The sequence below is a fragment of the Lytechinus variegatus genome, chromosome 2, assembly GCF_018143015.1.
Source record: "Lytechinus variegatus isolate NC3 chromosome 2, Lvar_3.0, whole genome shotgun sequence".
Classification (NCBI taxonomy): Eukaryota; Metazoa; Echinodermata; class Echinoidea; order Temnopleuroida; family Toxopneustidae; genus Lytechinus; species Lytechinus variegatus.
Genome location: NC_054741.1, coordinates 44,654,115 through 44,921,774, shown reverse-complemented (window position 1 = coordinate 44,921,774; position 267,660 = coordinate 44,654,115). Strand labels below are relative to the sequence as shown.

Genomic DNA, 267,660 nt, shown 5'->3' with positions numbered 1-267,660 from the left:
ATACAGGATGTCCTTCAATGACGAAAATCTCCGTTGGTAGACTTCTAACCCCCTTTAGACACCCAGAAGTTCTCTTTTCGAGGCTTACCAAATCTAACCCCCCCCCACCCGGCAAGTTTATTGATTATCTAAGCATCTGTTTCTGGACCTCAGTCCGAACTCAGCCATGCACAGTCCTAGGGCCATGTGCGATGTCAATCAGTTTGTACAGCATACGAACTGGATGTCTGTATATAGTGCATGCATTATCTATGGGCCTGCCATGGCTTTTTGCATTGATGCCATCAATGGCAACAATGCATTGTTGTTGTTCCTATTCCACAATCTTCTTCGTCTTCTGCCAAAAACCTCTCTGCGTCTTTCTCCCGGGGGGGCCACTTCCATTCACGAGTGGATACCATGCGCGACCATGGGGTCTCGAAAAGCACCCTAAACACGTAATTTCCATATTCTGAAAATGCACCCCTTAACAAGTATTGGCGTGTGAAACCCTACCCTTAACAAGTATTGGAAACAAAACGATACTCTTGGCAAATATTCCCTGAAATGAACCCCTAAACAAGTACAGGAATGTTTTATTGTTACGGGTCCTTTGATTGTCGGCTTTACCGGGGCTTTACCTTTTTGGTTTAGTACGACCCCACCTTCTACACCTCGTGCAAATAGGACTCTAAACACGTAGTGTTGGGGCCAAAAGGACATCCTTTATAAAACATTTTAATTTTGTTTCATCATCCCCGCAAATTCGACCCTAAACACGTAATTTTCCTAGCGAAATAGATACCCTTTTTTCCTTATTTTTGTGGTTTTGACACCCTTTTCACGTTACGTACGTAACGTGCCCTATCGTGAAAAGGACATCCTTTTTACGTGTTTTTTTGGTCGCGCATGGTATCCACTCGTCAATGTAAGTGGCCCCCCCGGGGTCTTTCTCTCTCTCTCTCTTTGTTCAGCGGCCACATGGTCTAAAAATGGACGAAATCTGTTTGACTCGAGAATGTAACTTCCTATGGAAGGCAAAATCTGCCAAAATCCAATTTGATTAACATGTAATTTTTGTTAGTCCTCTCCTGCCTCCGTTTCTCATCCAAATTCATTCTGATTTGGCAGACATATTGTCCATAATTAGTGACCATAACCTTTAGAAATAGCACCCTCTCTTGCAAAGTCTTGAAATAGTTAAATTGCCATAACTTCCTTGTTTGAATTCATTTTGGTCTCATGTTTTCAGGGTTTGCCAATTGTATCATTTCACATACTCCAACTGTGTTTTATGCATCAGTGACCATTCCTTTAAGAAGTAGCGCCCACTAATATTTTGAGAATGTATATCATCTAGAGTTTTCTCTCTATCTCCTTCTGTTTCTTGCCCTCTATTAAATCAGAGGCGTCAATGCATGCACATCGTTCTGAAACGATTGCAGTTCTAGTTTATTATCTCTTGTAGTTTCCTTATTTCTGGGTCGATTTTCTTTGTTTGAAATTGAAAAAAAATTAGATTAAGTAATACAATATGCTTTTGAAAAGTTGATTAGATATCAAATACAATAATTTGATTTCAAAAGACCCAATACTCTGTCTACAGGCAGAGCTGCTCTTACGTAACATCACAGCTGTTGTTTATAGTTTAACCCTGGGATTGTGCCTGCTGAGGAGAAATGTTACATAAGAGGGATTATTGGGCAATTCAGTGTTGATAGCGCTTGGGAATGAAATATCTAGGTTCCTCTGAGGATTTTGTTATTGGGGTATACGGCTAGCTGTAGCAATACCATTACAGTCAGTAGGCAAGCCCTGAAAAAGTAGCTTCTTTTATCCAATTGATATTCATGACTAGAGGGTTTTGCATTTTTATTAGTTATATTCGGCCATTGCTGCTCTAAATATTGACCAAATTTCATGTTTTTGGTATCTTTGTAAAGAAGAATTATTCTTTCAGGTCATGTGTTTGTATTTTTAAAATGATGTTGTAATATATAGACAACTTTTGATCTAAAAAATGAAACAAAATAATTTTTTCATGCAACAAATGTTGTTGTTTTCACACTTAATTTCTGTTTGAGCACAAATGATTTTTAGATCATGATAAAGCTGAAGATCTAAGCTTTAATATCATATGATTTTTAGAAGAAGATGTATTTAAGATGGGTCAGCAGCCAGCTTTTCATAGGTCAAGTACATTTAGCAGCTCAAAAACAAGAATACTGCGCTCTGATTGGTCATGGAAACCACACACCCACGCAAATTCCAATGTTCCCCACACTAGGCCTCTGCAAGGTCACACACACCATGTGGTAATCTCTTCAAATTAGCCGCGCCTGTTGTTCTGAAAACATTATTCAGCCAATCAGAACTCTGGATTTTATGGAACTCAGAAATTTAAAAAATCTCGTCTTGCATCTTGATGGAAAAAAGCTGGCTGCTGACCCATCTAAAAGATGCCACATATCAAGAGTGACATTGTAAGAAAGTATAGAGTTTGAGCTTTCTGATGATATAAATAATGTTGGTGCCTAATGTAATATCTGGAGATATTTTCCTTTATGATTTGTACATTCAATGACACACTACTGGAACAAATGTACTGTAACTCGGTGTTGATGTTAGTGTTACCCAAATAAATGACATTAAAATGTAATCGCTGTCTTCAGATATGATCTGTTGGAACCCACAGTATATTTCATGGTGGCTAGCGGTCGGATGTAATCCCGCTAGTGGTGACATTAGACTGTGATGATGCCCTACGGAAATGTGAAATGATAGGGAAGGAACCTTGCGATGTCTGCCTGAGCCGTCGCTGTAGTCCCACATGTACGGATCGCGGTGAGTTTCACTGTACTTACAGCCTCATTCTCTGTGCTTGCAGCTTAGTGAATTTGTGCAGCTGTGTGTGACCGGTGAACTAAACCGTCAATATGAATGACTCCGTCGTGCCAAAATTGTCTTGGGAAGATGATGATCTCCCGGGAGCAATACAAATATTCAAACAGCAGTGTGAATTGTACTTCTCCGTAAAAAATGTCAGCGAGGAGAAACAGGTGGATCACATTCTGCTTTTCATGGGCACCCCTGGCCTCCGCATGTATAATTCATTGGACTTAGCAGAAAGAGACAGGAAGAACGTCGCAGTTGTGTGGAATCGGTTTGAAAAGCAGCTTAAACCAAAGTCCAATTTCAGAGTCGCCCGCCTCTACTTACAGAGATTTCGCCAACAAGAGAGTGAAACTGCTGATAGTTTTGTGTCCAGATTGAAACTACATGCACAGACTTGTCAATTTCGCGATGACAGAGAGTTCGCTGACAGAGTCGTTGAACAATTCATTGCTGGCACACGCCACACAGAGCTCCAAAAGCAGTTACTGGGGCAAGATGAATTGAATATTCAGCAGTGCCTAGACTACGCAAGAACTCATGAAGCTTCAATCTCGCACATGCAACAACTCGCAGGTGTGCGTCCACAGTTGTCCCCAGCAGTCGATGTAATCCAACACAAACGAGATTGCAGGAACTGTGGGAGGAGCCATTCCTTCTCGTCACGTGAATCTTGTCCAGCGTATAATACGATATGCAACAGCTGTGGTAAGAAGAACCACTGATCGAAGATGTGCCGATCAAAGCAAAGTTGGCAAGCATCTCATGGTCGACAACAGCGTGATTCAAGCGGTCGCGAACGTCGACAACAGACACGGTCCATCTCGCATAAGCGTGGGAAGCAGAGGAGTTCTTCTCACAGTACGCCGACAGCTACTCATGATGTGCACTGCACTGATGCGCACACACCGCCTGCCAAGGATGACACAGGTAGTGAGAGCTTTGACCAGCTGTCATTAAATGCTATCTTCACTTGGCTTGATGCGATTTCTGACCAAAGTGATGACGAAGCATTTACACGCATACAGATCCGCCAAGATGAACAAGAGCGTATTATAAACCTCCTTATTACGGTTGACACCTACTTGCAGGTGAACACAATACCTCTACGCGTATACCGCCGCATGTTTCCCTCAAATCTTGATGCCGATGGTGTTCCCCGAAAAGGCCATCTAAAGGATACTACCTGTGTCCTGACAGTATACAATGAAACGGCGATCAAGCATTATGGTAGTCACATTACCCTGTCGCCATGGTAACACTGGGTGGATTAATGCTGACTTCCACGTTTGTGACACCAGCAGACCAGCCATTCTCGGTTTACGCACATCGAAAGCGCTTTAACTGGTGGCCCTCACTTTCTCCATAGATTCGCGAAGTGTACAACACACAGAGTGACCCCATCCGCTCGGTAGCTGACCTGAAGTCGCAATACTCGCACCAGTTTGACGCGATCGGTGATTTCGCTGGAGAGTACCACATTGTACTAAATGATGGTGCCCATCCTGTGGTGCATGCCTCCCGTAAGTGCTCGATCCATATCCGCAATAAGCTGAAAGCTGCACTCGATGACATGGAAAAACAAGGTGTCATTCGCCGAGTCACTGAGCCCACCGACTGGGTCAGTAGTCTAGCCATTTCGCGCAAGGCGAACGGTCAGCTACGCATATGTCTGGACCCAAAGGACTTGAACAGTGCGATCAAACAGTGTCACCACACTACACCCACCGTACAGGAAATCACGCACAAGCTCACAGGAGCCAAGGTGTTCAGCAAACTTGACACAAAACATGGGTATTGGTCAGTGCATTTGGATGCAAAAAGCCAACTGCTGACCACGTTCAACAGTCCGTTCGGACGGTATTGCTACAAGCGTATGCCATTTGGTCTAGTGATGAGCCAAGATGTGTTCCAGCACTGAATGGACCAGATCTTAGAGCAGTGCCCTGGCGTCATTGGGATCGCAGATGACATTGTCGTGTTCGGAGACTCGCAGCAGTCCAATTATAGAAATCTGCACGCTTTGGAGGTTGCGGCTAAGTCAGGTTTGAAATTCAACAGCAGCAAGTGCTCCATCAATCAGGAACAAGTCTTCTTTGGCATGGTCTACGACAAACATGGTGTTCATCCGGATCCAGCAAAGGTCCAGGCAGTGAAATCTATGCCAACTCCACATGACAAGACTCAACTCCAGGAGTTTTTGGGGATGGCTACCTACCTGAGCCCATTCATCCCCAATCTCTCTAGCCGTACAGCAGATCTTCGTGAGCTTCTTCGGCAAGACAATGAGTTCGTTCGGTCTGAGAACCATCAGCGAGCTATGGATGACATACGCGATCAGATCTGTGAGAGTGCTACCCTACGTTACTTTGACCCCAACAAGGAGAGCATTGTTCAGGTAGACGCATCATCTCGCAGATTGGGAGCTACACTTCTCCAAGATGGAGAACCCATCGCGTTTGCATCAAAAGCGTTGAGTGATGCTGAGACCCGATATGCCAATATTGAATGTGAAATGCTCGCCGTCGTCTTCGGATGTGAGCGGTGTCATATGTATGTCTTCGGTAAGCACTTCACAGTCGAATCTGATCATAAACCGTTGCAAATGATCCATCAGAAGCCGCTTACCTCAGCCCCACCGCGTTTACAGCGCATGTTACTACGCCTCCAGCAGTACGATTTCAACATAATCTACCGCCCAGGGAAGGAAGTCCCAATTGCTGATAGTCTGTCGCGGGCTCAAGGAAATGACAACACGCATATCGCACTCGACATGCAAATCAACCACATCCAGTTCACAGAGCAACGAATCGCAGATGTTAAGCGAGAAACTGACGCGGATTCAACACTATCGCAGTTGAAATGTATCATAGGCCAAGGATGGCCAGAGCGTATGAAGGACCTTCCAGCTCAGCTCAGACCGTATTGGTCGATGGAGTCATCATGAAAGGTCCCCCTGTTGTAGTGCCAAAGTCAATGCATGAGAATGTGTTAGGAAAGTTGCATGAAGGCCATCAGGGTTCTACGAAAATGAAGCTACGTGCACGCAATTGTGTGTATTGGTTGAATATCAATCGCGATATCGAGAGTGTCGTAAGCCAGTGCGCGACATGCCAAAAGCACCAGAGATCACAGCCTAAGGAGGAGCTACTCCCTCACGAGCTTCCAACTCGACCTTGGCAGATTTTAGGCACAGATCTGTTCCATTTGGAAGGTCGCGAATACCTGATCATAGCAGATTACTACTCAAAGTTTCCATTAGTTCGCAGAATGCCCATCGAGTGTACTAGCAAAGCTGTCATTGAAGCTACGCAACAAATCTTCTCTGAGCATGGCATACCCGAGAAGGTTGTAAGCCACAATGGTCCGCATTTCGCCTCCTCAGCGTTCAAGGAATTCGCTAGCAACTGGAATTTCACGCACGTCACATCATCGCCACACTTTCCTCAGTCGAATGGATTCGTTGAGCGAGCGATACAGACCATTAAGCATACATTAGCGAAAGCGACATCGTGCAAGCAGAAAATCAACATGGCCCTTCTCTGTTTGCGCACAACGCCAATCGACAGCGAATTGTCTAGTCCAGCAGAGCTTCTTTGTGATAGGAAGTTCAAAAGCAACCTGCCCCTAGTTATACACAACACATCGTCGCGCAAGGAGCAAAATTACCAGCGTCTACAACAGCGACAAGATCAATAGAAAGCATATCACGATCGATCTGCACACAATCTGCAGCCGTTGAGACCCTCACAACACGTTATGGTCCAAGATGCACTCACGCATTTGTGGATTCCGGGACAAGTTAAAGAGTGTTGTGATGAGCCTCGTTCATACAAAGTCGTTACCCCGAATGGTCGCGAGCTACGTTGCAATCGACAACAAATTCGCGATCTTGAGCCAGCTAAGAAACGCATAACCTTTGATGAAACACCCCACTACGCTAGCACTCCTGAAACGCAGCAACGCGAACAGACACATGAACAGCAGTCACGTGATACTAGACCACGTGATCACAAAGTTGTACAGAACAAAAACCAGCACATGACAAGGTCTGGAAGATTAATCAGACCCCCAGACAGGTTCATCCTGTAAATTTGCATGTTCGATACACAGTGATGTTGATTTGTTTTTTTTATTCATGTTCAAATGTTCTTTGATATTACTATGTTCACGTACACTATATGTGATTCAAAATGCAGTGTTAAGTTGCAAAATGTGGAATACGTGTAATAACATTTAAAATGTTACACGTTATACATTCTTTTTTTGTAAATGTCTTTGTGTACACTGAAATGAAAGTGACCATCCTCAATTGTGAATATGTTGTTTTTTCTTTCATAAATAGAGAATAAGTACTTCTCAGTCAGAGTGTTATGTGTATGCATTCCTTTTAAATAGTTGCCAAAAATTAGACAGGTGTGAAGAATTGATGAAGTTGTGGTTTTTCAACTAAAAGACACATGTTGTACATGTATGTGTTCCAGTTTTTTGATACTTTGATGTTACTAGAATAACCATGTGGAAAGCATGACATGTTATGTTATTGTTCAGTTTTTGAATACTGAAGGTACAAAAAAAAAATCTTTAACCAGTGCACACTCAGAATATCCAATCTTTGCAGTAAAGTAATAAAGAAAACAGTGTTTGAACCATTTAACACAAGTTAGTATGGATTGAGTGAATTATGATAATCGAAGTGTATAAAACCAGTTGCTTATTATACAGGATGTTATTAATGTGAGGTCAGTTATGCAAATTACACAAAGATGTCTGTTCAGCTGTTTAGTTTTATTACAACTATAGTAATGATATGGTAAAAGTCAATTTATATGGATGTTTAATTGTCTAATGGTGCAAACAAGGGTATGTGAAAATAAGAAAGGTTATCTCACTTTTATTTAAAAAAAAAAAGGGGGATGTAATTGATTCAATACAACAGACTCTGGTGGAGACTTTGGTAGTGAACTTATATACAGGTTTATTATACAGGCCAGCTAGGCAGGTCCATCAACAGGCATGGTATCCATGTTGCGGGAGGTGTATGAAGTGCTTAGATATCCATACTGATATCGTAACATCCCCCTTCTTCTGATGAGATTGAGAATATCAAATTTCAATGATATTGTTTTCAAACAATAATTTTGGTAGTCTGCAAATTTTGGTAATTTGGCTTAGTTATGATTTATCAGATAACAATATAGAAATTGTTTGGTTTGTGAGAATAATATCAATTTGTGATAAACTGTATGCATCTTCAATTTTACATAACTTCAATCTTGTGAAAAAAACTGAAAATAATTTGGATAACCAGATTGATCCTGAAATCAATATTTCCAAACAATAATTTTTGGGTTATAGTGTCTTTTGATAATTTCGTAAACACTATCTTGACATACCAAATATAATGTACAATGATTATACATGCATATAATAAACTTTTAAACTACACTAATGTCTTCAGTGTTGTTCTTCTTTCTTCTCTTTCTCTTCTTTGTTTGAGAGTTTAGAGTGTTCATAATGTTCAATCTTCAAACATGAATCTCTCTGGTTTGCGAATAGTGCATCCAGATCTCGTAGTATGTGTGTCTCTTGAGATTGATTAGCGTTAGAGTTGGACATTGGTGTTTGTTGGACGTTGTCTTCCTCTGGTTGAGTTTCTGTGGAGTGGTCTTCGTCGAACCTCACATGCTTCGGAGTTGGGTTGGTGGATGGAACTTCCCTCAAGTGAGATCTATTTCTCCTCAAGATACCTCCGTTAGGCATTGAAACTTCATAGGATCGAGGTTCTTCACAGACCTTGGATACTTGGCTGGTATCCAAGTGTTGTCCCTTGGATGCAGAACTCTCACTGGCTGTCCTACATGCAGTGGTGGCAGATCAGAACTTGCATGTCGATCATGCACTTCCTTCATTTTGTCTTGCTTATTCAAGAGAAACTCGGTGGCAGCAGAATCTCTCGAAAGATAGTGACTTGGCAATGTGGTTCGGATGGGTCTTCCAAACAACATCTCTGCTGGTGATCTCAAGTTATTGTCAACTGGTGTTGCTCTCAGGTGCATCATGGCTAGTTGACTGTCTTGGCTAGTTTGAGAACACTTCGTCAACAGATTCTTGATTGTACGAACCATTCTATCAGCTAATCCGTTGGATCTTGGATAGTGTGGTGAAGAAGTGATGTGCTTGACATTCCACTTCTTGCCCATGTCTTGGAATGGTTTCCCGACAAATTGTGGACCGTTGTCGGACACAATCTCTTCTGGTGGACCGAACAAACTGAAGATTCCCGTCATCTCTCTTGCTATAGCTGCACTGGATGTATCGGTTAGCTTAGCAATGATTGGATACTTGGAATAGTAATCAGTAACGAGTAGATACTCTTGTCTATAAAGCATGAACAAATCGGTTCCCAGTCTGGTCCATGGTGCTGGTGGTACATCATGGGGATGCAGTGGCTCTTTCTGCTGTCTTGCTTGGTGTTTCTGGCATGTTTCACACTGCTTTATCAACTGATCAATGTCCTTGTTGATGTTTGGCCAGAACACTGTCTCACGAGCAAGTCGTCTCGTGCTTTCGATTCCCATGTATCCTAGATGAAGCTGTCTAAGGATGTCATTCCTTAGTGTCTTCGGTATGATGACTTGACTTCCCTTGAAGAGTACTCCGTGTGATACTCCGATTTCATCTCTGTAAGACCAAAATTGACGAAGGGATGTCGGCAATTCTTGGATGGTCTCAGGCCATCCCTGAGTGACTATTTGCCACAGTGATCTGAGAACAGGATCATTAGCCGTTTCTCTCTGAAGCTCTGTTCTCTTGTGTTGTCCGAAGTATATCAAGTCAATCTGTTGCGAATCTTCGGCTTCAGAGCAGATGGATTCCACTCTGAGATCTAGCGGAACATCACATGCTTCCTTGGGATTAGGAAGTCGGCTCAAGGTATCGGAAAGAATCATGTCTTTTCCTAGTCGATACTTGACTTGACATCGGTATCCTTGGACTTTGATAAGCAATCTCTGTAGACGTGGTGGTGCACTTCTAAGAGGTTTCTTCCATATCATTTCCAATGGTCTGTGATCTGTGATGACTGTGAATTCCTTCCCGAACAGATATGTATGGAAGCGGTTGATACCAAACACTAGGGCTAAGGTTTCCCTCTCTATGTTGGAATAGTTGGACTGTGCAGTGGAAAGACTTTTGGATGCAAATGCAACTGGTTTGCCTTGCTGGAGCAGGCATGCTCCTAGCCCTTTCATCGATGCATCTACTTCAAGAGTTGTCTCTTTCTTTGGGTCATAGAATTGTAGACATGCACCTGATGATACTGCACTTTTCAGGCTGTTCAAGGAATGTTCATGATCATCGTCCCAGATGAATGGTACTTCCTTGTATAGAAGTTCTCGAAGTGGCGCAGACTTCTCTGAGAAGTTACGAATGTATGCTGCTAGGTATGTGAATAATCCTAGGCATCTCTGAACATCTTCTTTGTCCTTGGGTGATGGCATTGATGTGATAGCTTCTACCTTGCTTGGATCTGGGTAGATACCTGATCTAGTGTACTTTGAACCAAAGAAGTTGATGGCTTCCTTCTTGATAGAATACTTGGAGCTGTTGAACACTAAGCCTTCTTGCTTTGCTGTCTCCATGAGTAAGTAGAGATTCCTATCGTGTTCCTCCTCTGTTCTTCCTACGATCTCTATGTCATCTGCGATGCATATGCAGCCTGGCACATTTTGGACAATCCTATCCATATGATGCTGAAAGATATCCTGACTAGTACATAACCCAAATGGTAGTCTTTGGAAGCAGTACCTTCCAAATGGTGTACGGAATGTGGAGAGATCCTTGCACTCCTCTGATAGGTGAACCGACCCGTAACCAGCCTTCACGTCTAACTTAGAGAAGTACTGGGCTCCTGCGAAGACAGGTTGGACCTCTTCCAAGGTTGGTACCTTGTGCGGGCATCTCTTCAAGGCATCATTTAACCTCCTGGGGTCAAGACAATCCTGATGGATCCATCTTTCATCACAACAGTGGTCATGGAGCTGCACCGATCGGTGTGGTACTCAATTTTTCTGATGACTCCTTGCTGCTCCATATTGTCCAGTTCCGCCTTGATTTTGTCTTTCAAGTGTACGCTGCACTCTATGGTAGGTTTCGCATCATCCTTGACATGAAGCATTGCCTTCCCCCGGAAACTACCAATAGCGTCAAACTGATTCGGATATGCTTGTGTGAGATCCCTTACACTTGTGATAGGTGTTTGTTTAGGATTAGGATTGGTTGTAGGTGTTTTGTTGTGCATTGAGTGAATTGTGATAATTCCAAGGTCAGTGCAACCTAACAACCCTAGGATAGCCCTACGATAGCCGGGGCGAGCGGCCTAGCGGGCGCCCGTTGGGTTAGTAAGTTATGAAGCATGCGAATTTCAGTAAAAAGACATGCAGGTTACTTCCCAACACTACAGTAGCTGGTTACTTGATCCTTGTCATTTCAAAGTCGATCACTGGTTTCAGCTGCCACCATGATCCAATACAAAGGACTCTGGTGGAGACTTTGGTAGTGAACTTATATACAGGTTTATTATACAGGCCAGCTAGGCAGGTCCATCAACAGGCATGGCATCCATGTTGCGGGAGGTGTATGAAGTGCTCAGATATCCATACTGATATCGTAACAGTAATATCTGGAGATATTTTCCTTTATGATTTGTATATTCAATGACACACTACTGGAACGAATGTACTGTAACTCGGTGTTGATGTTAGTGTTACCCAAATAAATGACATTAAAATGTAATCGCTGTCTTCAGATATGATCTGTTGGAACCCACAGTATATTTCACCTAAAACGCAAAATGTTGCACAGTTTGCAAGTGAAAACAGAGGAAGAAAATTCTGTTTGATGCATCTTTTCAGGTAAAAAATTCACTTATTTATCAAAATATTTCATTCAAAAGAAATGACCAATATAAAAGAGTAACATTTACTCTTGCCCATGGTACAAAAATAATCAATATTACTCAAGGAGAAAGTGGTAAAATTCTTTGAGAAAGAAAGTCTCACAATTCACGAGATTTTGCAGGGACATGAATTCAGCCACAAGAGGACTTGAATAAATCTTGCTCATTTGCTCATTAACACAGGGGCTTGCCGACTGACTGATTATCTGCGGCGGCGAATTCTGCAACGAGGGTTTGACGTAATGCAAAGGCATGTTCAAGTGCTTGGCTTGATATCAAAAAAGCTACAGGAAGTTCAAATCAAAATTTTAAATGACTGGAAATAACACAACCAGACACAGATCCCCGAGGGATGTCCTGGTAAGTGTATAATCTGGACATGGTGTTTAATCTGCATGTGGTTGAGTAAGATACACACAGCCATTTTCTAATGGGAATGAAAGTTTAAAAACAAAATGTAAACAAATAATCACAAGATAATGGAAACAAGGCGGTAAGGTGACCTAGTCTCGCCTTATTTTAGAATCAATTAGAAAAGCAGTACAACATATTGAACCCTAGATGACCTCTGACATTATCATCTTTATGAACACACGTGTGGTAATACCAAAAGATCACTTGTAATGTGTATAAACACAATTGATGGAGAAATAAAGAAATGGGAGCAAGTTGAAAGCTAGCACATCAATGATGTGGAGCTCATCAGGCATCTCGCAACGAAATTTAACATAATTTTAATTTCAGCCCAGTTGACACTGTAGTGAATTATATTGGGGACATGAATTGAGGATATAGAATTGAAATTGATGAAGAAATGACATAGAAGATCAACAAATGAACAAAAAACATTTTTTGTGATTTATGAATAAATTTTGCATAAATTAGCATAAATAATTTTGGGTACAAGTTTGGTGAACGTCATGCAGCTCTACCAGATGGAAGAAAAAAATCAAAATCTGTCAACAAATAAAGAAGAGGTATTTTCTGTGATTTATGAATAAATTTCTCATAAATTAGCATGAATAATTTTCTACTGAAAATTTCAAAATTCTGTGTAAAACTTTGGTGGACCTCATGTAGTTCTACCAGATGGAAGAACAAAAAAAATCTGTCAACAAATAAAGAAGAGGCATTTTCTGTGATTTATGAATAAATTTTGCATAAATTAGCATAGATAATTTTCTAACTGAAAATTTCAAAATTCTGTGTAGAACTTTCGTGAACCTCATGAAGGTCTACCAGATGGAAGAAAAAAAAATTGAAATCGGTCAACAAAGAATAAAAAGTATTTTATGTGAATTTTTAAAAATATGAATAAATTAATTTCGCATAAATTAGCATAAAATTTTTTTTTCTGGTCAAAATTTCAAAATTCTGGTTAGAATTTTAGTGAACCTCATGAAGCTCTACCAGATGGAAGCAAAAAATCAAAATTGGTCAACAGATACAGAAGGAGAAGCATTTTATGTGGATTTTTAAAAATATGCATAAATTTTTCATAAATTAGCATAAAACTTGTTCTGGTCAAAATTTCAAAATTCTGTGTAGAATTTTGATGAACCTCATGAAGCTCTACCAGATGGAATAAAAAAATTCAAAATCGGTCAACAAATAAAGAATAAGAAGCATTTTTTGTGAATTTTGAAAAATGCGCATAAATTAGCATATTTAATATATTTCAACATTCTGTGTAGAAGTTTTGAATCCCCCACCTAGGACTATCATATAAAGTAAACAGAATTGAAATCGGACTTGAAATGGCGAAGAAGTAGCATTTTGAAATTGTGGATGGACAACGGACGCCACGCAACGGCATAAGCTCATTTGGCCCTTCAGGCCGGATGAGTTAAATAACTTGACCTTCTGACCCCTAGATGACCTTTGACCCACTATCCTCAACAACACACATGTTGTATTAACAAAGAATCATTCGAACCAAGTGTGATCAAAACTGGTTAAAAAATAAAGAAATGAAAGCATGTTGAACAAAAAAATATGGACATGAACTCATATATGACCTTTTGAACCCTAGATGACCTTTGACCCAATAATCCTCATGGACACATATGTAGTACACATTACACAAGGATCATATGTAACAGGTCATGAGGTGTGTATATAATTGATAATAAAGAAATGAGTGCAAGTTGAACAACAAGTGGAATGCCTCTGGCCGTCTCACCTGCATCACGCGATTCAATATAGCAGCAGTGCCGTATTGGAAACTACTATAACTCGCACAAGATGTTCAGTGATACTTGGTTACTCTTATGTCCATGTTTTATGAACTAGACCAATACACTTACAGAGATATGATGGTAATTCAACAAAAAAAAAACACAATTTGGCCAAAGTTCATTGACCTTTGACCTTGGTCATGTGACCTGAAACTTGCACAGGATGTTCAGTGATACTTGATTACTATTATGTCCAAGTTTCATGAATCAGATCCATAAACTTTTAAAGTTATGATGGTAATTCAACAGATACTCCCAATTTGGTGAATTCGTTGACCTTAAATGACCTTTGACCTTGGTCATGTGACATGAAACTCGTGCAGGATGTTCAGTGATACTTGATTACTATTATGTCCAAGTTTCATGCATCAGATCCATAAACTTTCAAAGTTATGATGGTAATTCAACAGATACCCCCAATTCGGCCAAAGTTCATTGACCCTAAATGACCTTTGACCTTGGTCATGTGACGTGAAAATCATGCAGGATGTTCAGTGATACTTGATTAATCTTATGTTCAAGTTTAATGAACTAGGTCCATATATTTTCTAAGTTATGATGACATTTCAAAAACTTAACCTTAGGTTAAGATTTTGATGTTGATTCCCCCGACACGGTCGAAATTCATTGACCGTAAATTACCTTTGACCTTGATCATGTCAAATGAAACTCAGGCAGGATGTTCAGTAATTCTTGATTAACCTTATGGCCAAGTTTCATGAACTAGGTCCATATACTTTCAAAGTTATGCTGCCATTTCAAAAACTTAACCTTCGGTTAAGATTTGGTGTTGATGCCGCCGTCGTCGGAAAAGCGGCGCCTATAGTCTCACACTGCTATACAGGTGAGACAAAAACTTTTAACATTATTGTAACAGACCAACAGGAAAAGTGATCACTAGGGCTCTGCCACACTTCATTCAGGCGAGATAAAAAATGATATCTTTTACAAATAAAATTATGAAATGTTCCAGTGCATTTCTTAACCTAATTAATGTGTAGATAGAAAGCATAATGAAAGACAAGAAAATAACCAGCAAACTTGATTCTTTAAGAGAAAATAATAAAGAGACTATAAGGAATGTTGAATTATCAATATGGAAACAGAAACAGAACAAATATTCAATACATGAATATTCATATAATTTGATAGATAAACATATAGCTGTCTATGATATGAAATATACAAACTAGTATATCACACACATACAAAGTTAAACAGCTGACACACAATATCACAGAAATGAAACCAGAATAATAGTGGAGGAAACATATCCACATGTGAGACGATAAAACATAATGGCCCGAATTCACAAAAGAATTTTAATCTCCCTCTGGGTTTAAACCCCCTCCTAGGTTTTTTAGTCCACGGTTTAACCCCCGAGGGGCTTTAAACCCCCTTTCTGTTTCACCAATGATGGTTTCTTTAGCCCATGGTTTATTTAAACACGGTTCTGAGTATGCTCAGTAGAGCATATGTTGTCTGCTACGGTCCTTGTTGACTCTGGCAAACAGGGTTAGAAAATCCAAAGTTTGGGGGTTAAACTACCGAAATTCGCTATCTTAATCCATTATATGAAATGAAATTACATTAAAAACTTATTCATTTTTGGATGAGTCGAATTTTATTGTACATCCACTATTTTTAGTTACATCACAAAATGCAAAAAATTGAAAATTTGTCTCAACCACATATAGCTCCATTCTTCAAGAAGGGGGACAAGACGTTAACTGAAAATTACCATCCTACCTCTTTAACCAGTATAATTTCCAAGACACTTGTGTCATCAGTGATGAAGCACATTGACTCTCACTCCATCTAGTCCCCCTGCCAACATGGATTTAGAAGAAAACACTCTTGTGAGACGCAACTGTTGCTAACATCCCATGACCTTGCTGAATCGTACAGGGACAAAAAGCAAGTTGATATGATTATGCTGGACTTTAGCAAAGCCTTTGACAAGGTCCCACATAACCGCCTCATCCTGAAGTTGAGACATTATGGGATCCAAGATCGCAACCTCAAGTGGATACAGAGCTTCTTAATCGATCGTGAGCAGTTGGTAGTTCTTGAAGGCGTAACATCTAAAGCATGTATCGTTGCCTCGGGCATCCCCCAGGGGACTGTCCTCGACCCCACACTCTTTCTGTTGTATGTTAATGATCTTCCCCAACAAATCTCATCTGCAACCTGGCCCTTTGCCGACGATTGCATGTTGTACCAAGAAATCTTAAGTAGTTCTGATGCTCGGATGTTACAGAAAGATCTTGATGCACTCCAGAAGTGGGAAAACACCTGGCTAATGTCATTCAACCCTGGAAAATGCTTTGTTCTGAGGTTCTGCCCTTCTCTGTCTTACAATTACTACATCCACAATACTGCTCTTCAATTTTGCAAGAGTGGAAAATATCTCGGAATTACCCTATCCGACGACTTCAAATGGTCAACCCATATCTCAATGATCTGCAAGAAAGCTACCCAACAGCTAGGCTTTGTCAGGCGTAATACAAGGTTTCTGCCCCAATCATTCAGAGAGGCAGCATACAAGTCCCTTATACGCCCTCACTTAGAGTAGTGCTGCAGTGTTTGGGATCCTCACTCTATCATAGATACACAGAACTTGGAAAGAATCCAAAGGCAAGCAGCTCGCTATGTTTTAGCGGATTACCGTAGAACCAGCAGCGTAACCAGCATGCTCACCAAGCTGAAGTGGCCTAGTCTCTCTTCTCGACACACCGTAAGCAGACTCAGCATGCATAGTGTATAGGATTGTGAATGACCTTGCTGCAATACCCCAAGACAAATTCTTTTCCTTAAGCACTACTGTCACAAGGAAAAATCACAACAAGTGTTTACAGACATATCGTCCAAGAGACAATATTGACAAACTTGCCTTTGCCCAACGATCTGCACCTGAATGGAATAAACTCCCTCTTTAAATAGTTAATGCAGTCTCGCTTGACAGCTTCCAAAAGCTTCTGCAAAACCACCTTGAAAATATCCCTCACTCCTCCTCATAATGTGCGTCCAAGTTTGATCTCATCTTCGAGATAGGCTGCAGAGCCCTTTGAAGATTACAGCAGATGATGATCATGAACCACTGCGGTCATCTGCGCGTCGACGATAATCTCATATCGGTCCCATCCATAGACATCGATGTCAAGTTTTTAATCATGGAATAAATTTAATTCGGCTGAAAATAACAACCAGATGTAATATCAAGATTACCTGATGAAACTTGAAGTATGAATATAATTACTTCATCAGTTTCAAGAATAAGTAGTATCGTATCAGATAACTTTCTCATAATACTTACATTTTTGGTGGTAAGCGGCATTTAATATGAAAATCAGCTGTTGATTTTGCATGTCTATGATCACGATCACTGCTCAAGCTGAGCTGAGAGTTAAAGGGCAAGTCCACCTCAGAAAAATGTTGATTTGAATCAATAGAGAAAACATCAGACAAGCACAATGCTGAAAATTTTATCCAAATCGAATGTAAAATAAGAAAATCATGACATTTCAAAGTTTCACTTATTTTTAACAAAATAGTATTATGAACGAGACAGTTACATCCAAATGAGGGAGTCGATGTCACTCACTATTCTTTTGACGATTAGGACCTCCTTGCCTGAAGCACAAAATGTTAAAATAATGGAATTCCATGTGTTCAGGGAGGAATGAAACATAATATCACATGATAATGACGAGAAAATAAAATATTTCATATTTCATATAATAAAATACAAAAGAAATAGTGAGTGATGTCATCAGTTCCTCATTTGCATACCGACCGAGATGTGCATATAACTGTTTTGTGAAATGAAGCGAAACTTTAAAATGCAATAACTTTCTTATTTTACATCCGATTTTGATGAAATTTTCAGTGTTGTGCTAGTTGAAATTTTCTCTTTTTATTCAAATCAGGTTTTTGTTCGGGTGGACTTGCCCTTTAACCATGCGCATGCCCGTACAATCGTCCGGCAACCAATCTAAAGGTATGGATCTTCTAATGCTTTTTTCAGTATAAAAACAACAACCATAACAAAGATTGTCAATCAGCTGTTCTTACGTCATAATCAAAATTACAAAACAATCTTTGAATCCAGTTCCTTGTTAAAAATATCATATTTCAATTCAAATGTAAATTCTAGAAAGAACATGCCCCAAATTATGAAAATACTTACCATGATTTTCTTATTTACGAGATAACTGGATATACCCATTTGATTTGCTAGTTCATTACGATAAACTTGCGTGCCGAATATAGAGTACACAACTTTTCCTGCGCGCGCGCTGCATCTCCCTATTAACGCACTATCCCAAGATCATCGCGCAATTTGGCGTCCATATCCTCTCATGAGCCTGCAAGCAAGACATGTTGTCACACAAGGCGAGGGGTAGGAGGGAGGGTTCAAATGGTATATCCAGTTATTTCGTAAATAAGAAAATCATGGTAAGTATTTTCATAATTTACTATCAATAACTGGGATATACCCATTTGATTTGCTAGACCAACACGGATTCAACGTGAAGGGAGGCATGTCTAGACTAAGAAGTGCGTAAAAATAGGGAGATGAAGACACGAAGGCCGTTGCATTAAGGACAGGGGAGGCAAATAAAGCCTCATGTGAAGAAGTCCTTAAGAACAAGGAAGTGAAGGAAAGAGGAGCGTCAATAGGCGGTCCTCAAGAACGACGATTCTATAGAAAGAGCCCAAGAAGAATGATACTAAGTATCATGGGCCCTCGGCCTAGTGTCAGAAGAAAAACCTCACCAGCTGACTAAATCGTAAGATTCGGATTTTGTTGAAAATTTCAACAAGAATCGTGATCGGAAAACTGAAGCTTTTAAGGCTCAGTAAGTGATCAATCGATCAATCTGAGAAGGCGAGATATCTCAGAAGCCTCCGCGTGGGAGAAAGCACCCAGAATTCGATGCGTGAGGGCAGAACATCTGCAGAATTCTGATAGAGGGCTGTGGCAGAACGTTTCTAGCAGTCCGAAAGGGACCTGGAACGACGGAAAGTAAGGTTTAAGAAAACCACTCGTAAGGCAGTCAAGTGTTGAGAAAGCGACTGAGTGCCACCCTGTTAATAAGAAAAAGCCGCGGACCTGCTGCCTATGTAGAATAGAGCAGTCTGGTCAAAACAGCTCAACCGGGCGTGTCAGAGAAACAGAGCGGTACACATCACGACAAAACAAGTGTGATAGACAGAGGGATCGAGAGAGAACTCAGGATCCCCTTTCTCCCGTACTGATTAAAGCACCCGTCTGAGGGTGCAGCGCCCGCGGTGGAAGAGGTGGCTTGGCTCAAGCCACCATCGCCGAGAGAGCCCGTAAGGCTAGGCTGCGATGGATGTCCGCTGGGCGGAAGAATCCCTAGCAGCAGCAAGCGTACGCCAGAGGGAGCTGGCGAAAAAGTCTCTGTCATGATCTTACGTGTAAACGACAATCAAGAGATGCTCTAAACCAACAGACATCGCCAGATATGATACCTCAACAGTTACGTTCCCAACGGAATCGAATGAGGTAACAACGGCCCTGTCCTATCAAGTTAGGGGCGGAAACTGGCTAAGAGTGTCGATGTCCTCGCTTGAAGAAACAAGCGAAGGAGAAAGGAGAATTGGGGAAAGTAATCACAAAAATTTCCTTCAGTCTGCGGTGAGAACCAGTTGTTTAAGAAAACAGCCAAAAGGCCTGGTTTCTCTGGTGATCGTAAGAGCAAGCACCGCCGGCGCCGGTTGCGGCAGCGTGGAACAGTCCGATATCGGTAAGATAAGGAGTTCCGAAAAGCTGCGGGGGGGGGGCGGCAAAAATGACGCCCTAAGCAGCGGGGGATGAGAATCTAAGTTTCTAAAAGAAGAACTCCAGTGAAGTAAATCACTTACATGGAGAGGCTCATCCACAGTCGGCCCGAGAGAAAGCGGGTCGGAGTGATCGTGGTTAGGCAGGCATAAGCATACATCCATCCACGGTTACATCATCCTCGGTCGCGCGGTGACCATGGCCACATGCATTGCACGGAAGGAGGATGAAAGCAGCATGCGAGGCGACTCGAGTGTGCCGAGTGAAAAAGCTTCTAAATAAGAAGACGATTCGACAAACGGGCACGGTAAAAACATCGACCGAAGACCACTCCACACAAGGAGGAAACGGCAGAGACGCCCGCAAGCTTGACCCACAGAGGGCAGTCTATAAGATAGACTGTTAGAGCTCGACCGATGGTCTGGTGGCGTACAGTTTAGTGTACTCGCCGACCCGGCACGGTGGGTGTGCCCAGAAAGTAGGCATAGAAATGCCGACAGAGTATCCTGGGGCTTTAAACAAGCTTGAACGCACGTACATAGACAACAATCTCATGAGATGTACGGCGGTTTCTTTCCTCCGAGATGATGCTTACCCGACCGGGAAAGACTCGGGGAACAGCTGTGAAAGTCAACAAGAGGGATATCTAGCATATGAAAATCTGATTCCCTCCAGGTATTCGGTGCGGGTGCTCCCGGCGGTGTCCGGGGGGATGACCGGTGATGGCAGCTCGGGCAGGGCTCGTACGAGCCGCCCGAATACGAGACAAATAGCTTAAAATAACCATAATGCACTGGGTGGTGAGGGCATAGCGATTACTAAGCACAGGAGAACTTTTAATCGCCGTGACATTCAGATCCGATATACATACTCATAAGCTCGGAGAGCTACGAGATAGTGAGACATACCGCTGAGCGGTGATGGTGCTCATATCGGAGTCGCCCTCTCTACAGCGGCGATCGCTGGAGGACGGGTGTCTGTACTAGCCCTGACTCTAACCTTACAAGAGTAGGAGCTAAGTAAGACAGGGCACCCTTACTTTCGAATAGAAAGTGAGGTTCAGGCCAGAAACCGACGGTCCCGTCGCCTGGGCGGACGGTCCGCGGGCGTGATAGGTTGCCCTCTCAAAAGCAGCCAAACATTCTCACGAGAGAAGTGCGGCATGCGGTATGTAAGAGATTCTTACCTCCAATCTACAGGCCCGCTTAGGGGGTAGAATGGAGAGAGTTACCGCTGAAGGAGTCGTCGCCGTACGTGAGCTTGACGTAGAGGGCGAATTCGGGAGTACCTGCATAATAAGGGGGAATACCCATGCAGGTAAAACTCGCCGATGGCTCCCCGGAGTGCGGGTTGGCGAGAGAAATCTCAATCCGCTCAATACCCGACACCGGCAATAAGACCGCGGCGGTCTTATAATGACGAAGAACACGAGGGTAAGAACCCGTAATGCTCGGGGACGCATAGATGCAACCTGAACGGATGCAACGTCCAGCCGTCGGTCACCGAGAGCTTGCCGACATATTGATGCTTGAAAGCCGTATGTCGGAAGCACCTGCATAGAAACGGGGGTCACCGTGTAGGTGAACAGCGTTTCAATAAATGCTCGGTGTGAGAGGACAGGTGATTGCTTGAACCGCACAGTGCTTAGCAAGGCGGCTGAAGCTGATATGAAGCGTGGGTGAATTACCCGCACTGCTCATGGGAGTATGAAACAGCATGAGAGTTGCAACGCCTGACCCACAATTATCGGGAGTCTGGTGACATAATGGAGGGCGATGCACGTGTGTCGATAACACCTGTGTATTAGCGGGGATTTCCCTTGCAGGTGCGTGAGCCGGCGAATCATGAAATCGCCGGTGACTCTCCGAGGTGCAAGATGGCGAATGTCTGCTTAACCTGCCCGGTGCTAGACACGGCGGTTTTAGCTGACAGGGAGCATGAGGATAAAGATCCATGATGCTCGAGGGCGTTCTGTTGTAACATGAAGTTACGACGCCTGGCCATCGGCACAAGAATCAGAAAGAAAGGTCTGCCCGCAAAGCGGGATTAGCGACCTAGAATTTCTTCTTCTTCCTCTTCTGTGCGGCCCCCGCCGGGGGGCAGAAGAGGGTACAATCATCGGGAGTCTGGCGACATAATGGCGGGCGACGCCCGTATGTCGATAGCACCTGTGTATTAGCGGGAATTTCCCTTGCAGGTGCGTGAGCCGGCGAATCATGATATTGCCGGTGACTCTCCGAGGTGTGAAATGGCGACTGTCTGCTTGACCTGCCCGGTGCTGGACACGGCGGTTTTAGCTGACAGGGAGTATGAGGATAAAGATCCGTGATACTCGGGGGCGTTTTGTTGTAACATGAGGTTACGACGCCTGGCCATTTTGTTCGAGGGCTGGCGGTTCGTGAGAATCGCTAGAGGCACCTCGGTGTGTTGGATGGCCAGTGTCTGCTTGATCCGCTCGGTTGGTAGTACCGTCGGCTGAAGCAGGCAAGCCTGGGGGTAAAAACCCACAGTGCTGAAGGGCACTCTGGAGTAGCTTGAGAAGCTGATAGGCCTGGCCATCAAAAGAATCAGAGGACAGACCGCCCAACGGAGCGGGGCTTACGTCTGTGGTTCTCCTCTTCTTCTTTTCTTCTTCTTCGGTTGCTCCGGCGCCGGAGCGGAAGAAGGGACAAGAGGCTGCGCTGCGCCTGTTTTCCTCTCCTTAGCTCTCCCACGGGGAGAGCTAGCCGAGCGAGAGGAGGCGTCGGCCGAATCTGACGGTGTCAGATTGAATTGAGAGTCCGACACGGTCGGACTAAGGTGCCTCTTCCGACTAGGGGCTGGTAGCCCTTTGCCGCCGCTCCCTAGAGGGGTCTTACACGGCATCGAGCCTAGTCTTTGCCGGGTGGAGAGACCCGTGCTCTCCCCCCGGACTTTAGGTGACCCGATGGCAGGTGGGTCTGACAGCCCTAGAGGAGTCGCCGTTTTCTGTACTAGTGCGACGCTCCCCGATAAGGTTCAGGTTCCAGGACGGAAGCCTTGGCCATCACCGTGCGGGCACGTGGTTGCAAATCCACGGTTCCACCCTTATTAAGCGGGGCACGTGAACGCGCGTCCACGGTTCCACCCCTTTGAGAGCCCACGGGGCTCTGACTCTGTTCTCGCTATCTATACTACCTGTGGTGGGGGATAAGACCCCGGTGTCGGGCCCCGAAACAGCAGTCGCCTGAGGCTCTTCAGGAAGAGAGTCCGAAAGGCTCATTATTGCTGTAGGGTGATCTAGTAGTAAGATAAAAAAACAGAGAAGAAGCAAAGGGGTAGGGGGTGATAAACCCCAACCCAGAAGTCAAAGGACCTCAAAAAGCGGACTTTTGAGAGTCAAAAACAAAACTCACAAGGATGATACAAAGTAAAATCCCTGAACAAAGGAAACAGTAATAATTAAAGAATTATTATGAGACACTGTCCCTGAAGTCCGTTAGAAAAATTAATTAATTAATTAATTAATTATTTGATTATCACAACAAGAAGCTGCTTCCGCCAAAACAAGAACAAAGGATTGATTGAAACAAAAGAACAATCAACTAACTCGAAACAAGAGACAAAGAACTTGAAACGAGGCTGAAATACGACGTTCCTGTGGAGAAATAAATCAATTAAATTCACGACGAGAGTCGTATAAACGAAGAAGTCAGTGAATAAAAAGAATTAAAGGAATTAAAAAAGGAGCGAAGTCAACGCCCGCGACATGCAGGAAGGCGCGGAGAAGTGAAGACAACCCGCCTGTTGGGAAACCTATCTTAAAAAACAAACTCACGAAGAGGAACAAGAAACGTGAAATAAATATCACGGAAGCTCCGCGCGACGGGATAATCTTACAACAATCTTAGATGAGAGAAATAAGATTGAAATAAGGGAAGAATTGCACAATAAAAGTATCCAAACGGAAAACAGAATTGCAATTTTGAGAGTGTACTTAGCTTGCGACTGAACTCGACCGCAGGCGAAAGTAAAAGAGGATATGGACGCCAAATTGCGCGATGATCTTGGGATAGTGCGTTAATAGGGAGATGCAGCGCGCGCGCAGGAAAAGTTGTGACTCTATATTCGGCACGCAAGTTTATCGTAATGAACTAGCAAATCAAATGGGTATATCCCAGTTATTGATAGTAAATTTACCCATTAGTCTTTTCTGAAGTAAACTTTATCCTCCAATTTGTTTATATTCCTTTCCTAAAATTGAGGCCGCCCTGATTTATTCCCTAACTCTTGACTTTATTCTTTTTTAATGGTAATCAAAAGTGCATCCCATACGTCTAGCACGCATAGAAATAAATGTTTGTGGATCACTGAAACATGGGCGGAAATCCCTACTCAAAATAGTTTAGGTTTTTATGATGGTAAAATATACATCATTCAAAATCGAAATAAAACGTATTTGGGATGAGATGACACGCCTTTTGGGAAGATAACCTTTTTTGGGGTGGGGTAGTTGTAGAATTAGAAGTTTATTTCATTCCCGAAATATTCTAAAGGTTTAGCATATATATTTCCTAATAGTCTATAGTTTCTCATTAGTTAAACAATATTGAAGTGAAAATAAATTGAAGTGTTCTTTCACGTTCTCATCATCTTTCGTTCCTGCTCATTTTCTTTCTTTCTCTCACACACATATACCATCCTGCTACCTTTTTCTCTCTGTCGCCCCCCCCCCTTGCTCTTTCGGAAATACATAAGTGTTTTTAAATGGAAATATTAAATTGTCATTCTAAAATTTCTAATTTCTAATTTCATTGTCTTTTCACAGCGACAAACCAACACCAACATCAACTTCAAGGAATGCTCTTCATATTTTCCCAGGAAGTCTCCAGAATACCTGTAATAAGAGGCATCTTACATCAAAGCAGTTTAAATATTTTTTATTTCAATATTTCAAGGCGGTGTACATAAAGAAATCATGAAAATTACAATATTCAATCATATAATTATTTCCTGTTTTAATGAGTGTACAACAGAATACCTTGGCAAAAATTTATAATGGAAATATTTTCAAATGTCAAATTCATTAGAGTGTACATTCTATAGGCATATGATATTATCTGTACATGTAATGTATTTAGTCCAAAACAATAAAGCTTCTTCTCCCCCCCCCAAAAAAAATATATATATACATTGCAGGTCAAGTTCCAATAACACCTACATGTAGCAAAGCCAGTGCATCTACTCTAATTGACTTCACTCCCTTCACGCTTATTTTTTGTAAACGTATTGACATTAATAAGAAATAAGATTTTATTCTTTAAATTGATTTTTAAAAATTACTTTGTAATTCTTCAATGGATTCATTTTCATACCTGTACAAACCAAATTCTGTTAATAAGTTTGTTCAGATCAATTATGCATTTACTTTTTTGAAAATCTATATAAATATCAAGTATTCCACATAATTAAACAGTCATCTTTCTTATTTCCTCAACCATGAAATACGGCAACTTCAAATCCAGCACTGCCTCAAGTTACACCACCCAAACAACCAAGTGCATCTACTCTGATTTCATTTCCCCATTCTGAGTGAATATTTCTGACATCCTCCCCCCCCCCCATAGAAAAATATATATATATAAGGGGGTACTAATCATAAATCATAAAAGTGCAGAATACAATTTTCCTACTAGTGAAAATCCTTTTAAGCAAGCATTATAAAATTGCATTCTTAATCCTTATTGTAATACATAATTAGAGATAAAATTACTCTTGCACATAAGAAATGAAATAAAACCATCCAAACATCCTGCCCCCCCCCCCCATCTTTAAATCCATCATTGACTGAAGACATACCTAAATAAATCAACCCTAAAAAGAACATTTATCTTTTAAATATTTCATGAAACGAAAATACATTTTAATATCTATTAAAATTAAGATTTATTAAATTAATAACTGCATCCTCACAAAATGATAGGTCATTCGTTCTTCTTTGTTACGCTTGTTGCAATTAATACACAAATAATGATTGCAAATGTGCAAACTCCATGTCCAATTTAAGCTAATTTTGAATAAAGGTTATCCCACAAAGTGGACCTCTCAAAATACTTCCCAAATCATAATATAATTACATGATCAAGAGTATTCATCGCTCTCCTTGAAACAAAATAATAAAACCCTCCCAACTGAGATGAGAGTGACACATTGTAGAAATTTATGAACCTGCATAAGAACAGAAGTTCATCTATTTCTTTCACCATGAGGACAAATTCTACAAATTCATTTTTGTCTGAAGTATCAAGGAAACATTCCCAGACTGATGGACCTTCTTCAAAATAATCACATCCCTCTTCAAGGTTATTTAGTGTCATTAAAATTACAATGCCTTTTTTTCCATTAACACTTTCTGCCAGTATATCTCTTTGGCCAGACTCATAAATCAGCTGTAGTTGAAATAGATGTTAAAAACTGTAACAAATTAAACATGATCCCCAAATCAACTACATGTACATGTAATTACAAGATCATGTTAAATGGATGCACAATATACTGGTACACACAAAATAATCTGAATATACTACAGATATGTAGTAAGGTATTTAGAGGTGAAGAGGGAACTGGGAGGATGAATCAACATGTATGTCAACATGACCAGACAATATTCCTCTTCCAGTATGACATGACATTTCCATGTGAACAGTCATGCATGGGTGGTTAAATGCTTTAAACAATAGCGATGTCAGTAAAATAAAATTGCAAGAAATGGACCATTTAAATGCTAATGATCATGGCCATCCTGCAGGCATACATTCAACAATTACAACAGATTATCATTTGAATTAAATGCTTAGGGATGCATCATGAGATGCATGATAAGATGGATCATTTGGACACTCACTTTCAAGATGAAGCTTTCCAACCAAGAGTGTGCAACGGCAATAGGAATGCAGTCTGGGCAGTCATTTAGACGAGTGGCTCGATATTTCCCAAGTTTCACCAGCAACAATTTCAAATTTGAACCAGCGGTATTTGGCTACTGATGAAGTTAGAGACCGCCCTATGTGGACCTAGGTTCCACCACCCCCTGCAGAAGATAGGATAAGGATGCTTGCGTTGAGAAGGCGATTTTTCACTGCACCAACTATCTGAAATTCATTGACTAACTTTGACTTTAGATTCCAGTGGAATAGTGATGCATCCCAGGTGGATACTTTCCTCTCCTCCTTTAGAGTGGTATTTGACTTTAAGTTTGCTTTTATCGTTTAAAGGTCCTATGAAATTAAAACTAAAGATGTGTCAGTAGAGGTATTTTGCCATGAAAATTGCAAATCTGTGACCTATTTTTGCGTACGATTGATAGTTTCAGAGTTATTCCCTGACAAAGAACTTGACAGGGAACGCCCACCTTTTTTCCGGCGAAAACCTCGAATAGAGCTGTCAATCATAATGACGTCACTTCCAGAAGTCGGCTTTCGCTAGCAGCTCGCATTCGGCTTTATTTACTGTATGTTTGCGTGCACTTTGACAGAGCTGAGCTAACTTTACTGAACTTGAGATTGACCTTTACTAATAGTAATGGCGAATTCCTCCCCTTCGGATGAAGAGTCAGCATCGGAGTGGTCTATTTCTCTCTCCGAAAGATCTAGCTTCGAGTCTGATGATGGTAGAAATGGAAATGATGGAATAATTAATCCATATCAATTTGAGCCTGCAGCCAGTGACGGAGCTGACGAGGAGGAAGATGATGCCAATGGCAATGCCAATCTGGATCAACAAAGGCTTGTTGACAACTATTGGTAGGTTTATAATTCCAGATTTCTATTCAATAACAATCTATCTGAGTTTTTGAACAATAAATAGTCCCATTTTGTATGTTTGATCTCATTTAGTTCTCTTATTTTCTCGCCTCCACTCGTCTGTGGTGTAGAAAATGTGTCAATGCTCTTGCTTTGGGCGAGCTCCTCGATTCGTTCATGCACGGTGTACTAGCGCCAGTGATCTCTATGCCGGATACGCTGCTCGCGCTGCCGCGTACTCTGCACTGAATCGAGGCCCAGAGGCTCGAAATTTATTTGGAAATCACGATTGTGTGGTATGCCTTAGATTCTGTAAAGATCGAGATTTGCATGAAATTAAGATTCAGAAAACAGTTTTTGTAAGAATTGTAAAAAGGCTGGTTTAAATTCCAGAAGAAAGTTGAGCAAGCTCGAGGACCGAGTCAAATAAAAAATCACAAAATTACGTTCCGGTAAGTCTTGTGAGTGATGCTCTAATAAAAAATGAGAGCTTTCGGAGAACAATATCCAGATTTTGAGTATGCTACATAAAAATATGGTTATTTATCAGGCAGGTAAAAATTGTGTAATGTGAAAGATCTGCTTGTATTACATTCAATTCAAAAATACAATAACAAACATCACAAAGCGAATCCACACGTGAAACCTATGGACCGTGCAGCAAAACAAACCACCAGCGCTGGTGCTGCTTTCTTCGAGTGACGTCACTGGTCACGTGATACTCCGAAAAGACGTTCTGCAGAATTTTTGTGGGCGGGGCGTATTGGCACAGAAAATGGGCAATTTTCCACTTTCAATTGGCTGTGAAATTAAAATGATATTTTTCTAAAGAGAATGGTGCGGAGAATTGCGATGTGGGAACACTTATTCAACGAAAAATTGAAAGTTTTACAATTATTTCATAGGACCTTTAATGGATAATTTATGCCACATAAACTTTCACAACTGAAAGAATGACTGATCGTTTTCTAGCAATTTCCTTTTACTGACATCGCTATTGTTTAATGGGCACTGTAACCAGCCACGCACTGACTGATCCATTTCCTGCAATTTTCTTTTACTGACATTGCTATTGTTTAAAGCATTTAACCACCCATGCATGACTGTTCACATAAAGGAGGAGGAATATTGTCTGGCCATGTTGACATACAATAATTTACCTTTAAACAATAATCTATATGGAATGTTTTAACTTTTATAAGTGTCCAAGAACTTTTTTTGCTGAGTGTATGTATGTTACCAGATTCAAGCAATTCAATGAACTGTTCTTTAACTCTAAAAAGACGGGGGGGGGGGGGGGGGGGGCGGGATGATTCAGCCCCCCTCGACATTTTTCCTGATTAATCCGCCGCGCAAATTTTTTAGACTTTTCCATTCAAGTCTCACGCAAATTTTGAGACCAAATTTGCGACAAACAGGTTCGCGGTTCCAAAATTACGCAGCGTTTCGTAAGTGCATGCAGACCCAAAATTGCACAAAAATGTGAATTTGTGTACAAATCCAATACAAATAGTTTTTAGCCAAAATTCATAAACGTTTCATTATTTTCTCGTTTACTGATTGAAATCAACTAATTCCATCTTTTTTATGGTCCAAATTATGAAAATACTTACAATGATTTTCTTATTTACGAGATAACTGGATATACTCATTTGATTTGCTAGTTCATTACAATTAACTTGCACGCCGAATAAAAGTACACAGTTTTTCCTGCGCGCGCGCGCAGCATCTCCCTACGCACACACTATCCCAAAATCATCACGCAAATAGGCGTCCATTTCCTCTTATGAGCCTGAACGCAAGACATGTTGCCACGCAAGGCGAGGGGTCGGTGGGAGGGTTCAAATGAGTATATCCAGTTATCTCGTAAATAAGAAAATCATGGTATTTTCATAATTTACTATCAATAACTGGGATATACTCATTTGATTTGCTAGACCAACACGGATTCAACGTGAAGGGAGGCATGTCTAGACTAAGAAGTGCGTAAAAAATAGGGAGATGAAGACACGAAGACCGCTGCCTTAAGGACAGAGGAGGCAAATAAGGCCTCATGCGAAGTAAAGTCCTTAAGAACAAGGAAGTGAAGGAATAGAAGATCATCAAAAAGCGGTCCTCAAGATGTCGAATACGACAATTCCACAGAAAGAGCCCAAGAATGATACTATAGTATCATGGGCCCTCAGCCTAGTGTCAGAAGGAGAACATCAATACCAACTGACTTGATCGTTTCAACAATCCAGAGTGAAAAGATGTCTCGAGAAGCTGCCGCAAACGGCTCGCGCGACAAAACAACCAACTGCACAGAGTTGGGAATTGTCTGAAGAATGGCAAAACAAGACAAGGGTTAGAAGTCACACCTAATCTAAGCCGATCCCGCCAACAGTCCTGGAGCGATGCATAAGAATGCAAAGCTTTGTACTGTCAATGGTTACATATAAACAGATACAGGAGGGATCTCGAATGATAGACAGATAAAAGATACCCTGAATACCGACCCAAGAGGGAGTTAGTCAAGCGTCAAGAACGACCGACAGGTACCATGACGGACTAAGCCATACAAGCTCAACGTTTGAGAAGAACCCAAGAGTTTGTAAGATTCGGATTTTGTTGAAAATTTCAACAAGAATCGTGATTGGAAGACTGAAACTTGTACGGTTCAGTAAGTGACCAATCAATCAATCTGAGAATGCAACAGCGGGGCTAATAAAAGCCACGGTCGAGTCACCGGCTTAATAATTTAAGCCAAGCAGCAACCATGCAAACGTAAGGAATGCGAGATATCTCAGAAGTCCCTGCGTGGGAGAAAGCGCCCAGAATTCGATGTCTGTCTCAAATGTGCGAGGGCAGAACATCTGCAGAATTCTGATAGAGAGCTGTGGCAGGACGTTTCCAGCGGTCCGACAAGGACCTGGAACGACAGAGAGTAAGGTTGAAGAAAACCACTCGTAAGGCAGTCAATGTGTCGGGAAAAGCGACTGAGGGCCATCCTGCTAATAAGAAAATGCCACGGACCTGCTGTCTATGTAGAATAGAACAGTCTGGTCAAAACAGCTCAACCGGGCGTGTCGGAGAAAAAACGGGGCACGCACCACGACATAACAAGTGTGATAGACCGAGATCCCCCGTACTAAATAAAGCACCCGCCCGAGGGTGCAGCGCCCGCAGCGGGAGAGGTGGCTTGGCTTAAGCCACCATCGCCGAGAGGGCCCGCAAGGCTAGGCTGCGATGGATGTCCGCTGAGAGGAGCAATCCCTAGCCGCAGCAAGCATACGCCAGAGGTGAGCTGGCGAACAATGTCTCTGTCATGATCTTACGTGTAAACGACAATCAAGAGATGTTGGTCAAGAAAATGCTCTGAACCAACAGACATCGCCAGACATGATACCTCAACAGACATGTTCCCGACGGAATCGAGTGAGGTAACAACGGCCCTTTCCTATCAAGGTTAGGGACAGAAACTGGCTAAGAGTGTCTAAGTCCTTGCTTGAAGAAACAAGCGGAGGAGTAAGGCGACTTGAGGAAAATAATCACCAATATTTCCCTCAGTCTGCGATGAGAACCAGATGTTTACGAAAACAGCCACAAGGCCTGGTTTCTCTGGTGATCGCAAGGGCAGGCACCGCCAGCGCCGGATGAAAGCAGCATGCGAGGCGACTCGAGTGTGCCGAGTGAAAAAGCTTCTAAATAAGAAGACGACTCGACAAACGGGTACGGTAAAAACATCGACCGTAGCCCACTCCACACAAGGAGGAAACGGCGGAGACGCCCGCACGCTTGACCCACATAGAGGTCAGTCTATAAGATAGACTGTTAGAGCTTGACCGATGGCCTGGAGGCGTACAGTTTGGTGTAAACTCGCCGACCCGGCACGGTGGGTGCGCCCAGGAAGTAGGCATAGAAATGCCGACAGAAAAGCCTGGGGCTTTAAACAAGCCTGAACGCACGTACACAGCCAACAATCTAATGAGATATACGGCTGTTTCTTTCCTCCGAGATGATGCTTACCCAACCGGGAAAGACTCAGGGAACAAGCTGTGAATATCAATAGGAGGGGTATCTAGCATATAAATAGCCGATTCCCTCCAGGTGTTCGGTGTGGGTGCTGCCGGCGGTGTCCGGGGGGACGACCGATGGTGGCAGCTCTCATACGAGCCGCCCGAATACGAGACAAAATAGGTAAAAATAACCATAATGTACCGGGTGGTGAAGGCATAGCGATTACTAAGCACAGGAGAACTATTAATCGCTGTGACGTTCAGATCCGATATTCATACTCATAAGCTCGGAAAGCTACGAGATAGTGAGACATACCGCTGAGCGGTGATGGTGCTAATATCGGAGTCTCCCTCTCTACAGCGGCGATCGCTGGAGGATGGGTGCCTGTACTAGCCCTGACTCTAACCTTACAAGAGTAGGAGTTAAAAGTAGACAGGGCACCCTTACTTTCGAATAGAAAGTGAGGTTCAGGCCAAAAGCTGACGGTCCCGTCGCCTGGGCGGACGGTCCGCGGGCGTGATAGCTTGCCCTCTCAAAAGCAGCCAAACATTCTCACGAGAGAAGGACGGCATGCGGTATGTAAGAAATTCTTACCTCCAATCTACAGGCCCGCTTTGGGGGTAGAATGGAGAGAGTTACTGCTGAAAGAGCCGTCGCCGTACGTGAAACTTGACGTAGAGGGCGAATTCGGGAGTACCTGCATAATAATGGGGGATACCCATGCAGGTAAACTCGCCGATGGCTCCCCGGAGTGCGGGTTGGCGGGAGAAATCTCAATCCGCTCAATACCCGACACCGGCTGTAGCGGCGGTCTTATAATGACGGAAAACACGAGGGTAAGAACCCGTAATGCTCGGGGACGTATAGATGCAACCTGTACGGATGCACCATCCAGCCGTCGGTCACCGAGAGTTTGCCGACATGTTCATGCTTGAAAGCCGTATGTCGGAAGCACCTGCATAGAAACGGGGGTCACCGTGTAGGTGTACAGCGTTTCAATGAATGCCCTGCGTGAGAGGGCAGGTGACTGCTTGAACCGCACAGTGCTTAGCACGGCGGCTGAAGCTGATATGAAGCGTGGGGGAATTACCCGCACTACTCGTGGGTGTGTGAAGCAACATGAGAGTTGCGACGCCTGACCCACAATTATCGGGAGTCTGGTGACATAATGGAGGGCGACGCCCGTATGTCGGTAACACCTGTGTATTAGCGGGGATTTCCCTTCCAGGTGCGTGAGCCGGCGAATCATGTCATGATATTGCCAGTGACTCTCCGAGGTGTGAGATGGCGAATGTCTGCTTGACCTGCCCGGGGCTCGACACGGCGGTATTAGCTGACAGGGAGCATGAGGATAAAGATCCGTGATACTCGAGGGCGTTCTGTTGTAACATTAAGTTATGACGCCTGGCCATCGGCACAAGAATCAGAAAGAAAGGTCTGCCCGCAAAGCGGGATTAGCGACCTAGAATTTCTTCTTCCTCTTCTGTGTGGCCCCCGCCGGGGGGCAGAAGAGGTCACAATTATCGGGAGTCTGGTGACATAATGGAGGGCGACGCCCATATGTCGGTAACACCTGTGTATTAGCGGGGATTTCCCTTGCAGGTGCGTGAGCCGGCGAATCATGTCATGATATTGCCGGTGACTCTCCGAGTTGTGAGATGGCGAATGTCTGCTTGACCTGCCCGGTGCTCGACACGGCGGTTTTAGCTGACAGGAAGCATGAGGATAAAGATCCGTGATACTCGAGGGCATTCTGTTGTAATAATAATTTCTTCTTCTTCCTCGTCTGTGCGGCCCCCGCCGGGGGGCAGAAGAGGGCACAAGAGACAGGGAGGGGGATGTGATATCTCGCATGAGAAAAGTCACCCAATCTGATCAAGCCGTTTAGGCACATGAACGCAATTTCATGGTTCCACCTTTAAAGGGCACGTGGACGCGATTCCACGGTTCCACCCTGATCAGTTAATCATGAGATTGACGGGGTCGAGCTCACGTGTCTCTAGCGACTAGGGGCTGGTAGCCCTTTGCTAATGCTCCCTGACGAAGACTGACAAAGCATCGAGCCTAGTCTGTGCCGGGAAAAGAGTCCCACGCTCTTAACCCGGACTTGGCGGACCCTATAGCCAGTGAGTCATGCAGCCCTGGAGGAGTGAGGTTTTCTATACTAGTACAACACTCCCCAAATAGGTTCAGGTCCCGTCGAGGAAGCCTTGGCTATCACCTTTCAGGCATGTGGCCACCGCGCCATGGTTCCACCCTTCTTTTTCCAGGGCACGTGGATGCAAACCACGGTTCCACCCTATATAGAGCCCAATGCAAAGGGTCTCCCTCTCCCACCCTCATACTCACCGCCGCTGATCACAGGGACAATACCATGTCTGGTTCTCTCCCAGCGGCAGGTTAGAGTCATCAAGAGATGAGTCGAAGAGCTCATCTACCTGGTAAGTTCTTAACCTGAAAGAACAAAGTAGGGGCGAAAACAGAGAGGGGGTGGAGGGGTGGGTGGACAAGAAAGGTGACAAAACAAGATCCCTTCCAGAAATTATTAATAATGAAATTAATAAGTCAGGTAATTAACAGGACCACCTTCTTAAACATGAGTTATGAGAACAAAGTTAAGAAGCTCAAGTGCGAAAAAAAACCTTTTTTTTTTTTAAAATTAATTACACGAGAGGGCAAGGCTCGACATGACGTTAATTAATTAAAAACAGAAAACGTGTAAGTCCAAGACGAAGAGCAGGATCAGCAAAGAAAAAAGAATGTTTTTTTTTTTCTTTTTGACAAAGGTTGAAAAAAGAAACAATAGGCGGCAAAAATGACGCCCTAAGCTAATCTGAAAGGAAGTAATAAGGGCTCACTTCCTTTAAACTGGAAGCCGAAAACTAATTAGCGAAAACAAAGATGCTAATAAAGATCAGGAGGGCTTCCCAAAATTTTAAGAGAAAAAAATTGTTTAAGACAAAAAGTAAAAAAAAAAAAATCAATACAAAATAATTATTAAAATTAATTAATAAACAATTAACCAAAAGGTAAATTAACAATTGATCAATTAATCAATTAAGAATAAAAGATTGATTGAAACAAAAGAGAACAATCAACCGACTCAAAACAAGAACAACAACAAGTTGAAAACAAGTTTGAGAACGAAAAAAGGGCGACGCTCCTACCTGTCCAGCATAGCCTAAGCTGTGGAGAGGGAAATAAAATCAATTCAAGACGAGGCAAAGTAGCAAGTCAAGAATTAAAAGAATTATAAAGAAAGTGAAGCATCGCATTAATGCCCGCGGCACACAGGAGAGCGCGGAGCTATGGGAAAGGGAAGCGGAGCAACCCGTCTGTGTGAAAACGAAACTGACGGTTTGGACCTCACACAATTTAAACAAGAAAACGTGAATAAATAACACGAAAGCTCCACGCAGAGTAGATAAAAATGAAATCAATCAGAAGCCGAAGGGCAAAGGATTGAAATAGGTAGTTAAAAATATAGATAAATATGTCAACAACGGACACTTTAAAAAGGGCAAAGTGGGAGTGTACTTAGCTACGTCTGATCACGGCGGCAGGCGAAAGTAAATAAGGAAATGGACGCCTATTTGCGTGATGATCTTGGGATAGTGCGTGCGTAGGGAGATGCTGCGCGCAGGAAAAATTGTGTACTTTTATTCGGCGTGCAAGTTAATTGTAATGAACTAGCAAATCAAATGAGTATATCCCAGTTATTGATAGTAAATAAAGTCCCCAACAATTTCCATTGAAAAAACAATGAAATACAGAAAGTAAAAAAACAGAGATATACAAAAGAAATTTAGAAAACAATAAAATACATATGAAAATAAATGTGATTTTGAATTTTTTTAGTACATTTGATCAGATTCATATTAAGTGTCTGTGTACCAAAAATGAGCATTTTAGGGCATCATTTAGTTAGTTAAAGCAAAATTTTGATTTTACGCATCAATTAGCATAATTAATTAGCAATGAGATTTTTGCAGAATTTGATCTTGTAATTTTGCAGATTACGCCATGGGTAACGCGGTTTTGTCGTGATCGCGCGATCGACAGCTGAGATCATAAGGGGGGCTGAATCAGTCTTCTTAGGCATCGAAATGGCCCGGTCTATTTAGGGTTAAGTGCACTGAATATTGTATACCTCTGAAAAGAATGCATTGCATTGTTTTCTGTTTTTAAAAAAATTTTATAATTACAATGTAAGTCTTTCATATTTTTTTTCTAAAATTCAATTTATGGTTCCAAGAACAATCAGAGAACTTCCCAATAATAATAATAATAATAGCCAATTCTTATAAAGCGCTTTTCCCAGAATGGCCCAAAGCGCGTTACAGCATATTATTACCTCGGTCATTGGATTCATTTCAATCAAGCAGGAAAAGTGCACAATTTCCACTCCCTGGGGAGCATTCCTTGCATTCATCGCAGCCACATTATGGCGCTGGCAAAATCAAACATACAATATCTTTCGCATCCTACCGGGTACCCATTTAGCACCTGGGTTGAGAGTGGCAAAGTGTGGATTAACACCTTGCCAAAGGACGCTAGACCGCGATGGGATTCGAACACACGACCCTCTGTTTACAAGGCGAGAGTCAGAACCACTACACCACGGCTCTTCCACTTCCCAATGTGTCAGAAGCTGAACCAATCAAGTATAGAGTTACTAATACGTTTAACAACGTGATTTATAGTGTATTTCTTACAAACTCCACTGTTACTACATGTATATGTCATGTACTTAAATGCATTTCAATATTGAATTTTAACCCTGCGTTGTGGTGTGCGCCTGTAATCCAAGCTGTGGGGAAGTTACAAATTGATGCAGAGGTTCGAGCCCTGATCACGTCTTTCGGATGGTGACGTTAAAGATCGGTCCCAGACGTAAATAATCATACCTGATTGATACACGTCTGACAAAACTCAAATACACACACTTTAACCCTGCAGTAATACCACCAACCTTCCTACTGAAAAAAGGAATTAGAATTACCCATCTCAAGGAAAAAAGAATTATCTGTCAGAAGAAAGAATATCTGAGCTGGTCCCGGGGGGGGGGGGGCACTTACATTGACGAGTGGATACCATGCACGACCAAAAAAACACGTAAAAAGGATGTCTTTTTCACGATAGGGCACGTTACGTACGTAACGTGATAAGGGTGTCAAAAACACAAAAAATAATGAAAAAGGGTATCTATTTCGCTAGGAAAATTATGTGTTTAGGGTCGAATTTGCGGGGATGATAAAACAAAATTAAAATGTTTTATAAAGGATGTCCTTTTTGCCCCAACACTCCGATTTGCGTGAGGTGTAGAAGGTGGGGTCGTACTAAACCAAATAAGATAAAGCCAATGACCGAAGGACCAGTAACAATGAAACATTCCTGTACTTGTTTAGGGGTTCATTTCAGGGAACATTTGCCAAGAGTATTGTTTTGTTTCCAATACTTGTTCAGGGTAGGGTTTCACACGCCAATACTTGTTAAGGGGTGCATTTTCAGAATATGGAAATTACGTGTTTAGGGTGCTTTTCGAGACCCCATGGTCGCGCATGGTATCCACTCGTGAATGAAAGTGGCCCCCCCATGGAGCTGGTAGAGGCAAAGCAAGCCGTAAGAATTGAAGTTCAATGGACGAAACATGATTAAAGAGAACGAAATGAGAGTGAAAGAACACGATATGAGATTTAAAGAGCACGAAATGAGATTGAAAGAGCACGAGATTAAAGGAGCGTGAACTACAAATGGATGTTTAAAATAAAAAGAGAGGTTGCTGAAGCTAAGCTGCTGGAAACACAGGGTTATACCAATCAATTTATTAACAAATAAAGAAGTAAAGTATTCTTCATAAATTTGAATGAACTCTGCGTTTCTATGTTATCAATACTTTTGCCATTGTTATAGTCATTCCTCTCCACATAAAAAAGGAAGGGGATATATCGGAAGTATATGGCCTCACCCCCCCCCCCCCCCCGGGCTCTTGATGTAGACATGTGTCCATCAACTGCACTAGCTATCACTCCTGGAAATCTACAGTACTGCTAGAACTGTCGCTGAGTTGCTTCAACTTCTTCTCTTGTCAAAGGAAACTTCAGGTTTTGCCTCTTCCTTCTTGCTAGAGCTTCCGACACATCTTTGATGATTCGACACATTGATGACTGATATTGCTGCCTCATCACCATGCATCTTTTGAAATGATCCTGTAATATCAAAAAGACCATATATGGTTGATAGGTGAGGTGATTGTTTCGAGGTAATTTTAAAAAAAATTCATTAAAACACAAACATATGATACTTCTGATTAAAAAAAAAATTTAAGCACATATTTCATAATAGCAATGAATATTCTTCTTGTACAAATATCACACAATTTTCTGCAATTTATTTTAACAAGTGGAATGCCTCTGGCAGTCTTGCCATCATTATTTGATTCAATTAAGCAGCAGTGCTGACTTCAAAAACAACTATTGAATATTTTTTTTGCCCAATGCTTTTATGACTTTTTACCTTGAAGTTTTGCACATCTTTTGATTAAAAGTTCAAAAATAATTGGGTTGTACTGTACCCAAATAACGTACCGCTAAGTAACATGGCGCGCAACATCAATGGTTTATCGCCATACATATACACATAGTAGATGTCTACGCGTGTCAATAAATCAAAACGCCTCACTCCTGCTGTGGAAGTTTTGGAATTTTTAAAGTATGCAATTCATAGGTACTTGACTGTTTGCTGAAATGATACTCTTATTTATGTGCTCCTTCTCTGATTTCTAGATATTGTCATCAACATCAACTCATCTGGAGTCCTAAAATTATAGAAACAACCTCAGTCATATAGATTTAACAGTGCCAAGAAACATTCAATAATCGTTTACGAAAAATTAAATTACTCACCCACTGCATATAAACGGAGAGTTTTCAACAAATGCAAATAAACAGGAAGTTGATCATTCCTCTGTGTGTACCTCTTCATTTCGGTTTCCAGCATATTGATGACATACATGACAGTCGATACTGATCTCGAGATGGCCCATTCTCGTACGATTCCGATGGATTTTTAGCATCACGTAGCCCACGTTTTGGAAAAGGTAGCTGTATGCAAAAGAGTTGAATATTATTTTAAATTCTTTTATTTTGTGATCTTTATAATCATTCCAAACTGTACATGTGCATGTAGATTGATCTCCCAACATAATTACTGCAATCTTAATTTTCTTCCTGAGATTAACAAAAACTACATTCAAGTAATTTCATTTCTTCAGTCTAAATATTTCATTTACGTTATCTCATCATATCATTTCAATAATACTTTTAAACAAATTAAAACAATGTAAATCAAATTAATAATCATACCTCTTAGTAATTCAAGGTTGTGAAGATGATGGAGATAATTCATGGAGATCTACGGTACCTCTGATGTCGATGTAATTCTTTGAAACAATGGTCAAATTTTTAAACAAACATTAATTTTTCATATAAAAATAAAATATTCATTGGTAATCGCTTTTTACAGATCTCATAGTGAACATGGTGAATGATGAATAAAAAAAAATTGTAATAATTTGTGTGAAACTGCCAATATGCCTTACAAAATTAGGCCCCTAATGCAATGTTTTTTGTCTGTTTTTTTTTTTTGGGGGGGGCTCTATTTTCAAGTGAAAATATTTTAGACCAAACTAACTAATCAACTCTTTAATATTCCTACAGCCTCAAAAATTGGCCTGTGCCGAAAGCAAAAAGGTAGGTCTAGATCTACAAATGTATACTTTAAAATGCAATTTAGGCTTTAGTTTAGCCAGGCAAATTGAAAAAAAAGCATTTCTTTCTCCTCTTAATATGCACCAAAAAGTACAAAATTATATAGAACTAGATATTATATTTTCATCTTGACATTTACAAATGAAGATATAGATGGCATCATAATATCAATATCGTTGTGTGAAGCTCATAAAACAATTAAGAGCAGCGCGCGGCTGAGAACCTTCAGTTCAATTCGTTCAACAACCATTGCACAGCGTCAAAATATCCCAACACTTAAATGCACAGATGGGACTGTGACAATACATACGCGACGATACAGTGCTTTGTCTGGACTTGTCAATACCAAAACCTCAATCGCAATTATGAAAAACAACACTATCAATTTCATATAACTGCATAAAACGGATCAATATATTCCAGAGAAGTACAGCGGGAATTTATTTTACGAATTCAAAGAAGAATACTTACGAATTTCTGATCAAGAATATCATTTGTCACATCTAAGACCGAAAGGAAAATTCTGTTCGCTTCGCAGATTTTTCACATTCTTCTCAAGTGCGCATGCTCAAAAGGTTAAACCATAATTTAAACCACATCTCAGAGCTGAGTAAAATATATGACGTTTCATGACGCATTTAAACCCCCTTGGGGCTTAAAAATCCTTTGTGAAACGCAAATGAAAAACCCAGCTCTGGGTTTAAACCACCAAAAACTAGGAGCTAGGTATTTTGTGAATTCGGGCCAATCTGTCTGTAGTTGTAGGGTGACACAAAAGAATATATACATTGCAAGGTGAGACTTGACAATCAATATATATATATATATATATATATATATATATATATATATATATATATATATACATATATATATATATACATATATATATATATATATATATATATATACATATATATATATATACACACACACATGTATATATATATGTATATAGTTGCATGGTGAGAGGGGAATATATACTGTTAATGGACTCACATCACCACTGCTACCGAGTAAACCTGTCTTCCATAGTGATAAATCTTGTGTAGGATCACCCAAGTACTGTGTTCAATGGAAGGTAATAGCGTATGAAATGAGAGGTAAGGCAGATGAAAAGATTTAATAACACAGCCACGCAGCGTCACTTTTTATTATTTCTAGCAATCTAATAAATGGAATGATTGGGGTGTAAAATGCAAGCAATTTGTTGCCATGACATTTCCTATGTGTTTAACTTGGCAATTGTTAAAAGTGGTTCAATTATCAAAGTCATATAAGTCATTCAAACATTGCTGCTGAAAATGACGTAATATTAGCCTTAATCTCTTTAAAAAAATCAATCATTGTTCTTATACGAGAGCTAGTCTTCTTAAGCCAACTTACTAATGCACATCTTAGCCAGAGGAAATAATATTAAAAGGGGTACTGCAATATGTACAGAAGAAAAAGTACTGGAAGGGAACAAAACAGATGATGTCAAGTTGTTCGCAGATTTTTTTATTGTGTATAATTAAAAGTTGATATCATTTAGGAGAGGAATATTCTGAGTTAAATGCTCAAGCCCATTGTGGCAAAAATGCATTAAACAAAATACACATAGTTCCATCATTTACCTTCATTTTAAAGACAAAATGATCGACAAGTAGAAATATCACTGAAGGTGATATATACCTCCACCCAATGCCGTTTCCATAGCAACAAATTTTCCAACACACTTATGAAAGTGAATATTGAATGCCTGTACCCGAGATGAATGTTTGCACCAAATTTCAAGAGCAATGGCCAAAAAAGGAGGTAGTTTTTCCAGGGATTTTGGCAATAACATACTGTTACCATGGCAACAATTTCAAACACAGTATTTGAAAACGGGAATTGCATGTTTTCTACCCAAAGACCAATGTTAGTGCCACCTTTCATGAGCACTGGCCAAAAACTGCGAAGTCTTACTATCCACAATGTGTTTTCCTTGGTTTTTGCCATAATACATGGTTACCATGGCAACACAATTTCTAACGAATGTGAAAAATATGTCTTGCACTTCTTAACTTCTGACCCTTCGTGTGAGCCAAATTTCATGAGAATTGGTTGAAAACTAATTAAGTAGTTTGCACCGAAAGATTTTTACACAATTTTGCCATACAATTCCTTGTAAAATGGCAACACAATTTCTAACACATGCAAACAATATGTCTTGCACACATCTTTACCACAAGACCAATGTGTGTGCCAAATTTCAGGAGAATTGGTTAAAAATTAGGAAGTAGTTTGAAACACACATTTTTAACCTAGTTTTTACCATAATGTACCGTTACTATTGCAACACATTTGGACCGATGTGTGCAATGGACCATCCGACCGACTGCCCGACCAAACAACCGTACATTGATTCCTACATACCCATTTCAAACTTTGTTTGGCGGGGGTATAAGTATACTCACATCACTCTTCATTCTCTGTTTGACAAAATGCTGTGCCACATGACTAGGTAACATGTTCTCAAGTAAGACCTTATTGAGAGATTCCATTGTTTCTACTTCCTCCCTCTCGACCCGATATTTCATCTGCCACAGGAACCCTAGACGAGCTGTGTACTCTATCTATATACATGTACATGAGTGGCGGAAAAAGGAGGATAAAATATTAAATGCTAAAAAATGAGCTGCTCTTGCAATTCAATTGATTATCAATCCAAGAAAAACAAGAGTGTTGCTGAGGCCAGCACATAATATGCCCGCATGTAACACGGAAAATGGAGTTATTGGTCAAGACAAGTGGAAGGTGGTGACTTCTCACCTTTGACCTTCTGACCTCAAAACCAATAGAATTGCTGGGATCTATGCTAGTATCATACACACCAAGTTAAACTGAAGTTCTCGCGTTTACAAGGACTGCAGAAGGGTAAGATGGAAATATGTCACTGTGACCTTGACTTTTGGACCTGAAAATCACTAGGCTTCCTGGGGTCCATACTAGTATTATACACATCAAATTATATGAGCCTAAGTTAAGTTAAAGTGAAGTTATCACGTTTACAAGGATTGCAGAAGGGTACAATGAAAGGAGGTCACTGTGACCATGAACTATTGACCTCAAAATCAATAGGCTTCCTGAGATCCATGCTAGCATCATACATACCAAATTATATGAGCCTAGGTTAAGTCAAACTGAAGTTATCGCGTTTATAAGGAAGAGTTAACGGTTGGACAGACACCGGGCGTGATACCATAATACGTCCCGTCTAGGATGGGCATATAACAACTGAAAGAGACATTTAAATTCATTTTAAAAAAGAAAAAAATGAATATATCAAGTGAACACATTGTATGCATCTCATCATCTTGTTCTGAGTATTTTACGGTCCTTTGCATATAACCTTTTAGAATATTATAAGAAGGCAAAAACCAATTATTGTATTGTAGTCAAGTTATAATTTAATAACCAAACCTTCACTTACTCTTCTATGAATGAGAACAAGCATGATGACTAGTACAACCAGCTGGGCTGTCATTGTGATTCTTGTCGGAATATAATTATGAAAGCTATAAAAACAGATAAAGAAAACATAAGATACAATATTTATTCATCTTTCTTTCGGTACATACAGTATACATGTACATTTATTTTATTACTGACATTTTGAAAGGGTGACTCATCAACAATGGTGGTGGTCTTTCATGAGGCCCCGTTCGCGTAATCGTGCTGAAATTTGGCACACACATTCTTTACTACATAAACTACAAGCCAGTATAAAAAAAAATTCTGAAAATAACTATTTTCATTTATTATGAATAAAATATGCAATTTGTAAAAAAACATTATTTGCATATTTAACACCTAATTTGGGTGGGTGCATCGTGGTCTAGTGGTTTTGACTCTCGTCTTTGAAACAAAGGGTCGTAGGTTTGAATCCTAGCCATGGTGTGGTTTCCTTCAGCAAGAAATTTATCTACACTGTGCTGCACTCACCCCAGGTGAGGTGAATAGGTACCCAGTAGGAGTATTCCTTGCATGAACTGAACGCCGATGATGGTAGCTCGAGTTTAAGCCGGGGTAATAATAGCAGCGCTTTGTATCCTCAGGCAAAAAGCGTTTTATATATCAAGCGATAATTATTATTATTATTATTAATTTTTTTCCAGATGTTTTCCTTTGTGTTCCTTTGATTTTTACAATGGAAATTAGTACAGACCAATAACAACTAACTTAAACCCTAAATCTATTAAGCAGACCAATAAGAACAAATAATGATCACCCTTTTCGGCATGACATTGTCTTGTAAAAAGTCATGTGGCGTCGCAATGCTATACTCGTGTGTCGCAAAATTTGGTATAAAAAGCTGTGCGAGACTTTGAAGAAAATAGTCAAAAAGTTTGTGTCGCTATCTTTTTGCGTGCAAAGTGTTAAGGGGAGGGGGGGCGTCGAACGATTTAGGTCGAAAATTTAACTCGTTGGATCAACAGCTGTCGACCATCGACCGATGACCTTGCGGCAAATTCAAGATCGGACAAGCGATTACCTAAAAATAAGCCGATGGCCGACCGCCCGGGATTCCGAGGGTCGTCAACCGATCACTGCCAGGACGTCGAACAGATAAGTTCACCGATTGGACCCAGATTTGGCCTTGAGTAATGGGTAATCAACCGGGCATGATTAAAATCTTGCTTTGAAGAGCAGTATACCCCAGTTTCCCTTATCATCAATATTCTTCTCCCAGTACTACAAACCCTATTGCCCTCAAGCATGAAATTTAAGTATAGAAACACCTGTTTCTTGACCTTGGTCCGAAGATAACACACCCCAGCATCAACGGTCACAGCAGGGGGCCACACACGATGGATTGCAATGTGTGTAGTTCTGGTGAGTGCATGGAGTTCCATGTATACACGCATTGATAGAAACTTTTTTCTTCCTTTCTTTCTTTCTCTCTCTCTCTTCCTTCCTTCCTTCCATTCTTTCTTTCGTTAAGACTGTATCATTGCGCGAGTGAACAGCATGCATCCCATATTTTCTTGCTGGACGGACAGAAACTATATGGGATGCATCGCGGTCCTTGCATGCTAAGCATACCGTAATTTTTATTCGCTTACTTTCCTTATTTCGAGGTCGATTTTCTTCGTTCGAAATTGAAAATGGACTAGTATTGGATGTCTGAATGTAATATGCCTTTGAAAACGTGATTAAAATCGAATACAATAATTTCATTCCGAAGATCATTCTACAGGCAGACAAGTCTTACGTAATAGCACAGCTGTTGTTTATCATTTCGTCCTTGGCTCAACGCTCGTTTAGCTGGACCGTGGTGGTGAAATTGAGACAAGAGGATTACCTGGCCAAGATGGGTTTATCAGGGTTGGAAATGTTGTTGAGATTTTGCAAACGAAAAATGGGGTATACGACCGCAGTTTGCAGTCCGAAGTGCGGTCGAGAATCAAACGGGAGATTTTCGTAACGGGGACTGCTCGGCCACCACTAAGTATTTTTACAGCCCGTTCGACTTCTACGAAAATTGTTCGGTGATGTCTAAATTCCAGCGGCGCCCGAGCAGGCTACATATCAGTCAGTCGCCGCTCTGAGTTGTGACTGAAACCTTAAAGAGACGGGACTGGACAGAATCATTGGTCTAAGGTCTAAGGATATTCATCGTCAGGACACTCAAGCAGAGAAATCAAGAATCAGAGAAGAAGATATACCTAAGCATCATCATTAATCATTAAATTGTATAAATCTGTTTATATCTTCATATGTTTATATGTCCTTGTTGTATAATCCTTGTTAGAATAGTTACTGTGAAAAAGGTTTTCTAAAACCTAATTATTACTATTCTGTTTAAGTTTACAAAAGTCTGTGGGCATGTGGACCACACACTGCAGTCAAAAGATCCCCACCACAAGGTAGGCACAAATCTGACCTGTGACATTGACAAGGGAGCATTGTACGAAGTACATAATTCCAGGGGCGGTTCCAGGATATTTCGAAGGGGGGGGGCACATTTTCCTGAGGAATTTGACAAGCAAAAAAAAAAGGGTTTGACAAACAAGGCATAAGAGATTTTGTGTCTACCCCACTTATGAAAATAACCAGAAATATCGTGATTTGCGAGGGCACACATTAGAATTGTATCAAAAGTTCATCGTGAAATTACTGGGATGGAATAACACTTGTCATAGAAGATGTAAACTTTAATGTTGACCTTAAAATGAACTTTGATCATACCATGTGACCTTCCAACACAATAACATACATCTACCATCCAAGTTTGGTTCAAAAGTGATTTACGGTTGCAGAGTTATGTGTCAAAAGAGAGTCCTACACAAAAACTTTAACATTGACCTGAAAATGACCTTTGACCTTACAATGTGACCTGTGACTGCAGCATGACATGCAGATCTCCTAACTACATCGTAACTCTAAGTTTGGGTGGAAAATGATTTGCGGTTGCAGAGTTAGGCGTCATAAGAGAGTATTACATGTAAACTTTAACGTTGACCTGAAAATGACCTTTGACCTTACCATGTGACCTCCAACTGCAGCATAATATGCAGGTCCCCTAAGTCCATCTACCATCCAAGTTTGGTTGAAAAATAACTTACGTTTGCAGAGTTAGGTGTCATAAAAGAGTCTTGCAGGTAACCAAGTTTGGTTGAAAAGTGACTTATGGTTGCGGAGTTAAGTGTCAAAGGTTTGTGAAGGACGGACGACATTTGGATCCCTAAGTTTGACAAGTGAATACCATGCACTATCATGGGGTCTCGAAAAGCACCCTAAGCACGTATTTTCTTTATTCTGAAAATGCATCTCTTAACAAGAATTGGCATGTGAAATCCGACCCTTAACAAGTATTGGAAACAAAATGATTCTATATTGGCAAGTATTCCCTGAATTTAACCCCTAAACAATTACAGCGATATTTCAATTGATATGTCACAGACATCGGTCATCGGTTTTACCTTTACCTACATCATTGGGATTAGTACAGATTGCCTCCCACACCTTGCGCAAATTGCCTATTCTAAACACATAGTGTTCACTCTAACGCGCCCTATCTTTAAAAAAGACGTCCTTTTTACATGTTATTTTTTTTCGCGCATGGCATCCACTTGTCAGTGTAAGTGGCCCCTCCCTGGGATCCAGGGAGCGAACTTTTTCCATTGTTTTAATATTCCTAATACACTGTGTTCATGGCCATGTATCCCAGTAGCTTATCAAGCAGATCCCTAGTGCTAACTTGTTTTTAGGAACTGCACTTTCCCAAACATTTCCAAGTGAATACCCAGTTGAATCCGACGCCGGTATATAGTGGAAAAATTAAGCCTGAGTCATATCGATTATTTTGAAAACCGGTTTGCGACAGCTTTAATTCGATCGAACAATGAAGCATCAAATTTTGAAGGCGCGGCAGGGAAAATTGTGTCAATTTTTTTTTCGCTCCAGCCGTCACGTCGATGCGCTACGCACGCATTGCATGCACTGACGGTATGCGCTGGCCGGGTGATCGAGCGTTGCATAAGCAGATGACAGAGCAAAGTTTGTATTTTCGATGACCACAAAACACAAAAAATAGCCGGGGACCAATGCAGAATTCTTCCCAAAATATCATCAATGATATTTGCAGATGACAACACATAAGTTTAAAATGAAACAATATCAAAGACATCAATCACGCAGAGTCGATCCGAATGATTTTCGGTCAACTAGCATTCACGGTCCAGACTTGCACACACCAGCCCTTCCCACAGCCCTGTACACTCACCCGAAATGACAGGTGTGCTGGCCAGCGCCAGCAAACAAGTGCAACCAGCGGGAGCACTGTAACTTGCCTGAGATTGTGTAGTTGGATCCAAAATGAGCTCCAAATTTATGGGAATACATAATTTTCTCTGGATGGTCATTTGAATTAGTATTCAATGCTGATATAACGATTGTGAGGAAAGATTGTGGAATATGAGAAATGATGATGCTCGAGAATTTATCCTGATATGATAATCCATATTTTTTAAATTATAGACACAAGACAATAGCATGCGATCGAAATAAATGAATGTCTCGGATCGAGTTCTAAATTCATAAATTATTGGTTGTTAAATAATTACGATTTAATAAGATTTTATGGCCATATTAAAAATATTGACGATGTCAGCAAAGTATGTCATGTTCATATGGAAGTATTAATAGTATTATACTGGCAATATATCTCTGGCCTGGACGTCTCCAGAGCTAGCTAGGTCCAAGAAAAAGAAGCACAATGAGCATGCACGTTTGTTCAAGTTGACGTAGGACATATTTTCCATTCATGAAAATCAGAGCCCAAAGTTGGGCACAAACTAGTTTCAAATTGATGGAAAAAAATATCCAACGCAATTTTCTCTGTTTTGTCATGTAAAATGTTATTATATGGTGATATTACGATCTTGGAAAGAGTTTCTGCATGTTGACAATGTTCGAGAATCAATCCTGATCCCTGACGTGATAATTTTTTTTGACAAGTGCACTCACTCAAGTCGATCGTCATGTGATATCCGTCATTGAAACTTGAAACGAAATACAAACGTTTTAAATCAAGCTCTAAATAATATACAATTAATGCACATTTATGAGTGTGTTATGACGATGCAGCACACTCGAGGGTATTTACAATTATGCGAAAGCAAGAGGCGCTTGCGCCGAGTGCTTTTGCATAATATTGTGAATGCCCGAGAGTTGCTCGCATCGTCACTAACATCACAAATCTTAAAATGTGCATTGTTTTATAAAACGGGTCGGCAAAATGATTGTTTTTAATTGAAATCTTGTTCAAATCCCTCCAACTTGTGTACGATCGCACAGACAAAGAGATCACAAGACTGTCAATTATGACATCACAGGCGTATCTACTATGCGCGCCTAAGTAAGCGGGTCAAAATCCTAGCCAGCCTCTTTTACTGAACGCGTATCAGTTTTTACGTACTATTGGAACTAATGCTGCACAAAAAATGCACAGTGCTGCACGAAAAATGCACGACTGGGAGGTTGCGCACAATTAAAGCATGAACATGTGACTTGAATACGCACTCACCATTGGCTACATCCTTGAACCCGTTTTATAATAATGATTATCATTTGCAAATTATTGTTAAGTATTACGATTAAATATTGTTCTATGGTCATGATATTAATATTGTTCATGATAGCAAGGTTTATTTTACGTTGATCCCATCAATTTTCCTGCTATTTTCTGGTTTGATTAAAGCACAGTACAGCGCATGCACTACACGATCGATGACTTCCATTCATGAATTCATCGTGCATAAATTATCTCGGCACGAGCAGACGAGTAAGACTCGAATTATGATCGAAATAAACATCAAATTAATGGTGAATAGGCATCATAATTACACAATTGGTTTCATTTTGGGGGGAATACAAATCAAGTAAGTAGTTGTCAAGTTGGACATTTCTGTTTATTTTGATGTGCACACCAATTTTGCAAAATCTGCACCGGCGCTCGATGACATCGATCGAACACCATTTCTTAAACTCAACTCAGGCTTAGGAAAAATATTGATTTGGGACCCCGAATCACCATGGACTGAGATCTGTGATGCATCTTTGAATGTGTAAATGGGGCTTAAGAAAAGAGAAAGGAAGAGAAGAGAGGAAAAGAAGAGCATAGAGATGCGAGCAAGCAAGTAGAATAAGAATGGGCATGAAATTAATATGATGCAAATGTCCTAGAAGTAGATTTAACACATATTTTAGTAAAGCAGCTTTTATTTCAATTGTTCTCTTGCAACTTAATGAGGAGATATTTGCTCAAAATATTATTCTGGAATATTAAAGACTGTCTTCACAGGCACCTTTTTAAAGTTACGTCACCCATTTACATACTTGACTTATATTCAGAAATATCGTCTTCTGGAATCACAATTGGAGCAAAATTGCACTTTAATTCATTTAATTTAATTTGTATGTTTCCCTTGGAAAAAGGAAAGAGACACAACTTTACACATTACAGTCATGTGGAGAGTGGCTGGTGCATCAAAGCCTACCCCATACAGGGAGCTCAAATTGTGAAAAAGAGGCATTTCTATCAAAATTTCACACATTGTAATGCATTACTGTGTGGAGTACAGAAAGGTAGATGGAAATCCTTCTCTTTACTCTCCGGGTGGTTTCAAGAAAATAAAAGTGGCTTTAGTATATGTAGTAAAGATGCCATTTTGCCTCAATGGGGCTCCAAAATTTCTCACATGAATAGTCAAAATATGGAAAAGGGATGGGTGACATCGGCAGCCCCCTGTAGTGTCTAGATCCATAGACTAATCCCCAAGAATGCTGACCACCTAGTCTGGTCAAAACACAGTCATAAATGGTGTCTGTGAATCAGCTGTTATACATAAATCATGAAATGTAATGTCACATAGTCTATATGTATGTGGAGTGAGTCTCATGGCAGGCAGTCTGGAGTACCTCAATCTATACGCACTGCTTGCTCTCTGTAGAAAAAAATTATACCAACTCAAACATCCAATAACTGGGAAGATTTGATGAAAATAAACAGTCAGACCGCAGGTCCCTATGCTAATGAGCAAAAAGGCCAGATTCATCCAAATCATCTCGTGGCTGAATTCTCCTCCTTGCAAAATCTCGTGATTCGTGAGATTTTCTTTCTCTAAGAATTTACCAAGTTAAATGAAATGTTATTGCACCATCAGATAGAGTAAATATTACTCTTTCATATTGGTCATTTATTTTGTATACAATATTTTGTTAAATAAGTAAATTTCTGGCCTGAAAATGTGCCTCAAAACTGAATTTTCTTCCTCTGTTTCCTTTGCAAATTGTGCCAAACTTTTTATTTTGAGCCTCAATGATATCTATATCATCATAAAGCTGAACTTCTGTACTTTCTCACAATGCCACTCTTGATATGCGGCACCTTTTAATCGGGTCAAGATCACACTTTTCCCACCAAGGTACAAGACGAGATTTCTGAAATTTTGTACTTGCATGAAATCCAAAGTTCTGATTGGCTGGATAAGATTCACAGAACGACAGGCGCGGGGTATTTGAGGAGATTACAACATGGGAAGTGTGACCTTCCCACGAACCCAGGCACTGGATCCGTTGGAATTTGCCAGTGTGTGGTCTTTTTGACCAATCAGAGTGCAGTATTCTTGTTTTCAAACTGCTTTATGTACTTGGCAAATGAAAAGTGTGATCTTGACCCGATTCTTATTTTGAGACCTATATCATTTTAAATCATACATATTCAGCTTTATCATGATCTAAAAATCATTTGGGCTCAAACAAAGATGAAGTGTGAAAATAACAGCTTCTGTCAGGTGAAAATAATTATTTTGTGGCATATTTTAGATCAAAATTTTAACCTACATTACAAAATATTTGAATTAATTCAAACACATGACCTGAAAGAAGGATTCTTCTCCTTTACAATGATACCAAATTCATGGAATTCGATGCACAATTAGAGCAGCAATGACCAAATGAAAAGAGGTGTTTTGGTCCGCATCAAGCTCATTAAATATGCAAAACATCTCACGTCATGAATATTACTTGGATGAAAGAAGCCACTTTCTTGGGACCTGCCGTCTGACTGTAAATGAGAAGATGGTACAACCACTTAACACTTGAGTGCTTACCCTTCTCTGTGGTACATTGTCATATCAGCACAGTCAAACACGGAATAATGAGTGTAGTGTAAGACTACTGAGTTTGACACCAGTCCCAGTATCATGATGAAGGCTTTAACACTAACACCAACTTGAAGGAACAGTAGACAGGTCTGCAATGCTAGCATACTACACAAAGGGTATATCTACACAAAAGAATAAAAGAAGGTGTCATCAGACATTCTCCTGACTATACACATCATGTGACTACTTGGAGTAGAATTCAATTTGGATTGAGCATTCTTCATTGGAACATTTTAAGTCTTCTCGAGATGTAGAAAAATAATTTTCACAAAAATCTGGCCAGAACATGGACTTTCATTGGAAACAATTACCAAGTTAAAGCTAATATGTAAAAAAAAGCAAAAACAAAAACAATAAAAACAAGATGGTTCACAAGCAACGCGTCTTGCCTGATTTTGAGATCAATCAAATAAGCACTAGGATCTTTTGACCCCTAGATGACCTTTGATCTTATTATCCTGAAGAACACTCGTGGTATTACCCAAAGATCATTTGTAATGAATCTAAACATAATTGATGCAGAAGTGAGAACAAGTTGAACAAAAACTTGAAAAAAAATGATGGGCATGACCTCGATCATTTGACCTTTTGACCCCTAGATGACCTTAAAACCGTCATCCTCATGAACACATGTGGCATTACCCAAGGATAATTTATACCAAGTGTAAACACAATTGATGCAGAAATAAAGAAATGACAGCAATTAGAAAAACTTGAACTATTGACCCTTTAATGACCTTTGACCCCATCATCCTCAGCAACACACACATGGTATTACCCACTGATTATGTGATCAAAATTAATGCAAAAATAAAGGAATGAGAACAAGCTGCACAAAAAACTTCGAAACGGATGGACATGACCACATCATTATTACCTCTTGACCCCTGATGACCTTTGCCCCCATCATCCTCATGGACACACATGTGGCATTACCCAAGGATCATAGGTACCAAGTGTGAACATAACCAATGTAGAAATTAAAAAAATGAAAGTTGAACAAAAACTTGACCATTTGACCTCGAGATGACCTTTGTGAATTTGTGATTTGTCCCATCATCCTCAACAACACACATGTGGTATTACCCAAGGATCATAGGTACCACATGTGAACATAACCAATATAGAAACAAAAACTAGCACATCAATGATGTGGATCTCATCTGGCATCTCGTAACAAAATTCAACACAATTTTAATTTCAGCCCAGTTGACACTGTAGTGAATTATATCGGTGACATAAATTGAGGACATAGAATTGAAATTGATGAAGAAATGATATAGAAGCATTTTTTGTGATCTATGAATAAATTTCATATGAATTAAGTATTAATAATTATCTAGTCAGTTTCTTAACTCTGTGTAGAACCTTGGTGAACCTAATGTAGCTCTCAGATGGAACAAAAATAACCAAAATCAATCAACAAATAAATAAGTAATTTTTGTGAGTTTTTAAAATATATGAATAAATTAGCATATTTAATGAGTTTCAAAATTCTATGTTGAAATTTTGTATCACCACCTCGAGTTATCATATAAAGCAAACAAAATTGAAATTGATCAACAAATGAAGAAGACAAAACATTTTTTTTGTGATTTATGAATAAATTTTGCATAAATTAGAATAAATAATTTTCCAGACAAAATTTCAAAATTTGTGTACAAGTTTGGTGAACCTCATGCAGCTCTACCAGATGGAAGAAAAAAAAATCAAAATCTGTCAACAAATAAAGAAGAGGCATTTTATGTGATTTCTGAATAAATTTCGCATAAATAAGCATAAGTAATTTTCTACTGAAAATTTCAAAATTCTGTGTAGAAGTTTGGTGAACCTCATAAAGTTCTACCAGATGGAAGAAAAAAAAAAGGTCGACAAATAAAAAAGAAGCATTTTATGTGAATTTTCAAAAATATGCATAAATTAATTTCGCATAAATTAGCATAAAAATTATTCTGGTCAAAATTTTAAAATTCTGTGTAAAAGTTTGGTGTACCTCATAAAGCTCTACCAGATGGAAGCAAAAAATTAAAAATCGGTCAACAAATAAAGAAGCATTTTTTGCGAATTTTGAAAAGTTCGCATAAATTGGCATATTTAATGAATTTCAAAATTCTGTGTAGAAGTTTTGAATCCCCCATCTAGTGCTATCATATAAAGCAAACAGAATTGAAATCGGACTTAAAATGGCGAAGTAGTAGCATTTTGAAATTGTGGACGGACAACGGACGATGGACGACGAACGACAGACGCCACGCCACGGCATAAGCTCATCTTGCCCTTCTGGCGGGATAAGCTAAAAATGAAAGTTGAACAAAAACTTGACATTTGACCCCAAGATGACCTTTGTCTCATCATCCTCAACAACACACATGTGGTATTACCCAAGGATCCTTTGAATCAAGTGTGATAAAAATTGATGCAGAAAATAGAAATGATGGCAAGCTGAACAAAAACTTAAAAAAAAAACTATGAACATAACCTCATATCATTTGACACCTAGATGTCCTTTGGCCCAGTAATTCTTATGGGCATAGATGTGTAATTACCCAAGGGTCATATGTATCAAAGTATGAACATAATTCATGCAGAAAAGAATAAATGAAAGCAAGTTGAACAAAAGCTTTGAATTTTTTTAGCAGACCAACAGGAAAAGTTAATTGCCAGTTCTCTACTGAAAATCATTCAGGGGAGACAAAAAATGTGTTGATCCAAAACTAGGTCTTACCAAGTTAGAGGATAATTTTGGAAGATTCCAAAACGAGTAAGGGGGGGGGGGCTACACATCATCTTATTTTTAGAAAGTGTGGACACTGCCACATTGTATTATTTCGTTAAAAAAAATTGAAAGCGACTCATCCATTCAGCATGTGTTTGCCAGTGCACTGAATTAAAGGGACAGCCACTATTACTGCATGCATACTACACTGCACAATAATTATCTGGCACCAAAGGGGGCTCACTGGACTAAGGAATAAAATTAATAATCAAACATAACTAATGTGATTTTGCAGTTATGTTGAGAATTTAAAAGGTGAGTTTTACATTCTTTAAGCATCATAGTATAAACCTAACAACATTAATCAAATCAAATAAATGCCTGATTACTACTTATTGTCACTTGGGAAAAAAGAAATTGCAATAATTGCATATCATTAAGCCAAGATCTGGGAAAGGACTTACCTTTGTTGAGTATCACCTGCAGGTATCAATTGAAAATTCACCTACAACCATGCATAAAAGCTATTATGATATCAAATATTTTTTGTTATTATTTGTGTCTGAAAATTGAAATAATGTCTCAAATTATTTGAACTTACTACAGGTAGGCTGCATATAAATTTATCATTTGAAGTGGAGCTATTGATAAATGGTGAGGTTGATGGGTTTGCTGAGATCTGGTAGATACTATGAGGTTTGTTAGATGCTGTCTGATTGGCGGAGCATTCTGGGACAGTCCTACACTCTACCTGAAAACAAAAAATGATAAGGAGTAGGATACCGACGAATAATTTCAAATTAATCACATTATAATAACACTTTGCAGAAAAATATGATAATACTGCTACTGAAAATAAGTGGAGCGCCTCTGGCACTCTCGCCTACATTACGCGATACAATATAGCAGCAGTGCCGACTTTGAAAACGACTATAATATAATCATTAACAAAAAACACCATTTATAGGATGATAAAATACTATGTTCATTGACCCTAAATGACATTTGACCTTGACCGTGTGGCCGAAGAATAGTGCAAGACAACCAGTGATACTTGATTAAACATTTCATGAAATAGATCTATAAACTTGTGATGGCAAATACCCCCAACCTGGGCAAAGTTCATCAACTTGGGTCATGTGACCTGACACTCATAAAGAATGTTCAGTGATACTTGATTACTCTTATGTTCAAGTTTCATGAACCAGATCCATAGTTTAAAAGTTATGATGACACTTAAAAAACTTGACCTTTGGATAAGATTTTGATGTTGATTCCGCCAACATGGTCTAAGTTCATTGACCCTTAATGACCTTTGACATTGGTCATGTGACCTAAAACTCTGGCAGGATAATAAGTAATCAGTAAGATAAATCAGTAATACCTGATATCCATTATTTCAAGTTTCATTAACTAGGCCCATATATTTTTTTAAGTTATGACATTTCAAAAACTTAACCTTTCGGTCAAGATTTGATGCTGATGACCCAGCCGCTGGAAAAGCGGCGCCAATCAGTCCTGCTCTGCTATGTAGGCAAGAAAAAAATGAAAGTAATTATACCCGAGTACAATAAGATATCCATTAATTTGAAGTTGTTTGCATAATACCGATAGAAATACTAAGAATTGCATATCAAATGAAAGCATATCATTTCATCTCTCAGAGAAATATGACATAAATTAGGATTATTGAAGTATTGAGTGCTACATTTTGATGATCACAGTAAGGTCTGAAAATGTGCATATAATGATTCATGAATGACCAATTACAATTTTCCTCTATCATGTGATATATATAATTCATTGTATTCTATGAAAGCTAAGTTAGGGATTTTAGGTTTGAGTATAGTGTATTTTCTCTGTTTGCATTCAATTTGTTATATGAAGATTACAAATAATTCCCTGGGACACTGCAAATCTTATCTACATGAATCAGATAGTATATACTTGATATCACACTCATTTTATTGATTATATTCCAGGGTAGGCACAAGCTATAATTGTACATCTCCTGTAAGCCAATTTCTTTCATATATAATACTTCACTTGTTTTCATGATTATCTCTAAACATCTTTCTACAAAAAGATAATGGGAACACATGAAATTTTGTGATGTATCTTCTCTGTGATATATCACATAACTACGTGTAGCGGTTTCATATCAAGGACAGATGCGAGATGCATACCACATTGATGATTGAGATAAGGAGTAGTGTAACCATGGCGATACCGGCCATCAACCTTCGTAACCACCATCGAGCTTGGAGAAGTCTCTCTAGCCACATCAAAGAAAGCTTAGGATGACACTGTGTCAAAGCAAAATTTTTTTTCCAATTATCACTATTAGTATAGTTATATATAAAACTGAACGTAACAGCAAAGAGGTAATCATTGTTCATAATTGATGGCTATACAACTCTTGGGACTAATAATTTACTACAGTCTGATTATTTCTTGAAAATAAAGAAGAAGCATTTTATGTGAATTTAAAAAATATGCAGTTTCGCATAAATTAGTATAACAAGAGTGTCGCTAAGGCGAGCACATAATACGCCCGTCTGTAATGCGGAAAATGAATAGATTGGTCAAGCAAGAAAAGTGGAAAATGGTGACTTCACCTTTGACCTTCTGACCTCAAAATCAATAGAATTGCTAGGATCTATGCTAGTATCATATAATCATACACACCAAACTACATGAGCGTAGGTTAAGTTCAACTAAAGTTAACGCATTAACCAGTACTTCAGAAGGATAAGATGAAAACATTTCACTGTGATCTTGACCTTTGACTTTTTGACCTCTAAATCGATAGGCTTGATGGGATCCATGCCCGGGGGGGGGCCACTTACATTGGCGAGTGGATACCATGCGCGACCAAAAAAACACGTAAAAAGGATGTCTTTTTCACGATAGGGCACGTTACGTACGTAACGTGATAAGGGTGTCAAAAACACGAAAATAATGAAAAAAGGGTATCTATTTCGCTAGGAAAATTACGTGTTTAGGGTCGAATTTGCGGGGATGATAAAACAAAATTAAAATGTTTAAAAAAGGATGTCCTCTTTGCCCCAAAACTTCGTGTTTAGAGTCCGATTTGCGCGAGGTGTAGAAGGTGGGGTCGTATACTAAACCAAATAAGGTTAAGCCGACGACCGAAGGACCCGTAACAGTTAAACATTCCTGTACTTGTTTAGGGGTTCATTTCAGGGAATATTTGCCAAGAGTATCGTTTTGTTTCCAATACTTGTTAAGGGTAGGGTTTCACACGCCAATACTTGTTAAGGGGTGCATTTTCAGATTATGGAAATTACGTGTTTAGGGTGCTTTTCGAGACCCCATGGTCGCGCATGGTATCCACTCGTGAATGGAAGTGGCCCCCCCGGGGATCCATGCTAGTATTATACACACCAAATTATATGAGCCCAGGTCAAATTCAACCGAAGTTATCACGTTTACAAGGACTGAAGAAGGGTACAATGAAAATAGGTCACTGTGACCTTGACCTTTTGACCTCCTGGGATCCATGCTAGTATCATACACACCAAATTATAGGACCCTAGGTTAAGTTCAACTTAAGTTATCGTGTTTACAAGGACTGCAGAAGAGTATGATGAAAATAGGTCACTGTGACCTCAACCTTTGACCTTTTGACCTCAAAACAAATGGGCTTCCTGAGATCCATGCTAGTATCATACACACCAAATTATATGAGCCTAGGTCAAGTTCAGCCTAAGTTATCACCTTTACAAGGACTGCAGAAGGGTACAATGAAAATAGGTCACTGTGACCTTGACCTTTGAACTTTTGACCTCCTGGGATCCATGCTAGTATCATACACACCAAATTGTATGAGCCTAGGTTAAGTTCAACTTAAGTTATCGCGTTTACTAGGACTGCAGAAGGGTACAATGAAAAAAAAAGTCACTTTGACCTTGACCTTTTGACCTCAAAATCAAAAGGCTTCCTTGGATCCATGCTAGTATTATATATACCAAATTATATGAGCTTAGGTGAGTTCAACGCGTTTACAAGAAAAATGAACAAGGAAATGGACGGACAGACGGACGGACACCGAGCATGATACCATAAAACGTCCCTTCAATACGGGAGTATAACAAATTTTCTACTCATAATTTCAAAATTCTGTGTAAAAGTTTGGAAAGCCTCATAAAGTTCTACCAGATGGAAGCAAGCAAATCAAAATGGGTAAGCAAATCAAAATGGGTAAATAAATAAAGAAGCATTTTTTTTGTGAATTTTGAAAAATGCGCATAAATTAGCATATTTAATGAGTTTCAAAATTCTGTGTAGATGTTTTGAATCTCCCACCTAGTGCTATCATATGAAGTAAACAGAATTGAAATCGGACTTGAAATGACGAAGAAGAAGCACTTTAAAATTGTGGAAAATGACAGACGCCTGGCCCTTCGGGCCGGATGAGCTAAAAAAAGATACACATTACCTCATATCATTTGACCTTTTAACCCCTAGATGACATTGGTCCTCATTATCCTAATGGACACACATGTGGTATTACAAAGGGATTATATGTTCCAAGTGTGAACATAATTGATGCAGAAATAAAGAAATGAGATCAAGTTGAATAAAACTTGACCTTTTGACCCCTAGATGACCTTGACCCCACCTTTCTCAACAACATACAAGTGGTATTAACCAAGGATCATTTCAATCAAGTGTGATCAAAATTGATGCAAAAATAAAGAAATGAGAGCAAGTTGAAGAAAACATTAAAAAAAAAGGATGGACATGACCTCTACCATTTGACCCCTAGATGACTTTTGCCCCAATATTTTCATGGGGTCACATGTGGTATTGCCCAAGGATCACATGTAACAAGTATGAACATAATTAATGCAAAATTAAAGAAATGAGAGCAAGTGGAACAACAAGTGGAATGCCTCTGGCCGTTTCACCTGCATCACGCGGTTCAATATAGCAGCAGTGCTCACTTTGAATACTACTCTAACTCGCACAAGATGTTCAGTGATACATGGTTACTCTTATTTCCCTTTTTTATGAACTAGACCAATAAACTTACAGAGATGATTATTCAACAAAAAACCCCAACATGGCCAAAGTTCATTGACCTTACATGACCTTTATCATGTGACCTGAAACTCGAACAGGATGTTCAGTGATACTTGATTACTCTTATGTACAAGTTTCATGAATCAGATCCATAAACTTTCAAAGTTACGATGGTAATTCAACAGATACACCCAATTCGGCCAAAGTTCATTGACCTTTGACCTTGGTCATGTGACCTGAAACGCGCACAGGATGTTAAGTGATACTTGATTACTCTAATGTCCAAGTTTAATGAACTAGACCAATAAACTTTCAAAGTTATGATGGTAATTCAACAGATACCCCAGATTCGGCCAAAGTTCATTGACCCGAAATGACATTTGACCTTAATCATGAGACCTGAAACTTGCACAAAATTTTCAGTGATGCTTGATTACTATTATATCCAAGTTTCATGAATCAGATCCATAAACTTTCAAAGTTATGATGGGAATTCAACAGATATCCCCAATTCGGCCAAAGTTCATTGACCCTAAATGACCTTTGACCTTGGTCATGTGACTTGAAACTGATGCAGGATGTTCAGTGATACTTGATTAACCTTATGTCCAAGTTTCATGAACTAGGTCCATATATTTTCTAAGTTATGATGACATTTCAAAAACTTAACCTCAGGTTAAGATTTCGATGTTGATTCCTCCAACATGGTCTAAGTTCATTGACCCTAAATGACCTTTGACCTTGGTCATGTGACATGAAACTCTAATAGGATGTTCAGTAATACTTGATTAACCTTATGGCCAAGTTTTATTAACTAGGTCCATATACTTTCTAAGTTATGACATCATTTCAAAAACTTAACCTCAGGTTAAGATTTGATGTTGACGCCGCCGCCGCCGGAAAAGCGGCGCCTATAGTCTCACTTTGCTTCGCAGGTGAGACAAAAACTAACATTTTTTAAGAGACCAACGAACTAACAGACCAACAGGAAAAGAGATTACTGCATGTAGGTCTCTGCCAAACTTCTTTCAGGTGAGACAAAAAATGATGGAGAAAAGCACTTACATGTACATGACAGAACAATGCAGTGTTGCATATAATCAAGTTATATTCATGAAAAGACTCCGAGAAATTAGTAAATGTCGTCCAGCACACAATATACATGAGCATTGATATGAAAGCCATAAAAATAAACAAATTTCCACACGAAATTCAACAGTTCAACAGAGGAGAATTTAGGTAGTATAAAGTCATCATCATCATCTGCCATCACCATTATTATCGTCATCATCATCCTCACCATCAATGTAATCATCATGATGATCAAAACCGCCAACACAACCACCTCCACCACAACCACCATCATCATCATCATTCCCATCATTTGCCAACCTCCTCTGCACAAATAAAATCTGTGTGAAATTATATCAAAATTTGGATTTACAGTAGAAAATTAGAACTTTATCTCTAAATGTTTTGCTATCTGAAGCATAGATTATATATTAATATTATGTTTCAAAATGATCTTACCTTCATATACTGCGCCATTGCAATAAGTATAAGAAATAGAAGTATTAGACATGATGTACTGAATACAGCAAACAATAGAGGGTGCTTTGGTTGTGTAAGTAGTTGTGAGATGACCAGACAAATAAAAACTATGAAGACACAGAGCATGTAGTACTTGAATGAGGCATCATGGAGGAGCATGAACTAAGGAAACAAATATGAAAAGCAAGACAAAAAAATCTTCACAAATTATGAAAATACTTACGGTAGCTGATTTTCTTAGATTGTCTTATTTACAAGATAACTGGATGTGTCTATTTAATCTGCTTACTATTTCTAATGTCTCGCTCCTGAATAAGCAATTCACAAATTTGATGCGCAGTAGCACCACCACCGGGGAACCAAGCCATGCATATCGACCTCAGTTACCCCCATGAGAGCAAAGGTCACACTATATACTTCCTGCCAATGAGCCCTCAAAGTCGTGACATCACGCAAGGCAAAGGGACAGAGGGTGGGATCCAAATAAACACATCCAGTAATCGTGTAAATAAGAAAATCAGATGACTATTAGGGCTGTTATCAATGAACAAATTCTTTGTCAATATATCGCTAAAAATATCTTAAAAGATATCAGTAACTATCGACAAAAGAACATAATCAATACGCACTTTTTATGCATTATAGTGATGTCACATACTCGAGTTAGTCAAAATTAATGTATCTGCCATTGTACCAAGAATGCTTTAAAATCTGGGTTCATCGGATGTAAATAATTACATAACATCTTTTCACAAACATATTTAGCATAAATACATCCTCACCTTTCATGTTTCATTATTTTGAGGTTGGATGAAGTATTATCAATTATTTTGGGGGCATCGTTCTGAGCAGTCAATGTCTTTCACCTATCTGCTATTTTGATATCGTGCTGTACATCTTCGAATGCAGAGGGCAGCAACACACAGCCTTGTGCTGCCTTCTATGTTATACTAGTAGTTGGTACTTCACTAAAATTGAGCTTCGCTTGTGATGTTTTCAATTCAATTTAATGGAGTTGCGTGCAGTAATGATGTTTGGATTGTCATGATCATAGCAAAGTGGGGGTGAGATCATGTTTTGTGGCTAGTAACTGTAAGTATTCATATTTTGTGGAGATTTTGGAGTCATTTCTGTTGCTGTACTGTGCAGTTTGATTGACTGTCGCCTAGCCGAACATCTCAATGCTCGTGATCACCGGCAGTTTGAATGAGGTGAAAGCATTCAACAAACTATAGCAGCACTAGAAGCTGTAAGAGACACAGCTCAATCATCTGACCTTGGCTTCGTCATCCACCCCCAAAAGTCAATCCTGAAGCCTGCACAAGAAATGTATTTCTGGGTTTTGTACTGATATCTCTAAGCATGAATGTAAGGCTGACAGAGAGTCTTGCTCACGAAATTGCCAACATGTGTTCTCAATTACTATTTTTTGGCCCTGTTAAAATATTTTTGTATCAACAGTGATTGGGAAGCTTATTGCAGCTATTGACCGTCGCCTAGCCGAACATCTCACGGAGCTTCCCGGAGTTCAATTTAGTCAGTTACATTATCGAGAGCTTGAGAGAAACAGAGAACTCTTAAGCTAAATAAAGGTCACTATGATCGCATTATGACTGTGTCAAGTGCTGTTAAGGATGACTTGAGGTGGTGGATCTTGAACATTCAGTCCTCAAATTCAAGTGTCTCTAAGGAAGCCCCGACTATGCACATCACAAGTGATGCCTCTGGCTTAGGATGGGGTGCATCTGATGGTTCAGTCATTTGGGCAGACGATGGAATGCTCAAGAAGAGATTAGAGCGCAAAATAATGAGAAACTATCTAGAGTTTAAGGCAGCCTTTTTGGCTATCGATCTTACATGTGTCCCTACAGTCAGATATCACGGCAGTTGCCTATATAAACAATTATGGAGGAATAAAATCCTCATCATGTAATGAACTTGCTAAGGTTTTTATGAGCTGGTGCACTGAGAGGGATATTTTGGTCTCAGCTAGTCATTTGCCAGGTGTGAAGAATACTATTGCAGACAGCAAATCACATACTTTTACTGACCAACTAGAATGGACATTGTGTGATATCTATGGTCAGCTAGAGATTGACCTGTTTGCAACATGCCTTAAAGCTCAAGTTGAGACATTAACTGGACAGCAAAATAAAGTACCCACCCCTGTCAAAGGCCGCACACAAAAATTCACGGCATTAATATAAACAATTTTTGTATACAGGTGTGCTACAATACCCCTTGCTAATCACATGCACATAAGCAATTGAATATCTTCATAACAAAGAAATACTTGACATGCATAGCATCTTTGTCTCTGAATCAAAAGTCCCACACAAAAGCACTTTCCACCAAGCAAAAATGGCCACTGAATGGACATTTTTTAGCAACCAATATGTCAAAGTGAACACCTGTTTTGTCAAAAATGATGTTCATGAGTGTGCTCTCCTTCCGATTATGCAAATTCTCAGAATGAAATCAATTAGCTTGTTTAGACTTGACAGTACTTTACTCTGGTCTAAGCAAGCTTCCATCAGGAAAATCATGCCACGTCTGACACATGAACAACGATTAAAGGCCATTGGAATGCTTGAGGCAGGTGAAAGTCATCAAGCAATTGCAAGACGTGTTGGTTGTTCGCACAGAGCAATTTCTCAACTGGCCACACGGTATCAGGAAACTGGAACTGAAAGTGACAGACAAAGAAGGGGAAGGCCTTGGGTCACAACCCCTAATCAGGACAGGTGGATTCTCCTTCGACATCTTTGAGATCGTTTTCATCTAGCTAACCAAACAGCTGCCAAAATGTTTACCCTATCAGTGCTGATACTGTGAGACGTCGTTTGAGGGAGCAGGACTTGGTATCAAGACGGCCTTGCAGAGGTCAGGAGTTGACCGCTATCCATAGAAGGAATAGACTGAGGTGGTGCAGAGAGCATAGCAGCTGGACCAGAAGACAATGGAATGCAGTATTGTTTTCAGATGAATCCAGATTCTGCGTCAATACAAGTGATGGACGGGAGCGTGTGTGGCGCAGAGCAGGAGAGCGATATGCAGAATGTTGCATTTGTGAAGTTGATCGGTGGTGTGGACCTTCTGTGATGGTGTGGGCAGGCATATCAGCCAACCATATGACTCATCTGGTTATCCTGGCAGGTAATCTGACATCTCAGTGCTATATTGATGAAGTATTAAGACCCCATCTGCTCCCTTCCCTGCAGGCACATCCTGGCATCACATTGTTTCAACAGGACAATGCAAGACCCCATACAGCACGGTTCACCACCAACTTCCTTCAGGAGCAGGACATTGACGTCATCCCATGGTGTGCATGCTCTCCGGACCTCAATCCCATTAGGCATCTGAGGGATGAACTTGGCAGACTGGTGAGATCAAGGGAACAGCCTCCTACATGTACCAATTGGCAAACATTGATCCAAGCTCTGCAGGAGGAATGGACAGAACTTCCCCAGGACTACGCTAGACAACTTGTCCAAAGCATGAGTCAGAGATTCTGCCATTTTTACCTCTGCCATTTTTACACCGAGCCGGATATAGTCCGGCAGCCCAGGAGATTTATTCAACCGAAAGCCGGACAAGCAAATGACCCCATAGCTGGATGGCATGGACCCTGAAGTTTACAAAAATGCATTGCTGCCGGGTTCTATCCGTGGTCTTCCCTCCGAAATGACGTAATATATGACGTCACTACAAAATGGCCCTATTTCACCATTTTTTAGACATTCTACACATAGCATGTGGTCAAGGGAGACTATCTCAGCCAAACCATGCTTGTTTTGTATGAAACTTTCAAAATATATTGTTCAAGTAGTGCACAAGCGATATGCAAAATTTCACAAACAGAAATTATTGTTTACATGTGCAAATTACGTAATGAAATTTGCATATCATTAGTTTCGGAGATTTCTTGCTTCAAAAATTGTCGAAAATCGATTCAAAAATTTATTTTCTTTTTTAGTGTATTGTCTTTAATATATTTCCTCTCAAGCATAATATTATTCACTTAATCTATATCTTTACTTTTAGAAAATATATGCCAGTAATTGGAAATGACATTATAGACTGTGATTTCAGCCCCCTTTTCAATATGGTGCGCACATAGAAATCGTGCGTTTTGGGTTTATTTTCACCATATGGCTAAGGTGTGCAAACGATATGCCTACTTTATTGATGTTTCCTGCATTTTGCATGATATTAAATCTTCCAAACAACATATTTTCCCCTTCATTATATCTCTGCTGATAAATAAATGATTTCAGCAAAGATTAATTGCCCACTGGGCAGTCTATAGGCTACGTTTTCAGTCTACTTTTCAACAACAAACCTATGCTATGTGATGACTGCATCATTGTAGTCGAGTCGGATATGGGGGATCCTGTGTACCATCAAAATATTTTTCACTCACCGTTTTTGTTTTTGCCTGAAGTGTCTAGTTAATGAATCTTGATGTTCCCTTTGCAAAATCGTGTCCCACGGGGTTCAAAATTGATATCTTTGGCGGATTGGATTTTGTAAGTGAAAATCAATTATTTTCATATTTTATTGCACAGAGTCTGACAATGAGACAATCTTAATCAATACGCATTTCAATATATATGATTTGGATAGTAGAAATCGGTTGAAATTGTTTTCTGAATAGTCCAGTTAATATATTTTGAAAAAAAAACAAGAATTCATAAAAAAAAAATTGAACCAAAATGGTCATGTGCATTGACATATATCTGTTTAAAATTGCATCGCCTTTGTTGATGTGCCTAACAGGCAGAAATGCATGTAACGTGCTTGGCGATCGATAGAAAGGTATGTATTACTTATATCATGTGTATTAGGGTAAAAGTCTTTTTCTACGCAAAGCAACTTTTATAACAATGAAATCTATTGAAAAAGATAGAGGATCGAGGCATTGCTCTGCATTTTCATTTGCATGCACCTTAACGCATAGTCCCACAAGAGCCAGTAGAAGGTTACATAACACACCCTTATCCGTATAGCTTGACTATTATGATATCGTGCTTTTCGGAGCCCCCAATGTGGAAAAAATTGTTTTGGGTATGCAATTTTTTCCTTAAATCACTTAGAGACAAAATAGTAGGCTTTTTTCTATCAGCTACATTATAAAAACGTCAGGGCATAGCAAAGCCTACCTCCTCGGGGGCTCTCAAAGTCACCCAATCCTTTTTCCGTATTTTGCCAATTTCTCGGAAAATTCGTCATTTTGGAGAACCATTGAGGCAAAAGGTGTTTCTGCCTGGCAGTAAAGACCTTGTTTTTGTTTTGTAACCACATAAAGATGACAAAGTAGGATTTTCTTTATCAGTTACATATAAGATGTGGTAGCACGCTGAAGCCTTCCCCCTTTAGGGGCTGCCGAACTCTTCCAACTTTTATGTCTATTTTCCCTCTTTACTGAAAAATAAGTTGAGCCCCCATTCAGGCAAAAGGGCATTTCTGTTATATAGTAAAGCTTGTTTTGATTTTGAAAACCACTTGGAAATAAAATAGGTTTTTTCTATCAGCTACATGTAAAAAAGGTGTCAACATCTACCTTCTTCAGAGGCTGCAAGATTGGCAGATTTTCCCATATATTGGAAAAAATATGGATAAGGGGTGGGTGACTTTGGGAACCCCCTGAAGGGGGATAGGCTTTGCTGCGCAACCACTTATATGGACCAGATAGAAGAAAGTCTACTTCTTTAATTCCACGTAGTTTCAAAGAATAAAAATGGCCTTACTCATGACTACATACCAACAACACTTTTTGCCTCAATGGGGGCTCGAAAATAGCATATTTTCCCATAAATAGGTAAAATATGGAAAAGGGGTAGGTGATTTCTACGACCCCTAAGGTGGTATGCTTAAATATGCCAGCACTTCTTTATATGTAGCAGATAGAAGAGACTCGACTCTTTCGTATCCACAGTCTAAAAGAAATACAAGTGGTTTTACTACATAGCAGAAGCACTTTTTGCCTCAGTGGGGGCTCGAAAATAGCATATTTTCCCATAAATGGGCAAAATACGTAAAAGTAGCGGGTAACTTCAGCAGTCCCAAGAGGGGGTAGGCTTTGCTGACCAGCACTTCTCTATATGTAGCAGATAGAGGAAACTCTATGCTTTCGTCTCGATATAGTTTAAAAGCAATAAAAGTGGTTTTACTACATAGCAGAAGCACTTTTGCCTCAATGGGGGCTCGAAAATAGCATATTTTCCCATAAATTGGCAAAATACGTAAAAGTAGCGGGTAACTTTGGCAGTCCCAAGAGGGGGTAGGCTTTGCTGCACCAGCACTCATATGAAGCAGATAGAGGAAACTTTACGCTTTCGTCTCCATATAGTTTAAAAGCGATAAAAGTGGTTTTACTTCATAGCAGAAGCAGCTTTTACCTCAATGGGGGCTCGAAAATAGCATATTTTCCCATAAATTTGCAAAATACGTAAAAGTAGCGGGTAACTTCAGCAGTCCCCAGAGGGAGTAGGCTTTGCTGTACCAGCCCCCTCTTTATATGTAGCAGATAGAAGAAACTCTACGCTTTCGTCTCCATATAGTTTAAAGCAATAAAAGTGGTTTTACTACATAGCAGAAACACTTTTTGCCTCAATGGGGGCTCGAAAATAGCATATTTTCCCATACATTGGCAAAATACGTAAAAGGGGCGGGTAACTTTGGCAGTCCCAGAGGGGGTAGGCTTTGCTGCATCAGCACTTCTTTATATGTAGCAGATAGACATGATAGAGGAATCTCTACGCTTTCGTCTCCATATAGTTTAAAAACAATAAAAATGGCCATAGCAGCAACACTTTTTTCCTCAACGGGGGCTCGAAAATAGCATATTTTCCCATAAATAGGTAAAATATGAAAAAGGGGTGGGTGATTTCTACGCTCCCTTAAGGGGTATGCTTCAATATGCTAGCACTTTTTTATATGTAGCAGATAGAGGGAACTCTACTCTTTTATCTCCAAATAGTTTCAAAAGAATGAAAGTGGCTTCATTCCATATCAGAAACGTTTTTTTGCCTTAATTGGGGCTCCAAATTGGCATATTTTCCCATAAATTTGTAAAGTACGTAAAAGGGGTGAGTAACTTCGGCAGTCTCCAGAGGGTAGAGGATTCGCTGTACCAGCACTTCTTTATATGTAGCAGATAGAGGAAACTCTTTTATACCTAAGTGGTTAAAAAACAATTAAAATGACTTTACTGCAAAGCAGAAACGTCTTTCCCCTTCAATGGGGCTCCAAAAATGTAGAATTTTCCAAGAAATAGGCAAAATACGAAAAAAGGATGGCAGACTCTGGCGGTCCCATGCATACAGGGGGGGGGGGGGTGAAGGCTTTGTTGCACCCTTACTTCTTTATGATGTAGCTGATAGAGAGAAATCTACTGTTACAGAGGATGCTTTTTGGTGTCATTTTATCGCAATATCGAGTAATATATGGTATTTGCCCTTCATGAAGCGTTTCAGTATTATCGGTACATTATATCCTCTTTCATGTCGAATGCTGATATTTTGCAATAGTTGTTGATGTTAATGATTGAACAGATAAATATCAATGCACATGCACATTTTTGACCAAATCATGCCAATTTCGGGATAAATTTTATTTCAAAATATAGTAGCTGTCCAGAAAATGAAATCAATCGATTTCTACTATCCGAATCATAGTGAGATGCGTATTCATTTAAGATTGTCCCATTGTCACACTCTGTGCAAAAATATGAAAATAATTACTTTTCATTTTAAAAAAATCCAAAAGGGCCGCCAAAGATATCAATTTTGAACCCCCTGGGAAACGATTTTACAAAGGGAACATCAAGATTCATTAATTAGACACTTCAGGCAATACAAAAACGTTAAGTGAAAAATATATATATTACGATGGTGCAAAGGAACTCCCATTTTCGACTCGACTACAATAATGCAGTGTTACATGATATACATGGTATAGGTTCATTGTTGAAAACTAGACTGAAAACGTAGTCTATAGACTGCCCAGTGGGCAATTAATCTTTGCCGAAATCATTTATTTATCAGCAGAGATATAATGAAGGGGAAAATATGTTGTTTGGAAGCTTTGATATCATGCAAAATGCAGGAAACATCAATAAAGTAGGCATATCGTTCGCACACCTCAGCTATATGGTGAAAATAGGCCCAAAACGCACGATTTCTATGTTCGCACCATGTTGAAAAGGGGGCTGAAATCACAGTCTATAATGTCATTTCCAATTACTGACATATAATTTCTAAAAGTAGAGATATAGATAAAGCGAATGATATTATGCTTGAGAGGAAATATATCAAAGAAAATACACTAAAAAAGAAAATAAATTTCTGAATCGATTTTCGACAATTTTTGAAGCAAGAAATCTCCGATACTAATGATATGCAAATCCCATTACGTAATTTGCATATGTAAACAATAATTTCTGTTTGTGAAATTTTGCATATCGCTTGTGCACTACTTGAACAATATATTTTGAAAGTTTCATACAGAACAAGCATGGTTTGGCTGAGATATTCTCCCTTGACTACGTGCTATTTGTAGAATGTCTGGAAAATGGTGAAATAGGGCCGTTTTGTAGTGACGTCATATATTACGTCATTTCGGAGGGAAGACCACGGAGAGAACCCGGCAGCAATGCATTTTTGTAAACTTCAGGGTCCATGCCATCCAGCGATGGGGTCATTTGCTTGTCCGGCTTTCGGTTGAATAAATCTCCTGGGCTGCCGGACTAATAATCACCCACTGATTGTTTGAATCCTAAGTCTTGTCAGGAAAGACCTCCAAGAAAAGGGCCTTTCGAGATCGACTGCAGACATTATCCTTGCTGCATGGAGGCCCTCAACAACTAAGCAGTATGCTACCTATATTAACCAGAGGTTGGACTTTCGTCACGCACGGAAAATTACATCAGTGCAAACATCTGTAATGTGCTGGAATTCTTCAGTTCATTGTACAAGAGAGTAGGATACAGTGCAGTTAACACAGCTAGATCAGCATTGGCAGCTTCAGTGACTTTGTCAGATGGTATTAGTCTCAGTACACACCCTCTTGTTACCATCTTTATTTGAAGCCTCTCAGACCAAGGTATGAAAGAACCTGGGATGTGACAACTGTCTTTAGGTTATATGTGAGGATTATGGCCCTTGGCATCCTTATCCCTTCATGAATTAACTATGAAAACTTTCATGCTTGCAGCCTTAGTGTCTGCTCAGCGACAGCAGACTCTTCACCTTCTTAGCGTTACCAGTATGGATGTTACAGACTCAACAGTGGATGAATTGTTTAAAACTAGCAATGATGTGGAGCTCATCCAGCATCTCGCAACGAAATTTAACAAAATTTTTATTTCAGCCCAGTTGACACTGTAGTGAGTTATATTGGTGACATAAATTGAGGATATAGAATTGGAATTGATGAAGAAATGTCATGAAGCATTTTTTGTGATCTATGAATAAATTTCATATGAATTAAGTATTAATAATTATCTAGTCAGTTTCTTAACTCTGTGTAGAACCTTGGTGAACCTAATGTAGCTCTCAGATGGAACAAAAATAACCAAAATCAATCAACAAAAAATAAGTACTTTTTGTGAGTTTTGAAAATATATGAATAAATAAGCATATTTAATGAGTTTCAAAATTCTGTGTTGAAATTTTATATTACCACCTCGCGCCATCACATAAAGCAAACAAAATTTAAATTGATCAACAAATGAAGAAGAAAACCTTTTTTTGTGATTTATGAATAAATGTTGCATAAATTAGCATAAATAATTTTCTAAACAAAATTTCAAAAGTTTGTGTACAAGTAAGGTGAACCCCGGGGGGGGGGGGGGGGGGGGGGGGAGCCACTAACATTGACGAATGGATACCATGCGCAACCAAAAAACATGTAAAAAAGGATGTCTTAACGTTAATGTCTTAACATAATAAGGGTGTCAAAGGCACTAAAATAATGAACTAGCACATCAATGATGTGGAGCTCATCCGGCATCTCGCAACAAAATTTAACACAATTTCAATTTCAGCCCAGTTGACACTGTAGTGAATTTTATTGGTGACATAAATTGAGGATATAGAATTGAAATTTATGAAGAAATGACATAGAAGCATTTTTTGTGATCTATCTATGAATAAATTTCATATGAATTAAGTATTAATTATCTAGTCAAAGTTTCTTAACTCTGTGTAGAACCTTGGTGAACCCAATGTAGCTCTCAGATGGAACAAAAATATTCAAAATCAATCAACAAATAAATAAAGTAATTTTTGTGAGTTTTGAAAATATATGAATAAATTAGCATATTTAATGAGTTTCAAAATTCTATGTTGAAACTTGTATCACCTTCTCGAGCTATCATATAAAGCAAACACAATTGAAATTGATCAACAAATGAAGAGGAAAAAACATTTTTTTGTGATTTAGGAATAAATTTTGCGTAAATTAGAATAAATAATTTTCCAGACTAAATTTCAAAATTTTGTGTACAAGTTTGGTGAACCTCATGCACTTCTCCCAGATGGAAGAAAAAAAAATCAAAATCTGTCAACAAATAAAGAAGAGGCATTTTCTGTGATTTAGTATGAAAATACTTACCATGATTTTCTTATTTACGAGATAACTGGATATACTCATTTGATTTGCTAGTTCATTACAATTAGCTAGCACGCCGAATAAAAGTACACGGTCTCACGGGCCTAATTACTAGTGGTAGGCCATAGATATTCATTCGAGCCAACCCATTGCTATTTTTTTTATTTTGATATGGCTGATTGACAAAGTGTATGCATATGATTGTCCATCTAACACTGATTCTATTTTTGGTAATTACTGAACTTCCTTTTCCCTAATTGGGAAGAAATATCACCAATTTTGGACTATATTTTGACTGGCGGAAGGATTAGGGCTATTTTGCTGTTTGAGTTGATGAATCTGCTCCCCCCGACGGTGTCTTCAAACACGCCAATTTATTTTTAAAATGAGCCGGTCAAGGGACCCTTTTCTGGTCAGATATGGATTGCCAGATATAAATCCTATCCACTGGTAGTAAACATTTGACCCCCAAATTTCATCCTTATTTTTAATGAATTTTTTAAATTGCCAATTTAACACATGAGTCTATGGGGAATGAATTAGGCCTGTGAGACCACACAATTTTCCTGCGCGCGCAGCATCTCCCTACGCACGCACTATCCCAAGATCATCACGCAAATTGGCGTCCATTTCCTCTTATGAGCCTGAACGCAGGACATGTTGCCACGCAAGGCGAGGGGTCGGTGGGAGGGTTCAAATTAGTATATCCAGTTATCACGTAAATAAGAAAATCATGGTAAGTTTTTTCATAATTTACTATCAATAACTGGGATATACTCATTTGATTTGCTAGACCAACAGGGATTCAACGTGAAGGGAGGCATGTCTAGACTAAGAAGTGCGTAAAAATAGGGAGATGAAGACACGAAGGCCGCTGCCTTAAGGACAGAGGAGGCAAATAAAGCCTCATGTGAAGAAAAGTCCTTAAGAACAAGGAAGTGAAGGAAAGAAGAGCGTCAATAGGCGGTCCTCAAGAAGTCGTAAACGACGATTCCATAGAAAGAGCCCAAGAAGAATGATACTAAAGTATCATGGGCCCTCGGCCTAGTGTCAGGAGAACATCATCACCAACTGACTAGATCGTAAGATTCAGATTTTGTTGAAAATATCAACAAGAATCGTGATCGGAAAACTGAACCTTTTAAGGTTCAGTAAGTGATCAATCAATCAATCTGAGAAGGCGAGATATCTCATAAGCCTCCGCGTGGGAGAAAGCGCCCAGAATTCGATATCTGTCTCAAATGTGTGAGCGCAGAACATCTGCAGAATTCTGATAGAGAGCTGTGGCAGAACGTTTCTAGCGGTCCGAAAAGGACTTTGAACGACAGAGAGTAAGGTTTAAGAAAACCACTCGTAAGGCAGTCAATGTGTCGAGAAAAACGACTGAGTGCCATCTTGTTAATAAGAAAATGCCACGGACCTGCTGCCTATGTAGAATAGAACAGTCTGGTCAAAACAGCTCAACCGGGCATGTCAGAGAAACAACGCGGTACGCATCACGACAAAACAAGTGTGATAGACCGAGTGATCGAGAGAGAATCCCGGATCCCCTTTCTCCCGTACTAAATAAAGCACCCGCCAGAGGGTGCAGCGCCCGCGGTGGAAGAGGTGGCTTGGCTCAAGCCACCATCGCCGAGAGAGCCCGTAAGGCTAGGCTGCGATGGATGTCCGCTGTGCGGGGAAATCCCTAGCAGCAGCAAGCGTACGCCAGAGGTGAGCTGGCGAACAATGTCTCTGTCATGATCTTACGTGTAAACGACAATCAAGAGATGCTCTAAACCAACAGACATCGCCAGATATGATACCTCAACAGTTACGTTCCCAACGGAATCAAATGAGGTAACAACGGCCCTGTCCTATCAAAGTTAGGGACGGAAACTGGCTAAGAGTGTCGATGTCCTCGCTTGAAGAAACAAGCGAAAGAGTAAGGAGACTTGAGGAAAATAATCAAAAAAATTTCTCTCAGTCTGCGGTGAGAACCAGTTGTTTATGAAAACAGCCACAAGGCCTGGTTTCTCTGGTGATCGTAAGAGCAAGCACCGCCGGCGCCGGTTGCGGCAGCGTGGAACAGTCCGATATCGGTAAGATAAGGAGTTCCGAAAAGCTGCGGGGGGCGGCAAAAATGACGCCCTAAAAAGCGGGGGATGAGAATCTAAGTTTCTAAAAGAAGAACTCCAGTGAAGTAAATCACTTACATGGAGAGACTCATCCCCAGTCGGCCCGAGAGAAAGCGGGTCGTGGTGATCGTGGTTAGGCAGGCATAAGCATACATCCATCCACGGTTACATCATCCTCGGTCGCGTGGTGACCATGGCCACATGCATTGCATGGAAGGAGGATGAAAGCAGCATGCGAGGCAACTCGAGTGTGCCGAGTGAAAAAGCTTCTAAATAAGAAGACGACTCGACAAACGGGCACGGTAAAAACATCGACCGTAGCCCACTCCACACAAGGAGGAAACGGCGGAGACGCCCGCAAACTTGACCCACATAGAGGGCAGTCTATAAGATAGACCGTTAGAGCTCGACCGATGGCCTGGCGGCGTACAGTTTGGTGGGTGTGCCAAGAAAATAGGCATAGAAATGCCGACAGAGAATCCTGGGGCTTTAAACAAGCCTGAACGCACGTACACAGCCAACAATCTCATGAGATATACAGCGGTTTCTTTCCTCCGAGATGATGCTTACCCGACCAGGAAAGACTCGGGGAACAGCTGTGAATGTCAACAGGAGGGATATCTAGCATATGAATGGCTGATTCCCTCCAGGTATTCGGTGCGGGTGCTGCCGGCGGTGTCCGGGGGGACGACCGGTGATGGCAGCTCGGGCAGGGCTCGTACCAGCCGCCCGAATACGAGACAAATAGGTTAAAATAACCATAATGCACCGGGTGGTGAAGGCATAGCGATTACTAAGCACAGGAGAACTTTTAATCGCCGTGACATTCAGATCCGATATACATACTCATAAGCTCGGAGAGGTACGAGATAGTGAGACATACCGCTGAGCGGTGATTGTGCTCATATCGGAGTTGCCCTCTCTACAGCGGCGATCGCTGGAGGACGGGTGTCTGTACTAGCCCTGACTCTAACCTTACAAGAGTAGGAGTTAAAGTAAAGACAGGGCGCCCTTACTTTCGAATAGAAAGTGAGGTTCAGGCCAAAAACCGACGGTCCCGTCGCCCGGGCGGACGGTCCGCGGGCATGATAGGTTGCCCTCTCAAAAGCAGCCAAACATTCTCACGAGAGAAGGGTGGCATGCGGTATGTAAGAAATTCTTACCTCCAATCTACAGGCCCGCTTAGGGGGTAGACATAGAGGGCGAATTCGGGAGTACCTGCATAATAATGGGGATACCCATGCAGGTAAACTCGCCGATGGCTCCCCGGAGTGCGGGTTGGCGAGAGAAATCTCAATCTCAATACCCGACATCGGCAATAAGACCGCGGCGGTCTTATAATGACGGAGAACACGAGGGTAAAAACCCGTAATGCTCGGAGACGCATAGATGCAACCTGTACGGATGCAACGTCCAGCCGTCGGTCACCGAGAGCTTGCTGACATGTTGATGCTTGAAAGCCGTATGTCGGAAGCACCTGCATAGAAACGGGGGTCACTGTGTAGGTGAACAGCGTTTCAATAAATGCCCGGTGTGAGAGGACAGGTGATTGCTTGAACCGCACAGTGCTTAGCAAGGCGGCTAAAGCTGATATGAAGCGTGGGTGAATTAACCTCACTGCTTATGGGAGTATGAAGCAACATGAGAGTTGCGACGCCTGACCCACAATTATCGGGAGTCTGGTGACATAATGGCGGGCGACTCCCGTATGTCGATAACACCTGTGTATTAGCGGGGATTTCCCTTGCAGGTGCATGAGCCGGCGAATCATGATATTGCCGGTGACTATCCGAGGTGCGAGATGGCGACTGTCTGCTTGACCTGCCCGGTGCTCGACACAGCGGTTTTAGCTGACAGGGAGTATGAGGATAAAGATCCGTGATACTCGAGGGCGTTCTGTTGTAACATGAAGTTACGACGCCTGGCCATCGGCACAAGAATCAGAAAGATAGGTCTGCCCGCAAAGCGGGATAAGCGACCAAGAATTTCTTCTTCTTCCTCTTCTGAGCGGCCCCCCCGGGGGGGCAGAAGAGGGCACAAGAGACAGGAAGGGGGACGTGATATCTCGCATGAGAAAAGTCACCCAATCTGATCAAGCCGTTCAGGCACATGAACGCAATTTCATGGTTCCACCTTAAAGGGCACGTGGACGCAATTCCACGGTTCCACCCTGATCAGTTAATCGTGAGATTGACGGGGTCAAGCTCACGTGTCTCTAGCGACTAGGGGCTGGTAGCCCTTTGCTAATGCTCCCTGACGGAGACTGACAAAGCATCGAGCCTAGTCTGTGCCAGGAAAAGAGTCCCACGCTCTTAACCTGGACTTGTCGGACCCGATAGCCGGTGCGTCAAGCAGCCCTGGAGGAGTGAGGTTTTCTATACTAGTACAACACTCCCCAAATAGGTTCAGGTCCCGTTGAGGGAACCTTGGCTATCACCTTTCAGGCACGTGGCCACCGCGCCACGGTTCCACACTGAAACGCTCGGGCACGTGGACGCAGTTCCACGGTTCCACCCTGTTGGGCACGTGGACGCAACTCCACGGTTCCACCCTTTCTTTTCCAGGGCACATGGACGCAAACCATGGTTCCACCCTAAAAGAGCCCAACGCAAAGGATCTCGCTCTCTTGCCCTCATACTCACCGCCGCTGATCACAGGGACAATACCATGTCTGGTTCTCTCCCAGCGGCAGGTTGGAGTCATCAAGAGGTGAGTCGAAGAGCTCATCTACCTGGTAAGTTCTTAACCTGAAAAGAACAAGTAGGGGCGAAAACAGAGAGGGGGTGGAGGGGTGGGTGGGCAAGAAAGGTGACAAAACAAGATCCCTTCCAGAAATTATTAATAAAATTAATAAGTCAGGTAAATAACAGGATCACCTTCTTAAACATGAGTTAAGAGAACGGGCAAGGCTCGACATGACGTTAATTAATTAAAACCAGAAAACGTCTAAGTCCAAGACGAACAGTAGGATCAGCTAAGAAAAAAAAAACACAAGGATTTTTTTTTTTTTGTTCTTTTGACAAGGGTCGAAAAAAGAAACAAGTAATAGGCGGCAAAAAGACGCCCTAAGCTGATCTGAGAGGAAGTAGCAAGGACTCACTTCCTCTAAACTGGAAGCCGGAAACTAATTAGCGAAAACAAGATGCTAACAAGAATCAGGAGGGCTTCCCAAAAATTTAAGAGAAATTTTTTTTTTAATACAAAATAATTATTAAAATTAGTTAATAATTAAACAATTAACCAAAAGGTTAATAAACAATTGATCAATTAATCAATTAAGAATAAAAGATTGATTGGAACCTAAGAGAACAATCAACCAACTCAAAACAAGAAAAACAACAAGTTGAAAACAAGTTTGAGAACAAAAGAAGGGCGATTAATTAAACAATTAATCAAAAGCTTGAATAACAATTGATCAATTAAGAATAAAAGATTGATTGAAACATAAGAGAACAATCAATCAACTCAAAACAAGAACAACAACAAGTTGAAAACAAGTTTGAGAACGAATAAAGGGCGACGCTCCTACCTGTCCAGCATAGCCTAAGCTGTGGAGAGGAAAATAAAATTAATTCAATTCAAGACGAGGCAAAGGAGCAAGTCAAGAATTAAAAGAATTATAATGAATTAAAAAAGAAAGTGAAGCGTCGCATTAATGCCCGCGGCACGCAGGAGAGCGCGGAGCTATGGGATAAGGAAGCGGAGCAACCCGTCTGTGTGAAAACGAAACTGACTGTTCGTACCTCACACAATTTAATTAAAGAAAAAACGTGAATAAATAACACGAAAGCTCCACGCAGAGTACATAAAATGAAATCAATCAGAAGCCTAAGGACAAAGGATTGAAATAGGTAGTAAAAATATAGATAAATATGTCAACAACGGACACTTTAAAAAGAGCAAAGTGGGAGTGTACTTAGCTACGTCTGATCACGGCGGCAGGCGAAAGTAAAAGAGGAAATGGACGCCAATTTGCGTGATGATCTTGGGATAGTGCGTGCGTAGGGAGATGCTGCGCGCGCGCAGGAAAAATTGTGTACTTTTATTCGGCATGCTAGCTAATTGTAATGAACTAGCAAATCAAATGAGTATATCCCAGTTATTGATAGTAAATTAATACATTTTGCATAAATAATTTTCTACTAAAAATTTCTAAATTCTGTGTAGAAATTTGGTGGGCCTCATGAAGTTCTACCAGATGGAAGAAAAAATATCAAAATCTGTCAACAAAAAAAGAGGCATTTTCTGTGAATTCTGAATAAATTTCGCATAAATAATTTTCTACTGAAAATTTCAAAATTCTGTGTAGAAGTTTGGTGAACCTCATAAACTTCTACAAGATGGAATAAAAAAAGTAAAAATCGGTCAACAATTAAAGCAGATAAAGCATTTTATATGAATTTTTAAAATATGAATAAATTAATTTCGCATAAATTAGCATAAAAATTGTTCTAGTCAAAATTTCTAAATTCTGTGAAGGAGATTGGCAAACCTTATGAAGCTCTACCAGATGGAGGAAAAAAACAATCAAAATCGGTCAACAAATAAAGAAGAAGCATTTTATGTGAATTTTTAAAACTATGCATAAATTAATTTCGCATAAATTAGCATAAAAATTGTTGTGGTCAAAATTTCAAAATTCGGTGTAGAATTTTGGTGAACCTCATGAAGCTTTACCAGATGGAAGCAAAAAATTCAAAATCGGTCAACAAATAAAGAATTTTTTGTGAATTTTGAAAAATGCGCATAAATTAGCATGTTTAATGAATTTCAAAATTCTGTGTAGAAGTTTTGAATCCCCCACCTAGTGCTATCATATAAGGCAAACAGAATTGAAATCGGACTTGAAATGGCGAAGAAGTAGCATTTTGAAATTCAGTCAACAAATAAAAGAGGCGTTTTCCGTGATGTATGAATTTAGCATAAATAAGCATAATTTTCTACGGAAAATTTCCAAATTCTGTGTAGAAATTTGGTGAATCTCAGGAAGTTCTACCAGATGCAAGAAAAAACAAGTGAAATGCCTCTGGCGGTCTCACCTGCATCACGCGATTCAATATAGCAGCAGTGCTGACTGAAAACTACTACAACTCGCACAAGATGTTTAGTGATACTTATTTACTCTTACATGTATGTCCACGTTTTATGAACTAGACCAATACACTTACAGAGATATGATGGTAATTCAACAAATACCCCCCATTACGGCCAAAGTTCATTGACCTTTGAACTTGGTCATGTGACCTGAAATGCCCACAGGATGTGCAGTGATACTTGATTACTACTATGTCTAAGTTTCATGAATCAGATCCATAAACTTTCAAAGTTATGATGGTAATTCAACAAATACCCCCAATTTGGCCAAAGTTAATTGACCCTAAATGACCTTTGACCTAATTCATGTGACCTGAAACTTGCACAGGATGTTCAGTGTTACTTGATTACTATTATGTGCGAGTTTCATGAATCAGATCCATAAACTTTCAAAGTTATGATGGTAATTCAACAGATACCCCGAAATCGGCCAAAGTTCATTGACCCTTAATGACCTTTGACCTTGGTCATGTGACGTGAAACTCATGCAGGATGTTCAGTGATACTTGATTAACCTTATGTCCAAGTTTCATGAACTACATGTAGGTCCATATATTTTCTAATCTAAGTCATGCTGTCATTTCAAAAAGATTTGGTGATGACACCGCTGCCGCCGCCGTCGGAAAAGCAGCACCTATAGTCTCACTCTGCTATGCAGGTGAGACAAAAAAATCGTTTGACATTTAAAGAAGAAGCACTTTATGTGAATTTTTTTAAATATGCATAAATTAGCGTAGTTAATTTCTGTGTAGAAGTTTTGAATATCCCACCTAATGCTATCATATAAAGCGAACAGAATTGAAATCAGACTTGAAATGACGAAAAAGAAGCATTTCGAAATTCAGTCAACAAATACAGAAGAGGCATTTTCTGTGATGTATGAATTTTGCATAAAATAGCACAAATAGACTGTGGGATGGACAAGGAAAATGTCTCTAGTTTTTTATTTCCATAGGGCGGCAAATGCAACCACGGTTCTTGGACATGATAATATGTAAAATATTATGAGTGAATACATGCAACATGTTGCCATCGCTAAATTCTGCTCCTGACCTCAAAATTAAAATAATAATATGCGAAATCGTACCACTGATTCGACTGGAAATTCCGCCATTCACCCCGTGTGTTAAGGACTCCCGCGAACGCGCGCAAGCGTATACAATGCATGTAACCTCGTTTGCGTTTACTTTTTATTCGTTGGAGAATCTACGATGGCGGATAAGATGTCGTCGTCTTCGTCGTGTTTTGACAGCGAAAATGACGATTTACCAATAGCAAATATATGCTACATGCACGTCTTACCCAAGGAAAGAGGGCCAGTAAATTTCTTTCAAGTAAAGAGCTAGACCAAATTTAGCCTTTGCTGCATTCGTTGGTGTAGACTACCTGGGACTTCAAAATAAAAATAGCTATTCGTGCAGCAGAGAAGTTTGCGATTGACTTGCATGCAGCCCGGCCAGTATTTCAGCAAGATCCGAATGGATCAAAATAAATATAGATGTACAGCTGTACTTTCAAAAGAGGGGGCCCACTTCGAGTCTATTTTTTAAAAAATAAAATCACTTTTTTCATGACAATATATAACTGTTCTTCTTTCTTTCCTTTTCCAGTTTTCACTTTTTAAGTTTTTTCTTAGTTCCCTTTCCCCCTTTCCTCTTTTTTTCCCTTTCTTTCTCCCCCTTTTCTTCTTTTCCCTTTTTTTTAAATTTCCCGATGAACACCGCCAGGGGGGACAGCTTGCAAACTTGTCTGCTGCACGAAGAGCTATTTTTATTCTGAAGTCCCAGGTATACACCAACGAATGCAGCAAAGGCTTAAATTTGTTCTAGCTCTTCACTTGAAAGAAATTTACTGGCCATCTTTCCTTGGATAAGACGTGCATGTAGCATATATTTGCTATTGGTAAATCGTCATTTTCGCTGTCAAAACACGACGAAGACGACGACATCTTATCCGCCATCGTATATTCTACAACGAATAAAAAATAAACGCGAACGAGGTTACATGCATTGTACACGCTTAGCGCTTGCGCGCGTTCGCGGAAGTCCTTAACACACGGGGTGAATGGCGGAATTTCCAGTCGAATCAATGGTACGATTTCGCATATTATTATTTTAATTTTGAGGTCAGGAGCAGAATTTAGCGATGGCAACATGTTGCATGTATTCACTTATAATATTTTACATATTATCATGTCCAAGAACCGTGGTTGCATTTGCCGCCCCACGGAAAGTCACAATTTTAGCGACCATCCCAGTCTAAAATAATTTTCTACTCCAAATCTAAAAATTCTGTGTAGAAGTTTGGTGACCCTCATGAAGCTCTACCAGATGCAAGAAAAAAAATCGGTCAACAAAAAAAGAAGAAGCATTTTATGTGAATTTTAAAAATATGCGTAAATTAAGTTTGCATAAAAATTGTTCTAGTCAAAATTTCATAATTCTGTGTAGAAGTTTGGTGAACCTCATGAAGCTCTACCACATGGAAGCAAAAAATTCAAAATTCGGTCCACAAATAAAGAAGCATTTTTTTTGTGAATTTTGAAAAAAAGTGCATAAATTAGCATATTTAATGAATTTCAAAATTTTGTGTAAAAGTTTTGAATCCCCCACCTAGTGCTATCATATAAAGCAAATAGAATTAAAATCAAACTTGAAATGGCGAAGAAGCATTTTGAAATTGTGGACGGACGCTAGACGACAGACGCCACGGCAAAAGCTCATCTGGACCTTTGGGCTGGATGAGCTAACACAAGCAAGCCAGGAAAGACTGGACAGAAGTCAGTTTTTCGGAAGTACAAGCAGGACTCGCATATCTGCATCTATACTCATTTAGCACATTTATGTTGGTCGCACCAAGACTCTTAGCGAACAGGAACTCTACATTTTTGTCAGCACCCGGAAACCACATTGCTGTGTGTCTCAGGGTACTATTGTCAGATGGCTGAAATTAGTCATGTCTAGAGCAGGAATAGACATTAAGATGTTCAAGCCTCATTCTATATCCAAGTTGGATTGACATTGCCAGTGGAGAAAATTTTGTGCCATGTGGGATGGCATTCAGAACCGAAGTTTCAGAATTTTTATAACAAGCTTGAGGTGGAGGAGAATGTTTCTTTTGTATCAGCACTCCTTGATACTGCAGATTTGTAATGTATAACATGAGTTTCTCGTCACACTTTTTCGGTTATGGCTTTAGCCCCGAGTTTACTTTAAAGTCTCACATTAAGTCGAATGTACGCCGTTCGAAATAAAATGAAGAGATTAAATGAAATCGTTCCTGTTTGAAGTTCCTGCTATGCAGGCGAGAGAAAAATTAATTGAAATTAATTAACAATTGATAATTGAATTAATAGAACAATGGGAACAATAGGTTGATTGAAAAACAAAGGGAACTATCAACCAACTCGAAAAAAGAACGTCAAGTTGTAAACAAGTTTGAAAAGAACCAAAATGGCGACACTCCTACCCGTCCAAACGTAACCTAAGCTGTGGAGAGGAGGAACGGATTACAATAAAATTCAAGACGAAGCGTATATATCAGCAAGTCAAGAAACAAGTTGAACGCCTCTGGCAGTCTCGCCTGCATTACGCGATTTAATATAGCAGCAATGCTAACTTTGAAAACTACTATAAAATAATCATTCATATAATGACATAATACCACATTCATTGACCATAAATGACATTTGAACGGTGACTTAAGAATTGTCAACTACACCCATGTCCACATTTCATTCACTCTATTCATAAACTTTCAAAGTTATGATGGCAATTCAACAATTACCCCAACATGGCCTAAGTTTATTGCCTTAACTGACCTTAGACCTTGGTTTTGTGACCTGAAACTCACAGGGATGTTCAGTGATACTTGATTACTCTTATATCCTAAGTTTTATGAACTAGATCCATAAACTTTCAGAGTTAGGATGGTAATTCAACAAATACCCCCAACATGGCCAATGTTCATTGACCTTAAATGACCTTTGACCATCCTCATGTGACCTGAAACTCTTACAGGATGTTCAGTGATACTTGATTACTCTTATGTCCAAGTTTTATGAACTAGATCCATAAACCTATGGGCCCGAATTCACAAAGGTGGTTTTGAAAACCCACGGTTGAGTCAATGGTTTATGCAGATTTCCTGTATAAATTACACTTTATTCAGAGCGTATCTGGCGCGTGTATAAAAAATTCCAATGCTGATGCCCGCTTTTGTCACAGTGCGCCAAAATGACGCCTGTTACCATGGTTAGATACACAATTTCATTTATGAGTCCACTGTTTGAAGAGTGCACTCATACAATAAAAATACAAAGAGACAATCTAAACCCGAAAGGAATAGATTAAAAGAGGGAACGAAATGCATAATAAGAGTACTAAATCCATGTTAGATCGCAAATTACATGTATCTGACATCTTGGGATAGTGCGTACGTAGGGAGATGCAGCACACACGCGCAGGAAAAATTGGGTACTTATTATTCGGTGTGCAAGTTAATTGTAATGAACTAGCAAATCAAATGAATATATCCCAGTTACTGACAGTAAATTTTGAGCTTTGAGGATTTTAGCTCTGAGTCAAAAAATGGGCTTTGTCTCGCCCTTACCATCGGAGGATGATTCGGCCTTAAGCTGCAGACAATATTTGATAAGTAAATCTGCGGCTAATACACCATCTTTCTTCCCTATCTGCCGCTTGGGGTCAACGGAAACAGACTTTGGAAAGCTTCAAAAAACACTTCCATGCTTTTCTGATCCAACTGAATATGAATGGGAGGAAGAGCTCTCTTCATCAGCCCATAGATCGACGATAGATAGACGATAGAACCCAAATTGTTTATCAGATCTCTCAGTAAAATGAATAGAAGAAGCTACAGGGTAAGCTTGGGACCTGATATCGGAGGTTTCACGGCTTCAGTGAGCAGACGTGTTACGATCACGATTCCGAGAAGGTCTAGCAGGAAGAGGGCTCTGGTCTCTCCCCGCTATAAAAGATGGAGGAGACTCCCGCTCCGAAGAGTCGGGCGGACGCAAGACGGTGCAAGGAGCGGAGCTACACAGGTCTGCCCGGGCAAGCAGATTACTCCTTTATCCACATTTTATGCACTATATCGTTAAACTGTGAAAGTTATGACAGCAACCTAATGATTACCTCTAAAATGGCCAAAGTTCAATAAACTTAAAGGACAAGTCGACCCCAACAAAAACTTGATTTGAATAAAAAGAGAAAAATTCAACAAACATAACACTGAAAATTTCATCAAAATCGGATGTAAAATAAGTAATGGCATTTTAAAGTTTCGCTTCATTTCACCAAACAGTTATATGCACATCTCGGTCCGTATGCAAATGAGGAACTGATGACATCACTCACTATTTCTTTTGTATTTTATTATATGAAATATTTTCATTTTCTCATTGTCATGTGAATTGAAGTTTCATTCCTCCCTGGTCACGTGGAATTCCATTATTTTAACATTTTGTGCTTCAGGCACAGAGGTCCTTATCGTCAAATTCGTAAAAATTGAAATATTTTAGAATTCAAACAATAAAAACAAAAGAAATAGTGAGTGACATCATCGACTCTCTCATTTGGATGTAACTGGCTCGTTCATATAACTATTTTGTTAAAAATAAGCGAAAATTTGAAATGTCATAACTTTCTTGTTTTACATCCGATTCTGATGAAATATTCAGCATTGTGCTTGTCTGATTTTTCTCTATTGATTCAAATGAACATTTTTCTGAGGTGGACTTGACCTTTAGATGACCTTTGACCTTGATCATGTGACCTGAAACTTTGACGGGATCTTCAAAGATACTTGATACTCTTATGTCCAAGTTTCATGAATCAGATCCATAAACTTTTGAAGTTATCATTGTGATTCAACAGATACCCCATTACGGCCAAAGTTCATTGACCTTTGACCTTGGTCATGTGACCTGAAATACGCACAGGATGTTCAATAATACTTGATTAACCTTATGCCCAAGTTTCATGAACTAGGTCCATATATGCTGTCATTTCAAAACTTTAACCTTCGGTTAAGATTTGGTGTTGACGCCCCCGCCGTAGCGGCGCCTACAGTCTCACTCTGCTATGCAGGTGAGAAAAAAATGGTTCGAAAATGTCACAAAAGTATTAATAAATATTCTGAATTCTGATATAATACAAGTAACACTATAAGTGAAAAACCAAAAAATTTAAGTCGAGTCAATGTAAAAAGACTTAACTTAGCTTCGATCTGTGAACGATCGGCCAAAGACAGAGGACATATTCTGGCACACATGGCCTTTATATACAGGCCAGGAGTAGAGTCTGCGTTGTCTGTTGGCAACCCGGCGGTCAAAAACCTCTTTTTCTGCCGGGAACAACTTTAATTGGCATTAGATTGGCTACTGTTAAAATTCGAAGGTACATGTAGGTAAAGAAATACGACATAGATATAAAGGTTGGCAATAATTTTGGAAGCGAGAAAAATTAGTAAAAATGTGCAAAACTTAAAGTTAGATAAGCGTAGTTTTTCTACTTAGCTGCTTTCAGCAGACACATCTTATCAGCTCGAGAGCGAAAAGACTAAAAGTATAAAACGTGACCTTTGTTCTCATGGGGTTAACAGGTGGAAGTGCATGTCCGTAGCTTACCAGGAGATGACTCCATTGCTCAAAAAATTTGTGAACTAATTATTCGGGAGCGAGTCACCAGACAATAACTAGTTTATCAAACAGACGCATCGAGTTATTGAAGTTAATCATGCTCTTACATCATAAATGAATAATTAGCCTTTTTTAAATGTCGGAAAGTGGAATTTTCATTTAGTTACCCGAGAAGAATGTGCCTAATTTGCATAGTATTTTCCTACAGGTGTTTGGAATTTTCTTGATCGGCCGGATCACTAGATAGGGTTAGGATGATCGATGTATGTACGCTCGAAAAATATAATTCTAGTTATTTTCAAATCCTTGTTATGTAATTTACAGATTTTAAGGATTTGATTTCTCGTAATATTGAGTGAAACATTATATATATACTTCAATCCTTTTCATATTGGCCATTTCGAAGTTTAAGAAATCTTTAGCGGAATGATATTTTCTCGGTGGTTCCGCGACTCCACTGCTTGTTGGAATTTTACGTTAGGTAGATTATTGCACGTCCTGGTTCTGGTGCAGGTCGGACTGCAATCGAAGCAGGCCCGGGAAAAGGCTGATGTAAGTGTTGGTTATCTTATTCTTGCATAGAATTATAGCAAAGTGTAATTATTTATTAATTAATTGTTTCTGTACTATCATGGACAAAATTATGTGAAAAGAATGACTTGTTTTGAGATTGAATTTAGTCACTTTTACTTTCATGACTTTGGCAAAGCAAGTGTATCTCGGTCAAGTTCAAAGATAAGTTGTAACTTACGAAATATGAGGATATTTACTGGTTTACTTTTCATGCTAGACATTGTTGGGAAGAATGAATATAAGTAATACTTGATATTTGAAAGGTCAGAAATGTGGGATTACTTGTTGAATTGAAGCGAAAGTTTTAGTTGATTACTTAAAAGATAACATAGAGGGCGTTCTATAGTAAACATTGTATTCCAAAATGGCGGCGCCCATAGTAAGGTATGCTTTTAGCTTGTCTCGTTATATTATATGTGATGATTTCTGATTATGGTTCCGAACTAAGAAGTAAGATCTATGACTTTGCTTACTGAGCATACACCGATTGTTTGTCGACTTAAATTACTCTTTTAATTGCAGTATCAGATGAGTAAACTAATGTATTAGAGAATGGTTGTGTTGAGCTCAATAGACAGAAATATGCAGTTTGACTCCGTTCGATAACTTTGGAATTAATGAACATAGTTTCTACTATTTTGGTTATTCATGCTTGCAAAAGACAACACTAGATATTTGTGAGTTGATATCACTACCAATGATTATCCATACTGAAAATAGTAGAATTGTCTGAGAAATATGATATGTTTGAATATTAATTTAGGGAATCTAAGCAATTTTATCATGATAACCTTGGAGTTATGATTATCTTCTGGTTACGATTGTTACTTTCTTTTAATTATAGCGGGTCCGACTCATTTGATCCTCATCGAGTCTGAGTCTTGAGGGTTTGCATAATGTAGAAGCTGCTACTCCTTTGTGGTATCCTGGGTGATGTAGGTGGTGTGCAACCACCAGTAGCCTCTGACTTTGGGTAGGCATTAATTACATAGACTCTCTATTTTTGTGTACAAATGATTAATTTTAATAGAATATTGTGATTTATACAGAGTATGATGTATTCTTATGCCATCTGCCTAAATCTGAGTAAAATGCTGATTACAACTACTAAATAGTCTTGAGATAGCTACAATGATATTTACAAGCTGTTTTTGAGGAATGCATGTATTTTATCATTACAGTAAATGATAGAGATGAATACACCCCACTTTCAATATGGATATTTTGCCATGTATTCGATATCTGCAGTCTATTATGTACATTGTGTGATGCAAGTGCTAATAACATGTATTTGAAATGGTGTTATTGATAATTTTATTTCATTTCTGTCATTGCAGGGTTGTTGTTTTTGTTACTCCTTTCATCACGTTGGTTTTGCTAAACCTCAATAAAGTCGAAGAAGCTCAGATCTGGTGTCCCGCAGCATCTGTAAAGTTTGCTCTTGTTACAGTCTTAATTGGCTAACCCAACCCACCCCCCGACAAAATGGCGACGAGGATGGGATCATCAGACCATGGCTGTGTTCCGATGTCAGCGATCAACCCCAAAGTCAGCGATTGAGGTCTATCGTCCAGAGGTCAGCGACCAACTAGGATGACGGCAGCGAAGTTCTACACATCCAAGAGACTTTAACATTCTTACTTTGGAGAGTGAACGGTCAGCACATGAACATTTGGTAATGAGTTAAAGGTGGTATAGGTAATCTTAAGTAACTATGAGTAGAGTTAATTTTTGATTGTTCATTGATTTACACCACTTTATACATGTGCATAGACCTTCTATCCCCTTTGTAGAGTTATATAGCCCTTGTAACGATGTCACAGTCACAGGCTGTAGAGGAAATGATGTCAGCCCTTACCCGGGCACTGCAAGGCTTGAATATTCAACGTGCTCCCCCACCAGTGAAATTGTCTAAATTTAAGGGTCCACCTAAAGTCGCTGGAGACTTATCTTTGGAAGAGTGGCTTGAAGAGTTTTCGAGTTATTCTACCCACTATCAGTTGTCTGGAGAGGCAAAAGCACAGTCGCTTGTCGATCATTTGGCTGGAGTTGCCAAAGAAGAGGTTCTATGCCGAGATGAGGATGTGCGAAAGGATAGTGATCAAATTATCAACGTTTTACAGTCACTCTTTGCAGCGTCAGAGTCGGTACCTTCACTTAGTCAATCCTTCTACAATAGACGACAGCAAGAAGGTGAGAGTTTGGCCGACTACAGCCGGGCCTTGATGCGCTTGTATGATCGCATGGAGAAAGCTGCTTCTAGTAACGAAGATAAGAATGCTTTGAAAAGGCTCAAAGATAGCTCGCTGAAGGAACGTTTCGTCTGTGGAGCAAAAGAGAAGTGGGTACAACGAGAGTTAAGACGAATTGAAATGTCTTCAAAGAATAAGAACTTTCTTGAGATGAGATCTGAAGTACTTGAATTTTTCTCTGGTCAAGAACCAAGAAGTTCACCACGAGTTCATGAAGTGTATGCTGAGCGTGCTGACCTGTGTTCTACTATTCCCAAGCAAGAGAAAGAACAGGAACAGTCGGATGTCAAAGCTGAATTGGCAGATCTAAGAAGAGAAGTAGCTCAGATTGCCAAGAGTGTTCAGGCTCTTACTCAGTATACTCAAACTTCTAAGAAGATCAAGAAGAAGAAACTAGAGTGTCACAACTGTCTTAGAGAAGGACACACAAAGAAAGACTGTACAGAAGAAGTGGTCTGTTTTAACTGTCATCAGACTGGTCACATGAGTAGAGAGTGTCCGAAGAAGAGTACAGTTGGCCATCATCCTACGTCTGAAACTAGTGCCCGTCCTACATCGCATTATGTACCAACTGCCAATTTAGGGACTGTGGGACCAGCAGAGTCTAAAGAGAAAGCTAAATCAAACCTTGTTGAGAGATTTGTTGCTAAAAGTCCATGCTGTAACATTCTCATTGGTGGAGTAGAGATTGGCTGTGTAGTGGATACAGGAGCCGAAGCATCTATCATACCTTTGTCCTTATATGAGAGCAAGCTGAAGTGTCGTATTGGAGAGCTTCAGAAGAGCGAAGGAATCTTTCAGCATGTTATTGGTGTTGGAGGGGTTGAGTTACCCATTGTTGGTTATGTTGGGTTACCAATCAAGGTGAAAGGAGAAGAATTGATGGGTAATTTTCTGGTAGTGTCAGATCGAACACCTACTGTGGAACACATGAGGTACCCAATCCTTCTTGGCTCCAACATATTGCAACACATAGCAGAATACAAACCACTGTATGATAAGTTGAAGAGAGAATCCCCTAACCAAGAGCAAGAAACTGATGTTCACATTGGTTCTGTTCGAGTTTATACCGTAATAGAAGACACTCTACCTCCAGGCGTTGAGATAAAGGGCCTAGACCCAGTTGAAGAGGCAGCTGTAGCTAGTTTGCTGCATAAGCACAAGAATGTATTCTCTAAGGGAACATATGATGTAGGTGTATGTGACCTCATTCCACACGAGATCCGATTGACTGATGGTCCAGATATTAGGTTACCATACAGGAGGATTCACCCTTTGCAAGTAAAAGAAGTGAAAGAAATGCTACAAGAGATGGTAGACCAGAAGATTATACGTCCTTCAAAGAGTAGCTTTGCCAGCCCTATCGTATTGGTTAGAAAGAAGGTTGGTAGTTTGAGGCTATGCATAGATTATCGCAAGTTAAATGATCGTACAGTGAAAGATTCATTCCCGCTACCAAGAATTGAAGAGACTTTGGAAGCATTGTCTGGGTCGAAGTATTTCTCAACTTTGGATTTAGCACATGGTTACTTTCAAGTTGTGATGGATAAGGACTCAATTGATAAGACCGCCTTTCGAGTCCCATGGGGTCTGTATGAGTTTGTGAAGATGCCCCAAGGTCTTACAAATAGCCCATCTACATTCCAACGAGTGATGGAGTGCATATTAGGTGATTTGAATTTGTCTCAGATACTACTATACTTGGATGACATCTTGATATTCTCAGAGACATTTGAAGAGCACCTACGTCGTCTAGATACAGTTCTTTCAAGGTTGCATGAACATGGACTCAAGGTCAAGGGAAAGAAATGTGATCTGTTTCAGAGAGAAGTTCGATACCTGGGTCACATTGTATCTGATGAGGGTATAGCTGTAGACCAAGATAAAGTAGAGAGAGTGGCGACATGGCCTGTTCCCACGAATGCTAAGGAGTTGAGGTCATTCTTAGGATTGGCATCTTACTATAGACGCTTCATCCCTAACTTCTCAAAGATAGCAGCCCCCTTACATGCCCTCACAGGTTCAAGCCAGAAAGGGAGGAAGAGGGAACAAGCTAAGTTCAAGTGGGACGATGAGGAGGAAACGGCCTTCCAAGAATTGAAGAGAACACTAACCACAGCGCCAGTTCTAGCTCACCCTAGATTTGACAGGAATTTCATCATTGAGGTTGATGCCAGTACTAGAGGTCTTGGAGCTTGCCTACTTCAAGAGAATGATGGGAAAGTTCATCCAGTAGCCTATGCAAGCAGAGGACTTAGAGGATCAGAAAAGAAGTATCCTGATCTGTCCAGTTTCAAGTTAGAGTTGCTTGCACTCAAGTGGGCAGTAACGGATAAGTTTGGCCCCTACATTCAAGGCTCGCACACAGTGATCTGGACTGATCACAACCCACTTGCCCACTTGAAAACTGCAAAGTTAAATGCGACTGAAATGCGATGGGTTGCCCAGCTGGCAATGTATGACATAGAGGTGAAATACAAGCCAGGGAGAACCAATCAATGCGCAGATGCACTAAGTAGATGCCCAGCGAATGTTTCGACTGAAGAGCTGAAGGCTGGACTTCAAGAGGTTGCTTCTTGCTTAGTGGTGAGAGCAGATGTCAAGGTAGATGCCCCAAAGACTACAGCTCTTAGTGACTTGTTAACCACAAACAATGTGTCGACTGTTCTACCATCATATTCTCAGGACGATCTAAGTACCATGCAGAAGAGTGATAAGGTACTGAAGGAGGTGTGGAACATGTGGAGATCCAATTGGAAGCCAGGTCAAGAATATGATAAGAATTTTCCAGGTTTGAGTGGCTTTGTAAAGGAGTGGCCGAAGTTGACTGAACATAAAGGAGCTCTGTATCGAGTAGTAGATGACTCTATTGTTGGCAAGTTTAGACAACTGCTAGTGCCTAAATGTCTGCAATCTATGTTGATAGAAGCAACACATGACAAGTGGGCACATCAAGGTATCCATAGAACTGTAGAGCTTCTCCGCAAGAGATGTTTTTGGCCAGGCTTACACAATGATGTGAAGAAGCATATTAAGAAGTGCTGGAGATGTGCAACTTCAAAAGCCCCTACTCCAAGTGTTCGCCCGCCTCTGAGACATCTTCTTGCTTTCCGTCCCCAAGAAATCCTATCGATTGACTTCTTGAAGTTAGATAAAGGCAGAGATGGATTTGAAGACGTACTAGTGATGACTGATGTCTTTAGTAAATTTGCCCAAGCTGTTCCATGTAAGAATCAGACAGCGGAGACTGTCGCAAGCACTCTACGAAATCACTGGTTCGCGCATTATGGAATTCCTACCCGAATCCATTCAGACCAAGGACGTTCTTTCGAGAGTTGGTTGATACAGGAATTATGCAAATTGTATGGCATAAAGAAGTCACATACTACACCCTATCATCCTTCTGGAAACGGACAATGTGAGCGCTTCAATAAGACGTTGTGTGCCTTGTTGCGTTCGGTCGACCCAAAGGAAAGGAGGCGATGGCCCGACTTAATCCAACATATACTACATGTGTATAATTCCACCCCACATCGTGTGACTAGAGTAACACCATACTTGTTAATGTTTGGCCGAGAACCTCTAATCCCAGTTGATCATCTGCTAAGCAATGTAGAACAAGATTGGAATGAAGAGTACACAGAGAAGCAAGCAAAGTTGATGAAGCGAGCATGTGATGTAGTCACATCCAGGCTCCAAGCAGCTGCCAGAAAGGAAGAAGAGCGGCACAAAGACTATGTCCCAGAAGATTCGCTTAGTGTTGGAAATAGAGTGTTACTAAGAAGACAAGCTTTCACCAAAAGACACAAGCTAGCTGATAAATTCTATCATACAGCCTATGTGATAGAAAGTAAGAATGCTGAAGATGATGTCTATGAGATACGACCTGCAACGGGTGGTGAAAGCAAGTGGGTAAATAGGAGACACCTCATTCTAGATCCACGAGATGAAGCTGATGATCTAGATGATGTCCTTCCCAAAGATCAACAAGGAATTGAATATTCAAGTAACAATGAGAATGAAGGAGTGGATGTAATTCGATATACCTCAGATTCTGAAGATGATGAATATCCATATGTCATTACGTATGATGAGGACTTTAATGCACCAAGAGTTAATGTCGAACCAACACCACTTCGAAGATCAACGCGGAGTACCAGAGGAGTTCATAGAAATCCAGGTAGACTTCCTACGTCAGCTTTAACTGGATTGCCCAGTTGAGTGATGAAGTAGTTCCTCGATTTTGACTGTATACTCCCTTCGTCGATTTCAATTGGATTGTCCAGTTGATTTAGTGACAATTTTTTATATTTGTCCTTGAGACAAGATGAATTTTTTTCTTTTTTTTTCAAGAAGATGATATTTACTGTGTTACTCAAGCAAAAAGAGAGTTGTTGAAGTTGAGGCTTGTAGGATTAGATTTGCATTTATTCTCAACATTTTTTTTTTCTTGTGAAAAGAGTGAATATTCTGAGTTTTGAAAAAAAAAAAAAAAAATCACAAATTTTCTTTTAGAGATAATACAACGACTCAAGCGGGGAAGGAATTTGAAGAAAGAGATATTGAATTAGATTTTTGTAGAAAAAAAAAGTCTGAACATTTCGACTGCTTTCAGAACATTACTTTTTTTGAGTAGTAAAATAATATATTTCATTCAGTTTTGCTGTATTTAAGCTGTCTACACAAAATGTATTGTTTACACTGACAAGAATTGTAACAGAAAGTCAGAAAGTGTGTATAGAAGAAACAATTTTGGACCATGTACAGAAAATGGTATAATATACTGTATATATATATTGTTATATCATTGGTTGAAGCAAATCATTCGGGTCGATTGATTTTCAAGCGGGGAAACTGTCGGAAAGTGGAATTTTCATTTAGTTACCCGAGAAGAATGTGCCTAATTTGCATAGTATTTTCCTACAGGTGTTTGGAATTTTCTTGATCGGCCGGATCACTAGATAGGGTTAGGATGATCGATGTATGTACGCTCGAAAAATATAATTCTAGTTATTTTCAAATCCTTGTTATGTAATTTACAGATTTTAAGGATTTGATTTCTCGTAATATTGAGTGAAACATTATATATATACTTCAATCCTTTTCATATTGGCCATTTCGAAGTTTTTTCGAAGATATTTTCTCGGTGGTTCCGCGACTCCACTGCTTGTTGGAATTTTACGTTAGGTAGATTATTGCACGTCCTGGTTCTGGTGCAGGTCGGACTGCAATCGAAGCAGGCCCGGGAAAAGGCTGATGTAAGTGTTGTTTATCTTATTCTTGCATAGAATTATAGCAAAGTGTAATTATTTATTAATTAATTGTTTCTGTACTATCATGGACAAAATTATGTGAAAAGAATGACTTGTTTTGAGATTGAATTTAGTCACTTTTACTTTCATGACTTTGGCAAAGCAAGTGTATCTCGGTCAAGTTCAAAGATAAGTTGTAACTTACGAAATATGAGGATATTTACTGGTTTACTTTTCATGCTAGACATTGTTGGGAAGAATGAATATAAGTAATACTTGATATTTGAAAGGTCAGAAATGTGGGATTACTTGTTGAATTGAAGCGAAAGTTTTAGTTGATTACTTAAAAGATAACATAGAGGGCGTTCTATAGTAAACATTGTATTCCAAAATGACGGCGCCCATAGTAAGGTATGCTTTTAGCTTGTCTCGTTATATTATATGTGATGATTTCTGATTATGGTTCCGAACTAAGAAGTAAGATCTATGACTTTGCTTACTGAGCATACACCGATTGTTTGTCGACTTAAATTACTCTTTTAATTGCAGTATCAGATGAGTAAACTAATGTATTAGAGAATGGTTGTGTTGAGCTCAATAGACAGAAATATGCAGTTTGACTCCGTTCGATAACTTTGGAATTAATGAACATAGTTTCTACTATTTTGGTTATTCATGCTTGCAAAAGACAACACTAGATATTTGTGAGTTGATATCACTACCAATGATTATCCATACTGAAAATAGTAGAATTGTCTGAGAAATATGATATGTTTGAATATTAATTTAGGGAATCTAAGCAATTTTATCATGATAACCTTGGAGTTATGATTATCTTCTGGTTACGATTGTTACTTTCTTTTAATTATAGCGGGTCCGACTCATTTGATCCTCATCGAGTCTGAGTCTTGAGGGTTTGCATAATGTAGAAGCTGCTACTCCTTTGTGGTATCCTGGGTGATGTAGGTGGTGTGCAACCACCAGTAGCCTCTGACTTTGGGTAGGCATTAATTACATAGACTCTCTATTTTTGTGTACAAATGATTAATTTTAATAGAATATTGTGATTTATACAGAGTATGATGTATTCTTATGCCATCTGCCTAAATCTGAGTAAAATGCTGATTACAACTACTAAATAGTCTTGAGATAGCTACAATGATATTTACAAGCTGTTTTTGAGGAATGCATGTATTTTATCATTACAGTAAATGATAGAGATGAATACACCCCACTTTCAATATGGATATTTTGCCATGTATTCGATATCTGCAGTCTATTATGTACATTGTGTGATGCAAGTGCTAATAACATGTATTTGAAATGGTGTTATTGATAATTTTATTTCATTTCTGTCATTGCAGGGTTGTTGTTTTTGTTACTCCTTTCATCACGTTGGTTTTGCTAAACCTCAATAAAGTCGAAGAAGCTCAGATCTGGTGTCCCGCAGCATCTGTAAAGTTTGCTCTTGTTACAGTCTTAATTGGCTAACCCAACCCACCCCCCGACATAAATGAGTACAAGAATTAAGTGATTGGATTATAAATAAGTGGTTGGTGCCGCAAAAATACTCCCTGACATGCATTCATCAGAGTAAAATTGTATGAATGAGCAATACAGAAGAACCGAAAGGGACAATGCAAGCTAAAGGACGAGATGTGATATACACTGTCTTGCTCATTCACATTAGCCAACACATGCCCGCCTATATCCAAAAAGTGGAATGCCTCTGGCGGTCTCATCTGCATCACGCGATTCAATATAACAGCAGTGCTGACTTTGACGACTACTATAACTTGCACAAGATGTTCAGTGATAACTTAGATACTCTTATGTCCACGTTTTATGAACTAGACCAATACACTTACAGAGATATGATGGTAATTCAACAAATACCCCCCAGCATGGCCAAGTTCATTGACCTTTCATGAACTTTGACCTTGATCGTGTGACCTGAAACTCGTACAAGATGTTCAGTGATACTTGATTACTATTATGTCCAAGTTTCTTGAGTCAGATCCATAAACTTTCAAAGTTATGATGGTAATTCAACAGATACCTGAAATTTGGACAAAGTTCATTGACCCTAAATGACCTTTGACCTTGGTCATGTGACGTGAAACTCATGCAAGATGTTCAGTAATACTTGATTAACCTTGTGCCAAGTTTCATGAACTAGGTATATATACTTTCTAAGTTATGCTGTCATCTCTTTTAGGCTAAAAAGTTCCCATTAATTATTCACATATTCACAACGCCCTGAAACATACCCTTCGGGATAAATTCCTAAAGTTAGGAGCATGCGCAGTATGGTCTGATAAGCAGGCAAGGTGGGAGATTCAAAACCACTTGCTCAGCAGCCACCCACTGCGCCCACGCCCAACTACATGCTGGGCTAAAAGTTCCCGCAAATTGCTTTATTGCCAAAATATCTGTGACCTTGGAAAAATCCCAGCGAAAGTGCCTACTATTTAGTGGGTACTTTTTTTCGGGGATATTATTAGCGTAATTTGCTCTCACATTGCCAATATTACCTGGTATTTTCTGATCGGGTAAATTTCCCGATCAGAAAATACCTGGAACTGACGAACTTCAAGGCGGTCTGAAACCACCTTCTGATGAGTGCATGTGGAAAAGCGTAAGTACATGTATGTCCATTATTAAGGCTATTTTACATAATTGGATTATTTGTGCTTATCAGGAATGAATTAGCCTAAAATACATCCTGATGCCTACTGATTTTTTTTTGAATTGTTCTAAAGAATTTTCATCAAAGCAAGAATTGTAAAAGTTGCATTTTTATTCACTATACCATGAAATCATAAATCCATGGCGATCTAGATCACATATGACAAAAAAGGTTTAAAAAAAACTTTCAAACAAATGTACATACATGTATTATCAAAATAGATTTATCTCTGTAAATATCATAATAGAATTGATTAATGGATGACATAAGTTATATTATGAGGTAAAGCTTAAAGGTTAGAGGTGTGATAGTGTTACGATATCAGTATGGATATCGAAGCACTCCATACACCTCCCGCAACATGGATACCATGCCTGTTGATTGACCTGCCTAGCTGGCCTGTATAATAAACCTGTATATACGTTCATATCAAAGTCTCCACCAGAGTCCTTTGTATTGGATCATGGTGGCAGCGGAAACCAGTGATCACTTTTGAAATGACAAGGATCAAGTAACCAGCTACTGTAGTTTTGGGAAGTGAACTGCATGTCTTTTTACCGAAATTCGCATGCTTCATATAACCTACTTACTAACCCAACGGGTGCCCGCTCGCCCCGGCTATCGCATCGCTACTGTGCCGTACCGTACTGTGCATGCCCAATGCACTGTCACAGCAAATCACACAGTGTTGTGAGAAGGAGCGAGATGCTAACGGTAACTGTAAACAATCAAATTTAGCCTGAATAAGTTATAACTGTGTTCAATCACTGGCACAGAGGTCTGCATCATAAGATCAACATACACTAAAAGTTGATAAAACCTAAATTACTTAATTTTCTGGACTAGAGTGTGAACAATGAATTTATATTTTCCTAATATTAATTGTAAATCTGGAGTGTGAGAAGTGAGTGGGAGTGACCAGCATTTTCACTGCATGAAACACCTAATGACATTCACACAGGGCTGTGAGTGCGTTACAGGTATCATCACCAGTCGACCTGTGACTGTAAGGAGCGTTCACACGTGGATATAAACAGACATTAATATCTACACTCATTCATTTAAATACCTATTACGTACAGCGAACATACACAATGAGTAGTGGAAAATATCGAGAAATGAACTGGGAGGCAACAGACCTACCAGAAGAGTTCCAGCTTTTCAGACAAAGAATGGAGCTGATTCTAGCAGACCAAGACATAACTGATCAGAGAAAAATGGCTATAAAAATCAAGATTGCTGTAGGCAATGAAGGCTTGCGTCGAATCAATGCATCAGGGCTATCAGAGACCGATAAAGAAAAACCGCAAGAGCTATGGAGACTATTAGAGGCACAGTTAAAGGTCAATATCAATTTTCGCATACACCGCTTAGAGCTAATGCGGTACAGGCAGAAACTAGATGAAACGATCGATGAATTCGTTACCAGGTGTAGGGACAAAGCCAAAAATTGCGATTTTGAGGAAGCTGAGTTGAATGAGCGAATCATGGAGCTAGTGATTGCATCAACTCCAAGTCTTGAATTCCAAGTCATTGCTAGATCAACCGAAAGGTTACAAGGTCGAACAAATTTTGGTAGAAGGTCGTAAATACGAGGCAGTTGCTGCGAGCCGACAAAGTCTTGAGAAACTAGACCCTAAACAGAATATCGATTCGTTCAAGCGTAACCAGGGACGAAAAGCATGTGGTAACTGCAGACGTTTCCACAAACCTCGTCAGTGCCCTGCGTATGACGATGAGTGTCGTGCCTGTGGCACCAAGGGCCATTGGGCCAAATTCTGTCGTAAATCGAAAAATGATCGTAGTCGTAAACAGAATCGTAGATCAGATGACCAAAGATCAGACACGGTATCTGATGACCGGAAACCAAAACAAAACAAATCACGATCAAAGTCGAAAGAGTAAACCAATAAGCGAAATGGACATAACACATGATACTACCACAGATCATGATCATTATCAATCTACAGATGGTCCATTCAACGTAGCACAATTCGACACCATACACACTAGTGGACCACACACAGTTGTAAATCCAGAAGGTACTGTAGCATTTGCTAACATTGACATAATATGCCCACAGAGAGTAGGTCAACATAAGCTTTACCTAAAAGTGGACTCGGGGGCAAGTGCTAACACTATCACAGTACGTACCGCCAAAGCAATATACGGTCCAAAGTGGGAATCAGTAGTGAAACAAACAACGATAAAACTTATAGCTTACGGAGAGACACAAATTCCATGTAAGGGTACACTGGACATAAAGTGTAGATACAAGAGTACAAAATGGTCAACACATACATTCTATGTAGCAGATGTCAAGGGTCCAGCGATCCTAGGGTTGTTAGGTTGCACTGACCTTGGAATTATCACAATTCACTCAATGGACAACAAAACACCTACAACCAATCCTAAACAAACACCTATCACAAGTGTAAGGGATCTCAAACAAGCATATCCAAATCAGTTTGATGCTATTGGTAGTTTCCGAGGGAAGGCAATGCTTCATGTCAAGGATGATGCTAAACCTACCATAGACGCACCCCGCAAGTGCAGCGTACACTTGAAAGACAAAATCAAGGCGGAACTGGACAAAATGGAGCAGCAAGGAGTCATTGAGTACCACACCAATTGGTGCAGCTCCATGACCACTGTTGTGAAGAAAGATGGATCCATCAGGATTTGTCTTGACCCCAGGAGGTTAAATGATGCCTTGAAGAGATGCCCGCACAAGGTACCAACCTTGGAAGAGGTCCAACCTGTCTTCGCAGGAGCTCAGTACTTCTCTTAGTTAGACGCGAAGGCTGGTTACTGGTCGGTTCACCTAGCAGAGGAGTGCCAGGATCTCACCACATTCCGTACACCATTTGGAAGGTACTGCTTCCAAAGACTACCGTTTGGGTTATGTACTAGTCAGGATATCTTCCAGCAGCATATGGATAGGATTGTCCAAAATGTGCCAGGCTGCATATGCATCGCAGATGACATAGCGATTGTAGGAAGAACGGAGGAGGAACACGATAGGAATCTCTACTTACTCATGGAGACGGCAAAGCAAGAAGGCTTAGTGTTCAACAGCTCCAAATGTACTATCAAGAAGGAAGCCATCAACTTCTTCGGTTCCAAGTACACTAGATCAGGTATCTACCCAGATCCGAGCAAGGTAGAAGCTATCACATCAATGCCATCACCCAAGGACAAAGAAGATGTTCAGAGATGCCTAGGATTATTCACATACCTAGCAGCATACATTCCTAACTTTTCAGAGAAGTCAGCGCCACTTCGAGAACTTCTACACAAGGAAGTACCATTCATCTGGGACGATGATCATGAACATTCCTTGAACAGCCTGAAAAGTGCAGTATCATCAGGTGCATGTCTACAATTCTATGACACAAAGAAAGAGACAACTCTTGAGGTAGATGCATCGATGAAAGGGCTAGGAGCATGCCTGCTCCAGCAAGGCAAACCAGTTGCATTTGCATCCAAAAGTCTTTCCACTGCACAGTCCAACTATTCCAACATAGAGAGGGAAACCTTAGCCCTAGTGTTTGGTATCAACCGCTTCCATACATATCTGTTCGGGAAGGAATTCACCGTCATAACAGATCACGGACCATTGGAAATGATATGGAAGAAACCTCTTAGAAGTGCACCACCACGTCTACAGAGATTGCTTATGAAAGTCCAAGGATACCGATGTCATGTCAAGTATCGACCTGGAAAAGACATGATTCTTTCCGATACCTTGAGCCGACTTCCTAATCCCAAGGAAGCACGCGATGTTCCGCTAGATGTCAGAGTGGAATCCATCTGCTCTGAAGCCGATGATTCGCACCAGATTGACTTGATATACTTCGGACAACACAAGAGAACAGAGCTTCAGAGAGAAACAGCTAATGATCCTGTTCTCAGATCACTATGGCAAATAGTCACTCAGGGATGGCCTGAGACCATCCAAGAATTGCCGACATCCCTTCGTCAATTTTGGTCTTACAGAGATGAAATTGGAGTATCACACGGAGTACTCTTCAAGGGAAGTCAAGTCATCATACCGAAGACACGAAGGAATGACATCCTTAGACAGCTTCATCTAGGACACATGGGAATCGAAAGCACGAGGCGACTTGCTCGTGAGACAGTGTTCTGGCCAAACATCAACAAGGACATTGATCAGTTGATAAAGCAGTGTGAAACATGCCAGAAACACCAAGCAAGACAGCAGAAAGAGCCACTGCATCCCCATGATGTACCACCAGCACCATGGACCAGACTTGGAACCGACTTGTTCATGCTCAATAGACAAGAGTATCTTCTCGTTACTGATTACTATTCCAAGTATCCGATCATTGCTAAGCTAACCGATACATCCAGTGCAGCTATAGCAAGACAGATGACGGGAATCTTCAGTCTGTTTGGTCCATCAGAAGAGATTGTGTCCAACAACGGTCCACAATTTGTCGGGAAACCATTCCAAGACATGTGCAAGAAGTGGAATATCAAGCACATCACTTCTTCTCCACATTATCCAAGATCAAACGGATTAGCAGAGAGAATGGTTCGTACAATCAAGAATCTGTTGACGAAGTGTTCTCAAACTAGCCAAGACAGTCAACTTGCCATGATGCACCTGAGAGCAACACCAGTTGACAATAACTTGAGATCACCAGCAGAGATGTTGTTTGGAAGACCCATCCGAACCACATTGCCAAGTCACTATCTTTCGAGAGATTCTGCTGCTACCGAGTTTCTCTTGAATAGGCAAGACAAGATGAAGGAAGTGCATGATCGACATGCAAGTTCTGATCTGCCACCACTGCATGTAGGACAGCCAGTGAGAGTTCTGCATCCAAGAGACAACACTTGGATACCAGCCAAAGTATCCAAAATCTGTGAAGAACCTCGATCCTATGAAGTTTCAACGCCGAATGGAGGAATATTGAGGAGAAATAGATCTCACTTGAGGGAAATTCCATCCACCAACCCAACTCCGAAGCGTGTGAGGTTCGAAGAAGACCACTCCACAGAAACTCAACCAGAGGAAGACAACGTCCAACGAACACCAATGTCTAACTCTAATCAATCTCAACAGACACACTCACAAACCACGAGGTCTGGACGCACTATTCGCAAACCAGAGAGATTCATGTTTGAAGATTGAACATTATGAACACTCTAAACTCTCAAACAAAGAAGAGAAAGAGAAGAAAGAAGACAACACTGAAGACATTAGTGTAGTTTTAAGTTTACTATATGCATGTATAAACGTTGTACATTATTTTTGGTATGTCAAGATAGTGTTCACGAAATTATCAAAAAAAGACACTATAACCAAAACTTATTGTTTGGAAATATTGATTTCAGGATCAATCCGGTTATCCAAATTATTTTCAGTTTTGCACAAGATTGAAGTTATGTAAAATTGAAAATGCATACAGTTTATCACAAATTGGTATTATTCTCACAAACCAAACAATTTCTATATTATATCTGATAAATCACAACTAAGCCAAATTACCAAAATTTGCAGACTACCAAAAGTATTGTTTGAAAACAATATCATTGAAAATTTGAAATTCTCAATCTTATCAGAAGAAGGGGGATGTTACGATATCAGTATGGATATCGAAGCACTCCATACACCTCCCGCAACATGGATACCATGCCTGTTGATTGACCTGCCTAGCTGGCCTGTATAATAAACCTGTATATACGTTCATATCAGTCTCCACCAGAGTCCTTTGTATTGGATCAGATAGTACAAAATTAACCAAAGCAGTATAAATATTCCATAATTCCTTACCTTTTTCTCATAATGTGACTCTCTAAAAAACATGGTTCCTCTATGTATGTCTTCTGATCTAGACCAGGGTCTGCCAATGAATTACAAAACCATGTAACCCTTTTAACCTCATAAATAACTCAAAATAATCTTATCCCACTAAAATAGATTCCCATCCAAGAGGGATAAAATCATTTTAAATGTTAAATGATTTTTTAGTTTGCTAATGAAATTGTATGTAAAGTGTTAAAGTAATAGTAAAGTAACTACGGAGCCTTTGAAGTTCCATCGACTGGACGACTTGGCGAGATAATCTATCTTGCCATGTCGACATGATAGTCTTATTATGTAGACATGGCGAGATACGTTATCTCGCCAGGTCGACTTATAAAACGCTATACGTCGACATGGCGACAATTGAAGTGACCAAGGCCCGGTTAGAGTCCAAATATCTCGCCAAGTTGACATATAACTTTTTAAAAGTCAACTTGGCATGATAAAATATCTGACCATGTTGACATATAAGTCAACTTGGCAAGATAACGTATATCACCATGTCGACATTTAACTTTTTTATAATTCGACTTGGCGTATCTCGCCATGTTGACATAATAGCCTTATTATGGCAAGATGAATTATTTCGGCAAGTCATCAAGTCTCCGTAGTTAGCCTATCACTTTAACACTTTATATACAATTTCATTATCAAACTAGAAGTTCGACTGCGCGCATTCGATGGGTATGCCTCTGCCCAGTATGTATCTAAACCATAAGATAAGCCTGTAAAATGGTCTTAATAGAAGATAGACCATTTTACCATCTTATGATGTGTAGTATGAGTGTATACATGTGCTGCGATTAAACAGTATCTAAATAACATTTTCTGTTTTTCTAAATCAAAACTGGGCCTACTCATTAAACATTTTCAAACAACCTAAAAGGTTCATACCGGGGGGGGGATGGCACTTACATAGACGAATGGATACCATGCGCGACCAAAAAAACATGTAAAAAGGATATCTTTTTCAAGATAGGGTACGTAAGGGGTGCATTTTCAGAAAATGGAAAACACTTGTTAAGGGTGCTTCCTGAGACCCCAAGGAGACGTGCGCACGGTATCCACTCATCAATGGAAGTGGCAACCCCCCCCCCCCCGGTGTTCATAACAATGCACATGTAATGCACAAAGCACTGGGTAAAGTTTACTTAAAGTCAAAACAAAAATGGGTAAACAAAGAATTTCTCCTACTGATGCATCAATTTGGATTATTTTACCCCCTTTAAAGAAATGCCAAGTAAGAGTCCTCGTTTGGTTGGTGTCGCAATAATCTAATCTGTTCGAAATTTTGAAAAGTTTTCAAATGTTGTAATATTTATATATATGTTATAGGGGTTTCAAGGAAAACAGTACAACAGTTTACTAATTAAGCCACCCTACTAATATAAGACTTATTAATAAATAAATCAATACATAACGTTCACCTGGAAATGACCTTTGAAACTACCATGTGACCTCCAACTGCAGCATAACATGCAGATCGTTTAAGTACATCTACCATTCAAGTTTGGTTGAAAAGTGACTTACGGTTACGGAGTAAGGTGTCATAAGAAAGTCTTGCATGTAAACTAACGTTCACCTGAAAATGACCTTGACCTTACCATGTGACCTCCGACTGCAGCATAACATGCAGGTCCCCCAAGTCCATCTACTATCCAAGTTTGGATGAAAAGTGACTAACAGTGTACGGTTGCGGAGTTAGCGGTCATAGGAGAGTCATGCGTGCAAACTTTAATGTTGAACTTAAAATGACCTTTGACCTTACCATGTGACCTCCTACTGCAGCATAACATGCAGGTCCCCCAAGTCCATCTACCATCCAAGTTTGGTTGAAAAGTGACTTACGGTTGCAGATTTAGGTGTCATAAGAGAGTCTTGCATGTAAACTTTAACGTTGACCTGACAATGACCTTTGACCTTACCATGTGACCTCAGACTGCAGCATTACATGCAGGTCCTCCAAGTCCATCTAGCATCCAAATTTGGTTGAAAAGTACCTTAAGGTTGTGGATTTATGTGTCATTAGGTTGGTGACAGACGGACAGATGACGGACGACATTCGGATCCCTAAGTCTCGCCTACACCCTCTGGTGGGCGAGACAAAAAAATGAAATTAAAGTATTTATTGATTTGGAAAAGATTGATAATTATGGAAGAGCAGGCAGAAAGAATCCTTCTAAAACTAGATGACTAATCATAAGGAAATTCTAAATGAGGTCTTTCAACTTACTTCCTAGAGTTAATGGCTTCGATAGCTTCCACCATTCTTTCATTGACTTGTTTATCAAAAATGATGGATTGACGAAGGATTCTGAAGAAAAAAAATGTAGGACATACTGTATTGTCGTCACTGTCGCTATGGTAACGAATACATCATGCAAGGTATACATCATTACGATACATCCTCTTATTTTGAAAATTTTTCAGTTTTTGTAAAATTTCTTGGATCATGTATAATCAGCAGAATAATGTCACAAATATTTCTTTTAATGTTGAATTAAGTTAGGCATGCTCCATGCGCTAGTTTGAAATAAATATAAACAAATATTTTAACAAATGTCGAATGTTCGAGATCAGTATTTTACATAGAATAGTACTTGGTTTAATAACTATCTTGTATTTGGTTAACATCTGAAAATTTTAGTGTAGAAGCATACTGATAAATAAACAACAATGCTAATCCAATATAATGTGCAGTTAACATTTAAATTTGAGGGAGTGCTGAAATTATGTACAGGTACATAAGATTTTATTGTTGTAGGTTTATTCATATAACCCGTGTCAAATGTCATTATTTTTGCTTTTCAAGTCCTCAAAAAATAAACAAGTGGAATGCCTCTGGCCATGTCACCTGCATCACGCGGTTCAATATAGCAGCAGTGCTCACTTTGAATACTACTCTAACTCGCACAAGATGTTCAGTGATACATGGTTACTCTTCTTTTCCCTTTTTTATGAACTAGACCAATAAACTTACAGAGATATGATGGTTATTCAACAAAAAACCCCAACATGGCCAAAGTTCATTGACCTTACATGACCTTTGACCTTGATCATGTGACCTGAAACTCGAACAGGATGTTCAGTGATACTTGATTACTCTTATGTACAAGTTTCATGAATCAGATCCATAAACTTTCAAAGTTATGATGGTAATTCAACAGATACACCCAATTCGGCCAAAGTTCATTGACCTTTGACCTTGGTCATGTGACCTGAAACGCGCACAGGATGTTCAGTGATACTTGATTTCTCTACTGTCCAAGTTTGATGAACTAGACCAATAAACTTTCAAAGTTATGATGGTAATTCAACAGATACCCCCGATTCGGCCAAAGTTCATTGACCCTAAATGACCTTTGACCTTAATCATGAGACCTGAAACTTGCACAAAATTTTCAGTGATGCTTGATTACTATTATGTCCAAGTTTCATGAATCAGATTCATAAACTATCAAAGTTATGATGGGAATTCAACAGATATCCCCAATTCGGCAAAAGTTCATTGACCCTAAATGACCTTTGACCTTGGTCATGTGACATGAAACTCACGCAGGATGTTCAGTGATACTTGATTAACCTTATGTCCAAGTTTCATGAACTAGGTCCATATATTTTCTAAGTTATGATGACATTTCAAAAACTTAACCTCAGGTTAAGATTTCGATGTTGATTCCTCCAACATGGTCTAAGTTCATTGACCCTAAATGACCTTTGACCTTGGTCATGTGACATGAAACTCTAATAGGATGTTCAGTAATACTTGATCAACCTTATGGCCAAGTTTTATTTACTAGGTCCATATACTTTCTAAGTTATGACGTCATTTCAAAAACTTAACCTCAGGTTAAGATTTGATGTTGACGCCGCCGCCGTCGCCGTCGGAAAAGCGGCGCCTATAGTCTCACTTTGCTTCGCAGGTGAGACAAAAATAGAGTCATTCTTATTTCTTACCTAGCATGCCCGTAGTTGAATATCAGACTAAGAATAATGAAAAATATATGGAAATAAGTACAGATCTGAGCCATAATACTTGACAAATCATGAATTATTTTCCTAAGCAAATTACTTAGAAAAAATGAAAAGAAACTGATAAAATGGGGGAAAAATGCGAAGAATCTCACCTTGTATTGTGATCCATAAGTGTGAAAGGAACAAGGCAAGCATTCATGGCATAAATACCCTACAAAAGTGATAAATTATAGAAAATGACAACATAAAAAAGATAGAATCATGAATTATTTTAAATGGTAGCAAGAATTTAGTCATAGCACCATTTAATTTAATTTGATAGGAAAATGAGAGATTTCCTAAAGAAAACGCCCCAATGCATGCCCTTCTAATTAGCATTGAATATTTTTGTGCCCTTTAGATCTTTCCAGCTTGTGATATGATGAACTATACACAATACCCCCAAGTACAATATCATCTTGCCAACCTGAAAAAGGATATTTTAGTATTATAAAAGCTGAAAATCAGTATTTTGTTGAGGAAATCACTATTTTCAAAGAAATACCATAGGACAACACATAAAACTGAAACTTGAGAAATAAGTATTTTGTATAAATCCATCAGAAGTGCGAAAGGAATTAGGAAAGTATTCATGGCATAAATACCCTAAAAATGGGATAAATTATTTATCGGAAATAACAATATAAGTATGGAATCAAGACATCAGTCATCTAAGTTTTGCTACTAATTACTGAAAATCAGTACTAGTTAATGAAAGGATAAGTCCACCTCAACAAAAGGTTGATTTGAATAAAAAGAGAAAAATCCCACAAGCACAACACTGTAAATTTCATCAAAATCTGTTGTAGAATAAGAAAGTTATGACATTTTAAAGATTCGCTTATTTAAAAAAAATAATAATAATCACATGCAAATGAGTCAATGATGTCCCTCACTATTTCTTTTGTATTTCGTTGTTTGAATTATACAATATTTAAATATTTACAGATTTGACAATAAGGACAAACTTGACTGAACCAAAAAATGTTAAACAATGGCAATTCCACATGTTCAGGGAGAAATAAAACCTTGTTTCACAGGATAACGATAAGAAAATTAGAATATTTCATATTTCATATAATAAAATACAAAAGAAATAGTGAGTGGGTGATGTCATCTGTTCCCTCATTTGCACAACGACCGGGATGTGCATTTAACTGTTTTGCGAAATTAAGCGAAACTTTAAAATGTCATAACTTTCATATTTTACATCCGATTTTGATGAAATTTTCAGCATTATTTTTGTTGGATTTTGCTCTTTTTATTCAAATCAACTTTTTGTTGAGGTGGACTTGTCCTTTAACAGCTCTGCAAAATGAATGAGATTACGGTACACTTTGTACATCTTCTTTGTTTCTTATGTATATAAATTTTAACAAAGTAACAATAAACGCAAGCACTTCAGCCATAATCAATTCTCTGTTTCTCACTTGTTTGTTTTCACAAGTCTCTTAATGTAATACCTACTGGAACTAAAAGGATGAGTTGAAAACTCCTCATTAGGTTCATTCAATCCATCAACAGTTCAGTTTTCTCAATCATTTCCCAAGTAAAAAGTAGACAGATTTTGAACCTTGTTATCAATACAAAAAAATGCTACTTTTTCATCTGGAATTGCTTTTTTTTTAATATATCAGGCATGATTATAATATATCTTCAGGAACTCTGGGAATATTTGATTCATCAACCAACTCTAAATCAATTCAATTTCATTGGTGTAATTAAACACACACTGCCCTGCAGTAAATTTGATCAATACCTTTCAGTTGACCAAATAATACACTTATTTTGCAAGACAGTCTAATTCAATTACAATTTATTGATGGGAAAGGGTACTGTTTACCTGTGCCAAAGTATGAATAGAGTTTTATCCCTTAAGTACAATAACGTGATGTTCATAACAATACAGATTCACCGACTCGTGGCAATAACTTATTGGCAATGATAATCCACTCCATGCTACGATCAGACTATGACTTGCAAACACTGGGATATTGTACAATATAACAATGTGTTACAAAGTGTGAACACAGGGCATATAAAGTTGACACAATGAAAATGTCCATATCCTTAAATGTTTTAATGCTGCATTTGATTATTAAATGAATTGAATTTATTCCATTAAAAACAAATAACAATACATATATAGAATGAAACATGTGAAACAGGAGGATGGCCCTACTCAACACTGTCAACAGCATCAATCATGGTGCTGCTGGTCTACCGAGGGGTCCTCATATAGCATAAAAGAAAATTACACAAATAAAAATTATACATAATATAGAAATAAAATACCGAAACAATAAGAAACAAGTGGAATGCCTCTGGCCGTCTCACCTGCATCACGCGATTCAACATAGCGGCAGTGCTGACTTTGAAAACTACTATAACTCGCACAAGATGTTCAGTGATACTTGGTTACTCTTATTTCCACGTTTTATGAACTAGACCAATACACTTACAGAAAAAGGATGGTAATTCAACAAATACCCCCAATGTGGCCAAAGTTCATTGACCTCACATGACCTTTGACCTTGATCATGTGACCTGAAACTTGCACAGGATGTTCAGTGATACTTGATTACTCTTATGTTCAAGTTTCAAAAGTCAGATCAATAAACTTGCAAAGTTATGATGGTAATTCAACAGATACCCCCATTATGGCCAAAGTTCATTGACCTTTGACCTTGGTCATGTGACCTAAAATGCGCACAGGATGCTCAGTGATACTTGATTACTCTTATGTCCAAGTCTTATGAACTACACCAACATACTTTCAAAGTTATGATGGTAATTCAACAGATACCCCCAAATCGGCCAAAGTTCATTGACCCTAATTGACCTTTGACCTTGGTCATGTGATGTGAAACTCATGCAGGATGTTCGGAGATACTTGATTAACCTTATGTCCAAGTTTAATGAACTAGCTCCATATATTTTCTAAGTTATGATGACATTTCAAAAACTTAACCTCAGGTTAAGATTTTGATGTTGATTCCTCCAACATGGTCTAAGTTCATTGACCCTAAATGACCTTTGACCTTGGTCATGTGACATGAAACTCTAATGGGATGTTCAGTAATACTTGATTAACCTTATGGCCAAGTTTCATGAACTAGGTCCATATACTTTTTATGTTATGATGTCATTTCAAAAACTTAACCTCAGGTTAAGATTTGATGTTGACGCCGCCGTCGCCACCGCCGCCGTCGGAAAAGCGGCGCCTATAGTCTCACTCTGCTATGCAGGTGAGACAAAAATGAAATGTGAAATAATAATAACAGACAAAGTTGGGGTAAATATTAGGGAAAAAAAGAGAAAAAAATTATTTATACATGCACTAAGTTTACAAATATTAGGTTTGGGCCAATCTCCAAAGCGTAAGAAAATATCCTGAATAATTTAAAGGAAACCAAAACCCAAGAAGAGAAGCAATCTTACTGGAAAGAGTAAAATGAGAGGAACAATTGTAAAAAGTTTCATCAAAATCAGTTATGAAATAAGCAAGTTATGGACGATTAAAAAGTCTTGTCGTACTTACTATGTGGATCCTCAAATTGGCAAACGTGCTTCAAAATGGCTGATTTTGTGGACAACTCTCCATTTGTTTTGTACACATATTTTCAGATTTTCCCCCTTTATTTACATATTTCATATTATCTCCTCCTGACCTTGACATATGTGGTGTGGATTATATTTTCCCATGACATATGTTGTGCTCAGAAGGAGGCAAGATGCAATTTGAAAGATGAGGAAAATCTGAAAATTTGTGTACAAAACAAATGGAGAGTTGTCCACAAAATCAGCCATTTTGAAGCACATTTGCCAATTTAAGGATGCCCATAGAAAGTACAACAAGAGTTTTCAAACTCCCATAACTTGCTTATTTCATAACCGATTTTGATGAAACTGTTTTTAATTTTGTTCCTCTCATTTTACTCTTTCCAATAAGATTACTTCTCTTCTTGGGTTTTGGTTTCCTTTAATCATCCATTTAATCATAAATAAATTAAGCATGTTTGCGTCAACTGTTTAACAACTACTGAAAAGTTCATAAAGTAAATAGCGTTGTAAAGATTTGATGGGAAAAAAGAACACGGACTGCCAAGGATACTCCAGGCAGCCACACGGACCATCCCGGATGGCTTTGCCAACCCGGCAGTCCACGGATGACGCTGGATGTTTTTGACAGTCAAAAACTGCCGTGTTGGCCTCCCGGACGTTCAAGGACCAACACAGACCACCCCGGACCTCCAAGGATGCCCAAGGTGCCAACACGGATCTCTCCCCGGACCACCCCGGATCAGATCCGGGATGGTCCAGGGTCAATATGTGACCGGGGCTTTAGGTCCTCCTCAATGCCCAACTTTGACCCCTTGAGGACACACGTTTTCGAAAGGATCAGACTGCGCATGCGGTAAGAGAAGAACTTGACTATTATAGTTCGCGGTCCTTTCGACTGCTTGCTGTTTCACGCAGCTTTTCCAGCAGCAGTTGAATTGCTCTCTTGTTTCTTTGATGAAAGACGATGAGACCTTTCAATGTCATCTTTTGACAAAGTAACTTTAAGCTTTTCATTTGCTAAACGGCAGATTAAGTTGTCAGTGTTCTCACTATCAGACTCGCCAATTCCGTAAAATCGCAAACAGTTTTGGCGCGAGTATTGTTCCTGACCGTTTGCAGCTCGCTCAACTTTATCCATTGCTGATTGTTGTTTCTTGATGGTTGTTCTTAATCCTTCGATCTATTTATCCTAATTACAAAGTCGGCGCTCCAATTCGAAGATTTTTCCTTCATTCACTTTGATCCGACTTAAGATCTTATTCAGCTCATCCTGAACCATATCTCGTACCGCTTGGCGAACGGTTTCAAGAAATTGCTCTCCCTTTATGAAGCGCTTAATTGCCTCATCAGATATTTGCTCCACGGTAGATGGCGCCATGTTGAACAATATACAGACTCAAAATATTGTATGAAGAAGAAGAAGGGCCAAGTACACAATCAGACTAGTACATCAATGATGTGGAGCCCATCCGGCATCTCGCAACGAAATTTAACACAATTTTAATTTCAGCCCAGTTGACACTGTAGTGAATTATATTGGTGACATAAATTGAGGATATAGAATTGAAATTGATGAAGAAATGACATAGAAGAATTTTTTGTGAACTATGAATAAATTTCATATAAATTAAACATAAATAACTTTCTAGTCAAAATTTCTTAACTCTGTGTAGAACCTTGGTGAACCTCATGTAGCTCTCAGATGGAACAAAAATAATCAAAATCAATCAACAAATAAAAAAGTAATTTTTGTGAGTTTTGAAAATATATGAATAAATTAACATATTTAATGAATTTCAAAATTCTGTGTTGAAATTTTGTATCACCACCTCGAGCTATCATATAAAGCAAACAAAATTGAAATTGATCAACAAATGAAGAAAAAACATTTTTTGTGATTTATGAATAAATTTTGAATGAATTAGCATAAATAATTTTCCAGACAAAATTTCAAAGTTTTGTGTACAAGTTTGGTGAACCTCATGCAGCTCTACAAGATGGAAGAAAAAACAAGGCAAAAGTGATTTTGTGTCTCGCCCACTTATGAAAATAACCAGAAATATCGTGATTTGCAAGGGCATGCAACAGAATTGTATCAAAACTTCATTGTGAATGACTGGGATGACAACACTTGTCATAAGAGCCTTGCACTTAAACTTTGATGTTGACCTGAAAATGACCTTCGACCTTACCATGTGACCTCCCACTGCAGCATAACATGCAGGTCCTCCAAGTCCATCTACCATCCAAGTTTATTTGAAAAGTGACTTACGGTTGCGGAGTTAGGTGTCATAAGAGAGTCTTGGATGTAACCTTTAATGTTGACCTGAAAATGACCTTTGACCTTACCATGTGACTTCCGACAGCAACCTAACATGCAGGTCCCCCAAGTCCATCCACCATCCAAGTTTCGTTAAAAAGTGACTTACGGTTGCGGAGTTAGGTGTCATAAGAGAGTCTTGCATGTAAACTTTAACGTTGACCTAAAAATAACTTTTGACCTTATCATGTGACCTCCGACTGCAGCATAACATGCAGGTCCCTCAAGTCCATCTACTATCCAAGTTTGGTAGAAAAGTGACTTACGGTTGCAGAGTTAGGTGTCATACAAGAGTCTTGCATGTAAACTTTAAAGTTGACCTGAAAATGACCTTTAACCTTATCATGTGATCTCGGACTGCACCCTAACATGCAGGTCCCCCAAGTCCATCCACCATCCAAGTTTCATTGAAAAGTGACTTACAGTTGTGGAGTTAGGTGTTATAAGAGTCTTGCATGTAAACTTTAACGTTGACCTAAAAATGACCTTTGACCTTACCATGTGACCTCCAACTGCAGCATAACATGCAGGTCCATCTACCACCAGTTTGGTTGAAAAGCGACTTAAAGGTAAATGCTAGTTTTGGTAACGATATCAAAATTAGTTCGTACAGAATCCAATGAAATGACCACCATAGTGTCTGTTTGTATAAATAAAACGCATGTGCCAAAGGATTCTGGATGAAATTGTGTAATTGCTGAGAAATCAGCAGATAAGCACAGGATTCGGGTAGGGCGTCGGGCCCGACGCTCTAAGCAATAATTATACATTGTCCCACGTGCGCTTATCTGTGTTGGGGATCTTCGGTGTGAACATTTTTCAGCGTAGATTTCAAGATTTCACAAAGTTCAGTTAATGTAACTTTACCAGATCTAGATCCTCGATGATATACTGACAATTAAGCCTTGTTTTACCGACTTTCTCATGAAATCAGTGTTTACTGCAACTACTGGAATTTCTCTTTAAGGTTGTGGGGTTATGTGTCATTAGGTTTGTGACGGACGGACAACATTTGGATCCTAGGTCTCGCCATCACCTCTGGTGGGCGAGACAAAAAGTTGAACTCGGCGCAAGTCATTATTCAACTTGGCTCCTTCGTAGATATGTTACGTGTGTTGCGCTACAAAACGATGTAGTACATACTGTACGGTATTGGTATATCATGATCATATTATGTCAAACAGCTCTCGATCTTCAAAAAACAGCTAAAATCAAGCAAAGTTAGCTCACCAAACAATTGGATTTACAAAATATGTTAACTTCAGAGTACATTCCAGTAGTTAGCCAGACAGATTACGAAGATTTTAGTAAAAAATAAAGACAATTTCGGGAGAACAGACATAGCAGTTGTAGCGTCCATGCGAGTGCCCTCTTAGGAATGAATGTGTTCATACTTACTGATAAACCAATAGATTTCGGTACAGGCATAGTGGCAATGTGTTGAAATGGTTTATCCGCACCAGACCAGGACTCAAGGAACAGGGCCATCCTACGGGACACTTTACCCCTAGGCTTTTCTTGAGTCGCAGCTTGTGTCTCCTCAACTTTGTTAGCTGATGACTGAAATCAAAATCATTGTCAAAGACACGGGTGTAAATCTGTGACGTCATGCTATTCAAGGGGGGGGGGGAAGGAACAATAGATCAACCCCCCTTGAACAATAGGTGGACGCGAGGATTTAAACCATTGCTCAAAGGTATTTCTCAGATGATCTAAACAATAGTGTGACACTTATTGCTCACTTCTTTTATTCATTAAACTATAATTTCATATACTGCTTCCGGCATATATTTTACATTCACATATTTCTGCTGTCGTGTCCGAGATTTGTGATCTAACATAGGAATAATGTTCTGGTTCTATGGTGATTTTACTTCTATAAAAATCCCCCCCCCAAAAAAAAAAACAACAGTGAGACCTTTAGACAAAAATCACTGCTTTGACAATTAAGAAAATGGACAGCATAACACAACTTGGATAAGCATTAGTGCTGTGTCTTTCAGCAGCAATTCTACATCAGGAATTTTACATCAACTATAACAATATATATTATCTTTCCTCCATTTTACTTAATAGGAGGATTGGTGTGGAAAGAAAAATGTGGGATTCCCACAGAAAGACAAAGCTCATAATTCTCTTATGGCATCTCTAAGAATAGGGCATTTCCATAGAAATTTAATTACTTATTCGAAAATAATTACCTTTGGATTTACAATAAAGAACGTTTCAATGTTCATATCTCTGAGGTATTCACTGCGTTCATGGCCTCGGCCAGGTTCTACCTCGTACTTCAAACCAAGATTGTCTAACGTTGTCTGGGTTATATGAACACGCCTGTTGAATAGATCATATCAAATTGAGAGAGAGAGACATAGAAAGAGAAAATGGACAAAGAAAGACAGGTAAGAAGAGAGACAAAGGGATACAGAGAGAAAGGACAGACATACAAGTGTAGAAAGAAAAGGCATATAGGTAGAAAAGGAAAGAGGGGTGAGAGTAGTGACAAAATGAGCCAATAAAGAGGTAGTCCAGACAGGGCCCTGGTGTTTGGAAGTTCTCTTTTCTAAAGCTAACATAGAGGGCACACGACTCCCACTCTCTAATCAGCACCAATCCGGTGTCACCCGCGTAAAACATTCCCCATAGACTTGTGTGTTAAAATTGCACTGTAAAAAACCTAAAAATAAACATGAAATTAGAGGGTCGAATGTTTGGTGCTGGGTAAAAATGGCAGAGGTAATGGAACAGAATAGATATTGATATGATACGCATGTAGTTTAATGTAAATGATATAATAATAGCAACTAGTGTTCAGTTTTTCAGAGCAATACCTCATTGCACCTAGTCCAAGTGGATGTCAGGTTCCTACACTATGAAAATACCATGATTTTCTTATTTACGAGATAAATGGATATACTCATTTGATTTGCTAGTTCATTACAATTAGCTTGCACGCCGAATAAAAGTACACAATTTTTCCTGCGCGCGCGCAGCATCTCCCTATGCACGCACTATCCCAAGATCATCACGCAAATTGGCGTCCATTTCCTCTTATGTGCCTGAACGCAGGACATGTTGCCACGCAAGGCGAGGGGTCAGTGGGAGGGTTCAAATGAGTATATCCAGTTATCTAGTAAATAAGAAAATCATGGTAAGTATTTTCATAATTTACTATCAATAACTGGGATATACTCATTTGATTTGCTAGACCAACACGGATTCAACGTGAAGGGAGGCATGTCTAGACTAAGAAGTGCGTAAAAATAGGGAGATGAAGACACGAAGGCCGCTGCCTTAAGGACAGAGGAGACAAATAAGGCCTCATGGGAAGAAAAGTCCTTAAGAACAAGGCGAAGGAATAGAAGAGCGTCAAATAGGCGGTCCTCAAGAAGTCGTAAACGACGATTCCATAAAAAGAGCCCAAGAAGAATGATACTATAGTATCATGGGCCCTCGGCATAGTGTCAGAAGAACATCATCACCAACTGACTAGATCGTTTCAACAATCCAGAGTGAAAAGATGTCTCAAGAAGCTGCCGCAAACGGCTCGCGCGACAAAACAACCAACTGCACAGAGTTGGGAATTGTCTGATGAATGGCAAAGACCAGGGTTAGAAGTCGCACCTAATCTAAGCCAATCCCGGCAACGGTTCGGGAGCGATGCATAAGAATGCAAAGTTTTGTACTGTAAACGGTTACATTTAAACAGATACAGTAGGGAACTCGACTGATAGACAGACAAGATACCCTGAATACCGACCCAAGAGGGAGTTAGTCAAGCGTCAAGAACGACCGACAGGTGCCATGACGGACTAAGCTATACAAGCTCGACATTTGAGAAGAACTCAAGAGTTTGTAAGATTCGGATTTTGTTGAAAATTTCAACAAGAATCGTGATCGGAAGACTGAAGCTTTTCAGGTTCCGTAAGTGATCAATCAATCAATCTGAGAAGGCGAGATATCTCAGAAGCCTCAGCGTGGGAGAAAGCGCCCAGAATTCGATGTCTGTCTCAAATGCGTGAGGGCAGAACATCTGCAGAATTCTGATAGAGTGTTGTGGCAGAGCGTTTCTAGCGGTCCGATAAGGACCTGGAACGACAGAGAGTAAGGTTTAAGACAAGTGGAATGCCTCTGGCCGTCTCACCTGCATCACGCGGTTCAATATAGCAGCAGTGCTCACTTTGAATACTACTCTAACTCGCACAAGATGTTCAGTGATACATGGTTACTCTTATTTCCCTTTTTTATGAACTAGACCAATAAACTTACAGAGATATGATGGTTATTCAACAAAAAACCCCAACATGGCCAAAGTTCATTGACCTTACATGACCTTTGAACTTGATCATGTGACCTGAAACTCGAACAGGATGTTCAGTGATACTTGATTACTCTTATGTACAAGTTTCATGAATCAGATCCATAAACTTTCAAAGTTATGATGGTAATTCAACAGATACACCCAATTCGGCCAAAGTTCATTGACCTTTGACCTTGGTCATGTGACCTGAAACGTGCACAGGATGTTCAGTGATACTTGATTACTCTAATGTCCAAGTTTAATGAACTAGACCAATAAACTTTCAAAGTTATGATGGTAATTCAACAGATACCCCCGATTCGGCCAAAGTTCATTGACCTTTGACCTTGGTCATGTGACCTGAAACGTGCACAGGATGTTCAGTGATACTTGATTACTCTAATGTCCAAGTTTAATGAACTAGACCAATAAACTTTCAAAGTTATGATGGTAATTCAACAGATACCCCCGATTCGGCCAAAGTTCATTGACCCAAAATGACCTTTGACCTTAATCATGAGACCTGAAACTTGCACAAAATTTTCAGTGATGCTTGATTACTATTATGTCCAAGTTTCATGAATCAGATCCATAAACTTTCAAAGTTATGATGGGAATGCAACAGATATCCCCAATTCGGCCAAAATTCATTGACCCTAAATGACCTTTGACCTTGGTCATGTGACGTGAAACTCATGCAGGATGTTCAGTGATACTTGATTAACCTTATGTCCAAGTTTCATGAACTAGGTCCATATATTTTCTAAGTTATGATGACATTTCAAAAACTTAACCTCAGGTTAAGATTTCGATGTTGATTCCTCCAACATGGTCTAAGTTCATTGACCCTAAATGACCTTTGACCTTGGTCATGTGACATGAAACTCTAATAGGATGTTCAGTAATACTTGATTAACCTTATGGCCAAGTTTTATTAACTAGGTCCATATACTTTCTAAGTTATGACATCATTTCAAAAACTTAACCTCAGGTTAAGATTTGATGTTCACGCCGCCGCCGTCGGAAAAGCGGCGCCTATAGTCTCACTTTGCTTCGCAGGTGAGACAAAAACCACTCGTAAGGCAGTCAATGTGTCGAAAAAAACGACTGAGTGCCATCCTGTTAATAAGAAAATGCCACGGACCTGCTGCCTATGTAGAATAGAACAGTCTGGTCAAAACAGCTCAACCGGGCGTGTTGGAGAAATAACGCGGCACGCATCACGACATAACAAGTGTGATAGACCGAGTGATCGAGAGAGAATCCCGGATCCCCTTTCTCCCGTACTAAACAAAGCACCCGCCCGAGGGTGCAGCGCCCGCGGTGGAAGAGGTGGCTTTGGCTGAAGCCACCATCGCCAAGAGAGCCCGTAAGGCTAGGCTGCGATGGATGTCCGCTGGGCGGGGAAATCCCTAGCAGCAGCAAGCGTACGCCAGAGGTGAGCTGGCGAACAATGTCTCTGTCATGATCTTACGTGTAAACGACAATCAAGAGATGCTCTGAACCAACAGACATCGCCAGACATGATACCTCAACAGTTACGAACCCAACGGAATCGAATGAGGTAACAACGGCCCTGACCTATCAAGGTTAGGGACGGAAACTGGCTAAGAGTGTCGATGTCCTCGCTTGAAGAAACAAGCGGAGGAGTAAGGAGACTTGAGGAAAATAATCACAAAAATTTCCCTCAGTCTGTGGTGAGAACCAGTTGTTTATGTAAACAGCCACAAGGCCTGGTTTCTCTGGTGATCGTAAGAGCAAGCACCGCCGGCGCGGGTTGCGGCAGCGTGGAACAGTCCGATATCGGTAAGATAAGGAGTTCCGAAAAGCTGCGGGGGGTGGCAAAAATGATGCCCTAAGCAGCGGGGGATGAGAATCTAAGTTTCTAAAAGAAGAACTCCAATGAAGTAAATCACTTTCATAGAGAGACTCATCCACAGTCGGCCCGAGAGAAAGCGGGTCGTGGTGATCGTGGTTAGACAGGCATAAGCATACATCCATCCACGATTACATCATCCTCGGTCGCGCGGTGACCATGGCCACATGCATTGCATGGAAGGAGGATGAAAGCAGCATGCGAGGCGACTCGAGTGTGCCGAGTGAAAAAGCTTCTAAATAAGAAGACGACTCGACAAACGGGCATGGTAAAAACATCGACCGTAGCCCACTCCACACAAGGAGGAAACGGCGGAGACGCCCGCAAGCTTGACCCACATAGAGGGCAGTCTATAAGATAGACTGTTAGAGCTCGACCGATGGCCTGGCGGCGTACAGTTTGGTGTAAACTCGCCGACCCGGCACGGTGGGTGTGCCCAGAAAGTAGGCATAGAAATGCCGATAGAGAATCCTGGGGCTTTAAACAAGCCTGAACGCACGTACACAGCCAACCATCTCATGAGATGTACGGCTGTTTCTTTCCTCCGAGATGATGCTTACCCGACCGGGAAAGACTCGGGGAACAGCTGTGAATGTCAACAGGAGGGATATCTAGCATATGAATAGCTGATTCCCTCCAGGTATTCGGTGCGGGTGCTGCCGGCGGTGTCCGGGGGGACGACCGGTGATAGCAGCTCGGGCAGGGCTCGTACGAGCAGCCCGAATACGAGACAAATAGGTTAAAATAACCATAATGCACCAGGTGGTGAAGGCATAGCGATTACTAAGCACAGGAGAACTATTAATCGCCGTGACATTCAAATCCGATATACATACTCATAAGCTCGGAGAGCTACGAGATAGTGAGACATACCGCTGAGCGGTGATGGTGCTCATATCGGAGTCGCCCTCTCTACAGCGGCGATCGCTGGAGGACGGGTGTCTGTACTAGCCCTGACTCTAACCTTACAAGAGTAGGAGTTAAAGTAAAGACAGGGCGCTCTTACTTTCGAATAGAAAGTGAGGTTCAGGCCAAAAGCGGACGGTCCCGTCGCCTGGGCGGACGGTCCGCGGGCGTGATAGGTTGCCCTCTCAAAAGCAGCCAAACATTCTCACGAGAGAAGGGCGGCATGCGGTATGTAAGAAATTCTTACCTCCAATCTACAGGCCCGCTTAGGGGGTAGAATGGAGAGAGTTACCGCTGAAAGAGCCGTTGCCGTACGTGAAACTTGACGTAGAGGGCGAATTCGGGAGTACCTGCATATTAATGGGGGATACCGATGCAGGTAAACTCGCCGATGGCTCCCCGGAGTGCGGGTTGGCGGGAGAAATCTCAATCCGCTCAATACCCGACACCGGCAATAAGACCGCGGCGGTCTTATAATGACGGAGAAAACGAGGGTAAGAATCTGGAATGCTCGGGGACGTATAGATGCAACCTGTACGGATGCAACGTCCAGTCGTCGGTCACCGAGAGCTTGCCGACATGTTGATGCTTGAAAGCCGTATGTCGGAAGCACCTGCATAGAAACGGGGGTCACCGTGTAGGTGAACAGCGTTTCAATAAATGCCCGGTGTGAGAGGACAGGTGATTGCTTGAACCGCACAGTGCTTAGCAAGGCGGCTGAAGCTGATATGAAGCATGGGGGAATTACCCGCACTGCTCATGGGAGTATGAAGCAACATGAGAGTTGCGACGCCTGACCCACAATTATCGGGAGTCTGGTGACATAATGGAGGGCGACGCCCGTATGTCGATAACACCTGTGTATTAGCGGGGATTTCCCTTGCAGGTGCATGAGCCGGCGAATCATGATATTGCCGGTGATTCTCCGAGGTGCAAGATGGCGAATGTCTGCTTAACCTGCCAGGTGCTCGACACGGCGGTTTTAGCTGACAGGGAGCATGAGGATAAAGATCCGTGATACTCGAGGGTGTTCTGTTGTAACATGAAGTTACGACGCCTGGCCATCGGCACAAGAATCAGAAAGAAAGGTCTGCCCGCAAAGCGGGATTAGCGACCTAGAATTTCTTCTTCCTCTTCTGTGCGGCCCCCGCCGGGGGGGGGGGGCAGAAGAGTGTACAATTATCAGGAGTCTGGTGACATAATGAAGGGCGACGCCCATATGTCGATAACACCTTTGTATTAGCGGGGATTTCCCTTGCAGGCGCGTGAGCCGGCAAATCATGATATTGCCAGTGACTCTCTGAGGTACGAGATGGCGACTGTCTGCTTGACCTGCCCGGTGCTCGACACGGCGGTCTTAGCTGACAGGGAGCATGAGGATAAAGATCCGTGATACTCGAGGGTGTTCTGTTGTAACATGAAGTTACGACGCCTGGCCATCGGCACAAGAATCAGAAAGAAAGGTCTGCCCGCAAAGCGGGATTAGCGACCAAGAATTTATTCTTCTTCCTCTTCTGAGCGGGCAGAAGAGGGCACAAGAGACAGGGAGGGGGACGTGATATCTCGCATGAGAAAGTCACCCAATCTGATCAAGCCGTTGAGGCACATGAACGCAATTTCATGGTTCCACCTTAAAGGGCACGTGGACGCAATTCCACGGTTCCACCCTGATCAGTTAATCGTGAGATTGACGGGGTCAAGCTCACGTGTCTCTAGCGACTAGGGGCTGGTAGCCCTTTGCTAATGCTCTCTGACGGAGACTGACAAAGCATCGAGCCTAGTCTGTGCCAGGAAAAGAGTCCCACGCTCTTAACCTGGACTTGTCGGACCAAATAGCCGGTGAGTCAAGCAGCCCTGGAGGAGTGAGGTTTTCTATACTAGTACAACACTCTCCAAATAGGTTCAGATCTCGAGGGAGCCTTGGCTATCACCTTTCAGGCACTTGACCACCGCGCCACGGTTCCACACTGAAACGCTCGGGCACGTGGACGAGGTTCCACCCTCTTGGGCACGTGGACGCAACTCCACGGTTCCACCCTTCTTTTTCCAGGGCACGTGGACGCAAACCACGGTTCCACCCTATAAAGAGCCCAATGCAAAGGGTCTCACTCTCTTGCCCTCATACTCACCGCCGCTGATCACAGGGACAATACCATGTCTGGTTCTCTCCCAGCGGCAGGTTGGAGTCATCAAGAGATGAGTCGAAGAGCTCATCTACCTGGTAAGTTCTTAACCTGAAAAGAAGAATTAGGGGCGAAAAACAGAGAGGGGGTGGAGGGGTGGGTGGGCAAGAAAGGTGACAAAACAAGATCCCTTCCAGAAATTATTAATAAAATTAAAGTCAAGTCAGGTAAATAACAGGATCACCTTCTTAAACATGAGTTAAGAGAACAAAGTTAAGAAGATTTTTTTTTTTTTTTAATTAATAACACGAGCGGGCAGGGCTCGACATGACGTTAATTAATTAAAAACAGAAAACGTCTAAGTCCAAGACGAACAGCAGGATCAGCTAAGAAATAAAAACACAAGGATTTTTTTTTTGTTCTTTTGACAAAGGTCGAAAAAAGAAACAAGTAATAGGCGGCAAAAAGACGCCCTAAGATGATCTGAGAGGAAGTAGTAAGGACTCACTTCCTTTAAACTGGAAGCCGGAAACTAATTAGCAAAAACAAAGATGCTAACAAGAATCAGGAGGGCTTCCCAAAATTTTAAGAGAATTTTTCTTCTTTTTTTTAAAGACAAAAAGTAAAAAAAAAAAATTTTCATTTCATACAAAATAATTATTAAAATTGATTAATAATTAAACAATTAACCAAAAGGTTAATTAACAATTGATCAATTAATCAATTAAGAATAAAAGATTGATTGGAACAAAAGAGAACAATCAACCAATTCAAAACAAGAACAAGTTGAAAACAAGTTTGAGAACGAATGAAGGGCGATTAATTAAACAATTAATCAAAAGGTTAAAAAACAATTGATCAATTAATCAATTAAGAATAAAAGATTGATTGAAACATAAGAGAACAATCAATCAACTCAAAACAAGAACAACAACAAGTTGAAAACAAGTTTGAGAACAAATAAAGGGCGACGCTCCTACCTGTCCAGCATAGCCTAAGCTGTGGAGAGGAAAATAAAATCAATTCAATTCAAGACGAGGCAAAGGAGCAAGTCAAGAATTAAAAGAATTATAAGGAATTAAAAAGAAAGTGAAGCGTCGCATTAAAGCCCGCGGCACGCAGGAGAGTGCGGAGCTATGGGATAAGGAAGCGGAGCAACCCGTCTGTGTGAAAACGAAACTGACTGTTCGGACCTCACACAATTAAATTAAAGAAAAACGTGAATAAATAACACGAAAGCTCCACGCAGAGTACATAAAATGAAATCAATCAGAAGCCTAAGGGCAAAGGATTGAAATAGGTAGTAAAAATATAGATAAATATGTCAACAACGGACACTTTAAAAGGAGCAAAGTGGGAGTGTACTTAGCTACGTCTGATCACGGCGGCAGGCGAAAGTAAAAGAGGAAATGGACGCCAATTTGCGTGATGATCTTGGGATAGTGCGTGCGTAGGGAGATGCTGCGCGCGCACAGGAAAAATTGTGTACTTTTATTCGGCCTGCAAGCTAATTGTAATGAACTAGCAAATCAAATGAGTATATCCCAGTTATTGATAGTAAATTAGTTTCTATGGTAACGGTTATCGCATGAATTTTAAAATGTGTAGCAAATCAGGGATTTAATTTATAGGTAAAGGTACCATTCTATTGACCTATTTTAAAGTGGAAATTCACCCTGGCAAATGGTTTACTGTAAAATTACCAGAAAAACATATTGGTGGTTTACGGAAAGTCTATCAAAGATTAAGAAAATTATTAGAAATTTGAGTTTTTGATCTCTGACGTCATATACTAGCAGCTGCCTCGTATTTTAAGCACCAAAATATATACTTTTCAATTTTTTAATCAGTAGTTCATGATTGCCAAAAAAGTTCTTTCAGGAGCGGATGTGAAATTAAGTATAATACTTGGGATCCAAAGTGTGCTTAAAATTTGAAAATTAGAAGAGCGATTTGACATGAGAAGGCCGTGCATGTAAGTACAGGAAAAAACTAGCACATCAATGATGTGGAGCTCATCCGGCATCTCGCAATGAAATTTAACACAATTTTAATTTCAGCCCAGTTGACACTGTAGTGAATTATATTGGTGACATAAATTGAGGATATAGAATTGAAATTGATGAAGAAATGACATAGAAGCATTTTTTGTGATCTATGGATAAATTTGATATAAATTAAGCATAAATAACTTTCTAGTCAAAATTTCTTAACTCTGTGTAGAACCTTGGTAAACCTCATGTAGCTCTCAGATGGAACAGAAATAATCAAAATCAATTAACAAATAATTAAGTAATTTTGGGTAGTTTTGAAAATAAATGAATGAATTAGCATATTCAATGAATTTCAAAATTCTGTGTTGAAATTTTGTATTTTTACTTTTGCCATTTTTACCTCTGCCATTTTTACCTGTCATTTTACCTCTGCCATTTTTACCTTTGCCATTTTTACCTTTGCCATTTTTACCTCTGCCATTTTTGCCGCTGCCATTTTTATCTCTGCCATTTTTACACCGAGCCGAATGTACTACCATTGGATAGGATATATATCTGACCAGGAAAAGACATCATAGCCAGCTCATTTTAAAAATAAATCACAATTTATGAAGATTACTATGATGGGATTAAATTCATCAACTGAAACAGTAAAATAGCCCTAATTCTTCCGCCAGTCAAAAACTAGTTCCAAACTCATTGATATATCTTCCTGATCTTGGCAAAGGAAGTTCAGTAGTTACCACTTCTAGAATTAGTGTTAGATTTTCAATCATATTCATACACTTTTGTCAATCAGCAATATCAAAGGGAAAAAAAACCTGAATGGAATGTGTCGAACGAATATCTTTAGCCTTCCTGATGTAATTAGGCTCATGAAACCATCCACTCATCTTCTGATTGGCGCTGATTAGAGAGTGAGAGTCATGTGCCCTCTATGTTAGCTTTGGGAAAGAGAACTTCCTTCCAAACACCAAGGTCCAATCTGGACTAAGAAAGAGGTAGACAAAGAGAGCCAAGTAATAAACAAAGAGTGACAAAGAAAGATGAGAAGACAAAAACAGACAAGGAGAAACAAATTATAGATAGACAGAGAGGTAGTTAAGGGAGAATCAGAAGTCAATGAACTTGAAATATGAATGACATTTCTGAGAGCTATTTCCAATGAAATATCAAGTACTAATCTATTCAGCTCTATGACCAGTCCTGCACTTTTCCACATTAACATGGCTATCATATTAGCAAATTTTTGCCCATCATACAGAAGAACGGATGGGTTCACATTGATTCTTAAATGGTTACATTCTTAAATGTGTAGTATTCTTAAAGTACACACACAAAGGAAATTCATGAAAGTGATGATTATAGACAAATTATATATGGATGGAAAGGTCTCCTCTTTTTATACACAAATACACATGTATATCACTAAAAAGTCTTATAGATGTCGTGGAAATGCAAGAAATGAAATCATTAGAGACCATTCTCAGCCCCCAGCCGCCCCCAAACAGACAATCACGCGGTCAAAAACAGTCAAGAATAATGACGTCACATCATCGACTCACTCATCATCTCTCTGTGCATAATACACTGATTCACCTTCCTGGTCTCTATTTTTCTTCGAATTTACTGTTTTCTCCATGGATTGTGATATCTGATTTCTGTTTTCGACAACTTCAGACTATAAGTGAACCAGAACTGTGTTACTTTGCCCGTGTTTATTGAATTGTGAACTGTAAAGACAGATTTTGTCCATTTGACAGTCTTCGTTGTGTTGCTCCACTCCACTGTCCAGTCACTGTATTTATTGAAAAACTCCAAGCTGTACAGGCCCATTCACTAGCTGCTTGCTGCTGGCCGGGGCACTGCATGAGCGGATGCAGGTTACGCTGTTTGATCCATCCACAAAAGTCAAGGTAAGCATATTTGGAAGTTGTACTTGTTTTGACGATGCATTCAGGTCAGATGACAGATACAGATCTAATATAATTTTAGAATCAAGCATTTTTGGCATGACTCCTATTAAAATTGAAAAGTCTTTATTTTAGAAATTATGTTTTCGCAGATTTTTCAACAAATTTCTGAATAAACTGGTCAGGACTCAGGCAATTAAATTATTTCAAGGAGCGCTGGTATGGACCATGGCTTTGCTTGGTTAGACTGAAAAATCTGCTGTCGGGCAGTTCCAAGCAAAAGTGGACATTTTCCAAAAATTTATTTGGCTCTATTTCAAATTTGGATCAAATTTTTATATCAAAACTCATATATGGAATTTCATCAATACAAAAGTGGAGCATAATAAGCCACAATTTTTTTTCTTACGCATCTCCTTATAGGAGAATCCGAACCATACAAGAAATTCTATAATGGGACTACAAATCTTGTTTTTACTTAATTTCAATTTAACAGAAAACTATTGCTTGTTTTGTAAAATTTTCTTTTGGATAATCTGAATGTCATCATTTTACATCAAATCAAACAAAAATTTTAAAATATAAGTTCATTATATGCTGCCTGTGAGTGGATATTTCTCATGTCACTCCGTAACAGGGTATGGGTTTACGTTTTCAGTCACAATTAATAAAATAATACATCAATTTTTTAAGCAATGCAGCATATCAAAGCAAGAACATAGAATCCAATCAATAAATCAAAATTATGATAGGAATTCAAAATTCACAGAGTTTGAGCAATATATTTTCTCCTCAAATATGCATGTCCATTTTGCGTCACTCCGTATCCATTATTATGAATATTCATATCTCATTAATTCAGTAGATCAAAATAATGAATTCCATTATTTTGAAAAGTGGGTTTCACCAACTACTGTCAGGTACCACTTCTTTGCAAATAACTATTCAAATATGGGTGATATCTTTGTTTGAATGCAAAAAAGTTGCTTCTGAATGTCACTCCGTAACCGTGGAACTGCCCTGTTTCAGAGGAATGCTTAATTAAGTTTTTATTATACTTGCTAGAATTATATCACGATAATGCCGATGTCATAGCCAGACAAAATTTCAGCAGTGGTTACCCCGATTCCTGGCCGAAATTAGAGTCTGGCGTTTCTTTCTGATAAGAGTGCTGCTGCAAATACATATATGCATACATGTAATGCCTTCAACAATGAAGATAAATGCACTCTTTGTAATGAAACAGAGAGCACCGTACCTAAAGTGATGTTCGTGTAGTCTCCACTTCACTACCGCTACAGCCCACACTACGCTACACACCTACCCGGGTAGGTGCGTAGATGTACGGTAGTGTAGCGGTAGTGAAGTGGAGTGGGGCCTACACAAACATCACTTGAGGTAGAGCACTTTTTACAGTCTACACCTACTATCATTTGTCATTGAGCGTGAATTACATGCCATCGCACGTCATCAATCATCAAGATAATAAAATTCAGTTTGATTTGATTATTTAGACCAGGGGTTCTCAAACTACGGCCCGCGGGCCGGATCTGGCCCGCGGAGCTTCTCTATCCGGCCCGCGAGACTCTGCTGGTTTTCTTAATCACTTTTAAGTCACAATATGAAACATAGCTCAATATGAAAACATTGTGTATCCATGTAGACATAACCGTAATAAAAGTAATGGCAGTCAAATTAATTTGACGTTTAAACAAAGTTTAGTGGAATCTTCTCTCTCTGTTCGATCTACGTACTTTGTTATTAGATGACCAGGCAAACGCTGTTCTCACCATGTTTGGCTCTATACATACAGGTGCGAAAATGCATTTTCCACAATGAACATTTTAAAGAACTAACTCATACCGAAGTACCTTGACAGGGGCCGTGGAGGGTTTTTAAAGTGTGGGGTGGGTGGACATGCAAAAAATCACAATCATATTTTTACGCTTTTGTACATGGTTTTGGAAAAAAGGCACCCCGCTTCCGCGACCCCTGCAAGCAACTTGTTGGTGACAGACTGTCACGTTTCCCTGGGCGTTTCCCATATTGAAAGTGATTAGGAGGCTGACACCCTTGTTAGAGTATACAACAGGCATGCTCTATTATTCATTCTACTTTGACTACGAAAAGTATTGATACTTCAGACATTATCTGTCTCCCCAATACCAAATATGTTTAGATAAAATCTAGATTCCTTTTAGTACTACAATTCTGTTATCATTAATATTGACTCTCGCTGTATTTTGATTTTTTTTTAATTTTCCTGCGTTCCATATGAAACTGTTATGAATTTGTTGGATTAAATGCTCCCAAAGTTAGGGCCAGATTGCACAAGAGAGCATGTTGGACCCCGACTGCAAGGGTCTTTGCGCTCTGCGCACAATTTTTGTCTAAGTATCCACTTCACCCTGGCCCTTTCAGGTTTACTTGGAGTCTCATCTGGCCCTTCAAGGAAAAAGTTTGAGAACCCCTGATTTAGACTATTTCTCTTTTTTTCTCTCACTCTTCTATACACAGATCTGCACACTTGCTGCTTCAATCTGGGAGATTCTATCATGTCCTTTAACTCATTTGGACATGTAGCCATTTTTTTTTCTTCACTCTGCTATTCAGGAGCTATGGTTTGCAAGTTTTGGACTGATAATGATACAACAGAAAATTGATCTTTATCGATCTTGGAAACAATTTTGAGCACAGTTTTGGAGAGAACTAAGAAATTTGACTTGGACAGGAATACAGCTTGTCAAAAATAAGAACACACAATTTAAAACAAAAGAACAATTTTAATGTTACTAGGGCATTTTGTGAGAAATTTCTACTCAATCACACGTCCCAAATCAAGGGTGAGTCCTTTGATTAAACACAACATGTAGTTGAATTGCGATTGCAACTCTACCTTATTACGCTTGAATTTGAATTTAAGACTTACGCTTGATTTGCAATTGAACATAAGTTTCTTGCAGAGCCCCATAATTATGTTTTGTTAGCAACTCTGTTATCAGTTTTTTAACATGCTGATTTTTCCCGAAAGGTATAATATATTTGTCATTTTAAACGGTATTTGAATATGGGTCCGCCTTTTATTTGTTTTCCACAATATTCATTGCATGTATGAACAGAAGTGAAATATTTATTGTGAAGCACTGTGAATGTTGTGTGCTGTTGTGTGATGATTCATTATTTTTGTTATAAGACTGTAAGCCTGGTGGACGTGAGGAAGTGGCCAGGATGAAAGAAAAGTGAACGTGTCCCATTACTGATTTGCATATTTTAAGACAATTTTGTTTCCGGATAAATATTGCTATGCATTCCATTCATTCCATGTGAAGAGTAAAGGAGAAGTCCACGCAACCAAAAATTCATTTGAATTTAAAGAAAAATGATAAGATATTGCAGGAAATTTCATAAAAACTTTGATTCAAATTTAAATAATTACTATTTTAACACTGAGAAATTTTGCCTAATTTATAAGACGATATGCTAATCTGTGACGATGTGCAAATTACACTAACCGATTATGTCACATGCACAAAGTTCTTTTGTATTTTGTTATTTGATACATGTACATGACATGTAGATTAAATACTAAAATTTCTAATTATTTTCTTTAACAAATTTTTGAGGGAATTTAATTCCTCCAAATAAAATATAGAGTTACAGTTCCGTAAATGTAACCTATTGTGATCAGATGAAGAGTTTCCTATCATAAAATCTGCAAAGAATAAAAAAATAAAATGCCACAAAAAAATTAGAAACAAATGTGATGTGATTGACATAGTCAACTCTAATCTGCATATCATTGTTTTGTGTATATGACTGTTTGAAATAAAAACAAGGGAAATTACTCCATTCAAATAATTTTTAGTTGGACTTGACTTTTAACTCATCCTCTACCCCTCCCATCCCAAATAAGTGTAGAATCTAGTCAAGAACTTGAAAATCAAAGGCAGCAGTTAAGAAGATTTGATAAATACAGGTCTGAATAGAATTTCACAAGAAAATAAAAAGAGAAAAAAAAAGCTGGGTAGGGACGGGGAAGGAATTAAAAATTAAACAAGTGGAAATCCAAATGCCTATGGCCGTCTCACCTGCATCACGTCTCACCTGCATCACGCAGTTCAATATAGCAGCAGTGCTGACTTTGAAAACTACTCTAACTCGCACAAGATGTTCAGTGATACATGGTTACTCTTATGTCCACTTTTTATGAACTAGACCCATAAACTTACAGAGATATGATGGTTATTCAACAAAAAACCTCAACATGGCCAAAGTTCATTGAGCTTACATGACCTTTGACCTTGATCATGTGACCTGAAACTCACACAGGATGTTCAGTGGTACTTGATTACTCTTATGTACAAGTTTCATGAATCAGATCCATAAACATTCAAAGTTATGGTAATTCAACAGATACACCCAATTCGGCCAAAGTTCATTGACCTTTGACCTTGTTCATGTGACCTGAAATGCGCACAGGATGTTCAGTGATACTTGATTACTCTAATGTCCAAGTTTAACGAACTAGACCAATAAACTTTCAAAGTTATGAAGGCAATTCAACAGATACCCCCGATTCGGCCAAAGTTCATTGACCCTAAATGACCTTTGACCTTAATCATGAGCCTGAAACTTGCACAAAATGTTCAGTGATGCTTGATTACTATTATGTCTAAGTTTTATGAATCAGATCCATAAACTTTCAAAGTTATGATGGGAATTCAACAGATACCCCCAATTCGGCCAAACTTCATTGACCCTAAATGACCTTTGACCTTGGTCATGTGACGTGAAACTCATGCAGGATGTTCAGTGATACTTGATTAACCTTATGTCCAAGTTTCATGAACTAGGTCCATATATTTTCTAAGTTATGATGACATTTCAAAAACTTAACCTCATGTTAAGATTTTGATGTTGATTCCTTCAACATGGTCTAAGTTCATTGACCCTAAATGACCTTTGACCTTGGTCATGTGACATGAAACTCTAATAGGATGTTCAGTAATACTTGATTAACCTTATGGCCAAGTTTCATGAACTAGGTTCATATACTTTCTAAGTTATGATGTCATTTCAAAAACTTAACCTCAGGTTAAGATTTGATGTTGACGCCGCCGTCGCCGCCACCGGAAAAGCGGCGCCTATAGTCTCACTCTGCTATGCAGGTGAGACAAAAACTACCCAGAAAAAATCTGAGTTTCGAACCAGGGTACTCGCACACGTCAAAACAATGATCAACACATTCGGCCACAGACCGTTTTGCTCTCTCTTCCGGGATTTTAAAGATATATGAAACAAAGTCCGGTCGCCGCTATTGCCTAATAATGCTTCGGAAATTCAACTGCAATTCCAATCATTTCGCGATGGATATTGCCATGTTTTTTGTGGTTCATGACATTGCTAAGTAATGAAATTTCATAATTTTTGTTCAGTTGTGAAGAAGAATGTCAATGCTTTATATTGATTATAATATCAATGTGACGCAAGTGTGATTTCTAAGTGATTGGTTACCAAAATACGTTAAATGTGCATTTTATTTCATTGTTCAGTAAATTCAAACTTTTATCTATATAACAAGACCAATCTTACAAGGAATAAATAATTCTAAGAGCAAAAAACGCTTATTGGAAAGATGGTCTTCAATGGGTTTTTGTCAGCTCAGATGCTCACTGCTCATTGTATGATGTCACTCAGCTGGAGCTCACAAGAGGACCAGAAATATGGCATGAAAATAAATCGTTTTTGAGAGCTGATTTCTGCAAACTCTAATCACTATTTTGAAAAGTGAAGTTATACATCTGATTAGTAATACTTCCCCTTTAAAATGATGACCACAAAAAGTCATTATAAAATACTTTTGATTCTTCGGGTGTGTACTTTAAATATCACACCCGCATGTTCACCCACTTGCACACACACACTTCATTAGTTCATTTCTCTTCTTTCTCCTTTTCTGATGATTTGTGACATCAGATTTTTCTTCCAGACCTATGGAATATTTTTTGTTTTCATGTAGCCCCTTTTCCCTTTGGCTGCTATTCCTCAAGCATTTATTTTGCTTATATAGTTTATACTAGTGCATTTTTTTTCACTACTTTGTCTTATCCTTAAATTGTATTCATGTCTAAATTTTGTAATGACCCTGATATAAATTTGTCACATTGCAATGTACTTTAATGTCATACTACGGATATGTTTATGTATTGTAAATTTATTTTGACTTTGCAGAAACTCCTGCAAAAAAAAAATATATGGCAGATATGAATATAGTTGTAGGCCTACAATGCTTCTTGATGACAAAATCTTAAGAGCTACTGTGTGAGAGAATCAGGCAGATTTGAAAAAAAGTTGGAAGATGGGGGTCGGAGGATTTCTTTCATATTCTGTGGTTTAAGTACATACATGTAGAGGGTGTACTACGATAATGAGGTTAACATTTTCTGATCATTATTCCAGTCATAGTTACCCCCCTCCCCCCTAAAATTGACACTTTTGGGGTACCTGCAAGACCTTGAATTCACCAATTTATAGTAATTTTTCTGACTCCATAAAAAATATTTTTAAATGATGGAATTGAAATGAAATTTTGAAGATTCAAAATTTCACATCCCCTCTTTGCGTAAATGTAAAAAAAATCAAAACAAAGGTTAGGTAGCTTCCATTTTCAGAATAGGGGTGATGCCATTTTTTGCATTTTTTCAAAAGGGGGAAAATGCAAAATTTTTAAAAGTAATTTAAACTTTCAACCTAATTTTACCCCAATAATTATCCTGTGTTTCATTTATGGCTAGGGTCAAGAACGGATGACTGATCATCATGGTTGTTCCTATAATGACATTGCATGCTATATGTGTGCACAAATTAGTGCATAGGCTAAGTTGCACCCATACAGTCATATATTTCTGTATTGTGGATATAGTACAATAACTTAATAAAGATATTCCAAAAGAAAAACATAGTACTACAGAGTGGCACATTTTCCAACAATTCTGAATGCTCTTCGGTCGTATATAAGCAAAAATAGAACAGATAAAATCTTCTTTGAAAACTAGACTTTTTTTTACCATTTTGCAAAAATGACCTACTTTAAGCGGCTGGTGACAAAAAAAAGTAAAAGACATACCATGTATGTGAATCCTAGAATGATTTAACCATAGTTGGGCCTATATCCTACATGTACATCGAGATCTCGCCCACCGGAGGTGAAGGCGAGACTTAGGGATCCAAATGTCCTCCGTCGTCTGTCTGTCACAAACCTTATGACACATAACTTCACAATCGTAAGTTGCTTTTCAACCAAACTCGGATGGTAGATGTATTGAGGCTACCTGCATGTTATGCTGCAGTTGGAGGTCACATGGTAAGGTCAAAGGCCACTGGATAGGGTCAAATGGTCTTTATTGACTACAGTAATTAAGTTAACTTTATTTGACCGTGGCAGTCCAGTGGGTGCTCAATCTATACTCTGTTATGTTTATAATGTGTATACACTGTACCAATTTCTTTCAATTTTCATTGCCGAAATAAATAATAATAATAATAAAAGGTCATTTTCAGGTCAACATTAAAGTTTATGTGCAAGACTCTTATAACAAGTGTTATTCCATCCAAGTCATTTCACAATGAAGTTTCGATATAATTCTGTTGCGTGCCCTCACAAATCACGATATTTCTGGTTATTTTCATAAGTGGGCGAGACACAAATTGCTTTTGCCTTGTTTCTATAGCAGGTCAAATATAGCCCCAAATTGGCAATTTTCCAATTTCTCAAATTTCTGGAAAATGGCATCACCCCTCCTAAGATAATGGAATGATCAAGTTACTTATGCGAAATGCCATTTATCCAGCTTAAAAGAAAATGCTTTAAAGGAAGCATTTTATAAATTTCAGTTGATTTGCACAATTTTAAACACACAATTACATGTACCCATGTTGAAAACAGTACTAAATTTGAAATTTTGGTAATCTGAGTGATATCCCTAAGGGCCACTTTTAGGGGGTGGTAATGGTTTCTCAGACCATCTCTCTTAAATCCTAATTTACAAAATTTTATCTGAATATTCCACTACCTGTACCTCTTTATAAGGCAATCAAATACTTTTGCTGATGTGGTTTACGGTACACCATGTGGAGTGTTATAGAAACAGTGGCTAGAAGAAGAGAAGAAGTGGATAGGCGAGATAGGAGATTTTGAGATTATAGTATTCTTTCTTGAAAATAGTCCTGAAAAGGACTGTAAACCAGAAGGAATGTTGAGTGAGAACAGCATGAGTAGTAGAGCTGATGAGGAGATGCTGGCTTGAGTCGGCGAGTAGAGATGATGAGTAGTAGAGAGACTCGACGTTTCGGACAGGTTGACTGTCCGTCTTCCTGAAGACAGACAGCTCATAAATTTACTTAAATTTTGATCAAATATGTGAGAAAAAAAATACACTGACGTTTATGAGTTTATCTAGGGAAATTTTAGAGCAGATGTAAAACTTCTAACTTTTTCCCATTGTTTTAGGGTTGAATGACATGACAATAGACCAGTTACTTCATGGACAATTTTGGTCAAATGATCTTTCATTTCTTTCATTGTGATAAGGCAGATTTCAAAGCAAGATATTACATAAGCATGCCTTATGCCCCTTTCACAATTGGTGGTGCTACTGCTTACAACCGTTGCTATTCTGTGTAACATATATTGTGACCAAATGATCGCAAATGATAGCACGAGCAATTGTGAAAGCCCCTAAGCATGAGGAAATTGAATAGACCAGGTGACTAGAATAGCAAATCAATGAACACTTTATTTGTTGTATTTCTACTTTGAATGCATATTATAGCATGTTATACAATGTACTGGCAAATGATGAAAAACTAGTCGTTTGTGGATGCATTGTTGTTTATGGTGGATGCAAATAAAAGACACAAAATTTTCAAAAGAATATATGAATAATCAAGACATCAAAATTTGGTGCTTATCTTATTAAATTTTAAACCACATGCCACTTTAGTACAAATGACCTTCCTCTGATTATGCACAGAATCTTCTGATAAATGCGCAGAGTGGAATTATGAACTGGTTTATTCCTACAAAGTATATTTTTGTCATGCGTTATGCTTCAGTGAATATTTCTTTTATCATATTGGTTAGTGTCATGGTGTTAAATGAAAAACAAATTTTCAACGATGTGCAAAAACTATAAACACAACAGGAATGACTTTAATGGGCCAAATCATAGCCACATATAACTACAACATGTATCAAAATGATGGTCAGTCTTATTGTTAAATAATTAAAGTGATTTAAAATGTGTCACGGTGACACCGTAACACCAAGACTTGTATTTAAATTTTACAGGATATACAATGGATGGCTATTAAATGACTTCTGTTGAAATGTCCATCTTCATTGTGTCAAGTGTGGATGGAACCTTCATGTTCCCCTGAAATATTAAAAAAAGGGCCAAGCCCAAACCACTGTAGGAATTAACAATGATAAACATGTGACTACATATTATGGTCCCATATGTAGGCTTCCATGTAGATAGATTGAGTTAACATCAACTGAAAATAATCTTCCGTAGTGAAAAACAAAACATATATATTTTCTTGATAGCTTCTAACTAAACCAGATCTATCACTGAAGGTGATTAATACCCCCGCCTTATGCCGTAACCACGACAACAGTGTCCGACACATGGAAATTATGTCTTGCGCACCTTTACCCAAAGACCTATATGTGAGCAAAATATCATGAGAATAGGTTAAATATTGATGAAGTAGTTTGAACCACAAATTTTTTGCCCAATTTTTGACATATATTGTTCCCATGGCAACACGATTTCCGACACATGCAAAAATATGTCCTACACATCTTTACCTCAAGACCAATGTGTGAGCCAAATTTCATGAGAATTGATTGAAAACTAATCAAGTAGTTCAAACTGATACATTTTACCTAATTAGGGGCCAATAATATGTTGTTGCCATGGCGCCATGATTTATGACACACACAACGTATACGTTGAAATTTGGTTCACACATTGGTTTTGATGTACAAATGTGTAAATCTTTACATCAAAACCAATGTGTGTACCAAATTTCATGAGAACTGGTTAAAAACTGACTGAGGAAGTAGTTTGAACTGCAAGATCTGTACCTTGAGACCCGACTGGCTTACGACTGAGTGAGGAGAGATGTGACGTCAAAGCTCTTGTCAGCTTGAGAGTCGCAGGCAGGTCAGAGACAAGTCGAAGGAAAATTATAAGGATTTGACATGTCGAATCCTTATGACTGAATCGCGAGCTCAATCCAACTTCCAGCCAATCAGAGAGCAGAGTTGTACGACGCGTATATGATAAACAATGCGCATACGCAGTAGTAAGCGCATGTTCTCAGTTGTTATGGCAAAAACAAAAAGTGCATGCATGAGTCGCAGACAGCGTGGTAGTCGGATCGCAAGGTGTGCGGTGTCGAGGCTAATGACCACCTTGCAATTCATCTCCCCTCACTCAGTCGCAAGCCATGTCCCAGACTAGTCGGGTCGTTAGGTGTTTGGTGGCCTTAACACATGCGAAAAGTGTGTCTTGCACATCTTCACCCCATCACCAATATGTGTTCCAAGTTTCATGAGAATCGGTTAAAAACTGATGAAGTAGTTTGATGCACAAGATTTACAGTGGACCAACCAACTGTAAGCTGATTCCTATACAGTGCGTATCAAAAAAAAAGTTTACACTTTGAAAAAGCCCTGGGAATTAAAAAATATACAACATATGGGTAATTTTTTCACATATATTCTTGGGTTTAGGTCTCATTTATCCAATGAAAGTACATGTAAAGGTTTTGACAGAATGTCACACTTGAGTGAGCACTGTTTGCACAGAAATGCTCGTTTTCAAGCTGTGTCAAGGGTATAGGGCGAAATCAAACTTACCCTGCGAAACATTTTTCATACATTTCCCTTGCACTTTTAGTCCATTGAAATAAAAGGGATACATTCAAGCAGTTTGTAACATTTTTACCACCCAAATTGAAATTTCAACACTTAGTAAGCACAACTTACTACCCCTTTTATGCCAGCTGGATCTGAGGACATAACTGAATCTGAACAAAAGTTTATATCAGACATCTCCAGCATTTTTCACTAAGTTTTTATCATATAAAGTGGGTTTTCATTTCATTTTTCATTGAATACTTGTTTCTCCATACTTTTCCCAAGCTTGACAATGATTTACAAAATGAAAATCAAGCCTAAGCCATTTCATGTAATCACAGCTCAGTGTAAAGCAAACATCGTCACGATGGCCTCGGTGTGTGGGGGAGTGGGGTGGGGCGCAATGCACTTTTCGAAGTGTTTTGGGCAAGGAAACAAGTTTAAAAATATAAAAGATATCTTCAAATCAATTTTAATAATTAAATTCCACGTGTTATTCATGATTAAGGTCTACTTTTACTCGCATAACTATTTCAAAGTTCTGCGCAAATCATTTTTCACTAACTTTTCAAAAGTAAGTGGTGCTCACTCAAGCGGAAATATTTTTCGACAGTTATATCGTCACTTGCTTAAACGGATCTGTACCAATGTTAAAATGTGGAAAAATCTTCAGGATATTACAAATGTATAATTTTACAGGATTTTTTCTAAGTGTAAACTTTTTTTTGATACGCACTTTATACCCCTTCCAACTTCATTTGGTGGGGTATATTAAAATGAATGTACAGATGCTAAAGCAAACTTTTTTTTCAACAAAAGTTTTAGGTTTTTTTTTCAACATTTATGCTTTCAATGGTACTTTTACAGCGTTTAAACATTTTTACTCGGCACAAGTATAAAAGCATACATGTACACACATACATGGATCACAATTACAGATATAAGTATGAATGTAGTCGTACATTCTTGTGAAAGGTCACACCACATTCAATATCCACATACATAATCTTTTTCTTTATTTAAATCATATTCAGTTTCAAATGTAAAATCTAGTTACATTAATGTTCATGAATCATGAAACAATAGTTATAAATTCAGTGAGGATTATTGCTATTCATTTTTAGCTGCATTTTTATAACTTTGCGTAATTGCATATTTTCTTATCCTGTTATTTAATAGACTTTACAATTGAAAATAATGCATTGTCCTTTTAATTTGATCATACATGGAGGAAAACTACTCTGTATTCCCCTTGGGTTTTGTACATGCAATTCAGAAGTCAGTGTTATAGTACAGTTATTTACCATATAGGTCATTGTCATGTTAAATTATTTTTTCCTATTTTTCATATTATTATTTTTATCAAGTCTTTACTACATCAAATGAGAATAGCCACTTTATTCATTAACTTCACGGAGTTAAGTCAGAAAGTAAAGTGTTAAAAAGCATGTCCTTTGTATGTCACAGTGTTACAATGGTACATGTACGAGCCAATCCTGCTGCAACATTCACATTAAAACATATACTCTGAATGACACGAGATATTTCTCAAATATCAAATAAAAGAAAAAACTTACCCAGGAACACCACAACTCTCCATGTGATTGGCTAAAGTAACATCATGTGACCAGACATCATACTGCCACTTCCTCAGGCCAAGTACACCACATAGAACATTACCTGTATGAACACCAACCCTCATGTTTACATCAACACTCGTGGCATCACGAACAGTCCTGAAAAGAACAAGAACTTCTAAATTAATTTTCATCTTCCTAAAATGACTATATTACACATATTAGTATTTTTATGATAGTGGAGGGATTTTCCTAGAGTTTTGAACATGTCATACTTCAAACATTTTAAGGTCAAATGAGTTGACTTTAAAAAAAAAAGATCCTTATTTCATGATGTAGAGATAAAATTAGGCCCAAAGACAAAGTAATTTTCATTTTACAAGGCTTTTAATGGGGAAAATAGTCAATTTGAGGACACTAAGACGTGACATCCTCAAACAGGGTATACATGTGATGCAATTTATCTACATGTACAATTTCATTTATACATTTTGTTCTCATTTGTTGCAATTATGTTGCTATAATGTCAGGTATGTAGGGAATAGTTTCTATGGGGCCTATCCTGGGGCCCGTTGCAGAAAGAGTTGCGTTTAAACGCAAGTCAAAAAATCAAACGCAAGTCCCAAATGCGCGCTGTTGATTGGTTGAAAATCAAGTTGCGCATGATTTTTAGAGTTGCGATTGATTGCAACTCTTTCTGCAACGGACCCCAGGACTACTCTTCCTCTCTTTTTTCTCTTCTTTCCCCATTTTCTTCTTCCTTTTCCTTTCCCCCTCTCCCCCTTTTTTTCTTCTCTTCTTTAACCATCTTCCTCTCTCTTTCTTTTCTTCTCACACTTTCCCCTTATTCCTGTCTCTTCTTTTCCTTCTCTTTTCCCCCCTTGTCCTCTCTTTGTATTTCTTCTTTTTCTTTCCCCCTCTTCCTCCAAGCTCTTTTTTTTTTGGAGTGGGAAGGGGGGGGGGGGGTGAGGCAAGGTCCCCTCGGTCCCCCATGGATCTGAGCCTTATAGAACCCTATGGTCTCGTATGAGTTGACCTTTAGACCTCTCGATGACATTTGATATATCCTGATCATAATTTTACACACATGTGCTGCGGACTATCGGACCCACAGACTAACGCACCCACAGGCTATCGGACCTGCGGACTAACGGACCAGCTGACTATTGGATCCGAAGACTATCGGATCCGCGGACTATCGCATAGGCGGATCCAGCCGTCGGCGAAAGGGTGGGTGCACAGCCGAGCGGCACACATATTTTTGCACTTCACCAGCGCCATAAAAGAAAATGTTGAAAAAGGTATACATATATATATATGTGTAAAAAGTTACACATGTACAACAGCTTTGGCAACTCTTTTTATTTAAATATTGTAAAGAAATGGATGAAGAGAACAATGGTAGGCGTAGCTTAAATCAAGGTTCCCCAGAGCTATCTACCCTTTGGAAAAATTGGTGATGCTGTATGGGAGAAGAAATACAAATGTGTGAAGTTATACATGTACAACAGCTTGTACATGTACAACAGCATGTACAAGGGTAGATAGCTCTGGGGAACCTTGATTTAAGCTACGCCTACCATTGTTCTCTTCATCCATTTCTTTACAATATTTAAATAAAAAGAGTTGCCAAAAGCTGTTGTACATGTATAACTTTACACATTTGTATTTCTTCTCCCATACATGTACTGTTTCGAAGCAATAGCTTTGATCCAGCTGAGGCATGGCGGCTTGTCATTGTTCTAAACCCACCTTCACCCGACAAAGGAAATAATAATTGGTATAGTGTCGAAAAATCTGTCTATCTGACGGTCAATCGGATTGGGTTTGCCCTAGCCATTAACCCATCTGTGGTCTAGTGGTTAACGCACCGGCGTTCAAAGCTGGGGGCCCGGGTTCGATTCCCGGCGGAGACATTTTTTCGGCATCACCAATTTTTCCAAAGGGTAGATAGCTCTGGGGAACCTTGATTTAAGCTACGCCTACCATTGTTCTCTTCATCCATTTCTTTACAATATATATATATATATATATATATATATATATATATATATTTATCTATATAACTCATGAGATAGAGACACATATATCTCACCAACAAATTGATGCGAGCGCGAGCTGATATTTTTATAGTATACTATAAATATTCTAAGCATTTTTGGTACCAATGATTAAGACTGGTATCTAAAAAAAACAATAGATGCGAGCGTGAAGCGCGAGCTTAAAATTTTGGTATTTCGATCTGAAAAAATGTATGTATATATTGTGATGCTTTTCACTAAATCTAATGCAATTTGTAATGAGTAATTCTTATCTAATTACTTTGATGAAACTGGATATAATGCTTATGACCTGAACTCGGAAATAGATCCTTCAAGACAGAGCTTTGGAAAAAGTTCTCCAGTTTTACAGGTATCATTATCCTTGTTTTAACTTCTTCCTGGGTGATCAGATGAATAATATTTAACTTAATTGAAGATGAAAATAAATCAAATTTTGTGGCGTTAACATTTAAACGTTATTTAAAACAAAGGTATTGACAAACTGTATTTATACATTGAAAATGATATTTATTGGTTTAAGGTCTAACGAATACACGTCTGGTTGCGTAATTATACACTCCTGGTATAAGCAACGTTTTGGCGTAAAATATCAAATCATCTTCATAAAACACTATAGTAGCTGTCTTACACTAAAGGCCATAGAGGTGGCACAATGTGGAATGTTTAAATAAGAAAAAAGACGATCTAGATTTGGTTGGCAATAGGCCCTTCTTCACTATTCTACCGGCGCATTTTATTGGAACCAGAAGGCGCTGATCATTCTTAATCGGCGCCGGTTAAGACAAAGGCAGCGCCGATTTAAACAAGTAGTGCTGATTATTTTTGCCGAAGTCACGGAAGATTCAGGCAGCGGCAATTCATAATCAACTGGCGCCGATTTGGATTTAGGTGGAGCTGATTATTCTTGATCGGCGCCGGTTAAGAACTCAGGCAGTGCCGATTTTTTTTTACTGGCGTCGATTTATAACCAGATGGCGCCAATTATTCTTGTCCGGCGCCGATTTAGATTTAGGTGGCGCTGATTATCCTTGATTGGCGCTGGTTAAGACTCTGGCAATGCCAATTTTTCTTGACTGGCGCCGATTTATAACCAGATGGCGCCGATTATTCTTGACTGGCGCCGATTTAGATTTATGTGGAGCTGGTTATTATTAATCGGCGCAGGTTAAGCCTCTGGCAGCGCCGATTTATAACCTCAGGTTAAGATTTTGATGTTGATTCCCCCAACATGGCCTAAGTTCATTGACCCTAAATGAACTTTGACCTTATATTAGATTTAGGTGGCGCTGATTATCCTTGATTGGCGCTGGTTAAGACTCTGGCAATGCCGATTTTTCTTGACTGGCGCCGATTTATAACCTAATAAAGCTGATTATTCTTGCCCGGCGCCGATTTAGATTTATGTGGAGCTGATTATTCTTGATCGGCACTGGTTAAGCCTCTGGCAGCGCCGATTTATAACCAGATGGCGCTGATTATTCTTGTCCGGCCCCGATTTAGATTTAGGTGGCACTGATTATCCTTGATCGGCGCTGGTTAAGACTCTGGCAATGCCGATTTTTCTTGACTGGCGCCGATTTATAACCTAATAAAGCTGATTATTCTTGACCGGCGCCGATTTAGATTTATGTGGAGCTGATTATTCTTGATCGGCACTGGTTAAGCCTCTGGCAGCGCCGATTTATAACCAGATGGCGCTGATTATTCTTGTCCGGCCCCGATTTAGATTTAGGTGGCACTGATTATCCTTGATTGGCGCTGGTTAAGACTCTGGCAATGCCGATTTTTCTTGACTGGCGCCGATTTATAACCTAATAAAGCTGATTATTCTTGCCCGGCGCCGATTTAGATTTATGTGGAGCTGATTATTCTTGATCGGCACTGGTTAAGCCTCTGGCAGCGCCGATTTATAACCAGATGGCGCTGATTATTCTTGTCCGGCCCCGATTTAGATTTAGGTGGCACTGATTATCCTTGATTGGCGCTGGTTAAGACTCTGGCAATGCTGATTTTTCTTGACTGGCGCCGATTTATAACCTAATAGGGCTGATTATTCTTGCCCGGCGCCGATTTAGATTTATGTGGAGCTGATTATTCTTGATCGGCACTGGTTAAGCCTCTGGCAGCGCCGATTTATAACCAGATGGTGCTGATTATTCTTGTCCGGCCCCAATTTAGATTTAGGTGGCACTGATTATCCTTGATCGGCGCCGGTTAAGAACTCAGGCAGCGTCAATTTTTTTTACCGGCGCCGATTTATAACCAGATGGCGCCGATTATTCTTGTCCTGCCCGATTTAGATTTAGGTGGCGCTGATTATCCTTGATTGGCACCGGTTAAGACTCTGGCAGTGCAGATTTTTCTTGACTGGCGCAGGCGCCGATTATTATTGTCTGGCGCCGATTTAGATTTAAGTGGTGCTAATTATCCTTGATTGGCGCTGGTTAACACTCTGGCAGTGTAGATTTTTCTTGACTAGTGGCTATTTATAACCAGATGGCGCCGATTATTATTGTCCGGCGCCGATTTAGATTTGAGTGGCGCTGATTATCCATGATTGGCGCCGGTTAAGACTCTGGCAGTGTTGATTTTTCTTGACTGGCGCCGATTTATAGGCAAATAGCGCTGATTATTCTTGCCCGACGCCGATTTAGATTTAGGTGGCGCTGATTATTCTTGATTGGCGCCAGTTATATGCAGGCAGCGCACTGCTACCGGCGAAGTTGTTGGAATTTTTTTTTTTTTCAAGCGGTGCCTTTTCTTTCTTTTACTTTTGTTTTATTTTTTTTTGAGCGGCGCCGCTCAAATATTAGGGGGGCGCGCACCCCCTGCGCCACCCCCCTGGATCCGCCGATGTATCGGGGTGTCCCTGATGAAACATATAAAAGAACAGATAAGGAAACTGGGGAAAGGGATAAAAAGACAATTCCATGTTCAATAATAACAAGTGGAATGCCTCTGGCCGTCTCACCTGCATCACGTGATTCAACATAGCAGCAGTGCTGACTTTGAAAACCACTATAACTCGCACAAGATCGGTGCCGGTTAAGAACTCAGGCAGTGTCGATTTTTTTTTACTGGCGTCGATTTATAACCAGATGGCGCCGATTATTCTTGACTGGCGCCGATTTAGATTTATGTGGAGCTGGTTATTATTGATCGGCGCAGGTTAAGCCTCTGGCAGCGCCGATTTATAACCTCAGGTTAAGATTTTGATGTTGATTCCCCCAACATGGCCTAAGTTCATTGACCCTAAATGACCTTTGACCTTAGTCATGTGACATGAAACTCTAATAGGATGTTCAGTAATACTTGATTAACCTTATAGCCAAGTTTCATGAACTAGGTCCATATACTTTCTAAGTTATGATGTCATTTCAAAAACTTAACCTTAGGTTAAGATTTGATGTTGACGCCGCCGCCGTCGGAAAAGCAGTGCCTATAGTCTCACTCTGCTATGCAGGTGAGACAAAAATTGACTGTTGAATGCAAGAATGATTTATTCCTTGAAATAACTTTTAATCTACCAGTGAGTGGAATATTATATGATACTTTTGTAATAGGACTCCAAGAAAATATATTTTTTTTCAAATAGAAATCAACAAGATTTGTTACATATCTTGTACTTTCATTCATCACATTTTTATAGTGCCATAACAAAACTTCAGATTTCACGCTCAATTAATTAGGAATAAATGTTATAAAGGATCAAAAGAAACTTACTTGATAGCTTCACACATAGCTAATCCCATCTCCACACAGTTGATAGCATGTGTAGGTCTGGATATAGGAAGACCTGACACACAATAGTAACAGTCACCTAAAATCTTGATTCTCATGCAGTCGAATTCCTGCAATATCAATGAAGAACATAAACATGAGGATGATATTTCTTTATATCCAACAAAAGTGGGCGTACAGCACGCCCCCCCCCAAATGTCCCTCTGATACACCTCTGAATTAATTCCAATATAGAATATTCTTCTCAATTAAATGTGCAAAACTAGGAAGCTCATTTCATGCTCTATGAAAATACCATGATTTTATTTACGATATAACTGAATATATACATTTGATTTGCTAGTTCATTACGATTAACACCAAATAATAAGTACATAATTTTTCCTGTGCACACGCTGCATCTCCCTACGTATGCCCTATCCCTAGATCATCATGCATATTGGCATCCATTAAATCTTTATATGAGCCTGGTGGGTGTTTCATAAAGCTGTTCATAAAGTTACGCACAACTTTACGCATTACTGGAACATGTTCTTAGGTCATAAATCATTTATACAGGGATATCACATAGTACAAGAAAGGATCACCAGTCGTGCGTAAAGTCATTCGTATCTTACGAACAGCTTTATGAAACACCCACCTGAACCCAGAGACATGTTGCCATGCAAGGCGAGGGGGCGGTGGGAGGGTTTTTAGGTAATTAATTTTGTAATATAGTGTCAATAACTGGGATACATTCATTTGATTTGCGAGACCAACACGCACTCATTGTGAAGGGAGGCATGTTTAAACTAGAAATTTAACATGTCCAAAGGACACAGATGCCCCTGCTTAATGTGATCAGAAATTCATTCAATATGATTGAACTTAATTTCGTGCAGAAGCCAATATGCTTATATATATATAAAATAATTTTTTTAGACCTTTGAACCAACTTGCATATATAATGAGCTGTGACCTTTGACCTGCGGACTCAGAATCTGAACTTAGCCTGTATTTTGGTGCCATCTACCTACACGAACCTCTGTTGAATATTTCATAAGTAATCATGCGGAAAGAACTCGCATATTTAATGAGCTGAAGCCTTTGACCTGCAGACTTCAAATTCAAACTTAGCCTGTATCTTGGTGTCATCTACCTACACAACCACATATTTTAAAATCTGTTGAATATTTCATAAGTTATCATGCGGAAACTAACTCGCATATTTAATGAGCTGTGACCTTTGACCTGCAGACTCTGAATTCGAACTTTGCCTGCGCAATTAGATTAAAAGGAAAACAACAGACCATTCAGATAGGTGTTGAGACATTTATTGGCCATGGCAGATTCGCCGCATGTGTCTATGGTAAGCCACTTGGCCACTTGTGGTGGCACAATTAAACAATAAAACATACTGGCATGATTACTTTTCTCTCTTTTTCTTAGACTGGTCTAGAACCATGCATATTCAGTATGAATGTATGAAATAACATTCATAACAAAGAACACAAACAAAAATATTAAAGTAACAGGATAATGTATGAGTAGGGTAACAATTAAACAATTGGTACTCCAAAACTGGCACAATCAATACAACCTGTGTAAATGATAAGGGTCAAATCTACACCTCTAATAAAATGCAATATACATACAGCATGAATGAAAAACATAACAATTCCATAATAAGAGTTATCAACAACAAACCCCACAATGTATTACAACAATACACTCATTCCCATTACCCCCTTAATTGCCTTCCTTAATAGCTACATTTATTGAACAATAAAATAAAAGTCACTGTCTGGTCAATCAATTTACATAATGTTCTTGCATCCATGTCACTTCTATCCAACAAATAAAGGTATAAACATCAAATAAGCACTAATTGACCACCACTATGAAAAAAAAATGTAAACGAATGAGACAAATCATGTGCATCCACTTCCAATTTCAGTCTGATTTCAATATGATGCATCACATATTATTAGCAAAATAATTGATAGATTTCTTACCTCTGCAAGCTGATCAAATCTTCCAAAGAGTTCATTGAGAGTTTTGACAAGTTCTGGTGGAGAACATTCACTAGCTAATGCTGTAAATCCTACAATATCTGCATACAGTATGCTACAAAAACAATTTTTTTTTCTTAGATTTAGTATCAACATCGATATGATAATGATAGTAACAATATTTTGTTTATAAATTGCGCTGAAGAGATCAGGGCCCTGTTGCATAAAAATTCAGGTCTCAAGGACATAAATCTCGATCATGACATAAAATCATACATAGCTATGTGATTGACATAAATTTCATTGCATAAAAATATGTATTGTTTTAGGTTATGTCAATTTATGATGCGATATAACCGTCATTACATAAACTAAATAGTCATGAATGAGCCTGTTGACATAAAATTGGCAAAGTTGTTATTTTTCAGCCTGCAGCAAGTTGTTGCGGAAAAAGGACTTCTCCTTCAAATTTTGACGGGATAAAGGCCCATTTTGGTATGTATCCAATTTTTCATTCTTGGTTATTAGATATTTCTCACGTTCTGACCAATATCCAAAGTTCCTAACTTGAGAGAGAACTGTTGCATGAATTATTATCACTATAAATTTATGCTATGATTGTTTGGGTACTCTCCGACTGCTTTTAGCTGTACAACGCTGGCAGTCCATGCCTAGGTTCCGGCGTCTTACAAACAGAAATAATGCATGGAATCAACACCGACACAAAACAATTTTTTTTTATTTGAGGACGATTTTAACGGAGATAAAATATTTATTTTATCTGAGATAAAATGGATCTCAGAATACCACCCCAGGATCATACTAAAATTTTTATTGCAAAGTTGAATTCCAGATTCTCAATTTCTGTCTACGTGTAATACATATGGGTGGATGCTGTAGTCTATCAGTTAGTCACTTGTAATGCCAAGCAAAGATCCCTGGTACGATTCCTGCTTATGCAACTTCTTTAAAACATTTTTTTTTCTCTTTATGACTTCTTTCACTTCATTTCTAATGTCCATTGGAATGTATACAGGTGCACATATTGCAATAAATACCCATTTTAAAGTCTATTATCCATGTTTTTACATGTAATTTCCAAGTATAAAGCCTTATTGAAGTATCTGATGTCTACACCACCATTTTTACTGATTATCTCCATTCCCTATGCTCCCTTTTTATCATATGGATCATGATAGTGATCATAACGATGTTGTTGATAACCGTGATGATAATTTGTTTTTTTAGATGTTTGAAGGGAGAAGACGTGTTTTTGCTTTGCTCTGAATATTGTCAACAAATAGCCCAAAGCACTTGCAAATAACAGTTAAATTTTAGATCGTATGAAAGCTGATCGGACACCAGAGAAAGTGATGTGATTATTAGTGTTTGACTCTTGAAGACCGCGACGTTATCGTCGGTAAGAACATTAATTTTCATCAATTTTACTATTCAATATTGTTTGAAAATCAACATCACGCGCGAGATACTAACGCGCATCACAAAGACGCATGACTTTACGCTAAAATAAGGCATCTTTGAAGCGCAATATCCATCTCATCCAAATCAGGTCTGGTCAGTGTGATGTCATCGATAAACAGAGTATGCCAGGGCCTAAGAAAAATCAATCCATCACGTTCGAAGATTTCATTGAAATCAAGTCTGAACTTCAAAAACTAAACAAAACTCTGACATCACAACTCAATGAAATGAAATCTGGTCAAGATGAGCTTCGAAAATCTGTTGAGTTCTTTAGCGATAAAGTGGATGAGCTCACCTGCAAGGTGAAAAGGCTGAGTAGTGAGAATGCTTCTATGAAGAAAGAAAATGAGCATCTGAAAGCAAAGATGATGACACTTGAACACCAAGTGAATGACTTGGATCAATATCATAGAAGGATCAACTTAGAAGGGGCAGGTGTTCCTGAGAAGGTGAGAATGAAGAAAATTTCACCAGAGGTATCCAACGACGACATTGATGTGACACATCGACTTGGTCAGAGGAGAGAAGGTGGTCCAGCCAGACCAATCATCGTTCAATTCACAACCAGAAGGATGAGGGATACTCTGTACTCAGGCCGTAAAAAACTGAGGGAAACATCAACCCGTCAACTGTGATTCTCAAGAGATGAAGGTGTTCCTCAACGAAAATCTAGCCCCAGCTAAGAAGTCTCTCCTAAAGAAAGAGAATGATGAGAGGAAGAAGGCAGGATACAAGTTCTTATGGACAATGAATGGCACCATTCTGGTGAGGAAGAGCCGATGGAATGTTCCATCGGTTGCTATTCACCAAGAAGAGGATCTTCACAAAATTAAATAAAACTCTCTTACGCATATGTATATATTGTTGATGTTTTATGTAAATAATGATTGACTTCGATTTGACTGCGAACATTTCCAATGATTCCAATGATGTTATTTTTTTTGGGTAAAATAACCATTGCTGGTCTTCTTTATTCATCAAACAAATATATTCAGTGCTAACATATGCCTCCATTTCTGGAGGGAAATACATGGCTTTCTGGATTTCACATTTTCTTCTATCTGTAAACGATATCTTAATAGGTAAAACAAAATATTAAACAGCCTTTGAATCATTATTTTCCTTCTAGATTCTTTTCCAGCGAAACATTTATAAATAGTATATAAAGCATAATTCAAAATTATATCTACATCATTTTTTTCTTTTGATCTAAATGAAATTCCTGATAGTATATGACATGGCTGGAAATGAAAATTTGGCAAAATATATTTCTGTACATTTTCTTCAACTTTTTTCAAAAATATTATCATTATGTTACAAGAGAAAAACATATGACTGCAATCACCTTTTTGATCACAGTAAAAGCATTGATCATCTTCTTTTAATTTCCATTTAAAAAGGTTAGCTGGTTTTGCCAAAATATTATACATGTACTTAAAATTAAAATTGACCAATACATTATCCTTAACAAACTTTAACGTAAATAACCAGACATCTATCCAAACTAACTGGTAAACGGTCAACTACTAATGTATTACTCCAAAATTCCTCAGCTCTAGATTCTTCGGTTTTTACTTTGATCAATTCATAATATATTTTCCTGTCAATTTACTTAATGAAATATAATACTATCAACCAATCTAATATTATTATATACATTAACATTGGATCTAAATTCTGAATACTTCTTTTGCAATAAACCTGTGCTAGAAAAAAAAGACATGTTGCAACATAACTGAATAGCGTGTCTTATACGAGTATATTGACTGTACCACCTTCCATCCTTAGCTACTATTTTAGCGCTAATTTTATCTATAGGTAGAAAACCCTTATCATCCAATAAATCCCCCATGAACAAAATATCAGAGTTTATCCAATTCATATAAAATAACATTTTTCCTTTGTATAAGATGTCTTTATTTAGCCAAACCATTTCTTTGTAATAATTATGCTGTATATCTGCTTGAATATTTCTTGAATAGTTATACCTTTTTAATAAGAAAAACGTTGATATCAAGTTATAATAGAAATAAGGCATCCTGTTTTCAAAAAAACATTTGTTCTTAATGTTGTATTTACAATTCATAATAACTTTTATACCACCCAGTTGCTGAAACCAGTAATCAAACATACATTTACATCCAGGGTTTAACTCATCACTCAAATATTTACAAAGCCAAAATGAATTCAACGACGCAACTTTTGTTTCAACATCTAACATATTTAGGCCACCTTCCTCTATTGTGCTAACTACATTAGTCCGTTTCACCTTTGCGGGTCGTCCATTCCATAGGAAATCAAAAAATAATTTATCGAGCTCCTTTACTATTTCTTTAGGACAAGAAAGAACTTGTGTTGTATAAATTATTTTCGACATAATCAATGATTTTAATATTAATATTTTCCCTCTTAACGTAAGGTTTCTCTGTTTCCATATTTGTAACAACTGTTTAATTTTTAATATTCTTTGTTCAGACCAATTCATTTCTAGACTTAAATGCTTCTTTTTACAAAAATAAATACCAAGAGACTTAACATAAACGTCTTCCCATAATGTATTTCCAATATTATTTGTCGGATTGTTGTTTCCTAGCCAAATAGATTTTGTTTCGTTTTCATTTAAATGAATTCCAGAATATGTTTCAAAGTTTCTTATGATAGTAATAGCTGTATTGCCTGATATAACTGTCTTGACAAATAATGTCATATCATCTGCTAACTGCAGTATCTTGAAAGTATTCTTATTTTTATGTGTGTAACCAATACTCAAAGCTTTGATATTATTATTTTGTCTTATCTGATTTGCAAGGGTTTCAATGCAAAGTATAAATATTAATGCGGATAAGGGACAGCCCTGTCTTATACCACGCAATGGGTTTATATCTCTTGTTAACCATCCATTCGTTAATACATTAAGATGGGGATCATTATATATAACTGAAATCCATTTCCTAAAGCTATCTTTAAAACCGTATATTTTTAAACAAGCATCAATAAACTTCCATTCTAACGTGTCGAATCGGTTTTGTTAAATATGCTGTAATCTATAACATCCTGGATTATTCTGGCATTATAAATACCACTCCTGCCCTTGATATACCCTACTTGGTCTTCATTAATTAAATGAGTTAAAACCTTTTGGAGTCTGTTTGATAGTACTGTAGCAAGTATTTTGTAATCAGTATTAAGTAATGTAATTGGTCGCCAGTTACCTAATTCCATCGAATCTCCACCTTTGAATAATAAAGTTACAACACCCTTTCTCTGCAAAAAACTAAGCTTACCTTTGCTATAACCTTCATTTAAACTATTTACAACAAGATCTTATATATCAACCCAAAATTCCCTAAAAAACTTTACTGTTAATCCGTCGATACCGGGTGTTTTATTGAGACTCATTCCCTTTAATGCATTTGTTGCATCTTTAATTGAGATCAGTCCCTCGCATTCTCCGGCTTCACTACCAGATAAATGAGGATGATTTATTTCTTTAAGATACGCTTCGATTAACAACAGATCGGGATTTTGTGTTGTGTATAATGAGGAGTAAAACTTTTCTACTAACTTTATAATTTTGTCCCTATCAGTTACTACTTTCTTTCCTATCTTTATCCCTGATATATATTTTTTTGCACTAATCCTGTGTTCTAAATTTAAAAAGTATGAAATATTGCTTTCACTTTCTTGAAAATGTGTAACTCTAGACATAACTTTTGCACCATCGCATTGCTTTTTGTAATACATATTAACATTCCTTTGAACACTAATCATCCGTTCTTCTTTCTCAGAATTACCTGCACAAAGTTGTACATGTAAACATTCTAATTCTTTTTCCAATGAAGTCAATTTTTCCTTCTCTGCTTTCCTAAGCTTCTTAGCAAAAGATATAGTATAATCTTTAATTCTCAACTTACATAGGTCCCAAATATAATGAGGATCACATTCTGCTTTTAATTCATTTTTAGTATGAGTGATAACATTAATGACACCAGTTTTGTAATCGCTATTTTTCAGGAGTGAATTATTCATTTTCCAGTATGAAGAACCACGGGCAGCATTACGTGATGAATGTATTGTCATAGTAATAGCACAATGGTCTGGACACATTGAGACTGGTTTAATGGACATATTATAAATGTAATCAACAAACTCATTTTGAACTAGCCAGTAATCTATCCTCGATGACATATTCAGATGCTTACTTCTATAGGTATATTGTTTTTTGTTATTGTTAATTTTTCTCCATACATCAACCATCTTAAATTTTTTAACAAATTGCATATATCCATTTGGTTTCTTGTATATTGTTTTATTACCTATCACGTCAATACTTGGATCGTTAACACAATTAAAATCACCTCCTATGATTAAAACATGTGAACCAGTAGTCTCACAATCATAATTATTCATAAGCTTTTCCAACTTTAAGAAAAAATATTCTTTATTCTTCTTATCTGTCGGAGCATATTAACCAAAAACACATTTTTGTCATTTATTTTAGTATCTGTAATCAAAATCCTTCCATCATCTGATGAGTAAATCAAATTAACAGGTATTTGGGTATTCCTTTTCACTAAAATTGAAACTCCTCTGCTATGATTGCTTCCGTATGAATTAAAAATTGTTCCATTCCAGTCTCTTTTAACAATGTTCTTCAGATCTTCCATGAGAAAAGTTTCTTTTAACAATGTTCTTCAGATCTTCCGTGAGAAAAGTTTCTTGTAAGAATGTAACATCCGTATTTTTCTTCTCCAAATAATTAAATAGTAACCTTCTCTTTTCTTTATTTCTTATACCTCTCACATTGAGGGACAAAAGAGAGATTGCCTTTATATCATTCAGTTCTTACTCGAACCTTTTCTGCGCCTTTTCCTGGTTTTTCGTCAACATTTCTCCCGCCGACTACCTCTCGAATCACGTGACTGCTCGGATTCTGATTCAAACGACTCACTATCATCGGTTGAATGATCAACTGGATCTGACGACTTCTCTTCTCGCGCCCACATATCTCGGATACTCTGCTGCTTTTTGTCTCTCTCTCTGTTCTTCTCTTTCGGCCTGACGTCTTGTGCTCTCTCTACCGTAGAACCCTCTGTTGTCATGTGATCATCTCACTTTCTTTCCGAAGTAGAAACGGAGGATGCCGCCAGTTGCTGGTCACACTCGAATGCGCGATGTCCGGGATTCTTGCATTGTCTGCAGACAAAAGGCTTAGAACAGGTAGATGAGTAATGCCCCGTCGCTAAGCACCGTGAACACGTTGCTACCGACGCTTCCGTGATCTGACCTTCGTGAAAGATTCGTGCCTTGAAGTAGCTATGCTGACATGGCGGGCAAGCGGCTGACGTGGCTGGTCGATGAAAACAACCCTGTCCCCATTAAGGCATGTAGTGAGTTGACCTCCTACTCTCAAGCGTTGTCTAACGACTTTCCCCTTCACAACAAGTTTCCATCCTTCTAATTCAGCTACAATGAGATCATCAGAGACAGATAGTGGAACGTCTTTGATAGTGAGCCTCACAGAATTTTCAGATTCGTATGAAATAAATGGGTTTCTGTCATAAATACTCACCATTTGTCCTCTAAGTAGAATTCCACTGTTAATGAGAGCGATCCTTGCCTCTTTACTATCTATGTAGATCCTCCACAAACCTCTAACCTTCTGCACTCCAGTTAAGCGTTGGTGATCAACCACTTTGGCCAAGGCTAGGTACAACTCTTCTCCGGTTGCCATGTTATTTTGAACATTAGGTATGTCCCATTGCCTGATGTAAACTGGTTTCTCTCCTTCCCTTTGAACGGGGGTACTGGGTGTGGCTCTACCAGCGTACGTTGTTGTGGTATGACTATCGCCTACTTGGTCTGATTGCACAAATTGATTTCTCTCATTTTTCTCACCTTTCTCTGCATTTCCTTGAAATTCTTTTCCAAAGTCTGTTCCACTAGCCATCTTAATCACTATGGTTCGGTGCAAACTCGAAAAAATATTGTCCTTTCCGTAAAAAAATGATATTTCTGGACACCTTTCTAACAACCGTGGTTGCCTTGAAAAACGCCCTCTTATCATGATGTTATTTATGATATTGGTGTTAATGATGAACTTAAAATTGACTTAGATCCAAATGATGAGGCTTCGAGTGTCATATCCTCAAACTACTACACTCAGGCTTCAGCCAAAAACATTTTCAAAGGTTTACCTTCTTCCTGCTTGTCCATTTTGCATCTTAATATCAGAAGCCTTGACAAGAATTTTAAACAAATTTGTTTATTTTTAGATAACTCAGGTGTTTCTCAAAATACAGTAATAGTTTTAACTCAGACATGGCTGTCAGATGAATGTATTAATATGAATGCACTCCCAGGTTATGATATACTTACAAATAATCGTGTTGATAATATTGGTGGTGATGTTGCAAATTTTGTGCCGAGTCAATTTGAGTATGATATTATTGAAGACATGAATTTAACTAGAGATGCTCGGCGGGTCGCCCAGCCGAGCACATGTATCCCCCGAACCCACCGCGTCATCCGTCATTGCGATATATAGAGCTCACACAGAAATTTGACAAAAAAATACAATTATCATGGCGACAATGATCCAAGCATGCAGGTCCCCAAAGTCCATCTACCATCCAAGTGTGGTTAAAAAGTGACTTATGGTTGTGGAGAAAGAGAGTCTTGCATGTTAACTTTAACATTGACTTGAAAATGACCTTTGACCTTACTATATGACCTCTGACTGCAGCATAACATGCAGGACCCAAAAAAATCCATCTACCATCCGGGTTTGGTTGAAAAGTGACTTATGGTTGGAGAGTTAGGAGTCACAAGAGAGCCTTGCATGTTAACTTTAACGTTGACCTGAAAATGACCTTTGACCTTTGACCTTACCATGTGACCTCCGTCTGCAGCATAACGTGCAGGTTCCCCAAGTCCATCTACCATCCAAGTTTGGTTTAAAAGTGACTTACGGTTGCAGAGTTAGGTGTCAGAAGAGAGTCTTGCATGTAAAATTTAACGTTGACCTGAAAATCACCTTTGACCTTACCATGTGATCTCTGACAGCAGCATAACATGCAGGTACCCCAAATCCATCTACAATCCAAGTTTGGTTGAAAAGCGACTTATGGTTGCAGAGTTAGGCGTCATAAGAGAGTCTTGCATGTAAACTTTAACGTTGACCTGAAAATCACCTTTGACCTTACCATGTGACCACCGCCCACACCAAAATCGATAGGCTTCTTTGCTATACAATACTCAACCTTCATGCCAAATTTGAAGACGATCGGAGAAATGCAGCTGATAGAGCGCTCACAAGGAAATCTCTGCGGCGGACGCGACGAGGCCAAATCCATAGTATCCTCTGAACTCTGTTCGGGGGATACAATGAATGAAACTGCAGAAACTTTATTAATTGAAATTAGTGATCGTGATAAAAGAAAAACTGTATTGGGAGTTGTTATAAGCCCCCTCGCAGCAATAGTGCTGATTTTCTAGAAGCCTTAAATAATTTACCTCATTATCATTTTGTTCAAAACAAAAGATGTATCATAATGGGAGACTTTAACTATGACCTGTTAGCGAGTGATACTACTATTTTTGCAAATGACTTTTTAGAGACATTCCTTTCTGCCTCCTTTTTGCCACTTATTTCTAGACCCACTAGAATTACTAATTCTTCCGCAACTCTGATTGACAATTTTTTCTCCAATATACGTTCAGAATTTAAAGCTGGTATAATTATCTCAGACATGTCTGATCATTTCCAAATTTTCATGTATTGTTCTGATCAATATCAGCCAAACAACTTTCCCGATTATGTAACTAAGAGGCGTGTATATAGTGATATAAATATATCTTGTTTGAAACAGAGTTTAGAAGAAGAAACTTGGGATGATGCATTTAGTACAGAATGTGTTGACGAGTCCTACGAAACATTTATTGATATCTTCATGAGTCATGTTAATGAAAATATCCCTTTTGCAAAGCCCAAGTCCAAAAATTATAAAAGATCACCTAGATTACCTTGGATAACAAATTCAATTCTTCGTTCGATAAATAAAACAAGGGAACAAGCTCACATGAAAAATAGTTTTTCCCACAAAATACTCACAAAATCGGTGGGAAAATTTTTCTACTTATTTGGATTCTCAGATTACTGATTTGGTGATGTGATTGGAGGAGCAAGTTATTGAGTTTTCATAACTAGTTTCAGCCGTTGTTATGAGTGTTGTTGTGATCGTTGTGGGAAGAAAAATGCATGCAAGTCCACGATGCCTCGATGATTCATTTGATTTTTAAGTCTGTCAATGTTTCTCTGCGAAATTTTATTCATTTCTAAAACATTTATTTATTTTTTATTTCATCTGGCTGTCTCACCTGCATCACACAATTCAATATAGCAGCAGTGCTGACTTTGAAAACTACTATAAAATAATTATTCACAAAAAAACCATTCATATAATGAGACAATACTACGTTCATTGACATTTGACCTCGATGATGTGACCTAAAATTTATCAGTGATACTTGATTACCCCTATATCCACATTTTATACACTATATCTATAAACTTTGAAAGTTATGACAGAAATCTAATAATAACCTCTAAAATGGCCGAAGTTCAATGACCTTGAATGACCTTTGACTTTGGTGATGTGACCTGAAACTAGCCTGAGATATTAAGTGATACTTCATGACTCTTATGTCCAAGTTTTATGAATTAGACCAATATATTTTCAGTTATGATGGTAATTCAACAGATAACCCATTATGGCTATAGTTCATTGACCTTTGACCTCGGTCATGTGACCTGATATGCACACAGGATGCTCAGTGATACTTGATTACTCTTATGTCAAAGTTTTATGAACTAGACCAATATATTTTCAGTTATGATGGTACATGTAATTCAACAAATACCCCCAATTTGGCCAAAGTTCTTTGACCCTAAATGGCCTTTGACCTTGGTCATGTGACGTGAAACTCAAGCAGAATATTAAGTAATACTTGATTAACCTTATGTCCAAGTTTCATGAACTAGGTCCATATATTTTCTAAGTTATGATGATATTTCAAAAACTTAACTTTAGGTTAAGATTTTGATGTTGATTCCCCAACATGGTCTAAGTTCATTGACCCTAAATGACCTTTGACCTAAGTCATGTGACCTAAAACTCAGGCAGGATGTTCAGTAATACTTGATAAAGCTGATGGCCAAGTTTCATGAACTAGGTCAATATACTTTCTAAGTTATGCTGTCATTTCAAAAACTTAACCTTCGGTAAGATTTGGTGTTGACGTTGCCGCCGCCGTCAGAAAAGCAGCGACTATAGTCTCACTCTGCTACGCAGGTAAGAAAAAAATGGTATTCAATTTCCTAACAGGTAAACCAAATCAATGGCGAGAATAGGTAGAAAGGGAGGGACAGCAATTGGAAAGAGACAAAAGTCCAGACACTGCCACTTTGTGGCATTGAACAAGAAATCGCTCTTTGGATCAGGGGGTCAAGTATCTAGTACTATAGTGAGTTGGTGTATAAGTCATGTTTATAAAACCATAGAGCTATCCATTCTACAGTAGGCCTATATATATTATTGTCTTTTAAAAACAACATTATTTGTTCAGACGTTATGAGAGAGATACATACATATATTCATTTATTAAAATATATTCATATTGTCACTATTGCACAGAATAGAAAAAAATACAACCGAAGTCTAGTTTTATAGTAACTCACCAGTAGTGTAATGAGCCAACAAAAAATATGGAGGGGCCAGACAAGGATGACATTTATTTTCATTTCCTTTATTTTTTTTTAATTGGTAGGAAGAATGGGGGGGATCCATGACCCCTGGCACGCCCCTCCCCCATATGTACGCCAGTGATGATCATACTTTCGTTTGAAACAATTTGAAAAAAACGGTGCAAGGGTAGATAAGGCCAAAGACATAACAAAATGAGAAAGAGGGGGAGAGAGTGGGAGGGGGGAGCCTGCGCGAATGTATGGTGTAGAAGTTGCTGGAAAGCAGAAGAGATATTGTATCCAGCACCCCCCCCTCCATTTCTCTACCCGCTCAAGACCGAAGTGAACTCAGTGATAACTAGAGATGCTCGGCGGGTCGCGCAGCCAAGCACATGTATCCCCCTAACCCACTGCATCATCTGTCATTGCGATATATAGAGCTCACACAGTAATTTGACAAATAAATACAATTATCATGGCGACAATGACCCTAGCATGCAGGTCCCCCAAGCCAATCTACCATCCAAGTGTGGTTAAAAAGTGACTTCTGGTTGCGGGGAAAGAGAGTCCTGTATGTAAACTTCAACATTGACCTGAAAATGACCTTTGACCTTACCATGTGACCTCCGACGGCAGCATAACATGCAGGTACCCCAAATCTATATACCATCCAAGTTTGGTTGAAAAGTGACTTACGGTTGTGGAGTTAGGTGTCATAAGAGAGTCTTGCATGTAAACTTTAACGTTGACCTGAAAATGACCTTACCATGTGACCTCCGACTGCAGCCTATGATGCAGGTCCCCTAAGTCCATCTACCATCTAAGTTTGGTTGAAAAGCTACATACGGTTGCAGAGAAAGAGAGTCTTGCATGTAAACTTCAACGTTGACCTGAAAATGACCTTTGACCTTACCATATGACCTCAGACTGCAGCATAACATGCAGGTCCCCCAAGTCCATCTACCATCCAAGTTTGGTTGAAAAGTGACTTACGGTTACGGAGTTAGGTGTCATAAGAGAGTCTTGCATGTAAACTTTAATGTTGACCTGAAAATGACCTTTGACCTTAATATGTGACCTTCCACTGCAGTATAACATGCAGGTCCCCGGAGTCGATCTACCATCCAAGTTTGGTTGAAAAGTGACTTACGGTTGCAGAGTTAGGTGTCATTAGAGTCTTGCATGTAAACTTTAAGTTTGACCTTTCACCGTATCATTTGACCTCCGACTGCAGCATAACATGCAAGTCCCCCAAGTCAATCTACCATCCAAGTTTGGTTGAAAAGTGACTCACGGTTGCGGAGTTAGGTATCATAAGAGAGTCTTGCATGTAAACTTTAACGTTGACCTGAAAATGACCTTTGACCTTACCATGTGACCTCTAACTGCAGCATAACATGCAGGTACCCCAAGTCCATCTACCATCCAAGTTTGGTTGAAAAGTGACTTACGGTTACGGAGTTAGGTGTCATAAGAGAGTCTTGCATGTAAACTTTAACGTTGACCTGAAAATGACCTTTGACCTGAGGAGGTGCGATAGCTCAGTCGGCAGAGCGGGGGATTCATATTCCAGTGACACCGTTTCGATTCCCACTTGGTGCGCTAGTGCCCTTTGGTAAGGCATTAATCCTCAGTACCAGGTCCTTCGGAGAGGACCTTAAGCCGTCGGTCCTCTGGTTGCTTGCTTACAAGCATTCATGCTTTCTTAGCAATCAGGTAAAAAATCACCACCAATCAACAATCACACCAAAATGGATAGGCAGCTTTGTTATACCATACTTGACCTTCATGCCAAATTTTAAGATGATCGGAGAAGAAATGCAGCTGATAGAGTGCTCACAGGAAATCTCTGCGGCGGACGCGGAGCGACGAGGCCAAATCCATTGTATCCTCCGAACTCTGTTCGGGGGATACAATAATATGTGAACAAAAATCTGGATTCACAATTTCAATGGGGAGTGGAGTGTGTTATTCCCATTCTCCGTTACAATTTGTCAAGTGGCAGCGGTAGGGAGAACAATTTGTTTGTTTTTTCTTTTAAGAAGAAAGCTGTGATGATAGGGGGGAATGAAATAAATAAATCAGAGATGCTAACTGATCCTGAAAACCCAGGCCGGGGTCCAGGGGCCCGCCCAGGGCCCCTGGCGGGGTCAAGGGCGAAGCCCCCTGGCCCTGAAGCTGGAACGTTTTCTTATTCTTTAGAGGGCTGAAATCATTAATCTACAGTAGTACATAACAAATAATTAATGACATAATAAACTTCATATCATAGGCAAGGTGCTCAAAAAAAAAAATAATGTAACCCGTACTCATTACGCCTTACGGTACGGGTTAACCTGCTGCGGGTTAATATGCTGCGGCCAATGGGTGCGACTCGGGACGGGTGTATGTAGCAGCTGGGGTGCCCTTTTTCACTCACTGTACTCATCAACAAGACAATCCTATACTATTGAAAATCCATAAATCACAATTTCTATCAAAATGATGGATAGTTCACACATATGAATTGATGAATACGCACCAGAGAACACATATTTCATGGTAGCAAATAGGTTTTCAGCTGAAATCCCGCGGCAGACAACCAATCACTCACGCAGCAGCAGGCAATTGCAGCCACACCGGGCCGTGCTTCGAGCGGTTCAACCGGCCGATCGCCCGACTGGGATAGCGCTGACACCCGTATCCCTGCAGGGTATAGAGCGGCGTTTGCAACTGCTACAATGTATTGCTCGCACGTACTGTGCAAGTACAGTACCAGCTAAACTTCATGCTGCGCACAACGCTAATGATTTTCCGTCTGCGCAAATTGGCCATCCAAAATTGAAATTGCGCTCTCCGTAGCGAACTCCGTGACAAGATTTGGAGGGGAAATTTTTACGGATTTCACTTTGACAATCGATTTTTTTTCCCGGAATATTTTTCAGCAAAGGAAAAAATCCGGAATTCCGGAAAAATCCGGAAAATTAGCAACTCTGATAAATAAAACATTAAAGAATAATAAGAACAAAACAACAACAAAACAATTTGTAAGACATTCATGCAATTGTATTATCGGAGCAGATGTCGGCGGAGCAAATATCGGCGAAGCAATTGTCGTATAATTGGAACAATTTTCGGCGGAGCAATTCTCACGGAGCAATTGTCGTATAATTAGAGCAGATGTCGGCGATGCAATTGTCGGCAGAGCAGATGTCGGCGGAGCAGATGTCGACGGAGCAAATATCGGCAGAGCAAGTGTCGACGGAGCAAGTATCAGCGAAGCAAGTGTCGACGGAGCAACTGTCGGTGGAGCAACTGTCCGGAGTGGCGGAGCAGTTGTCGTATTTTACGTAGCAATTGTCGGCGGAGCAATTGTCATGGAACCTATGCAACAATTGATTAATTTCAGCTGATGAAAGCAAAAAAATCATATCTTTATGAATAAGGTGAGAAAACTCAATTACATTGACTTTGTACACAAAATCACGTTTTGGCGCAAATTTGGGTCTAACACACACATACAAAATGTTGCGTAAGTATCAAACCTCACACCCGGGCATCGTAAATTTGGTCTCAAAAGATGTGCAAGACTTCAAAGTAAAAAGTCTGGGAGCGGCGTGGTCAAAAACATGCGCGCAAAGGAATAGTCGCGGAAATTGAGGGGGGTTGATTCAAAACCCGTCCCCCCTCCGGCTGGATTAGGGTTGATATTGTCACAGTAACACATTCAAAATTATGGATTGAGAATTTTAGCATTGAGAACACACTAGAGGCCCGTATTCTGAAGTCAGTTTAACTTAGACCATGGTTTGAAATCATTGGAAGCCAAACATGTCAAATTTTTCATTACATTTAATGTTTCTTATGTTATTACTGTGCTCTTTACCTGATTCTTCAATTGAGTTGAGAGAGAGTGAAAATACTCTAATTTATTTCTTTCAATAATATATACTTTTAAAAATGTACAAATATCATACATATGAACATCAATATACAAATATAACCATGAAACATTAATATGATTTTTTTTTAGAATTAATGAAAAAGGTGTCCCCAAAAAAGCCTCAAATGATTGATAAATGGAAACCAAGAATAAAATATAAGAATGATTACAGAAAATGATTCACAAATAGAGCAGAGTACCGGACTGTGTCGCTGCAACAGTAACATCAACCATCATACACAGAGCTGGAGACATGTGGAAAGAAACATTAACCATCATCATACACAGAACTGGAGACATGTGTAAAGAAAAATCAACCAGCATACACAGAGCTGGAGACACGTGTAAAGAAAAATCAACCAGCATACACAGAGCTGGAGACATGTGGAAAGAAACATTAACCATCATCATACACAGAACTGGAGACATGTGTAAAGAAAAATCAACCAGCATACACAGAGCTGGAGACACGTGTAAAGAAAAATCAACCAGCATACACAGAGCTGGAGACATGTGGAAAGAAACATTAACCATCATCATACACAGAACTGGAGACATGTGTATAGAAAAATCAACCAGCATACACAGAGCTGGAGACATGTGTAAAGAAAAATCAACCAGCATACACAGAGCTGGAGACATGTGAAAAGTAACATCAACCCGGGGGGGGGGCCACTTACATTGACGAGAGGATACCATGCACGACAAAAAAAAACACGTAAAAAGGATGTCCTTTTCACGATAGGGCACGTTACATACGTAACGTGATAAGGGTGTCAAAAACACAAAAATAAGGGAAAAGGGTATCTATTTCGCTAGGAAAATTGTGTTTTGGGTCTAATTTGCGGGGATGATAAAACAAAATTAAAATGCATTAAAGGATTTGCCCCAACACTTCGTGTTTAGAGTCCGATTTGCGCGAGGTGTAGAAGGTGGGGTCGCCGTATACTAAACCAAATAAGGTAAAGCCGATGACCGAAGGACCCGTAACAATAAAACATTCCTGTACTTGTTTAGGGGTTCATTTCAGGGAATATTTGCCAAGAGTATCGTTTTGTTTCTAATACTTGTTAAGGGTAGGATTTCACACGCCAATACTTGTTAAGGGGTGCATTTTCAAAATATGGTAATTACGTGTTTAGGGTGCTTTTCGAGACCCCATGGTCGCGCATGGTATCCACTTGTGAATGGAAGTGGCCCCCCGGGCATCAACCAGCATACACAGAGCTGGAGACATGTGGTGGCATGTCATCAGTACTTTCTTTTGAACCAAAACACTGACAACATGCCATCAGGTCACCAACAAGAAAAAAAAAAGAAAATGAGGCTGCATTTGATAACGTGAATTCATGCAAACAACAGGTCTGTAAGAGGGATTAAGAAAACAATAATTGATAATAATTTGAAAGTCAAAAGAGCTGAAATATTAAAACTCTACTGTTAGAGATTTACGTCACAATAGGCAATCCATACTTTAAACCTGAGTTTAAATCAAACCAGACTTCAGAATACAGGGCAAAGAAATGAAATGTTCATATTATTATTTAATATTTAAAGAAAAAAAATTCTTCAAATACTAAGACATTAATATTAACAATCTGTTTATTTATAAGGTACACAGCAGTAACAAGTTTTAAAGATACATAAAAGAGCAAATTAAAAGGAAATTGAGAAAGATATCCCATCACCAATGATAAAGACTTATAGGTTGCTGTATTTTTATCCTATTAGGCGGTGATCAACCAATGTAAAAAGTCAGTGAGCAAAGCAGTCAAAAAATTTTGCGCAACGGATTTATCACGAAAAATGTCAAGGGGGGAGGGCTGAATCAGCCCCCCCAGTCTTTTTAGGGTTAAACCTTGTGGATTTAAATATACAGCAAAAAGTTTTGACTTGAAACATTTTGAGATTTGAAATTTAATCCTTAAGAGTAGAAAAAAATATTTTGCTGGTCATCATTCACAGCTCAATGGATTTATTTGAAATCCTTGAAATTTAGAGTGTATGCTGACACACCTTTAACCTTTTCTGTTATCCCCCTTTTGACTTTAGAATGAAGGAAATTGAAAATTGTACGTACCTGACATTTTTATGTCTCTTGACATATAGACTGTGAAAGTGTGTGCTGCTACTAGGCCGATGGGATGAGATAGGGCTAATAGAAGGATCTCGAACCCTTTCCATCATCTCTGTTTTCATCTCATATGCAAGGTGAGCAGGTAACACAGATAGTAATAATCTCTCCTACCATTAAAAAAAAACATGTATACTTGTTATTGGGATAAAACTCAAAGTATGAAAGTTGTATTTTTTTTTTATTTTGCTGGGATCTAAGATCAACTTGTATTACTTACATTTAGCTTGCTTCAGAGCAAATTTTGTAAGGCATTCACCATACATGTAGGTAGTAAACATGGTAATGATTATGTGCAGGACCTATGCAGGAAGTTAAAGAATTACTGAATCTAAGGTTTCACTTTTCATCAGGAATATTTTCATCTGAAGTGAAAAAGAATAATTATAAATGTGATTGAAATTTTAGTTATTTTAATCAATTATATCATCTTGAAATTGTGAAATTGTTCTAACCTGTTGTGCTTGTTCATGCTCAAGTTTTATTCTAGACTCTATACAGCTCCTTGTGTCTAGGAAAGTCCTGCGTTGAGCCACATCAAGGAGATGTTTGTGACACACACCAATGAAGTTCACACAAACAAACATTACTATATTACTAAGAATCTGTATCAGAAGAGAATGGAAGAAATGTGCAATGTTAATCATAATAAAAACAAACAAAATACTTGAAAACAGAAGAATAACTAAAAGCAACCAATTGGTGGGTGGTTGTTAATCCCTCTGAACTGGCTTTGAACTGTTGATCATGTTCTCCTGTTTTCAGGAGTAAGGTTATGAACAAAGCTTTATTCAAACTTAGTAGTAAGAGAACCAAGATAGATGTAATTCACACAGAAATAGAAATGATAACTACTTCTAATAGTCACATCCATTTAGTATAGGCATACATGTAGATAAGTAAATAATACTTGAATAGGGCATATAATATTTAAAGTAAAACACTTCTTCAAATATTAAGACATTATCATTAACAATGTGTTTCTTTATGAGGTACACAGCAGTAACAAGTTTTAAAGATACATTAAAGAGCAAATTAAAAGGAAATTGAGAAAGATATCCCATCACCAATGATAAAAGACTTATAGGTTGCTGTATTTTTATCCTATTAGGCGGTGCTGCACCAGCCTGAGTTTGTTCAATCTCAAGATTTTAGCCCGATAAGCCCTCTTCGAAGTTACAGAAAGTGCTTAGAATTTCCATTTCATAGGTAAAAATTTCAGCTCGCGCGCATTATTTGATTTTTTAAAAGATGTTATGTCTCCATGGCTAAGTGCAAGCAGTCTTTAACATTACTCTATCCGTCAGTTAATTTCTACTCGCGCATCACGTTCGTAGTAATTATTCATTTGAACATACATCTTTTTCAGGATAACTAAAACAATCATTGCCCAGAATGTTCAAAATTTTAGGATAAAATATATAAGATTTCCCAAAAAAAATTTAGCTCGCGCTTTGCGCTCGCATTTATAAATAAGGATTGTGATATATAGAATGCGCTTTAGAAAAAAAGTCATCCGAATCTAGTGGGCTGATATTCAAAGCATATTAAATTTTGTGAAATTATTGTGCACGAATATAAAAGAGGAATTCATCAACTTTCCATTGATACCCTATTTGTGCCATTTGCGCTACGCATGACCGAATTTAATTGATGTTAAAGACAAAAGGTGCAGAGACCACTTTTTCCAAGTTTTTGAAAACTTGATGAAAAGGCAGTTGCTGATGTAAATACTTTCATCGATGTCTGAGCAGGTAAAAATCTTTTGTTTGGACCCTTTTTCTTCCAAAGGAGTGATAATAAGTGAATGGACTTGTACACCATTAAGGAGGAGATCGTACCACAGTTGGACCAACTCTTTGAGAGACAGTTGTGAGGAGTGTACAAGCATCTTTGGTGGATTCAGGACGGCGCTTCTGCCCATCGTTCCAGCATCATTCTTGACAGACCCAGAGAACTCTTTGGACATTGCGTTGTTGCCCTCAACCATGGCATTGATGAGCCATCAAGAGAGCCTGACCACACGCCGTGATTATTTCTTTTAGGGACACTTAAGAATAAGGTTTTTGCAACTCTTTCCCAAGATTTTTATGACTCGCAGGGCCGAATTCAATATGAGGTGGATGCTTTGCACAATGATCTTGCTTTGCCATTGGTGAGACGAGCTGTCCAAGATATCCTTCCATGCTTCTGGCTTTGTTTTCAAGGGAGGGGAGGACATGTTGAAGGTGGGGGTCAATAGGACCAGGTCCATGATAAGACATTAACTTTTTACTCATCGTTTCAGAGAAATGCCTCAAGTAACACTTCATTCCAAAACTTACTTTGGAAAACATATTATTCTATCAAGTGCACGTTTTACCCAGCTTTACCAAAACTTGGAAAAAGTGGTCCCTGCACCAATTGTCTTCAAAAGCGATTGCTTTGGTCGTGCGTGGCACAAATGGGACACATAGGGTATCAATAGAAAGCTGATGAGTTTTCCATTTATATCCATGCAGAATAATTTCACAAAATTAGATATGTTCCGAATATCAGCCCTCTAGATTTTGATTACCTTTTTTCTGAAACGCACTGTATATTTATATCTATACATAAGAATAAAACTAAGAAGTGACTATTAGGAATAATCCTTCAAAGAAACCAAAAATCATTTTCGAGGGGCCCATCAGGGTAAATATGGCTGAAAAAATTCCAAGCCCCCCCCCCCTATTGGCGAAGGCTGGATCCGCCCCTGGATTCAAAAGATTGCAGTCATCCAGTTTTCATCACTGAAAACTGGCAGTGTAGAGACTACAGATTATTACTTTCAGCAAGTGAAATAAAATCCCGAATTCAATAAATACGAGGCTGCTTTCACTTTGTATTCCCTCCCTTAGACAACTCCACATTACTTTGCTTCACAAACGGATCTTGATACTCTCCAATGAAAGAGACAAGCCCTGTCACATAAATCTTAGTAACTGCAGAGATGCCAACCCTTCAGGATGGTTGTCAGTAACATTTACCACATTTGTCAGTAACAAAACAAAAACACTCAAACATAACTCCATTACAAGTGAAACACCTTTGGCCTGCATTGTGTGATTCAATATAGCAGCAGTGATGACTTTGAAAACTTAAAAAACAAAACAAAAACAACCCCCCCCAAAAAAAAAAAAACGAAATCATGATGAAATACTAAGTCCAATGACCCTAAATCACCTTTGATTTGAATCAGGTGACCTGAAACTTGTGCAAAATTATCAGTGATACTTGGTTCCTCTTATGTCCAAGTTTCAAGAAATAGAACCATATAGGCCTACTATTAAAGTTATGATATTTTAAAGACATAACATTGGTTATTAAGGTTGATACACCTGATAGGCCGGGCCAAACAACATGCATTTTTAATCTAGCCCTGGCAACTGACAATGTGATGAAAAAATGTACTAGTGACCTGGACAGCAGCGCGGCATTTTAGCATCCCTACAATGCATAATATACAAACATCGCATTCATACTTTGTGCTGAACGCCATGATAATCGTGTATACCCATTTCAATGAGTCAGATGCATAAAAAGAAGCAATTTCTGGCAAGCAATTGCTTCAAGCATAAGCAATAGCTAGCCAAGCCAAAGATCGTGCTTCAGCAATTATTTCATAGTCATAACCCTTTTGCTTGTGCTTGAACATTTTTTTCTGCCTTCAGAAAGCAATTGCTAGCAGTTTTAACAATAGCGACGTCACACTAAAGCAAACACGATTCACGGCAAAGCCAGGACTCGAACGCAAAGGTGTGGCAGTGCAAATTACTGCTTGCTTCCTGTAACATCTCTTCCTCAGACTTGGTGTCAAACTAACTTGTTCCTTTTTTGATAACTTTAAATATTTGGCATTTGATTTGCACTTGTTAGGAAGAAAACATGTACATGTACACAACGGTACACCTTGGGGTTCTCTCTCAGGTGCATAATTATGACCAAAAAAATCGTGAACTCACTCATCAAGCAAATGCTCAAGCTGCTCTGACGAAGCTTGAAAAAACCTAGGAAAGTGCTTTAAGGACAAGTCCAGACCAACGAAAAGCTGGTTTGAATAAAAAGATAAAAATTCAAAAGCGTAACACTGAAAATTTCCGCAAAATCGGATGAAAAATAAGAAACTTATGACATTTTATAGGCTTGTTAAAAGGTCAAGTCCACCTCAGAAAAATGTCGATTTGAATCAATAGAGAAAAATCAGACAAGCACAATGCTGAAAATTTCATCAAAATCGGATGTAAAATAAGAAAGTTGTGATTTTCAAAGTGTCGCTTATTTTTAACAAAATAGAGTCAGTTACATCCAAATGAGAGAGTTGATGATGTCACTCACTATTTCTTTTGTTTTTTGTTTGAAATATACAATATTTCAATTTTTACGAATTTGATGATTAGGACCTCCTTGCCTGAAGCACAAAATAAAAAAATAATGGAATTCCACGTGTTCAGGGAGGAATGAAACTTCATTTCACATGACAATGACGAGAAAATACAAATATTTCATATTTCATATAATCAAATACAAAAGAAATAGTCAGTGAGTGATGTTATCAGTTCCTCATTTGCATACCGACCGAGATGTGCATATAACTGTTTTGTGAAATGAAGCGAAACTTTAAAATGCCATAACTTTCTTATTTTACATCCAATTTTGATGAAATTTTCAGTGTTATGATTGTTGAATTTTTATCTTTTTATTCAAATAAAGTTTTTGTTGGGGTGGACTTGTCCTTTAATTTCACAAAATAGTTATATGCACATCCTGGTGGGTATGCAAATGAGGAGACCTATGATGTCATCCACTCACTTTTTCTTTTGTATTTTAGTACATGAAATAGGGAATATTCTATTTTTCTCCTCATTGTCAAATCTATATAAAAAAAAATTGTATAATTCAAACAATAAACAAGTGGAATGCCTCTGGCCGTCTCACCTGCATCACGCGGTTCAATGTAGCAGCAGTGCTGACTTTGAATACTACTCTATACTCGCACAAGATGTTCAGTGATACATGGTTACTCTTATGTCCACTTTTTATGAACTAGACCAATAAACTTACAGAGATATGATGGTTATTCAACAAAAAACCCCAACATGGCCAAAGTTCATTGACCTTACATGACCTTTGACCTTGATCATGTGACCTGAAACTCGAACAGGATGTTCAGTGATACTTGATTAACCTTATGTCCAAGTTTCATGAACTAGGTCCATATATTTTCTAAGTTATGATGACATTTCAAAAACTTAACCACAGGTTAAGATTTCGATGTTGATTCCTCCAACATGGTCTAAGTTCATTGACCCTAAATGACCTTTGACCTTGGTCATGTGACATGAAACTCTAATAGGATGTTCAGTAATACTTGATTAACCTTATAGCCAAGTTTCATGAACTAGGTCCATATACTTTCTAAGTTATGATGTCATTTCAAAAACTTAACCTCAGGTTAAGATTTGATGTTGACGCCGCCGCCGCCGCCGCCGCCGTCGGAAAAGCGGCGCCTATAGTCTCACTTTGCTTCGCAGGTGAGACAAAAACAAAAGATATAGTGAGTGAGGGACATCGACTGTCTCACTTAAGTTGTGCATATCACCATTTCGTGAAATATAAGCAAAACCGTAAAATGTCATAACTTTCTTATTTTACATCCGATTTCAAAGAAATTTTCAATGTTACGCCTGTTGGATTTTCATCTATTTATCCAAATCAACATTTTTCTTGGGTGGACTTGACCTTTAAACACACAAGCGAAATGTTCGCTTTATGCATACGCTTTTAGCAATGGCTTCATTATGAAGCAAATGGTTACGGGCAGTCCTAAGTTTTCAAGAGTGCTCGCTCAACCATGAAAGTGTAAAAATTCAGAAAGTGTGTGGCGATAAAAATGATGGGTGATAAATAACATCAATTAAGTCATATTTGAAACTGAATCTGCCCCCATTATTCACTTTACATGTATAACCCCTCAAAATACCATTTTCCTCCTTGATGCGTGCTCACTCATCCATAAATAAGCAAATCAATTTCATTTTTGCACAGAATTCTGCCCATAGATTGATCAACATTACTGCCAAATGGCATTGCTAAAGACAGTTTTGAAAAAAAGTTCCACCATTTTGAATAAGGGGTTACTTATTCTTAAACAAATGCACCCATAGTGTACACAATGTCTATAAAAGAGGAAATCAAAATTTAACATAAGTAAAATGAGGGTTTGTTTCATGGACGGTTTTTGTTTCTTTCTGCCAACAGTTTTTTCATAATTTCAGTTCCCAAAATGAAACAATACTTGCCTATGATATTTGAAAATCGTAATTTTTTTGTATTCATTGAATGTTTATGGAACCATAAAATGATGAATATTGTTGAAGATACTCTTCCCAAAAATAAATGTCATCATATTTGATCATTTTCATCAACAGAAATGTGTAAACTAGCACATCAATGATGTGGAGCTCATCCGGCATCTCGCAACGAAATTTATCACATTTTTAATTTCAGCCCAGTTGACACTGTAGTGAATGATATTGGTGACATAAATTGAGGATATAGAATTGAAATTAATGAAGAAATGACATAGAAGCATCTTTTGTGATCTATGAATAAATTTCATATAAATTAAGCATAAATAACTTTCTAGTCAAAATTTCTGAACTCTGTGTAGAACCATGGTGAACCTCATGTAGCTCTCAGATGGAACAAAAATAATCAAAATCAATTAACAGATAAATAAGTAATACTTGTGAGTTTTGAAAATATATGAATAAATTAGCATATTTAATGAATTTCAAAATTCTGTGTTGAAATTTTGAATCACCACCTCTAGCTATAATATAAAGCAAACAAAATTGAAGAACAAATGAAGAAAAAACATTTTTTGTGATTTATGAATAAATTTTGTATAAATTAGCATAAATAATTTTCCAGACAAATTTCAAAATTTTGTGTACAAGTTTGGTGAACCTCATGCAGCTCTACCAGATGGAAGAAAAAAAATCAAAATATGTCAACATATAATTTTTCATAAATTAGCATAAATAATTTTCTACTGAAAATTTCAAAATTCTGTGTAGAAGTTTGGTGAACCTTATGAAGTTCTACCAGATGGAAGAAAAAAAATAAAATCGATCAGCATATAAAGAAGAGGCATTTTTTGTGATTTATGAATAAATTTTCCATAAAGTAGCATAAATAATTTTCTACTGAAAATTTCAAAATTCTGTATACAAGTTTGGTGAACCATATGACGCTCTACCAGATGGAAGCAAAAAATTCAAAATCTGTCAACAATTAAAGAAGAAAACGCATTTTATGTGAATTTCTAAAAAATATGAATAAATTAATTTTGCGTAAATTAGCTTAAAAATTGTTCTAGTCAAAATTTCGAAATTCTGTGTAAAATTTTGGTGAACCTCATGAAGCTCTACCAGATGGAAGAAAAAAAATCAAAATCGGTCAACAAATAAAGAAGAAGCATTTTTATGTGAATTTTTAAAAAATATGCATAAATTAATTTTGCATATATTAGCATAAAATTTGTTCTGGTCAAAAATTCAAAATTTTGAGTAGAAGTTTGGTGAACCTCATAAAGCTCTACCAAATGGAAGCAAAAAATTCAAAATCGGTCAACAAATAAAGAAGAAGCATTTTTTGTGAATTTTGAAAAATGCGCATAAATTAGCATATTCAATGAATTGCAAAATTCTGTGTAGAAGTTTTGAATCCCCCACCTAGTGCTATCATACAATGCAAACAGAATTGAAATTGGACTTGAAATGGCAAAGTAGTAGCATTTTGAAATTGTGGACAGACAACGGACGCCACACAAAGGCATAAGCTCATTTGGCCCTTCGGGCCGGATGAGCTAAAAATCAAATTATAGCAAATGTAGACTTGTGTTATTCAACAAAAATTCATTTTAAAAAGTTGTATTGTCTTTTAGAGGGAGCTTTTTAAAGTCTTCTGATTAATTTTCATGATGAGAATATGTAATTTGTTCCAACAAAATGGAATCAAAGTCATGATATTTGACTTGTGACTTTAAAAAGTGACAATTTCCCTTTCCGGCGGTGCTCACTGAAGCATGACAGAAAATACGTCAGTAACATTTACCTAGCTCTTAAAATTATCTACACACTCATGTAAAAATATGTTCAGAATTCCCAGTGGTTTGGATATTACGGATGTTTATTTAAGGATGGACTTACTTTTTTGTTATGTATATAATTGTCTGTCCCGACCCTATCTTCAATATTGTAATATTATTTGGCCAAATACTAGAATAACAAAATTGGAACACCTTCATAAATTGCAAAAGGATAGTATCTGTGATGTTTGTACTATTCATAACATAATTCCTTCTAATATATCCCATATGTTTTCAATAAATAACTGCGTTCATTGTCACAATGCTTGCTCAAGTAATAAATTTCATTATCCCGATGTTAAAACACAAATTCTCCTCAATTTATTATATTAAGGCCCAGGCATTTGGAATAATTTCCCTAATGGAATTAAGTATTTAACAACAATTACGCCATTTAAAACTAAGTTATAAAGAATGTATATAAATGAATATGCAAAATAATTTGTTTTCTTTCTCCTTGCCGAAATATCATAGATTTACCGCTTGATAAATAATCAGCCTGATTGGATACAGATACACAGTTAATACACACAAATGTTAGAAATAATCAGGCTAATTTGCATATTAATGAACCATTAATATTTTTGTCAGGTGGTCTTTTTCCCCACCAAAAAAACTATGTTATGTTGCTATTTCGAGGCAAAAATAGGTCAGTTGGTGTTGATTGATTGATTGATTTTATTTGGCAAGTCACCATAACATATATACAGTAGCATTAAAACAACAGGCTTGCACAGGATGACCCACGAAAGCTTGTTATACAATCACTAAACATTAACTAGTAACAATTGTATTATTAACATTCATCTATTTACCAAACACCCCCATTTAATGATTAGTTTATCAATCCTATCCAGTATTATGAAGAAAAATATTCTCCGATTGTGTTCTCTACTGTCACAGTTATATTATTGTATATCTACGTGTTTTACTGGTAATTTACACATACAATATTTATACATAACGAAGTGTGGTGATGTTAACACTGCATTTTAAAGATTTAACAGATATAACCATAGTGTTTTAGTCATGTGCTAATCCAGAAGGCCTCATTTTCCCCATCATGTTGAGTTCATAGACATTCAATCAGAAAAACAAGTGGAATGCCTCTGGCGGTCTCACCTGCATCACGCCATTCAATATAGCAACAGTGCGGACTTTGAAAACTACTATAGAATAATTATTCACAAAAACACCATTCATACAATGATACAATACTACGTTCACTGACATGCGACCGAAAACTTGTCAGTGAAACTTGATTACCCCTATATCCACATTTTATACACTATATCTATAAACTTTGAAAGTTATAACAGCAATCTAATAATTACCTCTAAAATGGCCAAAGTTCAACGACCTTAAATGACCTATGACTTTGGTCATGTGACCTGAAACTCTGACGAAATGTTCAAAGATACTTGATTACTCTTATGTCCAAGTTTCATGAATCAGATCCACAAACTTTCAAAGTTATAATGGTAATTCAACAGATACCCCCACTCCCGATTGGTTGGTTGAGTTTAGTGTGGAGGTGGCGCTATCCATCAATATCCGATGATTTCCGCCAGGCTAACAAGCGAGAGGGATTCCACCCTCCCCTGTACAGCTCTCGTCATTCGATTTTGCTATCAATTGCACCGTGAGTGACATATAGATTCACCGAGGAAAGGCGTTGTGTAGTATTCAAATCTTATGAGTTTTTTGTTTAAACATCGTTTGTTAGATTTAACAGTTAGTACTCGTGCTTGTGTTTTCCTTTCACGGATGTGGGTGTTATTTTATTGGTTTTAATGATGTGTCTTTCGAAAGCATTTTATACGCGCTCCTTACTCCATACCTTTGGTTTATTAAAAAACCCGAGTAAAAATATAGAAACAGAAGAAAGAAAATGGTATCTATATGGAATTCCCAATAGAATCTCCAGATATAAATGTTTTATTGTCTTTTTTTTTAATTCTCTTTTTTTCCCTCCTCCCTATTTACATATATACATTATAATGCAACATACTACTACAAAATCAGCCTAAAAAATAAGCCTGAATATAAATACACACAACAAAATAGTAACCAGCCTCATATATAGGTATTCACATGTATTAGTACATGCACATATATGTATGTTTATATATTCTCTACAGTTGGTTATATTTTCCGCTGCCTTTTATAAAGGCTAAAATGGCCGGAAAATTTTCTTCTTTGGCGAATAACGTTGTTAGGTTCTGGTTCGTAACTTTCAATTTGTGATAAAGTCGATCCCTTTGTCTGGCATATAAAGGACATAATAACATGAAATGCTCTATGGTTTCATGAGTTTGACAATTATTACAAAGTCCTGTATCATGTTTTTTCATTATATAATTATAATAATTTAATCTGCATTTACCAAGACGGAATTGATGCACATTCGTTCATCTTTCCTGCAAAAACCTTGTATAATACATTGATATTTCACCTCTGGTTGTATATTAAAAAGGTGCCTGCCTTTCTCTGTGTTTTCCCATGAACTCTGCCATTCATTTTTATAAAAATCTGACCTTTCACTCAAGTATTCTTGTTTATTTTTGTTAATGTAACAATCAATGTTAGTTTTTGAAGCCGCTTGTTTTGCTGAAGCGTCTGCTTCCTCATTGCCTGCTAGGCCACAGTGTGCTGGTACCCATTCGAAATTCACTTCTATTCCAAATCTGTTTATTATCATTAATTTTTCATATATTTCAACTATCATACTACTTTCCTGGAAATTTTTTATGGCTTCTAAAGCAGAAATTGAGTCAGATAAAATTACTACTGCTATTGGAAGATATTCCTCTACCCATTCTAAGGCCATAATAATCGCTGACAATTCAGCTCTCATGTTTACTTTACATAATCTGAACTTTTTTCTTACTTGTAAATTTTTCATGGCTTCTAAAGCAGAAATTGAGTCAGATAAAATTACTACTGCTATTGGAAGATATTCCTCTACCCATTCTAAGGCCATAATAATCGCTGACAATTCAGCTCTCTTGTTTACTTTACATAATCTGAACTTTTTTCTTACTTGTAACTTCGGTATGTAAAAGGCTGAACCCGTTCTTCCATCTTGTAACCTAGAAGCATCTGTATAGATTCTGAGGACATGAGACCATTTCTTAGTAATTACTTCATTAGCATATATTTTAGACTCTATCGGCGATGTGAATTTCTTATTAATATGTTCTTTGATAATCGTAGAAACATTTGGTGTTTTGTAGTGCCAAAAAGGTCTTCTTGGAGCACAGTCTACCTGTTTTTCAATATCATCATTTATTTGATTTCTTATCCTTTTCACAAATGGACCTTCTCCTGTTTTTCCTGTGATTATTTCGTACTGCCAACATGGCAATAATATTCTTTTTGTGGGATGCGTTTCTTTTGCCGGCTTTAGGGAGTAATTATATTTATCTACAAACATACCTCTTCGCGCCTGTAGTGAAATTTCATTGCATTCCACTTGTAGAGCATTTAACGATGTTTGGTGTGCTGCTCCCATGATAATTTTTAAGGCTTGATATTGAAGAGTCTAATTTCTTTTTCAGATTACCACAAGCTCCGTCATAAGCCTCGCAACCGTAGTCCATTACTGATCTAATTAAACCTTTATACACCAAAAATAAGATGTCAGATTTTTGGCCCCAATCGGTGCCAGCTATACATTTTAAAAGATTGAGTCTTCTTTTACATTTTACTACTACTTCGTTTATGTGTTTTGACCAAGTCAGTTTAGAGTCAAACCATACTCCTAAGAACTTGTGTTCTTTATTTATTGGAATTTTTTCATAATTGATATTTAGGTCAAATTTGAAGTATTTTTTCTACCAAGAGTAACTGCTACAGATTTGGAGGAAGAAATATGCATCCCCCATGTTTTACACCATTCCTGTATTAAAACAATTGCTGTCTCCAGTTTCTTTATAATTAAAGAGGGGTTCCTGCGGGAAAACCATAAACATATATCGTCTGCAAAGACTGAAATCTCTACTACGTCTTGTATTTTATGCAGATCATTAATCACAAAGTTGAATAATAAAGGACTTATTACACTCCCTTGCCTTATTCCCATCTCAAGGTTTTGCTGTACAGATAGGTGGTCATGGATCCTCACTTGATACATTCTTTTAGATAAAAAAGCATTTATCCAACGTAAAATTCTACCATCAAATCCCAATTCATATATTTTGCTTACTATACCCTGTCTCCATACTAAATCATAGGCCTTCTGTAGGTCTAAAAAAATAACGACTGTATATTCTCTATTAATCATTGCCTTGTTAATATCTGTTTCCAACCTTATGATTTGATATGTAGTACTTCTTTCTTTCCTGAATCCAGATTGGATAGGGGTGATGATGTTATATTTCTCTATATACCAATTCATTCTGTTTTTTATTAATCTTTCAATCAATTTACATAATAATGGTGTAAGGGAAATTGGACGATAAGATGATGGATTGGAAGCATCCTTTCCTTTTTTTAGGATAGGAATTTGTATAGCTTCTGACCATTGATATGGCAATAAGCTCTTATCCCATATTTCATTAAATAAATCTAACATAATGTCAATTATCTTACCTGGAAGGTTCCACATCATTTTTGCTTGGACATCATCCTTACCTGGCACAGTGTCCTTGATTTCATTAATAGCACCTTGTAATTCACTCATGTTAAAATTGTCATTTAGTACATTTTCTCGATCAGTACTTACCTTTTCAATATTGTTCACGATTATATTTTCAATCTTTTTTTTCCTGTTTACTTCTGACTTGTCTAGGTTTGAGTCGATACGGTTAAAACATTGAAGAAAAATGAGTGCTTTTTCTTCTGCCGATTTAGCAATAGTTTTTCCTTTATTTAGGATCAAATCCGGTATCTTAGATTTACAACCTTCTTTTATACCTTTTATCCTTTTCCAAACAGAACCTATACTTACCATTCTTTTAAGTTTGGCACATTAGTTTTATTTCAAACATATCCTTTTTTCTTTGTTTATCAAAAGAGGCAAGCATTAAGTTTACAAGTAAATCGTATTTACCTTGTATATCTAACTCTGGGTATTTGTCCTTTATATCCTCAAATCTGGATTCCATTTCCATCTTATACCACTTCCAATATTCTCTTTTCTTTTCTGAAAACTGCCTGTGCCTCCCTTTTTTTAATCAAGTATTTCTCAAAATCCTCATAAAGAAATGTTTTATACATGAATCTGTTTTTAGCTTCATTTCTTTCTTTTGATGCTCTAAGACATTCTCTGTTCCACCAAGGTACCGGTGATTTATCGAAATGTTTTTTATAGTCTTTTTTCTTTGTTTATCAAAAGAGGCAAGCATTAAGTCTACAAGTAAATCGTATTTACCTTGGCTAACTCTGGGTATTTGTCCTTTATATCCTCAAATCTGGATTCCATTTCCATCTTATACCACTTCCAATTTATTTTTGCCTGTTTTCTACTCTGGGGAAACACTGTATGTATACTTTATTTCAAACATGTCCTTAATACCTTTATCAATACTACAATTGATGACGAAATGGTCCCTTCCAAAGTTATGTCCAAAGACCATCCAGTGAGTATAACCACTCGTTTCCTTGGATATAAAAGTAAGATCCAAGGAGGATTTTCCCCCACTTCTTGGGTCCAACCTGGTTGGAGAACCATCATTAAGAACAAGATCATATTTATTCATGAAATCTTCGACAGTCTTACCATTAACGTCCAAAGTGGTGCTCCCCCACAGCGGATTATGGGAGTTAAAATCACCACACACTATAACCTGTTCTTTACAATTTTTCATTATTTCATCAAGCAGAGTGTGACTGATTTTTTTACAAGGGTTGTAAAAATTTACGAGAGAAAAAGTATTGTTTCGTAAATAGATATCAACAATAACATATTCACTTATCTCTGGGGTATTTATTACCCGGAATGCTATAGATTCGTGCAGATATATAGCAAGACCTCCACGTTTGTCGTGTCTATTCTTCTTTACTAAATGATAATGAGGAAAATATAACATATTATATTCATCGTACCATGTTTCCTGAATACATACTATCCCACCTTTCTCTTGGATAGATACATTCTGTATTATACTTTCATAAAAATTAAAGCCATGAGCATTCATGGATTGGGCGTTCCATTGGAATATATTAACCATAAATAATCAAATGACGATCACTGCTGTGGATGAAAGAAGTCGAAGAAATGGGGGAAAGGATTTGGAAAGAAGAATGAGAAAGCTGAAGAATTGGGAAAAGTAATAAGAGAAAAAGAGTGAAAAGCTGAGAGAGATAGAGAAGTGAGGGAGTGAAGGAATTCCATCTGTCATAGCCATCATTCATTAGAAGTTGCTAATCTTTCGTGGATCATTTGAGGAAGGATATTTGTAATTCCCAGGCAAGATTTGGCAGATTCTACAACAAGGCGTATTCTGTTAGAATGGGTGTGTTCGTGCTCCAAATTATTGATTATAACAAGTGGAATGCCTCTGGCCATCTCACCTGCATCACGCGGTTCAATATAGCAGCAGTGCTCACTTTGAATACTACTCTAACTCGCACAAGATGTTCAGTGATACATGGTTACTCTTATTTCCCTTTTTTATGAACTAGACCAATAAACTTACAGAGATATGATGGTTACTCAACAAAAAACCCCAACATGGCCAAAGTTCATTGACCTTGCATGACCTTTGACCTTGATCATGTGACCTGAAACTCGAACAGGATGTTCAGTGATACTTGATTACTCTTATGTACAAGTTTCATGAATCAGATCCATAAACTTTCAAAGTTATGATGGTAATTCAACAGATACACCCAATTCGGCCAAAGTTCATTGACCTTTGACCTAGGTCATGTGACCTGAAACGCGCACAGGATGTTCAGTGATACTTGATTACTCTAATGTCCAAGTTTAATGAACTAGACCAATAAACTTTCAAAGTTATGATGGTAATTCAACAGATACCCCAAGTTTCATGAACTAGGTCCATATATTTTTTTTAGTTATGATGACATTTCAAAAACTTAACCTTAGGTTAAGATTTTGATTCCCCCAACATGGTCTAAGTTCATTGACCCTAAATGACCTTTGACCTTGGTCATGTGACCTGAAAGTCAGGCAGAATGTTCAGTAATACTTGATTAATCTTAGGCCAAGTTTCATGAACTAGGTCCATATATTTTTAAGTTATGCTGTCATTTCAAAAACTTAACCTTACGTTAAGATTTGGTGTTGACGCCGCCGTCGTCGGAAAAGCGGCGCCTATAGTCTCACTCTGCTAAGCAGGTGAGACAAAAAGGGAAAATCATGAAATTCACTACAGTTCTGGCACGCACAATAATACCTTACACAAGTAAACTAAGATAAAAAATTAATACACATTTCTGGGTAGGTACAACCCACCTCTCTAAAGTGGCAATGCTACTATTAAAATTTTGATTTTGGGGTGCTGCCGGGTTTGTCCTCCTCTTGGCCACATGCACTCAGTTATGAGATGTTCTCTATGTTCAAAATCTGTACTTAGGAACTGTCTCAAATAGCAATCCATTTGACCATACCATTCTTGAGCAGTGAGCTAAAAACTAACATGCGGCTTTATTTACCACACTCTCCCCTACTTGATAACACTTGTGTCTAAGTTTCATGAACTAGATCAAAGTTATGACATTCAAAAAAACTTAACCTTAAAATTTTGATGTTGATTCCCCTGACATGATCTAAGTTCATTGACCTTTGAACTTAGTTATGTGACTTGAAACTCAGGCAGTATGTTAAGTCATACTTGATTACCCTCATGTTTCATGAACCCTCCAAGTTTCAAGAACTAGGTCCATATACTTTCTTACTTATGATGACATTTCAAAAACTTAAGCCTTAGGAATAGATTTTAATATTGACGACAGCGTCGTTGGAGTCGGAAAAGCGGCGCCTGTAGTCTTGCACTGCTATGCAGGCCAAATATAAACAAATCACTCACCTTTTAGATTCACATTACCTTGAGTGAGATAATAATCTGCTCAACGTGGATTAAACTAATTTTTTCGCCTCCCTCCTATTGTGGAAAGCTGGATCCGCCCCTTGCAGTAACGGAACCGAACACAAGGGCAAGTCTGATCATAAACTAGAAAGGGCCACTTTTTTATAAACCAGAGTTACGATACTGCAACAAATACCAATAAATATTAAGTGTTGAAATTGAATTTCCTTTTCTTTTATTACAGGAAATTAATTATACATTAACAATCATAAATAAAACATGAATAAATATTGATCTTACGTCTCTTGAGATTGCGATAATAATCCAAAGTAAAATCCAGTATTTAATCCAAGTTACACATGTAGCTGGCGAAAATAAGTTCACAATGATGGCAATGATGAAACTGATGTTGAAGCACGATGAATAACAAGAGTCACTGTAACGAGTTGAAATGTCTGTGAAGACGATGTTGATGATGATTAACAGTCAATTTCAGCAATCCATGGGTTGAAAAGCGTTCATTAAACAGGTTGATGATCTCGATGAGAACTGAGAATTTCTCTCTCAAAATAACTGCAAACAGTTCATTGATGGTAGGCAAATAATTCCACAGAAGATAAACATTCCAGGTGAAAATAAACTCTGCTCTGACATAAAGTCTGGCGTGAAACTCTTAGCTCTGATCTGATATGATGAAGTGATCTGGTATGATATGATGATCCTTGGAGAAACTGCCACCTTATTTATACACATTTCAACTATTCTAGAAACTTCTAGTATTCACTTTAAAAAAAAACATTCTTCTTTCTGGAGCAATCCAATTCTAAAACATTCTTAAATGACCTCATTGAAATCAACATGTCAATAACATAGCTAATCCTATTGTCCTTTTTCCACTGTGGACACACTCATTGTTAACATTCTCTATTATTTGTAAATTCTATTAAAAAAATAAAACTCCTTGGCCTTTAAATAGGCGAGAGGTCTGCAGAACAAAAGCTTTTTACAAACACGTTCCGTAATGTTCTTTATCATTCTAGGCTATGGATATCCTTAAAGAGGAAATAACTAAATAAATGAATGTAATTGCTTTTACAATTCTTATATGTAACACCAGTTCCCAACGCAAAAAAATCCTTTCTAGAGACCTGTCATAGAATTCCAGTATGATTGGTGACATAAAAATATTATCTGACTAGATCTTTGCCCACCTACCTTCAATAACTTATCAATGGGTTCATCATGGCTGCCGAGAATGGCAGAGAGAATAACATGAGGGAGACAAGTGAGGGTGCCGATGACCACGGCAACGACGTGAGAGAACGGTAACATGGTGTGTGCAGCAAGGGTGATAAAGAGGACCAACCCCACCCCATCGGTGGATACATGACCAGGGCGCATGATTTGTATGGTGTAGGATGAGGTGAGTAGGATAAGCCAGAGGAAGATGGCTAGAGGGGAAGAGAAGCGAGGTACGATGAATTCCAGACAGGATAGTGCTAGAAGGCACGTCAGCAGGAAGGTTGACCCAATCAGGATTGCTGTGCGCCCTAATACCTGATCAAAGTTCTGTGTAATATAAAAAAATAGGATGAAAAAAGGAAACTCAGAAATTGATCTAAAAGAGAACACAAAATTTCATGAATAAAATACCAGGATGGCTTTGGTAATATTAACACTATTTAAACTGCCAACAAACACAAACTCATTTGTGAAACAAATTTAAATGAATTTTAACTTTACAGTAAATAGTATTTGAAAAATAAACCTTAAAGGGAAGTACACCTACACAAAGAGTTTATTGCAAAAATATAACAAAAAAATAGAGGCAAAACCGTCAAAGAATGAAAAAGTTCCGAAACAGACAGCCTACTCGCATACATGAATAGCCAGCAACCATCCACCCAGTTCACTCTGGAGACTGAGCAAGGAGGGAAATAAGCATTCCTTGACACGCTAGTCCAAAGACAATAGGGCGGGAAACTCTCCACCTCTGTCTACCGCAAGCCCAATCATACAGACCAATACATACCATATGATTCTCATCACAACAAATCAGTCAAGAAGGGTCTTGGTAAATGCCTGTTCGACAGAGCAGCGCGTATTATAACTCACCCACCTGAACTCCCGAAAGAAAGAGCACACATACGTGGCGCCTTGTACAGCAACAGCTACCCACGCCGTTTTATCAAGAACACTTTCAAGAAGAAACAACCGCCAAGAGATCAGAAGGTTTTCAAGACTTGCACAGTCTTGCCATACATAGATGGTCTTTCACCTCAACTTAAACGCCGATTAGAAGGTCACGGTTTTCCGCTTGGACACCACCTTACACAAACAGCTTGTACACCCCAAAGACCCTATCCCTGATCACAGACGTGATGGCGCAGTATACAACATTCCTTGCCAGGGATGTGACGGGCCTTACATCGGTGAAACAGCCCGATTGATAGTTAAACGCATTTCTGAACACAAGCGCGATGTTCGGTTACAGCAAACCGACACATCCACGGTGGCAGAACATGCTTGGGAGAAGCAACACCACCCAGATTGGGAGGGTGTACATTGCGTTGCCAAAGAGAGACATTGGTATACACGCAGGATTAAGGAGGCTATTAGTATACGTCTTTGTCCTTACAACTTCAACAGAGACAGCGAGAACGACATCCCCGATTTCTGGATGCGAACCAGACGACAGCACAATACCCCCTTACCTGGCAGTGCACGCCAACCCGATCGTTCCCGGCCCCGAGCGAGGGACCGCTCAGCTAGTCAACCCCCGCCAACCGGAAACTAGCGAGCCAGCCAATTTTTGTCTTATGTGCGTATTGCCGACTCGCGGTGTATTTGCATATACCCCCGGCTTATTTGCATATACGGATTACCGGCCGCACTGCACATCGACGCACCGATTGGTGAAACGCCCGACCGATCACACAACGGATCAGTGCCCAACTATTGTTCCCGCATTCGTGCGTACGGTCCTGGGGATTTGTATAAATAGACTACGTTATCAGATAATTTTCGTCACTTGATAAAGAGTTGCAGCGGCACTCGAAAGCTTGTGAACTTTTAAGCTTGTGAACACTTTTTGCGAGCGTGATCACGAATTTCCTAGAAAGCTAGTGAACACTTTTTGCGAGAGTGATCACGAATTTCCTTGTTGACCATAGTAGATTGCGAGACAAATAAATACCCTCTAGCGATTATTTCAACCCACAATAATGAACCTATTTAGTATTAATGAAAAAGTTATTACAATTTCATTCAATTTCTTGATTTGTGACGTTATATTTGAGCAGGTTTCCAACATATCGTATGGCAAAAAAATCAATAAAATGTCATTTCTCAGACTAGAGATGCTCGGCAGGTCACGCAGCCGAGCACATGTATCCCCTGAACCCAGCGCATCATCCGTTATTGCCATATATAGAGCTCAAACAGAAATTCGACCAAAAATACAATTATCATGGCGACAATGACCCTAGAATGCAGGTCCCCCAAGTCCATCTACCATCCAAGTGTGGTTGAAAAGTGACTTATGGTTGCGGAGAAAGAGAGTTTTGCATGTTAACTTCAATGTCGACCTGAAAATGACCTTTGACCTTACCATGTGACCTCTGACTGCAGCATAACATGAAGGTGCCCCAAGAACATCTACCATCCAGGTTTGGTTGAAAAGTGACTTACGGTTGCAGAGTTAGGTGTCATAAGAGAGTCTTGCATGTAAACTTTAACGTTGACCTGAAAATGACCTTTGACCTTACCAAGTGACCTCCGACTGCAGCATAATAAATGTTACAAAATCAAGTTTCATAGAAAAGATGCTATACTCGATTTAGTTACAGCCAAAATATTTCAAAGTCATTGAGAGGGTAAGTATCAGACTAAATAATGCAAGCGTGAATTGCGAGCTTGAAAAGGGATCATTTTTATCAGGGCGGATCGAGCTTTCGTCAATACAGAGAGGACGCAAAATGTTCCCCCCCCCCCAATCTGCCGCGCAAAGCTTATTTTTGTTGGTTTCTTTCAAGGGGGAGTCCAAACAGTGACAATTGTTGGAAGTTTCTTTTTGGGGCTCTGGAAATTAAACTATATTTCAAAGTAAGTTTGTGATAAAAAAAATAATATGCGTATACATAATTTTCTTTTATTGGCGTGATCGTTGGCGTAACCCGTTTGGCACGCAGCGTTTAAAGTTTAGATTTCTGAAAACTTTAGACTTGCAGAAAAGCGCTGTAATAATATGCACTTATTAGGACTAAATTCAAACTGAAATGTAAAAAAAATTATATAAAACATCATGAACCCGGCACCTTAAACAAAAAAGAATAGATCGTGTTGACCGTCTAAAACTTAACCCTTAAAGGACTGGAGGGCATGATCCCCCCCCTCGACGCTTCGCACGATGTTTCCAAAACGCAAAAAGATAGCGCCGCAAAATTTTATGACCATGTTTTTTTTAAGTCTCGCGCAACTTTTGAGACCAAAGTTTTTTACATACGGATACTATAGCATTGCGACGTCACATGACTTTACTTGACAATGTCATGCCGAAAATTGCTAATTGTTATACTTTGTGTACTGAGTCTATGGGAGATGAACTTCATAAAAGGGTGATAATTTTTCGTTCTAATTTGTCTAATTAATTGATTTAGTTGTTAAATGGTCTGCAATAGTTTCCATTAAAAAACGAAGAAAAACAAAGAAGTACGTGAGAAATTAAAAAACAAAGAAATAGATAAGAAAAATTGGCTTTTGCAACTTTTCTTTGTGGATAACGTTAAATTAGATTGCAAAGATGAGATCAGCAAAAAAACATAAAAAACTGAAGTAAAATTGGGCATTGAGAATGCAATTAATGTTTTTCCTGAATAAATTTGCATATTTTATTCAAAACAAATAAAAAATAATGATTTCAGATTATTTTCTAAATACTATCTTACAGTTTATGTGGTAAGGAATGTGCGTGCCAAATTTCGGGGCGAAGGGCGTCCGAGATCAGAAGGGGGCCATAAAATGGAGATTTTGATTAGTTTGTAATACAATTAATATTGAAATTTTCAAAACTCTCCAATCAAAATGCGAGCGTGCAGCGCTAGCTAATACGTTTTTACAATCTGACATGAATAGGGATATTTTGATAACTAAAATGGAATACAGGAAAATAATAAGTACCTGACAAATCAAATTTTGTGAGCGCGCAGCGGGAGCAGAAAATGTTAATATGCAGACAATAAAAAAGACATTTTTACAGAACACTTTTTAAAAATGAAAGTTCGATTTCAGAGTTGAAGCATGTTATGTATATTGACCTTAAAATTTGATATTTTAAGTTCCATATGTGTAAATCACCTAAAAGGCAATGCAAGCGCGAAGCATGAGCAAAAATTTTATATAATGACATGAAAGAATTTTTTTAAATTGTTTTCAAAGTCTTTCCCTCATTTATATATTCAATCGCTTTCCACCTCCTATGTTTTTTTTCTCCTCTCTTTTCCCTTCTTTTTTTTTTTTGATTTTTCTTTCCCCCTTTTTTGCTCCGACAATAGAGGGAGGAGGGAGGGGGCGGGCCCCTCGGCCCCCCCTGGATCCAACTCTGGAACAATCTACCAGAAAGTATTAAACAAGCAGATTCAAGAGAGAAATTCAAACCCATGTTAAAACTCTCTTTTTTTTGGTAAAATAGCCTTTACCGCCGCATGTGAAGCCCCTCTATTGTTTACATCCTACTGTGAACTGTGCAACTACTTTAATTTTTGGTGAAATTCCTTCTCTCTTTCTATTTTTTCCTTAGCGTTTAGATACATATTTTGTGCTTCACTTGTAAGTGGTATACAAATAATGTAAATTACTATTAATGGCGTGCGTTTCCCGATCTCCTTATCGAAATCAATATTAATGAGAGAGCACAATATTGTTCTCGCTCTAATGGAGGGGGGGTCAGTGTTCTATCAAGCAAAAGATGTAGGCCTATATGTGCATAAGTTCGTATCATTGGTGTAATGATAAAGAACCTGATGAATTCTGTTTTTGTATATCGACGTTATTATAAATATTAATAAATATATAAGTTAATACAAATGACAATCAATCTGATTTAGGCGTACACCGCTTTAACTGCATGGTAACATGCATCCCGAAATCGAAATATCCGATGAATTCAAAACGTACGTAGCAGGAATGGCATGCAGTTAGGATGTTACAGCACTCTAAAATTAAAATAATCATGTATTACAAATGTCAATTTTGCTAAAAATGCACACAAACTCATAACTTGATAGACTCTGGGGGATGATGTCGTTGATATAAAAATCGCATCGACCTCAATATGCAATCATTTTTTATACTGCATCGGACTTGACAACCCGCAAAATCTTTCCCAAAATTAGATGGCCATCCATTCTTTCTCTTTTTAGTCTAAATATAATCTATGTATTTCAGGATCATGATATGAAAACCCTTTTATAACAGACATAATAAAGAAAGATGTGTCTCAAGTTATACATGGTCCATTGCCGCAAATATACCACTCATCTTCATTTGTTAATATTTAATCGTCAACATTATCACTGATATTATTTGTATTATCATGTTCGTTAATAACACTTCAAAGTTATGATTATCACTATCATCATCACTCATCATCACCATCATCATTCATTCATTATCTATTTCCAATCATTCTCCAGTATCAATTTTAAATTTTATATAATTAAAAATATATGAAAGATAATGGTAATGATTATGGTGATGCTGGTAATCATGAACATTAGATCCGTTATGTGAGATAATTTATGCGATTTTACACGCTAATTGCTACTCGATGATGGTGAAAGAAATCATTTAAATAGCACAAAAGAAGTCGGGACGGTAGTTATACCTTGGTCACATTTGCTACGGCCACTGTAGATTCTAAAATTTCTACGGCGAGTAGCGATTCTACAGTCGCCTCAGAATTTCCACGGCCACTTACTTTAGCGGTCACATATGTTACGGTCGCCGCACGGCGTACTTTTTAATTTATGGAGAAAAAAATATGCGGCTGATGTATGTCCTTCAAATCATGGCGTACAGTTGACCAAGGGCGACCCTGCGCTGGCCGTAGGGTTTTGACAAATACTACGGCAGACGTGAGGTGGCCGCAAGGCGCCCTCGCAGCAGCCGCAGGGGGACTATACAGAGAGTGTACCATGAATTGCTTGTCACACTCATCATGATATTTTACATTAGACATTTCATTTCAGAAAGTTTTCAAAGTTTCGCACCATGCCCATGCACGTATTCTGGGCGGGAGGGAGAGGGTGGGTTTTCGGGGTCCAGGCCCCTGGGTAGGCAAAAAGGGGGTGCCAAAAAGAGGGAGGGAAGAAAGGGAAAGAAAAGGGAGATAAAAAAGGAGAGGGAAAGAAGAGAAAGAGAAAAGGGAGAAAAGAAAGAGAGAAGGAAACAACAAGAAGTAAAAAGGAGAGAAGAGAAAAAGGAGAAAGGGGAGGAGTAATAAAAGTGCGGGGACACCAAATTGATGTTCGACCTAGGAAGGGGGGGGATCGCCAAATTAATGTTTGACACTGATCTGAATATTATACGATCAGTAATTATCGACCTAGGAAGGGCGCCTGGTGGCTCCCGAGCAGATAAAACAAAAGAAGAAGGGGAAAGGAGGGAAGAAAAACACGAGGGCAGCCGCACGGCCACCGTATGCTCGACATACGGCCGCCGTAGACCGTTCTACACCATGCCTACAGCTAGTCTAATTTATACGGCGAGCGTAGAAAAGAAAAAATGTTAAAACTCCGCGTTAAAATTCTACGGCCTGTAAAAAGTAGGAATCCACCGTACGTCGACCCTGCGGCCACCGCAGATTTTCTGGGGCCGCCGCAGAAATCTCTCGAATTCAGGTATCCATGGCCGCTGTAGAGTAAATGTGACCATGGTGTAACTGCATACACGTACTTTAATACACTATATTATTACAAAAGATTCCCCATTGGACGGGCCAACTGTCTTTCGAAGTAGGTTTATCTATTGAAATTACGACAATAATCACGACAGCGGATATGGGGAATTAAAGTCTGTGAGCGTCTCTCTCATTGTTTTCTGTGGCGAACCCGCTGAACATGCTATTGTCAATGATTCTGTACTATACGGGTGAGTGATCTTGCTTTTTGATGATCATAGGCCTGGGCAAAGACTAAGAACAGTTCGATGAGTATCAATGCCAAGCAATCCTGAAAGGTCAATAATGTTCAATTCTCTTGATGGAGAAGACTATATCATGGCCCTATTTTCTTTTGCTTTTAGGCCAGTAAGTGTACTAACTAATATAAATAATAAATAATTACATTCCTTCTATTTTAGAGTAATGATCTAATGTTAATATTATTCTACATATCTCCCTGCAGCTTACGGCCCCATATCTTCACCCGTGAAGTACTGAATTTTGAAGTTTAAATTATTGAACATCATGGCATCCTAGTATTGTAATGATGTTTACCATCACTGCAATATAGATAAAAACATTAATTTAATTCTACTCACATTGATTTTACTTTAGAACAAACTCACACCCCCTTCCCGCTACAACCTTTCTCTCATTTTTATCATTTCCTTACCAAAATTATCAAAATTTCAATAACTACGATAATGACATAGATGGTTCTGTTGACATGATCGACTATAATGATCTTGCTGATGATAGTGATGATAAAATGATGATGATGGTGGTGGTGGTAGTGAATGTGGTAGCGGTAGCCTCGATGATTATAATAAATGAAAATATTGAAAGTTACGAAAGTCACACATTCAGTGAATAATACCAAGAAACATACTTTTTTGATGAAATAAAATTCACACACAATTTATGCTTCTTGTAGGCCTCCTATATTAAATTTATTCTTATTATTTGAACTGCAGTGTGTCTGCTTATATTCATTCTTTATGATTTAAAGCTTTTAAGTTTATGATTATATTGGTAAATCCAGGTCAGAAAAGTTCATGTCACCATTCTATTCCTGATTACTATATTAAATTTGTTTTGTTTGCTTGAAATTTATTTCTGCGTTCAACATATTCAACATAATACAACATAATCAATTATTACATAGATTTTACAATTACATGTATATACATTTTAGACACACGTATCATTTACGATCTCTTTCTGAATATAAAAAAAAGTATATGAAGAATATTATTTAACTCAATTTCAGAACGCAGGAGACCGTCGTCATGAGCGACCTGCTTGATGTTGACGACGGCCTCAGGGTAAAAAAAGCGACATGTAAAACTTACACATTTTTTGACAAGAGGTCATGAGGGTGTAGTGCAAGTGCAAGTGTAGTGCAAGTGTAGTGCAAGTACATTAGAAGAGGGGTCAAAATTCATCATTAAAAGAAATACAAGTATAATCAATGTGGCGGATTTGAATACAATGATATTAGGTTGCGCTTCATAGTGGCTTTAAAGGAATAAAGTGAGGAACACATTTTTGTAGTTTCGGGTAAATTGTTCCATAAGTCGGGGCCATGGTGTCTAACTGATTTATGAGTTATTAATAACTTTGGGTTTGTTAGGTGAAAATTTCCAGAAATAATTGTAGGGTATGTGTGAATTGTACTGTTTAGATTAAATAAATTTTGAAATGAGGAGGGAAGTTGGTGGTTTTTGTATTTGAACATAAAAACTGCAACTTGCATGACATTCAAATCAGAAACCTTCAATGTTTTGAGCTTACAGAATAGTGGATCAGAATGAGAAAAATAAGACGATCCTGTACAGATACGAAGAGCCCGCTTTTGTAAGGTGAGAATAGGGTTGAGTTTGGTAGTTCCACAATTGGCCCAAACAATATTACAATATGTTATGTAAGGAAGTACTAGTGTATTGTATAGTAAAAACAGAGTTACTCGTGGTAACATAAACTTTAACTTATTAATAATTCCCACGCCTCGAGAAATACATAGTGTAACATGATTTATGTGATTATTCCAAGTTAAATTCTCGTCAATAATGACACCCAGGAATTTCGAACTCTTCTTTTCTTCGATTGTATTGTTGTCAATGTTAATATTAATTGGATTATTATTCACATGGATATTGTTATGCTTGAAATGTATAAAATGGGTTTTCTGAATATTGAGAGAAAGTTTATTGCATTTGAACCATTTCGAAATTTTTATTAATTCGGCATTCAAGATATTTTCTAGAGACTTAAGGCTCTTATGAGCATAAAATATGTTAGTGTCATCTGCAAATAAAACAAAAGATAACAGTGATGATGTATTGATTATGTCATTAACGTATAATAAAAACAGAAGTGGAGCATGAGCATGACCCTAAAATGATTATGATGTGATAGGTATGAAATCAAAAGTGTTTTATTGGAAAATTTAGCCCTTTTCACACATTCTTTTTTTTTCCAGCAATTTGGCAACCGATCAAAATGTCTGTTTCTCCGTCGTTATTCTTCTTTTCCACCTTATCATTCTTCTTGTTCTCATCCTTCGCCTCATCTACTTCTCTTGCTCCTACTTTTCTTCATCTTCCAACTTTTTTCTTCTTCATATCCTTCGTCATCTTTCATTATTCTTTTTCTCCACCTCATCCGTTTCTGCTGCTTCTTCCTTTTCCACCTCCCCCTTTTCTACGTCTCCTCTCTTCTTGTTGTTTTTCTGCCTACCTACCCTTCTTATACGTCTCCTACTGCTTTTCCTTCGTTATTCTTCTTTTTCATTTTCTTCTTGTCCTCATTCTCTATTTTCTTGTTCTTCTTGCATCTCCTTCTTTTTCTTTATCTTCCTTTTTCCTCTTTGTATCCTTCCTCATCTCTCATTATTATTATTCTCATCCCTTTTACTGCTCCCCATTCTACATGTACATCTGCTTCTCCTTGGTAATTCTTCTTCTCCTCCTTCTCCCACCTCATCGATTTATGAAAGATAAAATTATAATGAAACAATAGAAATGTTAATGAAGATAATACTTATAATAGAGAAATGAAGATGATAGCGATAGTAACAGCTGTGATGACGATATTGATAACTATGGGAGGTCATAGACCATGTACAGCACAAAGTATCAGACGCAATTTCAAATATGATTACATGACGATTTTGATACGAAATATTCATCATAAATCTAGATCTAGTACATTAATATACACTTATCTTTGTAGAATAATGAAATCGCCGCTCAATATCGATAATTCTGATGATCACTAAAACAGAAAAGCATACGTGGGACAGTGTATTATAATATTGCCTCGAAAAATACCCAACATTTGATGAAATTCCGTGCTTATATCGCTCATTTCTCAGCACTTTTACGATTTTCTTTCACAGGGCTATTTGGCAAATATTTTTCATATATACAAACAAACACTTCGTTGGTAAATTTCAGTGGATTCTGATCAAACTAATTTTCAGATCGTTACCACAATTAGTATTCATCTTCAATTCCGAACATTACGTTTAATACGTTAAACCAATTAAATGAAGTTATATACATGTACTTAAGTCTGTTATATGTTGTTTATATGTTGTACTCTCATACCTCGAGAGGGGATCGATAGGGTGAATAAAATGTAAATCTAAATCAGGGGCGGATCCAGCCTCCGCCAATAGGGGGGGAGGGTGAAAAAAATTTTCACCCATATTTTCCCCGATCGGCCGCTTAAAGTTCATTTTTGTTTATTTCTTTGAATTGCTTGTCCCAGTGGCGTAATGATTATTAAAGTAATTTTCCAAGTCTTCCCCTCATCTCATTCACTCGCCTTCCTCGTCTTATGTTTCCCCTTCTTTTTTCTCCTCTCTTTACAATTCTTTTTTCTTTCCCCCTATGTAAATGTAAATCCAACCAAGAATTGGGTCTATACAGCATAATGTCTAGAAGTCAGGGGCGGATCCATGACGGGGAAAAAAGGTTTCACTTTCAAGGGGGGGGAGGCATACTTCTGTTTTGGCGGCATTTTTACATTACACGTTTTAATTGTGCCTCTCATAATGGGGGGGCAAGGGGCGACTCCCCCCCTGAATCACCCAGTGATCGAAGGGTACCTGAAATTTGAGGATCCTGATTCATTCATGGCATGCAATTTTCGAAATATACGACCACAATTTTGTAAATGTCCAGTCCACGCGCATGCATACTCTCATTCTGTAGATGCAAGTCATGAATTCTGGAAAAAATAATTTCGCCTCCCCCCCTCCCCCACTTGATCACAGCCTCTGCGAAAAGACAACTCTGCTCTCTCATGAATATTGATTTCGATGCAGAGGCCGAAATCAGGATGCGCACGCATTTGGTCAAACAAGAAAATATGAATATTAATCAATGACAGTCGTTTTTAACACGATCGCACATTGACATCGAGGGACATGGAATCGCTCATCTTGAAAACACCTTTTCAATTGGCGAAACGCTATCTATAAAGCACCGCCTACTGGTGGCAATGGCATGGTCTTATGTTTCGTGTGAAATGAAATCAACGGGTTGGTTCCCCCACAGTCATTCCAATCGGGCAGAACGGGTAAATATATCATAGGTCCAAGATTTAATGGGCAATGACAGAGCTAGGGAAGTGATCTGCAGATGTAAGAGGGTTTCCTATTTGCAATTCTCCCTCTCCATTTTTGTCACCTGTCTTTTTTTTTAATTTTCTCACCTCCTCATTTCTTTATCCCTTCCCCTTGTCATGTTTCCTTGCTATAATTCTTCTTCTGTTTATCTTTGAATCTGTAATCCATTTTTTCGCCACAAATAAGAGCCCGCTTCAACCCCTATAATCATTTTGCTTTTGTTGTCTTTCCTATCGTGATAATTACTGATGTGGTACATTAACAATTCGATAACTTTATTTCTTCGGTACACGATTTTCCCTTTCTCTTTCTCATGTTTTTTCTTAAATCTTCTAGTTTATTTATTTCATTCTCTCTCAATTTCTTTTCACTCATTTTCCTTCTATCTTTCCTTTTTTATTCACTCATTTTGTTCTGTATATATTTTCATGAAATATTGCTAGAAGGGGTTCGCAATCAGATTAAAGTTGCGGCCAATTTAACTCTGAGCTTTTGGGTTTCATTTTTTCTTCATTCTCTTCTTGGTACCTGAATGAACAATGAACAAAGAATAAAGAACTGTTTCAGCATGGCCACTGCATGTCTTCCCCTCTGTTCCCCTTTCACTCTTTCCCTTCCCCCCTTTATCCCCCCCCCCCCATCGTCCACGGGCTCTCTCTTCTTCTTTCCCCAAGGAAGTTTACTTGGCATTCTTCTTTTTGTTTTGTACATAAACGACTTCTATACATCATCAAACTCTCTATCTTTTATATTATTTGCTGATGACACCAATATTTTCTTTTCACATAAAGATCCAGATATTTTAGTTGATACAGTTAATACTGAGTTATTAAGTATATCGCAATGGATACATGCGAACAAACTTTCACTGAATTTACAAAAGACAAATTACATGCTATTTAGCAACTCTTTAGATTCATTACCTTCGGATATAATTTTAAACAACACACCATTAAAACAGGTTTCTCATACTAAATTTTTTGGGGTCATAGTTGATAGCCATCTTACATGGAAAATGCATATTAACAATGTATTAATAATGGTGTTATCAATAGAATGAAATTTCTCTTACCACAATCCTCATTATTTATGCTTTATTCGTCATTGATTTTGCCATACCTGAATTACAGTCTCTTGATTTGGGGTAATACCCATCAAACATTGATAGAAAAGATTGTTATACTGCAAAAGAAGGTTATCCGGATTATTTGCAATGCTCCAATACGCTCTCATACTAATTCTTTATTTTTCGAAAACAAGATTTAAAAAATTAAGGATTTATATTCATTTCAACTAGGTCAATTTATGTATGAATACGATAGCAATAATTTACCTATTGTTTTTCATGACATGTTTCATAAAAATGAGAGCATTCATAAATACCCAACTAGGCAATCAGATGAATTCCATTTACCGCTCTTCAGGACGTTCAAAGCCAAAAATACTTTCATTTATGAAGGCCCAATATTTTGGAATTCCCTTCAAAACGATTTAAAAATTCCCCCTCTCTGTTCACTTTCAAAAGAAAGTTAAAATCTTTCTTACTGAAATCCTATAATCGAGTCTGAAAAATACATCATCACAGACTTTTATCTTTATTCAGTTCCTTTTCAGTCATGCGCTACTTTGCTTGTCTACACTCCTCTCTCTGTAGGCCTAGTTCATATGCAGTTCTCACATTCATTCCTCACCCCCCTTCCTCTCTCCCTCTCTCTCTCTCTTTCATTCATTCGCTTTCTTTCTATATTTTCTCATTCCTGAGTTTGTTGCGTAATTTTCATATTTGGTTAATTGATATTTTCTTTTAATGATGTCTCCTGTTGGCTCTCATGGTTTTGATTTGATTTGAATATGTAAAATTTATTTCTCGTTTGTCAGATTTTGTGGAGCCCACAATATACAAGCCTAGCTTTTTAGTGGGATCCTCCATTTTCACAAATTATAAGTCACAATTTCTTTACACATGATTATTTTGTATGTAACTGTTTTATAACATGTCTTTCTCAAGTTGATTTTATGACATTGATATATTTTTTATGATGTTGACTTGTTATGATTGTATTTATTTGATTTATATTTTGTTGAAAATGAAATAAATGAAATGAAAAACAAATTTCTGTCTCTATCCATTTCCATATTCCAATTTGTCCCCCTCTCCCGTTGATTCTCGATCCTAAATTTCCTCCCCTCTCAAATTTCCTAGTTTTTTTTCTCTTTTAACTGAATTTCCTCCATATTTTTTTCACCCTTCCTCTTCCTTCCCAATATTATTTTCTTATTTTCTCTCTATTTCCCCTTCCTTTTCTCTCCCTGTGACTTCGTAGTTTTCTTCTTCCTCTTTTCACCTTCCCTTTTGGTCCCGCTTCTTTAAAACAAGGAGATAAAGAATATTAAGAGACAATATGTTATCCTGGGAAAATGGTTGCCCGTCCAAAAATTGATCAAACTATTTAAAACAGTTTCTAATAATCTTTGATCTATCTATGCCTAATAGTGTCAAGCTGTTCCGGTCATATTTATTTATCAATCTATTTCCTTCTATTTTTTTTTGTGGGGGGGGGGGGCTCCCGACACTTGTTTCAGATGCGAGTATAAATAATGAATATGCCAAGTTGACGTGAATTCTACAAATGGCTTGGGCCTACGAAACAAAAATGTGTGGAATCTTACTTTCCCACCTAAAACATCATGAATTGACTCTCTTCCAGAGCTGCCAAGTTGTATTTTGCATTTTCAGTATTCTTATCCCCCAAAATCAGTATTTTGACCAAAAAATCCGTATTTTTACCATGAGATAAATATGCATGCATAATGGCAAAGTTCGATCACTTCTTACATTATTTTGCGCCCCACACCGTCGCACACGAGACCGAAAGCTTCAGTCTAGATTTTGGTTGTTCCGCTGAACTGCGTTGGCTGACTCACCAATACATAGACTGAAGAATTTGGAGGCCCATACGTACAGACAACGTATTAGCATTAACATTAGATCTAACATTCGACGGGAACCTGTTTTTTCCGATCGTTTTTTTGCACATAAAATCATAAAATGTCACATTATGAAAAAGAAATTCTATCCATATTTACGGAAAAATGTATGAAATTCAGAAATATCGTACCTTAGACCGCAGTTACGGCTAATTCGTTTCAAATTATGATCGAAACATCGTCATCTTCGATCCTTCCGTCGGTCAACGTAAGTTGCCATCTTGGATGACGTCATCATCCTTACAGACGTATTTACCAGTCGCAAAATATCGCGATTTGAGCCGCTGCTTTGCGCTTGTAAACTACGTGCATGCGCTCGGAACTTGTCACCCGCATTGATTCGCCAGGATATCGAAAATTCTAATCGAAAAGCCTTGATGAAAGCATAACTCATTGAACGTAGAGGGCAGCAACACACGGAATACCTTTTCTTCTCTAATTTGTTTTTTCCCGTATTTTATCATGAAAAAGCGTACTGCCGTATTTTAAATTGATTTCCGTATGAAATACGGAAAAATCGTACTACTTGGCAGCTCTGCTCTTCCCATTGCAAAAAAGAGGTTTTCATGGTTATTGCAGCAAATTCGAAAGATCAGTAACGATTTATGACACATGCATGATTTTTTATTAAACTACCATGGCTTTATGAATGCACCCAAACTTCCATTATAGATGCGAACCACAGTTCAGAACAGTGACCCGAACTCTCCAATCCGACAGTCAATATGAAGGCACGCAATTGTTTTGGTTGTAGAGGGAGCTATTTAGAATTGATTCTTCGGTCTTTCGACAGAAATTAAGACTTGCAGGAAAGAAGAACAAAAGAACAGTGGGATCAATTGGCCTTTGATGGCGGCCGTTCCTTTGAAGACAAGGGAACGCTGGGCGGGAAAGCTGAGGCGAAAACCCGGATGCGGTAAAAACGATAAAGAACGGTGCATGGACTTTTGACAAGCTTCCTCAAATGCGATGGTATTTACATATGGACATAGTTCATGTAATATCCATCAAGGGCATATGATTTTGATGTCTATATCATGGTTTCAAAAGTCAACAAGAATGTAGCTAAGGCGAGCACATAATACGCCCATCTGTAATGCGGAAAATTGAGCTATTGGTCAAGCAAGAAAAACGCAAGATCGTGACTTCACCTTTGACCTTTTGACCTCAAAATCAATAGAATTGCTAGGACCTACGCTAGTATCCTACACACCAAACTACATGTATATGAGCCTAGGTTAAGTTCAACTAAAGTTTAATTGCGTTAACAAGGACTTCAAAAGGTAAGATGAAAACGTGTCGCTGTGATCTTGACCTTTGACCTTTTGACCTCAAAATCAATAGGCCTGCTGGGATCCATGCTAGTATCATACACAGCAAATTATATGAGCCTAGGTTAAGTTAAACTGAAGTTATCACATTTACAAGGACTGCATAAGGGTACAATGAAAATAGGTCACTGTGACCTTGACCTTTGACCTCAAAATCAACAGGCTTCCTGGGACCCACGCTGGTATCATACATACCAAATTATATGAGATTAGGTTAAGTTAAACTGAAGTAATCACATTTAGAAGGAAAAGTTAACGGACGGACGGACACAGAGCGTGATGCCATAATACGTCCCGTTGAGACGGGCATTAAAAAAATTAGTTATAAGGACAGTCAGTGGTCCATTATGTCAAAAATCCAAGATAGCTTCCAAAAATCAGAGTCTACAATGACTGCTGTTACTTTAACAAGTGGAATGCCTCTGGCCGTCTCACCTGCATCACGCAGTTCAATATAGCAGCAGTGCTCACTTTGAATACTACTCTAACTCGCACAAGATGTTCAGTGATACATGGTTACTCTTATTTCCCTTTTTTATGAACTAGACCAATAAACTTACAGAGATATGATGGTTATTCAACAAAAAACCCCAACATGGCCAAAGTTCATTGACCTTACATGACCTTTGACCTTGATCATGTGACCTGAAACTCGAACAGGATGTTCAGTGATACTTGATTACTCTTATGTACAAGTTTCATGAATCAGATCCATAAACTTTCAAAGTTATGATGGTAATTCAACAGATACACCCAATTCGGCCAAAGTTCATTGACCTTTGACCTTAGTCATGTGACCTGACATGCGCACAGGATGTTCAGTGATACTTGATTACTCTAATGTCCAAGTTTAATGAACTAGACCAATAAACTTTCAAAGTTATGATGGTAATTCAACAGATACCCCCGATTCGGCCAAAGTTCATTGACCCAAAATGACCTTTGACCTTAATCATGAGACCTGAAACTTGCACAAAATTTTCAGTGATGCTTGATTACTATTATGTCCAAGTTTCATGAATCAGATCCATAAACTTTCAAAGTTATGATGGGAATTCAACAGATATCCCCGATTCGGCCAAAGTTCATTGACCCTAAATGACCTTTGACCTTGGTCATGTGACGTGAAACTCATGCAGGATGTTCAGTGATACTTGATTAATCTTATGTCCAAGTTTCATGAACTAGGTCCATATATTTTCTAAGTTATGATGACATTTCAAAAACTTAACCTCAGGTTAAGATTTCGATGTTGATTCCTCCAACATGGTCTAAGTTCATTGACCCTAAATGACCTTTGACCTTGGTCGTGTGACATGAAACTCTAATAGGATGTTCAGTAATACTTGATTAACCTTATGGCCAAGTTTTATTAACTTGGTCCATATACTTTCTAAGTTATGACATTTCAAAAACTTAACCTCAGGTTAAGATTTGATGTTGACGCCGCCGCCGCCGCCGTCGGAAAAGCGGCGCCTATAGTCTCACTTTGCTTCGCAGGTGAGACAAAAATGGACATTTAAAATCCAACAAGGAGAAATGGTTTCGGTGTCCACACAATGGTCTCATGGTTAAAATAATATGTTTGGACTGGTTACACTGATATGCAGTTGTCCAGTTTGTCTAATACAAGAGGGTTTTCAAAAAAGCATCTAAAACGACTCACATCATTCAATAGTGGTCAGAGTTGTACAATATCTATCTGTAAGAAATAATCTTGGTGTCTAAATTGTGGTATGAAGGGTCAAATAATACATTCGGACAAGTATCAAGGATGGTTAGTATTCCATTTTGTCAAAGAATCCATGATGGTTTCTAAAATTTCATCAAAATGGGTGCCGTTACCAACTCATGAAACAATATATCTTGTCCCCATGCTTTTAAGTGTAGGCACCAAGATTATTTCTAACAGGTGGACATTAAACAGCAGTCACTTTAGAACTCATTTTTAAAGCAAACTTGGATTTTAAGGCAAAATGGATAGCTGCACATCATGGTAACCAGTCCCAAAGTATTGTTTGACCCTTGAAATCCTAGTGTATAGACACCAAAATAATATCCCCAAGGTGTATTTGTAATGTTATATATCCACTTTTAAGTAGCAATAGTCATTTAAGACCCTGATTTTTAAAGCCATCGTTGATTTTTGGACATACCTGACACCTGACTGTCCTTTCAACTTAACCCAATGTATTACTTAACTCTTTAAACTCTAGTATAGATAGCAAAATCATACCTCTGAGGTGTATTTATGATAAACTATGCATACTTTTAAGTAACAACAGTCAATTATACCCCATTTTTGAAGTCATCTTGAATTTTTTAACATACAGACAATTGACTGGTCTTGTATTTACCCTAGTGTATTACTTGACCCTTTAATAAACAATGGTTTAGACACCTAACTTATATTCCCCAGACAGATATTAAACAAACTATGTCCTTTTATAAGTAACATAAGACATCTTTTTACTCCATTTTTAGAAGCCATATTGTAATTTTTGACATACTAGACCACTGACAGCCATTGTAACTTGTCCTAACATATAAATTGACCCTTGAAACCATAAATTAGAAACAAAAATCATATCTAACAGGCGGATTTAAAATGAGCTATGCCACATTTAAGTATCAGCAGCCATTCTAGAATCAAGTTTTGGAAGCCATATTGGATTTTTGTCATACCAGACCACTGGCTGTCCTTAAAACCTGTCCCGAAGTATTATTTTGGCCCTTAACCCAATGGTTTTGACATCAAAATCTCACATCCCAGGCCAAAATGAAATGAGCTATGTCCGCGTTAAGTATTAGCAGCCATTTCAGAATCAATTTTTGGAATCCGTCGCGGATTTTTGCACATACCAGACCACTGACTTTCCTTGCAACTTGTCTCAATGTATTATTTGACCACTTTAACCATGTTATATACACAAAAATCATATTTCTGGACATTGAGCAAACTATGTCAGGTTTTTTTAAGTAGCAACAGCAATTTTCGACTACATTTTTGGAAGCAATCTTGGCTTTTTTAACATACTGGACCACTGACTGGCCTTTTAACCTGTCCCAATGTCTTATCTGGCCATCAAAATCATGGTCTAGACACCAAAATCATTATGTCCCAGGAGGATATGAAATGAACTATGTCCATTTTTATTATCAACAGCCATTTTAAACTCCATTTTTTTTTAAGCCATCTTGGATTTTTGGACACCATCTAGGATTTTTGGACACCATCTTGGATTTCGGACACACCAGACTGCTGGCTGTCCTTGTAACTTGTCCCTATGTACTACTTCATCCTTAAAACCATTAAATAAAAACCAAATTAAAGCCACTCAGTTGAATTGTAAATTTTCAGCCTACGGTAGCCATTTTGAGCGTCATCTTGGATTTGCCAGGTACACTGGAGGGCTTACAATTCAATCTAGCCTAAATCAATTTTTGTTTACCCCCTAGACCATGGAATATGAACCAAAATAGATCTTGGACGCCATCTTGAAAATAGCCACTTTCCTGGATGCAGATTTTGGTAGATTTTAGTATGTTATTCCTGAGGCAAATAGTACAAAATACTGTTGAAAATTCATTTGTTACAATTTGTACCCGGTGAGGCTATTTTCAGTCGTGTATTGTCCTTTCATCTATTGGGATATAAGCCTGATTAAAGTGACATTTGAATTCCCTATTGACTTTTAAATTACCTAATCGGACACTTGCTCTGACACAGTGGATATTTGACCTGGAAAACCTACAATACAAATAATTACATTCCTATTGCAAAATGCAATTTCAAGAATAGATATTCACATAGATCAAAAAACATCAAAGACATATATCACTAATTATCTCCACATCAAATGAATTGTGAATAAGCACTTTTCTGTCTCATCTATCATCATAGAATCAATAATCATTTAAAGGTCAAGTCCACCCCAGACAAATGTTGATTTGAATAAATAGAGAAAAATCAATTCAGCATAACGCTAAAAATTTCATCAAAATCGGATGTAAAATAAGAAAGTAATAACATTTTAAAGTTTCACCTATTTTTCACAAAACAGTGATATGCACAACTTAGTGACATGCAAATGTCACAGTCGATGATGTCCATCACTATTTCTTTTGTTTTTTGTTGTTTGAATTATACAATATTTAATTTTTTACAGATTTGACAATAAGGACCAACTTGATTGGACCATATAGTATTAAATAATGCTAATTCCACATGTTCAGGGAGGAATTAATCATTAATACTAAATAGGTTCATTATTGCGGATTGAAATAATCGCTAGAGGGTATTCATTTGTCTCGCAATCTACTATGGTCAACAAGGAAATTCGTGATCACTCTCGCAAAAAGTGTTCACTGGCTTTCTAGGAAATTCATGATCACTCTCGCAAAAAGTGTTCACTAGCTTACAAGTTCACGAGCTTTCGAGTGCCGCTGCAACTCTTTATCAAGTGACAAGGATTGTCCGATATCATACTGTATTTATACTAATCTCCAAGACCGTACGCACAAGCGCGAGAACAATAGGTGGGCACTGATCCGTTGTGTGATTGGTCAGGAGTTATGCAAATTATATGCAAATACGCCGTGGGTCGGCAATATGCAAATGAGACCAAAATTGGCGGGCTCGCTAGTTTCCCGTGGGCGGGGGTTGACTGGCTGAGCGGTCCCTCGATCGGGGCCTGGAACGATCGGGTAGGCGTGCACTGCCAGGTAAGGGGGTATTGTGCTGTCGGATGGTTCGCATCCAGAAATCGGGGATGTCGATCCCGCTGTCTCTGTTGAAGTTGTTAGGACAAAGACGTATACTAATAGCCTCCTTAATCCTGCGTGTATACCAATGTCTTTCTTTGGCAATGCAATGTACACCCTCCCAATCTGGGTGGTGTTGCTTCTCCCAAGCATGTTCTGCCACCGCGGATGTGTCGGTTCGCTGTAACCGAACATCGCGCTTGTGTTCAGAAATGGGTAGGGTCTTTGGGGCGTACAAGCTGTTTGCGTAAGGTGGTGTCCGAGCGGAAAACCGTTCGGATACCGTGACCTTCTAATCGGCGTTTAAGTTGTTGTGAAAGGCCATCTATGTATGGCAAGACTGTACAAGTCTTGAAAACCTTCTGATCCCTTGGTGTTTGTTTTTTCTTGAAAGTGTTCTTGATAAAACGGCGTGGGTAGCCGTTGCTGTATAAGGCACCACGTATGTGTGCTCTTTCTTTCGGGAGTTCAGGCGGGTGAGTTATAATACGTGCTGCTCTGTCGAACAGACATTTAACAAGACCCTTCTTGACCGATTTGTCGTGATGAGAATCATATGGTATGTATTGGTCTGTATGAGTGGGCTTGCGGTAGACAGAGGTGGAAAGTTTCCCGCCCTCGTGTCTTTGGACTAGCGTATCAAGGAATGCTAATTTCCCTCCTTGTTCAGTCTCCAGAGTGAACTGGATGGACGGTTGCTGGCTGTTTATGTATGCGAGTAGGCTGTCTGCTTCGGAATTATTTACAATTATGAAAGTGTCATCGACGTATCTCTTCCACACCCGTGGGCGGCATGTGGAAGGACACTTGGGCAAAGCGTTCTGTTAAAATCCTTCCATATATAGGTTAGCCACAACCGCTGAGACTGGGCTACCCATTGCTGCTCCTTCTGTTTGCTCATAGAAAGAGCCTCTGTACAGAAAATATGTGGATCTGAGGACGAACTCGAGGAGTTCGGCTATTTGTTCAGGCATAAGTGTGGTACGTTCTGATAATGTGGGGTCGGATTGCATGCGTTGCAGGGCCGTACTGCATGCGCCCTCTATCGGTACGTTAGTAAAGAGGGAGACTACATCAAAAGAGATCATGGATTCTTGTTCGTTAATTGTCTGCTCCGATGTGAATTCAGCGAATTCACTGGAGTTGGTAACCGTGTGTTCTGAGCAGTTAGTGAGAGGGGACAGGATGTCCGCCAGGTACTTAGATAGGTTATAGGTAAAAGAACCTATGCGTGAAACTATTGGTCTGAGAGGTGTCCCGGGTTTGTGTATTTTGGGCAACCCGTATATTCTAGGTGGCTGTTTCTGTGTGGGCTTTATCTTTTTGTATGTAGCCTCATCTAGAACTTTGTCTTTCTTTAGTGCCAGTAACGTACTGGTCAGTTTGCGACACATTCGATCTGTGGGGTCTTTCTTTAGCATTTTATACGGACCAGAGCTCAGAAGCTCGGTCATTTTGTCTTCGTAGGAGGTACTATCTAGAATGATTGTGGCACTACCCTTATCCGCAGGAAGAATTGTGATGCTATCATCATTCTTGAGTGTCTTAAAAGCATCACGCATCTCTCTTGTGGTATTCGGTTTTGGAAGACGTGCTCTCTGTAGAATAGAATCTACATCTTTACGTGCGGCATCGGCCGAAACTGGGTCAATAAACTTGACCGCGGTTTCGACCTTAGCTACTATCTCGGTAATGGGCAATTTTTGGGGTGACACGGCAAAGGCGAGGCCTTTCTTAAGCTTCACGAAAGCTCGTGAACTTGTAAGCTAGTGAACACTTTTTGCAAGAGTGATCACGAATTTCCTAGAATTAATCATTGTTTCAAAGGACAACAGGTGGAAAATTGGAATATTTCACATTTCATATAATAAAATACAAAAGAAATAGTGAGTGATGTCATCACTCCCCTCATTTACGTACCGACAAAGATGTGACTATAACTGTTTTGTGAAATTAAGCGAAAATTTAAAATGTCAACTTTCTTATTTTACATCCAATTTTGATGAAATTTTCAGTGTTATGCTCGTTTGATTTTTCTCTTTTTATTCGAATCAACTTTTTTGTTGGGGTGGACTTGTCCTTTAAGTTAAACAAGTGGAACGCCTCTGGCAATCTTGACTGCATTATGCGGTTTCAAAATATCAGCAGTGCTGACTTTAAAAACAGCTATTGAATAATTATTCCCAAAAGAAAACATATGATAATAAAGTACCATGTCCATTGACCCAACATGACCTTTGACCATGATCATGTGACCTAAGTCACGTGCAAAGCATACTTGATTACCCTTATGTCTATCTTCCATGAATTGCATGTGTAGATCCATAAACTTTCTAAGTTATGATGCCGATTCAACAAATACCCCCAACACAGCCAAAGTTCATTGACCTTAAATGACCTTTGATCTTGGTCATGTGACCTGAAACACGCATAGGATATTAAGGGATACATGGTTACTCTTATGTCTAAGTCTCATGAACTAGATCCATAAATTTTCGAAGTTATGATGACAATTCCACAAATACCCCCAAAATGGTCAAAAATTGTTGACCCTAAGGCCCATATTCTGAAGTCGGGTTTAACTTAAACTCAGGTTTAACCCTAAGAACACTTGGGGGGGGGGCTGATTCATGTAAAAGCTGATTGACTGTATTAGTAGTTGAATGGTTTGTGTGATGACAGCACACTGCACATGCTTTGCACAAGGGATAAATTGTTCATGGGACAATGCCTACTGAATATTCTGAACTGGCTGCAGTTGATGAGAATCATTAAAGATAATAATAATGATATAATGATTATTACTCAAGAATCGCTAGTTTGATTTCTCATTTATTTCTGCATAGCAACGTCTAATTACAGATTGCTGGTTTAATTCAGTTCAATTAACCCTGAGAGATATAATTATTTTGTAGATTACTTTCAAAATATCAGATGAAATCAATTGACAATGATATGAGATTGTCATTACAAGTTTCCCGATCAAGGTCAAAGGTCATTTGAGTTCAACAAGTGTAGTGCATGTTTTTACTCCCTTTGTGAAAAATTGTGCATCTTGGTTGTTTCCAAAGTTCACACTACTGCTACATGTATATCAGATTTTGAAATGCAGGTGAGACTGCCAGAGGCATTCCTTTATATTGTTTCCTCTTTTTCCTTGGGGAGGCTTTTTTCCTCTGGGAGGGGTAAAGGGGTATCTTAAAAATAAATTAGTATTAAACATTGTTTGTTCCTGCACCTGAGTTTTCACCATCTAAAAAAGGCTCAAGCCAATAACATACTAAAGCTGCAAGGGGGTGTAGTACAAGCAAGGAATGTTGTCTGAATATATGCAGCCAAATTTCCAAAATTCCTTAAACTTTCCATGGAAATTTTCCAAAATTTCAAGGAGAAACAGAGAACTTGGAAAAATATTTTCAAATTATTATTATGTTGCATTTTGGGGACAACTTCAACTTCACAAAAGTTTCATCCTACAAACAAGAGTGTTGCTAAGGCGAGCACATAATACACCCGACTGTAATGCGGAAAATGAAGCTATTGGTCAAGCAAGAAAAGTGGAAGATGGCGACTTCACCTCTGACCTTCTGACCTCAAAATCAATAGAATTGCTAGGATCTATGCTAGTATCATACACACCAAACTACATGAGCCTAGATTAAGTTCAACTAAAGTTATCGCATAATTAAGGACTTCAGAAGGATAAGATGAAAACATGTCACTGTGACCTTGACCTTTGACCTTTTAAACTCAAAATCAATAGGCTTCCTGGGATCAATGCAAGTATCATACACACCAAATTATATGAGCCTAGGTTAAGTTAAAATGAAGTCATCACGTTAACAAAGACTGCAGAAGGGTACAATGAAAATACATCAATGTGACCTCGACATTTGACCTTTTGACCTCAAATTCAATAGGCTTCCTGGGATCCATGCTAGTATTATACACACCAAATTATATGAGCCTAGGTTAAGTTCAACTTAAGTTATCGTGTTTATAAGGACTGCAGAAGAGTACAATGAAAATAGGTCACTGTGACCTTGACCTTTGACCTTTTGACTTCAAAACCAATAGGCTTCCTTGGATCTATGCTAGTATTATACATACCAAAGTATATGAGCCTAGGTTAAGTAAAACTGAAGTTATTGCGTTTATAAGGACTGCAGAAGGGTACTATGAAAATAGGTCACTGTGAGCTTGACCTTTGACCTTTTGACTTCAAAACCAAGAGGCTTCCTTGGATCTGTGCTAGTATCATACACACCAAATTATATGAGCCTAGGTTTAGTTCAACTGAAGTTATCATGTTTACAAGGACTGCAGAAGGGTACAATGAAAATAGGTCACTGTTACCTTGACCTTTGACCTTGTGACTTCAAAACCAATAGGCTTCCTTGGATCTGTGCTAGTATCATACACACCAAATTATATGAGCCTAGGTTAAGTTCAACTGAAGTTATCATGTTTACAAGGACTGCAGATGGGTACAATGAAAATAGGTCACTGTTACCTTGACCTTTGGACCTCAAAATCAATAGGCTTCCTTAGATCCATGCTAGTATTATACATACCAAATTAGATGAGTCTAGGTTAAGTTCAACTTAAGTTATCATGTTTATAAGGACTGCAGAAGGGTACAATGAAAATAGGTCACTGTGACCTTGACCTTTTGACCTCAAAATCGATAGCCTTCCTTGAATCCATGCTAGTATTATACATACCAAATTATATGAGCCTAGGTTAAGTTAAACTGAAGTTATCACGTTTACAAGGAAAAGTTAACGGAAGGACATCGAGCGTGATACCATATATGTGTCCTGTCGAGACGGGCGTATACAAAGCCTATTTGAGCTACTAGGTCTATATGGCAATTCAGTGGAAATGAATATGCATAAAGTAATGTGTTTTTCAAAGACAGAAATATGAAAGGAACTGACATCTTACATGTAAGTTTGAATTTATGTTTATAAGCATTGATGGCTGTGACGCACGCTCAGTAAGGCTAAGGTCACAACTCCAAAATTTAGCCTGCTCGGCGATGGTTTGGGGGGCATCACTCGGTCGCCGCTCAAGATTTAGTGCCGAGTTAAAATTCTGGTGGCGCCTGCTCACTTTTCACCTGCCGCCCGAAAAACGCTTGGCGCTCGCTTGGTCAATGTCCGGGCACCAACGTAATCAAGCTGACGCCGTCAAACGATTTAGGTCAAAATTTATCTCGTTGGATCAACAGCTGTTGAGTGGTCATTGGCCAGTTGCCGGCCAGTCAGTGATCGGTCGATGATCTCGCGGTGAATACAAGATCGGACGGGCGATTACCTAAACTTAGGCAGGTGGCCGGTGGGAGACCGCCCAGGATTCGGTGGGTCATCAGCTGATCACTGCTCGGATGCCAAACAGATAAGTTTCCCAATTTCACCCACATTTGGCCTTGACTAATGGGTAATCGGCTGGGTACTGCTCGATCACCGCTAAGTCGCTCGACTTCTATAGAAATCATTCTGTGATGCCTAAGTTCCAGCGGCGCCTGAGCAGGCTACTAATCGGTCGGCCACTGCTCTGAGTTGTGACTCAAGCTCCAAGTCTCATATGGTTTACATGTGCATGGAAAAAATCCATCACCTTGTGAAAATGTTTCTGGCCGTACAATATTTCATTAAAACTTACGACAAAATTTATCTTAAATTTTAAGAATAGTTGGTCTTAACTATAGATGCTCGGCGCAGCCGAGCACATGTATCCCCCAAACCCATGGCGTCATCCGTCATTGCGATATAGAGAGCTCACACAGAAATTTGACAAATAAATATAATCATTATGGCGACAATGACCCTGTCCACATGTTGCCTGTGGGTACCAAATTTGATGACAATAATGACGTAGCAGCGTGACTCTGCAGAACCTGAAGTATTGTCCAGTATCACCTGTTGGGGAATAAAATTATAGAGTAATCTGGATATATTTTGTAAACCTAACCCAAAGACCTAAGACACCCCATCAAAAATGATAGGCATCTTCGTTTCACCTTCTAATATTGTTTTGTTGAAAAAAGACTTACGGTTGCGGAGTCAGGTGTCATAAGAGTCTTCGATGTAAACTTTAACGTTGACCTGAAAATGACCTTTGACCTTACCATGTGACCTCCGACTGCAGCATAACATGCAGGCCCCCCAAGTCCATCTACCATCAAAGTTTGGTTGAAAAGTGACTTACGGTTACAGAGTTAGGTGTCATAAGAGTCTTGCATGTAAACTTTAACATTGACCTGAAAGTGACCTTTGACCTAATCCTGTGACCTGCGACTGCAGCATAAGATGTGGTCCCCAAGTCCATCTACCATCCAAGTTTGGTTGAAAAGCTACTTACGGTTGTGGAGTTATGTGTCATTAGGTTTGTGACGGACGGACGACATTTGGATCCCGAAGTCTCGCCTTCACCTCTGGTGGGCGAGACAAAAACGCTTGTTACTATGGAAAAGATGTCTCCGCCCACACCAAAATCTACAGGCGGCTTTGCTTTAGCATACTCTACGTTCATGGCAAATTTGAAGGTGATCTGAGAAGAAATGTGACTAATAGAGCACTCACAAGAAAATATCTGGGGCGGCGGACGCGGCGTGACAAGGCCAAATCCATAGTATCTTCCAAACTATGTTCGGGGGATACAATAATAACTCAAACTCTTAACTTACAATTTATGGTGAAATTATTCCCCTTACCAAAGGGCATATATGTGAAAGTGCAAACACTCAGAAGCAATTATCTCAAATTTACTTTTTACTTTGAGCAGAAAGCTTATCTGCCAATTCGTAAAAAGAGGGACAATATGGTATCACTGTAGAAATGTACCTATGTGTGAGTGTAGAGTATATTCACAAAATACTTGAACATATTTCCTTTAAATACTCGTGGAGCATTCTTTGAAAGAAAGTTAAAACTATGTGTAAGAAAATCTTTTTTGCTGATGTTGCTGTACTATCAGGCATAATGGTTATTCTAAAGGTGCAATCTGAGAGCAAAACATAAATCAAGGAACTTATCAAATCACTGAGCAAAATATTTACTTGACAAGTGCATGAAAGCTTACCTCACTATAGTAGAGAAGTAGTCCTATCAGTGCTCCTGCTTGAGCCATTGCTACAAGGCAAAGCATCGACAACAGCCACTTCTTAAGCTGGGCACAGTACTTTGTATACAAGGACTCCACATCCATCTGACGAAACTTATCCCTCAGATGCCGCAGAGACCATTCCCCATGGTCGATGGTGTTACCACGTTCCCTGAAGAAGTCATCAAGGGAACCAAAGCTGATAATGTCTCCATGGACCTGGCCCATCTGGTAATACTCCTGCTTCATGATGGGGTTCTTACGGCGGAAGGATGATGATGATCGTAGATTAAACATCAATGGATGGCCATTGGTTCATCAAGAAGAATTGTTAAAAGCACTGGACTGAATAAACATTCATCCAAGATATTAGATGTTTTTCCAAATTACTTGTATGTCAATGCTGGTTTCTGACAAAGGATTGTCACTATCAAATAATAGATTTTTACCCACAAGTTCACATCAAGTTAATCATAAAATTATATCTATTCATTTGGATAGGGATCTTCTGCTAGTTCCATCCAAATTGCTTCCAAATTATGTTATCCTTACATGCATAGCAATGGTGGAACATGAAGGAAGGAAAGGCAGGGATGGCATCGATGTTCACTCATGAAACCTCTGACAAAAGAAATTTTCAGCTTCCTCTTCTATGAGCAAGAACTATATGGAATGTAGCCACCGAAACTCAAAAGACACATATCACATAATGCATCCTAGATGTTTGAAACTCTATTGGTCAGAGCTACCATTTTCCGTGATAGTTCATAAAATTACCAAATATTCTCATTGTCTAGACCTAGCAGATGTTGCGATCAGATGAGCTACTTCCCTCATTATCACTGATTTGCACTGACATGGTTATTAAGGTTTATATGAAACTCATGAAATGTGCAAGCATGGATGCACTCAGAAAAATCTAATAAAACCAAAGTATTGCTTGACCTTTTATATATTGATATCATGGATATGATGCTCAATTTCACACAGACCCAGAACCTATATGCCAACTCCCATCTGTCAACACATTCAAATAAAAAAAAACAGAAGTTACAATACTCCAATGGTCTTCCACTGTAAAAAAAAAATCAAGTTTGCTCTTGCAAAAATACTACCAAGATTTCCTGGAAAGAGTCTGATTGACAAGTAGGAATTATTCCAAATATTTCACACTTCAAAGTACATCATTAATCCATCAGATAAAACAGTTTCATCAATCTCTTGTCTTTATTTGATGAGAAATGGCATAGATCTGATCTCCATCTGAAAAGCAATCATCACAAGTAAACCAGTCTATATTGACAAACCAAGATCCACTTTCTCCTTTGTCACAAAACAAAGATTCATACAAACATACTTAATATTTTCTTCTATTTCCTGAAATCTCAATATTGTTCTTGAATAAATATGAGACATAATCCATCCGACAAACTGTTGAAATCAGGTTTCCATCAGTATCTTACACAGTGTACAGTCCAGATGAATCAAGCCAGGTATTCATTAATTCTTTCAGCTCTGCACAATCACAAACAGCAAAGCTATATCCAGCATGTAAATCTTAATCCTTAATCTCAGTGGCAGCATAGAGGTATATGGTGTATTAGAAGGTATTCATTGTTCGTATTTTATGATGGCGTGTATCCAATCTCTTCTAATCATGTGGAGGTTCAGTTTATTTGATGACAAGCTCATACTCCAGTGTTGAATCTGTAAACAAACTGAGAAGAAGTAGAAATGAACATGTCATTAGAACCCGATAAAAAAACTTAGAAAATTGCTCAAGCACTTTTTTAATGGCATAACATAGATCTTACATGTTCAGTTTTGCATTGCTACCTACTGTTTAAAAATATGTGAATATATATATATATATATATATTAAAAGCTTACTTCAATTTCTGCTAATATGATATAAGTTTATGTGTCCTCCTCCCCCCCCCCCCCCCTCCCTGCTCTCTCTCCTCCCAATTATTTTTTGGTCCACCCCCTCTTTTTTTTCTCTAAATCTCTCTCCATCTTTTGCTATTTTTTCTCTTTATCTCTCTCTGATTTAGCTCTCTTCTACTCATTACTTTTAACAATTGAAGGGTTCATATAAAACCCACTGCCTACCTGATTAAAGATGTTGAACAAATACAATACATATTGGTGGTCTTCCATTTTCATCTATTTCTAACACTGAACCATTTTTCTCTGACTGGTTCAAACTTCAAAGATACCCCTATAAGTCAAAGTAGTAAATCTCAAGTTTAATTAGAGTCCATAAATCGCATTCATATAAACAGAGAATGGTAGCATGATGAAAGAAAAAAACAGCCCCTTCCACATATCTCGCACAGCATACCTGAATCATTTAGTCTGCTGACAACGATTTATGTACCTCGTTCAATTCTTATGCTACGGTGTTTACATTAAAAACTCCTCCACCATGTTCAAGATTATTGTGCCTCAATATTTAACATTTTTTGTCCTTTCAAGATGGGTCCATAATTCAAACATGTGCCCACAGCTCATTACGTCTAAATGATAGTCATGATTAATGATGTGAATAAACCACATTCACACGAGAATAGACTAATGGTATATTGTAACTACTCCACTAAAAGTTGGGAGCTCTGTACCAATACCATGGAAGTATCCAGACTCGTATTGATATTTGCATAATAACCATTTAATATCTACATCTAGTATCCTGGGTTGATGTTGGGTTCGCAATTGATTACAACAAAATAGTCCACACACAGTGTCATTGGATTACCGATTCCATTCAAGGTTTACTCACAGAGTGATGCGTCATTGACTCATGGTATCACAAGCACACTGTACAGACAGAATGGAGGGCATGGAAAGCCAGTTGTTAAATATCTAACAATTCTCCCCTACCAAGTCTTTAGTGCTATGGCAAATACCTTTTTTGTTTCCCGAAAAACCAAAATATCACACAATGTGAGGTATTTATCTTTGTCATAAATAGCATATCTTTTAAGCAGTCATTATGCAAGTCTTGCAATTTTTTCTTATAACAAGGCAAAAACTATTTTGTGTCTCGGCCACTTATGAAAATAACCAGAAATATTGTGATTTGCGAGGGCACGCAACAGAATTGCATTGATACTTCATTACGAAATGACTGGGATGGAACAATACTTGTCACAAGAGCCTTGCACGTAAACTTTAACGTTGACCTTACCATGTGACCTCCGACTGAAGCATAACATGCAGGTCCCCCAAGTCCATCTACCATCCACGTTTGGTTGAATGCGACTTATGGTTGCGGAGTTAGGTGTCATAAGAGAGTCTTGCATGTAAACTTTAACGTTGACCTGAAAATGACCTTTGACCTTACCATGTGACCTCCGACTGCAGCATAAGATGCAGGTCCCCAAGTCCATCTACCATCCAAGTTTGGTTGAAAAGCAACTTACGGTTGTGGAGTTATGTGTCATTAAGTTTGTGACGGACAGACAACGGACGACAGACGACATTTGGATCCCTAAGTCTCGTCTTCACCTCTGGTGGGCGAGACAAAAATACAAAAGAACAAGCGGGGATATGACATCATCAGTTTGCTCATTCATGAAGACATGCCTAGAACTGTTTCAGCGGAATAATGCCAATCTTAAAATTGCCATAACTTTGTTAGTCCTTGTCCGATTTTGATCAAACTTTCAGTGTATTGTTTGTCTGATTTTCCTTTTTCTGTTTAAGGCACAAGAGATTTAATATCACCTAAGTTCGCGCGCGTTCGGAATGCGCTCTGAACGGGGATTAAAAAAGTAGACAATAGACCCCGTTCGTTCAAGTTCACTCACGTTCAGAATTCTACTGAAGGAGTGAGCCGAGAAGAGCATTGATTTTCATTGTCTTCTCGCACAAAAGGGGGTGTCACTGAACGGCAAAGCGAACGGTCGGATTATTAATGAATGAATACATGCGAACGTGGTGATTAATTCAAGCCTTGATAGAGATTTCTTACTACAACGCTGAGCATTTCCCGAATAAAAAGGGATGATCAAACTTTGAGCACTTCTTAAGTTGGACGAATAAACACGCATCCTTGTATTTATTCATTCATATTGAAAGTTTATTATCAACCTTCCCCTTTTTAATTTCGACGGGCGTATTTGTTCATTTATAACAATTTTGACATTCAGTACAGATCGTTTGTCGAGAATTTTAAGACATTTCCCGTGTATAAAGGAGTGTCCAAACTTTGCGCTTTTTTATTTTGACGGACTATATTTTTTTCATTTATATTTAAAGTCAATAAATCATACATTCCTTACAAATCGTCTAACAATAATTTTAAGACATTTCTCGAGTTAGAAGGGATGTCCAAACTTTGCGCTTTTTAATTTTGACGAACGTATTTCATTTTATTAAAAGTTGATAGTCAGACAACTTAATGATGTCGGCGCTATCTCTGCGACACCAGGTCCGACGAGAAAGTCGGCCGCTAGTTCATCCTTGACATTTTTCTTCCCATGGGTATCATTTATTTCATACCCTGACATCGTTTACGTGATCATAAAATAGGTTCGGACGTCACACAACTTAACGATGTCAACGCTATCTCTCCGACATTAGATCAGGCTCGGAGGTCGTCCGCTAGTTTATTCTTGATATTTTTCTTCCCGTGGGTACCATTTATTTCATACCCTGACATCGTTTACGTGATCATAAAATAGGTTCTGACGTCAGACAACTTAACGATGTCGGCGCTCTCTCCGACATTAGATCAGGCGCGGAGGTCGTCCGCTAGTTTTTCCTTGATATTTTTATTCCCGTGGGTATCATTTATTTCATACTCTGACATCGTTTACGTGATTATAAAATAGGTTCTGACGTCAGACAAAACGATGTCGGCGCTATCTCTCCGACATTAGATCAGGCGCGGAGGTCGTTCGCTAGTTTTTCCTTGATATTTTTCTTCCCGTGGGTATCATTTATTTCATACTCTGACATCGTTTACGTGATCATAAAATAGGTTCGGACGTCACACAACTTAACGATGTCGGCGCTCTCTCCGACATTAGATCAGGCGCGGAGGTCGTCCGCTAGTTTTTCCTTGATATTTTTATTCCCGTGGGTATCATTTATTTCATACTCTGACATCGTTTACGTGATTATAAAATAGGTTCTGACGTCAGACAAAACGATGTCAACGCTATCTCTCCGACATTAGATCAGGCTCGGAGGTCGTCCGCTAGTTTATTCTTGATATTTTTCTTCCCGTGGGTACCATTTATTTCATACCCTGACATCGTTTACGTGATCATAAAATAGGTTCTGACGTCAGACAACTTAACGATGTCGGCGCTCTCTCCGACATTAGATCAGGCGCGGAGGTCGTCCGCTAGTTTATTCTTGATATTTTTCTTCCCGTGGGTACCATTTATTTCATACCCTGACATCGTTTACGTGATCATAAAATAGGTTCTGACGTCAGACAACTTAACGATGTCGGCGCTCTCTCCGACATTAGATCAGGCGCGGAGGTCGTCCGCTAGTTTTTCCTTGATATTTTTATTCCCGTGGGTATCATTTATTTCATACTCTGACATCGTTTACGTGATTATAAAATAGGTTCTGACGTCAGACAAAACGATGTCGGCGCTATCTCTCCGACATTAGATCAGGCGCGGAGGTCGTTCGCTAGTTTTTCCTTGATATTTTTCTTCCCGTGGGTATCATTTATTTCATACTCTGACATCGTTTACGTGATCATAAAATAGGTTCGGACGTCACACAACTTAACGATGTCGGCGCTCTCTCCGACATTAGATCAGGCGCGGAGGTCGTCCGCTAGTTTTTCCTTGATATTTTTATTCCCGTGGGTATCATTTATTTCATACTCTGACATCGTTTACGTGATTATAAAATAGGTTCTGACGTCAGACAAAACGATGTCAACGCTATCTCTCCGACATTAGATCAGGCTCGGAGGTCGTCCGCTAGTTTATTCTTGATATTTTTCTTCCCGTGGGTACCATTTATTTCATACCCTGACATCGTTTACGTGATCATAAAATAGGTTCTGACGTCAGACAACTTAACGATGTCGGCGCTCTCTCCGACATTAGATCAGGCGCGGAGGTCGTCCGCTAGTTTTTCCTTGATATTTTTATTCCCGTGGGTATCATTTATTTCATACTCTGACATCGTTTGCGTGATTATAAAATAGGTTCTGACGTCAGACAAAACGATGTCGGCGCTATCTCTCCGACATTAGATCAGGAGAACAATATCATACTGCTAAAGGCGACCTCCCCCTTTAACAATTAAGTGCCCAAATCTAGTTACCAACAATGTGTATAGCTTTTTCATTTATTTGAATGCAGGATAAAAGAACACTGCGGATTAAATGCCTTGCTCACGAACATAGGTGCCGCGGCCGGGGATTTGTAGTGATTCTTAAGGTATAAATGAAATCAAAGTGTATGTTATTGTGAGCGAACATATGAATCTCCTTTGACGCGGATTCGGGTCATAATTGTTTGGGTTTTAACAGAACTTCTAATCCAGTGGGTAGAAGGGGGGGGGGCCGGGGGTCGAATATATTTGAGCAGGATAAATCCCACTAATACCAAGTATACAGAGAAAAGCGAGGGAGTAGGAGATAATGATCACTCATTTATACATAGGCATATCATTGTGACCAATGTTTTTTTCTTGGGATTTTCATAACCATGATCGTTGTTTAATGAAACCATTTCCCCCCAAAACCCTAAAATTCGACATTGCTGTTTTGATAAATTCTTACTCCGACATCGGAGGATATTTTAACGACATGTAATTTGCATTGGGAAATCATAGTCATCTTCCATCCAAATATGAGTCTCGCTTTTTCTCGATCCGACACGGCATGAAAAATGAAGGTTTAACAGTATAGGATATTAAATTCAAAGATGATTGTCTGTGCAGAGCGTAATTCTGAATAATGAAATGAGGAAATTATAATTTTGACATAATTGTGTGATTTACTATCTATCCTCCCACAATATACACACATCTCTTCTTCTTGATGCTTCTCGATTAAAAGTTTTAAAACTTAAGTGTAGAATATCGGCCTCAACCCCCCCCCCCCCCTCCCCGAAATCGTCAAGCTCTCTGAGGTCAGAACCTATTTTATGATCACGTACACGATGTCAGGGTGTGAAATAAATGATTACCACGGGAAGAAAAATATCAAGTATAAAGTAGCGGACGACTTACGCGCCTGATCCGATGTCGTAGAGACAGCGCTAATATCGTTAAGTTCTCTGACGTCATAACGATCATGTAAATAATGTCAGAGTATGAAATAAATGATGACCACAGAAAAAAAATGAAAAGGATAAAATAGCGGACGACCTCCGCGCCTGATCCGATGTCGTATAGCGCCAACATCGTGAAGTTCTCTGACGTGAAAACTATTTTATGATCACGTAAACGATGTCAGGGTATGAAATAAAGGATACCCACGGGAAGAAAAATATCGAGGATAAACTAGCAGACGACCTCCGCGTCTGATCCGATGTCGTAGAGAGAGCGCCGACATCGTTAAGTTGTCTGACGTCAGAACCTATTTCATGATCATGTAAACGATGTTAGGGTGTGAAATAAATGATTACCACGGGAAGAAAAATATCATGGATAAAGTAGCGGACGACCTCCGCGTCTTATCCGATGTCGTAGAGAGAGCGCTAATATCGTTAAGTTATCTGACGTCATAACGATCATGTAAATATTGTCAGAGTATGAAATAAATGATGACCACAGAAAAAAAAAATGAAAAGGATGAAATAGCGGACGACCTCCGCGCCTGATCCGAGATAGCGCCAACATCGTGAAATTCTCTGACGTCAAAACCTATTTTATGATCACGTAAACGATGTCAGGGTATGAAATAAAGGATACCCACGGGAAGAAAAATGTCAAGGATAAACTAGCGGACGACCTCCGTGCCTGATCCGATGTCGTAGAGATAGCGCCTACATCATTAAGTTGTCTGACGTCAAAACCTATTTTATGATCACGTAAACGATGTTAGGGTGTGAAATAAATGATTACCACGGGAAGAAAAATATCATGGATAAAGTAGCGGACGACCTCCGCGTCTTATCCGATGTCGTAGAGAGAGCGCTAATATCGTTAAGTTATCTGACGTCATAACGATCATGTAAATATTGTCAGAGTATGAAATAAATGATGACCACAGAAAAAAAAAATGAAAAGGATGAAATAGCGGACGACCTCCGCGCCTGATCCGAGATAGCGCCAACATCGTGAAATTCTCTGACGTCAAAACCTATTTTATGATCACGTAAACGATGTCAGGGTATGAAATAAAGGATACCCACGGGAAGAAAAATGTCAAGGATAAACTAGCGGACTACCTCCGTGCCTGATCCGATGTCGTAGAGATAGCGCCTACATCATTAAGTTGTCTGACGTTAGAACCTATTTTATGATTACGTATATGTCAAAGTAAATGATACCCACGGGAAGAAAAATATCAAGGATAAACGAGCGGACGACCTCCGTGCCTCATCTAATGTCGGAGAGATAGCGCCGACATCGTTTTGTCTGACGTCAGAACCTATTTTATGATCACGAAAACGATGTCAGAGTATGAAATAAATGATACCCACGGGAAGAAAAATGTCAAGGATAAACTAGCGGACGACCTCCTCGCCTTGTCTGATTTCGTAGAGATTTAGCCGACACCGTTAGTTTTCTGACGTCAGAACATATTTAACAATCATGTAAACGATGTCGTGGTATGAAATAAAGGATGACTTAAGGAAGAAAATTTAAAGGATATTACTAGCGGACGACTTCCACGCTTGATCCGATGTCGAAGAGATAACGCAGACATCGTTAAGTTCTCTGACGATTAACTTTTAATTAAATGAAATACGTTCGTCAAAATTAAAAAGCGCAATGTTTGAACATCCCTTCTGACTCGAGAAATGTTTTAAAATTATTGTTAGACGATTTGTAACGAATGTCTAATTTATTGACTTTCAATATAAATTACAAAAATGTATATATATATCGTCCGTAAAAATTAAAAAGCGCAACGTTTGGACATCCCTTCACACACGGGAAATTTCTTATCATGAACTCAAAACATCTGTAATTGATCACCTTTTAATAAAAATGAAGAAATACGTCCGTCAGAATTAAAATGCGGGAAGTTTTGACTCAGGATATTTCTCAAAATGATCACCAACGATCTGCAATGAATCCCAAATCCATACACCGGAAAACTGCTTTTTTTCGTCACATTAATCACTTGGGAAAATCCCCCTGGACCCGGCTGTATCTGTTTCTAGCTGAGCAGAACCATTCTCCGTTCTGAACGGAGTACTTAAGCGCTTTCTATTGACTCCTTTGTTATTAGTAATCCTTGCGTTCGTGGGTAACGTGAACGGAGTACTTCAGCGCTTTCTATTGACTTCTTTGTTTACAGTAATCCTTGCGTTCAGGTGTATGCAGGGGGCACTACGAATGCGTTCGTTATGGGGATTAGCAAGACAATAGAGTATTCCGAACGCGCGCGAACTTAGGTGATATTAAATCTCTTGTGCCTAAATCATATGTGTGGCGTCGCGCGAAAACCAGACTATTGGTAAAAGACAATAGACCAGTTCGTAGTTACTTCATGGGCAATTTTGGTCAAATGACCTTTTATTTCTTTCATTATGATAGGCAGATTTCAAAGCAAGATATAACGTAAGCTTGCCTTACATAGCAGGATGAAGAAATTGAATAGACCAGGTGACTAGAATAGCACACCAATGAACACTTAATGAAGGTATTTGTTGCATTCCTACTTTGAATGCATATCTTAGCATGTTGCACAATGTACTTGACCAACTGTGAAATACCAGTCGTTCGTGGAAGCATTGTTGTTCATTGTGGATGTAAATGAAAACGACAATTCAAAAGAATATATGAATAATCAAGACATCAAAGTTGGTGCTTATCTCATTAGATTTTAAAGCACCATGTCACTTTAGTACAAATGACCTTCTGATCATGCGTAGAATCTTTTGATCATGCGCAGAAAGGAACTACGAACTGGCTTATAAATGCGCTAGCACTTCATTTAAATACGCGTGTCATCAAACTTTTGTCTGGCGCGCGTCGCGAGGAAAAACAAAACAAACATCCCGCGGGAAATAAAAAAATAAATTCTATTTTTCAGAACTGTGGATATCAGCTTGATATATTTGGTGGCGGGTTCGGATATATGTTGATTGGATTAAATTCCCCCGGCTGAAATCCATGAAGGTAAGTTAAATTATGTTGCAGATTGAGTTGTTTTGTTAAATTCATTGATAATTGCGATGCGAGGAACATGGCAACTAAACACGTGAATGTGAATTTTGTGTTGCGTGTTTATGTGGATCGATCGAGAGAGAGCTTTTTAGTTTTTGGAACGACTTTAAACTTCAAATTACATGCAACTGCTGCAGCAATTCGCGGTATTTGTCCGAGCCTTTGACTGCCGTTTTAAGATCTAACTTATGTCTGCCTAGGCTATCAACTAGATCTAGATCTGCAAATACTTAGATAGGACTTCGTTACATACTTGTAACCATTAAGTTAAATCTATCACATGCAACAAGTTTGTAAAAAATGTATTAAAAAGAATCAACATTGGACAAGGAGTAAAAAAGATATGATAATTTAAGGATTATTTCGGTGAAACAGTTTGTCAAGTAAATTCATAAAATCATAAAAACACGCATATATGCGTGTTTTTATGAATTTACTTGACAAACTGATGCAAAGATGTCTCACCTTGTTATTTTGTATTTTATTACATGAAATTATGTTTGTTCTATTTTTCCCACTCCAAGACTAAATAATAATTAATGCAAAAAGTGTGACATATCATTCATTTATGTATGACAAAATAAAATACTATATGATTTCATGTCTTGTCATAAGAAAGTTAAAATGGGGATGTGACATCATCAGCCCATCTAACGAATTATTAAGACGTGCATATAACTGTTTTTATAATGCATGAAAAACCCTTTTAGATCTAGTTGTTATCAGATTTTGATGAAATTTGCAGCATTTGCTTACATTTGATGAGATCATTTCCAGCTCGGAGTACCCTTTTCAATCGGTTAATTATGGACATTTTTCAAATCCCCTCTCCAAACAAATTCTTATTTGTCGGACTTCTGATTTTAAATCTGATTTTTTTTTCAGAGGGGGTGAGGTTCATCTGGTGTGAGGTTCACCAAAGCTTTGCAAATGATAACTAGAAAACAGATTGTCACAATTTATAAGAAATTGAACAATACATTTTGGGGAGCGGGGGGGGGGTACATTACATGAGGTTCGCCAACTTTCTACACAAGTCATTCAATATTTAAAAAAATAAAATAAAATAAATATTTTTGAAAAGAAAAAAATCATTATAGTTTTGACTGCTTTTTTAATAGTTTTTTTCTTAAGTAGTGTTTTTTTTAAATAAACTTTATCTCTGAAAATTTGTTAACTAATTGGCCTTGTTTTCTTTCGTTGTGTTAAACATGTAAAAGGCACAACATGGATCTACAGAGCAACTGTATTAGTGCAGTGAGGACAAGACATCTCAGAACCAACATACAGCTGACAGCAGCCCTTCAAGAAGTACTTTAAGACTCTGATATGGTATTCACCATTACCACAGCTTCAGGTAGCTTTCCATGCTTTATCCTATTCTATATGGACATAGTGTGCCAGTTTTGACTTTTGTCATGTCAGTTGTAACCAATTTCTCCACGAATTCAGTTAATTGCCGTTTTATAAGATAGTGTTTAAAATTAATTTTACCAGTATTAGTACGTGAAATCTAGAATCATGGATAATAGAAAAAAAATATTAAATGATTAAAACCATAAAAAATGAAAAAATATACAGAATTTGGATAAAGGCTCATGCATAGAAAGCTGTTTGCAAGTGATATATCAAAATTAAACATTTAAATATGAATATCTCATGAATTTTGGAGGGATTTTTTTACCCAACATTAGTTCAATCTTATTATTTTTGGTAGAAAAAATATGACATCAAGGAGTACTTCCAACTTTATTAGAAATACAAGTAACATTTACACAAAGTCAAAGAGTGAAAAGTTAATGTATGTCAAATATCATGTTGTTGATAAATGTCCATGAATCATGAAGAAATGAGAGTGTAATGTGACTGTTTTTATAACACATTAATATCGGTGAACTTTTCAATTGCATTCATCAAACATGCAGATTTGAGTCATCGGAACGTGGCATTTTTAAGACTAAAAAGAGGGAATATGAAAAGATCTTAGATGAGGACAAGGCACCTCGGCCTTACCGGTAGGGGAGGAAATGGACCAATGAATTATGAAAATACTTACCTGATTTTCTTATTTACGAGATAACTCATACATCTACTTGATTTGCTAGTTCAGCCCTCTGGACTGCCATACCCGAATAGAACTCCCAAGGATTTAAAAAGCGCGAGCGCGCCCTCTCCCGTTCAGGCTTACTACCCATGATCACCGCGCAATTAGCGTCCATCTTCCTCACCTTTCGCAAGCCCATACGTTGAAACATGTTGCTACGCAAGGCGGAGGGTCGGTGGGAGGGTATCAAGTAGATGTATGAGTTATCTCGTAAATAAGAAAATCAGGTAAGTATTTTCATAATTTACTTCAATAACTCCATACATCTACTTGATTTGCTAGACCAGCACGGACTCAAACCGTAGGGAGGCATGTTTTCAATTGTAAGCCTAAGAAAATTTAAAAGAAAAAACAAAAACAACGAAATTTAGGGAGAGGGGGAAAAAGCCGCAGCTGCTTTAAGCGCCGAAGCAGCAAATCTCGCCTCGCTGGACGGAATGTCCTTCAAGTAGAAAGAAGTGAAGGAGTTAGTTGAGCGCCAAAAGGCGGCCCTCAAAAATGTCCTCGAGAGGAATGCCCTGTATACTCAGGAATACTAAGTATCATGGGCCCTCGGCCTAGTGTCAGGAGAACAACATCACCTGCTGACTAGAGCGTAAGAATTGAAATTTGTTGAAAATTTCAACAAGAATCGTGATCGGAAAACTGAAGCTTTTAAGGCTCAGTAAGTGATCAATCGACCAATCTGAGAAGGCGAGATATCTCAGAATTAAGCCTCCGCGTGGGAGAAAGCGCCCAGAATTCGATATCTGTCTCAAATGCGTGAGGGCAGAAATCTGCAGAATTCTGATAGAGAGCTGTGGTAAAAAGTTACTAGCGGTCCGAAGGGGACCAGGAACGACGGAGAGTAGGGATTTAGGAAGAAAACCACTCGTAAGGCAGACAAGGGTCGAGAAGCGACTGAGTGCCATCCTGTTAATAAGGAATGCCGCGGACATGTTGCTTATGTAGAATAGAGCAGTCTGGTCAAAACAGCTCAACCGGGCGTGTCAGGGATACAGCGCGGTACACATCACGACAAAAGTGTGTTAGACCGAGTGATCGAGAGAGAACTCAGGATCCCCTTTCTCCCATACTGATTGAAGCACCCATCTGAGGGTGCAGTGCCCGCGGTGGAAGAGGTGGCTTTGCTCAAGCCACCATCGCCGAGAGAGCCCGTGAGGCTAGGCTGCGATGGCTGTCCGCTGGGCGGGGGAATCCCTAGCAGCAGCAAGTGTACGCCAGAGGGAGCTGGCGAAAAAAAATCTGTCACGATATTACGTGTAAACGACCATCAAGAGATGCTCTAAACGAACAGACATCGCCAGATATGATACCTCAACCGTTACATTCCCAACGGAATCGAATGAGGTAGCAACGGCCCTGTCCTATCAAGTTAGGGACGGAAACTGGCTAAGAGTGTCGAAGTCCTCGCTTGAAGAAACAAGCGAAGGAGACTTGAGGAAGTAATCACAAAATTTCCATCAGACTGCGGTGAGAACCAGTTGTTTATGAAAACAGTCACAAGGCCTGTTTCTCAGGTGATCGTAAGAGCGAGCACCGCCGGCGCCGGTTGCGGCAGCGTGGAACAGTCCGATATCGGTAAGATAAGGAGCTCCAAAAAGCTGCAGGGGGGGCGGCAAAAATGACGCCCTAAGCAGCGGGGGATGAGAATCTAAATTTCTAAAAGAAGAACTCCAGTGAAGTAAATCACTTACATGGAGAGGCTCATCCACAGTCGGCCCGAGAGAAGGCGGGTCGTAGTGATCGTGGTTAGGAAGGCATAAGCATACATCCATCCACTGTTACATCATCCTCGGTCGTGCGGTGACCCTGGCCACATGCCTTGCATGGAAGGAGGATGAAAGCAGCATGCGGGGCGACTCGAGTGTGCCGTGAAAAAATTTCTAAGAAAGAAGCCGATTCGACTAACAGGCACGGTAAAGACATCCACCGTAGACCACTCCGCACAAGGAGGGAGCGGCGGAGACGCCCGCAAGATTGACCCACATAGAGGGCAGTCTATAAGATAGACAGTTAGAGCTCGACCGATGGTCTGGCGGTGTACAGTTTGGTGTGAACTCGCCGACCCGGTATGGTGGGTGTGCCCAGAAAGTAGGCATAGAATGCCGACAGAGAATCCTGGGGCTTTAAACAAGTTTGAACGCGCGTACATAGCCAACAATCTCATGAGATGTACGGCGGTTACTTTCCTCCGAGATGATGTTTACCCAACCGGGAAAGACTCGGGGAACAGCTGTGAATGTCAACAGGAGGGATATCTAGCATATGAAAAGCTGATTCCTTCCACGTATTCGGTGCGGGTGCTGCCGGCGGGGTCCGGGGGGACGACCGGTGATGGCAGCTCGGGCAGGGTTCGTACGAGCCGCCCGAATACGAGACAAATAGGTTAACATAACCATAATGCACCGGGTGGTGAAGGCATAGCGATTATTAGGCACAGGAGAACTTTTAATCGCCGTGACATTCAGATCCGATATACATACTCATAAGCTCGGAGAGCTATGAGATAGTGAGACATACCGCTGAGCGGTGATGGTGCTCATATCAGAGTCGCCCTCTCTTCAGTGGCGATCGCTGGAGAACGGGTGTCTGTACTAGCCCTGACTCTGGCGTTGCAAGGGTAGGAGCTAAGTAAGACAGGGCACCCTTACTTTCGAATAGAAAGTGAGGTTCAGGCCAGAAAAGCGACGGTCCCGTCCCCTGTGCGGACGGTCCGCGGACGTGATAGGTTGTCCTCTCAAAGCAGCCAAACATTCTCACGAGAGAAGTGCGGCATGCGGTATGTAAGAGATTCATACCTCCAATCTACGGGCCCGCTTAGGGGGAAGAATGGAGAGAGTTACCGCTGAAGGAGTCGTCGCCGTATGTGAGCTTGACGTAGAGGGCGAATTCGGGAGTACCTGCATAATAATCGCCCCCCCCCCCCTGCCTTCTCGCTAGCCTCGAGAGGCTTGAAAATTTCGAGACGGCGGCGCCGGAGCCTGGCGCTTCCGGGCAGCAGCAGAGCGGGGGTGGGTTTACACCCACGGAGCTGGCAGCTTCCTCGTCGTAGGAGCCGCCTCGTCTAGAGCGACCCCGTCACTCTCCGAGACCCCCAATTCGGCCGATTGAGCTCGGAGCGCCTGAAGAGGCGGGGCGAGAAAATATGGACTCCCTTGCTTCATCAATATCCCCGCTCGGAGGGTAGATGTGAGGTAGATACTTGTCAAGCAGCGCCTGAGCGCTTACTGAAAAGTCGACCGCGGGATAGGGGTTGTCCTCGTAAAGGGAGTCTCGCTCTATGGACTGAACCGGGGGGTTGTCCAGTAAGCGCCGGGGTGGCCCCGCGTGTCGGCTGGGACACGTGCTCTGAGATCGACGAAAATGCTGGAAAGCACACGCGATCTTGGGGCACCCGGTTAGTCGGTGCACTGGCTGGCGATTTAACAGAATCGCTCGAGGATTTCCCGGGTGTCTGGTGGTTATTGCCCACTTGTCTCGCTTGATGCTCAGGGGCATCAGCGGGGTGAGTAGACGTCGAGGGTGGGGTAAACCCGCAATACTCGAAAGCAGAATGTAGCAGCATGAATAGCTGTAACATCTGACCACCGACACAAGGGTCTGAAGGAGGGACGCCCATGGCAACAGGGCTGGCCGACCTCTCCTTCGACCTCTTCTTCTTCTTCTCTTTCTGCGGGCTCCGCCGGCGTGGCCGGGGCAGAAGAAGGCATGAGAGGCACGGGTGATTTCTTACGATTTGCCGCCCCTGGCAGGGCGGCCGCCGACAATGAAACTTCACCCGAATCTGACGGGGTCAGATTGTGGTCACAGCCCGATGTGTGACGCCTCTCGCGGTAGCAGAACATAGCAGCATAACATGTATGACTGTAACATCTGGCCACCGATAAGAGGGTCTGAAGGAGGAATGCCCATGGCAACAGGGCTGGCCGACCTCTCCTTCGACCTCTTCTTCTTCTTCTTATTTTGCGAGCTCCGCCGGCGTGGCCGGAGCAGAAGAAGGCACAAGAGGCACGGGTGATCTCTTACGATTTGCTGCCCCTGGCAGGGCGGCCGCCAACAACGAAACTTCACCCGAATCTGACGGGGTCAGATTGTGGTCACGATCAGATTGTGGTTACAGTCTGTGTGACGCCTCTCGCGGTCAGGGGCTGGGCGATCTCTCCCGATGCTGTCAACGGAGGACGACTTATACGGCAGAGATCCTGACCTGTGCCGGGGGGAGAGAACCGCACTCTCCCTCCGGACTTCTGGTGACCCGGTAGCCGGTGGGTCGCATAGCCCTATGGGTGCTGCGGCGGCAGGACCTAGTTTAGGCTTGGAAGCCTTGGCTACCACTTTTTCCTTTGTCCGAGACCGTGGCACCACAGTCTCGGCCTTCCTTCTCTTAGCATCCGACCGCAAATTCAGAATGCTGATCGACGCACCCTCATACTCACCGCCGCTGGGCGCTCACCGCGGCGTCCCTCCTGCTCGCCTGGAGGCGCCCGACTTCTGTAACTTGCAATCGGGACGGTCCCCGTGGAGGGCACCAGGTCCTCTGGGGCTGTGTTAGTCCCATTCAAAGATACCTCTCTCTACCCTGAAAAAGGAAAAACAAGAATTTTTCTTTTTTACAAAGATCTCGCTTAGATTAAAAGTGGAGACCGGAGTGGTCTTTCCCTCCTCCTAAAAGGAGTTTGTTTGAGCAAACAGAACAAAACAAGAGGGGAGGGGTAGGGAGGAAGAAGAACCTAAGAATAGTTTAGGTATCTGCCTGTAAGAAAATAAAAAGGAGGTCGGAGACTTTGAAAAAAGAAACTCCTACAAGGTTCCCCTACTATATTCTCTTTTTTGTGCCCGAAGGAAAAATTCGAAACAAAAATTCAAAAATGAATGCAAGTTCAGAAGAGAACGAAGTTTCCACCTGCGAAGAAACACAAAAACAAGCATTTCAGAGCAGGAAGAAAAGGGATTGAGAGACAAATAACTCCAGATAAGAGAAATTTTACGATAATTTCCAAGAGGAAAAAAAAAAAAAAAAAGTAACCTCCTGTGGAAAGGTAAAGAAATTCAGAACAGGAGGAAGGAGGAACGTCTCTAGTAACGATTCCAAGAGGAAGAACGACACAGTAAATCCTCAAAGGGAATCGTAGAGCCCGCCTGTCGAAATAAAAAAATATATAAGACTAGGAGGGAAGAGGGAATTGAACGAAGAAAACAATTCCGGGACAGGTCAAAAAAAATTCTAACAGGAAGGAGACCCCACCTGTAAAGAACAAAAAATTTTTTTTTTTTTTTTAATTTTTTTAGGGGGGATTGAATAACCAAACAATCATCAGGTATAATTGCGTAAGCCGAATTAAACAATCCCCGAAGCGTCTGTGAATAAAATATTAATCAAGAATTTTATTCAGAACAGAAAGGAAAAGGAATTGAGCTTTAGGATGCGCCTGTGAATAAAATATCAATCAAGAAATTTATTCAGAACAGAAGGAAAAGGAATTGAGCTTTAAGATCCGCCTGTGAATAAAATATCAATCAAGAAATTTATTCAGAACAAAAGGAAAAAGGAATTGAGCTTTAAGATCCGCCTGTGAATAAAATATCAATTAAGAAATTTATTCAGAACAGAAAGGAAAGAGAATTGAAGAATTAATCAATCAATAATCAATCGAAAATCTTAATAAATCAATTCCAGAAAGCAAGGAAGGAACAGAGTTGAAGATCCCAACCTGCAAAAAGAAATAACAATAACACCCTCGACAACAAAGTATAGAGGCTGTCTAGAATTTAATTCAAAAACAGCACCATGCAAAAGCCACCACGCTTTGAACGTGAAGAACAATAACCATGACAGGTGGTGAAGGCTTGCTGCCACGTAGGCAGGCCAAGCCCGGTGCCTCGCGAACGCGCTAGCGATGCGGCGCGACGAGAACTCAAACGTTAGAAAAACAATTTAAGTGTCACCAAAAACACGTCTAAAAAGTCACGCCAAGTGTAAATTCTGAACACAATCTTACACACAAATGGAAAGATTGAAATTAAAAGGGAGAATGCACCACAGATAAGCGAAAATAAAATACCAAAGCTCAAAAAGATTTGAGCTCTTAGGAGACTTATCTGAGCACGTCTTGACAGGTGGCTTGCCGAAAGCAAAAGAGGAAGATGGACGCTAATTGCGCGGTGATCATGGGTAGTAAGCCTGAACGGGAGAGGGCGCGCTCGCGCTTTTTAAATCCTTGGGAGTTCTATTCGGGTATGGCAGTCCAGAGGGCTGAACTAGCAAATCAAGTAGATGTATGGAGTTATTGAAGTAAATACATGTTTTTCTTTGAATGAACAAACTCTATGAATTTTTCTATAAAACAAACCCCTTAAACTTAATTTGTAACGTTTGCTGACTCATTAGAAGGATGTCATTGTAGAAAATTGAAATGTGGTAAGTTTGCTGCTGTATATAATGTTAAACACATTGTTGTGTTTTATATCCTTTTTAGTACAAATTTGGACAGTGGAGAGCGATGCACATCCCTGAGTTCTGCTAATACTGCTGCATAGACATGATAGAAGAGAGTATATGTATGTAGTCTCTTCTATATCAAGAATTAAAGTCTGATATTATTTTTTTACTTAAGCATATTATGTTTACAACGCATTTCATGACACACGTGTACAGAGTGTAGCAGAGAAAAGAATATTATGCATTTCTGATTATTTGTTAGTTATAATACCTGTCGTTTTAATATGTGAACCCAAGTTTTTATGCACAGTTTTTTTTTTCTTCTTTTTAAACGAAGTGACAAAAAAACATAATCCTTCAGTGATCCAGATAATTTTGCAGCAATTTGTGAAATATATTTCCAGGACTACCCCCATCCCTAAAAAGAAACCAACAGTGGCCCATTTCATAAAATGTTGATATGATCCCTTGCTCGAATGAAAACTACCATGAAAACAGTGAAACTTCTGCTTTCTGATTCGCTCGTTCAATGAAAGTTTATATTTCATCAAGAGTTGTTGTCATATTAAATCTTTATGAAATGTAGCTCGCATCAGCTTTTCACTATTGTGAATTGCCATAGAAAAATTTGGTTTTGCAAAATTGAATTTTGTTTGTGTTTATTTTCCAAAGCTTAAGAATGATTTTTTTTTAGATTTTACTTTGCGAGAAGTGAAGTATGGACAAACAGCAAGGTGGTGTCTTTTTTTTGGGGGGGGGGTTATGGGCTGGGACGACTCTAGGATGGAGGTGGGCAGGGGCTTTGGCCCCACTTTTTTTCCCCAGAACGCATGTATAAACAAGTAAAAAATTACCATTTGATTGTGATTTTTTTGCATGGACAGCCCCCTCCCATTTTCGAAAATGTTCTGCGGCGCCTTTGGGGGTGGGCACACCCTAAAAAAAATTGATAAGCTACCCCCCCCAAAAAAATAAGATAAATAATCCAACCCCATCTGCCCCTGGTCATTGGATCTGGTGACCTCCTCCCGTGTTAAATCTGAGCGCTATGACAAAATATATAGTATGACAAATAGTCTCCATAAGGTTTTTTTTTTGCATGCAATGTGAGTGTGTGGGTTCTAGTGTGGGTGTGGTTATGTAGAATAATTTGTTTTATTGTATTCGCCTAGCTGTCTATTTATGATATTATGTCTGCACTACAAAAGATCACCTCGCCTACGCCAGGTATTTTGGGCGTTACAAAAGAACCAACATTTCCCTATCATGAAAAGATGAATAATAAGCTCGACTACCCATACAGCCAGACGGCGGGGGGGGGGGGGGGTACCCCTGATTCAATTGACCATATCTCTAATATAAATATGAATTAGACTCTTATATTTTGTATTCACATTGTACATGTGTCCAGGTAACAGAAAACATAAAAAAACCCAAATCCAAAATTTCACCTATAATACCCATTTTCCCAGGATGGCCCACATATTATTTCCAGCTGGGAGCATCCCTTTAACTGTTTTCCTCTTCTCTCTTTCCTGTCATTTTTAGTTCATAATATCATGCTATTTTGTATAATATTATTACCATATATCAGATGCACTGAATCCTCCATTATCGATGTCATGTTTGCTGTTCTATGCTCATGTAAGTAAGGCTGTGTTTATGCTTCCACTTTTCAGGCCATAATCAGCGTTTTCCAAACATGATTAGTCCAAAACATGGTTGCGTCTATGCTTACTTTCATTTAAACGCCGTTTCAAAACGCTGAATGTAAACTGAAAAAAAGGTGCATTTGTAAACGTTGTTTGACCAGAATCAGGCTTTCTGGGGAAGTATAAACAGAACCACGATCGTAAACGTGTTTAAATGACGTCATTTGGTACATGCTTCCGGTGAGATGAAAATCCACGGGCAAATACAGTCGCATTGCTCCATGGTCGCAAGTCACCTCCACAGAATTACCTCTCATCTCCCTTGTTTTGCATGTGTAGTACTATTACTAGTATTACTCTTCCAATTTATCATCACGATGAACGTTCAGGGATTTACACAACCCCCCCCCCCCTGGAACAGGAGTTATAATGAGGAGACATCGCCAGATGCCCCAGTAGCATAAACAAATAGATATTTTGTATACTTAATATTCTTCATTTTTTCTTACTATTATGCTTACCATGGTGGAAATTATATGGCTATATAAAGAAGCTCCATGCAATAACTAAAATATCAGAAATTATTCGATTTTTATATAACAGTCGACGTACGTTCCCCATAACAACACTCGGGGAAAAAGAACTTTCGAAAAAGGGCACGCCCAATTTGACCTCGATTTCATGCAATTACGATGCGAAGCCAGCTGGAGATCGTGATTTCGCCTCTGAAAAGTTAAGCATAAACAGCCATCCCAGAACCACCTTTACGATTAGTGTTTTGAATCGACGTTTGAAAACGCTGATTCTGTCCTCACAATGAAAGCATAAACACACCCTAAGTCCCCTTTAAACTTGAGTTTTGTGATGTTAATGCAAATTACTTAGGAAATTATTTTGTATGATTGCTTCCTTTTTGCACTCGATTTTTTTATGTTTTTGTAATGTCACTTTTAAGTACATTTCAACCTGCCTTGAACCGGTATAGGTTCATGGACCAGATTTTGTTACTTTTTCATAGTTGGACTTTATTAATCATTTACACACCGCTTTTCTTTGAATTTCATTATTACAATTACTATTCTGTTTTTACAACATATTTGTTCTATTTTGGGGCATATATTTAAATGTCAAAATCATGAGAATAACTGCACTTAAACACGATGGGTTGCATTTTTTAAAAAAAATCTAAAAAGGTAAATTTTCATCACTTTCTTACCTTTATCAACAAAAAACAACAATTGCAAAATTGCATAGATGTTCATCACTTTCTTACCTTTTAATACTTGGCTTGGTACAAAGATTCTGAAATGAAAAATAAGAGGAAAATTATCTTTAAATGTTGCCAGACGTCTTTCTGAAATGTAAAAAATTTATACCTCTCCTGGTAGTCCATATATTGATATTTTTAATGTCTAAACAACAAAAGTTCAAAAATACTTTTGAGTTTTATACTTCTTATTCCAACATACCTCAATGCAAGTTGAAAGGATGAAATGAATTTACCAGTAATGAATTGAAGTTTACAGTGCGCAAATATTCAAATTTTATCAACACCAGTACTGATCATTGGTGTAATAGAGAGTTCAAAATAGTGAAGAAATATATGCCACCTGAACAGCATCAATCATTTAGATAGTAACAGAAGGAAAGAAACTTCCTACTGAAGAAATCATGTGTAAATTGTTCTGAAAAAGCATACAGAAGCACCAACAGCTCCATGATTGAAAGGTGGAAATGATTTCTGTTTCAGGCACATTTCCCTCCCAACCCATCTCCTACCAACATCCCCTCAAGGAAAAGCACTTTTTTATCATGCCAAGACCCTCAATGTGTTTTGGGGGCAGATATTATTGTACATTGATAAGAGTTACTGATATCTTTCATTCACTAAACACTGTTCATTTCTACCGTGTTTACACAGTGACACGGCTTGGGGGTTCGACACGCGAGCCGTGCTCAACACGGCAAGCTTATGCTGTGTAAACGCGATCAGTGTGATCCGCGAGCCATGTCGAACACGGCTTTTTTGATCCACCAAAATCGTAGGTTTCAACCCGCGAGCCGAGTCAGACTCGGCAATTTTTTCGTGTGTAAACAGAAAGCCGTGTCGAACTCTCTTGACCAGGTCACTGCGCGCGCTTTCACTTTTGGCATTGTTGTTGTTCGCACGGACAAGATTCGATTCCGGCGGTGAATTTCCCGCGTTTAATTTGCGACGTCATAATTCTTCTTCCGTTCGAGATCCGCGAGCCGTGTTGAACTCGCCTTTTTATATGTACGTATAAACGCGATCTCTGATCCCTTCTTCGCAGTGTTCAACCCGGCTTGCGGATTCAACACCCGAGCCGAGTCAATGTGTAAACACGGTAATAGTTTCTTCCTTATCAATTCCAGCAACAAAACAAAAGCTACACTCTTCTCCTTTTTTTTCAGTAGGGCCCTACCATGGATGATTCAAATGCTGTTCTACGAGCTGAAAGCAGAAATAATCAGAGATTTACACCATGCTGTATATTCAGGTATTGTGCTTTGCAGAAAGCATGCTTTGTTTTGTGGTTCTAATAGCACTCTCATGTGGTATTTGGAGACTTTTTTTATGTACCTTGGATAGAACAACACACCACTGGCATATACAGTTACACTCCTATTATAGCTAGTATACTGCAAAGCTCTTTACAAAAAGATCAGTTATTCACCTCCAATCTCTGTGGTATTCATGACCTTTGTATTTTCACAAAGACGGTCTCATCATCTACAATGCCTCCAGATATATAATTCTTATAACAGTCGCTGAATACAAAACATATCTTTCATCACCATGATTTTTGTTTTCACATGTAGCATAAATCTTTCTTTTTTCTGTTTTAATTTTAATCTATATTCTCATTACTATTGTTCAATATTTCTACCCTCTTGTCATCTACATGCATTTCACCAAAAATTCTACTTTTATTATTCCCCTTTTTATCACCCCCCCCCTCCACCTCAATCTCATATTCATTTATTTACAGCATTAAAAAGTAAAAATAAACATATTCACTGAAAAACATGACAGGAATAGCTCTCTCTGTATGTATCTCTTTTCATCCACCTCTCTCTCTCTCTCTCTCTCTCTCTCTTTGCACTCTGAACACTTGTAACATAAACTCTTTTGAAATTTTTAAAGGTCTGCTTCATTGTTCATGAATTGCAGATTGGTCCATCTTCATATGGAGTTCACTCTTTCCCTTTAAAGATAAATTCCAGTTTTGGTTACGATCTCAAAACGACTTTACAGAATCTAATATAATGACCACCCAAGTGTCTGTTTGTATGAATAAAAAATATGTGCCAAAGGATTCTGGAAGAAATTGTGTAATTGCTGAGAAATAAGCAAAATAAGCGCGGATTCGGTCACTTCCGTCGGGTCTTTATTCCAGCAATAATAATACACTGTCCCACGTGTGCCTATCTGTGTTGGTGATCTTCAGTGTGAACGTTTTTCAGCGTAGATTTCAAGATTTCACAAAGTTCAGTTTACGTAACTGTACCAGATCTAGATCCTCGATGATATTCTGACAATTAAGCCTGGTTTTACAGACTTTCTCATAAAATCAGTGTTTACTGCAATACAGGCATTTCTCTTTAATAAGTCCTTATTTCAGAAACTGTCCATTTGAAATCCAATACTACACACTTTCCAATCAATAGTACAACCCTTGGATCCACACTTCTTGTACACATTTTAGAATCAGTAATCATTTTTTAAATTAGAGGTTGGGGTGAGAACCCATTTATATTAGTTCCATGCAGCTTATTCTGTTAGAGGTGGGAAAATGACAAAAAAAAATCAAAATGGGAGAATTCTATGGTGATTTTACTGCTGAGCACAAATCCAACAACCAATTTGACCTACGATGTAGTTTTGTATTGGTTCCAAGTGAATTTTCAAAATGGGAGCCAAATTCCTTCCAAATCAGTGTTTTAACAGGCAAATCCTTAAAAATCTATAAAAATTAGACTTGCAACATGTCTAAATATATGTTGACATGGTCAATGAGCACGAAATACATGAATCAGATAAGTTAAGTCATTTAAAATGACGATTTTTGGTGAAAAACAGCATTTTGGGGTCACTTTTGGTACAATTGCCTCTAAATGTCAATTTACATAAAACCTCAATTATCTATTCATGTTAAGTGTTATATATATGTCTAAATATTTGTTTTCATGGCCACTGAGTCTAACAATAGATAACACAGACACACCCCTACAGAAATTTCCAAGCTTGCGGGAAGCGTGCGACTAGCTTGCGCAAGCTTGCGGCATGCTAGTAACTAGCATGCGGCTAGCTTAATAAGCGTGTGATATGCGTGCAGAGTAATAGTTAAGCGATCTTTTAGCGAGCAGGGACTGTTCGCTAGCATGCACTCGCTTATTAAGCGAGCGCCCTGCTAGTCGCATGCTAGTTACTAGCAAGCGGCACGCTTAAATTTCTGTAGGGGCACGTTTGATCTTTTGTACTGTTCTTTTTAATAAAAAAAAAACATTTTCTGTAATTTTTTGTAAAAATTACTGAAATTGCTGAATACAGACTGCAAATATGCAACTACAGCTTGTAACCTGTCTATAACCTTGTTTTTCTTGCTATCGTTAATTACAAATACATTGATTGTATTGTCTGATTTCAAAAAATGTGTATTTTAGTGGATTTTCTTCAAATATACCACCCCAAAAAAAGAAAGATTAATATAGATATTTTCAATCTTTCACAGAGTATCTCCACATCATTTATAACGGAATGAAAAAAAAATACCATAGGACTAGTGTACATATTTTACCTTGTCAAATATTAGGGAAAACGATTTCCCGCCATTTTCACAAGTGGAATGCCTCTGGCAGTCTCACCTGCATCACGCGATTCAATATAGCAGCAGTGCTGAATTTGAAAACTACTATGAAATAATTATTTACCGCAAACACCATTCATATAGGATACAATACTAAATTCATTGACATTTAACCTTGATCATGTGACCTAAAACTTGTCAGTGATACTTGATTACCCCTGATCTACATTTTATACACTATATCTATAAACTTTGAAAGGTCATGTGACCTGAAACTCGCACAAGATGTTCAGTGATACTTGGTTACTTTTATGTCCAAGTTTCATGAATCAGATCAATAAACTTTCAAAGTTATGATGGTAATTCAACAGATACCCCCCACATGGCCAAAGTGCATTTATCTTTGAAGTTGGTCATGAGACCTGAAATTCACAATGGATGTTCAGTAAATTACTCTTATGTCCCAGTTTTATGAACTAGACCAATAAACTTTCAAAGTTATGATGGTAATTCAACAAATACTCCCAATTAGGTCAAAGTTCATTGACCTTAAATGACCTTTGACCTTGATTATGTGACCTGAAATTCGCACAGGATGTGTAGTGGTACTTGATTATTCTTATGTCCAAGCTTCATGAATCGGATCCATAAACTTTTAAAGATATGATAGTAATTCAACAAATACCCCCAATTTGGCCAAAGTTCATTGACCCTAAATGACCTTTCACCTTTGTTATGTGACTACAAAACTCAGGCAGGATGTTCAACAATACTTGATTAACCTTATGTCCAAATTTCATGAACTAGGTCCATATTTTTTCAACAGATACCCCATTATGGCCAAAGTTTATTGACCTTTGACCTCAGACAGAAGCTACTTTTCAATGTTCGTCACTCACTGAAAGTTGAGCGGTCTTGGAGCAACGATGGAAAAATTTTCGCTGGAATTAAGAACACGGGAGGCGGACTTACGAAAAAACTCATCACATGTGATGATGACATTTTGAAGCTTTGAATTATAATTAATGCCTATTGTAGGATATCATGCTGACCTATATGCCCACTTTGAAAAAAGGTTATTTCCTTGCAAGCCAAATCCCATGATAACCCAAAATTACTTTTCTTTTTCCATTCAACTTTTCTTTGTAATTTCCTTTGTGTTTTTTTTTCTTTCATTGTTATTTCTATTACAATCTCTAATCATCTTTTTTGTTTGTTTTTTTCATTTGCTTTTGTAATTTATATAATATGTTCATTTTATTTTATATACATTATTGTATGTTTTTCTCTTATATATTATGTGTGCATCTTGACAATCTTCCTTTTCATGCTGACATGTTCTTTATGGCGCAAACAGTTAGATTTCACTTGAAATTGTATACTCAACATCCAAATGATTAGTATAGAAGAAGCCATTTGTAGCTCCTTAGAAAATAATTCAAGAATACTAGAGCTTAGTGATACTGATGATTTAGGACATGCTTCTGCAATTAACTGTCAATACTATTCAGAAAATCAGTTTATTAATAGTTTTCAAGACAATCTTGAAATTGCTACTGTCTTGCATTTAAATATGAGAAGTATGCCTAGGAACTTTGATGCATTTAGTACACTAATTGACAAATTTGAAGATAGTAAAACAGTGATTGGAGTCACTGAGACGTGGTTCTCGAGTGAGAATGACTCAAATCTTTATCGTATTCCTGGTCATAATCTTGTGTCTAATCATAGATATGCTAAAAAAGGAGGTGGAGTCGCTTTATATATTCCAGATTCGGTGGACTTTCAATTAAGGGATGAGCTAAATATGATGGCTGAGCATATGGAATCAATATTTGCAGAGTGCTTCATTCCAGGAAAAAGAAATGTTTTATTTGGAGTTGTGTATAGACCTCCTCAGAGTAACTTAGAGAGTTTTGTGAACGAAATGCATAGTATTCTTTCAAACCCACTTTTCGTAAACAAAACAATATTCATAATGGGTGACTATAATATAAACCTCCTTCAGTGTGATGAAAATTATCATTATGATGCATTTCTTAATATGATGCTGTCTTTTTCCTTAATGCCATTAATTATTAAACCAACAAGGGTAACTGAAGCTTCATCTACGCTCATAGATAACATTTTCTGTAATAGACAACCTTTTCCATCCTCAGGGATCATTGTATCAGATATTTCAGATCATTTCCCAATCTTCGCTCGTCTAAACTTGGATAGAGGCTGTAGACAAGAATCCAAATCATTTCGGAAAAACACTTCCGCTAATATCGCAAAGCTGAGAGCAGCATTAATGGAAACTGAATGGAGTGAAGTTCTTAAAGAAAATGATGTGAACATATCGTTTAAAAGGTTCTTACAAAAATTCATGTCTCTGTATAATAAAAATGTACCAGTCGTAAAGCAAAGTAGAAGAAATCGTAAAACTGTTCCTATTATGCCATGGGTTAGTGCTTCTTTGTTGAGATCCATTAACAAGAAAAACAAGCTGTATTATTCGTATAAAGTGCGTGGTACTGAATCTTCACGTAAACGTTATGTAAATTATAAAAATACTCTTACTTCAGTTCTTCGTACTGCAAAGAAATCATATTATTGCACTCAATTTCAAGCAACAAGAAACAATATCAAGGGAACTTGGAAAGTGATTAAGAAAGTATTCAAGTCAAAGGAAAAGATATCACATGTAAAGAGTATTGAAATTAACGGTCATGTGGTGGAAGAAAGGAATATTATAGCAGACAACTTTAATGATTACTTTTGCAGCATTGGTCCAAAACTTTCACGGGTAGTGCCACTTTCTCAGCAGACTTACAGAGATTTTATGAAAGAGCGAAATAGTAAAAGTTTATTTTTCTTACCAGTAGTTCGGGAAGAACTGCTTACCATTGTAAAATCTCTTAAAAACGGGAAAAGTCCCGGTTATGATGGGGTTACTAACAACTTAATTAAAGAAATTATCTTAGGAATTACTCAACCCCTACTTCATGTCTTTAATCTATCAATGTCATGTGGGGAAGTTCCTACTGACATGAAAATTGCGAAGGTCGTACCTATTTTTAAGAAAGGGGACCCTCAATATCTGAATAATTACAGACCTATTTCTCTATTGACTGCATTCTCAAAGATTCTTGAGAAAGTGATCTATGTTAGAACTCTGAAATTTTTCAACAAGAGTAATATATTTTCTAAATTTCAGTTTGGCTTTCGTGAGAAACATACCACCACCCATGCCTTGCTACATTTTATTGATAAAGTATCACAATCCATAGACAAAAAGATGCATACAATTGGTATATTTCTTGATTATTCGAAAGCTTTTGACACAGTAGATCATGATATTTTGATTGGCAAGTTATCACATTATGGTATCAGGGGTACAGCATTGGACTGGTTCAAGAGTTACTTAGCTGACAGGAAACAATTTGTCTCGATAAAGGATGCTGAGTCAGGTTTACAGAATGTCACTTGTGGTGTTCCCCAGGGATCCCTCCTTGGTCCGTTATTATTTATTGTGTATATTAATGATTTTCACTATTCCTCTGATATTTTATCATTCATTTTATTTGCAGATGATTCAAGTTTGTATTATTCCCACAGAAATCCTGAGACCCTTTTAAAAACAGTTAATAGTGAACTGAGGAAAGTCACTTTGTGGATTCAAGCAAATAAATTATCTCTAAATTTGCAGAAAACAAATTACATGCTTTTTAGCAACAGGATTAGAGAAGTTCCAGGTGATGTTATATTTAATGATGTGTTAATAGATAGAGTAAAGACGACCAAATTTCTGGGGTTGCATATAGATGAAAAGCTGATTTGGAAAACCCATATAAATCATCTATGTAAGACATTATCAAAAAATTGTGGTGTAATATACAAATTGAAATCCTTTTTCTCTACTGATATTCTTTGTATGATGTATTCAACACTAATTCTCCCTTATCTCAATTACGGTGTTCTTGCATGGGGTAATTCTCTTAAAACCAATCTAGAAAGGGTGTACTTGATTCAGAAAAGAGCTTTAAGAATTGTTTGTAATGTTAACTATCGCTCGCATACTACCCCACTTTTTTATGAGCATAGAATTCTTAAATTACAAGATATCTATGATTTTCAACTTGGTACTCTAATGTATGCATACAATGCAGGCATCATGCCACCAGCTCTGGTCGCAATGTTCATGAAAAATAGTGACATACATAAGTATTATACACGAAATGCTTCTGCATTCCACTTACCAAAGTTACATACAAGTTTTGCTTTTAGGACAGTTGTAAATACAGGACCCAGGTTCTGGAACTCTCTCAATTCAAATATTAAAAAATCTGCAAGCATTTATACTTTTCAGCGTGTACTTAAAGGTTATCTTCTAAATTGTTATTTGTGAGTTGCTTTAGGTTAAGATATGCTTTTATATACTATGTTATTTTTTAATTTTGGAGCCTACAAAAAACTGTATATAAGACTGGAGAATGTTATGATATATCAATATTTATTTATTTTGTATCTTGTCTAACTGGATTCTTCTGCAGAGGGTCAGCCCATGTTTTTTTTTTTTTTTTTTTTTTGTTTGTTTGTTTTTTTTTTTTCCTTGTGTATCTTTTACCTTTGTCATGTTTTGTTTTTTACTTTACTATTTTACATATGATCTTCCTCTTTTTTTCATGCCATGTTATCCATACTTATTCCTTGTTCCATCATATATACCTTAATTATATCATATTGTTGTTAGTTTATTAGACTTCATAATTGTACATTCAAGCAATGTATTCTATTTTTTAGTGTGTTTTTGTCATTGATTAGTTTTAGTTTTTTTTTTCTTTTTTGTGTGTGTTTTATTGTTGTTGCTTTTTTTAGTTGTTTTGTTTCTCTTGTATTTTTAAGGATATTACATGTACACACTGAATACTATTTAGTCATGTACTTGAAACAAAGGAGACCCTAGCCTTACAAGCCTTGCTTTTTCAGGGGTTTTCCTTGTCTTTCTCTCAATACGTAATTAGTTATTTGCTGTGTTTCTTTTCTTTTTTTCTCTACTGTAACAATGATTTATGGTTAATTGATTTTCATTTGTAGAATGTGAAATCACACTTGTAAGATAAATGTATGTGCAGACAGAAAGACGAATAAATATCTTATCTTATCTTATCTGTCATGTGACCTGAAAAGTGCTCAGGATGCTCAGTGATACTTGATTACTCTTATGTCCAAGTTTTATGAACTAGACCAATAAACTTTCAAAGTTATGATGGTAATTCAACAAATACCCTCAAATTATTAAGGCCCAGGCATTTGGAATAATTTCCCTGATGGAATTAAGTATTCAACAACAATAACGTCATTTATTGTATTAATTGTATGGCATAAGAGGTAATGTACTTAAATTATTTGTCCAACAGAAAACAATATGTTGAAATATCCAAATGCAAATCACAGCCTAAGATTATCTCATGTGGGGTTCCTCAGGGTTCTATTTTAGGACCGCTGTTGTTTCTCCTTTTTATTAATGATCTTAGTAAAGTATCCAACTTATTACATTGTATTATGTTTGCTGACGACACTAGTCTGTTTTTATCTCACACAAACTATCATGTTCTACACAATTTATTCAATTCTGAACTTGAATTAATATCTGAGTGGATTTATGCAAACAAAATGATAATTAATCTTGCCAAAACCAATTATATGAATTTAGTAGTTTGATTTTACCAGATAGTCTTTCAATTTGAATGTATGATACAGATATTTAGTGTGTAACGTCAGTAAAATTTTCAGGAATAACGATAGATAATAAGTTTACATGGAAAAATCATATTGATAATCTGTGCAATAAGCTTGCCAAAAATATAGGAATAATGTGTAGATTAAGATCATTTCCCAAAGAGATTTTAAAACTGATGTATTATGCCAATGTATATCCATACCTCAATTATGGTATTCTAGCCTGGGGAAGTGTAAGTAGCATTCACATTTATAGATGATATATTTTACAAAAACGTGCAATAAGAATTATGTTTCATGCTCCTTACCTTGCCCATACAAATCCTTTATTTGTTGAATTGAATGTATTAAAATTTTATGATATTCATGAATTTCAAATTCTTATATTTATGTATTTAAGTAACAATAACCTCTTGCCAGATTATATCAAAACATTCTTTAAGTTCAATAGTGATTTCTATTGATACAACACAAGAAATGCACAGTATCTTAATCTACCTAAGCCAAGACTCTCATCATTTAAAAACTCAATTTTATTTCAAGGACCACAACTCTGGAATTCTGTTTCTGTAGATATCAAGCAATCAGTTTCATTAAATGTTTTTAAGTCAAAATCAAGGCAATTTATTTTAAATAGTTTTTCATAAAGTTTGTTTGTATTAATATATTAATTTCATTCAGGCATCATAGGCACCCCCCCCCCCTTTACGTTGTACTTTAGTGATTTTTTTGTGATTGAAGTCTTTGTATAATTATTATGTTATAGGGTCAGCTAACCACAAGGCTTGTTCCTTTCTTGCTGTCCCTCTCATATTCAATCCAATGTTTATTTCTATTTGTTGTTGTTTTTCTATTTTGTTAATATGATACTTTGTATATGTAATGTTTTTGTATGGATTTTTATGAGCGAATAAATTGAAATTGAATTGAAATTGAATTCAAATTGAATTGATTTAAAAATAAGTTATAAAGAATATATATAAATGAATATGCAAAATAATTTGTTTTCTTTCTCCTTGCCGAAATCTCATAGATTTACCGCTTGATAAATAATCAGCCTGATTGGATACAGATACACAGTTAATACACACAAATGTTAGAAATAATCAGGCTAATTTGCATATTAATGAACCATTAATATTTTTGTCAGGTGGCCTTTTTCCCCCACCAAAATAACTATTTTATGTTGCTGTTTCGAGGCATAAATACGTCAGTTGGTGTTATACAATCACTAAACATTAATTAGTTACAATCGTATTATTAACATTTATCTATTTACCAAACACTCCCATTTAAGGATTAGTTTATCAATCCTATCCAGTATTATGAAGAAAAATATTCTCCGATTGTGTTCTCTACTGTCACAGTTATATCATTGTATATTTACGTGTTTTACTGGTAATTTACACATACATTATTTAAACATAATTAAGTGTGGTGATGTTAACACTGCATTTTAAAGATTTAACAGATATAACCATAGTGTTTTAGTCATGTGCTAATCCAGAAGGCCTCATTTTCCCCATCATGTTGAGTTCATAGACATTCAATCAGAAAAACAAGTGGAATGCCTCTAGATGGCGGTCTCACCTGCATCACGCCATTCAATATAGCAACAGTGCTGACTTTGAAAACTACTATAAAATAATTATTCACAAAAACACCATTCATATAATGATACCATACTACATGTACGTTCATTGACATGTGACCTAAAACTTGTCAGTGAAACTTGATTACTCCTATATCCACATTTTATACACTATATCTATTAACTTTGAAAGTTTGTTCAGCAATCTAATAATTACCTCTAAAATGGCCAAAGTTCATTGACCCTAAATGACCTTTGACCTTAATCATGTGACCTGAAACTTACACAGAATGTTCAGTGATACCTGATTACCATTATGTCCAAGTTTCATGAATCAGATCAATAAACATTCAAAGTTATGATGCTAATTCAACAAATACCCCCAATTTGGCCAAAGTTCTTTGACCCTAAATGACCTTTGACCTTGGTCATGTGATGTAAAACTCAAGCAGGTAATTCAGTAATACTTGATTAACCTTATGTCCAAGTTTCATGAGCTAGGTCCAAATATTTTCTTCAGTTATGATGACATTCAAAAAACAACCTTCAGTTAGATTTGGTGGTGACGCCACTGCCGTCGGAAATGGTAAGTATGAAAATACTTACCATGATTTTCTTATTTACGAGATAACTGGATATACCCATTTGATTTGCTAGTTCATTACGATTAACTTGCATGCCGAATATAGAGTACACAATTTTCCTGCGTGCGCGCTGCATCTCCCTATTAACGCACTATCCCAAGATCATCGCGCAATTTGGCGTCCATTTCCTCTCATGAGCCTGCAAGCAAGACATGTTGTCACAGAAGGCGAGGGGTAGGAGGGAGGGTTCAAATGGGTATATCCAGTTATCTTGTAAATAAGAAAATCATGGTAAGTATTTTCATAATTTACTATCAATAACTAGGATATACCCATTTGATTTGCTAGACCAACACGGATTCAACGTGAAGGGAGGCATGTCTAGAAAAAAAAGTGCGCAAAAAGGGAGACTAAGACACGGGGGCCGCTGCCTTGAGAGCAGAGGAGGCAAATAAGGCCTCTCCCGAAGGAATGTCCTTTAACTCATTGAGTGCTTCGTGCACGCTACGTATCCTACTATAACATGCCACACTCGTGCTCGCACGCCTACTATTGATTGCTTTGTGCTTGCATTGTTTCCTACCCTCGCCTGCTTCGTGCATGACTGCGCACATTCGGAATTACAATCATTGTTACGCCGTTTTGCATTGTATTGCGCATCGCATGCACGCCGTAATTAGCACTATTGTGTGCAGTGCGAACTCTGCTTTCTGACAGATTAACTTACTCACGCGGTTTACATTCGACTTTTTCGAGTATTTCTACATTTTTTACAAGATAAGGCTCCGCCTCTGAGAGGGAAGAGACCTAGGTTTTTTGATCCATACGAAACACTCCACAAAATGGAATTACTTGATAAAACTCATATTTTAGCAGTAAAGATAACAACCAATCCATATAATGAGGACACCATTATAAGGGGTATGAAATTTCCTACAACTTTACTACATAATATTTTGTGGATAAACTAATCGTTTGAGAGTTACAAGCAATTGAAATTATGACTATTGAAAGGAGTGAATACGACTCGCGATCCAAAAATCAATGTGGCACAGGGGGGTTTTGTGGCTGGCACAGGGGATTAGCTTCGGATTAGCACTGTGGCATTGGGTTAGTAGTGTGCGTGGCATGTTAAGAGTTAAATAAAAGGAAGTAAAGGAGTTAGAAGAGCGCCAAAAGGCAGCTCTTAGAATGTCGTCCAAGATGACTCCATTAAAAAGAGCCCAAGAAGTGGCGATACTTCGAGTGTCATGGGCTCTCGGCCTAGTGTCAGAAAGGAGAACATCATCACCAGCTGACTTGATCGCATCAACGATCCAGCGGGAGATGGTGTCTCGCGACGCTGCCGCATACGGCTCGCGTGACGTGACAAACAACTGATCAGAGTTGCGAAGCGTCTTCGTTCTATCCAGATACCACTTCAAGGCCCTGACCGGGCACCAGACCTTGTCTTCAGAAACTGAGGAAAGATCTGATAGGGGTGCTAGGAAGAACTCAATCGAACCAGAGGTGGCAGTCTGGTTCTTGGCAATGAAGGACGGGGTTGGAATCAAGCGGACTCCACGCCGTTCCCACCGGATGTGACCGCGAGAAATGCACAAAGCGTGAATAGAGCTGCGTCTTTGACCGGATGCTACACGATATGAAAGGCAGTCTTGATAGACAAATCATGCAAGGAGCTCTTGGCCAGAGGCTCAAAAGGAGGCTTAGCCAAGGCGTTAAGCACAGACGGGAGGCTCCAGGAAGGAGCCAGACTTTTCTTCGGAGGTCGCTTTAGGAAAAACGCTCTCATCAGTCTAGAAAGAAGACTGGAATTAGAGACGTTGGAACCATCTGGGAATCCGGAATGAAAGGCGGCAATGGCCGACCGGAAGCATCTAATGGTGGAAAGCGAACGACCGATGTCGAAAAGGTGAACAAAGAAATCAGCAATGGCGGCGAGAGAAGCGCTGCGAGGGTCAACAGACCGCGCGGCGCACCAGTCTGAAAATCGGCCCAAGCGAGAATTGTAAAGGTCAAGAGTCAAGTTTCTCCGACTTTGAATCACCAATTCAGAGGCACGATCAGAAAGGCCTAACGCTCTCGTGTTAGTGAACGGGTCCCCCTCCAACAGTTCTAGGAGCTGTGGAAACCAGAACCTCCTTGGCCAATTGGGGGCCACTAGAAGAAGCCAGGCTTGGTCTTCCTTCACTTTCCTCAATACCTGGGGTATGAGATGAAACGGAGGGAACGCATAACACCTCCGATCCCCCCAATGAATGGAGAATGCATCCAGGGAAGTTGCTTCTGTTTCGTTGACACGAGAACAGAACGTCGGTAACTTCCGGTTGAGAGCTGTGGCAAACAAGTCTATTTCCAGGGGCCCCCAGAGGGCTTGGAAAGACTGGAATATCTCCGGGTGGAGCGACCATTCCGATGGTAGGCACCGGCCCCGGGACAAAAAATCGGCTATCAGGTTGTCGCTGCCTGGAATGTAAGAGGCAATTGGAACGATCTTCGCACGGCGGCACTACTCCCAAAGCTCCACAGCTAGGGCGTTGAGGGAGCTCGATCGGGTACCGCCCTGGCGGTTGATATACGCCGCCACCGACTTGTTGTCTGTGCGAATCAGGACCGTTCGACCGACTAACCTGTGTCGGAAATGTTGAAGGGAGTGTATGACAGCCTTCATCTCCAATATGGAGTAAGGTGTGATGGAACGACCAGACACCCGAAACCATCTCCCCTGCACAATGGCCGCCCCATCCCGTAAGCAACGCATCTGTGGTCAGAGCGGCTGATGGGAGAGGGGTACGGAAGGGCTTGCCCTTCGCTACAAAGGACGTGTGTGTCCAAGCGGCCAGGTTGAGACGGATTTCCCGAGACAGGGGAATCCGGAGAAGCAGAGAGTCTGCGTTCGGTTTGAAATAACGCAAGAGGTATCTCTGAAAGGGTCTCATAAGCAGGCGACAATCCTGAAGAATGTCGTCGAGGCTTGCCATGTACCCGAGAAGTCTCAACCATGTGCGAGCTTTCACAGAGCTGCGCCCTCTGAGAGAGCGAGCTAACGAGACGATTGCCTGAACTCTGTCCGGGCTTGGTCTGGCGATCTGATTTGGCAGGTCTAGAACCGCGCCTAAATAAGTGGGTATGCGAGAAGGTAAGAGATCCGACTTCTCCCAGTTCATTATGAATCCCAGCTTCTGGGTGACCCGCAGAAGAAGGGATAAGTGGGACAGAAGTTTGGCCTCTGAGTCTGCGACCAGCAACCAGTCATCGAGATAAACGAAGAGTCTTAGACCTCGTTTTCTCAGGTGGGCGGCCACTGCGGTGATCACCCGAGTGAAAACTCTGGGTGCCGGGCGTATGCCGAAAGGCATTGCCCGGTATCTGTAAGTTGCTTCTTTGAAGCGAAATCCCAACAGGTCCCGCGAGGCGGGATGAATGGGTATGTGGAAGTAGGCGTCTTTGAGGTCTAGGGAGGCGGCCCAATCCGATGCCTTCAGAGACGGAAGGATCGAAGCCAGTGTTTCCATTCTGAAATGGTCTGGCTGGATGAATTCGTTGATCATTTTCATGTTCAGAATCATCCTGAATTTCCCCGAGCGCTTGGGGACGACGAAGATAGAGGAGAGACAGAGATGAGGACTGTCTGTGACCCTCTTGATTGCCTCCTTCTCCTGCAGAGCACCGATCTCTGATTCGATGTACTGCTGATGAAGAGGGGGGACGGTCGAAGGATCGAATCGCGCCGTGCGGGAAGGCCTCTATATCGATATAGTAGCCATCTCGCACGACGGATAAGATGAATGCGTCGTCCGTTATTTCCTCCCATGCAGGAAGGAAATGACGGAGACGACCGCCGACCGGTCCCAGCGCTCGGGAAACCCATCAAAGAGACTGTTTGGGCTTAGCCGGAGCCTTGGAGGCTGGCCGGCTGCCTCTACCCCGACCACCACGTGAGGCACTCACTGGAGGTCTAGTGCGAGCTCTGCGACTTGGCGGAGCGTGAGCACGGGGTTGAGATGGGGGCACCACTGGACGAGAGGAAGGGCGAGCCTTGGAGGCCGACTTCTTCGTGGGTGGAGCCGTCGGACGCGAGGCTTTGAGATCCTTGAGAAGCTCAGAGGCCTGCTTGCGTCCATCGATCTCTTCTTGTAGAAGAGATGCAACCTCGCCCCCGAACAAGTGTTTGTTCGATTGGGGGACGCCAGGGAGGAACTCAAGCAAGTCCTTGGACGCAATGCCCAGTCTACTAAGGACGCGAGCTCTACGCGAGTTGGATGCAGTAGTAGCTGCAGAGGCCAGTTGCATCCATAACTCGCCTACCAAGGACAAGAGTGCCTCGTCAATAAGGGCACCGTCGTTGGCAGTTACTTCCAGCTCGGAAGACTGTGCTCGAAGACCGAGCAAGGCTCCGAGAAAGGCTGTAAGTCTGAGGGCTGAACGAGACAAGGCCTCATACCCAACATCCGGTTTCTCAACAGAAGCAAAATGGCTGGAGGAGAAACGGGTCCCCAAACGTGCCCCGATGCGGTCAAGCTAGTGTTGTCAGTCGGGCCGGGATCGGGATGAATTCCCGGCGGTCTGAGGCTCCGAGACGGTTCCGAGACGGTTCCGGGATCAATCAACTTAGACCGTATCCCGGCAGGAAAATAAAATCAATAATGGCCAAATTCATGTTGTATTATTTGCCTAATTAGTAATTGTACTTACGAAATACGAGAGAACAATTTAGTTTCAACTGGCTGTGTGCACATGCACCTCGAAATATTACGCAATTACATAGCTATCTGTACTCGTCGATCGCATGAGCATGCACGCAATCTAGCTTTGCACATGGCTCCGAGAGATCCACGCAGACAACAATCGTCTACTGTATAGTCTCATGTGCAGACCTCTTTCGCCTCAGTTCGTTTACCGAGTCATTCATTTACCCCATACTTTCGAGTTGAATCTGCTACGATATGTATGGACTAGTGAATTTATCATGAAATAATTTACTAACAATTGAAGATGATGATCTATGAGTATTTGCAAATTTAGTCATTTAAAAAAAGTCTACATTAATTTTGTGATGATTGTACTAGTATTTGTTGGGGTATTTTTTGCGAAAAGGTTTGCAAAAAACAACTAGACGAATGCGCACCATGTTTCAGCTGGTTAGAGCCGGGAGAGAGAGAGAGAGAGAAGGGGGGATTACGGGAAGTGCTTGGTCGTTCACGACTGGGGACCATCTGTCATCGACAGCCGTCAATGGTTGATAGTGTTGACTTGATGTTTACAATTGCAAACCAGTCGGTCAAATCATTCCTCCTAGATATATTTCGACTTAAATTATAGAATTGTACCAAAACGCTGTTAGAAATGGCGATGTTTAAAGTGGCGTTGTTTAAACTTTGAAATAGTCACTACTTTGAAACAACATTGTTTTGAAAGTCATATCATACCCTATATGTTGTAAAAATGTTGTTAAATGCATCGAACAAATTTCCAATGATATTAACAGTTTTAAATGATATGGTTGGAAATTGCAAAAAATATTTAAAAACAAACTGTTTAATGTTTTAAAAAATTTCTATTCGTTTAATAGTTTTAAAAATAGTTGTATATTGACTGGCTTAAACACTGTTTCTTAATATTTAAATAGTTGTTCAAAATATTGTTTTACTGTGAATAGTCTGAGTATCTATTCAAATAATGTTTTCTTGATCGAAAGTAATTCATCATTAAAGAAAAAGTGAGTTTGTTGTTTTGATGCGAAGTGCCGGCCGCCGGGACTAATCTTGTGTAAATTTCCAAATATTAAAGCTTCTCTGATAAGATAGTATTCACTTTTCTCAATAGTAGTGATATCATACTGTTCGTTATCTCGCCAGACGGTAAGACTGCATCATAATAAACTTGAAGTAGCCTAAAAGAGAATTCCTTTCTTTGTTTCCGTTTTTTGTACAAGTTTATTTGTTTTTTTATTATTTTATTTATAAAGCTGATAAGGTTTAAGAGAAGGGTGTTATTCTTACGCTTAGTCGAGTCCCTCTCTGTAGGCTTTAATTTAACATTTAAATATTTGAGCTAGAGACAGTATATCGTCACTTTCTATCCAAACGCTGATGAGAGATCATCATCAGGTCTCCGGTTCTCAACATGGCTGCGCCCTTGCGAAAAAAATCCTCAAAAGTTTGGGAACATTTCACAGTTGATCCAGCAGATGACGCTTATGCCCTATGTAAGCACTGCGGTGCTTGCCGTAGCAGAGGAAAAGACAGACGGAGCAGAGGAAAAGACAGACGGAACAGAGGTACTACAGGTCTACAACGACACCTTAATAACTGCATCGCCAAACCTGAAAATCAGGATGTTGCTCCTGGAGCCCCAGAAGGAAGGCGGGGTCATCAAATCACTTTGGAAGGGACTTTCGCTCGGACGGCGAAGTACAAAGTGGACAACGACCGCGCGAAGTCCATAACAAGGGCTATTGGTACAATGATCGCTGTCGACATGCGTCCCTATCTCATGGTCGAAAACAAGGGCTTTCATGATTTGATGGCACTCATGGATCCCCGATATAATGTTCCCTCGCGGCAGCATTTTTCTTCGGTCGTCGTTCCTGAACTCTATCGCGAAGTGAAGATGAAATTAAAAGATGAAATCGGACGTGGACTCCCAGGGAAGAGCATAACAACTGATATGTGGCGCTCTGGACAAAATAAGGAATATATGTGTGTCACCCTCCACTGGGCCTCACTGGAAGACAGCAAGGTATGTTTTATGTTATCAAATAATATCTAAATTATCTTTTAGATCTATTTCTATTCTATTTCATTCAGATTTATACTTTTGCCCAAATAATTTTTTGCTTTACCATCATTTTCATAACGATGATGAATATAATAATGATAAAATAAAATTATGCAAATAACATTAAAATGAATTCATTTTAATTTTATAAAGACTATATATTTGTATTTGATGAATGGATTAATGATTTTATTTTTATCGCTTTTTATTTAGTTTCAGAGACATCAAGCGCTGATTAGCCTGGAAGAATTCAATGAAGCTGCGACAGCTGTTAACATCCGCGCTCGACTTGATGCAGTCGCTAACGAGTGGTTACCAGATGGATTGGGCGGCTTGCTCCTGTTTGGTGTGAGTGACAGCGGTGCCAACATCAAGCGCTGTCTCATCGATGCTACGAAAACAGGGTTATCCAATGGATGGGTGCCCTGTTTTGCCCACACCTTGAACCTCACTGCAAAAAGCTCCCTCTCAGTACAGCGTGCCGTAAGGGACACAGTTTCAGTGATGCGGACACTTGTCAGCAAGGTGTCTAATTCCCATCCTGTAAAGAGACACTTCGAGGAGCTCTTGGAGCGCCACTACCCAAACCAACCGCACATCACTCTAATGAGGGACTGTGAGACAAGGTGGAACTCAACCTTGCACATGCTAGAAACGATCATGAGACAGAGGGAAGCTGTGGAGGCCCTTGCTAACGACAGGATAATGAGGGGATTCAATGATTTTCAACGACCGATCGCTTACCAACACTGGTCAGATGTTTTGGACATTATCCCGAGCATCATCCATGTCTTGAAGCCAGCAGAGAGCGCAACAAAGCTAGCCTCCCAGCATGATAGCACCCTCTCCAGCTATATCCCCATGTCGAAGGGGCTAAGCAAGCAACTGGATAATATGCTGGAGTCAGAGGAGCATGCGAGGGGGGTAGGCTCCATGTTAGACGAGATGGTGGAAAAATGGAGGGATAGGATGGCTTGGGTCCTCAAGCCAACTCCAGGACGAGACAGCGATTTGGCAGAGGAGACAGTCTACGAGACGTTCCATGCTGCCACAATATTGGATCCTCGGTAAGAAAACTTCTTGTGTTAAAATTTAAAGTTGTTACGAATTGTTACACACTTAAATTATTAAACAAAAATAAAATGTATTTGTAATAAAAAAAATTGTAGTAAGTACTACTGTAGTTATAGCTTGTATTCATAATTTCATATATCTAAATTTCAAAACGCTTTTTATTGCATATAAGGTGATATAGAAAATTTTAAAAAATACAATAGACAAACATGATTCAATTTCAAGGGCAGGTTATTAACTTTTGAAAAGCAATGTGTCACTCTCATATCGGGCTGTTGTTCGGCTCATTCAGGAATTTGCAAGTACTGCTTCTGTCATTCGTAGCACATGACCTATTCATGACCTTATATTCGTTCAATTTTCATTTTTTGATATTAGGTACAAGATGAAGTACCTTTCCAGAGATGATGCGGCAAAGGAGAAGGCAAGAATGGCGGTAGTTAATATCGTCATGCGCTTCAGCCGACGAGAAGCTGAAGAAAATATGGACGTCGCATCTGACCACGATGAGCCACCTGTTCTTGCCCCCGCCGCCAACGCCCCCGCCGTCAACGCCCCCGCTACCAACGCCCCCGCCGCCAACGCCCCCGTCGCCAACGCCCCCGCCGACAACACTGCCCCTGATGCTGAGCCCGCCGTTCATTTAGCAAGACTAGAGAGGGATGAATTCCAGCGCGCCATGGCTTCAGCCATGGAGTCAGATGGAAGTGACGACGGCGCACATGACGCCCCTCGTGATGTCCGCCAAGAGGGGTCTAACGAGTTGGAGGTGTATTTGAGGCAGAGTATCGCCAAAGCCAACGTCGACCCTATGGAGTACTGGTCACTTCGTCAGGAAGCATTCCCCTTGCTTGCCCCAGTGGCTGCAGCGTTTTTTGGCCTGTCCTCCCTCGAGCGTAACGTCAGAACGCATGTTTAGCATGGCGGGTGACATTGTATGCAAGAAGAGATGCGCCTTGAAACCAGAGAACTTGCAACGGCTGGCCAAAATTAAAATTAAACAAAAAATACCTCAAATAAGAAGAGACGAACTTTGACAAACTGTATGTGGTGGCATGTATAAATGTATATAGCACCCCACTAAATGTATAAAGCATTTCTTGCATGAAAGAACTTGAGCGACTTAAGTTTATATTGTGTGTTCTCCGAGTTATAAGATTTGAGATTATTTAAGAAAAAGTGTTAATCTTATAATCATTTCTTATTTTCTTCAGTAACTAGTATTTTTTTTTTCAACTGGACTTTCTAGAAATTTGTTTCGCTAAAGTTCTACCAAGTTTGGTCTTAAAAACTTAACTGCTTACTTTAGCTTCAAGATATAAAAAGAGTTTTCTTCTCTGTAGTATTATTTTCTACAATTCTACAACATATCCAGGGGTTATTGATAATTTATGCACAATTGTCCATATTCTGAGAACAAAAAAGGGGAAAAGGGGAACTTAAACTCGTATATAAAAAAATAAGGAAGGATTTTGATAAAGTTGGGCAAACAAAATTTGTTAATTTACAACTTATATTTCATTTTTTTCCTTTCAGTTTTAGACTTCTGGTTACATCTTTCAAATTCAAGTAAATATAATCGCACAAACATAATAAATTAATGCCGCGTACTGTGACTCTCGGCCAACATTCAATTATTCAAATTTCCCCACAATCGGAGAAAATAATTACTTCATTCTTTCTTTCGCTCGTTCGTTCATTTTGTTGTGTCGTAGTGAGCTAAATTGCAATGACCAGTAAAATGTCGATTTTGCTGAACATTATTAACAGGGACAGACATTGTTTGTGTACTCTAGCTGACAGCTCAAAAGATAAGAGAGATATATCAACGCTGTGAATATTTTGTATGGTCCTCGATCAACTTGAAAACAGTTAATGTTCTTTGTTTCCGTCTCCTTCCCTTTTGCGACTCCCATGACCAGGCCCCCGAAGCTACCGCCATTTTGTTTAATCCATTAGAAGCTAAAATAAGCCCCCATTAATATTAATTTCGTACGATGCTCCCTTGTCAACTGTGGTTTTGTACGTGTATTAGACAATACGCACATCAGCGCAATGACAAAGGTCAACTTTGAAAATTCATTAATGTATTCATTTTTTTTTTTACGCGCTCGTGACGCGAAGGATTCAGCGAATCAAGCAAGCGCAAATCTGAGACGATACGTTGCACTTTATAAAGTATCGATATCACAAGCGATATCACTTAAAAACAAAACAATGTTTGTATTGCGTCTTATAGGCCTATTAGTCTGGTCAGTTAGCGAAATTATGTGGACACGGTGGACAAAAGCGTGATTTTTTCTCCAGACCTTTGTTTATGTATAAGAATTAAGAATGGGGTATGCTCCAAAAAATCTGGCTGCAGGAACAGTGAAAAAATGGGTGAAAATGTCAGAATTTATGAGTTCAGATTTGTCTGATATATAGACTAGCGCTAGTGCAAAACTCAATAGCAGTGCATTATTTTGCATTGGATTAGTTCTTGAATTCAGACCCTTTTTTGAACAGATCTTCTGTTTGTCCTCTCACCTTAATGCACCAAATATCTGAATGAAGATGCTAACCAAGCAGAAGGGTGACGGTGGAGGGGGTTGAATGTTGGTGTGTATGTACATATTTTGGTCTTGGGGGAAAGGTGTGCAAGACACATTTTTTGCATGCGTTGGAAATTGTGTTGCCATGGTAACAGTGTATTATTGCAAAAAATAAGGTAAAAATCTTGCAGTTAGAACCACTTCATCTGTTTTTAACCGATTCTCATGAAATTTGGCACACACATTGGTCTTGAGGTGAAGATGTCTAAGACACACTTTTGTGTGTCTTTCAGAAATCTTGTTGCCATGGTAACAACATATTATATGGTGAAAATTGGGAAAAAACTTAACAATTCAAACTGCTTCATCAGTTTTCAATCAATTCTCATGAAATTTGGCACACACATTGGTATTGAAGTAAAGATGTACAAGGCACTTTTTGTGTGTGTTTCAGAAACTGTGTTGTCATGGTAAAAAAATATCATATGGCAAATTTAGGTAAAAAACTTGCAATTTTAACTACTTCATCAGTTTTGAACCGATTCTTGTGAAATTTGGTTCACACATTGGCCTTAGGGTAAAGATGTGCAAGAACCTTTTTTTCTTTTGCATTTGTCAGAGAGTGCATTACCAGGGTAGCCACATATGATAGCCAGAAATGTAGGAAAACTTATTGTGAATCAAACTTCTCCCCCTGTTTTTAGCCAGTGCTCATAAAAATTGGAAGAAATATTCATCTTAGGGTAAAGATTCATATTAAATTCTAAATGTCTTCTCTGCATTAAAATGTGGGGGGGGGGCTTCATTAATATTTCTGGGTTTGGGGGGAAGGGGCAGGATTAGTCCTTTAAATCTGACATCAAAGAAGGTTAAAGGCAGTGGCCATTAGAAACATAAAAATGATAAACACTCTTAAAAAACGCATCCCCTTAAGGGCATATAGGTTGGAGGTACACTGGGTGAATATGAAACCTTCCGCTGAAGCAGAGGAGTTCCAACACTGGCAAGCAAAACAAAATGTGTACCCCTTCTACTTTCAACAGCTGATTTTCCAAACCTTAGTTCCACCTCCCCAAGATGTGCACCCCTTCCCATACCACTTTTAGTTCTACTTCCCCATGCTCAAACCAGTCTACACCTTTGTCCATCAGGGGTCAATGCATTTTTAAAGCTAGACATTACTCTTTTTTGGGGGGGTGGGTCTTTAGAAAATGACCTCATAAAAATTAGAGTTAAAGGATTATGACTAGGAACTTAACCCCCCCCCCCCCCCCCCGAAAAAAATAGGGGGCTGATATACTTTTTAGTAGAAAATGCTCCCCCCCCCCCCCCCTTCAAAGGTAAGAAGAGTCCTTTGCACTTCAGACCATTCATTTGAAGTTCAATGCATTCTGATTTGATAAAAAAAAATTTACAGTACCCAATTAACCATTGTTTATTTATATTCTCCTACTCAGTCTTTTATTAATATTCATATTCCGTTCCTACTCTTTCTTTTTAACTTTCACATCACTCTTGATTTTGAGCTTCACCATGCCATCTCCTTCTGTTTCCTGTCTCTATATTTTTTCTGACATATTTTAAAGTGTACCTTTAATCATGCAACTAATTATAGAAATATAAATATATACAAAAATCTCTGCACTTGTTTTAGAAATTCACTTGCAAATCCATGACTCGGTAACATACCATATCAAAAATATACCTATGTGCACAATAGATTTTAGCCTTATATTTTCTTTCATTTATTTTTTTCAGTATATTTCTGTGACAGCCCCTGCTTCATGCTTCAAATAAAACATTAATTAATTGGAGGCTTTAAATATTTGAGGCTATGCTGAAGTGTAAAGGATTCCCTCCCCCTTTTTTTTTGGGGGGGGGGTTAAGTTCTTAGTCGTTATAATTTCATTTTAATCTTTATGTGGCAATTTTCTAAAGCCCCCCCCCCCCCAAATAAAAAATGTAAGGGGTGTTTTTTAAGAGTGTTTAAGTTCCTCATGGTCATGGCCTTTAACCTTCTATATTTTTATGTTGTCAGTTTTTAAGGACCTTCTCCGCCCCCCCCCCAAAAAAAAAGCCTATAAATATTATTGAAGGTGATTAATACCCTGCGCTATTATATGACGTTTTAAAGGGGAATCAAACCCAAATAACACTTGTTTTTAGAGGAAAATGAAAAATCAGACAAGTTTATAGGTCAAAGTTTGAACAATATCGGACAAACCATAACAAAGTTGTGAACATATTAAAGTTATAAACATTGGTAATCACTATACCCATGAAGACTTCAAATTGACCACATATGTGATGTCATAGTGATGTAAGAAGGCAAGGACCACTCTTCCATGTACTGGAATAATTAATTAGCTAAAATTTCTTTTTTTCAAAAGTTTTACTTCAAATTATATCTTTCTTTCATGAGGACATAAAACATACTACCGGGTTTATATTACGGCCCCAATGGAATAGGGATTTAGGAGAAAACCAAAAATCCTGATAACTACTACTCTTATGGGAAAGTTGTCCTTGTGGCTTCACCCCTTGTCATAATTTACTTACCCAGTTGCCAATTTGAATTCTACATACTAGTAGCCTTAGGGATCTTAATTTCAAAGCAGCCATAACTTTATTTTGCTTGTCCGATTTCTTTAAAACTTTCACCATTCTTATTTTTCTCCTTTTCCATGCACACAACATTATGACCAAGGCTTGATTCCCTTTTAATACTGAATATGTAGTTCAAATTGCAAGGTTTTTAGCTAAATTTTGCCATATAATATGTTGTTACCATGACAACACAGTTTCTGAAACACACACAAAAAATGCTTTGTACATCTTTACTTCAATACCAATGTGTGTGCCAAATTTCATGAGAATTGATTGAAAACTGATGAAGCAGTTTGAATTGTAAGTTTTTTTCCCAATTTTCACCATATAATATGTTGTTACCATGGCAACAAGATTTCTGAAAGACACACAAAAGTGTGTCTTAGACATCTTCACCTCAAGACCAATGTGTGTGCCAAATTTCATGAGAATCGGTTAAAAACAGAGGAAGTGGTTCTAGCTGCAAGATTTTTACCTTATTTTTGCAATAATACACTGTTACCATGGCAACACAATTTCCAACACATGCAAAAAATGTGTCTTGCACACCTTTCCCCCAAGACCAAAACATGTACGTACACACCAACATTCAACCCCCTCCACCGTCACCCTTCGGCTTGGTTAGCATCTTCATTCAGATATTTGGTGCATTGAGGTGCGAGGACAAACAGAAGATCTGTTCAAAAAAGGGTCTGAATTCAAGAACTAATCCAATGCAAAATAATGCACTGCTATTGAGTTTTGCACTAGCACTAGTCTATATATCAGACAAATCTGAACTCATAAATTCTGACATTTTCACCCATTTTTTCACTGTTCCTGCAGCCAGATTTTTTGGAGCATACCCCATTCTTAATTCTTATACATAAACAAAGGTCTGGAGAAAAAATCATGCTTTTGTCCACCGTGTCCACATGTAGGGCATTTTTGACGCTAACAGACCAGACTATATGCTAATTCTAAAAGGGAAGATGAAAAGAGTAGATCAAGTCGCGATTAGGAAAAAAAGGTGGGGGGAGCAAATCATTTTTTTTTTCTTTTTAACCCTTCCACAGGGTTCCTTTATTGAAATCATTATAATACATATTTTCAAACAATACATAATTGAATGATTAACACAGTATATGACACACAGGTTAAATATGTACATTACAATATTCCATGAAATTGTCATATTATTTGTATAAAAAACGAAAAATCAAAATGCAAATGATATAAAAAAAATTCATACAAGATATATACCCACACACACAGACACACACACCCTCATATATACATATATGTGCCTGCGTGCGTGCGTGTGTTTTAGAATGTTATCTGAGAGATTCAATGTAATAAAATGAAAGATGACCACCTTTTTATGAATTTCTTCTCTTTCAGATTTGTTTTATATATATACTTTTCCATACTATAATAAGATTTTATTTCAGACAAAATATGGTCGAAAACTGGAAGACAGTGTTTGCATTTTGCTGCAAAAATTTGTTTTCTAACTATTATCAAAATACAATTAAGAGCTCCATTATTGTTTCCGTAAAAACCGAATAATTTATTCTGATTTAAAATTTTGATGTGAAAATTGTTACGAGAAAACCAGATTTCGAGTTGAGACCATATTTCGTTTGTGTGGGCACAAAAACAAAAAATATGCATAATAGTTTCTTCATTATTATTACAAAAAGTGCATAAGTTATCTGTAACTAATTTAAATCGCAACAAAGCATCTTTCATATAAATAATTATATTCATTATTTTGAACTGAAACCACCTCATGTTGACATCTGCAGTAGAATAAAAGGGTAACTGATAGTAAAACCTCCATATGGTGTTGTCAAAGTCAAACATCTGTTTCCATTTTATGAGACTTTTGCAATCTTTCAACTTATACTTCAAAAAAATATTGTAAATGTGAGCACAACCTTTTTTAAATTTTATTATCAAAAGCAGTGCTTCTGGAATGATAGGTTCCATAGATTTTGGTATTACTTGTTTATTGAAACTGTATCTAATGGCGTTGCATAGGCCATAATATTGAAGAAAATTTACTTGTATATTGTATTTGCGTTGAAAATCAAAATATGAGAGAAATTTTCCATCTGTTCCTAAAATATCATTAACAAAACGCACCCCATTAACACACCAAGACCTGAAAAATATTACATTATCATTCATTTTAATTTTTGGATTATTCCAAAGGGCTTGACATGCAACGTCATCAACAAGAAGGCGGGTAAGATCTGAAAAGGCAAACAATACCTGTGCCCAAAATGGGTTATTTATTGATATGGCAAGTGATTTATAATGCTCAGCCCCCATGAATAATTGAAAAGATGTATGTGCTGTAGGCAAAAATGACTGAAACATATGAAAAGTAAAATTTTCAGAACAAGAAATAAACCTTCTTATCCATGAAATTTTTAATGACTTGGAATGGATAAAAATATCAGTCATCCTAACACCACCCTCACTATACGATTGACACATTTGTTTTCTACTTATTTTATCAGGTTTGCCTTCCCATATAAATTCGTAAAAACATCGGTGAATATCATTCATAATTTCTATTTTTGGTTCTGGAAAAGATAAAAACAAGTAATTTAATTTCGGTATTAATATAGATTTAACAATGGTTACCCGCCCCAAGGGAGTCAAAGATCTTTTTCGCCATACCGCCATCTGACGTTTTATTTCTTTAAACTTTTCCTGATAATTGTAATCAACCATTTTTGATAGTTCAACAGAAAAGTCTATGCCTAGGTACCTAAAATACCCTTCCGAAATCCAGTTGAGTTTGTACTCGTGTAAAATCTCTTTTTTAAAAGTTCTATTCTTCCCTATCCATATCACCTGGGTTTTAGTTATGTTAATTTTAAGGTTGGATATTTTTTCAAATTCATCAAGTGTATCAAGGGCACATTTTAAATCCTGTTCTGAACCATTGAGTGTCAAAAGGGTATCATCTGCATATTGTAACACTTTAAGTGTTTTCCCATTAATATGCATTCCCTCCAGTTTGTCTGAGTGTCGAATTAAAATACCAAGAACCTCACTAACTAACAAAAAAAGATAGGGAGATAAAGGATCCCCTTGACGACACCCTCTTCCTATATTAAATCTATTTGTACAATGCCCGTTAACTGACACACAAGAGGTTGCGTCTGTATAGAATAGTTTTATCCACCTTTTAATCGAAGGACCAAAGCGAAAAAAATCCAGAACATTGAAAAGAAAATTATGTGATACAGAATCGAAAGCTTTTTCAAAATCAACAACGAGAAGCATGCCAGCTATATCATGTAATTCACTGTAAAGTAATGTGTCATACAATAAACGGATGTTTTCTCCTATGAAGCGACCATTCAAAAACCCTGTTTGGTTTTGATGTATTAAAAAAGACAGAACACCTTTGAGTCTGTTTGCTATACAACTGGATGCTATTTTATAGACAACATTTAATAGGGAGATAGGTCGCCAATTTCGTAACAAGTGTCTGGGTTTATTTCCTTTCGGGATTAAAGTAATTATTCCCATTTTTTGTGAATTAGACATATGTCCTGAAAAATATGCATAATTCAATGATCTTACTAAAAAAAGTTTAATGTCTTCCCAAAAATAACGATAAAAAAATTCTACTGTAAAACCATCCTGACCGGGCGATTTACTATTTTTCATGAGCTTTAAAACAGAAAAGACCTCATCAACATTTAAAGGACCCTCCAATAAGGACGACATTTGAGGGGACAACTTTGGAATGCCAGGAAAATTTAACAATAATTCCAAGTTGCTAGCGTTGGTTTCTTTTTCCGCATAAAGATTAGAGTAAAAGTTAAATATTTCATTGATTATGTCACTTTGCATTTCTAAATTATCACCATTTTCAGTAGATAACTGACGTATTTCTTTATTAATGTAATTTTGTTTTTCTAAATTTAAAAAGAATTTAGAAGGCTTTTCACCATACTCCATCCACTTAATCCGAGATCGAATCGCAACCCCTTCATTAGTTTTTAATCGGAATGTTTCTAGTTCTGATTTAGCTTTTTCAATTTGATCCAAAATAGATATCTTATCATCGTGAATCACTAGTTTTCTTTCCAGCTCTTCAATTTTCTTTTCTAAGTCTTTTTCTCTGTTTATATTTTGTTTTTTTACAAAGGAAGCATGTGATATTGCTTCTCCCCGTATTATCATCATTAAAGTTTCAAAAAATAACTGATCGTTTATAGTGAATTCACACTCACCTACTATTCGATTATTTGCATCAAAATTTACTTCGTCTTTCGCATAAAACACAATCGTATCTTTTATTACTTTTTTAATATTAGAAACAAAGTCATCATTTTTCAATAGTGAATTGTTGAATTTCCAAAAACCAGGACCTCTTTTAATCTTATTCAAGTTGAGACTCAGACAAACTAAAGAATGATCTGTGCGATAACCGGAGAAAATGCCAACTTTCTGAACAAGTGAAAGGAGTTCAGAGGAAATCAAAAAGAAGTCTAATCTACTCTGTTTAAAGGGGGTGGATTGTCGCCATGTATAATATCTTTTATCTGGAAATCTAACTCTCCAAGGGTCGCATAAATCCAAATCAGTTTTCATGTAGTCTACTTGCTCTTTTGCTCGTGGGTTATTTACATGCAAGTAGTTATAGGTATCAAATGTAAAATCTTGAACTAAATTCCAGTCTCCACAAATTACCGTATGTGGATTATCGAAGTTTTTATGTTTTGTTGGATCTCTGAAAAAAATACTGGGTTGTCTAAATTAGGGCCATACAACGATACAAGAGTAATATTATGTTCATACAGTAACATATCTAAAACCACATAGTTGCCTAAGTTATCTACTTTTAATCTATTTATATCAACAGGGAGGGTTTTCTTAAAAAGAATAGCTACCCCTCTGGAGTTGGAAGTATTGAAAGAAAAGAAGCATTTACCTTCCCATTCCTTACGAATTTCATTCTCTATTTCAGGAACAAAATGTGTATCTTGAATACAACAAATATCATATTTCTTGGATTTCAAGTAAAATAAAACATCTTGCCTTTTGCGGTTATCTCTTAGACCGCCACAGTTCATGGAAATAAAAGTGACATTACCCTGCGTCATATGCATAGTAAGATAATGATAATGAAGAGGAAACACCTGTGGAAGATTCATTTTTTTGTACACAAACAACAACGATACAAACACAATACGACAAAAACATGACGAACACATATACACATGACAAAACACATAGACAGGTGGACGCCCTACGACGCATGGAGCCGGGTGACGTGAGCGGCGAGCAGCCAATCCCCCTCTTTTTCCGGATCAGTTTATTAGATGAATCCGTAAAAAAAAAAAAAAAGAAAAGCCCCAAAATAAAATCACTACTACCTATGGGCTTGATCCTATAAGAGGGCCTTAGATTGGAAAGAATATAAAGGCCTATATTTCTTTTTCATTCTCGAAGATAGCAAAAAGGAATATAATCTATATGGTTAGTACAATGATGGTATTCATTTTCACTGGTTGAGTATGAATACTAAAAAAATAACTTTCACCACTAAGAGTAATTTCTTGTTAAAATTATTGGAGAAGTAAAAAAAATAAAAATCTTCATGGATCCCCGTGCCTGCTTTCTTCTGGCGTCCGTTTCATAATGAATTACACTGAGCTTATTTAAACATCGCTATTATTGTGATAACCGTGGGAACCTTGATTATGATTAGTATTTTGTAGTTACCATACTAGTACTTGTAACTCATGATGAAACAGGCCCCAGTTTATCATGCTCAATATGTTTCCTGTCCCCTTTATTTTCCAGCATTTCTTACTCTGTTTTTTTTTCCATTTAATAATTTTCCCACTCATGTTCTTTTGTGCCACCTTTCTCCTACATATGAAGAGCTCACTTTTAAAAGGGGTCAGGTCCATTTTTAATCAAATTTGATTCTTATGTCTTAATTGATTTTTAGTAGCTCTATAAGATGATACCATAAAAAAGTTGAAATTCCCATAAAAAAAGTGAACTAAAAAAAGAAAATTCACTTTTTTCAAAAGGGGTTAGGTCCATACATAATTTTTCTGGAAAATAATATCTTAAAAAAATATGAAGATAAGTAGATTTCTTTTATACCCAATTTTTGAATTTCTAATGGTAGGGTATCATGAAAATCCATTTTCGCATAAGAATATTGCAATATGGGAGAATTAAAAAAAATGACTTTTTTGGAGTGGCCCTAGCCCCTTTTGCTACTTAATTTTTCATATATTTCCTTCTAATTTTCCCACTTGTTATCTGTCTCCTGGTTTCCAAAAATCTCGTCTTATTTCTCTTCCACCCCTTTTGTTCCTACTTCCAACATCAGCTCTCTCACCACCCCCTCTAAATTATCTCTTCATAATTATGTGCCCCTCCATTTCTTTCTCATCTCTTTTCAACCCACTTCTCATCACTCTTTCCCTCTCTCGATCTCCGTCTCATTTTGAATTTTGCCAATTCCAAATCCCTTTCATTCAGTTAGCTCTGTACAAATACTATATGAACACAAATGAAAGACATGAAGGAATTCTCTGGTTAGTGGTGAATTTTATTAATTATCCAGAAAAAAAATCACATTATCAGAGGATTAAGCTTTACCTTTTTCTTAAGCGTATGTTAATAGTTTGAACCAAAAGAAATTTGCGTTTGTATGCTGGGGGGGGGCACAATTCCCCCTAATTTTTGAAGCACTGAAAAGTGCCTTTTTATGCAAGAAAATGCCCCATCACGAACGTGTACAGTGTCCCTTTCACCTGATGAGAACCTGTTTTAGGTAATACCAATTAGTGCTCTTCCTTATATGCAATTTTTCACCCAAAAATGCCCCCCACGTGTTCTGTGCCCTTCCATCTGAGAGCCCGTTTCATGTAATACAAAGTGCCCCCTCGCCTTTTTGAAAGTGCCCTTTCTTGAATCACTGCCCCCTTTTACCCAAGAAGAGCGCTTCTAAAGAATTTGTTCTGTGCCCCTTTCACTTGAGAAGGATCTGTTTTATGGTCACCATGACGAGTGCCCTTTGAAACAAGAAAACAATATTTTCATTTCTATGATATACTTCTGAAGGAATTACTGTGTGCATTAAGTTTAATAATTCATGTGAGTGGGGTATATAAGCAGTTTCGTACAGATGGAGGGGGGGGGCCTGCCCATAGGCGGCGGAAGCGGTGGGATAGGGGGACCTGTCCCCCCTAAATTTGAGGTGGGGGACAGTCCCCCCCCTAAATTTTTTGTTGAGAATCTTTTTTTTTTTGCTCGTCAATTTTTTTTCCTGCGTCCCCCCTAAATTCAGGTAGACCCCCCCTTAAAATTGTTGTGGCCCCCCTAAAATTGTTGTTGACAACCTTTTTTTGCTGGAAATTGTTGTGGTCCCTTCTAAGATTAAGGTGGATAAATTCAGGTGGACCCCCCTAAATTTTTTGCCTTCCGCCGCCAATGCTCTTGCCCCCCCCAAAAAAAAAAATCACGACCAAAAAAAAGAAAAAGGAAAGCAAAGGGTGAAATACATCATTTTGAATATTTTGTCGAAATCTATCACAAAATTGGATATTTGTTTTTAAAATGTCAAAATTTTGCTTGCTCGCAACTTTTTAAAAATTTCACATAAAACAGCATTTTCCCTGTGCCCCCCCCCCCACTTCCAAGCAACTTCAATCCGCTGCTCCTATTTGTATGTTTATAGCTTCTCTCTTTGCAACCAATTTTAATGAAAATCAATAAGAAATTTCATACGTCATGAATTTGGGTTGTGATAATAATTTTTTTTTAAATTGGACTTGGAAAAAAAACCTTTTCCATCTTCGTCACGTGGTTCCTAAGTCTTCAATGTTGAATAGTTGGATTACTTGAATGAAAACATCTGTTACACCAGTCCTGCAGATTGAAAAAAATAGAGAAAGAAAATCAATTAAATTGTCATGATTTATAAAACAAATTTTTTAAGAAAAGTGAGACTATGCATATATATGTTTCTTCAACACATACCATAGGAAATCTTACTTCTACTTATTATAAACTTGTACTTCTATAAAGCATATATATCACTTAAACATGTTCTCTGCAGTTTACATACCACTCTCCATTCTAACTACATGTACCCTTTGAAAAAATGACAGAGATTTCTTGTAAATATGAATATATAAATTAACATATGTAAATTATATGAATAGACAGAATTAAAGTTGATATGTTTTGTTGCACAGAATATTTTGATCTGTAATTTAAAAACGACAATAACTATAATCTAAAAACAAAATTGAAATGGGTTTTTCAAAGGCAGGTCTATTTGTTGCCAAAAAATGTGAACAACCTCCATTATCAAAAATAATCACTAACTAGCTCACTCACTCATATAACCGCTGTAGTTTGTGTTTCTCTTTGTGGTCCAGGCACTGTTCTATTAGGCCTACTTCACCAATTATTTATCATCATCAATCACCTCCATGGAAATTGTCAAACTGCATCATCCTATTAGACAAAATGTAAAACAAAAAAAAATCATAAATCTACAAATATGAAATATGAATATCACACTAAAGAATGAATAAAATGAATTTTATAAAATATAACTCATGAAAAACAAATATTGCTTTGTTTATAAACAAATAGGAAATAAAAAGGCAATTTAATTACTAGTAGATCATGGACATGACCTAATTTTATAAATTTGCCCAAAGTACATATCTTTTGACATTGGTTCTACTTTAGACTCGAGAGCCTATATATTTAAGAAGTGTATGTTCAGTACAGATCCTACCTCTTTGTGGCTCAGGTTATTTTTATTTAATGTAAACATGGTTAAAATTCAATGCATGTTATGTATCTGTAATTTTGAATGTGTTAGTTTAACTTTAATACCTGGATGAGAATCTGCAAAATGATGCATGCACTTATGATCATCATCTTGAACCACATAGGTAGACCTCTATAATGTTTTTCTTGTCCTTCAAACTCAACCTGTTTTTCTTGTTCTTCAAACTCAACCTGTTTGTGAAAGAAAAGAGTACAATAAGAAGTGATATTTTTCATGGCCGTTTGTATAGGGGAGGGATTTGGGTAAGAGCTGAAATGTGAAAACCTTCATCAAAAAAAGAATTGCATGACATCCTTCAATTTTATTTTTGAAAATGCACAAAACAGCCATAGGTAATATTGGTTACTTCTGGCCCTCGCTTTCTGAATTTTAGGTTTCTCTAAATTTTTTCAAACTCAACCTGTTTTTCTTGTTCTTCAAACTCAACCTGTTTGTGAAAGAAAAGAGTACAATAATAAGAAGTGATATTTTTCATGGCCGTTTGTATAGGGGAGGGATTTGGGTAAGAGCTGAAATGTGAAAACCTTCATCAAAAAAAGAATTGCATGACATCCTTCAATTTCATTTTAGAAAATGCACAAAACGGCCATAGGTAATATTGGTTACTTCTGGCCCTCGCTTTCTGAATTTTAGGTTTCTCTAAATTTTTTCAAATGTCTGCCCCCCCCCCAAAAAAAAAAAAAAAATCTGCATCTTTTTATTTCAGTTGACTTTAACATAATTTCATCTCATGCACTGGGTCTAGATCTATTTGTAAGAAAGTATAGATCTAGTCCAAGACTCAGAGCTGTGCAACAGCATTCGCGTATCTAAATTACTCGTAGGTCTAGATCTAGATAGTAACGATGGACTCTCGATCTATCTAGACCTAGAAAGTAAAGCTTTGGTTGTAAACTGAGATCTAGGCCTATATTGATTTGATGTCTGACTTTTATTCCTGGCTAAAAGTTTAAACTTCATTGCCATTATTGACCAAGATTAGATCTAGGGCCTAGTCCTTGGTCCACTGACACTGACAGACATACTCGTACATGTAAATGGAGTCGTTTAGGCCCAGACCTAGGCCTAAATTACAGACCTAGATCATAAGCCCTGGGCCTGGGGTAAGTGTCGCGGGTTGGGAAAGTATAATTTAGATGACTAGATTTAGATGATCTAGGTCCTAGATCTAGCCTATTGATAATAAGACAAACATGCAGAGCAGCACATTATTTCTTATAGACCTCTACAGGAATAACCGTCGTTTCTGGGGATTTATTCAACAATTTCTGACATTAATTCGTGAGTGAGCCAACACAGTTCAGCGGAACAACCAAAATAGAGAGACTGAAGCTTTTGGTCTAGTTATTTCTAAGACAGAGTCTAACTATAGACCCTATAACCTATTTATAAATAACAATAAGTTAAAATGGGTGGGGCTAACATTGGTGGTGGAAGGAAAAAAAATTTGGGGGTGTCTACCTGAAATTTTGGGATGGACACATGTAAAAAATTGGACAAGTACTCCAAAAAATTTTGACAAGCAAAAAAAAAAAAAAAAAAAAGGTAATCAACCTAAATTTTAGGGGGGGGACAACACACGTTTCAATGGGGGTCCACGTGAATTTAGGGGGGGACGCAGGGAAAAAAATTGACAAGCAAAAAAAAAAAAAGGGTAGCAAAAAAAATTTAGGGGGGGAACCGTCCCCCCACCTAAAATCCCCCCGCTTCCGCCGCCTATGGCTATGGGGGCTAAATGCAGAAGCCTGAAGTTATGCAAATTAAATTTGATATCTGAAAGTGAGGATTGACACAATGACAGGCAATATATCTTCATCCACACTCCACTTCACAGTTTATTCCTGACTGGGTTTCGATCTTCTGAAGATAGATGCAGATCTCCCTCCATCTCCCTCTAGATCTAACATTACAGTATACAAAAAGAAGCTTCATTCTTCTTGATTTAATCAATCATGGGTTGGTCCTTGTTAATTGGAAATGAACCAACCCGGCCCGAAATTCTCTCGATGACCAATCGGCTAGGAGCCCATACAAAATACATGTGGTTAACACAGCGGCATAACCGCAACACTGCAAGCAACATACAGGCTGCACTGGGCGACGATGACAATCTAACTTCAATTTCAAAGACCAAATTCTGCTTTCCTGTAACAGAAGAATGATAGCAAACTCTCTAATTTGGTAGAGAAATAACCTGAGATCACAAAATACTGTGTGAAATTTGTAAATAGTCCACTGAGTTCATGTGGTTATATCAATTTATACGTACTCACCGGAGTGTTCGTAGGTCCATTTTTGTGTGGAAAGAAAAGTTTCAGATTCGGGTTCAGAATGAATAAATTAGATGACGTAATGAGGTCAAATGAATAATTACTTCTGTAACACGATACCACTAGTATCGATGACAAAGAATCGGGGAAATCGCGTATTAATGACGCTCTTAGCCAATGAAAAGGGCGGAATATGAATATATTTACGCTCATGAATGTCAATGGGGGCTTATTTTTGTCTTCAAATGATCGCGGTAGGCGGAGCCTAATCTCATTTGTTTTGTGCTGAACGCGCGCGCAGCTTTCGGTCTAGTAATATATTATAAGGTCTTTGCCCATGACCCATGAGGTCCCTTCCGATCTTTTTTGAGATTTTATTCATGGACTGGATCGTTCTTTTATAAATATTATTATTGATATCAGTAGCAACATTATTATGATCCCGAATTCCTGATCATAATCATCGTTACTTTAGTACTTCATCATGTTATTTCAGTGTGACTTACAGTATTACATGTACTTTAATTCAAGTTCACGTTTTTGTCGTGCCATGCTATCATTTTCGTTGTACTACATTTTTGTATCTCTTTTTGTTGTTGCAGTTTACAGCTTTTACTAAGTTATCTTGTTTGACTGAATTATACAACTTGAAGTTGAACGTTGCCTTTTTTTAAAAGAAGCAATTTCTGAGTTTCTTTAATTCTGAATTTCAGAGTCTTTGTTTGTGTATGTAATGATCGCGTTTTCTTTAAAAAAAAAACCTAAAATTTTGATTTTTCACAAACAATTAATTGGTTTGATTATATCTAACCAAAAGATGTTTGTGAAAAAATTGATATAGAGAGGTCGTAGTATAAATACGGAGATAAGTGGAATTGAAGAGGTTTATGGAGGATTTGATGAAGGGAGATAGATACAATGATATTTGATAAGTTGATCATATCATTCACTAAATGGTAGCATGATAGTTATGCAAAGAAAGAGAGAGAGAGCTATAGAGAGAAGTGAAATGAGAGATCGATAGACTTTTGCTGAAGGAAGGTAGAGGGAAGAGAGACAGACAGACTCTGAAGAAAGGGAGAAGAGAGACATTTAAATTTTACCAAAAGCCAGAGGGGAGGGGTGTGGCTTTCTTAGGTTAATATCACAGTTGTATAACACTTCCCTGGTTGTACGATCATTTTTTAAACGATCGGGCAACTTCTTGTTTTTGCAAATCATATAAAGTTAAACATAAAGAATGCAGATTATTTATTCATTTATTCATTCATTCATGCATGTTCACCGTATTACACAGATAAAATAGAAACTTATATATAAAACACAAGTAAATAATGAACAGACAGACGTTTTGCAGCATAAACTAAGCATAATCACACCTTTAAACCGATTTTGCATCCATAAACAAAATTAAATGTAAGAATAAGGAAAATAAGAAAGAAAAGAATACAAAAGTGAAAGACTGCCTAGATATAAAAATGAAGTATCAAATTGTTATGAATATATGGTATTAGTTATTCAACAAAATGATAAGAAAGAAACGTGTGTCCTCTGGATCCCTATGTCATAAAAATAAAAGTGAGATAAGAACATATCAATCAAGAGAGAGGATATTAACATCAAGGAAATGACATAACAGGGCAGAGGTTCGAGAGAGGGAGGGAGAGAGAGAGAGTGAAACTGAAAGTTAATCCATATTCCGGGCTAGGTAGGGCCACAGGCGCACTGACAAGACATTACGCAATTTGACTATATAACTGTCAACCACGTGCGCACCGACCACAGATCAGTGGCACCGACACGTGTGTTATTGGACTGTCAGATCAGCAGCTGGATCGACTCAAACATAATTCGGGTCATTTCAGTGGTCATCAATGTTTACAGTTTGCGGCGGTGGCACGCTTTGACTGTCTCATCATTATTTTCCCCACGTTTTGAGTGAATGTTTACAATTTGCGGTGTGAATGTTTACAATTTGCGGTGGTGGCATGCACACTTTGACTGTCTGGTGCACCGCCAGTGCGCAGTGGCTGGAAATGTAGGTACATAGTTTTGGATTGCATTTGTGCGTGGAGATACGTTTCGGGATTCGGGACGAGCCGGGATCCCGATAAGGAAATTTTGAAGTTGCCGGGACGGTTTCGGACCGGGATTTTTTTCTAGATAACAACACTAGGTCAAACTGGGGGGAAAACGTCATAGGGGTAAAGAACACCTCGGTGTCATCCTTTGTGAAGGCAAAGCTCTTACCAAAGGATACCGGTTTTCTTCCCTGGGAGGCGGGCAAGCTGGCCTGAGCGGCCTCCCTCTCGTATGCAGCCTTGAAATCATTCATGAGCGGAATACCATGGGCGGTTTTCCACGGCTGCAAGAAGAAAAGAGAACCCGTATCTCCCTCTAACTGCTCGTTAGCCGGATAGATATGCGGGAGATATTTATGGAGGATCTCCATGGCGTCCTGGGCTGTGCTAGCCGACGGCTGGGGAGCCGGGTTACCCGGTGGATCGAGATTGGACTCGTCCCCCGAAACAGCCTGTTCCGCCTCCGGAGAGGGGGAACCAACCCACGTCTCCTCGCCGGACGGAGCCCCGAGGGAAGCAGGCCCACGTGAGAGGCTCGAGTGGCGATGGGTGCCATGGCCGGGCTCGCGGGAACGGACCCCCGGGGGAGGCCAAACCTAAGCATTCACGGGCGTAGCCTGAGTGGGATCGAGAGCCGGCGGTTCGTGAGAATCGCTAGAGGCACCTCGGTGTGTTGGATGGCCGGTGTCTGCTTGATCCGCTCGGTTGGCAGTACCGTCGGCTGAAGCAGGCAAGCCTGGGGGTAAAAACCCGCAGTGCTGAAAGGCACTCTGGAGTAGCTTGAGAAGCTGAGAGGCCTGGCCATCAAAAGAATCAGAGGACGGACCGACCGACGGAGCGGGGCTTACGTCCGTGGATCTCCTCTTCTTCTTTTTCTTCTTCTTCGGTTGCTCCGGAGCCGGAGCGGAAGAAGGGACAAGAGGCTGGGCTGCGCCTGTCTTCCTCCCCTTAGCTCTCCCACGGGGAGCGCTAGCCGAGCGAGAGGAGGCGTCAGCCGAATCTGACGGTGTCAGATTGTATTGAGAGTCCGACACGGTCGGACTCAGCTGCCTCTTCCGACTAGGGGCTGGCAGCCCTTTGCCGCTGCTCCCTTGCGGGGTCTTACGCGGCATCGAGCCTAGTCTTTGCCGGAGGTGGAGAGACCCGTGCTCTCCCCCCGGTCTTTAGGTGACCCAATGGC

General features: G+C 38.8%; 4 protein-coding genes and 2 long non-coding RNA genes across 6 annotated transcripts; 3 read left to right on the top strand and 3 right to left on the bottom strand.

Moving 5' to 3' along the window:
• Positions 1-5,814: 5,814 nt before the first annotated feature.
• On the top strand, positions 5,815-6,570 carry LOC121406828 (uncharacterized protein K02A2.6-like). The gene has a single exon (XM_041597697.1). It carries the CDS (start codon positions 5,815-5,817, stop codon positions 6,568-6,570), a length of 756 nt encoding a protein of 251 aa, XP_041453631.1.
• Positions 6,571-37,216: 30,646 nt separating this feature from the next.
• Positions 37,217-40,231, bottom strand: LOC121409470. Its single transcript, XR_005969162.1, has 3 exons — positions 39,000-40,231; positions 38,541-38,738; positions 37,217-37,844 (listed from the first exon to the last, which is right to left on the bottom strand). It is a non-coding gene; the product is annotated as an uncharacterized LOC121409470 (long non-coding RNA).
• Positions 40,232-42,268: 2,037 nt separating this feature from the next.
• Positions 42,269-60,879, bottom strand: LOC121408134 (adenylate cyclase type 2-like). The gene is made up of 6 exons (XM_041599459.1): positions 60,396-60,879; positions 56,003-56,122; positions 54,418-54,567; positions 51,047-51,222; positions 42,862-42,946; positions 42,269-42,665 (listed from the first exon to the last, which is right to left on the bottom strand). Exons 1-6 carry the CDS (start codon positions 60,573-60,575, stop codon positions 42,600-42,602), a joined length of 777 nt encoding a protein of 258 aa, XP_041455393.1. The 5' UTR covers positions 60,576-60,879; the 3' UTR covers positions 42,269-42,599.
• A 40,508-nt stretch (positions 60,880-101,387) lies between these two features.
• Positions 101,388-228,867, bottom strand: LOC121406826 (adenylate cyclase type 2-like). Its single transcript, XM_041597696.1, has 13 exons — positions 228,835-228,867; positions 207,014-208,752; positions 179,485-179,838; positions 162,555-162,704; positions 162,046-162,209; positions 144,820-144,931; positions 142,808-142,935; positions 137,022-137,180; positions 113,607-113,739; positions 112,804-112,965; positions 105,635-105,693; positions 103,741-103,821; positions 101,388-101,544 (listed from the first exon to the last, which is right to left on the bottom strand). The coding sequence occupies exons 2-13, from the start codon at positions 207,329-207,331 to the stop codon at positions 101,388-101,390; spliced, it is 1,977 nt and encodes a 658-aa protein (XP_041453630.1). The 5' UTR covers positions 207,332-208,752; positions 228,835-228,867.
• On the top strand, positions 123,162-127,219 carry LOC121408133. Its single transcript, XR_005969008.1, has 2 exons — positions 123,162-124,520; positions 127,035-127,219. It is a non-coding gene; the product is annotated as an uncharacterized LOC121408133 (long non-coding RNA).
• An 18,355-nt stretch (positions 228,868-247,222) lies between the features above and the next one.
• On the top strand, positions 247,223-249,062 carry LOC121406825 (zinc finger BED domain-containing protein 4-like). The gene is made up of 2 exons (XM_041597695.1): positions 247,223-248,136; positions 248,522-249,062. Exons 1-2 carry the CDS (start codon positions 247,574-247,576, stop codon positions 249,060-249,062), a joined length of 1,104 nt encoding a protein of 367 aa, XP_041453629.1. The 5' UTR covers positions 247,223-247,573.
• Positions 249,063-267,660: the final 18,598 nt, after the last annotated feature.

Excerpts from the sequence above, each read along its gene's own strand:
- LOC121406826 (XM_041597696.1), bottom strand. The coding sequence starts at position 207,331 with ATGTTTAATCTACGATCATCATCATCCTTCCGCCGTAAGAACCCCATC. Across the intron at positions 162,705-179,484 it reads CCATTGATAAGTTATTGAAG|ATTCTTAGTAATATAGTAAT; the intron begins GTAGGTGGGCAA and ends CTTCTGATACAG. Across the intron at positions 144,932-162,045 it reads AAGAGACATAAAAATGTCAG|CATACTGTATGCAGATATTG; the intron begins GTACGTACAATT and ends TTGTTTTTGTAG.
- LOC121406828 (XM_041597697.1), top strand. The coding sequence starts at position 5,815 with ATGAAAGGTCCCCCTGTTGTAGTGCCAAAGTCAATGCATGAGAATGTG.
- LOC121406825 (XM_041597695.1), top strand. The coding sequence starts at position 247,574 with ATGCGGACACTTGTCAGCAAGGTGTCTAATTCCCATCCTGTAAAGAGA. Across the intron at positions 248,137-248,521 it reads GCCACAATATTGGATCCTCG|GTACAAGATGAAGTACCTTT; the intron begins GTAAGAAAACTT and ends TTTTGATATTAG.
- LOC121408134 (XM_041599459.1), bottom strand. The coding sequence starts at position 60,575 with ATGCTCCTCCATGATGCCTCATTCAAGTACTACATGCTCTGTGTCTTC. Across the intron at positions 56,123-60,395 it reads CAATGGCGCAGTATATGAAG|TGTCATCCTAAGCTTTCTTT; the intron begins GTAAGATCATTT and ends GCTTTGACACAG. Across the intron at positions 42,666-42,861 it reads TTGTTCTCATTCATAGAAGA|TTGTTATATGCCCATCCTAG; the intron begins GTAAGTGAAGGT and ends TGTCTCTTTCAG.